Source organism: Triticum aestivum, chromosome 3B (assembly GCF_018294505.1).
Source record: "Triticum aestivum cultivar Chinese Spring chromosome 3B, IWGSC CS RefSeq v2.1, whole genome shotgun sequence".
NCBI classification, from domain to species: domain Eukaryota; kingdom Viridiplantae; phylum Streptophyta; class Magnoliopsida; order Poales; family Poaceae; genus Triticum; species Triticum aestivum.
Genome location: NC_057801.1, coordinates 323,964,514 through 324,252,871, shown reverse-complemented (window position 1 = coordinate 324,252,871; position 288,358 = coordinate 323,964,514).

Here is a 288,358-nt window from a genome sequence, read left to right as displayed (position 1 = left end):
TTCACTCATGGAGTCATAGGTTCCATCATCGTTGAGGATCATTGCACACTTGTTGGTGCACTCAAAGGACTTGTGGCCTCGGCAGCCGCATGTGAAGCATTTGATGGAGCTTGCCTTGATGGTCTCATCGTTTGGAGTAGATGATGATGATGCTCTCGGCTTGAAGTTGGTTGTCATAGGCGGACGACTTGATGTTGTCGAATTCTTCTTGTACTTGTCGTCGTTTCTTGGTGAAGCTTTTGTCAAGGTAGGAGTCAGTGTAGTCGTTGAAGCTTGGTTCTTGGATAAGTCGTAGCTCTTGGAAGAGTACTTGACGTACTTGAAGTCATCTTGCAATTGACGTTCCGCTTTGGTAGATTGATGCATGAGCTCGATGAGGTTGGACTAAGGTTGGAAGTCAGCGATCTCCTTGATAGGATGGTTGAGTCCATTCAAGAAATGGGCCATAGTTTTCTCATCACCTTCCGTGACATTGGCTCTTATCATGGCAATCTCCATTTCCTTGTAGTATTCTTCAACCCTCTTTGTATCTTGCTGGAGAAGTTGGAGTTTCTTGAAGAGGTCGCTGTTGTTGTGTGATGGCACAAAGCGTGCTCACGTGACATCCTTCATTTGATCCCATGATGTGATGGGTGGCTCGCCTCTTGCCTCTCGGCGCTCAAGGACTTGTTCCCACCAAATGAGCACATAGTCTTGGAATTCAAGGGATGCCATGGCGATCTTCTTTTGTTCCTCATAGTTGTGCAAACGAAAGATCTTGTTGACCTCTAATGCCCATGATAGATATTCTTAGAGATCGTTGCTTCCGATGAACTTGGCCATAGTGAACTTGAGCTTGCCGTAGCGTTGCTGTTCATTGTGTTGAGGTCGAGGGTGATGATGTCACTCTTGACATGGAGGGTTGTCAACCTCATGTTGCTCTTGGCGTGGAGGATTGTCAACTCCATGTTGCTCTTGATGAACTTGAGGTTCTTGTTGAGCGTGTGGGACTTGTCGATGTACTCTTGCTTGATAGTTCCTCTCTTGGACTTCTTCGCGAAGTGCTTCTTATTGCTCGCGCATTTGACCATTGCGGTCGGTGATGGCTCGACTCACGTCATAGAGGGCACGTTGCGCCTCAAGTGCTTGGGCTTCACATCGTTGTTGTTGTACACAGGTAACTTCGGTGTCTTGCTCGTGTTGGTGTTGGTGTGCGCGCTCTTCATCTTGTTGGTGTAGACATTGCCTTTCTTGTGCTTGCGTGAAGGTAGCTTGACTTTGACAATGTCGGTTTTCTTGCGCTGGACGTTGCTCTTGTAGATCGGTTCCATGTAGAGGATTGTGGTTTTCTTGACGGTCTTGGTGCATGTCTAGATGTAGTTTGTTCGATGTCGGGGTACTTGGGCCGGAGATGGTGTCGTCGGAGTGTCAACTCTAGTAGCTCCATCTTGAGTAGGACGAAGTGGTTGAAGAGCGGTTGACCAACAAGGCACGTATCTCGTCCATTCTTACATTGTTTCCTTGTTTGTGTTCGTCGAGCTTATTGTCGAAGTAGTCTCTTGTACGTTGCTCGGAGAGTCACAAGTCGGTGGCGAGATTGTTGAGGCGGTCGCTCATTGCTTGTTGTTCTTGACGTAAAGCTTGTTGTGCACTGAAGAGGTGGCTCTTGGTGACGTAGGAGGACATGTCGTCGTCTTGCTTGATGAAGAGTGGGTTGGTATAAAAACTTGGCCTATCCATATTCCAAGCAAATATGTGAGTGGGAGAAAGATAAGAACTTATACCAAATGTACCATGACCGATGTTGAAGATGGATCAACGATCACTCAAATGTGTAACAAGGAAATATCACAATTGGTACTAATTCTTGCTGGTTCTCACACCTACACAAGTAAAAGCTTATGATAGAGCTTGGTTAGGATGGTGGCGCAAAATTTGATGCAATTGTTAGTGAGACTCAATAATGTTGAAAAAGATTCACAAATTTGGAAATGTAACAAGTAGACCAATAGAAATATGTGGCACACGGAAACACACACACACACACACAAATAGATAAATGGGGTCGTGCAACGAAAAATGAGCTCAAAATATGGAATCCAGAGAAAATGCTCTTGTTGCACAACACTAGAGAGACGCTAGCATGAGTGCACAATAGGCCGATACAATACTTCTGCACAACCTACTAAGAAAAAATGCAACGACTTCTATCCCAAGTATGCCATATGTATGGTATCCCTATGATATGATTCAAGATGATCGAGTATGAAAATCTTAATGTTGTATGATGCTATTGTTCTTGCTTAAAAGCTCTTTGCTTATCTTTCTCATTTGCCTTAAAGCTTCTTTGGCTCTTTCTATTTTCAGCTCTTTAGATGGCCACTCATGCGAAACTTCACGAACCAAGCTAGCAATTGTGTATGAGCTATGACAACCTTCTGACACAAGAGATGATAACAAGATATGTACCAAGATGATATGGTATGTATGCAATGGGCAAGGTAGGCAAAATGGTCTATGGTGGTTATCAATGTAATGTAAAGAATGTGAAATGAGAGGATGCCACGATACCAGGATGATGTAGAGGTTACCGTTCATCCTTAGCGTCGAGGTGTCAAAATTGGTGAGAGGTCGATGTCGATGACGAAGATGAGCGGCGGTGATGTTGTCGAACTGTCCCTATGTAACTGAAACACATTAGGAAACAGAAACCACAACTCAAATTTCAAATACTAAATGCGCAAAAAGTTGTCGGAGTGCGAAACAGAAAGCAAAGGTGGTTGCGGAAAGTGGTGGTGGTATGCGGAAGAGATGGTGGTATGCCCGACCAAAATTGGCGAGAGTTAGGTGTTAAATGAAGCGGTGGAAGGAAGTGATGCTGTGAGGGGCTAGATGTCCGGGCTTGAAGGCTGGATGTCTGGGGTCACAGGCTGGATGTCGGGGCTCTGGATCCATGGTCGAATTCGATCAACCCGCGGAGAAATTGGAATTTCGGGGTAAAATTCAGGGAATTTTGTGGATGGAAATTGGAGAAAAGATAGGGAAAGCTAGATCTACCTACTACACATGAAATCCGCAGATCAAATCCAACAAACCTTCATCACAAAAAAAATTCAGAGGGCTATTTTTGCGGGGATTTTTGAATTTGGGACTAAATCAACCAAAACAAGGCTAGAAAACAACAGTAGGGGCTCCAAATTCATGATCAACCAAGGCTCATGATACCAAGATGATGTAGGGTGGAAACCCTAGGGCCAATCTTTCATGATTGGAGTGGATCCTACCAACAACACGACGCGAAACACGAGGGGAAACAACAGAGAAAACACTCAAACCAACAAGATTCGATTACACATGTGCTAGATTCACGAAACACAATGAGGTACACGATCCTAATCCATCAAGGGACGATAGAAGTAGCAGTAGTTCTTCTCCGTGAGGAGGTATTCAGGGGTCTTCCCGGGATGGGGTCTTGAATCCACTTAGGGGATCTTCTCCATAGAGGTCGTGACTCCGATGGAGAAGGGATCAATCAGGGGAGCAAAGCTTCTCAAATGAGCTACTACTTTGCCAACCCTAGAAAGAGGGAGGAGAAGGAGTATATATAGTCTTGGGGGCGAAGGGGTACATGGGCCTCGGGCCCTTTCACTATGTGCAGACAGGCGGGGTCGGACGTTTGGGCGTCGGGCTGGATGTTCGGGGCTTCAGGATACGCCGGATGTCCGGGTTGAGGGTGAGATGCTCGGGCTGGATGGGTACAATCTCGGGTTCTCTGCATAGGCGTGGTCCGGATGTCCGGGCGGATGTCCTGATGTCTAGTGGCTCGGGAACGGTCGGATGTCCGGGCTGGAGGCACTGGACTTCTGCTCTCTGGATGGACTTATCCGGATGTCTGGGCTGAACGTCGTATTTCTGGGCTGGGGGCCGGATGTCCGGGCTGGCCGTCGGATGTACGGGCCCTGTAGGCTTGACCGTTGTCTCATTGCTGCTGGCGACACCTCCAGGGGCCGGATGTCCGGCTTCATGGCCGGGTGTCCAGGTCCTGGGAGTTGTCATGGACTTCTTCCATTTGTTCTCTTCATCCGTGAACTAGGGGACTTGTCTGTCTTCACGTGCATCTTTGAGAGGGCCTTCTTGGTACCTGATCATGCACAACATTCCGGACTTAGGTAGTAGCCATGTCTTGAGTGGATCATATGGAATATCACTAATGAGAGATGTCACCTCGGTCTCAAGAGTTCTAGCTCATGCGCGTGTCATCGGTCCTTTTGGTACTTGTTTAGGCGATGGTAGCTCCATGGGGATGACCTTGGGATGCTCCGCATCACAAATGATACCCCGGGAGATGAAGTTTGTCTTTGTGTGAGAGAAAGAGATTTCATAGGGAAAATCATAGTTAGAGACACATAGCAGGGAACTAGATATACATAGAGAGAGATAGAGTAAAGGTCGAAGGAGAGGGTACCGTCAGTGTGTTATGAAGATAAAAGATAATTGTCGACATACAAGTAGCACGAGAGATATCCGAGAGATGGTGAAGGCATATATGTCTAGAGAGATGTATAAGCATGAGTGATAGCTATATGAGACGAATATCTGGATTAAAGGGGATTCAAATATTTAAACTAGAGATCATGACATCAATAATGTTATAAAGAAAATTGGTCTATCGGACATGCATATTCATTTGAATTTGGGTACACGTGTAATGTTATAAAGTTTATCAGTATTAGTGATCCATATATTCTTTAATTAGATACAATGCATGGTTTATATGCAATTAATTTCTAAACGGTATTACACTATATGTTGTGTGTGTCAAACACATTATATGTGTTTGAGAAGTAAAAATCCCGCATGGAACACACGTTAATGGGAGACAATTAGTGAGGAATGCATACATTTGATTTCAACATAAAGTGGTTTCAAATATTTGAAAATTCAAATTAAGATGGATCCACCCTGATGAATCTGAGATCATGCCATTTCTTAACCATATTGATGTATAAAGGGTGTTGTGCTTTTGAAAGTATATATAGAAAATGATGTATATAGATTTGTATTCGAATTCAAAATGGATCCTGCCCGAAGAAAAAAAGAATACAAAATGGATTAGAATTGAGTGGGCATGGTAAACGTGCACTCTTTTTCTCCAAAAAATTGAACGACGCGGGAAAAGTCGCAGTAATCGCCCGAAACCAAAATCTGCGAGATGGAAATTATTGCCTATCCCTGACATGGAAAGCCTAGCGCCTTGATTTCTATAGGTTTCGGTAGGGGTAGGCTTGTAATTTCACTCAAATATGACATAAACACCTCCGCCTCTCACCTCCCTGGATTCATACACGGTGGACGCCAAAACAAAGTTTCTCCTCGGCCGAAATCGCCTATCACCAGCCCGATTCATACATGGTGGGCGCCAAAACAAACTCTCCCCGGTCGAAATCTCCGTCGGCAAATATTCGGTGTATGCGACATTACCGTCCTATCCCAAACCGACCATTATTGTTGTGATGTAGGAAGTTCTAAATGGGGGCTAAGTTTGTAAATTTCCTCGCATTTGAGACAAGCGCGCCCTGAAGACATGGTTGCCCCTACCTCTCTCCTTCCATTTCGCCATTCGTACTCCGTGGGTGCCGAAACACCCTCTCCACCCCAGTCTCCTTCGTCCTCCACCCCATCCACCACCGTCCTCCTCCACCATGTTGGAGATGATACCCCGACGTCGTCGTCCATTACAAAAGATCGACCTCTCTCAACCATGGATTAGGACCAGGATCCTTGCATCGCGTCCTCTCGCTTCATCTGCATGGTCGTCCACCTTGCTGAGGCCACTCGTTCGGCCATCTTGTCCACCGCACCGGGATATTTCCCTCGCCACCACTGTTTTCCGTCCTAGATCTACTTCCACGCTGCCGACAACCATTGCTAATGTAGCACCCTCAATGCCTCAGCAGATGCTTACACGATGCCACACCAGAGGAGGTAATTTTTCGTATCTGCACAAGTTATTTATCTCAGCAAGAAAATAGATCACCACTGCTTTACTGTGATTTCCTATCCATCACATAGGATCTTACTTGTTAGTCGAAACCAAGCATTGGTTGCGAAAGTTGCCTTTGGCCGGTTTGCACCTTCAGATCCTCCGTGGCACGCTCACTACTATACTCGCAATGCTTATGGTTTCCCATTTTATATTCCACATTAGCTTAAATGACAGTCGACTGAAATTCAAATTGGGGTTAGTCCATTTTTGGGAGTTCGCCGCAGCGAAGGAAGGGGCTCGCCGGAGGCCTGCCCCATTATCTATCTTAGGGTTTTTGGTGGGGACAATGGTTGTGAAGGGCTGTCCTCGAGCTATGGTGGGGCCTCGCCCAAGGCAAAACTAGACACTGGTGGGGGGTGGGGTTGGCTAGAGGGATGGCCGGTGGCAGCACAAGACCGTAGTGGTGGGAGGTTCAGGGAAGGGTGGCGGTCGGTCATTTGGCCGGTGGCTCGTGCGGTGGTCTATAGGGGAAGAATAATAGGCAAGGAAGAAGAAGGGTTAGCAGACGTAGGATCTGCATCCAACCGCCTGCATTGTCAACCGACCCAAATGATGAAAGTTAGGCGGCATGCATGTAGACATTCCCATATATTCAGTACCATCATCGAAGGTGCTTCAAGATGTACGTTCAAGTAGTGATCCTCAACCCATCAAGCTAAACAGCATGCCACTCATAATTCCAAACTTAGTTGCTCAAATACGAATGTGATATGATGTTGACATGTACTAAAATAGAGAGAGTGTTTAATTGGTCAGCTAATGTTCCTACTTTACTCTCAAAAAGCACTTGCGCCACATATCGAGGGATAGCAGGGAGTTGCGTTCTTTATGCGCTCTGGTTCATCATGTGTGCGCAACCAACATTTTATTATCCAAAATGTGCTTGATCTTCTTTAGCATGCTCCTCTTCTGTTGTTCTTTTGTAAGTACTCTCTCCGTACCTAAATATAAGTCTTTGTAGAGATTCCTCCATGGATTACATATGGAGGAAAATGAGTGAATATACAGTCTAAAATGTATCTATATACATTCGTATGACACTACAAATGAAACACACTTCCGTAATGATACATGTTTGTCACTGTAGGTCATGGTTTCCGTCTTGCATGTACATCCATGACGATTTTATAACAAAATCACAATAGTCATACCTGTGTTGTTGTAGAAGTGTTCCATGACAATACCAAAATTATCATCACGGGATTGTCCACTTCCATGACAATAAATGACGCGTCATAGAACTGTTTTCGTCAAGGGTAACTGACATGTGGCATCCACCGTAACGGGTCGCCATTAAGCTATCGGGTTCTGGTTTGGATCCGATAACCCGTTAATAGCTCCGACAAACGGAGAGTTTCCACGTGTAAAAATCTCATTTGCTAGAGGATCCACGTGTCGGCTCGGTGTTGGGACAGATGTCATCCACTCATTGGACAGGTGGCGCATATGCTACGTGGACACGTGGCACGATCCAACAGAGGCCCATTCCGGTGAAAAGGCTGGCCCATTTGACTTAGTCAAAAGGTAGCGGGCCGGCCCAAGGAAAGCATGTTAACGGCCTATTCACATATAGCCCATTTACAGCCCGCTAACTCACGGCCCATTATGGCCTATCCGAATTAGGCCCAATAGCGTCATCTGGGCCATCCAATATGATTCCAGCTCGTTGTATCTTTTGGCCCATGTATGGTCATGACGTCTTTTGGCCCATATGAAGCCCTTTGTAACTCTTATCCCACTAACGGCCCTTGGTGAAACTGGCCCGTAATGAATAGTGTATCGCTGTATACCCCTTAACGGCCCATTATTCCATTGGGCCACTTCCAGCCCATGTTATCTTTTGGCCTTCTCAGGGCCCATTTATTCTTGGATGATTTGCAGTATTCGATTACTTATGGTCCATTACTGGCATGTTCTGGTTGTGGGCCAAATTCAGGCCGTGGTTAAAGGCGGCCCGTTTGTGGGCCGTTTTCATAGCGTCGAATACAGTCGATTAACGACGGCCCGTTATGGTCGGCCCATTAACGGATGATTCGAACTCTAGCCTGTTTACAGCCCATGATGCGGTTTGTTATTGGCCCATGTCTGGCCAATCGATCATACAGCCCGTAGAAAGCCGATTGATTCTACGACGTGTATAAGGCCCATTGATTCTACAGTACATACAAGTATGGCCCATAGGAGGCCCATGCTCACTACAGTAGATATGTTGCTGTCGGTGTACAAAAGTATGGGTGCTTCTACACCCCTTACTTGTGCAGGGACGGTCGCAGCCACCCCTTGCAGCAAGGCCTAGCGAGGCACAGGAAGACAACAGAAGGCAAGATAGGTACAAACAATATCAAGACAACTGCACAATTTAGCAAGCTGCAATGGGCGAGCAGGACCATGCCCAGCAACAAGCCTTGCCGAGGCGACCTGCGCGCCCCCTCCCGGCAAGCCCTTCCCGGGGCAGCTTGCGAAGAGGCCAGCAAGGCCACCACCCTTGGGTTTAAGGGCTCTGATATAATCGACAATGCTCAAGATCAAGATTTGAAGAGCACATGCTTGGTAGCATGCGGCTCCCCACGAAGAACGATGGCCCACAAGTCCACGTGGGATCAAATGATGAAGACCTCCAGCAAGAACCTTGCTGGAGACGACCCCAAGACCCCCGGCAAGCCCTGCCGGGGACGATCGCTGGGCCGCGGCCAGGCCCGCGCTCGGCAGGGTTCTGCCACCTCACCACCACTCCAACGCGACAATAAGTGTGCCAGCTAAACAGGTGCTTGCGTGGCAGCATGTAGATCTTCGTGGAAGCCTACCACTTTGCCAACACAGCAGCTGGTTGGCCAGCATGGCGCTGCATGCCTTGTCAGCCCAGATGCGTGGCAAGATGAGGGGAAGCGGCGTAGGACGGGATAGCCTCTGTTGTCGTCCCCAATGAAGCGAGAGGACACATAGGCATCGCATTAAATGCGCTTGTCCTATGTTGATTGAGCGATAAGTTTGTATCGCTATAGCTTGCCACCTCCTGTGTACCACTGTGGCAACCCCTTTGTGTATAAAAGGAGGCCCAAGGCACACACAGAGAGGATTCAGACTTTTGGACAAAGCACCCATCGCAGCTAGTTCAAAACCTCAAGAACATTCATAAACGAGATAAAGCATGACTAGGGTATTACGCATCCTCGCAGCCTGAACCTGGATAAAAATCCCCTGTGTGCTAACGACTCAACCTGCTCTTCATGCAACTAATCCCCCGCCGAACGTAGAAGGGATCCTTGTGACCCCATAGGTGATCGTTTTCCCCGACATCTTTGGCACGCCAGGTAGGGGGAATTAGTTGTGAGAATCTGGTTTGTAGTTAGTAAAATAGCTCTCTCTTCGCCATGGCTCTGAAGAAGAAAGGCGAGCGGCGGGGGCCATGGATGCAACGAGGATCCACAAAGCGACCAAAAAGCTAAGTTACCTTAACCTAGTGTAATTCTCCCTTTTTATGAGGTCATCCGCTGTGAAGTTCTTAAAGGGGCTGGTTTGCTGTTTTGGTGTGCCAAACAGGGTCGCCACTGATAATGACACGCAATTCTCAAGTCACACCATCGTGCAGTACGTCCAATACCTCGGCGGCAAGGACGAAAACTTTGGACAAGATACGCGAGTGCGGAACGCACTAGATTGATGAGCTGTCAGCTGTTCTTTGGTCGGTTAGAATGATGCCAAATCGAGCCACCGGCAGACACCCCTCTCCCTATTATTCGGGGCGGAGGTAGTTCTCCCGACGAAACTCATAGTCGCAAGGTTCATGCCCGAAGCTTTTAGGAAGGCGACCTTGCTCTTCGGCATGTTCAGTCAGCCAAGAATTCTAGCAAGTTGATGCCAAAGTGGGAAGGCTCTTGTCGGGTAATACGAGTCACCAGGCCCGGCGCTGTCCGCCTGGCGACCGAAGATGGTGTTCCGGTGAGCAACTCGTGGAACAAGAAACATCTTCGTAAGTTTTACCCATAAGCCGCGGTTGCCGAGCCCTCCTGGCAGACCACCTTTTGTACAAGCCTTGACGGCAAGGCATGTCACCCTCTGTACAAGCCAGGCGCAGACTCTGAGCAACAGATAAATAAATGAAGCGTTGGCGCCGTAAGTTTTAGCATTCATGCTAGGTCAAGTTTTTCTCTCTCTGTGTTAGGGTTGATAGTGCTTAATAACGACTAACCCTAGCATAGAGGTCGAGTCCGCGTCTTTTTGTCTCGTCTGGTCCTTTTTGGTTCGTAGGATGCCCGGGCGTTGATACGTCTCCAACGTATATATAGTTTTTGATTGTTCCATGCTATTATATTATCTGTTTTGGATGTTTAATGGGCTTTACTAAGTATTTTAATACTATTTTTGGCACTAACCTATTAACCGGAGGCCCAGTCTATCGGTGTTTTGGGAACGGGGGTCCCCAGACTTGCCTGCCTGCGGCCTGCGGCATGGCTCAAGTGGTAGCCAGTACGGCCCATCTTCATCAGCCCAAGACTCAAGACCCTCGTGAGGCGGACGACGCAAGGCTTCCTCAGGAACGGCCTCGCCAGGAAGGCTCGCGAGGAGGTGGAGATATCAAGGCAGGTACCTCGCGAGGTGCTCGTGACACAAGCCACGACGAACAAGAACAGGCGGGCGCCAGGCGGGCGCCGGCCCGCGCAGTGTCCTTGTTTCCTCTTTGGTGCAAAGGGGGCAAGCACAGACGTGGAGTACCGAGGCATCAAACAAAGGCTGCCATTTCGGTGCAACAAGACCAAGACTGGCGGAGCGGCGGGATGGAGGTCACCATGGAGACCAAGACGGCATCGTCGCCAGTGCTTTTGGCAGCCGAAGACCAACTTTAGTCAGGATAACTTGTACTAGATGTTCCCCTTCAAAATGGCCGTTGTTGGCGCCCTTCCCGCTCAATATTTGGGAAGAGGCCCAGGGCCTCTATAAATAGGACTAGCCACCAAAGTAGAGAGGGATCTAGATTTTGGGAAGACAGAGAGAGAGAGGCGATCAAACTCACACAAGCAGTTCATCGCACCAGATCAAGAACACCTCTCGCGAGGCCATTCTTCCCTTGTACTGTTCATCATCAGCCCCTGAGGAAATCCACCACATCACACACTAGAGTAGGGTATCACACCACAACGGTGGCCCGAACCAGTATAAATCTCGTGTCCCTTGTGTTGTTTGTCGATTTTAGCTGAGATCTCACAAGACGATCGGAGTAGGTCGGTAGGGGAGAGATCTTCGTGCGCACCCCAGAGTTCGAACCTTAAGGGTCTGCCGGAACCCAACATCCGACATTTGGCGCACCAGGTAGGGGTGCACCGAAATCTTTCTTCCGCCGTTTCACGCCTGATCTTCCGTCACGTCCATGGATGACGCTCGCCGTGCTCGCGCCGAGCGTCAGGCTGCTCTAGCCACCTGCATCGCCCAGACGGCTCCCGTCGGTGGGTGTCCCCGTCGTTCCTCGTCGCCTGCTGCCAACGCCGCCATCGGCCCAGCGGGGAACGAGCAGCAGGCCTCGTCTCTGCACCCTTTGGTGCGGCGGGAAGGCCGCACCGCCACCCCATCGCGCCCCCACGGACGCGCATGCCGCGTTGCTCCTGGCGCGTGAGCTACTGCACTACCGACCCGTCGACGACCTCTATGAGGACTGGCTCGCCCGCATCACCGAGCTCGTCAGCGCCGCAGGGGGCTCTCCTATGCCGTCCCTCTCGCTGCCTCGCCCTCCATCTTGCGCAGGAGGCGCAGATCAGGAGGTGCCTCCGCCACCTCCTCCCCAAGAAGGCACCCTGGCTCCAAGGCGCGCGGCCCTAGGACAAGATCCACTGCGTCCGGCGCCGGCGCAACCGGAGATGAGCTGCCAAGAAATCCCTCGTCCACAAGACGGTGCTCGCGTGCTCCCGGCACCGGTGCGCGATGATCGCATTCCTGCACCACCACGTCAAGACCCCCCCACTGCTCCAGGCAGCAGCCACGCCTTCACCCCCGAGCTACGCAGTGTCGCCTGGCCAGGCAAGTTCAAGCCTGACCTGCCTCCTCGCTACGACGACACTGCAGATCTCGCGGAGTTCCTCCAGCTCTACGAGTTGGGCATCGAAACCGCCAACAGGGACGAAAAGGTCATGGTGAACTGGTTTCCCATGGCACTCAAGGACAGCGCCCGCACCTGGCTCCAGAACCTGGCTCCTGGCACGATCTCCTCCTGGGATGAGATGCGCACCCGCTTCATCGCCAACTTCCAGGGCACTCGCGACCGTCCGCCGGCCGTGGGTGACCTACGACGCATCAAGCACCAGCCCGGAGAGACCTTGCAAAAGTACATCCAGCGCTTCAACAACGTTTTCCTCAAGATTCCCAGGGTGACCAAGGAGGCCATCATCTCTGCATTCTCTGATGGCGTTCACGACATCAAGATGAAGGAGGAGCTGGCAATCCAGGAAGACCTGTGTACGTCTCTGGAGCTGTTCAACCTGGCGACCAAGTGCGCAAGGGCTGAGGAAGGGCGCCTCTCCCTTCTCGAGCTCCCAGCAGCAGATCCAGAAGAAAAGAAAGCCAAGGCCAAAGATTTGACGCGCAAGGGAGCAGCTGTGCTGGCAGTAGAGCCGGACACAAAGCGCGGCAGGGACCAACTGGAGTCGTCCAAGGGTAGCCGGTACTGCGTGTACCATGATCTCCATACTCACAAGACCAACAAATGCCAGGAGCTCAGGGCCGTGCGAGAAGGCCGCGTCGGTCGACGCCCCGAGCGCAACGATTGGGGCTACGGACGAGGCGGAGCAAGAGGTGGAGGACGATGGGACGACCATGGCCCTCGCCAAGGGTGGCGTGACCGACCTCGCGAGGACCGCTGGCAGGACCAGCCTCGCGAGGGAGCTAGGAGAGATCAGCCTCGTGAGGATCGCCCGCAGGGAAACGCAGGCCCTCCTCCTCTGCCACCACCACCAAGAAGGAATGAAGACCATCCTCAGGACGAGGGGGCTGGGGGCTTCCAGGAGCCACGTGCAATCGCTTGCATCATGGGCGGCGCTCAGGCCCCAGCCTAACAGCGCATCTTCAAGCAGTTTGCTCGTGAGGTGAATGCAGTCCTCCCCAAGCTTGAGGCCACGCGCCCTCTCAGGTGGTCTGCATGTGCCATCACGTTCAGCTCAGCGGATCAGCTCAAGTGTGCGGCAACGGCCGGTGTCGTCCCAATGCTCTGTTCCCTAGTCATCAGCAACGTGCAAGTTACCAGGACTCTCATTGATGGCGAGGCAGGGCTCAATGTCTTGTCCATCGAGACGTTCAACAATCTCCAAGTGCCATATGATCAGCTTTAGCCAACCAGGCCTTTCTCAGGACTCACTGATGGTTCCACTGTCCCGATAGGGCAGGTCCGCCTTCCTGTCACCTTTGGACAGCGCAACAACTACTGCACTGAGCTCATTGACTTTGACGTCGCCCACATTCGCCTGCCATACAACGCCATCCTCGGGTACCCAGCCCTAGCTAAGTTCATGGCAATGACTCAGCACGGATACAACGTCCTCAAGATGCCAAGAAGCGGTGGGGTCATCACGGTCCCCTATGAAGAGAAGGATGCGGTGTGCTCCCTCGAGTGCACTTTCCAGGCCGCGTCGGTCGAGGACCCGGGTAGCAACAATGGAAACCTCCCTGGAGCAGCTCCCAAGAAGAAGAAGACATCACCTGGCTCAAAGCCTTAGGAGGCAGGCACCTCAAGAGGCGCCACGTCCGGACATGCGCCCATCCAAGGGGCGCCACCCTCCATCGTATAGGCGGGCGCGCCCGGCGCCCTCCTCGGGCAGGGCTCGGGGGCTCTCTCCTGGGGAGCCACCGACTTTGCCAAGACCATGAGGGAGGCGCTTGGGCACCACTTGGAGGCGAGCTTCGCGGCACGCTTCCCTCGGGAAGGCGTAAGGAAAGAAGGACCCAACCCTCAGGAGTTCATCACCAAGGCCTCTCAGGAGTTGCAGGAATCAAGAGTGATGCGCGGTAACTGCCCCCTGCCCAGCGTAGCTCCCCATCAAGGCGAGGATGGCGGGCTGCGCGTCTGCATCGACTACCGAGGGCTCAATCGAGTCGCTTCTCATGAGTGCTTCTGGCCTTCGCGCCTGGAGCGTTGCGCGGGCCCACCGCACAGCTACGTTCGCATGATCCGCGGCCTGCCGAACACGGTTGCAGCCCACCAGCACCTGATGAGGAGCATTCTGGAAGATCAGGTGCCCAAGCATCGCGCGTTCCTAGAGTAGATGGAGATGGATCTAAGCGAGCCGCCCGGACCTCCTGAACCTCCCGAGGCTCGGAGTCCCGAGGGCTCATGAGGATCGGCTTCTTCACGCCGCACCGCCAGCTACCGCAACACTCGCTCTGCAATTGTATCAGGTGACTTCTTTCAAGTTTCGTTTCAGCTGGGAGCGTGGGTCGCGTGGGTCATTCCCAGGTCGCGTGGGTCCGTCCCTGCGGCATGTATCCGTTTTTCTTATGTTTTCTGATTACCTTGTCGGGGGCGCCACTCGTGCTGCATCATCCCCAAGCCGCTGGGGCCTGACCCAGTGGCATTTGCTTTCTCTGCATCTATCTAAGTTGATTTGTTCCTTCATGCTTAACCTACTAATGATTATCGTCTGCTGCCTACCGCAGGCCTCTCCACCCTCATGCAAAGTGCTTGCACATTAAAAGGGGGATGCCTGAGCATCGCGACTCATGGGTTCTTACTTGCTCTCCATCCCTCACCCCCTGGCCTTGACCCACGGCATCACGACCTGTCATACCAGCGGCGGCTGAGCTAGCTCGAGGGCCGGGACCTGAGGACGTAGAGCATTTGCATTCTAACCACCTTGCAGGAACATACCACCGATAAAGGCCCAGAGCCAGGCGCAACCCGCCTCGAGGTAGGTCCCCGTGGGTCCCGTGCTGGCTCACGGGTGCCCAGATACAGCTCTCCTAGCCCTACCGTGCCAGCCACATATCAGGGCGGGGCTGTACACGCCCTGGGGGCTCCTCCCGGAGGGGAGCCCGCCTCCCACGCACCAGCGGAAGCACCATGCTCCGCGTTGGCTGACGACACTGTCGTGGAGTGGCTATGCCCGTACACATACGGAAGCGCTATGCTCCGCACTGGTGATAAACAACTGAGGGAAGCCCACGGCTGCGTCAACCTCAGGGAGCCCAGAGCTCACTGTCTGGCCTCATCGCAACGCCTGCCCTCGGGAGCGCTGCGCGAGGGGGCTGGACACGGGGGCCGCGCCCGGGCCACGCCCGAATGCACACCACCTAGCCAGGTCCCTCGGACCTGGTCGTCACACGTCCCTCCCTGAGCAGAGCCAAGGTATGAAGGTTCATTTGCGCGTCAAGGGGGACTCCTGAGCATCGCGACTCAGGAGCCTAACTGGTCACGTAGCCGCTCACTCCTTAGTTTCGAAAGGCTAGCGGCAGTTGAGGTATGCGTGGGGCTGGGCCCTGCCGACGTAGAACGACAAATCCTCTCCTTCACACCCTCCCTATTTGTTGTTCACGTGTCAAGGGGGACTCCTAGCATCATGACTCAGGAGCCTAACTTGTCACGTAGCCCCTCACTCCTTAGCCCCGTCCTGGTGATCCGGCCGGGGCTAACGGCGGCTGAGGTATGCGCGGAGCCGGGCTCTGCCGACGTAGAACACAAGCAAATAGGAAGGAAATCGCAAAATCTAGCAAATTCGGAAGCAAATATTACAGACCATAAATTGTTCTCACAATACCAGACACAAATTTAAACGCCTCCACGAGGCATGGTGCATGTTGCAGGAATCAAAGCAGGAAAAAGGCCGCGAGAAGATCATCCCTTGGTCGCGCCACCGCTCGTGGTAGAGTCGCGCTTGGCAGCCCCACCTCCTGGAGCTGCAGGGCCGGCAGCACCTTGCTTGGGCGAAGTGTTGAAGGCACGGAACTTCGACAATAGGGCCCCTGCTCGACCCTTGACGGCTTTGGCAGCAGCGGCGGAGCGCTTGGCGTCCACGGGCTCCAGCAAGTCGTCAAGGTTGGTGTCAGGATTGCGGAGGTAGACGTGGCTGAGGATCCGCGTCAGCGCTACGGAGGAGAGGATGCGAGCCTCAACTTCAGCAATGGGGCCGATGCCGATCACGACTTCTTCAAGCGCCTCGACAAGGAAGGGAACCACCTTAGCAGGGCCTTCCTTGGCTCCGGCCAGCGGCTTCTCCAGGCCACCTTCATAAAGCGTTTTCAGCGCTATGTTGGCCCTCTTCTCAAAGAGCACCGAAGGCCGCATGGTCCTCGGCCAACACCTTCACCTCGGCATCCAGTTCGACCCTCTCCGCCTTCAGCGCCTGCTCCAGCGTCTTCAGCCGGTCATGGTCAGCTGAGAGTTCGGCATCGCGCTCCTTGACAGTAGCCTCCCGAGACTTCATCTCCTCCTCCTTCACCTGGTGGACGCGAATTTCTCCTTGGCGAGCTCATCACGTAGCCCTTGCAATTCTCCTTCCACCGTCTTGCAGTGGCCCTTGGCAGTCAAGGTATCCTTCAACGTTGCATCGTGAGCGGCCATGGCCTGGGAGGTGGCTTGCTTCCCCTCCTCGGAAGCCATCACAGCCTGGCTCAGCGCCGCTCGGACGGAGGCGTCAGAGCGAACCCAGCTGGAGATCAACTGCAGGCGCCCGGCCACCAGGCCGGTGTCCGTGCTCCGAAGATCCTCCCTCAGCCGACTTATTTCACCGGCAGCACGGTCCCAGGCAGCAGAGGAAGCAGAGGAGACAGGGGGCGGCAGAGTAGGAGGAGAAGACGGCATCGTGATCACGGCTTGGGAGGAAGGGACCCCCTGAGCCTTGGCCACCTCGGCGACAGCATCAAGCGCAGGAACCTCCAGAGTCAGCAGGGTCGCGGGGGCTGACTCCTCGCCTGAGCGTCCCTGCTGGCCTCACGAGGATGATTGGGCAGGGGACGTGTGGGCCCCGCTACCTCCCTTTCCCGCAAGTGAAGACGTGGCCATGGCTGAGGAGCCCATCCCCGGCGGGGTCGCCGCGTCTCCCTTCAGCCTCTTCGCCACGGGCAGCAGCCTTCCCAATAGAAGATGTCAGATCTCGACAGCAAAAGACAGGAGCAAGGCGGAAGTCGAGCACTTACTGATTGACTGCCGCTGGATCCCACGGGCTCCGGCCAAGATTGAAGCCTGAAAGCCTCTTGCGGGGCTCAGCCTTGGGAGGCCCAGTCACAGGAGAAGGCACGCCAGAAGGGCTAGAGATGACTTCGGCTGATGCAAGAGCCGGGGTAGATCCTTGGGGGATCAGCCCGGACCTGTCCTTCCTCGGGACCAGGTGCGCGTCCTGCCCCTCTTGCCTGGCGCCGGCCTCGTCATCGTCAGGAAAGGAGCGAAGGGTGCTGGACCTGCGCCAAGGGGAAGTCTCCCCCGTCCCCACGAAGGCCGCCTCCGAGTCACGCTCCTCGTCCTCGTCGTCATCTCCCTCCTCTTCCCCGCTGGATTCACCAGAGGACAGGTGCACCGTCGCCGTCGCCGCCAAAGCCTTAGGAAACTCCGCTGGCACTAGGCCGACCCCGTCGAAGGTGGGCATGGCGTCCACCACCAGCTCCCAGTCATCACAGAGGAAGAAAGGGACCAGAGCATCCACCGGGCCTGCCACTTCCTCTCCAACCAAGCAGCGGAGAGCCGCAGTCAGATCCTCGTCGCTCAAGGCATCCAAGCTCAGGCGGAGGACGACATCCGCATCCGCGAGCCTCCATAGTGGGCGCGAGTGCGCCTGAAGAGGGGCCACCCGGTGTGACAGAAACTCCCTTAGGAGCGAGGCACCGATCAGCTTCGCCGCCCTTAGACTGTCCGGCCTCAGGTCAGCGTTCATCTTCTCCAACACCAGCTTCGCCCGCCGATCATCGAGCTTCGTGTGGGACCACGCCTCAACACCCTCAGGCTGCTTTGTTGGCAGCTCCAGCAGGGGGTTGCGGCACCCGGCGTCCACCATGACCCACTTGCTCCGGAAGACCTCGGCCCTCTTCTCGACCTTCGAGATGGCGTTGGACTTGGAGTACACAACAAAACTCGCGCGCGCCGAGATATTGCCGCCGAAGAACCGGAGGGAGAAGAAGTGGCGCAGCAAGGCCACGGAGGGCACCACCCCAACGTGTGCCTCACAGTAGTAGGCGAAGATCGACAAGAGGAGGATGGAGTTGGGGTGGATGTGCAGAGCATGTAACTAATACCGGCGAAGGACGACAAGGAAGAACTCAGAGAAGGGAGGAACTAGGCCAGCAACGACGGCGTTCATGAAGAGGGGGTAGAAGGTGCTTCCCTTATCCTCCGGCCGGGCGGAGCCAAGTCGGAGCACAGTCTCGCACATCTCGTTGATCTGCGACGCCGCCATCCGGCGTGTGAGGGTGAGATTCTTCTCCGTCATGTTGGGGGAGACCAGAGCTGGCGAGTACCTGGCCCATGCAGCCCCAGCCGGGGTCCTGCAGGGCGCCATTGCTCACCGGGGGAGAAAGGATGCGACAGATCTGAAGATTTTGGAAGCAGAGGGGCGAAGAGAAAGAAAGGGGATCTGGAGCAAGGAGAGCAAGAGTAATGAAGGTAAGGCTAACCCCGGATCAGCCTTTTGTCACTCGAGCGATTGCCAAGGCAGCCTGGGGGAGTGGAGATACCCACGTCAAATCAACGGCCATGCGGCACCCAAGGCCGCAGGCTGATGGGGCCCGCGGTGCTCCGCACTTGCCCCTTCCCTTCTCCTCTAAGCCAAGTCTCAGCAAGCCTTGGGCCCGGGGGCTACTATCGGCATTCTGGGAATGGGGGTCCCAAGACTTGCCTGCCTGCGGCCTGTGGCGTGGCTCAAGTGGTGGCCCAGTACGACCCATCTTCATCAGGACAAGACTCAAGACCCTCGCGAGGGGCCAAGCCTCGCGGGGCGGATGACGCAAGGCTTCCTCAGGAACGGCCTTGCCAGGAAGGCTCTCGAGGAGGCGTAGAGATCAAGGAAGGGTACCTCGCGAGGTGCTCGTGACGCATGCCATGACGGTCAAGACCAGGCGGGCGCCAAGCGGGCGTCAGCCTGCGCAGTGTCCTTGTTTCCTCTTTGGTGCAAAGAGGGCAAGCACAGACGTGGAGTACCGAGGCATCAAACAAAGGTTGCCATTTTGGTGCAACAAGACCAAGACCGGTGGAGCGGCAGGATGGAGGTCACCGTGGAGCCCAAGACGGCGTCGTCGCCAGTGCTTTTGGCAGCCGAAGACCAACTTTAGTCAGGATAACTTGTACTAGATGTTCCCCTTCAAAATGGCCGTTGTTTGCGCCCTTCCTGCTCAATATTTGGGAAGAGGCCGCGGCCCTCTATAAATAGGACTAGCCACCGCAGTAGAGAGGGATCCACATTTTGGGAAGACAGAGAGAGAGGTGATCGAACTCACACAAGCAGTTCATCGCACTGGCTCAAGAACACCTCTCGCGAGGCCGGTCTTCCCTTGTACTATTCATCATCATCCCCTGAGGCAATCGACCACATCACACACTGGAGTAGGGTATTACACCACAACGATGGCCCGAACCAGTATAAATCTCGTGTCCCTTGTGTTGTTCATTGTTTTTAGCTTAGATCTCACGAGACGATCGGACGTAAGTCGGTAGGGGAGAGATCTTCATGCGCACCCCAGATTTCGAACCTTAAGGGTCTGCCGGAACCCAACATCCGACACAGTCCAAATTGTTGTTTTTTTCCTATTTCAGTGTTTTGCAGAAAAGGAATATCAAATGGAGTCCAAATGGAATGAAACCTTCTGGATAGTTATTTTTGGAACAAACGCAATCCAGAAGACTTTGAGTGGACGTCAAGAAAGCAACGAGGCGGCCACGAGGCAAGGAAGCGTGCCCAGGGGCAGGCGTGCCCCCCACCCTCGTGGGCCCCTCATGGCTCCCCTAACCAACTTCTTTCTCCTATATATACTCATATACCCTGTAAACATACGAGAGTGCCCCAAAGTTATGCGTCACATGGGCATGATTATACGATATGCGTCACACAATCTCAAATTCATCGATTCAACCAACACAAAGTACTTAAAAGAGTGCCCCAAGGTTTCTACAGGAGAGTCAAGACAAAAACGTGTGCCAACCCCTATGCATAGGTTCATGGGCGGAACCCGCAAGTTGATCACCAAAACATACATCAAGTGGATCACGTGATATCCCATTGTCACCACAGATAAGCATGACATGACATACATCAAGTGTTCTCAAATCCTTAAAGACTCAATCCGGCAAGATAACTTCAAGAGGAAAACTCAATTCATCACAAGAGAGTAGAGGGGGAGAAACATCATCAGATCCAACTATAATAGCAATGCTCACGATACATCAAGATCGTGCCATAGAGAGAACACGAGAGAGAGAGAGATCAAACACATAGCTACTGGTACATACCCTCGGCCCCGAGGGTGAACTACTCCCTCCTCGTCATGGAGAGTGCCGGGATGATGAAGGTGTCCACCGGTGAGGGATCCCCCCTTCGGAAGGGTGCCGGAATAGGCTCCCAAGAGGTTTTTTGTGGCTACAGAGGCTTGCGGCGGCGGAACTCCCGATCTATCTTCGTATTCGATGGTTTTAGGGTATAAGGGAATATATAGGCGAAAGAAGTTGGTCGGGGGAGCCTCGAGGGGCCCATGAGATAGGGGGGCGCGCCCAGGGGTGGGTGCACCCTCCTATCTCCTGGCCTCCTCGAAGCTTCCCTGGCTTGTACTCCAAGTCTCCCGGATCATGTTCGTTCCAAAAATCACGCTCCCGAAGGTTTCATTCCTTTTGGACTCTGTTTGATATCCCTTTTCTTCGAAACATTGAAATTGGCAATAAAACAGCAATATGGGTTGGGCCTCCGGTTAATAGGTTAGTCCAAAAAGTAATATAAAATTTTATAATAAAGCCCATAATTATTCAAAATAGATAATAAAATAGCATGAATGCTTCATAAATTATAGATACATTGGAGACGTATCACGACGCGGACGGCAGCAAGATTATCGCGCTGTCCTCCGATGACGAGGTCGAAGGCGGCAAGGACGGCCGCGTGGAGGGCGGCGAGGTTATCGTGCTCTCCTCCAATGATGAGGTCGAAGGCGGCGAGGACGGCGGTGCGGAGGGCGTTCAGGTTGGCAGCGAGGACGAGGAGATCGGCATCGACGAGTGGAGGAGTGCCTTCCGCAACAACCCCGATGACGGCACCGGCACGGACCTGGCTCGTGGTACACCGTACCTGAGTAGGAAGGATTGGATCAACCTCTACTTCGACTGAAAGTAGTTTAGATTAGTTTAAATTTGTGTTTTATGTTCAGTTATGCAAAACTATCTATGTTTATGTTTGAATGCATGCTACTTTCGGTTGAACCTGCTTTGAACTTGATCAAATTGAGTTTACAACATTAAGTTTAGGCGGTCGACTAGAAATGGCCAAAAAATGCTGGAGTATATATATATATATATATCCACTAGTTGTTTTAGTCCTTTAACTTTTAAAGGATCAGCTAGAGATGGCCTTATGCCTTGTTTATTTCATTTCTTCGCAATGTGATGCTCTATACGTGCAACTATTTGCTATGCAATTCAATTTCCTCAATAACAGTTTCAACAATACCACTATGAATTACGATATTTGGTTGCTGATATTGTAGTTAACATGCCTTTTCTTTTTTTAACAATAACTAGTGTACTTTAGACCTGCACAATACTAGTTTGAATGACTATTTGCTTGTTTATAAATGTTATGCCGAATGTAGTTAACACACCTTTCCACTTCTTGTTTTGCTTAACTAGCGTGCTTAAGCCTGCACACTGAAGCTATCATTTGTGGATTATGTTGTCTACCACGGATATATCTGGTTGATTTTTAGCCTGTTGTGCTTAACATCCCTTTATATGTACTCATACAGGTCAATATTGAGAACAATGTTGTTTTTCCATCGAGGTTAGTTTCACCGCATTACTATTATGTACCCACTGTTCAGGATCTCGGTAGCTGGTACCATATAGCCTGGGGGCTGATAAGGGGTTAATCGTCGAATCCGACATTTTACTGAATATATCTGTAACCCATTTATCAGTAGGTTAACTAGGCCATATTTAATATATCTCAGGCTACATAGCAACATTGATTGTAATGAATGACTAAATATGCAATCCTAGGCTACATAGCAACAAGGAAGATTGTTACCTTAATGTTCGTGTTACCTTAATGTGGGGACCCCGACTCATAAGTCGTGATCACCGAATGCACGTGTACAGTGATCCCAGAGATCAATGCTCACTGAACACACAGAAGCAGAATAACAAGAGTCTTACATCCATACATATAGTCTTACAAAAATTATGACCATTATGGTCAAGTCTTACATAGATAAAGCCATTAGGGCTGAATACCAAATAAACTTAAGCAGCGGAAATCTTCGTCGATAGGTAGAACCCATTCCATCTGCCTTAACCCTACAGGCATTCTGACTGGGAAGCGTCCTAGTTCGCATGTTCGTCACCAATGAACAGTTCCTCAAACTCCTGTACTTCCATGCCTGGTCAATAAATAACCAGTGGCAAGCCAATGAGTACTTTGAATGTACTCGCAAGCAACCCATGTTTTCGTTCAAGATACAACAATGCATGACATAGGTAAACTTTTGCACAAAGCTAATTTTAGTGTGCTATGACATGTTCAACAATTGGTAAATCATGCATCATATGAATTCAAGTAACCATAGGGACTGGTTACAGAAATCAACATAAAGGGAGTGGGCATCAACCCAACTCAATCATGTGAAGTCCTTTTACTTGACCCAAGTAGTTTTTCCCTTTTATCGAAACTCACACACAATGGTTTGTAAACAAGTGGACGTAGCCCAAGAGCGGTTACCCAACTGTCCTTGACCGTGGACACGGCTATTCGAATAGTTTTACATTCTGCAGAGGTTGCACACTTTACCCACAAGATCCAGGAAGCTTTCGTGTCATCCACGATCCCGCAGTACCTCAAGTACTCGGGGGAAGCACCCGATCACTATCATTCCCTAGGCGACACTAACATAGGGTCCACTCGATTGGTAGTAACCCCCGTGCCCAACATTTCACATCTTAAAATTGTGGATCCTCGCTCCCACATTCATCACATACCACTGGCACGGGGTACCAACGGTGTGTCCGGTGCCCTGTGAAAACAGTCATGGCCGCCTATCGAAGCACGACCCCGTCCCAAGAGTGACCTCATGTCACCCGCGTCACTAGTAATGCGGCCACCATGCTAGTATCGGCCTAGGTAATCAATAATGTACTTTCCCATATAAGGGTAGAGTGGTTGCGCATGTAAGGCTGGAATAATGGTCGCAACTTAAACCAATCCGTTTTGAAAACAACACATAGTTACCTCGGTACACCACTTCGTCATCAAGTGGTTACCCAACTCAACATCTCTCTCGGGCATAAGTGACACCCGAAGGGGTTTTTGAAAAGTCTTTTGAAAATACTTTGTCTCCATCACCATGCATATTCCCATCCCATTTGCATAGCCACTACTTCAGCAACCTATCTACTCCCACCCGTATAACCCTAATAGGAAGGTGGGGTCATGCTTGATGCAAGTATCAATAGGAAAGTAACAACGGCAACAACCAAAGTAGTCACCACCTCATCATGATCTGATGCATTGATAATAGGGTCCTATATGACATGCACAAAAAGGGTTTCTCAAACATAGTCAAAGGGCCGCTTGCCTAGATTGGATTCGTCTTCAAGGTCTTCAAATCCTTCTCTTTCTTCTTCTTCAGCAACTTTGTCAAATACGGGATCTAATCGTCACAAGAAAATAACGGAAAAATAAGGCAATAATAAAAATAGAAAAGTCAAAGTGCTTAGAAAAATGTCAACTTATTTTTTTAAAATACTAGGAGGAAAACTAAGAAGGGGAAAATTCCTAGTTTTGGATTTGGAGTTAGGGGGACAGAGTAGTGGATTTTCAAACAGAGATTTTATTGTTCAAATTTGAATTTAAATTTGGACAATACAAAAAAGAGTAATGGATGTGTATGAAAGTTACATCAATAAATAGGTGGAATTATTCTAAGATTTTAGGAGTTGGAATTATTGCATTTGGATAAATATTTCATCTTGTGGAATTTTTAGAAAACAGACAGAAAAAGAAAAAGAAAAATGGCACTGTGCCACTGGGCCAGGAAGGACACAGTGCAGCAGGCCCAGAGGAGATTCAGCCCGCGCGAGGCCACCATGTCGAAGGCGTAAAGGCTGAATACACCTTCAGCCGACGGGCGATCCGGTGCGCGCGCGTGCCTTTTTAAACCTGACGGGTGGGTCCCACCCATCTGGTCGTGAGGCTGACGGATAGGGCCCGCGGCCGCCGTCGTCTACCTCTGTCCAGAGCCATCGGCGAGCTCTCCGCCGGTGATGTAGGGAACGGCTAGAGATGGGGGTGGTACCATTGGTCTCGGGAGGGTGTCATCGTTCTGGTGGGTGAGGAGTTGGCAGCCGGGGTGGCCTGGCTCGCCGACAATGAGGTGGCTGGGCGGCGGCGCGTCAGGTAGTGGATGAATAGCTCCGACCGGCCTGTAATTTATGTGGGAAGGAGAGAGTAATCTATCAGTATGGCCGCATGGTTCTAGATCGAGTGAGAGCGGGGGTGGAGAAGGTGTGTACCTCTGGATCGATGGCGACCTGAGGCGGCGGAGCTCCAGTCAATCCCGAGCACAAAAGCCCCTTGATGACGTTTGGGTGGTGCGGGCGTGTTCCTGGGGGTGTGAGGAGGAGGTGGATGCCACTGGAGCGGCCCGGGGCGGGCTTATATAGCTGGGCACCGGTCCACTATGGACTCGTGCACCAGCGAGGTCACGGGCAAGGCCAGAGGCCGTGAGGGCACTCGTGAGCGAGTCCAGACCATTTGTGGATGAGTTCCACGTCCAGAGGAGGGAAGAGAAGGAGCGGGGAAGGCTCCAGAGAGCTCGCGTGTGTGAGGCCATGCACTGGAGCTTGCGGGCGGCCGACGCGTGTGCGAGGAAGGCCACATGAGGAAGAAGGAGGTGGGGGACCAGGCCGTGGCGTGCCGTGGACGTCAAGGCGCATCGGCTGGCATGAGGGGGAGGTGGCTAGAGGCGTCAGGTAGAGGGCGGCTACAGTACAAGAGTACACTATAGCATGCTCCAGAGCATGCATATGGCCGACATGGTCATTTTAAAAGGGCAGGGGCATGTCTACTAGTGTCTTGGGCTGCCTTGGATGCCCTGGGTGGATAGAATCTAGGTGAGGATGATGTATATTAAAATGGGAGAGAGATGGGGTGTTGCCATGGGTGATTAGAGAGAGAAAGAGGTGGTTTTCACCCACAACAATTGATCTGTTGAAGGGGGGAAGTTACTGGAGGTAGAAGAGGACTAGGAGGGACTGTGGTAAAAAGTTGGACTCATGGAGAATAGTGTAAGGGGTCAAAACAAGGGTTTTATTAAAATGGCAGAAGGTGTTTGTTGCTGGTTTGGGCAAGAAGATGAACTCCTCTTGTCATGAGGCTTGACAGTGTCGAATGGAATGAGATAATAATAGGTTCCACCAAGATTGAGTCCATTTGCGAAAAGTTGCCAATGCAACTTTTGTAAACCCTAGAAATCAACATAAATGAGTTTTCCAAGATGTAGACATGTAAAACTATTCTCCTTGATGCACCACCTGGTGTAGTGTCATCATTTAGGGTTTAGAACATGCCCACAAAGGTTGAGAGCAAAAGGAGAAAGTAGACAATGTAAAGTTGTTCAAATTTGAATCTGGACAGAGAGGGTTTTGGGGCACTTTTGTGAACCAAAACAAATTGTATTGAGATGAAAGTTTGCAAGATCATCACATTAGGCATATATGAAAACATTTCTTATAGAAATATCTCAAATTCTTGAAATGGACAGAAATGGTTTTGGAGGGTTTTGTCCAATATTTTGAACATGACCATGCGTTGAAACTCTTATATATGGATAATATATGTCCTATGAGTTCCCCTAAATTTTCTCAAATATTTTTGAAACAGATAACTAATTTTAACCCATTAAAGACCATTTCTGGCCTTAAGAAAAAGCCTTTAAATAAAATAGGAAAATAACTTTTAAAATTATATTTGCGTGGTTTATGGGAGTCCTATATCTAATAGGATTCAAATATACCTTTTGAAAGATTTTCCACACCCCAAATAAAGTACTTGCAGTGTAAATCTCAATTCAGGGGTTTTTGGAAAACTAATTTTTGAAAATATTATTTGGCCATATTATTTTTGTTAGAAAATATTATATTGTTCTATACACATGGTATGATCATTGAGCAGAAGTTTGGGGCAAGGGGATGAATTATAGAAGTTGAAGCTATGTTGACTGTAAAGAGCACTTGAAAACCACAGAGAGATAAAACCAACTCCAAGTAAAAAGCCAAATAATGCAAAAGTTTTTGTTGGTCCAAATTTTCATGCTTTAGTAATGCAAGAGACAAGTTACAAAATACTGGGTGTGACACTTAATGTTCTGATGATGTCTATATATACGTGTATAAAATCTTATATAATGGGATGGAGGGAGTGTTGTACTACGTCATTTTGCAATTGTTGTTTAGCTTCTAATATTAACTTGGTGCTTTTAGGTACACATGTCATTGCCAAAGATCCACACTTCGACCCTTTTTGCGTATGTGGCAATGAGATGTTCATGAACCAGCATCAAGTGAGGAAACTGACAAAGATTGTTATTAAAATGGGTCAAAAGATGTTAATCGAACTATATGTTTACACTTTATGCAAGAAAACAGTGAACTGCAGGATGGTAAGTAAGAACCCTATAGCCTTCTTTTTACTGCCTGTAATGAGTTGTGTTAGATGACATGTCTGAATCTTTTTTCCTTTGTAGTGGATCCTGAAGCAGTTTACTCAAGATTACCTCTCAAACTACATGATTGGCGGCCGACCATCACAAGGGGTTGGACTAGAGTTGTGCGTACCTTCTGCATCCAAGAGAGCACAATAGGGCCATTCCGCTTCAGCTTGTTCAGCAACCAGACTGTCTATCGCCTCTTTCTTTACCATTTGTAATAGTACAAGTATAGAACCTTGGTTCATCATTCTTTATTTGGTGCTTACGTAATTCTTAAACATATGTACCTGTGAACTGAATAATGCACTGGTTGTTTGAACCTCATGGATATGAATAAAGCTATAGCCTACTTTCAAGTTTAAATTAGGTACAATTTTAAATAGCAGCAATTAAGTTAGGGCGAAATTATGGTGTGCAGGTCATTATGATGCACACGGTTAATAAAGCACAGCGTGTGCAATAGACATCATAATGCGACATGGTTCACAGAGTGGAAACATGTGTAACAATGCACACAGTTGCTGCTTGCAAAGCGTGTGTGATGTCAGACACTATCACATACGGTGCGGGAAATCTAAATGTGTGTGCATGTCTACCTATCATACATGGTTTATAATCAAGAACTGTTTGTGATGTGCTAGGCATCGTAAACGTAGATCTGTGCCTAGAATACTCGCGTGCCTAGAATCTGCCTCGGCCTGGAATCTGCCTGGGTTTAGGTAAAAATAACAAAACTCCGACTATGATGGCAATGCCAGCACAAAAGAGTAGCAAGGATGAATTGTTTCGGATATGCGAGACATCGTAAACAGTTATAGAGGGGAAATTGTATGCATCAAGGCTCCCTATCCCCGACGGTTTCTAGGTCGTGTGGGAAGGACCCCTCTAATCGCCCACACTCACTAGGTGACGGTTCCAAATGTCGTCGCGGAAAGGGGCTTTAAATTGTTTGTATAGCATCGATGCGTACCAGTGTGTGTCCAGCGATGATGAGCGTGTCGCTCATCGTGGTCGCCATGTCCAGAGGCGGTGCAGGAGCTGCGCCATGTTGCTGGCCCCCACGACCCGCATGAACTATTGCCGGTGATGAGGAGGTCGTGGCCAGCTCCTCCATTGGACTAGTCTGCGCCACGTCATCCCGATAGGTGTGCCCCACATGTCCGTTTCCCTGTTCTCCCAGCCAAATTTGAGCGTCAGTGCTTCGCGTGGCGCATTAGGCGCAGAACAGGTGGTTTTTGTGCCCTAGTTGAAATGTGGTATAGTACCAAGTTGTTACCCTAGCCCCAAGTGTGGTGGTTTAGGTACAGTACCACCCTTTTCCTTTTCAAATAGTGAAGCGTAACACATGATTAAGTAGACGGATGGTGTGCTATTGTAGGTGTCCGACCATTTGAAGGAATAATTGAGGTGTGCCTCGTCCGTGCCCGCATTTAGGGGTCCAACTTTCCATGTTCCAGCAGTAGTAACTATACTAGTCCCTGCGTACTCCCTCTGTTTTTATTTACTCCGCATTTTAGATTTTCTCAAAGTCAAACTTTGTAAATTTTGATAAAGTTTATAGACAGAAATAATAACATATACAATAACAAATCAAACCATTAGATTCATTATTTAATATACTTTCACATCATATAGATTTGCTATTGTAAATGTTCATATTTTTCTATGAATTTGGTCAATTTTATGAAGTTTGACTTCAGTCAAACCTAATATGCAGAGTAAATAAAAAACGGAGGGAATATCTTACTCCGTGACCAAGACGGAAGGGAAAATGAGACAACTTATTTTTAATTTGAGTTGTTCAAGTATAATCATGTGGCGTTTCTTATTTCTCATTCCTCTCCAACCCTCTTCCCCATCGATCATGCCGCCCTCCGATCGAGTCCATCCTCCCGCATGCCTCATTTGAACATTACGCCGTGTATCATTGGCATGTGGGCTTGTACCATGCTTGTATTTCCAATGTTGTAATTTGTCCGACATGCATACAGACAAACGGTTCGTTTAAAGTTTCACTTTTCCTCCACTACGTGTCGATTCCCATCTTAGTTTTGACATCTCATTTGGTTCATGCCCCAACACATCTTTACAACATTGATTGCTGTTGGGAGATCAAGTGTGTGTTGTGCAAGGAGATAAAGGTTTGGTGTGTTTCAATGATAGAGATGACCTGGGGCATCTATGGGGATTGGAGGTAGTATATTGTAAGTTCAAAATTGAAACGAACATACTGTACCCACCCTAGTCCTCTTTTAATCGATCTCCGGACCTCGAGATGAAACCAAGATAGAACGAGTGGGTGCATGTGTGATACCTAAGGCGGATTCAAAATTTTGAACCGCTGATCATAGCCTCAGCAAATCATATATAAAGGGTATTCAATGTTCGTTTCTCTTTTTAACATACAATATACTTCCTCTGATCCTTTCTAGTTTACATATAAGTTTTATGTGTAGTCAAAGTATCTCTACTTTGATCAAGCTTATAGAAAAAAGTATCAACATTCAACAACGCCCAATCAATATTGTTAGATTCATACCTACTCCTAGATTTGTATACAAATAGAGATGGTTTCAAATTTGTTTTCAAACACATGAATATGCTTGTTCTCTCGCATGCTCTACCTACTAGGATTTCGCCACGTATACCTAGTCCAATAGTAACTTTTTTTAAGCTCCCTGTCCAATAGTACTAGTGGAGTTCTGACAATCCAACATCTGCAGTAGAGTATGAAGTGCTCATAGTACTATTAGTATACTCCCTCTGTTTTTATTTACTCCGCATAAAACAGAGGGAGTACTAGTAACACTCGGCCGACCTCTCTCTCTCTTCTACTACCTCTGTCCTAGTTTATTAGTCCTCTTTGTAATTTGTGCTAATTTTTTTACCAACGATTTAACTGATGGAATGTTAGTGCATGTTAATAAAATTATATCGTGGGATTCGTATTTGAACATAAATTTGAATGATATAGTTTTTTATGACATGCATGAATATTTTGTTAGTTAAATTTATGGTCAAACTTTGGCACAGATTACAATGGAGACGAATAAACCAGGACAGAGGTGGTAGCAGTAGTATAAATGACAAGGGACATAGGTAGTAGTAGTAGCAGCACGTTCCCATGCTCCCTTGCCACCTGACACTACTTCCGAAGCACTCTTGACACAAGACGAGTTGGCGAGATCAGGTGAACCTTGTGAGCTTCAACAACTAGAAGGTAGTTGTTGGAGTCAAGTTGCATATGCATGCTTCTTTATATTTAGTCTCAAACTTTGATGTACACTAACACTTCCGAAGCACTCTTGACACAAGACTAGCACCTTGGCCCAAGAGGAAACAAACATCAGGGATAGTTCTAAATAGGTTAACTAAATCTAGAGGAGGAAGAATGGAGATCCGTTTTGAGGCAGGTTTAAAAAGGCCACATGATGCTACAGATTCAGCCAAGTTAGTATCAGAGGCAGTGGTTGCCGTTAGGTGTCATGCACGTATCCTCCCAACATGGATTTAGTGACAAATACGAAACCCAGTTCAACACCTTCCTCGACCATTTATCTATAAGGATGGCTATGTACGAAAACTAGTAATATCGTCTTGCTCTGTCCCATACTTTGTAGGTTACTGATAATGAGACTCACATAATTTTCAAAAGATGAGGTTCAAGTTGGATAGCCAAGATGATGCGACCATACAAGCTTGCACCCATGTTTTCAAGTCTGCTCTGCGATAGTATCAGTATAACTTGAGGAAAACTCACTTTGAAGGCAAGGCTAACAGTGAACTTTCCCAAACATCTCAAGTGGAAAATATATCGGATGAATACTAAAGAGGCCTCATTAAACACATGTCTGATCCAAAGTATCAACTACGTTATATGTATGTGATCAGATCACATGTTGAACTCCTATTTATGCATGTGCCTCACAAATCTATATTCTTGTAGGTGAATTGTTCAAATAACAAGGCCAATCGTATGAAAGTGAAATTCCAACAAACGGCAGGATCTCGTAGCTATATTGCACACTACAAGGCGCTTGTAATTAGCTGCTGTTTCACTCTTTTCGTTGTGCCATATTATCAGATCTGTATTGACTTGTTCCAAATGCAGAGGAAAGCCCGCAAGGAACAAAAAGTACCTGAACCAAATGTTGTGGATATCTTCAAGGACTGTCATACCAGCAAGACGAAGGGCATGACTACACCAGTCAAAGCCGCTGTTATAAGTCTTTAATCCTCATGACTTTTAACTACTACTTACTCTGACTCATGCATTGAACTGCTTGGTTTTCTGCCAATGTCTATTACTCTTTTCAATTTAGTAAATAATTGTCTTTGCGTACCATTGCAACTTACAAGGTTTAAAAGAGAGGAGTGATGTTCCTTTGATCTTGATCTGTAATCTAGTTCCCTGCTGGACTTTCCCACACAATGTTACAATTGCCTGTTTGTCTCTTCTCAGTTGTTTTGTGATATGAATGACGTCATACTATGCTTACCATATTATAAACTTTGTCTCTTTATCCTTAGCTCTCAATCCAACAAGAAGAAATACACAATACATTAGCCATGGTACATGGTCATATGTTTGGAACCTGGTTTTATTATGTACTTGCAGTAAAATACAACTAATATTTTACACGGGTTCACCAGAATAATTTTGTATATAGACCAAACCTATTTTGTTTGGTTTTGCTGCCTCCTTAATATCTTGTGTTCTAGTACTACTAATGTAAAAACTCAATTTTCAGCAAGCTATTGAAAAAATGGTGGAACCGCCACCTTCTGAAGGTGATGAGGTAACTATAACTACAATGTCACCTCTTGCTGCAGTACGTCAGTACATGTCCACTAACAGTGCCAAAAGCACATTCCTATGCAATACTAGGTTGGTTGTTAAGGAAATCTCGTCCAAACTGCCTCATGATCAAGATATGCAAGCTCAAAACAATGTTATATTTGTGCTCCAGACACAGGTCCATTTCCTAACAGAGACCCTTTGTGAAACAAGGACAAGCATTGTTCGATGTCGTCAAGATATGCATGGTTTTGAAACCAGACTACCAGACATTTGATATGTTGTTCAGGAGCCTAGGAGAAATGAAGGGTTATGGTGCTCGATCGGATAGTACAACATGAAAACTTAACAGTCAGGTCAAATAAACTGAGCTTCTGAACTTCTAGTGGTGCATTTATCTACCAGACTGTTAACTTATATGCCAACCTTCATTTTGTTTTATGGTGGTAATTTGTTTTGTTGCGATACAAAATTTGTTCTCAATGTGCAGCCACCGGCTGATGAAAATAGCAAGCCATTTTTGTAGTGTAGGGTGTTCCCTATATTTGCACTGGTGGCAATCTTTGATGCCCAGTGGATGTAACCTGTGCAATCTCCTTAATAGCCCAGCATTAGTTTTGGGCTTATTTATTTCCTAGTCTTCTTTTTCCCTAGTTTGCTAGTGGCCACAACAACCATGGGCCATATACGGACCGTGGCAACCTTGAGCCTGCTACAGGCCATATGATCCATGGGCCTCCTACGGGCCGTTGGATAAATGGGCCTCCAATAGACCATAGAATCGGTGGTCGTCGGGCCGTCAGATAAATGTGTCCACATAGGCCATAAACAGGTGTAATTGGTATCGGTCCAGCATGGTAATGGGCCATTAACAGGCCGGAAGACAGCAAAGGCTTAATTCCGTCACAAGCATAACGGGTCAATAATGGGCCAAAATATAGGACGGGCTGGAAACGGTGCAATGGGTTAACAGGCCACAAACGGGGCGATTCTCACCACGGGCCGAATTTTGCCCATAAAGGGAACAGGCCAGTAACGAGCCAAAAGTAATCGAGGGCCGGAAAGGAGCTGGAAACGGCCCATGGAAATCATGGGCCATTAATGGGTACAAAGAATTTATTTTTCATCATGGGCCAGAGTCGCCATGGGCCACTGAAAGGCCTAAAGATACGGAAGGGCTCATATCGGTCGAAAGACATCATGGGTCATACATAGGACGAAAGTGAAACGGGCTGGTGTTATATTCAACGGCCCACATGACGCTGTTCGGCTGATTTCGGGAAGGCCCTAATGGGTCGTCAGTTATTGGGCCATAAAATGGGCTATATACGAACAGAGCATTAACAGGATTTTTCATGGGTGGCCCGCTAACTTTTGTCCAAGTCAAACGTGCCATCCTTTGTAAGCTAAATGGGCCACTAACTTTTGACCAAGTCATACCAGTGATGATAATTTTGGTATTGTAATGGAACACTTCTATGACATCACAATTATGACTACCTTGATTCTGTCATAAATTCATCATGGATGTACATACATTATAGAAAACGTGACCTACTGTGACAAACACGTATCATCACATAACTACATTTTCTTGTAATGATATAGCTAGGTCTTTCCCAGTTCTCCACACAAACCGATCGATTTATATATGTAGTCAGGTCTCACCCTCTTTCCCACATACACATCGATCAATCTATACCTCTCTATATAGGATTACATAGCTAATACACCCACATCATATATCCATCGTCCCCCTCTCTTCATCCATGCCTTCCGCTTCATCTCTCAGACATGCGCACAGTGGCGAAGACAACGGGCAGCAAGGGCCCTGGCCCCCCTAACATCACTATATATTGAGGCTAATATGAATGTGATCAGTAGATCAATTGCTGGTAAAACTGTTTAAGTTGATGAATTGGCCCTCTCCGTAAAGGATTAGCAATGCTTGGCCCCTAGCTCATTTAGTTTTCATGGCTCCACCATTGCACACACGTTCTCGCCCCCTCTCTTTAAATATCGATATCGCACTTGTGCACTCCTTCATAGTCTCCATAGACTTGGCCCCTCGCACCATCTTCCAGCCACCCTCCCCCCTCCCCACATATCCCAGTGCTTGTACACTCGTAGATCTCTTCCCTCTATATGTCTCTATCGATATCTCGCGCGGTGGAGCTCTCCCCTACCTCCTCGTATATCACCCCGGCCCGATACACATACATGTATGTGTATAGGCCTCTCCTTAACACATATTGCATTGACACGTATTCCCTCACCATATCTTAGTATCTCTCACACACACGGACTACGTGTGCGAGAGATAAGAGGTGTACACATGCACTCGGTCCCACATACAAACGCGCGGGTGCATGGTGGAGTACATTTGTACAAAAACTGAGAGTGTAGAAAGGCTTTAGATGATGTGCCAAACTAGTCTATATCTATACCTCTATATCTATATCTATACCCCATATTTGAGTGTGAATAAATTTGAAAGATGGTCATTGGATGAAGCCAATCAGACGGTGTAGAGATGGCAAATCCGAGCACTACTGGCCATTGGATATCATCTACATTCCACCAGATTCTACCACATGTAAAATCTAGAAGACCCCATGGTTGAACTTAAGCATGATGCAGAAACCTCAAAACACAAATACATGTACATGCATGATAGAAAACGTGATCTACTGTGACAAACACATATAATCACGGAAGTGTATTTTTTTGTAGTGATACTATGCTTACCATATTATAAACTTTGTCTCTTTATCCTTAGCTGTCAATACAATGTGAAGAAATAGAAAATATGTTAGCCATGGTACATGGTCATATGTATGGAACCTGGTTTTATTATGTACTTCGTAGTAAAATACAACTAATATTTTACACAGGTTCAACAAAATAAGTTCTGTATATAGACCAAAGCTATTTTGTTTGGTTTTGCTGCCTCCTTAATAACTTCTTTACTTGTGCTACTAATGTACAAACTCAACTTTTCAGCAAGCAATGGAATAAATGGTGGAACCGCCATCTTCTGAAGGTGACGAGGCAACCATAACCGCAGTATCACCTCTTGCTGCAGTGGATCAGTACTTGTCCACTAATAGTGCCAAAAGCTCATTCATGTGTAATACTGGGTTGGTTGTTAAGGCAATCTCGTCCAAACTGCCTCATGGTAAAGTTATGCAAGCTCGAAACAATGTTATACATGCGCTCCAAACACAAGTCCAATCTCTAATAGAGACCCTTTGTGAAACAAGGACATCCATTGTTCAATGTCGTCAAGATATGCATAGTTTTGAAACCAGATTTTCGAGGCGACGGGCCGGATGTCCGGGCTGGACGCCAGATGTCTTGGCCCGTAGCTTCGAACGCTGGTCCTTGGCTGCAAGCGTCATTTCCAGGGGCCGGATGTCCGTGACCTGGGAGTTATTCTTGTCTCCTTTCGTTGGTTCTCTTCAGCCGTGGACATGGGAGCTTGACCATCTTCACGTACATCCTCAGAAGGGTTCTCACGGTACCTAATCATGCACAACATTCCGAACTTAGGTAGTACCCATGTCTCGAGTGGATCAAACGAGATATCACTAAGGAAAGAAGTCACCTCGGTCTTGAGAGCTCTAGCTCGTGCTCGGGTCATAGGTCCTCTTGCCACTTGGTGAGACGATGGTAGGTCCATGGGGATGACCGTACGATGCTCCACATCATCTCCCCTCCCTTGGGAAAGATCTGACATCGGATCGAAATCCTCATGACCATGGTACGGGCAAAGATCTTTGATGTTGAAGATGTCGCTCACGGAGTACTTGTCGCATGGGATGTCGATCTTGTAGACATTGTTGTTATAGCGTTAAAGCACCTTGAAGGGTCCATCGGCTCGTGGTAGAAGTTTGGACATGCGTTCGTTGGGGAAGAGCTCCTTGCAAAGGTGTAGCCACACAAGATCTCCAATGATGAATATCATGGTTTGCTTCTTGATGTTGAGCTTGGTCGCGAGTCGTTGTACTTGGCGCTCAATGGTGTGACTTGTATCTTCATGCATCTTCTTGAGGTAGTTCACTCGTGCACTCGCGTCCTTTTGATGCGCTCTTGTAGTGGTAGAGGAAGAATGTCCAATGGGGACAATAGGTTGAAACCGTAGACGACCTCGAAGGGGGACTTGCCGGTAGTGGAATGTCTTGCACGGTTGTAGGCGTACTCGGCGATGGGTAGACACTCCTCCCACTCTTTGATGTTCCTCTTGATCAACACTCGTAGTAGAGTGGAGAGTGTTTGGTTCGTCACCTCCGTTTGGCTGTCGGTTTGAGGATGGTGTGCCAAAGAGAACAAGAGCTTGATTCTGAGTTTGGCGCATAGAGTCTTTGGAAAGTAACTCAAGAACTTGACGTCGCGGTTCGATACAATCTTTTTGGGCACTCCATGTAGACGCAAGATTTCCCTACAAAAAATATTTGCAATATGTGAAGCATCGTCTATCTTGTTGCATGGGATAAAATGAGCCATGTTAGAGAACCATTCCAGAACAACAAACACAGAATCCTTTCCATTTTGAGTTCTAGGCAACCAAAGTACAAAGTCCATGCTAATGTCTTCCCAAGGTTGATAAGGAATAGGAAGAGACATGTAAAGCCCATGGGATTGAGCTTTTGACTTAGCTTTGCGACATGTAGAGCATCGGTTGGTGAAGCGTGAGACATCACGGAATATCTTGGGCCAAAAATAGTTCTTGGAGAGCGTAGCGAAGTCTTGCCGTGTCCAAAGTGTCCCATGAGTCCGCCTCCATGAGCCTCTTGCAAAAGGAGCAAACGAAGAGAAGAATCGGGAATGCAAAGTTTGTTAGCTCTCATAAGATAATCATTCTTGATGTAATATTGTTCCCACGATCTACGCGTCAAACACTTGGCATAAGGAATAGCAAGAGTAGGATCATGCGCATACAAGTCTTTTCTATGCTCAAAGCCAATGACATTCAATTCAAGTTTAGTGACAAGGGTGCACATGCGGGAAAGAGCATCCGCCACTACGTTTTCGTTACCTTTGATGTACTTGATGATATAAGGAAAATACTCAATGAATTCACTCCATTTAGCATGACACTTTTTCAACTTAGTTTGACCCTTTAAGTACATAAGCGTTTCATGATCGGTATGAATGATAAATTCATGAGGGCGAAGATAATGCTCCCATTCACATAGAACTCGCACTAAAGAATAGAGCCCTTTGTCATAGATGGGATAATTGAGGTGCGCTCTAGAAAGTTTCTCACTAAAATATGCTATGGGGCGCTTCTCTTGCGTTAACACACCTCTTATGCCATTACCACTAGCATCACAATGAATCTCAAAAGGTTTGTCAAAGTTGGGTAATGCATGCACGGGAGCATGAGTAAGCAAATTCTGAAGCTCATTAAATGCGGTATCTTCGGATGGTCCCCAAACAAATGGCACATTTTTCTTACTCAAGGAATGTAAAGGTGAAGCAATGGTGGTAAAATCCTTCACAAATCTACGATAGAAACCGGCTAAACCAAGAAAACTACACACTTGTTGCAAGTTTGTTGGTTGGGGCCAAGTTTTAATAGCATTGATCTTAGATTCATCTACATGAACACCCTTAGAAGACACAACAAAACCCAAGAAAACAAGCTTATCGACACGAAAAAGGCATTTGTCCATATTAGCATAAAGGCGCTCTTTCCTAAGGTTTTGTAACACGGTTCTAACATGGGTGACATAATCTTTGAGAGATTTGCTAAAGACAAGAATATCATCAAAATAGACCACAACAAATCCACCAATATAGGGATGAAGAACAAAGTGCATGACTCACATGAAGGTACCGGGTGCTTCAGATAAACCCATAGGCATAACTAGCCATTCATATAAGCCAAATTTCGTCTTAAAAGCGGTTTTCCATTCATCACCTTCTTGGATGCGTTTTTGATAGTAGGCACTCTTAAGATCGATCTTAGAGAAAATGTTGGCTCCGCTAAGCTCATCAAGCATATCATCTAAGCGTGGAATAGGGTAATGATATCTAACGGTGATAGCATTGATGGGACAACAATCGGAAACCATATCATAAGTATTGTCTTTCTTTGGAATAAGAATGACCGGAATGGCACAAGGACTCAAGCTTTCACGTACTTGAAAGTTGTCGATGAGTTGTAGTACTTGCCATTGGATCTCCTTAGTTTCCTCGGGGTTGACGTAGTAGGGAGCCTTGTTAGGTAGAGGTGCTCTGGGGATGAGGTTGGTTTGGTGCTCAATGCCTCGTAGTGGAGGTAGACCCGGAGGTAGCTCATCGGGGAAAACATCTTGGAATTCCTACAAAAGATAAGACAACAATAAAGGTAGATCGTGAGAGGTGTTAGTTTTTGGTACCTCATCCTTGCACACGAGGACGTAGTGCATAACACTTGATTGGTTCTCACACACTTCTCTCATCTCACTTTTGGTGGAAAATAGGACTAAGTTCATCTTGTCGCTCATCATGGAGGCACTCGATTTTGGCTTGTGGTGCTCATTTTCTTTTGGGTGGGTCACTCTCTCACTCTTTTCTCCATGATGGGTGGCTTGCTTGTCAGCTATCACTTCACTTGGAGATATAGGTCGTAGCACGTACTCTTTTCCTTTCATCTTGAAGCTATAGTGATTGGTACCCCTGTTGTGGATGACGTCGTGGTCAAATTGCCATGGTCGACCAAGAAGGAGGTGGAAAACGGACATCGGGACGACATCACACTCCAAAGTGTCTTCATATGCTCCGACCTTGAAGGAAACTTTGACCATATGCTCAACTTGAATGCTGCAGGAATCACTTAGCCATTGAACCTTGTAGGGGTGTGGGTGCTTCATCTTGACTAACTGGAGCTTGGAGTATAGTTCTTCACTTGCCAAGTTGTGACAACTCCCCCCATCGATGATGACCTTGACAGACCTTCCATTGATGCCGACCTTGCTGTCGAAGATGTGGCATCTTTGGTCTTCGTCTTGTTGATGTTAAAGAGTCAAGACTTTGGAGACAACGAGAGCGGGGCTCGAATCCTCATCACAAAAGACTTGATCATCTTCATCTTCATTCATGCGCCGGTGCATGGCCACTTTCTCAAGGGCTTCCGTTTCCTCTTCACTCATGGAGTCATAGTTTCCGTCGTCGTTGAGGATCATGGTGCACTTGTTGGTACACTCAAAGGACTTGTGGCCTCGGCCGCCAAAAGTGAAACACTTGATAGAACTTGTCTTGACGGTCTCATCGGTTGGAGTAGATGATGAAGCGCGCGCCTTGAAGTTTCTTGTAGTATGAGGACGACTTGAGGTTGTACAAGTTTTCTTGTAACTTGAATTGTCGCCGTTGCTTGTAGATGGTTTGGTTGAGGTAGGAGTTGTTGGAGTCATTGAAGCTTGGGTGTTCGAGAAGCCGTAGCTCTTGGCGAGTACTTGGCGTACTTGAAGTCATCTTGCACTTGACGTTCCACTTTGGTAGCTGGATGCACGAGTTCATTGAGGTTGGAGTAGGGTTGGAAGTCGGCAATCTTCTTGATGGGATGATTGAGGCCATTCAAGAAACGGGCCATAGTTTGCTCATCATCTTCCGTGACATTGGCTCTTATCATGGCAATCTCCATTTCCTTGTAGTATTCTATAACGCTCTTTGTTCCTTGCTTGAGGAGTTGGCGTTTCTTGAAGAGATCGCAGTTTTAGTAGCTTGGCACAAGGTGTGTGCGCATGACATCTTTCATTTCCTCCCATATGGTGACTGGTGGTTCACCTCTTGCTTCTCGGCGCTCACTTGTTCCCACCATGTGAGCACATAGTCTTGGAACTCAAGGGATGCCATAGCGATCTTCTTCTCTTCCTCATAGTTGTGCAAACGAAAGATCTTGTCGACCTTCAATGCCCATGAAAGGTACTCTTGGGGATCATTGCTTCCATTGAACTTGGGCATGGTGAACATGAGCTTGCCGTAGCGTTGCTCTTCATTGTGTTAGGGTCGAGGGTGATGCTGACACACTTGACGTGGAGAATTGTCAAACTCATATTGCTCTTGGCATGGAGGATTCCCGTAGTCATCATGCTCTTGATGAACTTGAGGTTGTGATGGAGCTTGTCGAGCTTGTGGAGGAGCTTGAGGAACTTGACGATGCACTCTTGCTTGGTAGTTTCGCTCTTGGATTTCTTAGCGAAGTGCTTCCTCCTGATTGCACCTATCTTGGTTGCGGTTGGCAATGGCTCAACTTGGTTCTTGAAGGGCATGTTGTTCCTCAAGAGATTGTGCTTCACGTTGTTGTTGTTGAAAACGTTGAGCCTCAGCATCTTGTTCGTCTTAATGTTGTCGCACTCGCTTTTCCTCTTGGCGACATTGACATTGCCTTTCTTGTGCTTGTGCAAGAGGAGCTTGGTTTTGATGATGGCGATGTGCTTGCTCGTTGAATTTCTCTTGTGCATGATTGTTGTGTAGATGGGATTTTTCTTTACTGCCTAGAATTTTTGGTAATTTTCAGAAGTGTTCTTGATATTTTATTTTTGTCATTTGATTTATTTTCAGAAGGTGAAGCTTGTCTTGAAGGCATCCAGGAGGAGTGTGAAGCTCCTCTGCACTAAGGCAAGCCACAACAACATTGTTATGGTGTCTTTGCAATATCCATGATTTTTTACTTGAATTTATATGATATTCATTGCATATAGTATTAAAATAAATAATGCTTGTGTTATTTAGTTTTTCATGATCAAAATGCTTAGTTAATACAAATGAATGATTGAATTAGTGAGATATAGATTGAGTGGTTGATCTAAGTAAATTTTTCATGGCTATGGTATTATGATCATCGGTATTATTTTTCCTATATGCAAAAGTGAGTGTAATTGATAAATGCCAACTACAGCGATGAGTAGAAATAACCAGGAAGAAATGACCAGAAATGTAGAAATGTTGAAATGACCAGAATAAGGTTGATCTGTTATTTCGAAGTGATATGTGATGCATGATATATGGTTGCATAAGCATGACATATTGTGACTCGAGCATTTTTATTTTTCAAGTTAAACCTGATGATAATTGAACTTGAACATAAAGTTGGTCGGGTCATGGTGCCACTGAATCGGGCTAACAAGTGCAACCACATTTGCCTTAGTATGGGGAGGGCATTAGTCATTCCATTGTCTTGCCCTTTATCGGTCCCTCCAACAAGGGAAGGTTATGGGCGTGCGTTGCCCTGGCCCGGTAAGCAGACATAACCTTGTGGACCTGTTGTTGTTATGGTACCTTGTCCCCATTTGGGACTGTTTATTTGCCACGGCGGTGGTTGTTTTCCCTTTGGTAGGCTCGATCACCCATGACTGATCCCAGTGGGGAGTTGGTCGGAGTAGCCGTAAGAGTGTTATGGCAATGGGAGGGTTCTGTCGGAATGCTGTTGGTCCACCCGAATGGTAGTGTGAGGCCATGATTTCCCTGGTGTGGGTAAAGTGCTCTACCTCTGTAGAGTGTATTAATATATCGATAGCCGCACCTGCAGATAAGGGCCTAGTTTGTAAGTAAGTCACACCATGGATCAACTTTCATAAATAAATCTTGCACACTAAGTTATTTGCATTGCACTGGTTGAATCATGAAGATGTCAGTGAGACTAACTGTTGTGGTATCACTTGTGATCCGTGAGTGATCACTGTTTGATTACAAGGTAACCCGTTGAACCAAGTATGGTTCTGTTCGTGATCCGTTGTGATCACTGTTCGGTTGCGAGGCAACTTGTTGGTAAGAGAGAGTCCGAGTGACTCAATCCACAAGTTTGGTTTCACTGCATGAGTAGCATGTTGATGTTTGCATTTAACTTGCTTAAATGTCATGATATTGTTTGTCATCATGGTTCTGTTTGCTGTGAGCTTGCAAGTACATTCAATGTACTGACCTGGCGTGTTATGCTAGATTTCAGGAAAGTCTAACTGGAGCGGAATGCTCCCGTGTCTAGACCATGTCCACATCAGTCTCCCTGTGCTATGGAGTCCCGCTAAGTCGTTGTTCCGCAGCCGTGTAGATGTCATGCTCGAGGCCCTTTATGTTCGCTAAATAGTGTACATATTGTTCAGCCGCACCAAGTGTGCAGCTTGGCCTCGCTACTTGATGTAATGTCACACTATGCTTCCGCTAGTTTTAATAAAGAGGTGATTTCTATACCAAGATGTTGTGTATTGCTAGAAGACATGATCTCTAGGTTGGCAATGCAAGGTAAACTGGTCGCTCTGAGCCGGGGTGCCATAGCACGAAACCTAGCAGTGCATTTAATGCACTTTGTCCTAACTGCCAGAGTTAGGTATGATAACACTGTTAGCTATCTAATCAATAGATAATGACCGCTTTGCCACTGTGGTGGTAACCCCTTAGCCTATAAAAGGAGGGACATGGCGACCTAAATTAGGATTTCGACCCTTGTATACTGTTACGCGCGTAGCTGCTCTCCCCGAGAGTGCTTGTCGGGCTTGAGCACTGCGTGTTCATCGCGGTCCTCCCTTGAATCCACCAAAGCAGTAGTAGGGTTTTACGCTTCTCAGCGGCCCGAACCTGGGTAAAAAGGCCAACATCACCATTGCTATGCTTCCCCATGGCCTCCGCTCTTTGTGCAACGTGCCCTTTCCCGTTGCCGAACCACAAGGGTTTGATGGCCCCATAGGTGTTCGTGTTCCGCCATGACATCTTTGGAACGCCGAGTTGGGGGAAGCACTTGCGCAAACCCGAGGTCTTAAATAGCGCGTCAATTTTCATCATCTTCTTCTTCATCATCAGTTGCATCGTCCATGGCGCCCAAGAAAAAGTTCGGTGCAACGGCTCACCCTTCCACCTCGAGGGCCCCCTCACATGCAGCCACAGATAATGTGGGTGTTGTGGCAGCGTTGGGGGATACTAGCGCTATCGTCATTCCCCGTGTGGCCGAAACAGGAGCGGAAAACGCTGGGCAAGGACGGCATCAACAGCGTCCCAACGGACATTTTCTGCAAGGTGTCGGCTGGCAGAACATTCAATATCTTCCTCCCCACCGCGCTGGAGGGCACAGCCGCAGCGACAACACCCGCTCTGGAGCAAGTCGCGACCCTCCAGTTGTCCCTGTTACAGGCGCAGCTGCAGGGCAAGCACTTTCCCCAGGGCGGGTTAGCCAAGATGGAGCGCTAGATGGGGTCGTTGCCCCCATACGCACCCTTCTCGCTACCGCCTCATCATGGCGGCTGGCTCGCGCCGGCGAGAACACGACGCCGCCACCACCAGTGCCGTCAGGAGTCAGGCGACGTCAAGATATGCGTCGTCATCCATTCCAAGCACTGCTTCAAAAGCCATTGTGCGAGCCCAACTCCTACTGAGGTTCCTACCAGCGGCCGATCAAATGGAAGAGCGGATAGCTACCATTCGGAGTTTGATCGCTTTTGCTGAAGTGGAAGGATCGCAGCGGGTGGGCCCACCACAATGACCGCAAGTGACAACTACGACCTGAGCTGTTGACCGTGTTGAGGGGGCCACTCCAATGGTGCAGTCCCCACCACGGCAGCCAGCGCGGAGGCTACAGTTCGATCCGTGTGACCAGGAGCCAACTGAGGCATCAATGGCTTCGTCTGATCCTCGGGCCCGTCAAATTAGCGGTAGATCCTGGAAGACCGGTGAAAGGAGGCTGCGCGCATCACCGTAGAGCGGCGCCATGAAACTCGCCACCAGTCTGATAGGCGCAATGGTCTAGATGTCGACGAACCCGCGCTCACTGAAGGTGGATACCTACCTTTTGAGGTTGGGTGCCCCGCCTTCACTCGCGAGCTGCGGCACGTCCGTTGGCCATCTACCCATGTTTGAAACCAGAGATACCAGAAAAGTATGATGAAAGAATGAAACCAACAAAGTTCTTGAGCATCTACACCATCATTGTTCAAGCCGTCGGAGGAAGAGATGAAAAGGTGTTCGCCATCTACTTCCCTTTTGTGATCAAGCCACATGTGAGGTCATGGATGATGCACCTACCAGAGAATTCCAACTAGACCTGGGCTGACCTGTGCAACCCCGAAGTATGCTATCTTGATCCTATCTTCATTTGTTGAATATATGTGAGTTCTTGATCCTATCTTGCATGTCTATAGTCACCTATTATGTGTTATGATCTGACAACCCCGAAGTGACAATAATCGGGATACTTCTCGGTGATGACCGTAGTTTGAGGAGTTCATGTATTCACTATGTGTTAATGCTTAGGTCTGGTACTCTATTAAAAGGAGGCCTTTGTATCCCTTAGTTTCCACTAGGACCCCGCTGCCACGGGAGGGTAGGACAAAACATGTCATGCAAGTTCTTTTACATAAGCACGTATGACTATATTCGGAATACATGCCTACCTTTCATTGATGAACTGGACCTAGTTCTATGTCACCCTATGTTATAGCTATTACATGAGGAATCGCATCTGGCATAATTATCCATCACTGATCCAATGCCTATGAGCTTTTCACATATTGTGCTTTGCTTATTTACATTTCCGTTGCTATTGTTACAATTACTACAAAACTGCTATCGTTACTTTTGCCACTGTTACCATTATTATCATACTACATTGCTACTAAATACTTTGCTGTAGATACTAAGTTATCCAGGTGTGGTTGAATTGACAACTCAACTGGTAATACTTGAGAATATTCTTTGGCTCCCCTTGTGTCGAATCAATAAATTTGGGTTGAATACTCTACCCTTGAAAGCTGTTGCGATCCCCTACACTTGTGGGTTATCAAGACTAATTTCTGACGCCGTTGCCGGGGAGCATAGCTTTATTATTTGAGTCACTTGTGATTTATATCTGCTGATCACTATGAGGAACTTGAAAGACGAAAGAACTAAGATTTTTCCCTCAACTACGAGGGGAGGTAAGGAACTGCCATCTAGCTCTGCACTAGATTCTCCTTCTGTTTTGAGTAAGCTTGCGACACCTAAACCTGCTACTAGTTTGAATTCTGATATGTTGCATGTTATTGATGATGCCACTTCTGATATGCATGATACTTATGATGAAACTACTTCTGTGCGTGATACTACTTTGCCATTAGGTGAATTTTTGATGAACAACTTGCTAGGGTTAGAGAGAACGAAATTATTAATGATGATATTATCGAAGATAGTGATGATGAAGGTTCTCCCCCTGATTATGAATTGCCTGTTGTTCCGGAGGGTTATGTTATGGATGAAGAAGCTGCTAGAGCTATTTTTGCTTGCAAAGATAGATATGATCTTAAGAAGTTATTAGCTAAATGGAAGCAGCAATCTCTTAATGCTAGAATGAAACCTGACCTCGCTTTTGCTACATCTCCTATTTGTGTTACTGATAAGGATTATGAATTCTCTGTTAATCCTGAAATAATTACTTTGGTTGAATCTGATCCTTTTTATGGCTATGAATCTGAAACTGTTGTGGCACATCTTACCAAGTTAAATGATATAGCCACCCTGTTTACAAATGACGAGAAGTCTCACTATTATTATATCCTTAAGTTATTTCCGTTCTCATTAGATGCTAAAACTTGGTTTAATTCTGTTGATCCTGGTTGTGTGCGTAGTCCCCAGGATATGATTTATTACTTCTCTGCTAAATATTTCCCTGCTCATAAGAAACAAGCTGCCTTGCGGGAAATACATAATTTTGTGCAAATCGAAGAAGAGAGTCTCCCACAAGCTTGGGGGTGGCTTCTCTGACTACTTAATGCTTTGCTTGATCGTCCTCTTAAGAAAAATGAAATACTTGATATATATTATAATGGACTAACCGATTCTTCCAAGGACTACTTGGATAGTTGTGCTGGTTGTCTTTTCAGGGAAAGAATAGTCGACCAAGCTAAATTACTATTGAATAATATGTTGACTAATGAAAATAATTGGAATCTTCCTGAGCCAATTCCAGAGCCAATTGAGCCAACACCTGAGCCTATTCCTAAACCAACTCCGAAGAAGAGGGGAGTTCTATTTCTCAGTGCTGAAGATATGCAAGAGGCAAAGAAATCAATGAAAGAAAAAGGTATTAAAGCTGAAGATGTTAAGAACTTACCACCTATTGAAGAAATACATCATCTTAATATACCGCATGTTGAAGAAACACATTGTATTGATAACCCGACACAAGTAGTAAAGGTAAATTCTCTCGATAGATATGACAAAGTTGAAATCCCGGTTGGGTGAAGATATACTTGAGACTCTGGTGATCAGTGTAGATCTCGCAACGTTTACCAAGGAGGTAATGTCGCCAGGTCTTGAGTGCATAGACTACGGCTGCAAGCTCTAGATCATGTGTAGGATAATTCTCCTCATGTGGATGCAACTGTCGAGATGCATAGGCAATCACATGACGATCCTGCATAAGAATGCAACCTAGTCCCTGTCGTGAGGCGTCGCAGTAGATAATAAAGTCTTTAGTGAAATCCGGTGGCACAAGTATGGGAGCAGAAGTCAGGCGTCTTTTCAGTTCCTGAAAACTGTACTCACACTGTGGGGACCACTCGAACTTTTTATCCTTCTTGAGAAGTTCCGTGAGGGGTTTGGCTACTTTGGAGAAGTTTTCAACAAAGCGGCGACAATAGCTGGCTAGACCAAGGAAACTCCTAACTTGTTTAACGGTCTCAGGTGGAGTCCAATCGAGAACGGCCTTGACTCTCTCGGGGTTGACAGCAATGCCCTTGCCAGAGATTACGTGGCCTAAGTAGGTCACTTCTGGCAACCAAAATTCACACTTGGAGAACTTGGCATAAAGGCGGTGCTCTCTGAGTTTTTCTAACACAAGTCTAAGATGTTCGGCATGCTCTTCCTCGTTCTTCGAGTAAATAAGAATATCATCGAGGTAACCCACGACGAACTTATCTAAGTACTCCATGAAGATTGAGTTCATCAAGCGGGAGAATGTGGCTGGGGCGTTGGTTAGGCCAAAGGACATGACGGTGTACTCGTACTGGCCATAACGAGTGACAAAAGCTGTCTTGGGAATGTCCCTGTTTCTGATCTTAATTTGGTGGTATCCTAACCTCAAATCCATCTTGGAGAAGACTGAGGATCCAGCGAGCTGATCATACAGATCGTTGATCCTGGGGAGCGGATACTTGTTCTTTATCGTGACCAAATTAACGGGATGATAGTCTACAACCATCCGGTCCGTACCATCCTTCTTCTTGACGAAGAGGACGGGGCAAGCCCAGGGGAAGAACTAGGACGGATGAAACCCTTTTGCAAGGACTCATCAAGTTGTTTCTTAAGCTCGGCTAGTTCTAAGGGTGCCATCTTGTAGGGTCTCCTGGAGATTGGAGCTTTTCCTGGGATAAGATCTATGACGAACTCTACATCTCTGTCAGGTGGAACACCTGGCAGTTCCTCTGGAAAGACATCCGGAAAGTCACGGACTACCGGGATATCTTCAAGGTCTGGAAGAGGGCTGGCATTAAGAGAATAGAGCTGACGCTTTCCAACTCTAGTGGAGACGGTGACTATCTTGCCAGATGGGTGTGTAAGCTGAACAGATCTGGTGTAACAATCAATCTTGGCATGATGAGCTGTCATCCAGTCCATACCCAAGATGATATTAATATCTGAGGACTTGAGAGCTACAAGTGATGCAAGGAATACAAGTCTGTCAACAAGGATTTCGTTACCATGGCTTACACTAGAGGTTTGCCATTTGGATCCAGGAGTTTGGATGACTAGCGGAGAGGGCATATCACAAAATGACATGTTGTGTAAGTTAGCATAGCTCTCGGAAATGAAGGAGTGAGATGCTCCAGTATCGAATAGAACTGATGCTGGGTGACAATTGACAAGGAGTGTACCAAGAACGACATCCGGATCATCATGAGCGTCTTTAGCTGAGACGTGATGCACACGTCTATGTTTAGTGTGAACTGGCTTGGCTTTGATCATCTTACTCGGCGGCTTAACACAGCCAACAGTCTTCTCGGGCTGGGGTGGAGCATAACTAGTCTGAGAGCAGTCACGTGCATAGTGTCCTAGCTTCCCGCATGTGAAGCAAGTCCCTGAGGTTGGACGTGGACCCGCACTGACAAGCGGTCTACCAGTAGGCCTGGGTGAAACATATGACTGAGCTAGGTGAGGCACCACATGGGATGGCCTCGGTGCATAACCGGAAGGAAGAGCGGAGTTTGGAACCCAAATCCGGCGCTTTTGAGAACTAGAACCGGAAGAAGATCCCAAATCACGGGTGTGCTTACGAGACTCCTCGTAAGTGAGCTAAGCTGTCTCTGCATTAATGGCCTTGCTCACAAGGGCTTGGAATGTAACACAATGATGTAGGTGGAGATCACGATGCAACTTGGGTTTGAGACCCTTCCGGAACCTAGCTTGCTTCTTGGCGTCCGTGGACACTTCTTCTGTGGCATAGCGGGCAAGGTTCTCGAACTCTCTACTATAAGCATCAACAGCCATCTTATTCTGGGTGAGACTACAGAACTCTTTTCTCTTGCGATCGATGAGGGCTTCAGGAATGTGATGCTCGCGAAAAGCCTCAGTGAAATCTCTCCAGGTAGGAATCTGGCTAGCTGGAAGCATAGCCTCATAGTTCTGCCACCAAAGACTAGCAGGACCTTCCAGGTGGTATGTGGCATAGGTGACCTTGTCATCTTCAGCTACGCTCGCGGAACGCAGCTTATGAGTGATGCTACGGAGCCAGTCATCTGCATCGAGTGGCTCGATGGAATGATGAAAGGTGGGTGGGTGCAAGCGAATGAAGTCATGAATGGTCGCAGACCTTTGGACTGATGTGCGGTGTTCTCCTCGATACGTGCCAACAAACGGTTAGACTCACGCTTGTTCCTCTCCATTTCTAACATGAACTCTGTCAACGAAGGCGGGTCGGGAGGATCCTCATCCCTACCATCTTCATGGTTCTGGCTACGAACAATAGAACTAGATGACATCCTGAGAAACGAAACCAGGGACGGAATCAGCATCAACTATAGGCTATAGAATGTAGGACAAGGAATTAGTATCTCTCGAACTCCTAGGGAAATTCCGGCAGCATAACGGCAGTAAAATGCTCAGAATGAGACATCCTACTAAAAATGGGGTGGTAACATACTCATCAGCATTACTCAAGGTTCTGAGATCATACTAAACAGACTACACCGGAAATACTCAAAACTGGGGTATGACTCTGATCAACCAATCCTATGGGACTACGGAGTAGTAACACGTGATCCTGATAGACGGAAGAGAAAGCCTAGTTCCTTAACCCCGTAGGAAAGATAGGACGACTCAGATCAGAAGGCCATGAGGTATAAGGAGTAAAAAGAGCCTTACGTTCCTTCCCACAATCAATTCCCTTACATAACTAAAGAATTTCTAGACTCAACTTCGACCAGTTTGGCTTGGTAATCCTACAGGCAGTCAGGCTCTGATACCAGCGCTGTCAGGACCCCGACTCAATGCCACATCGATCTAGCATGTAACACCTCATATCACTTTGCGGCCTCACGCACGGTATCCCCACGGGTGTCGCCTTACCTTTGCCCGGGACCGTTTGCGCCTTTTGGCACACGTATATGACAGTGTCGCTAGCATCCATATGATAAGGAGCCCGGGCTGACATGGCTAGTCGTAAACCCAAAGTGGCACTAACTTACAGGGACAGGCATCCATGACCCAGCATCGAACGTGTCGGTCATCAGCGAGTGAATCCAGGCTGTAGCACTGGGCTAACAGGACTCCGGTGAACCGGGCTGTAGCGGGCTAACAGGACTCCGGTATTCATCGCGTGACATTTCCCCGAAGGGACAGACACAGGATCGAAGAAGGACACATGCCGGCCAGCCTAAGTGTTCCGGAGCAGTAGCAAGCTACCAGGGCTCAGTGGAAGCACTAGGAGACATTTCCCGGTAAGAGAGACTACTAAGGATAAACAACTAGATAGTCAGATCCCACACATAGCAATACACATTACACGTACGCATAACATGCAAGTATGTGCTGTACAACATGGCATCACAGCATAACTCAACAACTCATATAGATAAGGCTCAAAGAGCCATCATAGCATTTATTACAAACAGGGGTCACATGACCCAACATTCAGAGCAATCAAGCAACAAACGGAAGCATTACATGTCTGAGTACAGACATCTATAAATGAAAAAGGCTGAAAGCCTGACTATCTACAACGTCCGATCAAGATCGTAGCTGAGGTACAAGCTACTCGTCGAAGTCCACGAGAACACTATAAGACCGAAGTCTCCGCTGCAAAAACATAAATAAAGCAACATGAGTACAAAGGTACTCAGCAAGACTTACATCAGATCCTATCATACATGCATTTGTATCAAGAGGGTAATGTGGGGTTTAGTTGCAGCAAGCCAGCTTTGACTCTGTGGCTATCCTGTTCTACGACTACCAGAAACTCTTGAGGTGAGACAACGTACACGAGTCCACTAATCACCACACAATACACTACTATGGATTCATCCCCGTCTCCCTACGAGAAGGCCATCCATAGCACTCACACTTGTCTTGAGCATTTTAGAGTATCCACTTCAAGTTGTCTATGTACCATGTAAGCATCCAAGAAGTCCATAACCGCGGACCCGGCTATTCGAATAGATCATGTTAACCCTGCAGGGGTGTACTTCTTCACACACGCTCTCGCCACTTACCGCCATGTACACGTCATGTATCTCGGCAACCTTCAAGCGGAAGCCTGGCGAGGGTGTCGGCCACGACCTGACTAACCACACAAGACTCTAGTCCAGGTTTATCGCCTATTCGGGTTCCATCCGCAAGGAGATCCGGCCGGGGTGTCGCTCACGGCCCCAAACGATGTGAGCAGGGTTCCCGAGCCCACCATCCGGGTGCCACTCGGTACACCAGGCCACGTGTGCCTAGTCTGTCCCAAGCCCACCCTGCCGGGTGCCACTTGGTAGAAAAATAGCACTACCTACAAACACCAGAAACTAGTTGCGACTCCTGGACAGAGACCAAGTTGGTTAATAAGTCGAGAGGGTCAATTAAGGATCCCAATGTGTGGTAGTATCGAGTCATTGGACAACATACATAGAACTCAGTGCTTAAGGACGGTTCCAGTGAGACAACCCACCATGTACTCCTACATGGCCTCTCACCGCTACCTTTACCAAATCGTGTTCACACACTTCACTCTCAGCATCAGAACATATCGTAACACTCCAATTCATTCCCAATGAACCAGACCTGACACAACTCTAAGCAATAGCAGGCATAGCATGGTAGGAACACAACATGGCTCAATCAACTCCTACACATGCTAGTGGGTTTCAACTATTTACTGTGGCAATGACAGGTCATGCAGAGGAATGGGTTCAACTACCGCAGCACAAAGTAGCAGATGAATCGTTGTTGTCCTAATGCAATAACTGAGAGCAGGAGCGAGAGAGTAGGGTTTTATCGAAATGAACAAGGGGGTTTGCTTGCCTGGTAGATCAACAAGGAGGCACTGCTTCATAGACAGGTACTCTGGAACAGACTCCGGAGCAGGACCTATCGAGAAGGAACAGTGTCGGCAATCAATACACAAACATATGCAACAATATGATGCATGAACATGGCATGAAGATGTGATGTTGTTTGAGCTAATGCAACTAGTATCATTTGGTTTGAAGTCCATTTGAACCAAAAGCTCAAATGCAATTCCAAAGTAAGCTCTTATATATGCCATAATGTGTTTTCACCTATTCAGCATGTATAAGTTGGTTTGTCATGCATGAAACTAGTACAGATGGAAAGATTGCATTTTTCTGATAATTTTTCATATATAAATTATTTTAATCTGAGCTACGGTTGAATTGATATGAATTTTTGAAGTTTAAATCAATTTCTGGAATTTCCTGATTTAATTTTAATTCCAGAAAATCATATATTGCGCCAGCATGACGTCAGCACGACGTCAGCAGTCAACTGCGGCTGACTGGGGTCAAACCTGACGTGTGGGGTCCACACGTTAGTGTCAGGGGGTTAAACAGGGTTAGTTTAATCCTAATTAAAAAGGTTAGTGGCGCTGGGGCCCACTGTCAGTGTCAGGGGGGGTTAGTTAATGGTGATTAGCACTAAGCTAATCACCTGGCCGACGGGGCCCACCGTCAGGCCGGCGAGGTCATCGGCGGCGACCTCTGGAGGCGGCGGCGTCCGCGATACCGGCCACGGGGACGGCGTCGGAGAGCACCGGGGCGTAGCCCGGGCTCTCGCGCACCTGGAGGGGTAGGTGGGAGGAGCTGGGGAGGACGGAACTCGCCGGAGCAAAGTTTGTGGTGGCGGCCGGAGCTTGGCTTCGAGCGGAAACAGGCTGCGGGGCACGGGGAGGCCACCTGAGGGGCTCGGCGGCACCCTCGTGGCACCGGGAGCACGATAGGGTGCTTGGTTTGGGCGGAGGCGGGCCGAGACGACGACGACGACATGGACGGCGGCGAGAAGCTTCAGCCGTGGTGGGGAGGAGGGCTACGGCAAGCGGGCAGCGAAATGGAGAGAGGGGAACGGTGGCGGAGCTCACCGCGGTTGCAGCGGGCGTCGAAGCGGGCTCGGGGACGTCCTGCGTGCGGCGAATCAACGGCGGTGGTGGTCGGAGCCCGAGGTGGAAGACGACGGCGACGGCGGCTCCACAGGGCGTCCGGCGTCTTGTGGCTTGACGGAGAGCTTCAGGGCGAGGGGGCGGAGCTCCTGCGCGTGTCGGGGAGGCGAGGGGAGGCCGGTGGCGGCGGCTGTGGCGAACGGCTGCGACCGGCGCGTTCGGACACGAGAGAGAGTGAGCGAGGGAGAGGAGAGGAAGAATCGGGGAAGAGTGAGAGGGTACGGGGGGGGGGGCGTGGCGACGTCCGGGCGTTCCAGGGCGACGAGGAGGGCGCCAGGCAAGCAGGGAGGCTGGTGGCGTGGCGCGGTGGCGCGCGCGCGCGCCGGGCACGCAGCTGCTTGGCGAGGGGGAGAAGACGACAGAGGAGGAGGCGGGCTGGGCCGGCCTGCTGCTGCTGGGCTGCACAGGGAGGAGGCCCAGGTAAGTCTCCCTCTTTTATTTTTGTTTTCTAATTTTTCTGACATTTGTTTTGATTTAATTAATATATTAAATCATTTTATTACCTTATGCCAATTTTTGCAGGAGCTAGCTATATTATCCAGAGCTCCTTATAAATGGCATAATTTTTGGACATATATTAATATATATAACAATATATTTCCAAAGCAAATAATTATCGGATAATCCAAATGGCCAAAATAAATATCCATGAGCTCCTAAAAATATTGGTTTGATTTTTATCTCTGTCCAAAATTTTCAGAGGGCAACATGAACATTTTCTTGGACCTTTTTGGAGCAATTTTTATTTGGGTCATTTTCAAAAATGATTCTGAGGGTTCCACCAATCCTCATTTCAAATTTAAATGGAATATAAACATGATGCACAAATGACTAGCTAGTCTAGGTCATACCAGACTAGGGATGTGACAATATGAAGGATATCATTACAAATAAAAGAAAGATACCGGAAGCTGAAATTTCCACAGTGCTTGCTGATTATACTTTTAAGGGTGGAATACCATAGAAACTTGGAGATCCAGGGGTACCAACTATACCATGCTCCATTAAAAGAAACTGTGTTAAAACTGGTTTATGTGATCTTGTAGCCGGTGTTAGTGTTATGCCTCTCTCTTTATATCATAGACCTGAATTGAATAAGTGGACACCTACTGAAATATCTTTGCAAATGGCTGTTAAATCAACTGCTATATCAGTTGGTATTTGTGAGGACGTGCCTGTTGTGGTTGCAAATGTCACTATCTTAATGGACTTTGTTATTCTTGATATTCCCGAGGATGATAGTATGTCGATTATCCTCGGTAGACCCTTTTTGAATACTGCAGGGGCTGTTATTGATTGCAACAAAGGCAATGTCACTTTTCTTGTTAATGGTAATGAGCATACGGTACACTTCCCGAGGAAACAACCTCAAGTTCATAACATTAATTCTATTGGAAAAGTTCCAACTATCATTATTGGAGTTTTTGAATTTCCCCTTCCTACTGTGAAGAAAAAGTATGATATTCTTATTGTTGGGGATGTTCATATCCCCGTTGAGGTAACCTAGTGTTATTGGAAATTTCTCCGATTTCGTGTTATTCGCAACGAGTTTGTTAACAAGACTTGATCAATCTTGTTAGTGGATTCATTTTGATGATCATGAGATGGATGAAACTAGAAGGCACCACCTTCTGTACCCTCTTTTTACTTTCTGTTATTTAGAATAAATAAAGCAAAAATAGTATTATATGTCTGTTTTCTGAATTATCTGTGCAATAAAAAATATCCCAAAAATAAAAGTGCTCTAAATGCCCTGCAAATTTAGTATCATTTTTTATGGAATATTTGAGAATTTTAGGCACTGAAAACATAGCAAGGGGGCAAGCACCTGGCCACAAGGGTGGAGGGCGCGCCCACTCCCCCTAGGCGCGCCTCCTCTCTCGTGGGCCCACGGTGGCCCCCCTCCACTTATTCCTGCACCCACACACTCCATCTTCTTCCCAAAAAAATCCCCATCCAGCTCAAGCACGGGTTCTAGCTCATTTTGCTGCAATTTTTGATCTCCTTGCTCAAAGATCCATTCACAAAACTTCTTTGGGAGATTGTTGCTTGGTATGTGACTCCTCCATTGGTCCAATTAGTTTTTGTTCTAGTGCTTTATTCTTTGCAAATTTTTGCTGCATAGGTGACACTGTTCTTGAGCTTGCATGCCAAATTTCTGAGGTCCCAAGTAATTCTAACGCATGATATAGGCTCTAGGAACTTGTAGCAGTAGTTGCTACCAATCTTGTTTAGTTTTATTCACTTTTATTTTGAAGTTACTAAAAAAATTTAGAAATTTTTCAGAGAAAGAAATATGTCTAGGAGAATGAACCAAGGTGGTTCCTCAACAAAGAGAGGACCTAGGCGTGTTATGCGTGACCAAGACGATGAACCACCAAGGGATGCTGAAGTGCGAGCTTGTGAGTGGCCATCAGAAGAGTTTTAATTTGACGCGTATGTGCGTAACGCCGATCTTGAGGACTTCATACAAGAGAAGTGTGCTCAGTACTACCAATTCACTCATTCATTCGTGAGAAGATTTAAATTTACATCTTCGCGTAATTCTCAGAATGTCCTGTTTGATATTTGTGATCATTCTTATACCATGGACTTAGACGATTTTACAACTACATGCAAACTCCCACAGTGGGGCAATGTTCATGAACCCAACATATTTGAATATAAAGACTTTCTTGCTAGTATTACTGTGGGAGAATCTAGGGATATAGCACAAGCTACCATAGGGAGCATTCATTTTCCTGCTATACATTATTTTGCTCTCTTCATTGGTAGATGCATTAACGGTAAAGATGAAGCATGTCACATGTGTGTCTCTGATCTTTGTGTCCTCAAGATTGCTGTGTTAGGTAATAAAGATTACAACTTGGGGGCAATAGTTGCACGTAGGTTGCATAATAATGGTATATCTGGAGATTTATTTGGAGGGATTTATGCGACCCGTGTTGCTAATTATCTTGGTATATCCCCACGGGAGGAGGATATGGAGTTGCTTCCTACTTATTTAGATTATGACGCGATGGTCTAACATCGTTTTCTTTTGAGGAATGAGCAATTCCTCCAGTATCGACTAATCTTTGACAGACGTAGCTCTATCCATGTTACTCTCCCTGCTCCTTCCCTTTTTGATTACCAGGCAAAACGAAGGTATGTTGTTACCAGGGAGGAGGCATCTGACCACGAGGGGAGAGTGGAGGCGGCTCGCCAACATGCTGCAACTCAGGATGCATTTGCTGTTGCATCTCAGTATGACCCCAATTATAACTTCGGATATCAGCCAGGCTATCCTTGGGAATTGACCAACTTAGGCCAAAAGCCTAAGCTTGGGGGAATACGTATTTCTCACCGACTTTACATTCATGTTCACACACTATTCTAGTTGTCGGTGCTCATACTCTTTCATTGTACTATCCATGCTAGTTTAATTTCTTTTTCTAGATTTCTTATTGTGTGTTTGATAAACCTTAAGAAAAAGCAAAAAATCAGTTAGTTTACTTTCCATGCTTGTAGTATTAATTAAATGAAAACCCAAAAAGATTTCTCAGTCTTCTTTTACTTGTTGGGAGCTTTCCCGTGTAAAGAGTTTTATTTATTTTCTTTCCTTTGTGGGTCAAGAGTAGAATACCATATTGAAAATGCTTAGGTGCTCTCATATGCATGATTGTTGATTTAACTTAGAGCCCATATTACCTTGTCTTCTCTCTTGAATTGAATGCTTGTAGATTCCAGCTTAGTCCAATGCACGTGCACTATTATTATTATACACACCGTTCGGTCGTCCAAGTGAAAGGCAATAATGACGATATATGATGGCTGATTGAGATGTGAGAAGCTGGTATGAACTCGACCTCTTATGTTTTCGTAAATATGATGAGTTCATCGTTCCTGATTCAGCCTATTATGAAATAAACATATTTGCAATGACATTTAGAGATTATAGTTGCTTGTGCCATGCTTAATTAGTTATGAGTTATAATGGTTTACCTTGCATGCCAACATGCTATTAAAATGATTATGATGTGGTATGATGGGATTGTATCGTCCTTTGAATGAATTGAGTGACTCGACTTGGCACATGTTCACGCATGTAGTTGAAACAAAATCAACATAGCCTTCATGATATTTATGTTCATGGTGGATTATATCCTACTCATGCTTGTACTTGGTGTAAATTAATTTTAATGCATGTTCATGACTGTTGTCGCTCTCTCAGTTGGTCGCTTCCCAGTCTTTTGCTAGCCTTTACCTGTACTAAGCGAAAATACTGCTTGTGCACCCAAACTCCATAAACCCCAAAGTTATTCCGTATGAGTCCAGTATACCTTCCTATATGCGGTATCTACCTGTCGTTCCAAGTAAATTTGTATGTGCCAAACTCCAAACCTTCAAATGAAATTCTGTTTTGTATGCTCGAGTAGCTCATGTTTCAACTAGGGATGTCTGTATCTTCCATGTTAGGTGGGTTATTCTCAAGAGGAGTGGACTCCGTTCCTCATTCACGAGAAGGTAAACGGGATGCCCAGTCCCATGATCAAAAAGATCAAAGCAAATCAAAATAATTAAACAAAACTCCCCCAAGGCTGTTGTTAGTTGGAGGCACTCGTTGTTTCGAGCAAGCCATGGATTGATGCTTGTTGGTGGTGGGGGAGTATAAACTTTTACCATTATGTTTGGGAACTGCCTATAATGTATGGAGCATGGAAGATATTGCCATCTTATAGTTGTTGCGTTGACAGTGAAAGTATGCCGCTCAAAATGTTATTCATCTCTATTTAAAAATCGAGCTCTGGCACCTCTACAAATCCCTGCTTCCCTCTGTGAAGGGCCTATCTATGTACTTTTATGTTGAGTCATCACCTTCTTATTAAAAAGCACCCGCTAGAGAGCACACTGTCATTTGCATTCATTTCTATTAGTTTATATTGGGTATGACTTGACATGATCTCTTTTACCATGAATTACAATGTTTAGCCAGTCCTTGGTCTTTAAAGGTGCTCTGCATTTATGTTTTGCGGTCTCAGAAAGGGCTAGAGAGATACCATCTTGTTATATCATATTATGATTGTTTTGAGAAAGTGTTGTGATCCGAGTTTTACTATTATTGCTCGCTAGCTGATTATGCCATTGACAAGAGTAAAAATGAGACCTAAGTGTTATTGTGAATATGGTTAGTTCATAATCTTTGCTGAAAACTTGAATGTTGGCTTTACAGATTTACAACAACAAGAGCAAATAGAGTTTGTAAAAGTTTTTCTTTATCACTTTCAGTTTATCAACTGAATTGCTTGAGGACAAGCAAAGGTTTAAGCTTGGGGAGTTGATACGTCTCCAACGTATCTACTTTTACAAAAAGTTTTGCCCTTGTTTTGGACTCTAACTTGCGTGATTTGAATGAAACTAACCCGGACTGACGCTATTTTCAGCAGACCTGCCATGGTGTTGTTTATAGTGCAAAAAACAAAAGTTCTCGGAATGACTTGAAAATCCACGGATATAAATTTTGGAAAATATAAAAAATACTAGTGAAAGAATCAAGGCCAGGGGGCCCACACCCTGTCCACAAGGGTGGGGGCGCGCCCTCTCCCCCAGGGCGCGCCCCCTGTCTCGTGGGCCCCTGATGCTCCACCGACCTCAAGTCCAACTCCATATATTCCGTTTCGTGGAGAGAAAAATCAGAGAGAAAGTTTCATCGCGTTTTACGATACGAAGCCGCCACCAAGCCCTAATGAGAGGGCTGATCTGGAGTCCGTTCGGGGCTCCGAAGAGGTGGATTCGTTGCCGTCGTCATCATCAACCATCCTCCATCACCAATTTCATGATGCTCACCTCCGTGTGTGAGTAATTCCATCATAGGCTTGCTGGACGATGATGGGTTGTGTCAGATTTACCATGTAATCAAGTTAGTTTTGTTAGAGTTTGATCCCTAGTATCCACTATGTTCTGAGACTGATGTTTCTATGACTTTGCTATGCTTAATGCTTGTCACTAGGGCCCGAGTGCCATGATTTCAGATATGAACATATTATGTTTTCATGAATATATGTGAGTTCTTGATCCTATCTTGCAAGTCTATAGTCACCTATTATGTGTTATGTACTGACAACCCCGAAGTGACAATAATCGGGATACTTCTTGGTGATGACCGTATTTTGAGGAGTTCATGTATTCACTATGTGTTAATGCTTTGGTCTGGTACTCTATTAAAAGGAGACCTTAATATCCCTTAGTTTCCACTAGGACCCCACTGCCACGGGAGAGTAGGACAAAACATGTCATGCAAGTTCTTTTCCATAAGCATGTATGACTATATTCAGAATACATGCCTACATTTCATTGATGAACTGGACCTAGTTCTATGTCACCATATGTTATAGCTATTACATGAGGAATCATATCCGGCATAATTATCCATCACTGATCCAATGCCTACGAGCTTTTCACATATTGTGCTTTGCTTATTTACTTTTCCGTTGCTACTGTTACAATTACTACAAAACTGCTATCGTTACTTTTGCCACTGTTACCATTATTATCATACTACTTTGCTGCAGATACTAAGTTATGCAGGTGTGGTTGAATTGACAACTCAACTGCTAATACTTGAGAATATTCATTGGCTCCCCTTGTGTTGAATCAATAAATTTGGGTTGAATACTCTACCCTCGAAAGCTGTTGCGATCCCCTACACTTGTGGGTTATCAAGTTTGTGAAAGTACATGCAGCGGTTTAGCCGGGTGCATAGGAACATTCCAGATATCCACCCGGCAGTTGTGATTGTTGCGTTCCGGTCCAACATGCGCAACCGGAGGATACGTTCCAAAATGAACGTTTGGTTGCCCAAGACAGTGAATGAGCTTTACACCTTGGCGGATAAGTGTGCCCGTATCGAGGAAGGGAGGCGACTCCCCGGAGAAGAGCACGACATCGAAGTTGACTCAGAAGATGACGATGATGACACTAACCCGAAGAAGAAGAATAAGAAACCCAACAAGAAGTACAAGGAAAAGGTAGTAATGGCTATTGAGGGTTCTAGCGCTCCTAGTACCAGCAAAAAGGCCATGACCGAAGCTCCTGCCAAGGAGGTTGCCGCGTGCACTGATTGCCAGGAGGGTGTGGTGGCCGAGAAGGATGGGAAGGCTGACGGTCCGTACTGCAAGATCCACCGAACCAAGGTCCATGATCTCCAAGAGAGTCACCAAGTTGAGCAACTCGTAAAGAAGGAGAAAGATGAGGATGAGAAGCATGACAAGGAGAGGGACCAAGAAGGTGCTGGCGTAAAAGGTCGAGGCGCCAGAGGAGGCTGCCGCGACAAGATTCCTCAGTATCAAGAACAACCTGCTAGGGGCCATGACAAGAAGGAAGGCGATGACGAAATTGCGGAAGGGGATGAAAAGGAGACCTGTGAGCGAGAGTTCTAGAAAGCCACTGAGGCCATGTGCATTGGCAGAGGCGCATCTCTGCAATCCTCTCACAGCCAACTTAAACAGTGGGCACGTGAGGTCAATGCCGTGGAGCCAGCGGCGGATTCCCGGAAACCACTCAAATGGTCCTGCACGCTCATCATATTTGACGAAGAGGATCACCCTGACAGCACCACTGTGGTAGGGTGGTTGCCATTGTTGGTTTCACGAACAATCCGCAACCTCAAGGTCACAAAGATGTTGGTTGAAGGCGGGGTTGGGTTGAACCTGATTTCTCCCGTGGTAATCAGCAAGTTGTAGATATCAGATGAAGAGCTCAAGGTATCTGGCACGTTCCAAGGGATCAACCCTAGGAGGAGTCGTGCTAAGGGCAAGATCACACTACTGATGACGTTTGGAGGAGAATTGAACAGTACAAAAAATACACTTCCGTGATGATACGTGTTTGTCACACTAGGTCGCGTTTTTTGTCATGCATGTACATCCTTGATGATTTTATGATAGAATCAAGATAGTCATACCTGTGCTGTTGTAGAAGTGTTCCATGACATTACCAAAATTATCATCACGAAACTGTCCACTTCCATGACGATAAATCGCGCGTCACAGAAGTGCTTTCGTCAAGGGTGACCGACACATGGCATCCACCATAATGGAACACCGTTAAGCTATCGGGTCCGGTTTTGGATCCAATAACCCATTAACATCCCAGACCAATGGGGATTTTCCACGTGTAAAATCATCATTGGCTGGAGGAAACACGTGTCGGCTCACCATTGGACAGATATAATCCACTCATTGGACCGAAGGCTCTTATGATACGGTGACACGTGGCACGACCCAATAGAGGCCCATTCCTGTGAAAAGGTCGGCCCATTTGACTTGGTCAAAAGGTGGCGGGCCAGCCCACGGAGAGCCTATTAATAGCCTGTTCGCATATTGCCCATTTACAGCCCGCTAACCTAGGGCCCGTTACGAACTCTCCGAATTAGGCCCAGTAGCGTCATCTGAGCCATCCAATATAATTCCAGCCCATTTTAACTTCCGGCCCATGTGTGGCCCATGACTTCTTTCTGCCCAAATGAGTCCCTTTCTAACTCTTAGCCCATTAACGGCCCGTGTGAAACTGGCCCGTAATGAACAGTGTATCACTTTATACCCATTAACGGCCCATTATTCCATTGGGTCATTTCCAGCCCAAGTTATCTTTCGGCCTTCTCAGGGCCCATTGATTCTTGGGCTCATTTGCAGCATTCGGTTACATACGGCCCATTACTGTCATTTTCTACTTGTGGGCCAAATTCAGCCCGTCGTTACAGTCGGCCCGTTTGCGGACCGTTAATACGTTGGGTTGTTTTCATGTCAAAAAACCCGTTGGGCTGTTTTCATAGAGTCATCAAATTCGGCCTATTAATGGCCCGTTATGGCCCACGAATAGTACGGCCCATGATTGGCGAAATGATGATACGCCCCGTAGAAGGCCCATGGATCCTAAGGCCCGTATGAGGCCCATGGATAGTATGACCCGTAGAAGGCCCATGGATCATATGGCCCGTAGAACGCCCATGGACCCTATGGCCCGTAGAAGGCCCATGAATCCCTAGGCCCATATAGAAGGCCAATGGATCCTAGGGCCCGTATAGAAGGCCAATGGATCCTATGGCCGGAAGAAGGCCCATGGATCATACGGCCTACAGGAGGCCCATGGTTACAACAGTCCGTGTGTTGCCATAATTATTTTGGCCTAGTTACGAAAAATAGGCTATTGTGGCCACTAGAAAAACATAGAAAAAGAACTGTAGTGACTACAAGCAAACAACTAAATAAGATAATAAGGAAATAAATAAGCAAACAATTAACTCTAGCCTATTACCGCTAGCCTATTACTGCTATTACACATATTACATCCACTGGGCATCAAATTTCGCCACTAGTGCAAATATAGGGAACAAAGCATTACATTACATACACTGGCCGTCAAAATTGGCCACCTGTGCAAATAAACGTGGCAGCAAAACAAGAGCATAACTGAAACAACTTCAAAAGAGCTCAAGAAACGTTATCCTGGGTATCCACCATGCTGGCAATATGCTTAGCAAGCTTATTAGCTTTGTCCTGTTTGGCACTAAAATCCTCCAACGCTTGCTGTTGCACCAGAAAGTATGCATCCGAATGGTCCAGGGATTTCCGCAGTCCTTCCGCTTCTTGTTGCAGCACAGCTGATCGATGTCTTTCATCTTGTAGTTGAGACTCAAGAAACCGAACTGATTCAGACAATGAGTTTGAATAGCTTGTGCAAGCGGTAGTGGCCAATAACTCGAACACTAAACCAAGACAGGACTTTGGGGTTGTCTCACTGTCTTCAAGATAGTCTTCGTTAGCTGTTTTATCAGCTTTTTTGGAGACCAACAAGGATGTGTCACTATCCTGAACCTTATCTGCATTATTTCCTTTACCATTGCTTAACAAGGCACTCTTCCCCAATATTCTGTCAGAATTCTAAAAGAAGAAACAAGCAGACACATAACAAGTTTAGCATGTACTAGTATATGAAACTCATTTCGGTGAACTAGTTCATTAGTAAGGTGGACAAGATTAAACTACCAAGTCTTCTATTGCCAAGTACTAGTACATAATAAAAGCATCAAACAAACATATATCTATGTCCTATGGTCACTGCACTATCTTGCCAAATCAAAATAGAGACACGGTTCAAATCATATCAGTTCAAGACAAAGCAGCAGTGAAAGAATACAAAGCGTGGGAAACTACACGGCACAACAAGATTTCAGATGGGTACCATGGGTCTACATGTAAAACAACACTATTGGCTCTATTGTGATGCTGGTAATGTGCATGATATGAAAGTCAACTGTGTACACAATTGAAATTGAAATCAACAGAGCTATCGATAAGACCAAACCTGTTAAAGAAACATGCATGAACATACCTGTTGTGCCATTGGAGTTTCGATTGGATCCTTCAATTTGAAAATAAGTTTGTATGAGTAAATACAGTGATACAAGAGCAAAGCAATCATAGTTAAAAAAAGGCACGCCTAAGCGAGCGCTTAAGCGCGCCTAGGCTCTAGGCGTTGGCAAAACACATTGTGCATAACTACGCTTAATCTGTGCATAACTGCGCATAAGCAAGCGCTTTGGTTAGTAAAGCAGAAGGCGGTGGCAAAATGCACAATTAACGCCTAGCGGTTTTTTGAACTATGATAGCAATGGAATCTTAAATTAGAATAGTTGTTCTTCAGGTTTAGGCATTTGTTCTACATGAACAGAGTACAGTAAGATGCAAGAATATAATACTTGAAAATAGAAAATGAGCTCATAGACCTTACCACATTCTTGGTTCGGGACCAGTACAGAACAAGGCGTTCCCAGTCATCGTCCAGTAAATGTGTCTCAGGAGAACATAAGGGAATTTGATGAGTTTCTTTGCTGGTGAAGTACATTTTCTTCAGGTAATTCCGGTACTGCCACCAAGCATTCTTGAAGATAGCAGAGGTATTAGCATAGGTTACCTCATCCTGAGTTTCCAAATCGGTCCTTCTCTATGGAGAAAAATGGGAAAATTTGATGTATTATAACCATCATGGAGGTAGGATGTATGGGACGAAGCAAAGTAATTGCCATGAATAACATTACTTACACATAACTCCTGGACAAACACCTGCAACTGGAATTTTCCTTCATCTTCAGTATAATATTTCCAAGATGGGAAGATACGCACATACGATTTAACAACATCAAATGTGATAGATGCTAAACTACGACTAGCTAGTTGTGCTTCCTCCACAGGAATAGGCGTACTAACTGGTGGAGTTGGGGTTCACCGTGATAGTACTGGCCCTTTGGGCACTGGAGCTGCCTTACTAACTGCTCTTGTTTGGGAGCTCTGTGGTGGAGATGGTGATGTGTCAACAGGAACTGGGTTACTATCGGCTGGGGTTATGGTTAGATTGGGTGAAGCTGGTTCTCTTTCCATCGCAGTAGGGGTACAATCTGCGAGAGTTTGGGTTATGTGTGGTAGGGCTGGTCTTGTGCATGTACAACAAGGGTGCTATCTCCACCAAGAGGTAGCACTATTTTATTTGAAGGCCGTGTTTTTAGTCCACTAGATACTGGCATCACCCGCTCCAATTCAAATGGCTGATAAATAGGAAACATAGTTGAATGTATAGACATTGTATGAGAGACAAATGCAATAGATAGTGTGGAAAAAAGAGGGCATTAGATAGTTGACATGTATATTGTTTAACTAAAACGGATAGCATGACATAATTTCACATATATGATGTCTATCTAAACTGGATAGCATAGCATAACATAACTCAAAGATATCATGAATAACTAAACAGGATCCCATGACATAATTCACCTACATGTTATCAAAGTAATCAGGATCGCATTATTTAATTCACATATGTGATTTATATGCTAAACAGAGGGCATTCGATATGATGTCTGAACTAAGAACATGGTGTTGAATATTGTGTATATGATGTCTAAACTATGCAATGCAACACACCGTATGCATGATATGAGCAGTATAACCATGCCAAGTTAGAGCATACACCTCAGTGGGGGAATAGGACTGGTCATCTGTCTCTGAATCCATCTTTGAGGAGCTATCGGGACCCAACAAGAGATCTGCTTCGACAGCTAGCACTGTCTGCTCTGAAGGCCTTCTTTTCACTCCAGATTTTTCCATCTCCCACCCAAATGGCTGATTCACAGGAAGAGCAGTTTAATGTACAAACATTGTCGACAAATGGAAATGTAATGAAGAAAAGGATGGGCAAGATATCATTCAAATATATGATGTCTGGTTAAACAGGATGGCATTACACATTTCACATATATTATGGCTGGCTAAAAGACATGACGCTGCATAATTCCCATATATGATATAGAAACTAAACAGGTGGCATTACAGCACATGTCTAAACTAAGCATATGACATATATGATGTCAAAAGTAGGCACTGTAAGGCAACATATGCATGATATGACTAACATCATCATGCCAAGGTAGAGTAAACACCTTGGGGGGTAAATAGGAGTGGTCAGTGGCGTCTGAATCCGCCTCAGAACAGATATCTTCCTCTGGATTACAATCTGGATAGGGGTGGGGAGGGTTTTCCATTGAACCCACCATGGAGCAATGTCTGCATGACATTGTATTGCCGCGCAAAATTCTTCTCTTTTTCTCTACATGTTCAGCATGACTGTGTACAATATCTGACATGCATACAAAAGAAATATGGTGAGATTATGTAAGGAGAGCATGCAAAAATTTAGAGTGATGGTAACAACTAGTGGATCGACGTTTTTCCGTTGAACCAAAATAGCCCTAATGGATCGATGTGAATGTATAGCAATAAGTCATGCAACAAGTGTACAACTTCTTTGCCGTAGCCGTGTCGACCTCAACATCATTGGGTTGGTCGCTGAAGCAGTTGAGGCATAGGTGGCTGTCGGAGGTGTGGACGAAGATCTGAGGAGGTGTTCAGGCAGAGATGGTGTCCAGGGCAATGCTCTATTGTGATGGATCGTTCTGTCGTTGGAGCAGCTCCGGTGAGCCGTAAGACATCAAGGCTGAAGCAGCACAAGACATACATCGTCAATCTGAAGTTGGATTCTAATAGCATCTCCAATAGATGATGTAAAATGGATGTAAAATTAACATCACCAAAAACCACCTAACTACAACAGATGAGGTAAAAACTGTTGACTTTGAACTTAACTGTCGAAACTGAAATTTACTCTGGAATCTGAATGCTACTGTCGAAACTGAACGCAATGGTAGCAGAGAGGCACTTGACATGTAGTTTAGGGAGGGCCTGCAGTTCATCTTCAACTTGCACCCCCCTGAGCCGGCAGCCACCACTGTCCGAACCGCCGGCCCCAGCGCCGCCTCGACGCTGTCGGTGTCAAAATCGGCGGATCACGCGTAGGGGGTCCTGATTTGTGCGTCTAAGGCTAATGGTAATAGGAGGCAAGGGACACGGTGTTTTACCCAGGTTCGGGCCCTCTTGATGGAGGTAAAACCCTACTTCTTGCTTGATTGATATTGATGATATGGGTATTACAAGAGTTGATCTACCACGAGATCGTAGAGGCCAAACCCTAGAAGCTACCCTATGACTAAACCCTCCGGTTTATATAGACACCTGAGATGGCTAGGGTTTACGTGGAGTCGGTTACAAATAAGGAAATATAATATCCGGGTCGCCAAGCTTGTCTTCCACGCAAAGGAGAGACCCATCCGGACATGGGATGAGGTCTTGAGTCTTGTATCTTCACGGTCCAACAGTCCGGCCAAAGTATATAGTCCGGCTATTCGGATACCCCCTAATCCAGGACACCCTCAGTAGCCCCTGAACCAGGCTTCAATGACGATGAGTCCGGCACGTAGTTTTTCTTCGGCATTGCAAGGCGGGTTCCATCTCCGAATACTCCATAGTAATTATCGAACACTTAGATCGTGTCCGGATCTGCAAGATGATCTTCACATACCACCATAGAGAGAATGATATTTCACAAGTGTAATCTGGTGACAACTTTAGACAAAGCGACATGACACTTTGGTCGGGTCATTATTCGAACCGTTTTCCCACAACCAGCCACAGCGCATGCTGCGAGGCAGTTTCCTCTACATGTCTTGCCGAAGGAGAGATCATGTCCCCTTATTACGGGATTCTCATCAATAGGGGTATGGGTGGCCCAACCGCACCGCTAACTGCGGCGAGTGGGGAACGAGCGGGTTCCACCAGGCAAGTGGGGAGGCGAAAAAGCTTTTACCGCATCTATAAAGAGATAAGGTCTCTTCCTTTTCACCCAAGCCTTTTCCTTCCGCTAGTCCATTCCCCTCTGCTTGAGCCCTAGCGCCCAAGCACTCTTCTTCTCCACTGAAGAGAGGTCCTCCGAAGATGTCCGAATCTGGAGCAGGAGGCAAATGGATGGCCTCTACCGTCCAGGAGAGGGATATCAAAAAGCTCCGAGAGGCCGGGTACTTGGCCAAGAAAATCGGCCACCGTCTTCCACCGGCGGGACAGATCGTCCCCACTTCGGAGCCCCACGAGAGGGTCGTGTTTCTTCCTCATTTCGTCTGCGGGCTCGGGTTTCCCCTTCACCCATTTGTTTGCGGCGTCATGTATTATTACGGGATTGATTTTCATGATCTGTCTCCCAATTCTTTCCTTAATGTTTCGATGTTCATCGTCGTATGTGAGGCTTTTCTCCGTATTTTGCCCCACTTTGGCTTATGGTTGAAAATATTCAACGTGAAGCCCAAGGTGATGAATGGCGAGCACGCCGAATGCGGCGGCGCCATTGTGAGAAAGATGCCCAAGGTCGTATGGCCGATGGGCACCTTCAAAGATTCCGTCAAGGAGTGGCAGCAGCAGTGGTTCTATATCATTGAACCGCATGGTAAAAAGTGGGCCGCTGCTCCCGAATTCAGATCTGGAGCCCCACTGTGGCTCACGTCGTGGCCCGAGAAGGGCCTGAACTGGTCCTCATCCGACGAGCTGTCAGTGCTCCAAACGCGCGTCCAGAGCGTGGTCGACAAGGACGTCAAACTCGTCAATGTAGTCTAGGTGATGTTAGTTCGCCTGGTTCTCCCTTGCCAGCGTCAAGCCTGCAATTTTTGGGAACACGAGCCGGCCGAACAGTAGACCCTACGGGAGCTCTATGGCTCCTCCCACAAGGACATCTGGAAGGTGCTCTTCAAGTTCGGAAAACCGTGGCCGGGCTCCGCCGAGGACCGCGGGTATCAACTATCCCACTCTGCAAGTCCGATAAGTCATTGCTATGCTCTGTCCATCCGTGTTTTAGCCGGCATATCCCGAGGGAGGCACACTTATCATGCTTTCTACAATAATCCCAGGAATGGATGAAAAAAGTTGAGCGGATACACTGTCTGGCCCCACTGCCGGAGGAACCGGCCGGACCTCTTCTGACGAAGATGCTGGTCCGAGCGCCTTACGAGGCGCCGAAGAAGGAGGCCTCAAAGAAGGTCAAGAAGAACCAGAGTAGCCTTCGTCGTCGTGATGCCTCGGACGCAAAATCCGAGGATTCCAGCGACCATCCTTCCTCCGAAGATGAAGAGGAGGAGGAAGAAGACGAGTTCCCCGCAGGGGGGGAATAAAAGGACGGCCTCCTTATCCCTGGAGGCCGAATCGCCAAAGAGGGGGAAAGGTTCCCTCCCCGAGGCGTCCACCACGGCTGCCGATAGCAGCCCGGAGTGGGATCCCAGGGCCCAGCCCCTGGTAAAGTCGTAAGTATACGAAACCCGCACACACCTATGTGCCCGAGGTCATTAGGATGTAGTAGTTTTAACTGTCTCCATATTTTGTACAGTCCGGCGAGGTCCCATGCGTGTCTTCCCCGAAGGCCCCTTCCCCGAAGCCTAGGCGCGACACCGAGGTGTCGTCTCAGCGGGAGTTGGACCAGGGGGGCATATCCCTGGGGCTGGACACACGGGAGCAGCGGCTCCCATGCGTGTCGATGGCGGGGGCGATCTTAGGTTCGGACCGCAGCCGTACATGGTCCCGGAGACGTTTAAGGCTCCAGGATCAGGAGAGGAGACACCTTCGGGGGGAAGCTTGCCTACTCCGCCAGCGACCTATATCCAAGCAGAGCTGCCGGGCGGCCTATCGACAACACTAAGAAGTGCGTCTATCGTCGATGAACATCGTGCCCTCATGGGAGCGAAGATTGAAAAGATTCAGTCTGCTGAGAGCAGACTGAATGAATCCCGCCTTAGTCTTATAAAGGGCTTTGAGGTATGTTTTTAAGAAACCTTTGGGAGATTGTCATAATATGAGTAGTAGCCCCTGATCCACTGTCTGGCGAAATAAAGCCGGACAGGGGATAAAAATTTTCGGTTTTACAGGAGACTCAGTTAATAACTGGTATCCCTTTGTTTGAAAACAAGCGTCTGCAGAGACGACCGCCGCTCATAGTGCGGAGGTGTCCGGACTAAAGCAGCATCTGGAACGGGCCGAAGAGGAACTTGACCACCTGAAGATGCAGTTGGAGGACAAGCAAGGTATGTCGAAACCTTGTGCTAAATTACGCACGAATTAGAAGTTGTGCCTGACGAAAATATTTGAATTGTATGCTCTAGGGGTGAGTGCCGAAATTGAGGCACTGAAGAAGGTTGCGGCTGGTAAGGCCTTTTGTTCTCAAGGCCATTTTTGCATAGTAATGGGAGGAACTCTAAGCGACAAGCTGAATTTTTGTTTCTCCAGGGGCGTTTGCTGACCTCCCATGCAGCATATCAGATGCTGCCAAATTCTACCGGACTGAGGAGAAGAAGTCTGCAGAGAAGCATTTCTGGTCGCAGTATTTGGCGCCGAATTATCCGGTGCCCTTTATCGATCAGTTGAAGCAGCTAGTCGAACTGCACTAGGCGGCCGAACTATCCATGAAGGACTTGGTTGTCCGGCTGTGGCCCGCGGAGCCCATTCCAAGCAGTTACTTCAGACTCGTGAAGCGGATTGTTGGCGCTTGCCCTCGGCTTGATGTCATTAAGTGAACGGTCTGCATAGAGGGTTCATGCATGGCGTTTGCCCGTGCGAAGGTGCGTTGGGGGAAGCTTGATACTGAGAAGCTGATGACTGAGAGACCGCCAGAGGGTAAGGAGCATCGCAAGCCCGAGTTATACTATGAAGGTGTACTGAAAGGAGCCCGCCTTGTCGCGGATAAGTGTACCAAAGACACTATATTTCCCTGAAGGCAGTCGTGCCATTCTTTGTAATGCAGGATAATGGCACTTTTATTATTTATTGCCTATTTATTTGAACGTTTGTTCTTCCTGTGCGGCTGTTTAGTATATATAAATCCTGAGAGTTGGCCAGTCGTCGGCTTCTGCCCCCACGTAAAATGTACGGGGGTGTTTGGGACATACCTTAACACTCTTTATCCCATTGTTGGGTCCTTTTAAGGAGGTGTTCCTTACCACGAACCAGGCAATTAGACTATAGGGCTTTATCATTCTCACATAGCCATAGGAATTCGAGTATGGTGAGCGCAACCCCTGGTGTTCGGAAGACCGTACTAGGGGCTCTATCGGCGCCTCATCGGAAGACCGATCTGTCGCACTTTGCATTTATAGTGGCATTATGCAGAATAAATCTTTAAAGATTTTACAACCTCTCGAATAGCTGACCAGCTCTCGCTGTATCATAACAGTCAGTTTTCGGCTTTCTCTACTGAGGTGCTCGTCCGGAAGAACCGAGACACAATCGCAGTAGTTCTCCCAGCGCTATGTTAGCCGATGGAGCGGAATGTAAGGTACCAAAACATGGGAGCTGGGCAAACCCAACTAATGACCCAACACATGATTCGGAGCTAATGCATATAGTGCTATAAGTTTGGGGTGCCGAGCGACCGAAAAGGTGGTCGGACTTTGTTTTCGTACTATGAAGCCCCTGGGATAATGGGGCGTAACACAAGGCGTAGGTTCCATTTGTGACAGAAACGGCGTCCATGAGGAACAACGGCCGGTAAGGGTTATTTAAGTATACACATTGTAGTACAGTGGTATGCATATGAGTACGGTTTATGCTTATGAAAAGAAGTGTTTGTGGCGGAACCTATCGTGGACAGACTGGAGGAGGCTATGTGTGGATCTAAGGTCTATCCGGACTGCCTCCTTTGAGGGGGAGTTTGCGTATGTCGTCCTGCCTTGTGCATCCGAGCTGATTCCACGTCGCCAGTCCTGTTCTACGCCAAAGTTAGTCTGTAAAGACGAATTCTCAAAGGAAGCTGCATGTCCTGTGGTTGAACCGCGGGTGCCTGATCGGAGCCTGGCTGAACCAGGATATCATGCCGTAAAGTGGCTCAGACTCCTCAATTGGTGTACGGGTAGTTGGCTTCCAAATCGAAATTTGATAAATAGGCACGACTCGCTATTCCAGCAGTGGTATGATTTCCACGTTGAGGGTGGGGTTCGGCCTTGCCCATAATTGTGACGATGTCACGCGGGACTGGCCTAATGTTGTACCCCATTGGATCTAGCCAACGTGGTTCGTCCCGGTAGTATGTGGTAATTACTGTACAAGGGGACAGTGCCGAAGACTTATTCTTCGGCGTGGTATTTGTTTGGTGATCCGAAGACAACCATTAGTATGTTGGGCCAGTTAAAACTTGGCCTTTGCACCTGGCATCTTTGAGGAGATGTTAGTGATAGCTTTATGCCTGTGGGGGCTCGTGTAATATGGAGCCCCCAAACTATTGGGTAGATAGTGAGTGCAATAAAATTGCTATGGCTGATGTTGTCTGGACGGTCGATGTGATCAGAGACGATCAGCCGTATTTTTGTATTGTGGGGGGATCTTCCTTTGACCTCACCATGTTTGATCGGTCTTCCATTGTTTGAAACCTCCCTTCATTGTTTCCGGCGCGTGACCGGCCGTTTTGTTTTGAGGGTCCGGCATTCTCTATTAGTATGCTTGGCCGCCCTTCTGGGGGTACCATGAATTTTGCATGGTTGATCGAGTATGCTGCTTGGGCCGGATGGGCTTGAGCTGTTCTTTTTCTGCTGACCGGACTGGGGGCCGCTGAATTCGGCACCAACTTCTCTGGCTTGATGTTTATGACGATTGCGCCGAGGCTTGAGGATGCTGCCTCGTGTTTCCTGCGTATTGTCCTGGACCGTGGTGGTATATTGGCGTCGGGGTATGTGCCTTAGGTTCTCCTTCTTAGGTTGAGGTAGCGAATTGTGCCGTGTGTGCCCTTTGTCGGGGCGGTCGAGTCCGTTTTCCTTGGTGGTCAGGACCTTGGTCCATCTGTTAGTGAGCAAATCTTGGTCAGCTTTCAGCTGTTGTTGCTTCTTTTGCAGGCTCGTAGCGGCCATGAGCCATCGCTTAAAGCGAACTTGTTCCATGGGGTCCTCAGGCACGCCGAATTCATCATCACCGAGGCTCACCTCGTCTTCGGAGGGGGGCATGTAGTTGTCCCTCTCCAAATATCCGTCCATCGTTAGTCCCGCCTGCTCGAAGGCATGCTGATCAGGATTGTATTCATCTTCGGCACCATCTGGATTGTTCTTGACTGCCGTGCCGGTAGTGTTGTGGCGGGGCTTGGTGCGGCGTTGATGATGTTCATGCTTGGCTTTCTTACTTGAGGGGTTATCCTCCATTGCCTCATCGCTGTTTGTTTCTTTCGGAGTATCCACCATATATATATATATATATATATATATATGTATATATATATATATATATCATATGAGGAGGTGGCTGTCCACCGCCTCGTGGGTGGTGGTTCCTGTTCCTCTCCTGCATCGTCATCTATACCATCGATGTCTTCAGAGTCGAAGTCAAGCACGTCAGTTAAATCATCGACCGTTGCAATGAAGTGGGTGTCGGTGTCACATCCCTAGCTTCTGGTGCTGCCTGGTGTTTGCATCATGTCTAAATTTCTGAAACTTGAATTGAGGAAATTTGGAAGCCTCAAAATTTAAATAAAAAAAGGGCTAAAACCCTAAAATCTCATTCATTGTTCCAAAAATGTTCTTCTTAAATGTTTAATATTTTTGGCAAGGGTTTTGATCCAAACCAAAAAATAATGAACATTTTAAAAGGATTTATTTTTCGGACTTTGAATTTAAATCATTAGCTATTTGAATTTGAATTATATTCATATAATTAGAATATAATTTCAAATACCCCTGAAATATTTTATGAGCTTTGGAAAAGTCCATCTAGCAAAATAAAAATATTCAGAGGAGCTTTTGGCATTGTTTGAATTATTTTTTAAATTCAAAACAGTGGCAAAACGAAATTAAATAAAACAAAACAGAAGAAAAAATAAAACAGAGCAGAAGCCTACCTGGGCCACCTACCTGCAGCCCAACCAGCACCCCACCTGGCCCAGCAAGGCGGCTGAGGCCCAGCCCAGCTCCCCACCGTCTTCAACCTCTGCTAGTAGGCAGAGGCGTGTCGACGTGCCCGCACGCGAGCGCCACGCCACAAGGCTGCCTGCCTGCGTCCGAGGACAGCGCGACGCCGCGAATCCCCTCCTCGGTGTCGTCCCAGTCCGTCCGACTCGCTCACTCGATCCCCTGTTCTCTCCCTCGCCCTCCAGTCCCTTCCTCGAGCGCGACCGAACATAGCCGTCGCCGCCGACGACGAGCACCGTAGCCATCATGCACCCTAGGCCTCGCCCCGTGTCCAGCTGCTGAGAGAAGGTCGTCCTCATCTGCGCGCTCAAGATCAGAAGCCCGGGGCGCACTCCATCGCCGTCAGCATCATCGTCTTCCTCGCCGGCAACCATGGATCCCCGCCGTCGATTCGCGCCAAAGAGAGCCTCACCGAGCCGTCCGAGCTGCTCAACGACTCCGCTGTGAGGACTCCTTCGTTTTCCCCCTCCTTTTTGCTCGTTCCCGTGCCGTAGCCGCCATCCCCGCAAGCACCGAGCTCCGGCCGTCGCCATTGTCGGCGAACCTCGCGTCCCGGAGCTCTTCCGCTCGCTCCAGTAGCTCCCGCGTGCTCTCCAGGTCCCCAGGGTCCCGACGCGCTCCTCTGCTCTCTGGCTAACGCGCTGCAGCCACCGCGCCGTGCTGGCCCGAGCTCCGGCCGCCGCCTCGGGCTCCACTCCGGCGAACCCCGGCCACCCCCGCACCTCCCGTTGGTCCCCCTAGATGCGCACGGGCACGGGCTACCTCCTGGTGCCCTTGGCGCGTCGATCCGTCGTCTCTGGCGCAACTCCGGCGAGCCACCGCCGCGTCTGGTCGTTGCCGGCGGCTAGATGACGGTGGATTAGCCCCGGTTGACCAGGGATTTGACCCCCTGGGTCACTGACGTGTGGGCCCGTCCCCTGCTAACTTTTGGTTAAGTTAATAACTAATTTTAATTAAGCCATTGACTCACCGACATGCGGGCCCCGCCCGGCTAACCAAGTTAGTTAGGGTTAATTTTAATTAGGTTAGTTAGTCCAGACACTGACACGCAGGGCCCACATGTCAGTTTGACCTGGACGGCGCCCGTTGACCTGCTGAGGTCAGCATGAGGTCATGCTGACGCAATAATTCCTTTCTGGAATTAAAATAAATTAAGAAATGATTTATAAATTCCAGAATATATTCTAAACTTCAATAAATCATAGAAATTCAACCGTAACTCCAAATTAAATAAATTATATATGAAAAATTATCAGAAAAATTCAAGGAATCCATCTGTACCCTTTTCATGCATGTTAGAACAACTTATAGCTGCTGTTTAGCACAAATCAATTAAATGGTATTTGAATAATCACATATGGAGTTTGAATTTGAATCTTGTATTCAAACCAACTTCATTTAATCTGTTGCTAGTTGCATTAGCCCAAAACACATTCATATTGCCATGTCATGAGCATTCATCATATTGTGCATTGCATTGATTGTATATCTTCTTTGTTGCCGGTGTTTGTCCCCTCTCGATAGACGTGACTCCGACGACGAGATCGATGACACCGATGAAGAACTATGTTATCTTCAGAAGTGCCAGGCAAGCAAAACCCCCTTGTTCATTCCGATAAAATCCCACTCTCTCGCTCCTGCTCTCTTTTACTGCATTAGGACAACAACGACATATTTGTTACTTGCTGCGGTAGCTGAACCCCTTTATCCTTTGCATGACCTGTCATTGCCACAGTAAATAGATGAAACCCACTAGCATGAGTAGGAGTTATTTGAGCCCTGTTGTGCCTACTCATTCATGCTTGTTTGTCATGCCTGCTACTGCTTAGAGTTGAGTCAGGTCTAATTCATCGGGGATGAATCAGAGGCGTGTGAACATGTCCTACTGTGTGTGAGCTAAGTGTGTGAACACGATTTGGTAAAGGTAGCTGTGAGAGGCCATGTAGGAGTACATGGTGGGTTGTCTCATTGCAGCCGTCCTCAGGAACTGAGTTTTGTTCCTGTGATCCATGAACAGCTACTACCACACATTGGGATCCTTAATTGACTCTCTCGACTTATTAATCAACATGATCTCTGTCCAGGAGTTGCAACTAGTTTCTGGTGTTTGTAGGTAGTGTTAGTAGTCTACCAAGTGGCACCCGGTACAGGTGGGCTTGGGACAGACTAGGCACAGTGGCACGGTGTACCAAGCGTACATCCACCCGTCGAGGTGGGCTTGGGAACCCTGCACACATCGTTTGGGGCCGTGAGCGATACACCGGCCGGATCTCCTTGCGGATGGATCCCGAATAGGCGATAAACCTGGACTAGAGACTTGTTCGGTTAGTCAGGTCGTGGCCGACTCCCTCGCCCGGCTTCCGCTTGAAGGTTGCCGAGGTACATGACGTGTACAGGGAGGTAAGTGGCGAAAGCGTGTGTGAAGAAGTACACCCCTGCAGGGTTATCATTATCTATTCGAATAGCCGGATTCCTCGGATATGGAAACTTGGACCCCTTGTACAGTTCATAGACAAGTGAAAGTGGATACTCTAAAATACGCAAGATAAGCGTGAGTGCTATGGATGGCGTTCTCGTAGGGAGACAGGAGCGGATCCATAGTGGTGTATTGATATGGTGAATATGTGGACTCGTGTGCGCCACCTCAAAAGAGTTACTTGCAGTCGTAGTTCAGGTTAGCCACCGAGTCAAAGCTTGCTGGCTGCAGTTAAACTCCACCACCCCCTTTGTTGATAATGATGCATATGTAGATAGATCTGATGTAAGTCTTGCTGGGTACATTTGTACTCACGTTGCTTAATTTATGTTTTTGCAGAGAGACTTCAGTCTCACTAGTAGTTCCACGTGGACTTCGATGTTTAGCTTGTTACCTCAGCTACGATCTTGTGCCCTCGGTAGGATCTGGTAGATAGTCAGGCTACTCAGCCTTTTTCATTCATAGTTGTCTGTACTCAGACATGTTAAGCTTCCGCTTGTGCTTTGACTTGTATGTTCTGATTGTCGGGTCATGAGACCCATGTTTGTAATATCTCGCTCCTCGGAGCCTTTTGAATAAAAACTACTGAGTCGTAGAGTCATTTTGTGATGCCATGTTGTATTGCACATATCGAGCATATTGTGTGTATGTTATTGAAATGCTTGGTATGTGTGGGATCTGAGTATCTAGCCATGGTAGCTTGCTACTGCTCCGGAACACTTACCGGGAAATGTCTCCTAGTGTTTCCACCGAGCCATGGTAGCTTGCTACTGCTCCGGAACACTTAGGCTGGCCGGCATGTGTCCTTCTTCGTTCCTGTGTCTGTCCCTTCGGGGAAATGTCACGCGATGAATACCAGAGTCCTGTTAGCCCGCTATAGCCCGGTTCACCGGAGTCCTGCTAGCCCAGTGCTACAGCCTGGATTCACTCGCTGATGACCGACACGTTCGATGCTGGGTCATGGATGCCTGTCCCTGTAAGTTTGTGCCACTTTGGGTTTACGACTAGCCATGTCAGCCCGGGCTCCTTATCATATACATGCTAGCGACACTGTCATATACGTGTGCCAAAAGGCGCAAACGGTCCCGGATAAAGGTAAGGCGACACCCGTGGGAATACCGTGCGTGAGGCCGCAAAGTGATATGAGGTGTTACATGCTAGATCGATGTGGCATTGAGTCGGGGTCCTGACAGCCGGGTAGGCAACGAATTCCTTCATCGCATGCTTCCCACTCGAACCGGACATAGTTCGGCCGAGAGTCTCCTAACAAAGAGAGAGATTTTAACGAGTTCAGCATGTCCCCAATGGGCAAGTGCTGGAGGATATCCGTAGTAGTGAACTCCATTATTGGAGCCCAACCAGGTTCGGAGGTGCGCGGACTGGAACCTACAGCCAGATACGAGTTCGAGGGTCCGGTGTCACAGGCTTCCTTGGGGGTGAAGTCTATGTTCAGCTCTACCGCCGATGAGTGTGCAGCCTCCGAGGCGGGGTCCATCCACCCATCCTCGGGCGACGCAATCTGCTCCGCATTTAGGTCAGGGGCTTCTGCAGGGACGATATCCCGAGCATTGTCCGATAGCAGGTCTAAGCCGTGCTCATCGTGATTGTCCGGGGCTCCTGACACAGGCCCGAACCCGTTGAAAATCAAGTCTCCGAGGATATCGGTCGTGTAGTTCGAGTTTCCAAACCTGACCTAGTGGTAGGGGGCGTAGCTGTCGATCTGCTCCAGATGGCCAAGCGAATTGACCCGCAGTTCGAAGCCGCCGAACACGAGGATCTGTCCGGGGAGAAAAGTCTCACCCTAGACCATGTTGTTGTTGATCGAAGGAGCCATCAAGCCTCGCAGCAATGACAAAGAGGAACTCTCAATGAAAGCACCAATGATGGTGCCAAAACCGGCGGATCTCGGGTAGGGGGTCCCGATCTGTGCGTCTAAGGCTAATGGTAACAGGAGGCAAGGGACATGGTGTTTTACCCAGGTTCAGGCCCTCTTGATGGAGGTAAAACCCGACTTCCTGCTTGATTGATATTGACGATATGGGTTGAGGGAGTCCTGGATTAGGGGGTGTCCGGATGGCCGGACTATGACCTTTGGCCGGACTCCCAGACTATGAAGATACAAGATTGAAGACTTCGTCCCATGTCCAGATGGGAGTTTCCTTGGTGTGGAAGGCAAGCTTGGCGATACGATATGAAGATCTCCTCTGATTGTAACCGAATCTGTGTAACCCTAGCCCTCTCCGGTGTCTATATAAACCGGAGAGTTTTAGTCCGTAGGATGAACAACAATCATACCATAGGCTAGATTCAAGGGTTTAGCCACTCCAATCTCGTGGTAGATCTACTCTTGTACTACCCAGATCATCAATATTAATCAAGCAGGAGTAGGGTTTTACCTCCATCGAGAGGGCCCGAACCTGGGTAAAAACATCGTGTCCCTTGTCTCCTGTTACCATCCGCCTAGACGCACAGTTCGGGACCCCCTACCCGAGATCCGCTAGTTTTGACACCGACATTGGTGCTTTCATTGAGAGTTCCTCTGTGTCGTTGCTTTTTAGGCCCGATGGCTTCTTCGCTCGCCAACCGCGACGCGGTCCGGGATGAGACTTTTCTCCCTGGACAGATCTTCGTATTCGGCGGCTTCGCACTGCGGGCTGACTCATTCGGCCATCTGGAGCAGATCGAGAGCTACGCCCCTGGCCATCAGGTCAGGTTTGGAAGCTTGAACTACACGGCCGACATCCGCGGGGACTTGATCTTCGACGGATTCGAGCCACAACCGGGCGCGCCGCACTGTCATGATGGGCACGATTTAGCTCTGTCATCGGACAACGCCCAGAGCGTCGCTCCGGTGTCCGCTCCGACCATTAGCTCAGAGCCCACTACGCAGTCGGGGACGGACGGTTAGACGCCACCCCAGAAACTACAATCTCTACGGCGATAGAGCCGGATACCAGCCTAGTCCCTCGCGAGGCCCGTGACTCCGAGGTGCCGGACTCCGATCCGGACTCCGTAAATCCCACACCTCTCCCGGTTAAGCCCGATTTGGCTCCGGTCATGGAGTTCACCGTCGCGGATGTCTTTCAGCACTCACCTTTCGGCAACATCCTGAATTCGTTAAAGTCCCTCTCTTTGGCAGGAGAGCCTAGGCCGGACTACGGCCAACACGGTTGGGATGCGGACGATGAAGAAATTTGTAGCCCACCCACCACCCACTATGTAGCCACTGTTGACGATTTAACCGACATGCTAGACATCGAATCCGAAGATACCAATGGTATGAACGCCGATAAAAGAGACGATCAAGAACCAGCACCTATAGGGCTCCGAAAAAACACCTCATCATATCAGGTATACATGGCGGACACACGCAACAGAAGCGACTACGAGGACCAAAAGGATGCGGCCGGAGATCGCTCCCCCGAGAAACAATCAAAGCGGTGGCGTAAGCGTAAGGCAAAGCCCCGCCTCGACAAAAACCCAGCCATAGAGCAGGGCGACTCAATGGACGATGAACACGCCATCGAGCATCCGTCCAAGCAGGGTGGACAATCCGAACAACCTATCCCTGGGAAGGATAATAGCCCGGACGACCTCACACCAGACAAATTGTTGGAACATCAGAACCTCCACCAAAGGCTCGTCGCCACTGCACGTAGCCTGAAAAAACATAAGCGGAGGCTCAAGACAGCGGAGGATGCACTCAGGATCAGATGGGGCAAGGTACTCAATACCTCACACAAGTACAGCAGTAGTCGCCACACAAAGAGCTATCCGAAGCGGAAACTACTACCGGAATTTGACGAAGAGGCCATAAATCCCCCACAGTCAAAAAATAAGGACGCCACAAAGTCGGATAGACGACCCTACGATCAATCTCACGCGTGAAAGGATGTCGCACTCAATATATCTCGTGATCCATCCAAGAATCCGCATCAGAAAACTGGCCCTGCCAGATCCATTTATAGGCCAAGAAAGCAAGCTCCAATGAGTGATGCAATGCAAAAAATACCCGAAAATCGCAGCACGCCTAAATATAGGGGCGCCGCACACCACATATGTTTTACTGATGAGGTGCTGGATCATGAATTCCCAGCCGGATTCAAGCTAGTGAACATAGAACCATACGACGGAACAACAGACCCTGGAGTCTGGATCGAGGACTACATCCTCCACATACACATGGCCAGAGGAGACGACCTCCACGCCATAAAATACTTACCCCTTAAGCTCAAAGGAACAACCCGCCATTGGCTTAAAAGACTTCCCGAGAACACCATGGGAAGTTGGGCAGTGCTTGAGGATGCTTTCCGGGCAAATTTTCAAGGGACCTATGTCCGGCCCCCTGATGCAGACGATCTGAGCCATATAACTCAGCAGCCGGGAGAGTGAGTGAGGAAGCTCTGGAACAGATTCCTTATCAAAAAGAATCAGATAGTCGACTGTCCGGATGCAGAGTTCCTAGCAGCTTTCAAACATAGCATTTGAGATGAATGGCTCGCTAGACACCTCGGCCAAGAAAAGCCGCGAACGATGGCCGCGTTAACAAGCCTCATGACCCGCTTCTGTGCAGGAGAGGATAGCTGGCTGGCAAGAAGCTGCACCAGCGACTTGAATACGTCCGAACTCAGAGATGGGAACGGGAAGCCGCGCCGTAACAACGAACCGCGCCGGATAAAAGACAAAATCCCGATGAGCACGGCAGTAAATGCCAGATTCAAAAGTCCTCGGCAAAATCAGAAAAAGATCCCCCCCAAAGAAGATAGGGACAAGCAATCCAACCTCAACAAAATTTTGGACAAAATATGTCAAATCCACAGCACTCCCGGGAGACCTGCAAACCATACCCACCGAGATTGTTGGGTCTTTAAGCAGTCCGGCAAGCTCAACACCGAACACAAGGGGCTCAACACACCAAGCGAAGATGACAATGCACCCCACGAGCAGATCACCGGAGAACAAAAGAAGTTCCCACAAGAAGTCAAGACAGTAAATCTACTTCATGCGACAAAGAAGAATAGAACGGCACCTACAACGACACGCGCCGTACAGCCAGCCCCGGAGGAGAAACCCCACTGGTTGTTACAACCAATCTCTTTTGATCATCTGGATTACTCTAGAGGAGACCAGAACGCAGGCTGGACTGCCTTGGTCTTAAATCCAATCATTAACGGACTCCAATTTACAAACGTCCTTATGGACGGCGGCAGCGACTTGAACCTGTTGTATCAGGACACAGTCCCAAACTCGGGGTCCACCCAGTCGCAATCCTCCTTGGCAACACTTCCTTTCAAGGAGTAACGCCAGGTTCGGATACCCCAAGTATGGGTTCCCTTACGTTAGAAGTCACGTTCGGATCACCCGACAACTTCCGAAGCGAAAAGCTAACATTCCACATCGCCCCATTCGTAAGTCGCTATCAAGCGCTACTGGGACGTGAAGCTTTCGCCTGCTTTAACGCAATACCGCACTACGCATACCTTACACTTTAAATGCCCAGTCCAAAGGGCATCATCTCATTACAAGGGAACATAAATTGACCCCCAAAGTACGGGCAGGGGTGCGGTTGCCTAGGCAGCCGCCCACAAATCCAGCCTTACTATCCCGGACATGCCTCGACGAGTCCGGCATCAACATGCTTAAATTACCGCATACCCTAACGCAAGGGGCTCTATGTGCTCATGCCCGGAGACAATATGGCCCAAATCTTGCTCCAACTATATTTTGTTTATTTCGATATAGATTTCTCGCACGCTTTTTTTTACTAAGTTCCTCTCTTTCGCAGACGAGCATCGTGCTACGCCCGTCCAGGATACGACACGACGGAGACACTGGCACAGACGTGCAGCAGGGACCCGTTCCAAGGATTCTCTTCAGATTAAGACCCTATGTAAACCTTTTTTATTTGTCTCTTGTTGATAACATCCCCCAGTTTTCTGTATAGCCGAGGAGGAGGCTGGCGTCTTGGCATGTGGCCACGTCAGAATTTTTTTTGCACGTACCTGGACACTAGGGGCTTTTTTACCAAGGGCTCCCTTTCGACCCGTCTTCATAAAGACCGAACACCTTAGGGAGTGTTCGGGGTCGCGAGTTTGGCCCTATATGCACCATCTCCGAATCATGTCTTTGGTCAAATGTTGGGTTTGCCCGGCTCCTGTGTTTTTCTGCCTTACGTTCCGTTATATCGGCTAACGCGGCACCAGGAGAACTATTGCGATTGTGCCCCGGTTCGGCCGGGTGAGCACCTCAGTAGAGAAAGCCGAAAACTGACTCTCATGATATAGCGAGAGACTGGTCAACCACTCGATGACTTTCGGAATCTTTAGGATTCCCCCACATTAACGAAGGGCCGCTTCCCGGTCAGGCACACTCGTGCCCCGAATTCGGGCGAGCGTGGTGCCCCTAGGGGCTATTCAGTAGTCCCACTGTCAAACTCCTATGGCTAAGTGAAAGTGATAAAGCATTATAGTCCGGTTGCCTAGTTCGCCGTGCTACCACCTCCTTTATAGGACCAAGATGTTGGATTAAGTGTGAACAGACGCCTTTTTGTGAACACCCCCGCATTCTATGCGTGGGGGCTGAAGCCAACACTGCCATCTTTCAGTTCACATACAAATATATATATTAAACGGCCGCACAGGAGGTATCATGATTCTTGCAAGCACAAGTATAAAAAAGCTTTTTTCATAAAAACACAATTCGTCTTACAAATAGTATAAGCTATTCAAACACAACATCCTTCGAGCACTGCGACTCTATTATACGAGCGCGAGGAAGAATTTCCTCAAAATAGTGCTTGGCAGGTACTCGGCTTTCGTCCGAATCCTGGGACGCAACAACACTGGCCTTCATATCTGCACAGTATGTCTTGACACGGGCAAGAGCCATCTGTGCGCCCTCTATGCACGCCGACCTCTTCATGGCATCAGCATGCGGCACCGAACCAAGAAATTGCTGCACCAAGCCAAAATAACTCTTCGGTTCAGGCTCTTCGGTTCAGGTTCATATCCTACTTTGATCTGAATGTTTATCGGTCTGGAAAGTCATAGTGACACTTGACAGAGAAGGATTGACAAGGGGCCGATTCCTTTCCGTAGTTTTAAGCCCGACAGGTCATGGCCCGCGTCAACTTTGGAAGGCACCAACAAGACAGCTTAATGAGGAAACTTGTTTACTTAAAAGTATAGCGGCCTCCCTCAGCATGGATAGGATACATGCACAAGTAACCAGCAAGACTTGTCTTTTTCAGTAATATGAGGATAAGGAAGTACAAGTCATACAGAGCACAAACATGTATGAAAAAGATAACATATTTGAGATAAAAATTTGGCAAATGCCTACATATTTTAGATTGAAAAAAGATAAGTGACTTGTAATCCCTTTCTTGTCCCTCTCCTCCTAGGAACTATAGTGGGAGGCAAAGAGGGCAAAAGGAGCACCTGGGAAGAAGCCCAGCCTGATCCCGTCAAGGACCACGAGGCGCAGCCTCACAACATCGGGAGTGGCGAGGCTGCAAAGGCTGAGAGTAGAAGCATCGGCTAGGCGATGCCCTCAACACCACAACCAGGACCAAAGGTTACGCTCGGCAGAAGGCACCAAGAGAGCATGCCGTCCCCGACAATCCTCTGGAAGAAGCTGGTGATGATGGTGCCGGGGAGGGAGGGGAAGAGCAGAAAGATGGAGCAGCAAGCCAGCAATACGAGACGAAGGCGTCGCTGCCATCATACTCTGACCTGGCGGCCTGCCACCCGCCTTCACCCATTTCTTCCTCGTCATCATCGCTTCGAGAGGACGCCTGGCCCTTGGCACATCACCTCCCCCAAAGAAGCCAAAGAAGCGACTCACGGTGGCGGCGGTGCACGAGGCGCACGGGGGGTGCCCCTCCCCAATTGGCGGGCAGGAGGGCGCCGCCATCTTTAGCGTCATCACCGACCTCGCCGGAGTGAGCAGTGCTGGGATTACTAAAGATCCCGAGCACGACACCGCAGGCGGGCACCAGAAGCCCTGGGGACTCCACCAACGGGTTAACAAGCCCCAACAGCTTGCGGCTGGGGCGACTCCTCTTCTATGGGCAACTAGCCCGCATAAAGGGGGCGAGCGCTCCACCATTACGGAGAAGCACAGCGCCTTCCATACTGGAGTCAATACGGCGTACACGGGCACGCAACCGCGAACAACGACCGCCCCCACTACGCCTTCCATGGCCCTGAACCAGACTCACTCCCCGAGCATCATGAACTTTTGGTATCGCCACTCCCGAGCTAGAGCCCGAGGCCTGGCCCTGGTCTCCCCATCTCGACATGGCAAAGAAGGAGGCAAGGAAGAGTATGGAGGAGGTGCGAAGATGAATGCCTTCGCTCCCTCTTGCGCTACCTTATATATGTAGGCTGGACCGGGCGCTGATCCTTCACCCTCCCCAAGTGATCCTTCAAATCCGACCTATCCAAGCCACTGCCAACGGCCGGAACCGCCTACCACTCTCTTGCACCAATCCAAGAGGTTCGGGTCTTTGACAAACCACTCCTTCCTGCACAATGCACATATGATACCTACCCCACATGATGCATGCCACATATGTGGTGGAAGACAGGGGTGTGGTGGGATGAGTGAAATGGCAGTTCCCGCCCCGTGGGATAAAGTCATTCACGGGACATTACAGAGATGGCTCCACCACGCTTGGCATTTGATATGTCTCCAATGTATCTATAATTTTTGATTGTTCCATGCTATTATATTACCCCTGTTGTATGTTTATGGGCTTTATTTTACACATTTATATCATTTTTGGGAGTAACCTACTAACCGGAGGCCCAGCCCTTATTGCAGTTTTTTTGCCTATTTCAGTATTTCGAAGAAAAGGAATATCAAACGGAGTCCAAATGGAATGAAACCTTCGGGAGCGTGATTTTTGGAACGAACGTGATCCAGAGGACTTGGAGTGCAAGTCAAGAAGCAGCCGAGACCTCCACGAGATAGGAGGGCGCGCCCCCTGAGGGAGTCCTGGATTAGGGGGTATCCGGACAGCCGGACTGTGTGCAACTTCCGGACTATTGAAGCATGAAGATACAAGACTCAAGACTTCGGCCCGTGTCCGGATGGGACTCTCCTTTGCATGGGAGGCAAGCTTGGCGATCCGGATATTATATTTCCTTCCTTGTAACCGACTCCATGTAAACCCTAGCTCTCTCCGGTGTCTATATAAGCCGGAGAGGTTGGTCCTTAGAAGGTCGGTCACAATTACATTCATACCATCATAGGCTAGCTTTTAGGGTTTAACCTCGATGATCTCGTGGTAGATCTACTCTTGTACTACCAATATCATCAATATTAATCAAGCAGGAAGTAGGTTTTTACATCCATCGAGAGAGCCCGAACCTGGGTAAACATCTGTGTCCCTTGCTTCCTGTTACCATCAGCCTTGACGCACAGATCGGGACCCCCTACCCGAGATCCGCCGGTTTTGACACCGACATTGGTGCTTTCATTGAGGGTTCCTCTGTGTCGTCGCTGTCAGGCTTGATGGCTCCTTCAATCATCATCAACACTTTTCTTGATTTCAGTGTAACTGCACAAAATGAGATTGGATTTCCTATTCGTGTTGGCAGATTCATATTTTATCATGGTGGTCTCATGAAAGGTCAGTACAGGCCTTCATCCACATGATTGTGAAGTGTGCTTTGAGATGTTGTGCTACTTGTATTGGTACTATTTTAAATAAATGTTGAATTGAAGCTATTGTATTGTTGTCTTTTCCCATTAAGTAGTGAACAAAAATGGGACCAACCGAGACATGATGCTTGTTGCTTTGTTACAACAAACTCTGCATCATCTGCTTTATAAGTAGATGGAAGCACATATTGTTGTTGCGCCCACTCTCCCCAGGAATTGTTTATGCTTTTTGTTAATCTAATGTCGCTGGTAAAATTAAGCAATGCCACTCTCAGAATTAATTAACTACTGAATCTTAGTTCAAAACTGCAACACTTGTTAGGAATGGTACTATCTTGCTTTGTAGTTCTTTCTACATGTTTAACCAAGGTATTGTTAAGATAATGTCTCTGTTAAAATGAATCAGTTGCATTGTTTGAGCAATGGTACTTCTCGGCTTTGTCGTTCTTTATACATGTTGAAACAAGGCATTGTTAAGATCACTGATGGCGAATTGCTACTCTCCTACTTTGTTTCCCATTAAGATAAAGTAGATCAGTAGGTGCTTTTCTTCTGGGAGTACATGTCATCAACTGTTATTTCTCAGTAATTGTTTCCCTTATACCTATTAGTTGAACTGCACAAAAGGAGCCAATGTGTCCAAGGCAAACTGCTGCATTAGTGGGTCCAGTTGGTCGTTCCACTGTGCAGAAAGAAGCAGTCACTGTTTGCACTACATTACAGAAGGAATGACCGAGAAGCTTTACAGAGTATTATTAGACGCTGGTGACATGACTAGTGTGCAGAGAGCATTGGTAATTTAATAACACGTAGAGTGCCCTGGGCAAAAAGTGCCCAAACAAGTACAAGAAGCTACGACAGGACTCCACGATCATAGGTATTACATATTTTGAATGGGAAAAGCTTGTCAAAGTTTAATCATTGATGTTAGCAAGAAGACGTTAGTTTAATATATTGGAATTGGAAAACCTTGTCAAAATTTGCTCCTTGATGTTAGCCAGAAGACATGCATTTGATATTTTTGAGTGGGACGCCCTTGCTGTGAGCAGTGTCGAGTGTTTTTTCCTATTCTCGTGTTTAGTTTAGAAGTAAATAGTTACTCTGCTGAGATATTCCTGTGTTAAGAGTTTGTTCTGAATGTTGTCTATGCAATGCCAGGCCTTGTGTTTGATTGCAAAGTTGAGCTTGGAATGTTGTGGCATGCGGCATCACGAGCTGTTGACCGTGCCTCCTGAGAATAATGCTTCGTATTGTTTTGCATGTCGATCTAATGCCAGTGATTTGCTTGTTAAGAAGATCATCCTATTCTGTTGTTTCCGTGCTTAAGAAGTTCATCGTCTGATGTTTCATTCATAGCCTATACGACAAGTTGGGTAGGTTAGACGTGAAACCATATGATCTTCCGACCAACTCATGATATTAGGCCATGATTGGATCATCGTTTTCCAACCAAAACCACTTGTAAAACTGACGCTTGTAAATAAAACCAGATGGTCTTGGACAAAGGGGCCTGGTTGGTCGATTTCGACTAGTTAAATATCGGAAGTACTTCACACACGATAAAAACGCTGAACGACACTCGGACGATTGCTAATCCAGCCATCAGCTACTGTTTCAGCCTTGCCCACGGATGGCATGATATGCACGTCGTGCATGTATCATCTGGTAATGTCGTCCATATAGCAGTGCTCATAAAATATACACTGGTCCCTCAAATTACACGCGTAACCCGCCGATTTTACTTACAGACCTCGGGCCCTCGGTTTCATTATGCCTGTATTTTACGCGTTGTTTCTGATGACGAGTAAATTACACTTGTATGTTAATATATGTTTGAAATAAACCAGAGCTCCCAACCGCGGCCGTAGCATTTCATGCCGTCTCAGTTTCTTGAAGGTGCTCATAGGTGTCCGATGATCCTGGCTTCCTGAATGAGCAGCGGGCGCTGTATTAGACCGTCTGTAGGGCCCGCGAGGCCCTCTCCGTTGTCCTCCGAGTTGTTGCGCTCGCCGTGGCGCCGATCATTGTTAACATCGTCAACGAACATGAGGATTCAGGAGATGACTTTATTTTCACTAGATGACACTAGGGACCCACTAGGGCCATAGCCGTACGTACGCAAGTGCCTCCTTATTATGTACAACTATATTTTTTTTGCTTTCTCCTGGTTTCCTGACATCACGGTCCCACACCATTGTCAACCTATGTAGTAAATAGAAACAAGAGAATTGCACAAGGTGCGGCCGACAGCTGGGACCAAGCAGCTCCAGCAGTATTTGTGTTTTTGAGGCATGAGCACTGCAGAGTTTTTCTTGGCGATGATTTCGTTGTTGTTCAGAGGAGAGCAGGGTATTAACTGGACGGGCTGTGGCCCATCTAGCCCAAGCCAGATATCCAGCCCAGATACTAATTTTTTCAAGATGAAAATGGCTAGCCTAGCTATACATTTTTTGAGGAATACCCAGGCAAGGTCAACTTGTTATTCTCCGCCCCACTGGGCTGCAAATCTTTCCTAGGAGGGATGCATTAGGCTTAACAGGAAAATGGGCTTTAAAAGTAATAAATGGGATGTAACTAAAAAAACTGGGCAGTAACTATAAAAAAATGCACCAAACACGAAATTAGTTTATAAAATAATATTTATGGATTTTGAAAATCTTAAATTTTCATTGTTACGCGCGCAATGTTTCGTTGGATTTTTACGAATACAAATCTATATTTAATCTGACTAGAAATTTCGGGATAAAAATATTTCGGATCCCATCAAAATGTGGGAAATTTTATTGAATTATGTCTTCAACGGTTGGTTGAAATTATTAATTGTTGTCCTGGCTAGAAAATGGGTTGTACTTTTAACAAACTGTAAATGGGTTGTTGTAAATTCCATTAGAATTCAAAAATGGGTTGTACATTCTTACAAAACGCAAATGGGCTATAAGTTCTCTCCCACACACTTGTGGGCCTACTAAGTGATGCGTCCCCTAAAAAAATAAGTTGACACATGTGCAAGGCTTTGTCAACTTATTATAGTCAACACACGATTCTAGCAGCAGTGGCCGTTGGATGTCTATCCAACGGATGTCGTGCTTCTTCTTCAATCTCGGATATTCTTAGCTTCGGCCGCCCAAAAAATGATTCCTCCCCCTGACATCTAGGGCGCACTGTTTCGGAGGCTGACCTATGGGCCTAGTAAATTGGAGTGTACCAATGGCTTTGTCAACTTAGTCAATATAAACGACTCTAGCTTCAGTGACTGTACGATGTCCATCCAACGGCTGTAGTGCTTCTTCAACCTCTGGTCTTCTTGCTCAAGCCTCCCAAAGCAGCGCCGGTCGTGCCGCCTGCTCCTGTCTCCCGTCGCCGGCTGTGCTGCCGCGGAGGCCTCACCGCCCCCATACTACTCCCACCGCTGGCCAGGCCATCCCTCCACTCACCCACACCCCCTGTTATTCTGCGGCGACGGCAGCCTCACACCACAGCCGAACCAGTGAACCCTCATACTCCTCTCCGCTCGGGCTTCCACTGTTGCGTCTTCCCCGGCTCCGCGTCGTCCCCTTCCTAGGCCTCGCCGTCGTCCACCGCCCTGGTGCTCTAGGCGCGGCGTGGTAAACATGGTCAATGACTGACTTCCATCGGAAGAGTACTGGATGTGGAGAGGCTGACAGTTGGGTCGACGCCGGCCGCAAGGAAGTGCCTCCTTATTACGCGCAAAATAATTATTCCTCTGCCTGACAGTAGGGACCCACCGGACAGGCCACCTTATTTCGCGAAAAAAAACGTTTCCCCCTAGACTGCTGGGACCCACCGGACGGGCCACCGTATTTCGTGAAAAAAACGTTCCCCCCGCTGTCAGCTCGGACCCACCGGAAGTGCCTCCTTATTACGCACAGAAAAATGAATACTCCCCCTGCTAGCTAGGACCCACCTTGATGGGAGGCTGACTTGTGGGCCTACTAAGTTGACGGGGACGGAGGGCTTTGTCAACTTAGTCAATATGAATGATTCTAGCTCCAGTGACCGTACAATGTCCATCCAACGGCCGTAGTGCTTCTTCAACCTCTGGTCTTCTTGCTCCAGCCGCCCAAAGCAGCGCCGGTCGTGCCGACTGTTCCTGCCTCCCATGGCCGGCTATGCTGCCGCGGAGGCCTCACTGCCCCCTACTATTCCCACCGCTAGCCAGGCCCTGCGGCGACGGCAGCCTCACACCGCAGCCGAACGAGTGAACCCTGATACTCCTCTCTGCGTGGGCATCCACTGCCGCGTCTTGCTCGTCTCTGCGTCGTCCCCTTCCTAGGCCTCACCGTCGTCCACCGCCCTGGTGCTCTCGGCGTGGCGTGGTCAAAGTGGTCAAGGAATGACTTCCATCGGACGTGGACTGTACGTGGAGAGGCTGACAGCTGGGTCCACGGCCGCAACAAGGAAGTGCCTCCTTATTGCGCGGAAAATAATGATTCCTCCACCTGACAGCAGGGACCCACTGGACGGGCCACCGTATTTCGCCTAAAAAACACTCCCCCCTGACTGCTGGGACCCACCAGCTACACCTTCGCATTCATGGAAGTGCGTTGGGGCAAAAAAAAACAATTCGCCCCCCTGACTGCTGGGACCCACCAGCTACATCTTCGCACGCAAGGAAGTGCCTGACAGTCGGGACCCACCTGGTCGAAGCATACGTAGCGTTGTCATTCTGGTCGCGAACGTGTATGTACATATATACTGGTCGATGTAGAGGCGCGCACGTGTCGTAGTAGAGGCACGTATGTGTCGTAGTAGAGGCGCGCACGTAGCATGTACACGTACGTACAACGGCCAATGTGCAAGAAAGAAAATACGGCAACGTATGTGTACATACGGGCGGGGTCTCGAACGCCTGCTCGCGCATACGTACGGCCAGGGCTCGTGTACATGGCTGGGTCGGAACGGAGAAACAACATCGTCGTCGTCTTCATGGGGAGGCAACGGAATTCGTCGTGTTCATGGGGAGGCAACGGAATGCGTCGTGTTCATCGGGAGGCAACGGAACGCATGGGAGCCAACCGGCTGGGTCGGAATAGAATGCGTGGTCGTGTTCATCGGGAGGGCTTGGATGGAACAGGCGATGGAAACAAGGCCTGGCGTACCGCAGAACGGAGGAAACGACCTTGTGTTCGACCGGCCACGTTCGAAATGGGGGTCCTGTTGATCCGGAAGGGTGTGGCATACCGCAAAACGAAGGAAACAGAATTGTGTTGGAGCGCTACGGTCGAAACGGGGGTCCTGTTAATCGGGAGGGGTGTGTCGTACCGCAAAACGGACGAAATGGACTTGTGTTGGAGTGCTACGGTTGAAACGGGGGTCCTGTTCATCGGGAGGGGTGTGGCGTACCACAAAACGGGACTCCACGGGATACAGTTCATCTCCATCGTCGACCTCCTCCAGCCTCCACGGGCTACCATCGACCTCCTCCAGCTTCCACGGGCTCCTATTCATCCAGCCTCCACCGCGCGCTACTCCACCGGCTACTGTTCAACCACCCCTCCACGGGCACCCATCCACCGTCTACTGTTCATCCAGCCCTCCACACCACGCGGTCATGTTCATCCAGAGGCAACGCCACCACTCACTGTTCATCCAAACCCCCCTGCAACGCTCACTGTTCATTCAATCGATCGGCTTCAGTTAGCAGCAGTAGTGAAGGAATCGCTCGATCAGGTTCAGTTAACAGCCATCGATCGATCGCTCGGGTTCAGTAACGCGTAGCCTGCAATGCAATCGCTCTGTTCAGTTAGAGCCCAATGCCTTGCTCGGGTTTAGTTAGAGTCAACACCTAGCACACACGTGCGTACGTGTACGAGAGAAATGCGCATCGCTCGGCCCCCAACGGCCCACCATAACCGGGAACTCCACGAATTTTTCCTCGACGTTGCTTCTACCAGGATTTTTTCCGTCATGGACGACCCAAAGAATTTCATGTAGCTGCGTCTCCGGACCACCTAGGATGAAAAGCCCATTTTTTTCATGATTTTTTGTCATAGAAGTAGGAGCCCACCAGATCTATGATGATACCGGGTTTTGTCACAACTATCGTCATAGAAGTGTCATATGTATGACAGAATAAATTTTCATTGTGCCCAAAATGTCAAGGATGTGTCTTTTTTTTTGTAGTGGAACTACCAGATCGAGAACATTGTGTTCGACATGGTCGAGCTTCCTTTGCCATACAATGGGATTCTTGCTGCCCAGCTCAGGCAAAATTCATGGCGGCATCCCACTATGCCTATAACACTCTGAAGATGCCAGGGCCAATGGGCATCATCTCCATCCCGTCGGACAAAAAGGACACAATCATATGCATGGATAAGTTGTACCGAGATGCGGTCGCTGTCGAGGCCGCAGACGCCATAGTTCGTGCCAAGGAAAACAAGAAATGGAAGAAATCTAGTAGGGATACCGGCAAGGCATCCGGGAAGCGCACATCTCCGCGTTGTGTCGTGCCTATTGATGACTTGCTAGAGAGTTCCACTGGCAAGAGATCCAAGGTTGCTGCACCTGCTGTGAAGAAGGTCCCGACGAGGTTGGATGTCGTTGATGGTACGTTCACCATCAGCTCCAACCTTGATAACAAGTAGGAAAGCACGCTCATTGCCTTCATGCGGGCGAATGTCGACGTGTTTGCTTGGCAACCATCTGACATCCCCGGCGTTCCCAGGGAGGTTATCGAGCACCACCTTACTGTCTGTCCTCATGCCCAGCCCGTCAAGCAGAATGTCAGGAAACAAGCTTTGCAGTGGTAGCAGTTCATTGCCGAAGAAATCAAGAAACTTGAAGCTGCTGGTTTGGTCCGAGGAGAGTTGCATCCAACATGGTTGGCAAACCCTGTGGTGGTGGTACGCAAGGCAAATTGGAAATGGAGGCTTGGCATACTCCAGGTACCATCATATATTTATGTCCAAGGAGGACGAGGAGAAGACCGCGTTCATAACCCCATGTGGCACGTACTGCTTTGTACAGAAGCTCTTTGCGTTAAAGAGCACTTCATCCACTTTTGCTAGGGCAGTTCAAATTGGGTTTGAGCCTCAGTTCCACAACAATATTGAAGCTTACATGATGACATTGGTCAAAACCAAGGATAGATCAACACTCATTCAAGACTTGGAGGAGACCTTTACAAACCTTCGCAAGATCAACTTGAAGTTGAATCCTGAGAAGTGTGTGTTTGCCATTCGCTCCGGCAAGATACCGGGCTTATTTGTGTCTCATCGTGGAATAGAAGCCAACCCCGACCAGATCAGAGCGATTGAGCACATTCAAGCACCCAAGACAGTCAAAGACATGAGACGTTTAACTGGATGTGTTGCCGTCCTAAGTAGGTTCATTTCCAAGTCTGTCGAGCGCGCCCTACCGTTATTGAAAATTCTGAAGAAGACAGGGCCCATGAAGTGGACCCCAGAGGCAAAAGTGGTGCTGCATGTCTTAAAAGCCTATCTTTCTTCTGCTGCCACCTTAGTCGCTCCTAAACCACAAGAGTTGTTGCGGCTACACTTAGCGGCAATCAATCAAGTGGTTAGTGCAGCGCTGGTGGCCCAGCATGAAGTAGATGAAGGAGCAACTATAGCCACTGTCCTCCCCGTAGTAGGAATTGACCCATCATAGCAGGATTAGATAAGGATTAGGAAAAAAGAAGAGCAACATGATGAAGAAAACCCCAAGACCACGACAAAGAAGAAAGTGGTGCAGCGACCAGTTTAGTTTGTCAGCTCCCTCTTGTTGGGGGATAGATCAAGGTACTCTGGAGTGCAAAAATTGCTCTTCGGCCTCATCATGGACTGAAGAAAGTTGTGCCATAACTTCCAAGCCCATGAGATCATAGTTGTCACCTGTTTCCCCTTCCAACGTATAGTGAGGAACCTTGAAGCCACCGACAGAATAGTTGAATGAGCACTTGAATTGTCAAGCTTTGGTCTAAAGTATGAAAGTACCTCAACCATTCAGATCAGGGCACTGGCGGATTTCATTTCAGAATGGACACCTACTCCAGATGAAGAGACGCCGGAAACAGTCATCCCCCATAAGGAGGCGCCCCAAGAATGGATAATGTACTTTGATGGTGCTTTGTCATTGCAAGGCGTGGGAGGTGGCATGCTCTTCGTCGCGCCCACCGGACAACACCTCAAGTATGTGGTCCAGATGCACTTTCCCAGGAGAAATATACTAACAATACTGCAGAATATGAAGGGCTCCTTGCCGGGCTCAGGATTGCAATAGAGATGGGAAATGAGAAGTTAGTAATCTATGGGGATTCACAGCTTGTGGTGACACAAGTCAACAAGGATTACCAGAGCCTGTTAATGGAGGCATATGATGAAGAAGTGAGAAGGTTGGAGGAACACTTTGACAGATTGCAAATAGAGCACGTGCCATGTGCGGTAAATAGAACTACTGATTATTTGTCAAAGTGTGCCGCACAAAAGCTCCATCTGTAACCAAGGACCTTCATCCTTCATCTGACTCAGCCATCAGTATCTCTATTGGCGATGGCTAGAAAAAGGAGGAAGCTGGACTCCGGCAAGCCTTTACTGGGTAGAGAAGTTGTCGGGAACAACTCCACTTTGCTTGGTGAGCTGCACTCTTCCGCATGACTACAAGTCTTTGTAATCGAGGTAGGTGCTCCCACGACTGAAGAGGTGTCGTTGGTCCTAGTTGTTGAGCTACAAGCTCCAACTTGGGCATGGAACATCGTCCACTACCTCTAAACTGGAGAACTTCCCGAGTGCAAGAAGAAGCTGAGAGAGTAGCCCGAAGGGCTAGTATGTATCAGTTTGTCGATGACACAGAAGGAGACCCAACGGTGTGAAATTGAAGTGCATTTGCTGGGAAGAAGGAAAGGAACTATTGGCAGAGATACAAAATGGCATGTGTGGCTCCCATATTGGATCAAGAGCCTTGGTTGGAAAAGCTTTCCAGCAAAGTTTGTACTGGCCCACGACCATCAAAGATGCCATTCAGCTAGTCACCAAATGTGAAGCCTGCCTGCTCCACTACAAGAATATTCATCAGCCAGCTCAAGATCTCCAGACTATCCCTTTTTTCATGGACATTTTTAGTCTGGGGGCTCGACATCTTGGGCCCCTTCCCCCGTGCTACCGGGGGATTTGAATTCTTGTACGTCGCAATTGACAAGTTTACAAAGTGGACAGAAGTCAAGCCTGTGAGGAAGGTGACCGCACAATCAGCTATCAAGTTCTTGAAATGATTGTTGTACCATTTCAGAGTACCCGCTAGAGTCATCACTCACAACGGCACCCAATTCACAAGCCGTGCCTTCATACATTACGTTCAAACCCTCAGAAGCAAGGTCTCATTCGCCTCTGTTGCTCGTCCAGGAGCAATGGACAAGCTGAGAGGATGAACAATGAATTGCTACATGGACTCAAGATCGGAACTTTTGATAGGCTGCAAAAATGCGGCAGATGCTGGACCGACAAGCTGTCTATCTTTGATCTCTCCATACGACACCAAATCGAGCTATCGTCCAGACTCCCTTCTCCCTAGTCTATGGGGCAGAAGCAATGATCCCCACGCAACTCATATACGTGTCACCTCGAGTATTTTCTTATGATGAAGTAGAGCAAGAGCAGCATCAGCATGACAATGCCGTGCTCCTTGAGGAGAACCATCTCCGGGCTATTGTGCGTGTTGCACGCTACCAGCAAGCCCTGCGCCACTATCACAGCCGCAGGGTCCATGCCCGGAGCCTTGAGTAAGGCGACATTGTCCTTAGGCATGTTTAGTCTGCCAAGGGTTCAAACAAGTTGACGCCAAAGTGGGAAGGCCCTTACCAGGTAGTACAAGTCACCAGACCTAGCGCAGTCTGTCTGGAGACCGAAGATGGCATGAAAATGCAAATCTCATGGAACATTGAGCCTCTTCACACGTTCTACCCGTAAGGCGCGTCAACCGGGCCATGCCCCGGCAGCCACCCTTTTGTACAAGCCTTACTGATGTGCATATAACCCTTTGTAAAAAGTCAGGCGCAGACCCTGAGCACAGATAATGAAACGAAGCGCTGGCACCCTAAAAACAACATGCATGCGTAATATCGTAGCATACATTTGCCTTGATCATTTAGATGAGGTCATATGCTGCTATGTTTTCCCCTACACTAACTACAAGGCTCTTGCCGCAGACTTCATCCAGGAAAGAAGAAATGGAAAAAAGCTTGCGTATCGATCCTCTACAAGACAAACAGATAAGTTTCTTTTTATCCATACGTGTCGCTGTAAGTACGAAACTTCTGCATAGAGAAACCTTGTCGTCTTCGAAACATTTGTGCTCCCCTACTTTGATCTGAATGTTTATCAGTCGGGAAAGTCATAGTGACACTTGACAGAGAAGGATTGACAAGGGGCCGATTCCTTTCCGTAGTTTTAAGCCCGACAGGTCATGGCCCGCGTCAACTTTGGAAGGCACGGACAAGACAGCTTAACAAGGAAACTTGTTTACTTAAAAGTATAGCAGCCTCCCTCAGCATGGATAGGATACATGCACAAGTAACCAGCAAGACTTGTCTTTTTCAGTAATATGAGGATAAGGAAGTACAAGTCATACAGAGCACAAACATGTATGAAAAAGATAACATATTTGAGATAAAAATTTGGCAAATGCCTACATATTTTAGATTGAAAAAAGATAAGTGCCTTGTAATCCCTTTCTTGTCCCTCTCCTCCTAGGAACTACAGTGGGAGGCAAAGAGGGCAAAAGGAGCACCTGGGAAGAAGCCCAGCCTGATCCCGTCAAGGACCACGAGGCGCGGCCTCACAACATCGGGAGTGGCGAGGCTGCAAAGGCTGAGAGTAGAAGGATCGGCTAGGCGATGCCCTCGACACCACAACCAGGACCAAAGGTTACGCTCGGCAGAAGGCACCAAGAGAGCATGCCGTCCCCGACAATCGTCTGGAAGAAGCTGGTGATGATGGTGCCGGGGAGGGAGGGGAAGAGCAGAAAGATGGAGCAGCAAGCCAGCAATACGAGACGAAGGCGTCGCTGCCATCATACTATGACTTGGTGGCCTGCCACCCGCCTTCACCCATTTCTTCCTCGTCATTATCGCTTCGAGAGGACGCCTGTCCCTTGGCACATCACCTCCCCCAAAGAAGCGACTGACGGTGGCGGCGGTGCCCGAGGCGGACGGGGGGTGCCCCTCCCCAATTGGCGGGCAGGAGGGCGCCGCCATCTTTAGCGTCATCACCGACCTCGCCAGAGTGAGCAGTGCTAGGATTACTAAAGATCCCGAGCACGACACCGCAGGCGGGCACCAGAAGCCCTGGGGACTCCACCAACGGGTTAACAAGCCCCAACAGCTTGCGGCAGGGGCGACTCCTCTTCTACGGGCTGCTAGCCCGCATAAAGGGGGCGAGCGCTCCACCATTACGGAGAAGCACAGCACCTTCCATACCGGAGTCAATACGGCGTACACGGGAACGCCACCGCGAACAACGACCGCCCCCTCTACGCCTTCCACGGCCCTGAACCAGACTCACTCCCCGAGCATCATGAACTTTTGGTATCGCCACTCCCGAGCTAGAGCCCGAGGCCTGGCCCTGGTCATCCCATCTCGACATGGCAAAGAAGGAGGCAAGGAAGAGTAGGGAGGAGGTGCGAAGATGAATGCCTTCACTCCCTCTTGCGCTACCTTATATATGTAGGCTGGACCGGGTGCTGATCCTTCACCCTCCCCAAGGGATCCTTCAAATCCGACCTATCCAAGCCACTGCCAATGGCCGGGACCGCCTACCACTCTCTTGCACCAATCCAAGAGGTTCGGGTCTTTGACAAACCACTCCTTCCTGCACAATGCACATATGATACCTACCCCACATGATGCATGCCACATATGTGGCGGAAGATAGGGGTGTGGTGGGATGAGTGAAATGGCAGTTCCCGCCCCGTGGGATAAAGTCATTCACGGGACATTACAGAGATGGCCCCACCACGCTTGGCATTTGATACGTCTCCAACGTATCTATAATTTTTGATTGTTCCATGCTATTATATTACCCCTGTTGGATGTTTATGGGCTTTATTTTACACATTTATATCATTTTTGGGAGTAACCTACTAACCGGAGGCCCAGCCCTTATTGCTGTTTTTTTGCCTATTTCAGTATTTCGAAGAAAAGGAATATCAAACGGAGTCCAAATGGAATGAAAGCTTCGGGAGCGTGATTTTTGGAACGAACGTGATCCAGAGGACTTGGAGTGCAAGTCAAGAAGCAGCCGAGGCCTCCATGAGATAGGAGGGCGCGCCCCCTGAGGGAGTCCTGGATTAGGTGGTATCCGGACAGCCGGACTGTGTGCAACTTCCGGACTATTGAAGTGTGAAGATACAAGACTCAAGACTTCGGCCCGTGTCCGGATGGGACTCTCCTTTGCATGGGAGGCAAGTTTGGCGATCCGGATATTATATTTCCTTCCTTGTAACCGACTCCATGTAAACCCTAGCTCCCTCCGGTGTCTATATAAGCCGGAGAGGTTGGTCCTTAGAAGGTCGGTCACAATTACATTCATACCATCATAGGCTAGCTTTTAGGGTTTAACCTCTACGATCTCGTGGTAGATCTACTCTTGTACTACCAATATCATCAATATTAATCAAGCAGGAAGTAGGTTTTTACATCCATCGAGAGAGCCCGAACCTGGGTAAACATCTGTGTCCCTTGCTTCCTGTTACCATCAGCCTTGACGCACAGATCGGGACCCCCTACCCGAGATCCGCCGGTTTTGACACCGACATTAGTGATTTCATTGAGGGTTCCTCTGTGTCGTCGCTGTCAGGCTTGATGGCTCCTTCAATCATCATCAACGACGCTGTCTAGGGCGAGGCTTTCCTCCCTGGACAGATCTTCGTGTTCGGCGGCTTCGCGCTGCGGGCCAATTCGCTCGGCCATCTGGAGCAGATCAAAAGCTATACCCCTGGCCATCTAATCAGGTTCGGAAACCTGAACTACACAGCGGATATCCGCGGAGACTTGATCTTCGACGGATTCGGGCCAGCGCCAGAAGCGCCGAACAGTCACGATGAGCACGGCTTGGACCTGCTGTCAGACGTTGCGCGGGATATCACCCCGGCAGAAGCCTCGGATCTGAATCCGGGGCAGGTCACGTTGCCTAAGGACGGAGGGCTGGACCCCGCCCCGCAGGCCATACCCTCGTCGGTGATGGAGCCAAACACATGTCTCACCTCCGAGAGAGCCTGTGACTCCGGACCCCCGGATTCATATCCAGATGTAGGTTCCAGTCCGCGCGCCCCCAAGCCCGCCAATCCTGGCTGAGCTCTGGTGATGGAGTTCACTGCGACGGACGTCTTTCAGCACTCGCCCTTTGGCGACATGCTAGACTTATTGAAGTCTATCTCCTTGTCAGGAGACTCCGGGCCAAACTATATCCGGCTAGAGTGGGAAGCGGACAACGATGGAATTCGTTGCCCACCCACGACCCACTTCATTGCCATGATCGATGATCTAATCGACGTGCTTGACTTTGACTCTGAAGACATCGACGGTATGGACGATGATGTAGGGGAATCCAAGGAACCATCTCTCATAGGGCGGCGGGCGGCGACCTCCTCATACGATGTATATATGGTGGACACTCCAAAGAAAACCAATGGCGGCGACGCAATGGAGAACAACCCCTCAGGGAGCAAAGCAAAGCATGTGCATCATCGGCGCCACTCCAAACCGCGCCACATCAACACCGGCCCCGAAGACGAAAGCAGTCCGGATGGTGCCGTAGACGAATACAACCCTGGGCAGCCTACCCTTAAGCAGGCCGGACCGGTCATAATGAGATACAATGAGAGGGGCAATTATACGCCCCCCTCCGACGACGAGGCAAGCCTCAGCAATGATGAGTTCGGTGTACCTACAGACGCAGTGGAGCAAGTTCGCTTCAAGGGACGGCTCATGGCCACGGCAAGGAGCTTGCCAAGGAAGCAAGAGCATCTTAAAGCTGACCAAGATGTGCTAGCGGAAAGGTGGACCAAGGTACTGGCCACCAAAAATACGAGCTCGATAGCCCCGGCAAAGGGCACACATGGCACAACTGGCTACCTCAACTCGAGCAGGAAAACCATGGGCACGCACCCAAATGCCCACACATCACTACGGTCCAAGACAGAAAGAAGCATATGCAAAGAGGCACCCTCAAGCCTCGGCGCAACGACAACAAACGCCAGGTCAAGGAAACGGGTGCCAGGTCCAATAAATACCAGTCTGGTCAACGAACAAAGAGCATCTCAAACCTATTCGTCCTGAGCCACATGCTTGATCAACCATGTGAAATTCACGGTACTCCTAGAAGGACCGCAAAGGATACCAACAGAGAATGCAGGATCCTCGAAACAAATCGGCTGGTCGCACGCTGGAAGCAATAAGGGAAGACGTCTCGTCAAGAGCCCCACGCTCCAGAGCAGAACAGTACTGCCGATCGCCAAGGATCACATAAACCACAGCAAGTCAATTGCAATGCCTCTAGACCTAGTAGTCTGGGGGCTACATAACACACAAAGCCCACAAGGGTATGACGCCACGAACAACATCTCCTAAAAGATGTACGGTGCAAAGGACAAGTTTTCTTGGCTCACCTCTTTAACGGTTGCCTTCGGATAAACGAAAAATGCTACGCCAAAGAATAAATCTTCAGCACCTTCCCACCATGCGGAAGTTTACCGTATGCTAACGGGAAAAACCACGCCGACTAGATTCCACGTGGTAAATTATTCAGACCAACTATCTGGACAACCATCGCGGAGTCCGCACTACCTCACGGTCTAACGGCTGGGCACACCAGGGCCCGATTAGGGACCCCGGGACCAACAACAAGAGGACACCCAGCTGCCTTCAAGCATTTCGCATTTGCAAACTAATGATTGATGCAGAACAGGACTAGCGGCATGGAATTAGCCCGGACACACAAAGGAAGGAACATGCAGGTAGAAGGCGGTTCGGATTCATCCTTGATCCACTCACAAACTCCTCCAGTCCGGCCCCAACAGGTTCCACCAAATAACACCTCTTTCCATACATCATACTCATATGCATAGACATATCATCCTACTACAATGTGTAGACCTACATAGCAATCACCACCTATCGTCTATCGCCGACGCCTTTTTGCCGAAAATGACAGTCACGCTTTGCGTTCGCCTGGTTGCACCAGGGGCTTCGCAGTACGACAACAAAGTCTGACCAACTTTTCGGTCGCTCGGCACCCCAAACTTATAGCACTATATGCATCTGCTCCGAATCATGTCTTGGGTCATTGGTTGGGTTTGCCCGGCTCCCATGTTTTGGTACCTTACGTTCCATTCTATCGGCTAAGGTAGCGCTGAGAGAACTACTGCGATTGTGTCCCAGTTCAGCCGGACGAGCACCTCAGTAGAGAAAGCCGAAAACCGACTGTCATGATGAAGCGAGAGTCGGTCCGCTGTTCGAAAGGTTATAAAATCCCTAAAGATTTATTCCGCACAATGCCATTATAAATGCTGAGTGCGACGGATCGGTCTTCTGACCAGGCACCAATAGAGCCCCTAGCTCGGCCTTCCGAACACTAAGGGCTGCGCCGACCATACTCGAATTCCTATGGCTAAGTGAGAGTAATAAAGCCTTATAGTCCGATTGCCTGGTTCATGGAAAGACACATCTCCTTAAAAGGACCCAACTATGGGATAAAGAGCATTCAGATATATCCCGAACACCCCCGTATCCTTTTTACGAGGGGGCAGAAGCCGACGACTGGCCAACTCCCAGAATTTGCATACAATAAATAGCCGCACAGGAAGAACCTATGTTCAAATAAAACAGGCTATATATAATAAACATGCCATTATCCCATATTACAACAAGCGGCCCAGATGCCCTCAGGGAAATATGATGTCTTTAGCACACTTGTCTTCCACAAGGCGGGCCCCTTTCGTCACACCTTCATAATACAGCTCAGGCTTGCGGTGCTCCATACCCTCCAGTGGCTCCTCAGTGATCAGCTTTTCTACGTCAAGACTCCCCCAATGAAGTTTTGCATGGGCAAACGCCATATGCGCGCCTTCTATGCAGACTGATCGCTTGATAGCATCAAGCCGTGGACAAGCGCCCACAATCCGCTTGGTGCGAAGTAGCTTCTCGGAATCGGCTCCGCAGGACACAGCCGTTCAATTAAGTCCTTCATGGCTAGTTCGGTCGCCTACTGCAGTTTGACCAGCTCTTGCATCTGATCGATAAATGGCACCGGATAGTTCGACGCTAGATACTGCGACCAGAAATCCCTCTCCGCAGTCTTCATCTCCTCGGTGCGGTAGAATTTAGCGGCATCTGATATGCTGCGAGGAAGATCCGCAAAAGCCCCTGGAAAAATAAGAATTCAGCTTGCCGCTTGGATTCATCACATTCTAACATATACACCTCGGGCTTCTTCCCGAGCACCTGCATCCTCGAGAGCTTGGTCAAGCTTGGATTCTTTGCTCTCTAGACTCTGCTCCAAGCCCTCGCTTGGATTCTTTGCAGTAGCCAAAGCTTTCTTTAGTGCCTCGTATTCGGCACCCGCTCCTAGATCACACAATACTAAAACTTTTTATTCTGCACAACCATTCGTTCGTGCCAACTCCAAGACAAATGTTTTCAACATACCTTGCTTGTCTTCCAGTTGCTTTCTCAACCGGCCGAGTTCTTCCTCCGCCCGTTCAAGGCTCTGCTTTAGTTCAGACACTTCCGCATTGAAAGCGGACGTCCTCTCTACGAATGCCTGTTTTCACACCAAAGGGTATATGTTATGGGCTCCTGCGAAGGCAGGGGGTCTGATCCCTTGCCCGGCTCTGTCTCCTTCCTTGGACAGTGCATCAGGGGCTACTACTCATATTATGACAAATTCCTCAAGGGTTTCCTAGGAAACATACCTGAAAAGCCTTTATAAGGCTAAGGCAGGACGTGTTCAGCCCGCTCTTGGCGGACTGAATCCTTTCAACCACCTCGCCCATAAGGGCCCAATGCTCATCAACAATGGACGCGTTCTTCAACGCTGTCGATAGACCGCCAGGCAGCTCTACTTGAACAGAGGACACCGGCAGCATAGGCAGTCCCCCCGCCACCAGGGGTGGCTGCTCGCTTGATCCTGGTACCCAAGAGGTCCCGGGTGCCGTATCCATCCCCGTGTGTTCGGTACCAGGGATATGTCCTCCCTGGTCAGGGTCATGTCGAGATGACACCTCAGTGTCATGCCTAGACTTGGGGGAAGGGGCCCGCGGAGGCGTCTCGCTCGCCAAAGCGTTCGAGTCTAGTGAATCCTCCGACGAGGACTGGCTGGTGCAGGATCTTGCCGGACTGTGCAATATATAGGCAACAGTCAAAACTACTACACCCAAAAAACAATCCCGGACGCATATGCATCTTCGGATACTTACGACTTCTCCAGGGGCTGGGCCCTGGGATCCCACTCCGGGCTGCTATCGGCAGCCGTGGGGGATGCCCCTGGGAGGGAATTTCCCCCCTCTTGGGCGATCCGGCCTCCAGAGAGGTGGAGGCCGTCCTCTTCCTCCCACAGCCAGAGTGAGGCTCATACTCCTCTGCTTCCTCTTCCTCGCCCTCGGACGAAGGACCGTCGCTGGAGTCTTCAGATCTGGCGTCCGAAGCCTCGCGACGGCAAGGCCACACCGGGTCTTCTTGACCTTCTTGGAGGCCTCTTTCTTTGGCGCCTTGTAAGGTGCGGGGACCAACATCTTCGTCAGAAGAGGTCCGGCCGGTTCCTCCAGCAGGGGGGCTGGACAATGTATCCGCTCCACCTTCTTTATCCATCCCTGAGGTCGCAATGAAACACGATTAAGGTGTCTCCCGCATAACATGCCAGCTGAGGCATGAATAGACGAAGTGTGGCTGTGACTTACCGAGCTTGGAGAATGGGATGATTGATACCGACGGTCCTCGGTGGGGCCCGGCCACGATTTGCCGGACTTAAAGAGCACCTTCCAGATATCCTTGTGGGAGGAATCATAAAGCTCCCGAAGGGTTTGGTGCTCAGCCGGGTCGAATTCTCCCATAGGGTACCAGCTCGACGTTGACAAGGGAGAACCAGGCGAACTAGCATCACCTGGAGTACGTCGACGAGTTTGACGTCCCTATCGACCACACCCTAGATGCGCGTTTGGAGCAGTAACAGTTCGTCGGACGAGCACCAGTTCGGGCCCTTCTCGGGCCAGGACGTGAGCTGAAGTGGAGCTCCGGATCTGAACTCTGGAGCTGCCGCCCACTTCTTGCCGCGTGGTTCGGTGATATAGAACCACTGCTGCTGCCACTCCTTGACGGGGTGGTTGAAAGCGCCTTTCGGCCTGACGGCCTTGGGCATCTTGCTTACCATGGCACCGCCACACTCGGCGCATTCGCCACTCACCACCTTGGGCTTCACATTGAAGATCTTCAGCCATAGGCCGAAGTGAGGTGGGATCCGGAGAAAAGCCTCGCACACGATGATGAACGTCGAGATGTTGAGGAAGGAGTTGGGGGAAAGATCGTGAAAATCGATCCCGTAGCAATACATGACTCCCCGAATGAACGGATGAAGAGGAAACCCGAGCCCATGGACGAAATGGGGAAGGAACACGACTCTCTCATGAGATTCTGGAGTAGGGACGACCTGTCCCGCCGGGGGAAGACGGTGACCGATCTTTTGGGCCAGATACTCGGCTCCCCGGAGCTTCTTGATGTCCTTCTCCTGGACATTTGAGGCCATCCATCTACCTCCTGCTCCGGATCCGGACATCTTCCGGAAACTTCCCTTCAACGGGGAAGAAGAGTGCTTGGGCGTTAGGGCTCGCATAGAGGGGAATGAGATAGCAGAAGGAGAAGGCGTGGGTAAAATAGAAAGGAACCTGGCCTCCTTATAAAGGCGATAGTCCCCACTTGCCTGGTGGAACCCGTCTGCCTCCCACTCGCCACGGTTAGCGGCACGGTTAGATTACCCATACCCGTGTTGATGAGAATCCCGTGATGAGGGGACATGATCTCTGCTTTGACGAGACGTGTCAAAGAAACTACCTCGCAATACGCGCTATAGCTAGTTGTGGGAAAATAGATCAAATAATGATCTGACCGTAATAACATATCACGTCATCAGGAAAAATTGTCGGCAGATGGCCTGTGTGAAATGTCATTTTCTCTACAGTGGTATGCGAAGATCATTTTTCAGATCCGGACACGATTTGAGTGTTTGATAATTGCTTTGGAGTATTCGGAGAAGGAACCCTCCTTGCAATGCCGAAGACAATACTGCACGCCGGACTCATCGTCATTGAAGCCTGGTTCAGGGGCTACTGAGGGAGTCCTAGATTAGGGGGTATCCAAACAGCCGGACTGTGTGCAACGTCCGGACTATTGAAGCGTGAAGATACAAGACTCAAGACTTTGGCCCGTGACCGGATGTGACTCTCCTTTGAGTGGGAGGCAAGCTTGGCGATCCGGATATTATATTTCCTTCCTTGTAACCGATTCCATGTAAACCCTAGCTCTCTCCAGTGTCTATATAAGCCGGAGAGGTTGGTTCTTAGAAGGCCGATCGCAAGTACATTCATACCATCATAGGCTAGCTTTTAGGGTTTAGCCTCTACGATCTCCTGGTAGATCTACTCTTGTACTACCAATATCATCAATATTAATCAAGCAGGAAGTAGGGTTTTACCTCCATCGAGAAGGCCCGAACCTGGGTAAACATCTGTGTCCCTTGCTTCTTGTTACCATCAGCCTTGATGCACATTTAGGGACCCCCTACCCGAGATCCACCGGTTTTGACACCGACACCCCCCCTATAGGGCGCGCCCCCTATCTCCTGGGCCCCTCGGGCATCCACCGACGTAATTCTTCCTCCTATATAAGCCTACGTACCCCGAAAACATCCAGGGAGCCAACGAAACACAATTTCGACCGCTGTAACCTTCTGTATCTGCGAGATCTCATCTTGGCGCCTTCGCCGGCACTCTGCTGGAGGGGGAATCGACCGCGGAGGGCTTCTACATCAACATCCTTGCCCCTCCGATGTGTTGTGAGTAGTTTACCACAGACCTATGGGTCCATAGTTATTAGCTAGATGGCTTCTTCTCTCTTTTTGGATCTCAATACAATGTTCTCCCCCTCTCTTGTGGAGATCTATTCGATGTAAACTCTTTTTGCGGTGTGTTTGTCGAGATCCGATGAATTGTGGGTTTATGATCAAGTTTATCTATGAATAATATTTGAATCTTCTCTGAATTCTTTTATGTATGTTTGAGTTATCTTTCCAAGTCTCTTCGAATTATCAGTTTGGTTTGACCTACTAGATTGATCTTTCTTGACATGGGAGAAGTGCTTAGCTTTGTGTTCAATCTTGCGTTGTCCATACCCAGTGACAGAAAGTGTTGCAAGGCATGTATTGTATTGTTGCATCGAGGATAACATGATGGGGTTTATATCATATTGCTTGAGTTTATCCCTCTACATCATGTAATCTTGCTTAATGCGTTACTCTGTTCTTATGAACTTAATACTGTAGATGCAGGCAGGAGTCGGTCGATGTGTGGAGTAATAGTAGTAGATGCAGGCAGGAGTCGGTCTACATGTTGCGGACGTGATGCTTATATACATCATCATGCCTAGATAATCTCATAATCATTCGCTTTTCTATCAATTGCTCGACAGTAATTTGTTCACCCACCGTAATACTTATGCTATCTTGAGAGAAGCCACTAGTGAAACCTCTGGCCCCCGGGTCTATCTCTTATCATATTTGCTTCCAATCTACTTTTATTTGCATCTTTACTTTTTGCATGTATATTATAAAATACCAAAAATATATTTAAATTATTTTACTATCTTTATTAGATCTCACTTTCGCAAGTGGCCGTGAAGGGATTGACAACCCCTTTATTGCATTGGTTGCGAGTTCTTTGTTTGTTTGTGTAGGTGCGTGGGACTTTTGAGGAGCCTCCAACTGGATTGATACCTTGGTTCTCAAAAACTGAGGGAAATATTTACACTACTATTGCTGCATCACCCTTTCCTCTTCAAGGAAAACCAACACAAGCTCAAGACGTAGCAAGAAGGATTTCTGGCGCCGTTGCCGGAGAGGCTTCCACCAAGTCAAGTCAAGATTCGACCTCCCGCCAACGTGTGATTTCTGGCGCCGTTGCCGGGGAGGTCTTCGCTCAAGTCAAGACATACCAAGTACCCGTCACAAACCCATCTCCCTCGCATTTACATTATTTGCCATTTGCCTCTCGTTTTCCCCTCCCCCACTTCAACCTTGCCGTTTTATTCGCCCTCTCTTTCCCAATCTCCTCCTCTCTTTTTTGCTTGCCTTTTTCTGTTTGCTTGTGTGTTGGATTACTTGTTTCCATGGCGCAAGATAATACCAAATTGTGTGATTTCTCGAATACCAATAATAATGATTTCCTTAGTACTCCGATTGCTCCTCTTAATGATGTTGAGTCTTGTGAAATCAATACTGCTTTGCTGAATCTTGTTATGAAAAATCAATTTGCCGGCCTTCCTAGCGAAGATGTCGCGACTCATCTAAACAACTTTGTTGATTTGTGCAATATGCAAAAGAAGAAAGATACGGATAATGATATTGTTAAATTGAAGTTATTTCCGTTTTCACTTAGAGATCGTGCTAAAGTTTGGTTTTCGTCTTTGCCCAAAAATAGTATTGATTCTTGGAACAAGTGCAAAGATGCTTTTATCTCTATGTATTTTCCTCCCGCTAAGATTATCACTCTTAGGAACGATATTATGAATTTTAAACAACTTGATCATGAGCATGTTGCCCAATCTTGGGAAAGAATTAAATTGATGCTTCGCAATTGCCCCACTCATGGTTTGAATTTATGGATGATCATACAAATTTTTATGCCGGTTTGAACTTTCCTTCTAGAAATCTCTTAGACTCGGCCGCAGGAGGTACGTTTATGGAAATCACGTTAGGAGATGCTACAAAACTTCTTGATAATATTATGGCTAATTATTCTCAATGGCACACCGAAAGATCTTCTAGTAAAAAAGTGCATGCTATAGAAGAAATCAATGTTTTGAGTGGAAAGTTGGATGAACTTATGAAGTTGTTTGCTACTAAAAATACTCCTCTTGATCCCAATGATATGCCTTTGTCTACTTTGACTGAGACTAATAATGAATCTATGGATGTGAATTTTGTTGGTAGGAATAGTTTTGGAAACAATGCTTATAGATGAAACTTTAATGCTAATTTAATAAGATGCCCTCTGATTTTGAGAATAGTTTTGGAAATAATTATGGAAACAATGAATAGTTTTGGAAATAATTATGGAAATTCCTACAATAATTCTTATGGTAATTTTAATAAGATGCCCTCTGATTTTGAGAATAGTGTGAAAGAATTTATGATTTCTCAAAAGAATTTTAATGCTTTGCTTGAATAAAAATTGCTCAAAGTTGATGATTTGGCTAGGAACGTTGATAATATTTCGCTTGATGTTGATTCTCTTAAACTTATATCTTCTCCTCCTAAGCATGATATCAATGAGTCTCTCAACACAATGAGAATTTCTATTGACGAGTGCAAGGAAAGAACCGCTAGATTGCGTGCTAACAAAGATAGCTTTGTAAAGGCGTGTTCTTCTAGTTTCCATGAAAATAATGATGAGGATCTTAAAGTTATTGATGCGTCTCCTATTATATCTATGTTTTGCAATATGAATCTTGATAATTATGGGACTGATGATGAGTCAACTTTACCTAGAAGGCATCGCAAAATTCAGAATTTCTAGATCTTGATGCTAAATTTGGTAAAAGTGGGATTGGAGAGGTCACAACTTTAAATAGCATTGAACCCACTATCTCGGATTTCAAGGAATTTGATTATGATAATTGTTCTTTAGAAGGTTGTATTTCCTTGTTGCAATCCGTTGTTAATTCTCCTCATGCTTATAGTCAAAAGAAAGCTTTTACCAAACATATCGTTGATGCCTTGATGCCATCTTATGATGAAAAACTTAATTTGGAAGTTTCTATACCTAGAAAACTTAATGATGAGTGGGAACCTACTATAAAGATTAGAATTAAAGATCATGATTGCTTTGCTTTGTGTGATTTGGGTGCTAGGGTTTCCACGATTCCGAAAACTTTATGTGATATTCTAGGTTTCCATGATCTTGATGATTGCTCTTTAAATTTGCACCTTGCGGATTCCACCATTAAAAAGCCAATGGGAAGGATCAATGATGTTCTCATTGTTGCAAATAAAAATTTGGTTCCCGTGGATTTTATCGTTCTTGATATAGATTGCAATCTTTCTTGCCCTATTATTCTTGGTAGACCTTTCCTTAGAACGATTAGCGCGATTATTGATATGAAGGAAGGGAATATCAGATTCCAATTTCCATTAAGGAAAGGCATGGAGCACTTTCCAAGAAATAAAGTTAAATTACCTTATGAATCTATCATCCGGGCTACTTATGAATTTAGTGCCAAAGATGGCACTCGTTAGATCTATCTTCGCTTTTATGCCTAGCTAGGGGCGGTAATCGATAGCGCTAGTTGTGAGGCAATCCAATTTTCTTTGTGTTTTTTGTTTTTGTTCCTGTTTAGTAATAAATATTGCATCTACCTTCTGTTTAGATGTGTTTTTATCTTTTAAATAGTGTTTGTGCCAAGTAGAACCTATAGGATAACCTATGATGATAGTTGATTTGATTCTGTTGAAAAATAGAAACTTTGCATGCACGAATTTAGTTTTGTTAAACCACAAAAACGTGATTTTGCATTTATTATTTTTAATTCTGATCAATATAGAAATCTTCCAGGACTTCCTATTTTTGTAGGATTTTTAGAGTTCCAGAAGTTTTCGTTAGTTACAGATTGCTACATACTGTTCTGTTTTTGACAGATTCTGTTTTTCATGTGTTGTTTGCTTATTTCGATGCATCAATGGCTAGTAAATTAGTTTAAAAACCATAGAGAAGTTGGATTACAGTAGGTTTAACACCAAAATAAATAAAGAATGAGTTCGTTACAGTACCTTATGTGGTCGTTTTGTTTTCTTTCACTAACGGGGCTTATAACATTTCCTGTTGAGTTTTGTGTTGTGAAGTTTTCAAGTTTTGGGTAATGCTTTTATGGACTCTGGAATAAGGAGTGGCAAGAGCCTAAGCTTGGGGATGCCCATGGTAACCCAAGATATTCAAGGATAGCCAAAAGCCTAAGCTTGGGGATGCCCCGGGAAGGCATCCCCTCTTTCGTCTTCGTTCATTGGTAACTTTACTTGGAGCTATATTTTTATTCACCACATGATATGTGTTTTTCTTGGAGCATCGTGTATTATATTAGTCTTTGATTTTTAGTGTACCATAATCATACTTGTTGTACACACCTTTTGGGAGAAGCCTACTTGATTAGAATTTGGTAGAATACTTTATGTGCTTCACTTATATCTTTTGAGCTTGATAGTTTTTGCTCTAGTGCTTCACTTATATCTTCTAGAGCACGACTGGTGACTTATTTTTGTAGAAATTGCTAGTCTCTCACATTTCACTTATATCTTTTTGAGAGTCTTTTAGAACAGCATGGTATTTGCTATGGTTATAAAATTGGTCCTAGAACGGTAGGCATCCAAGTTGGGTATAATAAAAACTATCATAGGAAGTGAATTGGATGTTATGATCAATTTGATACTTGATAATTGTTTTGAGATAGGGAGGTAGTGATATTAAAGTCATGCTAGTTGGGTGATTATGAATTTTAAAAATTCTTGTGTTGAAGTTAACAGGTCCCGTAGCATGCACGTATGGTTAAAGTTGTGTAACAAATTTAAAACATGAAGTGTACCTGGCTTGTGCATCCTTATGAGTGGCGGTCGGGGACGAGCGATGGTATTTTCCTACCAATCTATCCCCCAAGGAGCATGCGTGTAGTACTTGATTTTTGATGACTTCTAAATTTTTGCAATAAGTATATGAGTTCTTTTGAGTAATGTTGAGTCCATGGATTATATCCACTTTTACCTTTCCGCCTTTGCTAGCCTCTTCGGTGCCATGCATTGCCCCTTCTCACCTTGAGAGTTGGTGCAAACTTCGCTGGGGCATCCAAACCCCGTGATATGATATGGTCTATCACACATAAACCTCCTTATATCTTCCTCAAAACAGCCACCATACCTACCTATTATGGCGTTTCCATAGCCATTCTGAGATATATTGCCATGCAACTTTCCACCGTTCCGTTCATCATCATCATGACATACTTTACTTTTGTCATATTGCCATTGCATGATCACGTAGTTGACATCGTATTTGTGGCAAAGCCACCATGCATTATTCTTCATACATGTCACTCTTGATTCATTGCACCATCCCAGTACACTGCCGGAGGCATTCATATAGAGTCATATATTGTTCTAGTTTCGAGTTGTAATTCATATGTTGTAATCAATGAAAGTGTGATGATCATCATATTAGAGTGTTGCCCAAAGAAAAAAAAAAGAAAAAAAAAAGAAAGGCCAAAAGAAAAAAAAGAAAGGCCCAAAAAAAAAGAAAAAAAGGGCAATGTTACTATCTATTTTTCCACACTCGTGCTTCAAAGTAGCACCTTGTTCTTCATGTAGTGAGTCTCATATATTGTGCTTCAAAGTAGCACCATGTTTTTCATATAGTGAGTCTCATAAGTTATCTTTTTCATACTAGCGGGAATTTTTCATTATAGAACTTGGCTTGTATATTCCTACGATGGGCTTCCTCAAATGCCCTAGGTCTTCGTGAGCAAGTAAGTTGGATGCACACCCACTAGTTTTCTTTTGTTGAGCATTCATTTATAGCTCTAGTGCATCCGTTGCATGACAATCCCTACTCCTCATGTTGACATCAATTGATGGGCATCTCCATAGCCCGTTGATTATCCTCGTCAATGTGAGACTTTCTCCTTTTTTGTCTTCTCCACACAATCCCCATCATCATATTCTATTCCACCTATAGTGCTATATCCATGGCTCACGGCCATGTATTGCGTGAAGGTTGAAAAAGTTTGAGATTATTTAAATATGAAACAATTGCTTGGCTTGTCATCGGGGGTATAGAAGTTGGGAACATCTTTGTGTGACGAAAACGAAGCATAGCCTAACTATATGATTTTGTAGGGATGAACTTTCTTTTGCCATGTTATTTTGAGAAGACATTATTACTTTGATTAGTATGCTTGAAGTGTTACTATTTATTTTATCAATATGAACTTTATTTTGAATCATTTGGATCTGAACATTCATGCCACAATAAAGAAAATTACATTGAGAATTATGCTAGGTAGAATTCCACATCAAAAATTCTTTTTTCTCATTTACCTACTCGAGGACGAGCAGGAATTAAGCTTGGGGATGCTTGATACGTCTCCAACGTATCTATAATTTTTGATTGTTCCATGCTATTATATTACCCCTTTTGGATGTCTATGGGCTTTATTTTACACATTTATGTCATTTTTGGGACTAACCTACTAACCGGAGGCCCAGCCCGTATTGTTGTTTTTTTGCCTATTTCAGTATTTCGAAGAAAAGGAATATCAAACGGAGTCCAAACAGAATGAAACCTTCGGAGCATGATTTTTGGAACGAACATGATCCAGAGGACTTGGAGTGCAAGTCAAGAAGCAGCCGAGGCCTCCACGAGATAGAAGGGCGCGCCCCCCTATAGGGCGTGCCCCGTGTCTCGTGGGCCCCTCGGGCATCCATCGACGTACTTCTTCCTCCTATATAAGCCTACATACCCCGAAAACATCCAGGGAGCCGACGAAACATAATTTCCACTGCCGTAACCTTCTGTATCTGTGAGATCTCATTTTGGAGCCTTCGCTGGCACTCTGCCGGAGGGGGAAGCGACCACGGAGGGCTTCTACATCAACATCCTTGCCCCTACGATGAGTTGTGAGTAGTTTACCACACACCTACGGGTCCATAGTTATTAGCTAGATGGCTTCTTCTCTCTTTTTGGATCTCAATACAATGTTCTCCCCCTCTCTTATGGAGATATATTCGATGTAAACTCTTTTTGCGGTGTGTTTGTCGAGATCTGAAGAATTGTGGATTTATGATCAAGTTTATCTATGAATAATATTTGGATCTTCTCTGAATTCTTTTATGTATGATTGAGTTATCTTTGCAAGTCTCTTCGAATTATCAGTTTGGATTGGCCTACTAGATTGATCTTTCTTGCCATGGGAGAAGTGCTTAGCTTTGGGTTCAATCTTGCGGTGTCCTTACCCAGTGACAGAAAGGGTTGCAAGGCACGTATTGTATTGTTTCCATCGAGGATAACAATATGGGGTTTATATCATATTGCTCGAGTTTATCCCTCTACATCATGTCATCTTGCTTAATGCGTTACTGTAACGCCCCGAGACCGACGCTCCAGAAGACTTCCAGCTACTCCGAGTTTCGTTGTGTGATTTTGTTTTGTTCGTGCATTCATCTCTGCATCATTTGCATTGCATCATGCCATCATGTCATTTTTAAAAAAAAAAACTCAACTAAATAAATTGCATAGATCTTTTGATCTATTTAAACCGAGGGAACTCACATGGTGACTTCTCTTTATAACATACCCTCCCGATATTTAGGGAGCTATATTATAAAATATTCCATTGTTGCGGAAATCACCATAACATACTTGCAAATAATTCTCCATGCCTTTGTTATCTCACTTCTTGGTCTCCAACCTTGCCCATAAATTATTTCATCATTTTCCGGAGCTCCACCAAAAATCCGAACATTTTTGGACCTTCCTTTTATCAAGTCCTAGTTCAAACCCATTTGAATTAAATTCAAATGTGTTTGAATTTAAATCTTTCAATCATGCCTCTTTCTATTTTTCTTGGAACGAGCATATTTTTGCGAGTCCGGGAAAATTATCCCCATGCGCAAATCTTTCCCCTAACCTCTCTTTCTTTTCTTCCCTTTCCTTTCTTTTTCTCTGTTTTAAGGAGATAAGGGATTAGCCAGAGGGAGGGATGCAGCCAGCCCAACAGCCTTGCAGCCCAGCAACCAGGCCGGCCCATTTGCATCATGGCCCAGCCGTGCCCCTCCTAACCCTAGCCCGACCGGTCCAAACATCCCCTGCCCCATCCCATCTCCTCCTCGTCCTCCCTCAGCGCCGCACTCGATCCCCATCGCGCGCATGCTCGCATCGCCAGGGAGAGCCCCGCTCCTCCCGATCCACCTCGCGCGATCCCCTCTCCGTTTCCCCTCGCCGCCTCCTCCCTCCACCGGCGCCATCCGTCCCCATCGCCCGAGCGCTCAAGGGGAGCCGCTCCTTGAGCTCGTCGCCACTGCCTCCTCCCTCCGCTGAGCTCCGTTGCCTCTGCGCGCGAGCGCCGTGCTCGACCTCCTCCTCACCGCCCCTGGAACCGCACCGCCTCGGCCTCGCCGCCGGCAGCAGCTTCTGCTACTGCATCCTCTCGCCGACGCCGCTCCGTGCACCTCGTGCTCCGTCGCCCGCCTCCCCTACGACCTGGGCGTTCATCCCCGTCTTCCCGGCCTCGTCCGTGCCCCCTAGTTGCCTCTGTCCGCTTCGAGCAGCAGCAGCTCGTCGCTCAGCGCCATGGCCACTCGCGCCTCAAGCTCCTGCGGCAGCCTCACCTTCCTGCGCCACTTTGCCTTGGTCTTTTGACCCCAAGCCACCTCCTCGCATCGCGGTCTTCATCCTCGCTTGGACACCGAGATCCCCTTCGTTTTGCCAAGACTCGGCAACCAGGGAAGCCCTAGGACGCCTTCGCGGATTTCGCCAAGTACATCTACGGACGCAACGGACGTCTACAAAACGTGTACGACTACGTGGGCTTAAAAGTACCCTTCGGATGCGCCAAGTTCATCTACACGGTGACGCGTCAAGTACCCCTACCGCGTCTACGGGATCTCCAAGAACGCGTACCTCGACGACCCGCCAAGTACCCCTTCGGATCGTCAAGTTCCTCTCCGAACGTGTACCACGACTTCCACTACGTCGTGTACGACTACTTCCCACGACGACCCGTGAACGTCTACGAGATGTACCACTACCGTCGACCCGTGAACGTCTACTTCCCTCTACGAACTCGATCCGCCCGAAACGCACGCTTCGAAGGTATAACACCGAGACGATGTTCGTGGACCGAATGCATGTTGTACGAGATGCCCGTTTTTGCATCGTGTCCGTTTGTCACTCGTTTCCTTGCCACTATCCCGTGGGAACCCGGTAGACGGGATCACCCCACCATCTTCTGCATGTTTCGCACATCCGCACACTTGCTCTTTTGCACCGGTATCTCAATGAGTTATCAGATCATCGGAATGTTGCTGTGGCACCATTTTCGTTATCGTTGCCGTGGCACCATTTTCGTTATCGTTGCCGTGGCACCCCTTTCGTTCCGCCATGGTGACCAAATGCTCCTTAACATGCTTATGTCAACATTTTCATAAAAAATGCATAAAACTTGCATATGTCATCCGCATCATGATAATAACAATTAAAATGCTTAAAATTGGTGTTGCTTTAAATTGCTAAATGCATATGGGGATTTACCGGATTTGTTGTTTTTATATCCGGCCCCATTTAAATTGTTTAGATGGTATTGTTAGTTTAATTATGCCTCACCTCTTGCCATGTTTAACAACAGTTAATATTGTTGGATAGCATAACCGAGAGAGAACTAAATAATTGATGTGGTGTTTCGTCAATATGCAACGCCGTTGCATATTGAGCTCCACTTAATTTGTAGATAGTTTGTTGCATTTTGCCATGCCATGCCTCATTAAACCGGACATGCATCATACTTGTTTGTGCATCATGACTTGTTTATGCTTGTGTGTTTACTATGTTGTTTGTTTCTTTCCGGGTTGCTTCTCACGTTAGCTTCGGTTTCGTTCCGGAGTTGTGAGGATTCGTTCGTCTACGGCCGTTTGTCTTCTTCTTGGATTCGTTCTTCTTCCTTGCGGGATTTCAGGCAAGATGATCATACCCTCGAAATCACTACTATCTTTGCTATGCTAGTTTGCTCGCTCTTTTGCCATGCCAATGCTACGATGCCTACCACTTTGCTTGTCAGCCACCCAAATTGCCATGTTCAACCTCTAACCCACCATGTCCTAGCAAACCGTTGATTGGCTATGTTACCGCTTTGCTCAGCCCCTCTTATAGCGTTGTTAGTTGCAGGTGAAGATCGAAGTTTGTTCCTTGTTGGAACATGGAGATGTTGTTCCTTGTTGGAACATGATTACTTGTTGGGATATCACAATATATCTTACTTAATTAATGCATCTATATACTTGGTAAAGGGTGGAAGGCTCGGCCTTATGCCTGGTGTTTTGTTCCACTCTTGCCGCCCTAGTTTCCGTCATATCGGTGTTATGTTCCCGGATTTTGCGTCCCTTACGCGGTTGGGCTATTATGGGAACCCCTTGACAGTTCGCCTTAAGTAAAGCTCTTCCAGCAATGCCCAACATTGGTTTTACCATTTGCCACCTAGCCTTTTCTTTTCCCTTGGGAGTCGCGCTCCTGAGGGTCATCATTATTTTACCCCCCCCCGGGCCAGTGCTCCTCTGAGTGTTGGTCCGAACTAGGCAGCCTGCGGGGCCACCTCGGGGAAACTTGAGGGTTGGTTTTACTCGTAGCTTGACCTATCTGAGTGTGCCCTGAGAAAGAGATATGTGCAGCTCCTATCGGGATTTGTCGGCACATTCGGGCGGTGTTGCTGGTTTAGTTTTACCCTGTCGAAATGTCTTGTTGTACCGGGATACCGAGTCTGATCGGAATGTCTCGGGTGGAGGTCTATTCCTTCGTTGACCGTGAGAGCTTGTCATGGGCTAAGTTGGGACACCCCTGCAGGGATTTGAACTTTCGAAAGCCGTGCCCGCGGTTATGGGCAGATGGGAATTTGTTAACGTCCGGTTGTAGAAAACCCGAAGTTGACCTTAATTAAAATACATCAACCGTGTGTGTAACCGTGATGGTCTCTTTCCGGCGGAGTCCGGGAAGTGAACACGGTGTTGGAGTTATGCTTGACGTAGGTTGCTATAGGATCACTTCTTGATCATACTTTATCGACCGTGCTTTGCCTTCTCTTCTCGCTCTCATTTGCGTATGTTAGCCACCATATATGCTAGTCGCTTGCTGCAGCTCCACCTCATTACTCCATCCTTCCTATAAGCTTAAATAGTCTTGATCTCGCGGGTGCGAGATTGCTGAGTCCCCGTGGCTCACAGATACTTCCAAAACCAGCTTGCAGGTGCCGATGAGTCTGTGCAGATGACGCAACCAAGCTCAGGAGGAGCTCGATGAAGATCTTGCCCTTTGTGTTGTTTCGTTCTAGTTGATCAGTAGTGGAGCCCAGTTGGGGTCGATCGGGGACCTTTGTCGCATTTGGGGTTCTTCTTTTATTTTGGTTCCGTAGTCGGACCTTGATTGTATCTGGATGATGTAATGCTTTATTCATGTAATTGTGTGAAGTGGCGATTGTAAGCCAACTATGTATCTCTTTCCCTTATGTATTACATGGGTTGTGTGAAGATTACCTCACTTGCGACATTGCTTTCAATGCGGTTATGCCTCTAAGTCGTGCTTCGACACGTGGGAGATATAGCCGCATCGAGGGCGTTACAAGTTGGTATCAGAGCCTTCCCCGACCTTAGGAGCCCCACTGCTTGATCGTTTTTAGCGGCCGAGTTGTGTCTAGAAAAATGTTTTGAGTCATTAGGAATTATATATCGGAGAGTTAGGAATTCTTTTTACTCCCCAGTCTCTTCATCGCTCTGGTAAGGCATCCTGACGTAGAGTTTTGACTCTTCTCTTCTCAAATTTCACTAAAAAAATTTTAGGATCACGCGGGTATCTTGGAATCGTTCCGATGGTTTTATGATGAGAACATTGTCTTGGTGCCTCCTGTCAGGGGTTTAGTGGAAGTGTCCCGGGGAGTTGAGCTCTGAGGTGTTGTCATCATAATTTTATCGTTGCAGTTCTGGAATACCTGAGTTTAGTACGCCGACATCGAAAATCTCTTTTATGCAGTTGTTGGTGAGATAACCCCGATAACCCAGTACTGAGGTGAGTACGAGAGTATTGCCATAACTTGTATAACGGATGCTTTTCGAAGGTTGAGGTAGATGGTTTCCGAAGGTTTCTTGGTTATGTGTTGAAGGATGGATACAGCTGGATGTAGGATTTGCTAGTTTTGGGTGAGATATTATGCTTCCCCTGTATCCCCAACACCTGATTGCATAACCGGAAAATTTCGGGAGTTTCATAGGTGGGAAATTCAAGTAGCTCTTAGGATATCTTTCCGACAGATGTATGATATGAAATTGGGGTTCGACGTCTAGTGGTCCGCCTATTCACGGTCGATTTTACAGTGGTCTCGTTGTGTCTTAAAGAGTCCTTGGCTATGCCGACTCGGGGACGCTTCGTATGTCATGTGCACTGCCTTGTACATGATGGTGCTGTACGATCGAGCCCGTGTAGGCCCCACCACGAAAACTTCGGACGAAATCTCTATCATATGTTTGTTCTGGCTTATTTTGCAAGCCAATCCTTTGTTTTGTTTTGAGTTGTGGTATTCGAGTTGCTTCGAAGTCAAATGTTGATTCCATACCTTCCCCAAATGGTGTTCTCATACTCCGATGTGAATACCAATCCTTCTCGACAATCGAGATTGTCATGTCAATTCTTTCCAACCGGTGTGCTTCTTTTCAAGTGGATCCGATCATTTCAACATTCGCAAGATCACCTCTCAGTTTTCTCAACGGTGGTTGTTTCATCCGTCTCCAAGTTGCCTTTGTTTTTTCCCGCCCTCCCACGCCTTTTTCTTCAAGGACTAAGATTTCTTCTTCAAGTATCCATTTTATTAATGGGAAGTTTCTCCATTCTTTTTTCCGTCAATGTTCTTACCCGGTGGTTCTCAAGAAGATGTTCTACTAGTTCGTCATTCCTCATTCCTTTTCTCTTCTCCGGTGGATTCAAGTCAAGTTTGTTGATCATACCTTTTTCCTCATTTCAATGTCTTCTCATACCGGTGCACCTCATTATCATTCTACTTCTCTCTATTTGTTATTCCGGAGTGCTCAAGATATCTCGAAGATTCATGTTTCCACTCTGCATTCGTTCAAGCTCTTTCGAGTTTGGTATCTCATTCAAGTCATTTAATTCAACCGGTGCAACATCTCTTTTAAATCTTTTCAACGGTGTTCTTTTGAGTGGGCCCTAACCCACAGGTCTTTTCCCAGGATCTTACCTGACTCTTCTATTTTCCCAGAGCTATCCTAAATTTTTCTCCAAGTTTGACGTAAGAATGAGTTATCATCAGTCAAATGCTTTTCTCCGAGATGTTTCAAATTCTTTTCATAGTTGGCTCAACCTCTTCGCTTTTGATTCTTCCGGCGTGCCTCAATAATTCTTGGTGGTGTTTCTCGTTGTCATTCTCATCATTTGAAGACCGAAGAAGAGTTTCTCTTTAATCTTGCTCTATTCTCTTCAAGATTCATGGTGCTAGCTTGTTGCCATCCTCTCATAATTGTTTTCGATTGTGAGAATCTTTTTCACCCATCAGGAGATATTCAAGAGTCTTCTCAGTTTGTCATCCGGAGTCCATCAATTCAGGTTTATTCATTCTCAGCCGTCAGTTATCATTCTCCTATCTTGCCGGTGCATCTATCGAATATCCTCTAATCAGTTCTTGATCTCTTTGTTCTCATGTATCTAGTTTGTCTCAAGCACCTTCGTTCATTTGCTAATTCTTACCGGTGATGCACCCCTACTTCGATCATTTTCAATTCTTACGGTGGTTCTTTCAAGATCTCTCTTCCTTGTTCATCATATCAATTCATTTGTTGTTCCAATCCTACCGGTGGTTCGTTGAAGACCTTCTCAAGTTTTGATATATCTCTTTTAATCCTTTCTACGAGAATAAGTAGTATGCCAAATCCGTTGATTGTCATCAATTTAATTGGTGAAGGATAAGCATAACATAATTCTTATTCTTGTTCATCCAAGTGATTAATTCTTTATTCCGGAGGCCCTTAAAATTCTCGGTTTCATTTGTTTCATCTTCTCTTTTTCCCGGAGTTCCAAGCTCTAATTATCACGGAGATCCATCTAAATCATTGCAAGGACTCACATTGTGTTTTCAATTTCTCTTTCTTTTCATTCCTTTTGTTTACCGGAGTTCTTCATGGAGGTTCTACATGATGGTTCATCAAGGATTTAATTCCCTTCTCAAAGTTTTCATCGAGATTCTTCCTAAAGAGCTCAAGCTTTCTTCATATTGTAATCCGGAGTGCATTCTTTCTATCATATTATTGGAGGTGGTATTATGCCATTCTTGATAATTTGACTTCATGTTTCATGATTCACATGTTGTTAAGAATGAGTTATTTTTAAATCCATCAACCTCGTTGTTGGAGTTATCTTGTGTCATATTTCACCTAAAAGCCTTCCCTAAGGATTGTTGCTATTTATGGTGCTTATAAATGACCCAAGTTCTTCATTTGTCCTTCCGGTGAAATAAGTTTCTCGTCTCCTTGTTGATATCAATCCAATCATTTGTTTCCGTTGGTGGCAGATGTTGGCATTTTCTTCTCCATTCTTCTATTTCAATTATCTATCTTCTATTCTTTTGTTTCGGAGGCATTGTGATGTTGTGCTCTTCAATCATCATCTTGTTTTGTCAGGATCGTGTTCTTTTCATGCTTATCCATTTAACCGGAGTGTCCTGCCTTTTTTTCTTTCAAGTTCTTTTTCATCTTATCAAGTCTTGCATCTCTTTTCAACCGGAGTGCTGTCCGATTTTGATCTTCCTTGTTCCTTGTTTATCTCGTTTCAACCAGAGTGATTTCAATTCCTTCTTGTCCATTGTACTCGTCATTCATAGCTTTGCAACCTTCAAGTCCTCGTAATGTTCCTTGTTCCTCTTTTCGAACGGATTGTTTGCAATCTCGTTCATCTCTGTTGTACTCTTTCTTTTAAATTGCTCAACCTCTCAAGGTTCGTGGTTTCACTCGTTTGTCAAAGAAGCAACTTAGTTTTACATCTTCTCTTCCTCTTCCGTTTCTCTCCGGTGCCATCCTAGATCTCGGGACGAGATCCTCTTGTAGTGGTGGAGTGTTGTAACGCCCCGAGACCGACGCTCCAGAAGACTTCCAGCTACTCCGAGTTTCGTTGTGTGATTTTGTTTTGTTCGTGCATTCATCTCTGCATCATTTGCATTGCATCATGCCATCATGTCATTTTTTTTAAAAAACTCAACTAAATAAATTGCATAGATCTTTTGATCTATTTAAACCGAGGGAACTCACATGGTGACTTCTCTTTATAACATACCCTCCCGATATTTAGGGAGCTATATTATAAATATTCCATTGTTGCGGAAATCACCATAACACACTTGCAAATAATTCTCCATGCCTTTGTTATCTCAATTCTTGGTCTCCAACCTTGCCCATAATTATTTCATCATTTTCCGGAGCTCCACCAAAAATCCGAACATTTTTGGACCTTCCTTTTATCAAGTCCTAGTTCAAACCCATTTGAATTAAATTCAAATGTGTTTGAATTTAAATCTTTCAATCATGCCTCTTTCTATTTTTCTTGGAACGAGCATATTTTTGCGAGTCCGGGAAAATTATCCCCATGCGCAAATCTTTCCCCTAACCTCTCTTTCTTTTCTTCCCTTTCCTTTCTTTTTCTCTGTTTTAAGGAAATAAGGGATTAGCCAGAGAGAGGGATGCAGCCAGCCCAACAGCCTTGCAGCCCAGCAACCAGGCCGGCCCATTTGCATCATGGCCCAGCCGCGCCCCTCCTAACCCTAGCCCGACCGGTCCAAACATCCCCTGCCCGATCCCATCTCCTCCTCGTCCTCCCTCAGCGCCGCACTCGATCCCCATCGCGCGCATGCTCGCATCGCCAGGGAGAGCCCCGCTCCTCCCGATCCACCTCGCGCGATCCCCTCTCTGTTTCCCCTCGCCGCCTCCTCCCTCCACCGGCGCCATCCGTCCCCATCGCCCGAGCGCTCAAGGGGAGCCGCTCCTTGAGCTCGTCGCCACTGCCTCCTCCCTCCGCTGAGCTCCGTCGCCTCTGCGCGCGAGCGCCGTGCTCGACCTCCTCCTCGCCGCCCCTGGAACCGCACCGCCTCGGCCTCGCCGCCGGCAGCAGCTTCTGCTGCTGCATCCTCTCGCCGACGCGGCTCCGTGCACCTCGTGCTCCGTCGCCCGCCTCCCCTGCGACCTGGGCGTTCATCCCCGTCTTCCCGGCCTCGTCCGTGCCCCCTAGTTGCCTCTGTCCGCTTCGAGCAGCAGCAGCTCGTCGCTCAGCGCCATGGCCACTCGCGCCTCAAGCTCCTGCGGCAGCCTCACCTTCCTGCGCCACTTTGCCTTGGTCTTTTGACCCCAAGCCACCTCCTCGCATCGCGGTCTTCATCCTCGCTTGGACGCCGAGATCCCCTTCGTTTTGCCAAGACTAGGCAACCAGGGAAGCCCAAGGACGCCTTCGCGGATTTCGCCAAGTACATCTACGGACGCACCGGACGTCTACAAAACGTGTAGGACTACGTGGGCTTAAAAGTACCCTTTGGATGCGCCAAGTTCGTCTACACGGTGACGCGTCAAGTACCCCTACCGCGTCTACGGGATCTCCAAGAACGCGTACCTCGACGACCCGCCAAGTACCCCTTCGGATCGTCAAGTTCCTCTCCGAACGTGTACCACGACTTCCACTACGTCGTGTACGACTACTTCCCACGACGACCCGTGAACGTCTACGAGATGTACCACTACCGTCGACCCGTGAACGTCTACTTCCCTCTACGAACTCGATCCGCCCGAAACGCACGCTTCGAAGGTATAACACCGAGACGATGTTCGTGGACCGAATGCATGTTGTATGAGATGCCCGTTTTTGCATCGTGTCCGTTTGTCACTCGTTTCCTTGCCACTATCCCGTGGGAACCCGGTAGACGGGATCACCCCACCATCTTCTGCATGTTTCGCACATCCGCACACTTGCTCTTTTGCACCGGTATCTCAATGAGTTATCAGATCATCGGAATGTTGCTGTGGCACCATTTTCGTTATCGTTGCCGTGGCACCATTTTCGTTATCGTTGCCGTGGCACCCCTTTCGTTCCGCCATGGTGACCAAATGCTCCTTAACATGCTTATGTCAACATTTTCATAAAAAAATGCATAAAACTTGCATATGTCATCCGCATCATGATAATAACAATTAAAATGCTTAAAATTGGTGTTGCTTTAAATTGCTAAATGCATATGGGGATTTACCGGATTTGTTGTTTTTATATCCGGCCCCATTTAAATTGTTTAGATGGTATTGTTAGTTTAATTATGCCTCACCTCTTGCCATGTTTAACAACAGTTAATATTGTTGGATAGCATAACCGAGAGAGAACTAAATAATTGATGTGGTGTTTCGTCAATATGCAACTCCGTTGCATATTGAGCTCCACTTAATTTGTAAGATAGTTTGTTGCATTTTGCCATGCCATGCCTCATTAAACCGGACATGCATCATACTTGTTTGTGCATCATGACTTGTTTATGCTTGTGTGTTTACTATGTTGTTTGTTCCTTTCCGGGTTGCTTCTCACGTTAGCTTTGGTTTCGTTCCGGAGTTGTGAGGATTCGTTCGTCTATGGCCGTTTGTCTTCTTCTTGGATTCGTTCTTCTTCCTTGCGGGATTTCAGGCAAGATGATCATACCCTCGAAATCACTACTATCTTTGCTATGCTAGTTTGCTCGCTCTTTTGCCATGCCAATGCTACGATGCCTACCACTTGCTTGTCAGCCACCCAAATTGCCATGTTCAACCTCTAACCCACCATGTCCTAGCAAACCGTTGATTGGCTATGTTACCGCTTTGCTCAGCCCCTCTTATAGCGTTGTTAGTTGCAGGTGAAGATCGAAGTTTGTTCCTTGTTGGAACATGGAGATGTTGTTCCTTGTTGGAACATGATTACTTGTTGGGATATCACAATATATCTTATTTAATTAATGCATCTATATACTTGGTAAAGGGTGGAAGGCTCGGCCTTATGCCTGGTGTTTTGTTCCACTCTTGCCGCCCTAGTTTCCGTCATATCGGTGTTATGTTCCCGGATTTTGCGTCCCTTACGCGGTTGGGCTATTATGGGAACCCCTTGACAGTTCGCCTTAAGTAAAGCTCTTCCAGCAATGCCCAACATTGGTTTTACCATTTGCCACCTAGCCTTTTCTTTTCCCTTGGGAGTCGCGCTCCTGAGGGTCATCATTATTTTACCCCCCCCCCCCCGGGCCAGTGCTCCTCTGAGTGTTGGTCCGAACTGGGCAGCCTGCGGGGCCACCTCGGGGAAACTTGAGGGTTGGTTTACTCGTAGCTTGACCTATCTGAGTGTGCCCTGAGAAAGAGATATGTGCAGCTCCTATCGGGATTTGTCGGCACATTCGGGCGGTGTTGCTGGTTTAGTTTTACCCTGTCGAAATGTCTTGTTGTACCGGGATACCGAGTCTGATCGGAGTGTCCCGGGTGGAGGTCTATTCCTTCGTTGACCGTGAGAGCTTGTCATGGGCTAAGTTGGGACACCCCTGCAGGGATTTGAACTTTCGAAAGCCGTGCCCGCGGTTATGGGCAGATGGGAATTTGTTAACGTCCGGTTGTAGAAAACCCGAAGTTGACCTTAATTAAAATACATCAACCGTGTGTGTAACCGTGATGGTCTCTTTCCGGCGGAGTCCGGGAAGTGAACACGGTGTTGGAGTTATGCTTGACGTAGGTTGCTATAGGATCACTTCTTGATCATACTCTTATCGACCGTGCTTTGCCTTCTCTTCTCGCTCTCATTTGCGTATGTTAGCCACCATATATGCTAGTCGCTTGCTGCAGCTCCACCTCATTACTCCATCCTTCCTATAAGCTTAAATAGTCTTGATCTCGCGGGTGCGAGATTGCTGAGTCCCCGTGGCTCACAGATACTTGCAAAACAAGCTTGTAGGTGCCGATGAGTCTGTGCAGATGACGCAACCAAGCTCAGGAGGAGCTCGAAGAAGATCTTGCCCTTTGTGTTGTTTCGTTTTAGTTGATCAGTATTGGAGCCCAGTTGAGGTCGATCGGGGACCTTTGTCGCATTGGGGGTTCTTCTTTTATTTTGGTTCCGTAGTCGGACCTTGATTGTATCTGTATGATGTAATGCTTTATTCATGTAATTGTGTGAAGTGGCGATTGTAAGCCAACTATGTATCTCTTTCCCTTATGTATTACATGGGTTGTGTGAAGATTACCTCACTTGCGACATTGCTTTCAATGCGGTTATGCCTCTAAGTCGTGCTTCGACACGTGGGAGATATAGCCGCATCGAGGGCGTTACAGTTACTCTATTCTTATGAACTTAATACTCTAGATGCAGGCAGGAGTCGGTCGATGTGTGGAGTAATAGTAGTAGATGCAGGCAGGAGTCGATCTACTTGTTGCAGACGTGATGCCTATATACATGATCATGCCTAGATAATCTCATAATTATTCTCTTTTCTATCAATTGCTCGACAGTAATTTGTTCACCCACCGTAATACATATGCTACTTGAGAGAAGCCACTAGTGAAACCTATGGCCCCCGGGTCTATCTCTTATCATATTTGCTTCCAATCTACTTTTATTTGCATCTTTATGTTTTGCATGTATATTATAAAATACCAAAAATATACTTATCTTATCTTACTATATTTATTAGATCTTAGTTTCGCAAGTGGCCGTGAAGGGATTGACAACCCCTTTATTGCATTGGTTGCGAGTTCTTTGCTTGTTTGTGTAGGTGCGTGGGACTTTTGAGGAGCCTCCTACTAGATTGACACCTTGGTTCTCAAAAACTGAGGGAAATACTTACGCTACTATTGGTGCATCACCCTTTCCTCTTCAAGGAAAACCAACGCAAGCTCAAGACGTAGCAGCATTGCACGACACGTGGGAAAACTGGAAACTGACCCAAGCACAGGTTAATGAAGAAACAAGGGAAATATCAAGAAAGAAGAGACTATCGTCACAAGTGTCCTGCCTGTGTACCTGATAGCGCCTACCCCAACGATACTTGGTAGCACGTTTGGACCAAGCCCGGGGGTTCCTGTCGGTGCAACAATCCTTCACGTGTGTTTCCCGAACTATACACAGGCACAACAGCAAGGGAGCAAACTGCACCAAGCATCCAAGACAAAACCAAGCCGGCAATGTTGCTCTTCAAGGAATCAAAGGGCAGGTCAAGAAGACCAAGACAAGCTAAAGGAACAAGATGTCACTAAGGAAAACCCTCCCTTACCGGGCAGGCGATCTTGGTTTGGTCGAGGCCGCCCCGAAGACAAGTCCCAAGATTTCCCTGGCAGGCTTGCCGGCGCCACTAGCGTCATACACTCCCGCCGAAACTCCACCTCTTGACCGCATCACAACGCAAATCATCCACCAGTGCGGTGTCGAGCCCCCAAGTAATTAAGTGGCTGCATTTTGGCACGTGGCAGCCATTTGGAAGGGAGATTCCTCCTGTATGACACCCGTCCAAAGGTGTGTCATGCAGACATGAAGAAAGTGATGAAGCGCGCAACAGGCTTGCCAGACTGCTTCCTGAGCATGACATCTAGTAGTGCATTTAATGCACTTTGTCCTGACTGCCAAAGATAGGTATGATAGCACTGTGAGCTATCTAATCAACAAAAAATGACTATTTTTCCACTATGGTAACCCCTTAGCATATAAAAGGAGGGCCCTAGCTACCTAAAATAGGATTCAGACCCTTGTACACTCTTACACGCGTAGATGCTCTCCCCAAGGTGTCCTTGCCAGGCTTGAGCACTACGTGTTCGTCGCGGTCCTCCCTTGAATCCACCAAATCAAGAGTAGGGATATATGCTTCTCAGCGGCCTGAACCTGAGTAAAAACTACCAGTGTCACCATTATCGTGCTACCCCATGGCCACCGCTCTTTGTGCAACGTGTCCTCCCTTGCCTAACCACAAGGGGCTGACGGCCCCATAGGTGTTCGTGTTCCACCACAACAATTAGATATCTGTTATTTTGTTCAGGAGCCTAGGAGACCTGAAGGCGAAGGTTACACTACTAGGGAAAAGCGTAGCAGCAGCGCGGGTTTTAGGCCTCTCGGTAGCGCGGGGACCGGCGCTACTAATAAGGCGCTACAGCTAACGTATAGCAGTAGCGCCTGTTGTCCCACGCTACTGCTATACATGAATAGCTGTAGCGCTCTTTAGAAAAGGGCGCTGCTGATATTATCAGCAGCGCTATTTACAAGGAAGCGCTATTGGTAAGGCGGCGCTACTACTAAATTTTCCCCCTCGCTACTACTAGTTTTAATAGTTTTTTACCCTACATATTTGTTTTGTGTTTGAATAGGCTTTATACAATAATCTTTAGCATATCATACACATACAAATGTAATCATAGCATATACATACAATTAGTCTCATAAAATCATGTCATTATCATAATCATCATCCAACACAAAGTGGTCTCTTGTCATCATGTCGAAAATAGCGATACAAGTCTTGATTACTTGCAAATACATCATCATCCATCTAAATAATTATATACGTGAGAAGAGCTATCACTTTGAGTACATGAGTTTGTATCCCTCTCTCGCATTAGCGTGAACCTAAACTAACTACTGCCTATCGCTCGGAAACCGGAAACCGGTAATACCTGGGCCTGACACTCCGGCCACTCGTCATATATATACTCCTGGCATAGCACTTCTTCGCCATCTATGATCTATGCACCTGCATCGTCACATGAGTCGATGATATGCAACATGTATAGTTGAGCAATAGAAAGAGACAGACTTGGCAAAAATAGAAACAACATATCATAAGCATAAATAACAAAGTTCATCGTACCCAAAATGCCCTAACTAGAGTGATTTTCACTAGTCGAGGAGGAGGACGGTTTAATTACATCACAAATAAAGTTTCACCATGCATAACTCAAAGTTTTGTCATACAGAAAGTATGGACTAAACGGACATATTGTCATATATCGACAATCACTCCACCATGTCGTGCCATCCATCCATGTCAGGGAGATAGTCCTCGAGCTTAGTGAAAGGCTTCATGTCGAGACGCTGAGAGGCTATCCATGTTCGTACGTCTTCCCACGACATTTTTCCTTCTCCGTAGAACATCCCTGTTTTTCTGACGACCTCCTTCATGATGATTTGGGCAAGTTTGTGTTGGATGTTGTAGAACTCAGCTCGAAGTCGATGATCCTCGATATCTCCTATGTCCTTTGCCCATTGCAGAATATGGGCATCGCCGGATCTAGGTGACATGTGAAAGTTCTGGTGATCCCGTCTGTACTCCAACATGTGGTGTAGGACATAGGATCCATCATTAAGAGAATCGTTCGGTTGCTGGATGCAGAAGAAGTCGGTCTTACGGCTGAAGGCGACCCTGCCGCCCCTTCTCTTCTTGTCCCTGACCTCTCCACCCCTTCCTTGGTAGTAAAACATAGCACTGTCGAGAACATCCTTGATGTGGGTGTAATCCTTTTTGTGAATGTTCTTCGACGAGTCCAAGTAAAGAGCGTGGGAGAATCGGGGGTAGAGGATGATGAGGACGGCGCGCCCGCCGCTGCGCAAAATAAGTACACCTCAAATTAATTAGCCTACACCATGCAAATGAATGATTGAAATCAAAAGAAGGATAGCAGTGTGGATGACTTACACGGGATGATAAGGCACGAGAATCGCCTCCTTGTCCTTATTGGTGAGCATGAAACTGATGATGTAGTCCCTCGCGTATTCACCGTGCTTTGCGCAGACTCCCAAGAAGCCCTCGTGCATGTAGTACGAGTCAGCAACATAGATATGAGGTATCTTCTCAACCCCGATGATGTAGTTCATGTGCAAGGCATAAAGGCGGACAAACGTAAAATCCAGCTTCTTCACGTGAAACATGTCTAATATGTAATAGAATCAGAGGAAGAACTTATCGTGGGGAAGGAGTCGACGTACGACATTTGCCGTGGAATGTTAACCACGTAGAGTCGGTACCCTGGATCTTTCGAGGCGATGAGGCCTTTCTCTATCCGCAGCACATCATCATGAAGTCTCCTTAGATCGCCGAATCTGGCCCATAGCGCTGTTGCGGGTAGGATTGGTTGACCGGGGATATGCCATTTATCCGCATCGGGGATATCTATACGGTCCTGAAGCCGAGGTTGCTAAGGCAGCTGGATCATAGAATCAGCTTTTTTGCCTTTCCTCGCTCTCTTCCTAGAATTCTTTACTACCGGAAGGTCGTCCATAATACGTCGAGACGGCAATTCAAGCACCAACTCACGACGCTCAAACACTGAGGAGGCGCCAGTATAGACATACTGTTCAGCGCCATCATCATCCTCATCCTCATCCATGGCGATGTCATCGGCGACTAATGGAGCCTCCTCCTTACCCCGTCCGCTATCACCCAACCCGACACCCGATGCTAATTGGGTATGTGGGGTGTTGATGTTCATACCTTGCTGAGGCCGCGTGCTCGTGGGTGTGCTCCTGGCCGCCTCCAGACGAAGTAGACTCTTTGGCCACAACAGGACCCACCCATTGCAACAATCACCAAGCCGCCGCGGGGTCTCATCATCATCCCCCACTAGTATTAGAGGAGGCAAATTCTCGTGGCCCGGTTTGACACTGGCCACGGAAACCTTGAAGACGTTCGGGGGGATCGGCCGGCTATGGAACAATGGTTCCTTCGGCTCCATTATCGTCGCCTTCCCCACGTCCACCTTCTGGTCACCGATGGTGTACAATATGGTGAACGGGGTTTCATCGCCCTGCAAAGAAAAGTCTGCAACGTGAGACATCCGAAAGCAACGAAAACGGGAGATTATACATTTATATTGAAGGGGGGCAGTGTGACAGATACCGTGAGGGCGTCGAGCTCAGCCAAAGACGAAGCACCGCCGAGCACGTCCGGTGCGGGAGCCGGTGCAGGAGCAGGTGCGGGAGCCAGTGCGGGAGCAGGTGCTGGTGCAATGCTAGTCAAGGTGCTCCCCAAGAAGTCAGCAATGGGAAAGTACTCTGCATTTTTTTCTAGATTTTGCCTTGTCCAAGTGAAAACGGCCGGAACCAAGGAAGTAGACAAATCTGCAACCACCTATTTTGCGGCAGCTACCATTGTTGCGACTGTCTGAGATGATTTCTTCTCAACCGCAATCTCAACCTTCTTGTCGATGTTTTCTTCAGTTAACCTCCGTCTTTCCTTTCTCTCCTTCATGGTCTGATGGTAGTACTTCTTCCACGTGGCTCCGTCTCCGACACCGTGCACGCGTCCATACGACGGTCAAGTATCCACTGGTTGTCGTTTCAATATGTTCAACACCCGGTTGAATGGGGTGTCCCACTTGGGCATCGCCAATGCCTCAGACGGCGAGTCGCTTTCGGCCGCAATCCTGTGCTGCTCTCTCTACAAAAGGCACAAGGATCATTTACAAAATATGACTAACGTGTGCAGTCGAATTGATCATAAACTAAAATTACCAGCAGTCTCATGAACTCCGTAATGACAGGTTTTGTCTCGTAAACCTTCTTCACTGGGTCCCAACGGTGACGGGCCCTAAGGACGTCACGCTCCTGCGGGACGGTGAACTCCGCCAAGGGGTCTGGGATGCCCAGACTCGTGGCTTCCGCGTCCTCTTTGGCCCATTTGGACCTCTTTTCGCCGTAACCACGGCTTCCGAGGTGGTGGCTCCCAATGTTCCACTCTTGAAGCCCCTTCATGTACTTAGACTATTTTTGGCAGCTTTGTCCTCGCAAGCCTCCTTGAATATTTGAAACTGCTCTTCCGTGATTGTCGGATTATCCTTTACAATCTCGGAGTAGGGTCCCTTCTTGTCGATGATCTTTGCTTTCACTCAATTTTTCCAGGCGGCCAACGCGTCGCTAAACTTGGTCATGGCGTGTTTGTTTATCTTCTTAATTGCCGGGTCCTCATCTGGATCTTCACAATCCTTCTCATTCCGGCCCGGGAACAAGAATATCTGGTGAAACTTCTTTAGGAGGGAGCGCCTCATATTTTCTATCTTCTGTAGTTTCTCATCGTTGATGGTGGCGGTTGTCCGTACGATGCAGCCTATTTGATTGCTGTAGCACGAGCGCGCTTCCTCGGGAGCCTTTGGCTCAAACTTGTCGTCGTCCACCTCCGTAACCACCAGTCTAGTAGTCCTGAGTTTGTTAGGAAGCCGTTGCCTCTTTGCTTTCGGTTCTACATCGGCTCTGCTCCCCGAGGCAGCGCCGGTCATAGTCTCAGTGTCGGTCTCGATGCCGGTCTGAGTCTCAGTGCTGGTCTCAGTCTCAGCACCGGTCTGCGTGTCGGTCTCAGTCCTCGATGCCACTGGTGGGCCCAGCAACAAGATTGGTTGATCGTCGGCAAGGCTAAAAAATTCGTCTGCCGCCCGGTAGACATTGTCGCAATCATCAGAACCCTGTCCTTCATCGTTGCTAGCCATGTTTCCTATGATTAAATCTAGTCAATTAATTCTAGACCTAATAAAATGAATAATGACATAAGAAAGGCCTATTGTTTTGTAGGAACGTTGACTCCTTCCTAGTGCGGCAAATCCCAGGCACTCGATATGTCCTACTTTGTAGCACAAGTCATGCCGAAATTCACGGAAAATTTCAGCATGACCTTTGCTAAAAAGTGGACAAATCGAGAACCTGAAATTTGCCAGAGCAGAAATGAATCAACATTCTGGCAAAACATAGGCCACTCAGCTTGATTCCCTGGAAACAACAAAGCCACTTGGGCACAATGGAACCACTTCAATGAAAAGATATAAAATGAGCAAACACGATTGAGGAATTTGCATATAACATGGCCACTTCAATGAAAAGATATAATCAACAATAATGGAATATGCAAATGAACATCAATGACATACTTGTTTTTTGTTTATATAGCAACAATTAGTTTGACCAAGTTTTTGAAAATAAAAACAATTCTATTTTTTGTTTATAGCTAAATGTCATAGCTACTGTTTTTTTATAGCTAAATACTTTCATTTTCTCTAACCCTTCTGACCTCACCAAAATTTCCACAGCAAGATCTTAGTAACTACACCCAATTTCTTAAAAAATATTCAGGTCCATAGTCCAAATAATTCAAATTTCATTTGATTGAAATTTGGAACAAATTCAGGTCCGTAGTCCAAATATTTTTTTATAGCAAAGTGTTTTTTGTTTATAGCCTCTGTTAATTTAAATCTAAATGCTACTATTATTTATACACCCTCTATTAGTTTAAAGCCAAATGGAATTACTGTTTAGGCATTTTCATAAAAATTGCCCTAGCTAATCTCTAAAAAAATTGCTAATCATTTTTCCTAAATACTATAAAATGCCTACTGCCCTAAAAAAATCTAGGGTTCACATGAACACCTAGGGTTCATATGAACATCAACACAGTATCAACATATATATGAATTTCCCTAGAGAGAGAGAGAGGATGGTAGGGGACAGGAGAAGCAGAGCCTTACGGTCAGCGGCGAGGGCAGGCTCTGGCTTGGGCGGCGGCGATGAGGTCGAGGGCGGCGGCGGTGAGCTCGAGGGAGGCGACAGTGAGGTCGACGACGGCCTCGGGCGGCGGCTGTGAGGTCGAGGGCGGCCTCGGGCGGCGGCTGTGAAGTCGAGGGCGGCCTCGGGCGGCAGCGATGTGGTCGAAGGCGGCGGGCGGCGGCGATGTGGTCGGAGGCGGCGGGCGGCGGCGGTGTGGTCGAAGGCGGCCTCGGGCGGTGGTGGTGTGGTCGAAGGCGGCAGGGTGACGACAGCGATGGAGCAGTTGGGGGATAGGGGGGAGTGGAGAGGGGGGAAAGGACTTAGCGAAATTTTGAGCCCAGGCTGCTAGGATTTGAGTCAAACTAGCAGTAGCGCGTTTTGCCGAAACGCGCTATAGCTAAGATAGCTATAGCGTTTTCCAGAGAAACGCGCTACATCTATTCCTTTTTGTTTTATTTTTCTTTTTCTTTTGTTTTCTTTACATTTTCTTTTTTTCATTTCTCCTTTTTCTATTTCTTTCATTTTCATTTACTTTTCTACTTATTTTTCTATTTATTTTCTTTTTCATAGCAGTAGCACTCTACAGCATAAACGCGCTGCTACAAAGTTTTTAGCAGTAGCGTGCTTCCGGGAGAACCGCTACTACTATTCCTAGCCTACCGGCATTAGTGAGGGAATTTTAGTAGTAGCGCTTTTATGCGAAGACGCGCTACTGCTAAAACAGTTGTTGTAGCGTGGTTTTGCAACAAGCGCTACTACTAAGTAGCGCTAGCGCCGAGTTTTGACCAACGCTACTGCTATACCTCTATGCATAAGGTTTTCCCTAGTAGTGTTATGGTACTCCATCGGGCAATACAACATGAAAATGTAACGGTCAAATCAAATGAACTGAGCTTCTAAACTTCTCATGGTGCATTTATCTGCCAGTCTGTTAACTTCTATGCCAACCTTCCTTTTGTTATATGGCTGTAATTTGTTTTGTTGTGATACAAAATTTGTTCTTAGCAGGCATTGACCGGCTAAAGAAATCAACAAGCCATTTTTGAATAGTGTAGGGTGTTCTTAGCGGGCAGTGACCGGCAAATTTTGATGCCTAGTGGATGTAATCTGTGCAATTGCCGTAATATCCTAGCATTAGTTTCTGGTTTTTTATTTCCTTAGTCTTCTTTTTCATTGGTTTTATAGTGGCCGCAACAACCATGGGTGAGATACATGTCGTAGGATCTATGGGGCTCCTACGGGCCGTCAAATAAATGGGCCTCCAACGGGCCGTAGGATCCATAGGCTACACATGGGTCCAACAACTCATGTGCCAAAACCGGACCATGACGTGGACCGTAAACGGGCGTAATTGATATCAGGCTCTGCACAATCATGGGCTGTTCACTGGCCGGAAGACAACAAAGGCTTAGATTCTGTCACAAGATTAACGGGTCATTAATGGGCACGAATACATGATGGGTTGGAAACAACGCAATGGGTTAATAGACCACAAATGGGCCTATTCTAATGACGGGCTGACTTTGGCCCACTAGGAGAACATGCCAGTAATGGACCGGAAGTAATCGAGGGCCGGAAAGGAGACCAAGAATTTATGGTCCCTCATTAGGCCGAAAGCTAACACGGGCTAGAAACGGCCCATGTGAATCATGGGTGAGTATAATGGGTATAAAGAAATTTACTATTTATTATGGGCCAGAGTGACCATTGGCCACTAAAGGGCCCAAAGGGACGAAAGGCCTCATATGGGACGAAAGCCATCATGGGTCGTACATGGCCGAAAGTGAAACGTGGTGGTATTATACTGGATGGCCCACACAATGCTATTGGGCCGAATTAGGAAAGGCCATAATAGGCAGTGAGTTACCGGGCCATAAAATCGGCTATATGCAGATAGACTGTTAACATGCTTTTCATGGGCTGGTCTACTTTCTTGTGACCATGTCACATGTATCGGCCTTTGTAAGCTAAATGGGCCACATTGGGCCATGCCACATGTCGACATATCACAGGCGCCTATCTGTCCCAATGAGAATTTTACACTTGGAAAATCCCCATTGGTCTGGGTTGTTTTGTTTGACTGAAAATTATAGGGAAAAACCCCACAACCTTTACTCTTTATTCTTCATAAGGTTAAAATATATACAGGGTAATGAAAAATAGCCCAAAAGAAAAAGAAAAGAACCTAGGCTAAAAGGAACAAGAGAACATTAAGGGGGAGGAAAGTTACCAGGCGCACAAGGCTTTCCTTAGACCTAGGCTTAACCCTAAAGGAGAGCAGAGATATATCATGGATGAAAGACCTTCTATAGTGAGTAAAACTAGGATGTACATGCCTAAATACTTTGTCATTCCTGATGAGCCAGATGTTCCAGCAAGTAGTGAACACCACTTCAGCAAAAAAAAGGTTTGTTGAAATTGCTCCTAGCATTTAGAGCAAGTTAAGACATATTGTTACCATGAGGCCAATCAACCTGAAGATAATTCCACACACATTGACTGAAAAGATAGTTGAAGAAAAGGTGGCGCTGTCCTCCTTGATCTGCAAATGATCGAGTACACAAGAGATACCATTCTCAATATATCAATGCCTTCTTTCCACCATGTCCTTGGTATTCAACCTATCCATGATCATCATCCATTCAAATACATTGATTTTAAGAGTACATGAGCTGGCCCAAACCCATTTCAATAATGGGTTGAAAGACAAATTGGCATGCATGTGGAAGTAGAACTAATTGGGGTGTATGACTGGTCAGTCCCATGCCAGAACCACACATCTTTGGAGGCAGGCTGCCCCTCATGAAGCAGTAGCAGATTTTCCAGAGTCAGTAACTCATTGTATCCTTGTTCAGATAGTGGTAGGTTAAACTAGGTGGATAAGTCTACACAATTGTATGATTGAAAGTAGGTCTAGAGGGGGATGATTGGACTACTTGACCAAATAATAACCTAACCTTTTCCCAATTTTATTTGTGGGCAGATTTAAGCAATTAGCAAAGTCAAGCAATCATCCTACACATGCAATTCTAAGTGTAGAAGCGGAAAGTTAAACATTGCACATGAAGGTAAAGGGAAGGGTTTGGAGAGTGCAAACACAATGATGACATGGAGATTTTTGGCATGGTTCCAATAGGTGGTGCCATCGCACGTCCACGTTGATGGATACTTCAACCCACGAAGGGTAACAGTTGCGCTAGTCCATGGAGGGATCCATCCACATAGGGTCCATGAAGAATCAACCTGGTCTATCCCACCATGGACATCATCCACAAAGGACTTGCCTCACTCGGGTAGATCTTCACGAATTATGCAATCTCCTTGCCCTTCCAAACTTCTTGGTTCAACCCCACAATCTTGTCGGAGGCTCCCTAACGACACCTAACCAATCTAGGATACATTACGCTCCAAAAGGAAATAGGTGATGTGTTGATGATGAAATCATTGCTCTTGTGCTTCGAATGATAGTCTCCCCAACACTCAACTCTCTCTCACAGATTTGGATATGGTGGAAAGATGATTTGAGTGGAAAGCAACCTGGGAAAGGATAGAAATCAAGAATCTTGTGGTAGGATTGGAATATCTTGATCTCAACACATCAGTAGGTGGTTCTCTCTCAGACAATGTATGCTGGAAGTGTAGGCACGTTCTGATGACTCTCTCACATATTGAGAAGGGGGTGCAGTTCTTTATATAGCCTCCACACAAAATCCAACTATTACACACATTTGACCCAACTCGGTCAGAATGAATAGAAGAACTCGGTAAGACCAATTTAGTTCAAAATGTGAACGTTAGGAATCTCGGTGGGACCGACTGGAATGACTCGGTGGGATCGATGTGCTAGGGCTTAGGGAAAAAATCAACTCGGTGGCACCGACTGCATCAACTCAGTTAGACCAAAATGAAGCAACAAGGCAAGATAGAATGTCAAGCAAACTCGATGGGACCGATTTCATGATTCGGTGAGACAAAAATAATGCAACAAGTCACAGCGCGTTTGCAAGGCCATCTCGGTGAGACTGAGATCTGTATCGGTGTTTTCCGAACTGTCTAGGGTTTCTTGAAGTGGCTAGCTCAAATCAACTCGGTGGAGCCGGATAGGAGATATCGATGGGGCCGAGTTTGACTTGGGTTTTGGACATATTTGGAATGAGAAAGTGGTTGAGGGCTTTGGAGCAATATCACTAAGCATTTTGACCAAGTAGACCATTAAGCAACACCTCACGCCTTTTAATAGTCTTGGATTTCCTATGAACTCAATGTGATCTTGGATCACTAGAAAAGAAATGAAGAGTCCTGCACTTTTGCCAATATGTGTCCTTTGCATTTTGAGGGGTTCACATCTCTAGTCCATGCCATGCCATTCATTAAACTTTTTGAAATATTAAACTTGAATGGATATTAGTTCAATGAGCTATATGTTATTATGAATTACCAAAATCACCCGAGGATTAGTTGCACTTTCAATCTCCCCCTTTTTGGTAATTGATAACAACATATAGGTCAAAGCTTCGACAAATGATAATGTGAATGAAATACGTTGTCGCTTTGAGAAGTATGTGAACAGCAAGAGCTCCCCCTAAATTTGTGCATTATTTAAAATTTGCGCTTGAATGCAAATGCATAATCGATTAGGATCATGGGCCACTCTTCCATGTCACATGCATCTTGGTGGAGCGCTCAAAATGATAACAATTACATAACATGCACTCATCACCAAAGATACAAGTGATTGATCATACACAAACGTTCAAGGATACAATCAAGCAAGCACATTAAGACTAATATGATTAAACACATGATCACACGAGCATAACTCAAATTGTAACATAGGAAGCAACAACCAAACAACCAAAATAGCAAGAGTAGCATGGAAAATGAAACCAACAAAAGGCGAAAGGCACTCTCTCTCTCAGCCTATGATCTATAAACTTTCTCCCCCTTTGGCAACAAGTTACCAAAAAGTTAGAAAATGTATAGTGCTATATGAAACACTAAGCATGATCTTCGGGAGCCCCTAAAGGGGCCTACTGGCTTGTCGCTCCAGTGTGCGTAGATGGCATTGATATGACTGCGTCTGTAGATGCCTTTGCTGAAGTCTGTGAAGCTGGAGGAGTTGATACTGGAGGGGCAACTGTGGCAGTGGCTACAGGTCCTGACATGGTAGTCTCGGAGTCTCTCGCAACTGGTAGAACTAATGATCTTTGTGCCCTTGGCACTCTCTGGAATGTATCAGTCACGGGTCTATCATCATAGTCCTCTGCATCATCCCTTAGCATCTCCATAGTGGTCTGAATATCTATGACCTTAACATCAAGGTCATGCATCTTTGTCTCAATGATCCTTTCAAGACTCCCCTGATTTTGAGACAAGGTTGCCAGGCTTTTCCAATTCTCACGGTAGCCTCAGTTAGATAATTGAGTTGATCTTGCTTGGACTTGAGAATCATTGTAAAAGCATCTGGAGCACTTGCTGCCTTTACTGCTTATGCAGCCTTAACTCTCTCAATCTTCTCCTAGGCTTCAACACAAGTAGGATGTGAAGCATCCATGACAACCTCATTGTCCTCAAAATCTGGCCATAGGGGGAGATGCTTTATGTCAAGCAGATATGTCCCAGTTCCAACCTTCGAGTTGATCAACATTTGGATGTGGGGGGCATATCCACAAGATCTCTTTTGGTGAGTTGTTGTCCTCTTCACTATCTCAAGAATCAAGCACATGAAGCAAGTTGATGGAGTGACCATGTATCATCCTGTGATCTCCAGAATTGGGCAACAGAGTGTGCCTCAAGATGGTGTTCATTGTGGTCAAGCCAGCAAGCAAATAGTAGATCGATCCAAGCTTGTGTGTCTCCAAAGCTGCATCAGGTATGGTCTTGTACATATTAGCCATGGAGTTGTGATCCTTCCTGGGCTTGCTATACACACCCAGATCATCTTCATTTTCCTTGGGAGGATTGATCAGCTTGGCCCACTCAGAGATAGATGACTGGTATCTGGTGCCCTCTGTCATCTATGCTATCTTACCATTAGGGTAGAAGTGGGCCGTAGAGTAGAACTGCATGATCATCTCTTTGTTCCATTTTATCAATTCCTGACCAACAAACTTATCAACTTCATTCATCCTGAAGCTCTCATGCACATGGGGAAAATAGTCTCCATTGTCATCAATGTATTCCCAATCAACCCATTTCAAGTCACAAACTATGGGCTTCTTGTCCAGCAACACAGTCTCATAGAAGTCCTGCTATTCTATGGTGTGAAAGTAGTAGTCCACATCGTTCCTTCTCCTTGTGGCATATGGGTCATTCTTTCTCCATTATCTCATACCATGATCCTTTCTCAAATTCATGTTTTCCGCCACAGGATGATCATCATTATAATCTGGGATCCTGGGCTTGAACTTTCTGAGCACTAGTGGCTCATCATCTTTTTGAACCTCAGGAACTGGGACCTTGTTCTTCTCTGTAGTTAAGATATTCCTTGTTGATCTCTTCGGAGAAGTTGACTTGGGTGCAAGAGCTAGAGTTGTGGGCTTGGGGGCAGCAGGTTTGGGGACAGACTTGGGCTTTGAAGGAGAAACATCAGTCTTGATAGCATCTACCTTCAGCTTTTGTGTCTTGGCAGGAGGTGTAGTAGGCTCTTACTCCTCCTCCTCCTCATCAACTTCCCTCAGGGAAGCTCTTCGAAGAAACATTACAGTAGTGGATCTAGCTCGCTTCTTATTTCCCTCAGCAACCTCATCATCAGATTGTTCCAATCTAAACATCATGGTTTTGGTGAGTTGAGGCTCTGACTTTGGACATTGGAGCTCTACTTGAGTGGAGCTTTCTTTAGTAGTCTAGGTTTGGTGGTGGCGGTAGCATACTCTTTCTTAAGTAACTTTTTCTTGGAGGTCACTTCCTCCTCAATCGCAAAGTCCTCATCTTCACTCTCAAACGTTCTTTTCTTCCTTTGCCTACTAGTTGCCTTAAGAAAATTGATGGGAGAGCCCCTACTCCCATCATCATAGCTATTGGAGGGACTAGTGCCCTGACTAAGATTGACATGCTCTTCAGACTTGTTCAGACTGTCACTACCTTCTGACATTGCTGCAATAGACCATGTGAATAGATAGGTGTGGGTAGTGTAGATTAGGATCAAAAAATACAACTTGTTTTTGAAAAAACTAATTGGGACAAAAACTTAACTTTAGTATTTTGCAAAAAGCATTTCAGAGCTACCGGTTTGACAAACTCAGTGACACCTAAGCACTAACGGAGTCTAAACATGCAGATTCGGTCAGACCGAGATGTAGTTCGATGACTCTGAGATGCTAGGGTTTCACAGAGAAAGTGTTTTCGGTCTATGCGATTACCACACTTGGTCAGACTAAGTTGTGGTTAGTGCATTGGCGAGGGCCAATCGGTGTGACCGAAATCTTCAGATCGGTCGGTCCGAGATTGTTTCAACGGAAACCTAACCCTAAGGTTTTGCACCAAATCTGTTCTAAAGGATTTCTTTGCTGGATAGATTGATTTCATACGTGGCAAGAATAAAGGCAATGTACTTTGTGCAAGAGTCAGAGTAACAAATAGCACAAACAGGTCGAATCCGTACCCTAACTCGGTAACGGTTTGGAATAGCGGAAATGGTGGTGAGGAATCCCATTGACAGCGGCCGAGACCAACGACATAGGCACACTGGCAAAGAAGGCGATGATTCAGAGAACAAGGGGGCAGCAGCACTGGAGCGCGAGCTTGTGCGGTTTGAAGTAATTTTCAACTATACAGGTACGCGATATATATATATATATATATATATATATATATATATATATATATATATATACCCAGGCGTTGTTGGTGGCGCCGAGTGGAACGTCTCGGTGGCACCGAGATGCAAAACTGCTAGCAGTTGCTGCAACTCGGTGAGACTGAATCGTTCTAATTGGTGGCACCGAGATGAAAACCTAGATCAACTTACTGATTTTGGTGAGACCGAGTTGGATGAGTTGGTCTGACCAAAAATCACTAAGAGGTTTTGGATGTTATCCCTTGATGGATCGGTGGCACCGATTGCTCCTAGTCGGAGGGTCTTAAAGTGACTTGTTCAAATTTTGTGATGTAGCATGAATAGAGTTTTCGATGAGAAAAAGCATAGATAGGTGGAGGAAGTACTTTGGCATTCTTCTCCATCCATTTGGAAAAAGAAAAAAAATAAACAACCAAAACTACAAATGGATGTCCTCGAATGGAGAAAATTATGCAACCAACATGATCACACAATAAGATGGCAAATAAAAGATGTGGCAAAGCATGCACAAACACTCTAGCCACTATCAAACAATTGGCGATGACTAGGTCATCTATATATGAGTATATTGACTGAGGAGTCAATGAGAACATTTGATCATAGGTCATACTCATCGTTTAAGCACAAGTGGGGTTACCACTTCTACATAAAGCATTGTTGTGTTCACATCATTAGAGTTGCTTTAGCTCAGTTTTTAGAGTAAAGCCTCCCTAGATGTGATATCCCCCCTTAGAGGGATGAACTAACCTTGGGTTTGGTCTGTGATGACTTCATGTATATGTTGAGGAACTGGATGCTCAATGTTGGTGTAGATCATTTGGAACAATCCATTGGAGTGTTGCAGTTTCAATACCTACATGGGTTAGTCCCACAAGGAACAAGCAAGGAAATCCATAGACATAGAGTGAATTGCACACGTGATGATGTCCATGAAAGCATTAGGTTACCTTGTCCCTTGTCTTACCAACAAGAGAGTTTGTGACTCCATTAACTAGTACAAGATATGAAAGTTGATCACACAAGTTCTCTCCAAAAAGAATATGAGTGAAGTATGTTGGCGGAGTCACCCTCAAGAACACTCTAGTTCTTCTTCTTTGGGATCCACATCAACTTGATGGGAATCCTTGGAGTTGTAGTTGTACATGATGAAGTGGAACTTGACATAGTCTTGGGAACCCACTTGACCATGGACTTAGGAGCTTCTTCAAATGAGTCAATTTCTTCTTGAAGCTTGTCCTTGCATTTATCTTGTGGTCTTGTGGTGGAAGATCATCTTCATCTTGTGTTCCCTCAAAAGAAGCCGGGTCATACTTCTCTTGTTGAGGAATAAACTTTGTCATGGGGTATTGATCTTGTTCCCACCCAACTCCATTGGCATTGAACTTTTGTTCAAAACCAACACCTTGATTCTTCCGGTGGCTTCCTTGCTTGCGTACAATTTCCTCAAATTGCTTACTCCCAGCAAGGCTCTTGTAAATACTTTTCTTTATAACTCCCTTCAATAAGCTATTTTCATGCTCAAGTGTAACTTGGCTAAGAGAATCATTCATGAAATCAAGAGAACTACTAGTAGCAACAATATTGTATTTAACATGGTTATTATTACTACTAGAGGAAGAATCTTTCTTGTTCTTATTGATAGAGTTTACTTGTGGCATATAAGTGGACAAGAGAAGACATTTGGCAAGATAAGAAGAACTCTTATTTTGAAGATCATCATTGATAGCGTTTAGGATCATCATTGATAGCTTTTAGGATCATCTTTCTCGAAGCGTAGCTTCTCATGAGTTCTTTTGAGCTCTCTATGATACTCTAGAGTTGATTCATGAGCTAACTTAAGAGTGTTTAGTTCTTTAGTGAGCCCTCAGTCTCCTTCTTATCATTGTCATTTGTTTCATCTTGATTAGCATGATTAATAGCAAGTTCATCATAGTTTTCAACACTAGTATTGTCAACAAGTAAATCATCATCACCTAGAAAATCATCTTCATCACTATTGAAATAAAAATGCTCAGGGTGTGATACCTTAGAGCCTTTGGCCGTTGTCGGATATCGGGTTTCGGCAAAACCCTTAAGGTTCGAACTCTGGGGTGCACGCGAAGACCTTCCTCCTACCTATCCATGTGCCAACGCCTCGCTGCGAATCTAGCTACACGATGAACAGCACAAGGAACACGAGGTTTATACTGGTTCGGGCCACCATTGTGGTGTAATACCCTACTCCAATGCGTGGTGTGGTGGATTGCCTCAGGGGTTGATGATGAACCGTACAGAGGAAGAACAGCCTCGCGAGGGGTGTTCTTGTGGTGGTGTGCTTGGAGAGGAGTTGCTCGGTCTCTGTTGGCTTTCGGTGAGATCTTGATGATCCTCCCTCTCCACGGTGGTGGCTATCTCTATATATATAGGCCCCTGGTCCTATTCCCAAATATTGAGCGGGAAGGGCGCCAACAACGGCCATTTTGAAGGGGAACATCTAGTACAAGTTATCCCGACTAAAGTTGGTCTTCGGCTGCCAAAGGCACTGGCGATGACGCTGTCTTGGGCTCCACGGTGACCTCCGTCCTGCCGCTCTTCTTGTCTTGGTCTTGTTGCACTAAAATGGGAACCTTTGCTTGATACCTCGGTACTCCGCGCCTGCGCTTGCCCCCTTTGCACCAAAGAGGAAACAAAGACACTGTGCAGGCTGGCATCCGTCTGGCGCCCGCCTGGTCTCGATCGTCATCGCTTGCGTCACGAGCACCTCGCGAGGTACCCCTGCCTTGATCTCTCCGCCTCCTTGCGAACCTGCCTGGTGAGGCCGTTCCTGAGGAAGCCTTGCATCGTCCGACCCGCGAGGCTTGGCCCTTCGCGAGGGTCTTGAGCTTGAGTTAATACAGATGGGACGTGCTGGGCCACCCCTAGAGCCACGCCGCAGGCCGCAGGCAGGCAAGTCTGGGGACCCCCGTTCCCAGAACGTCGACAGCCGTGAAGCATCTTCCAGTTCCTTCATTTGGTTAGTCAAATATGTCGTAGTAGTTGGATGACACAAGTGCAAGTCTAGCAACACTTTCATCTTGAGTCTATTCGGAGTCAGGGTGATAGATTCTCTTGGAGTAGTTGTCGGAGTCAGAACTGGATACCCATTCACCAACGTGAGCTGGATGTCTTCGACTTGTCCTTCCTTTCCAAATCCTTGCTTCTATGTGAAGGTCTTCATTCATAATGATCATCTCTACTCCTCTCTCTTGGAGGTGGTTCACCTCTTTTAGTCCTTTTTGGTGAATCTTCTCTTTTCTTGTAGGGAGTCGTACACTCATTGGAGTAGTGTACGGGTCTTCCACAGTTGTAGCAATTACGATCATGACTAGAAGATCTTTTTTCATTGTAGGATCTTGACTTGGAGCTTCTCCCTTTGCTTCTTTTCTTGTAGAATTTGTTGAAGTTCTTCACCATTAAGCTCAATTCTTCATTGGAGACATGTTCCCACTTGATGTTGTAGGGGCATCACATGAAGCTTTGTAAGCACCATTTGACTTGTTGTGGAGCTCTTCCTTCCTTGTACTTTAGTGACATATCATGAGCAACAATTCTACCAATGAATTCCATGGGCTTGAGATCTTTGTAGTAGGGCATCATTTGGATCAAGGTGCACACGGTATCATATTATCCATCCAAGGCTCTTAGGATCTTCTTGATGATGAATTTGTCGGTCATCTCTTCGCTTCCTAAGCTGAAAATCTCATTTTTTATGCGAGCAAGCCAAGAGTACATCTCAGCGACTCCTTCACCATCCTTCGTCTTGAACATGTCAAGTTGACTTTGGAGCACATCTAATTTGGATTCCCTGAAGGACTCAGTACATTCGTGCACATCAACCAAAGTATCCCAAATTTCCTTTGCATTCTCAAGGCGGCTGATTTTGTTGAATTCTTCGGGGCACAATCCATTAAATACAATATCGCAAGCTTGAGAATTCTATTGCAACATCTTCATTTCTTCCACTGACGCTTCACGATCTGGTTCTTTTCCATCCTCAAAGAAATCACCTTGCAGGCCAATGCGCAAAATATCCCAAGCACCAGGGTTATGACCAAGAATATGCATTTTCATCTTATGCTTCCAACTAGCAAAATTAGTACCATCAAAGTAAGGACCTCTACGGTGGTACTTTCCCTCACTAGACGCAATACTCTTGTAGGTTGTGAAACCAAGGCTATGATCACCAAAGCTATGGAAATCAAGGCAAATGGAGACCAAAGCTCTAATACCACTTGTAGGATCTAAAGTAGGTCTAGAGGGGGTGTGAGTAGACTACTTGACCAAATAAAAACCTAACCTTTTCCCTTTTTTATTTGTTGGAAGATTTTAGCAATTAGCGCAAGTCAAGCAATCAACCTACAAACGTAAATCTATGAGTGTAGCAGCGGAAAGTAAAACGTTGCACATGAACGTAAAGGGAAGGGTTAGGAGAGTGCAAACGCAATGATGACACAGAGATTTTTTGCGTGGTTCCGATAGGCGGTGCTATCGTACGTACACGTTAATGGAGAATTCAACCCACGAAGGGTAACAGTTGCATGAGTCCATGGAGGGCTCCACCCACGAAGGGTCCATGAAGAAGCAACCTTGTCTATCCCACTATGGCCATCGTCCACAAAGGACTTTTCTCACTCTGGTAGATCTTCACGAAGTAGGCGATCTCCTTGCCTTTACAACCTTCTTTGTTCAACTCCACAATCTTGTCGGCGGCTCCCAAGCGACACCTAACCAATCTAGGAGACACCATTCTCCAAAAGGTAATAGATGTTGTGTTGATGGCAAACTCCTTGCTCTTGTGCTTCAAAGGATAGTCTCTCCAACACTCAACTCTCTCTCATAAATTTGGATATGGTGGAAACATGATTTGAGCGGAGCAACTTGGGAAAGGCTAGAACTCAAGAATCTTGTGGTAGGATTGGAATATCTTGATCTCAACACATGAGTAGGTGGTTCTCTCTCAGAAAATGTATGTTGGAAGTGTAGACACGTTCTGATGGCTCTCTCAGATATGGAGAAGGGGTGGAGGGGTATATATAGCCTCCACACAAAATCCAACTGTTACACACATTTGACCCAACTCGGTCAGACCGAATAGAAGAACTCGGTGAGAACGATTTAGTTCAAAATGTGAAACATTAGGAATCTCGGTGGGACCGAATGGAAAAACTCGGTGGGACTGATGTGCTAGGGCTTAGGGCAAACATCAACTCAGTGGCACCGATTGCATCAACCCGGTTAGACCGAAGTGAAGCAATAAGGCAGCGGAGCGAATGTCAAGCAAACTTGATGGGACTGATTGCATGATTCGGTGAGACCATAATAATGCAACAAGTCACAAAGCGTTTGCAAGGCCATCTCGGTGAGACCGAGATGTTTATCAGTGTGACCGAACTTTCTAGGGTTTTTGGTAGTGGCTAGGTCATATGAAATCCATGGCACCAAAGAGGATATAACGATGGGGCTGAGTTTGACTTGGGTTTGGACATATTTGGAATGAGAAAGTGGTTGAGGGTTTTGGAGCAATATCACTAAGCATTTTGAGCAAGTAGACCATTAAGCAACACCTTATCTCCTTTTAATAGTATTGGATTTCCGATGAACTCAATGTGATCTTGGATCACTAGAATAGAACTGAAGAGTCTTGAACTTTTGCCAATATGTGTCTTTAGCATTTTGAGGGGTCCACATCTCTAGTCCATGCCATGCCATTCATTGAACTTTTTGAAATATTAAACTTGAATGGATATTAGTCAATGAGCTATAAGTTGTTATGAATTACCAAAACCGCCCGGGTATTAGTTGCACTTTCAATAATCCAACGCATCTTTCATAGTGGTCAAAGTATATTTGCAAAAGAGAAAAGCCTCGAGAATCTATTTTGTAAAGGTAAGACTGAATTCCCTAACTTCCACTTGTTTGACCAGAACATTGCAGTATCCCCCTGATTAACCATAACCCAAGACACTTCTCTATATAGATCAACCAGCTTAAGAATGTCCTTACACAAGAAATACCCACATGCATATTGATAACCCACAAGTGTAGGGGATCGCAATAGCTTTCGAGGGTAAAGTATTCAACCCAAATTTATTGATTCATCACAAGGGGAGCCAAAGAATATTCTTAAGTATTAGCAGTTGAGTTGTCAATTCAACCACACCTGGATAACTTAGTATCTGCAGCAAAGTATTTAGTAGCAAAGTAGTATAATAATAAAGGTAACGGTAGCAAAAGTAATATTTCTGGGTTTTGAAGTGATTGTAACAGTAGCAACGAAAAAGTAAATAAGTGAAACACAAGTTGTGAAAAGCTCGTAGGCAATGGATTAGTGATGGATAATTATGTCGGATGTGATTCCTCATGTAATAGCTATAACATAGGGTGACACATAACTAGCTCCAGTTCATCAATGTAATGTAGGCATGTATTCCATAAATAGTCATACGTGCTTATGGAAAAGAACTTGCATGACATCTTTTGTCCTACCCTCCCGTGGCAGCGGGGTCCTACCGGAAACTAAGGGATATTAAGACCTCCTTTTAATCGAGAACCGGAACAAAGCATTAGCACATAGTGAATACGTGAACTCCTCAAACTATGGTCATCACCGAGAAGTATCCCGATTATTATCACTTCGGGGTTGTCAGATCATAACACATAATAGGTGACTATAGACTTGCGAGATAGGATCAAGAACACACATATATTCATGAAAACATAATATGTTCAGATTTGAAATCATGGCACTTGGGCCCTAGTGACAAGCATTAAGCATAGCAAAGTCATAGCAACATCAATCTCAGAACATAGTGGATACCAGGGATCAAACCCTAACAAAACTAACTTGATTACATGGTAAATCTCATCCAACCCATCACCGTCCAGCAAGCCTATGATGGAATTACTCACGCACGGCGGTGAGCATCATGAAATTGGTGATGGAGGATGGTTGATGATGACGACAACGATGAATCCCCCTCTCCGGAGCCCCGAACGGACTCCAGATCAGCCCTCTCGAGAGAGATTAGGGCTTGGCGGCAGCTCTGTATCGTAAAACACGATGAAATTTTCTCTCTGATTTTTTTCTCCGCGAGACAGAATATATGGAGTTGGAGTTGAGGTCGGCGGAGCCTCAGGGGGGCCACGAGAGAGGGGGGCGCGCCCAGGGTGGAGGGCGTGCCCCCACCCTCGTGTACAGGGTGTGTGGCCACAGGTCTTGATTCATTCGCCAGTATTTTTTATATTTTCCAAAAAGTGTGTCCATGGATTTTCATGTCATTCCGAGAACTTTTGTTTTCTACACATAAAGCAACATCATGGAAGTTCTGCTGAAAACAACATCAGTCCGGGTTAGTTTCATTCAAATCATGCAAGTTAGAGTCCAAAACAAGGGCAAAAGTGTTTGGAAAAGTAGATACGTTGGAGACGTATCAACTCCCCCAAGCTTAAACCTTTGCTTGTCCTCAAGCAATTCAGTTGATAAACTGAAAGTGATAAAGAAAAACTTTTACAAACTCTGTTTGATCTTGTTGTTGTAAACATGCAAAGCCAGCATTCAGGTTTCAGCAAATATTATGAACTAACCATACTCATACTAACACCCAGGTCTCACAATTACTCATATCAATAGCATAATCAGCTAGCGAGCCATAATAATAAAACTCGGAGGACAACACTTTCTCAAAACAATCATAACATGATATAACAAAATGGTATCTTGCTAGCCGTTTCTGATACCACAAAACATAAATGTAGAGCACCTTTAAAGATCAAGGACTAACTAAACATTGTAATTCATGGTAAAAGAGATCCAGTCAAGTCATACCCAATATAAACTAATAATAATGATTGCAAATGACAGTGTGCTCTCCAGCGGGTGCTTTTTAATAAGAAGGGTGATGACTCAACATAAAAGTAAGTAGATAGGCCCTTCGCAGAGGTAAGCAGGGATTTGTAGAGGTGCCAGAGCTCGATTTTAAAATAGAGATTGAATGACATTTTGAGCGGTATACTTTCGCTTTCAACGCAACAACTAAGAGATGGCTGTATCTTCCATACTACATGCATTATAGGCTGTTCCCAAACAGAATGGTAAAGGTTTATACTCCCCCAACCACCAACAAGCATCAGTCCATGGCTTGCTCGAAACAACGAGTGCGTCCAACTAACAACAACCCTGGGGGAGTTTTGTTTAATTATTTTGATTTGCTTTGATATTTTGGATCATGGGACTGGGCATCCCGGTTACCGGCCCTTTCTCGTGAATGAGGAGCGGAGTCCACTCCTCTTGAGAATAACCCACCTAGCATGGAAGATACAGGCAGCCCTAGTTGAAACATGAGCTGCTCGAGCATACAAAACAGAATTTCATTTGAAGGTTTGCAGGTTGGCACATACAAATTTACTTGGAACAGCAGGTAAATACTGCATATAGGAAGGTATGGTGGACTCATATGGAACAACTTTGGGGTTTATGGAGTTTGGATGCACAAGCAGTATTCCCGCTTAGTACAGGTGAAGGCTAGAAAAATACTGGGAAGCGACCAACTGAGAGAGCGACAACAGTCATAAACATGCATTAACATTAATTTACACCGAGTACAAGCATGAGTAGGATATAATCCACCATGAACATAAATATCATGAAGGCTATGTTGATTTGTTTCAACTACATCCGTGAACATGTCCCAAGTCGAGTAACTCAATTCATTCAAAGGAGGATACCATCCCATCATACCACATCATAATCATTCTAATAGCATGTTGGCACACAAGGTAAACCATTGTAACTCATAGCTAATCAAGCATGGCACAAGCAACTATCATCTCTAAGTGTCATTGCAAATATGTTTACTTCATAATAAGCTGAATCAGAAACGATGAACTCGTCATATTTACAAAAACAAGAGAGGTCGAGTTCATACCGGCTTTTCTCATCTCAATAAGTCCATCATATGTCGTCATTATTGCCTTTCACTTGCACGACCGAACGATGTGTATAATAATAATAGTGCACGTGCATTGGACTAAGTTGGAATCTGCAAGCATTCAACTCAAGAGAGAAGACAAAGTAATATGGGCTCTAAGTTAAATAAACAATCATGCATATGAGAGCCACTAAGCATTTTCAATATGGTCTTCTCGACCCCCAAAGGAAAGAAAAGAAAAGAAAATTATTTACACGGGAAAGCTCCCAACAAGTAAGAAGAAGAACGAGAAATCTTTTTGGGTTTTCATTTTAATTCTACTACAAGCATGGAAATTAAACTAACTATTTTTTTGGGTTTTCTTATGATTTATCAAACACACAAGAAGAAAGCGAGAAAAAGGAAATGAAACTAGCATGGATAATACAATGAAAGAGTATGAGCACCAACGACTAGTGTGTGAACATGAATGTAAAGTCGGTGAGAAATACGTACTCCCCCAAGCTTAGGCTTTTGGCCTAAGTTGGTCTAATACCAAGGACCGCCTGGCTGATATCCGTAGTTATAGCTGGGGTCGTACTGAGATGCAGCAGCAACCGCCTCCTGAGCTGCGGCATGTTGGCGAGCTGCCTCTGCTCTCCCCTCGTGTTCAGCTGCTTCCTCCCTGGTAACAACATACCTTCCTTTTGCCTGATAATCAAAAAGGAGAGGAGCAGGAAGACTAACATGGATGACGTTGCGTCTGTCATAGATTAGTCGATAATGGAGGAATTATTCATTCCTCCTAAGAAAATGATGATTGACCATAGCGTCATAATCTAAATAAGCAGGAGGTATCATCATATCCGCCTCTCGTGGGGCTATACCAAGATAATTAGCCACACGGGTTGCATAAATTCCTCCAAATAAATCTCCAGCTCTACCATTATTCTGCAACCTACGTGCAACTATTGCCCCCAAGTTATAACCTTTATAACCTAACACAGCACTCTTCAGGACACACAGATCAGGGACACACATATGATATGCTTCATCTTTACCGTTAATGCATCTACCAATGAAGAGAGCAAAATAATGGATAGCAGGAAAATGAATGCTCCCTATGGTAGCTTGTGCAATATCCCTGGATTCTCCCACAGTAATACTAGCAAGGAAATCTCTAAATTCAGATTTGTGAGGATCATTCATATTACCCCACTGTGGTAGTTTGCAAGCAGCTGTAAAATCCTCTAAGTCCATGGTATAAGATGTATCATAAATATCAAATAGGATACTAGGAGAATTACGCGTACAGTTATATTTAAACCTTCGCACAAAGGAATCGGTCAATTGATAGTACTGAGGACACTTATGTTGTAAGAAGTCCTCCAGCTCAACATTACGCACATACGCGTCAAATTCCTCCTTGAAGCCTGCTTCGACCATAAAATCATCGAATGGCCACTCACAAGCTCGTACATTTGCGTCCCTCGGTAATTCAACATCTTGCTCACGTATAGCAATCCTGGGTCCTTTCTTTACCGAGGAACCACCTTGGTACATTCTCCTAGACATAATTCGTTTTCTGAAATATTTCTGAAATTTTAGTAATTTCAAAATAAAAGTGAATAAAACTAAACAAGATTGGTAGCAACTACTGCTACAAGTGCCTAGAGCCTATATCATGCATTAGAATTGCTTGGGACCTCATAAATTCAACATGCAAGCTCAAGAACATGGTCACCTATGCAGCAAAATTTTGCAATGAATAAAACACTAGAACAAAAACTAATTGGACCAATGGAGGAGTCACATACCAAGCAACAATCTGCCAAAGCAGTTTTGTGAATGGAGCTTTGAGCAAGGAGATCGAAAATCGCAGCAAAACGAGCTAGAACTCGTGCTTGAGCTCGATGGGGATTTTTTTGGGTAGAAGATGGAGTGTGTGGGTGCTGGAATAAATAGAGGGGGGCCACCAGGGGCCCACGAGACAGGGGGCGTGCCCAGGGGGGTGGGCGCGCCCTCCACTCTCATGACCTGGTGCTTGCCCCTCCTGTAGTGATTTCAGTGCCTAAAATCCTTAAATATTTCATAAAAAATCATACTAAATTCAGAGGGCATTTGGATCACTTTTATTTTCTGAATATTTTTTATTGCACGGATAATTCAGAAACACACAGATAATACTATTTTTGCTTTATTTATTCTACATAATAGAAAGTAAAAAGAGGGTACAGAAGGTAGTGCCTTCTAGTTTCATCCATCGTGATCATCAACATGAATCCACTAACAAGGTTGATCAAGTCTTGGTAAAAAACTCATTCCGAATAACACGGAACCGGAAAATTTCGAATAACACTAAGTTACCTCAACGGGGATATGAAAATCCCCAACAATAAGAATATCATACTTTTTCTTGACAGTAGGGAGAGGAAATCCAAAACCTCCAATAATAATAGTTGGAACTTTTCCAATAGAATTGATGCTATGAACTTGAGATTGTTTCCTCGAAAAGTGTACTGTATGCTCATTACCATTAACATGAAAAGTGACATTGCCTTTGTTACAATCAATAACAGCCCCTGCAGTATTCAAAAAGGGTCTACCAAGGATAATAGACATACTATCGTCCTCGGGAATATCAATAATAACAAAGTCCATTAAGATAGTGACATTTGCAACCACAACATACACATCCTCAGAAATACCGACAGGTATGGCAGTTGATTTATCAGCCATTTGTAAAGATATTTCAGTAGGTGTCAACTTATTCAATTCAAGTCTACGATATAAAGAGAGAGGCATAACACTAACACCGGCTCCAAGATCACATAAAGAAGTTCTAACATAATTTCTTTTGATGGAGCATGGTATAGTTGGTACACCAGGATCTCCAAGTTTCTTTGGTATTCCACCCTTAAAAGTGTAATTAGCAAGCATGGTGGAAATTTCAGCTTCTGGTATCTTTCTTTTGTTTGTTATGATATCCTTCATATACTTAGCATAAGGATTTACTTTGAGCATATCAGTTAAGCGCATACGTAAGAAAATAGGTCTAATCATTTTAGCAAAGTGCTCAAAATCCTCATCATCCTTTGTCTTGGATGGTTTAGGAGGAAAGGGCATGGGTTTCTGAACCCATGGTTCTCTTTCTCTACCGTGCTTCCTAGCAAAAAAATCTCTCTTATCATAACGTTGATTCTTTGATAGGGGGTTATCAAGATCAACAGCAGGTTCAATCTCCACTTCATTGTTTTTACTAGGTTGAGCATCAACATGAACACTATCATTAACATTATCACTAGGTTCATGTTCATCACCTGATTGTGTTTCAGCATTAGAGATAGAAATATCATTGGGATTCTCAGGTGTGTCTACAGTAGGTTCACTAGAAGCATGCAAAGTCCTATCATTTTTGTTTTTCTTCTTTTTAGAAGAACTAGGTGCCTCTAAATTGTTTCTCTGAGAATCTTGCTCGATTCTCTTAGGGTGGCCTTCCGGATACAAAGGTTCCTTAGTCATTCTACCAGTTCTAGTAGCCTAACAGCAAAGTCATTTTTATTATTTAATTCATCAAGCAAATCATTTTGTACTTTAAGTACTTGCTCAGCTTGACTAGCAACCATAGAGGCATATTTTCTAACGAGTTTGAGTTCACCTTTAACTCTAGCCATATTATCACTCACGCGTCCTATGTCGAAAGCATTATTCTTTAACTCTCTACCAACATAAGCATTAAAACTTTCTTGTCTAGCCATAAAGTCATCAAATTCATCTAAGCATGGGCTATGAAATTTAGTAGAGGGGATTTCAACTTTATCATATCTATAGAGAGAACTTACCTTTACTACCTGTGTCGGGTTATCGAGACAATGTGGTTCTTCAATAGGAGGTATATTAAGACCATGTATTTCTTCAATAGGTGGTAAATTCTTAACATCTACAGCTTTAATACCTTTTTCTTTCATTGTATTCTTTGCCTCTTGCATATCTTCAGGACTGAGAAATAAAACACCTCTCTTCTTCGGAGTGGGTTTAGGAATAGGCTCAGGAGTTAGCTTAATTGGTTCAGGAATTGCCTCCAGAATTGGCTCAGGAACAGTCCAATTATTTTCATTAGTCAACATATTATTCAATAGTAATTCAGCTTCGTCGACTGTTCTTTCCCTGAAAACACAACAAACACAACTATCCAAGTAGTCCTTGGAAGCATCAGTTAGTCCATTATAAAAGATATCAAGTATTTCATTTTTCTTAAGAGGATGATTAGGCAAAGCATTAAGTAACCGAAGAAGCCTATCCCAATCTTGTGGGAGACTCTCTTCTTTGATTTGCACAAAATTATATATTTCCCGCAAGGTAGCTTGTTTCTTATGAGCAGGGAAATATTTAGCACAGAAGTAATAAATCATATCCTGGGCACTACGCACACAACCAGGAGCAAGAGAATTATACCAAGTCTTAGCATCACCCTTTAATGAGAATGGAAATATCTTAAGGATATAAAAATAGCGAGATTTATCATCATGAGTAAACAGGGTGGCTATATCATTCAACTTGGTAAGATGTGCCAAAACAGTTTCAGATTCAAGGCCATAAAAAGGATCAGATTCAACCAAAGTAATAATCTCAGGATCAACAGAGAATTCATAATCCTTATCAGTAACACAGATAGGTGAAGTGGCAAAAGAAGGGTCGGGTTTCATTCCAGCATTAAGAGACTGCTGCTTCCATTTAGCTAATAATTTCTTAAGATCATATCTATCTTTACAGGCAAAGATAGCTCTAGCAGCTTCTTCATTCATAACATAACCCTCAGGAACAACAGGCAATTCATAATCTTTGGGATAATTTCCATCATCACTATCATCAATAATAGCATCTTCAATAATTTCATTCCCTCTAACCCTAGCAAGTTGTTCATCAAGAAATTCACCTAATGGCAAAGTAGTATCACACACAGAAGTAGTTTCATCATAAGTATCATGCATAGCAGAAGTGGCATCATCAATAACATGCGACATATTAGAAATCATAGCAGTAGCAGGTTTAGGTGTCGCAAGCTTACTCAAAACAAAAGGAAAATCTAGTGCAGAGCTAGATGGCAGCTCCTACCTCCCCTCATACTTGAGGGAAAAATCGTAGTTTTGTCGTCTTTCAAGTTCTTCATAGTGATCAATAGATATAAATCCCAAGTGACTCAGAGAATAGAGCTATGCTCCCCGGCAACGGCGCAAGAAATTAGTCTTGATAACCCACAAGTGTAGGGGATCGCAACAGCTTTCGAGGGTAAAGTATTCAACCCAAATTTATTGATTCGACACATGGGGAGCCAAAGAATATTCTTGAGTATTAGCAGTTGAGTTGTCAATTCAGCCACACCTGGATAACTTAGTATCTATAGAAAAGTATATAGTAACAAAGTAGTATGATAACGAAGGTAACGGTAGCAAAAGTAATATTTTTGGGTTTTGTAGTGATTGTAACAGTAGCAATGGAATAGTAAATAAGCGAAACACAAGATGTGAAAATCTCGTAGGCAATGGATCAGTGATGGATAATTATGTCGGATGCGATTCCTCATGTAATAGCTATAACATAGGGTGACACAGAACTAGCTGTAGTTCATCAATGTAATGTAGGCATGTATTCCGTAAATAGTCATACGTGCTTATGGAAAAGAACTTGCATGACATCTTTTGTCCTACCCTCCCGTGGTAGCGTGGTCCTAGAGGAAACTAAGGTATATTAAGGCCTCCTTTTAATAGAGAACCGGAACAAAGCATTAGCCCATAGTGAATACATGAACTCCTCAAACTATGGTCATCACCGAGAAGTATCCTCATTATTGTCACTTCGGGGTTGTCGGATCATAACACATAATAGGTAACTATAGACTTGCAAGATAGGATCAATAACACACATATATTCATGAAAACATAATAGGTTCAGATCTGAGATCATGGCACTCGGGCCCTAGTGACAAGCATTAAGCATAGCAAAGTCATAGCAACATCAATCTCAGAACATAGTGGATACTAGGGATCAAACCCTAACAAAACTAACTTTATTACATGGTAAATCTCATCCAACCCATCACCGTCCAGCAAGCCTATGATGGAATTACTCACGCACGGCGGTGAGCATCATGAAATCGGTGATGGAGGATGGTTGATGATGACGACGGCGACGAATCCCCCTCTCCTGAGCCCCGAACGGACTCTAGATCAGCCCTCCCGAGAGAGATTAGGGCTTGGCCGCGTCTCCGTATCGTCAAACGCGATGAAACTTTCTCTCTAATTTTTTTCTCCGCGAGACGGAATATATGGAGTTGGAGTTGAGGTCAGCAGAGCCTTAGGTGGCCCACGAGACAGGGGGCGCGCCCAGGGGGAGGCGCGCCCCCACCCTCATGGACAGGGTGTGGGCCCCCCGGTCTTGATTCTTTCACCAGTATTTTTTATATTTTCCAAAAAGTGCCTCCGTGGATTCTCAGGACATTCCGAGAACTTTTCTTTTCTGCACATAAAAGAACATCATGGCAGTTCTGCTGAAAACAGCGTCACTCCGGGTTAGTTTCATTCAAATCATGCAACTTAGAGTCCAAAACAAGGGCAAAAGTGTTTGGAAAAGTAGATACGTTGGAGAGGTATCACATATGTACCGTATGGAACCACACCATGGTAGTATGAATTCCAAATGAGATGCACCCAGGCACATTAGTCTTGTTCAAAGACTTGTGCACATATTTAAGCAACAGGGCCACATTCTGAATTCCAAGGTTCAAAATTCCTAAACCACCCTTATCCTTGGGCCTGCGCTTAGAAGTAGACAAAGAGGGAGCATGCTCTTGCCTATTCTTTCTCCATAAACATTTCCTTTGGATTCCTTGTAATTGCTTTAGGATTCCAGGGTTGATGAGCAAACTGCATAGGAAAAATACGGGTAAAGTTGATAAAGCAGAGTTTAGGTATTGCAGCCTGCCACCTTGAACCAAGAATGAAGAACTACCTGTCATTCTCCTTTCCACACAATCCACTAAAGGCATGAGATCCACCATTCTTGGCCTTGTGGTGCCCAAAGGAAGCCCCAAGTATGTGAATGACATCTTTCCAACTTGACAGCCAAAAACATTAGCCAATCTACTGGTCTCCTCCCGAGACACATTGATAGGGATCATTGAGGACTTATTATAGTTCACATCAAGGCTAGTGGATTGAGAAAAAACAAGCAACATCGTCTTCAAAGCTAACAATTGATTCTCCTTAGGAGGCACAATAATCAGGGTGTCATCAGCATATTGGATAATAGGATAATCTTTATCATGACATGGTATGGGTAACTGCAGTTCAACCTGAGCATGCATCTCATTAACCACTGACTATAAGAGATCTGCAACACGGGACAAATAGGAATGGTGAAATAGTATCCTCTTGTATCACACTTTTTTTGCACTGAAATTGTTTGCTAGGTACCCCATTGAGCAGCACAGAGGAGGTTCCAGTGGTCAACAACTCTTTGATCTAGTTAATCCACTTCTGATTAAAACCCTTGTACTTCATAATTTCAAAGATAACAGAGTGCTCAATGCAATCAAAAGCTTTCTCAAAGTCTAGCTTAAGGATCAAAATGGGCCTGTTTGATTGATGGCACTGATCCAAATACTCCGAAGGCCAACCAATACAGTCTTGTATAGTCCTGGATTTAATGACACCATATTGATTTTTATTAATACAGTCTAAATGAGCTCTTGAAACCTATTTGCAGCAATTTTTGAGAGGAACTTTACCCCCATTCTAGTCAAAGATATTGACCTATAATCCCCCACTCCCTCATCAAAGTAATATAGGAGGAATTTAGCTTTGAAAGCTGAGCTTTTTCTTCATAGAACTCCTGAGCTAGAGCATGAAATCCTTGCAAATAATTGGCAAACACTTCTTGAAAAATAAACCATTAAACCCATCAAGTCCAGGAGCCTTATCAATAGGCATGTGTTTCACCACATCATTGATCTCTTTAGTAGTAAATGGCTTTGTTAGAGCATCAAGACCAGCCACCGGTTTGAGTAAGGCTTGCAAATCAAACCCCATGTTAATCCCCCTAGATGTGCCCATTCTTTCTTTAAAAGCTGACCAAATGATTCTTTCCATCCGACTGTGTTCAGAAATAACTGATCCATCCTACAACTACAAGCTGGCTATGGAGTTCCTTCTGAACATCTCAGTAGCCATGGCATGAATTTTGGTGTTTTCCTCACCCACTTTAATGTATCTTATGGTACATCTTTTCTTCCAGTACAGGAATTGCAGTTGCAATAGGTGCTCCACATGCAACTTAACAACTTTCCTGATATTAAATTCCTGTCTGAAGAGAGGCCTCAACTCCACCAGGTTATCTAAAATAATGATAACTTTATTACATTTCTCAGTCAGAAGTTTGAGCTTTGAAATCCCCAGTTTCCATTTCTTGAGATCTTGCCTCAGAGTTTTCAATCTATCTGCAATAATAGCAGAAATATGCGCTTTCCTAGAAGGCTTCTCCCTTAACCCAATAGTTTTCAAACCTAAAAATATTGGACTTTGGAATGTTGGTTTTAATGACTACCACACATGGAACATGGTCAGATGTAGTCTTGGCCAATTGGAGCACCTCGAAAAATGGATAAGAAATCCAATTGGTTAAGGCAAAGAACTAGTGTAACTGCTCTGAAAGAGGAGCATCCTGCATATTAGACCAGTTGAAAGACCTGCCTTTGAGAGGTACCTCATGCAATCCAAGGTGACCAATGATCTCATTGAAAATAAAGATATCATTGAGATCTCTTCCTAGCTGATTTCTATTTTCCATATACCTGATGAAATTGAAATCCCCCAGCAGTAACCAGTTATCGTCAAGAGGGATATTTAAGTTATATAGCCAATTACCAAAATTATCCTTGAAAAGTACCATACACAGATACAAGTGTCCACTACTCATTATTATGTCTGGAGGTGAAATTTACAACCACAATAAAAGGTTTAGCCTCCACAACCATACCAAAAAGAACTGAAGAATTCCAAACAACAAGAATTCCCCCAGAAGCAACCACTGTTGGGGCATAGACAAACATCTCAAAATGTTTAGGACAAAAGGGCCTAATATGTGTGCTGCCAAAAGAGATACATTTTGTTTCTTGAAAACAAGCCACCACACACTAACTTTCTTCTTTTTTTTGCTTAATAGCTCGCTGCCTAGTAGGTGAGTTGAGACCCCTCAAATTCCAGCACACAACACACTCCAACTTCTAAAGGAGTTGTGATTCATAATAAACCAAATAGAGGTAGCAGGAAAAAAGCACTACATAATAGAGCTTGAAGTTATCAACCAAGAACCACCACATGAGGCAAGTGCATACTTATTACAGTCCAGAATAAACACTGACAGTTCAACACACAAAACATAAGCTAAAGACCGCCCAAGAAACATAGCAGCAGACAATTTAGGGGCTTGCCAAAACTTACATCCCCTAGAGAAATCAATCATCAAAAGAGGCTAGGTGATCTTCAGCAGGATCATCCATAAGCCGTTCCACGGTTAACTTCTCTGGTGAAATTTCCAGGTCTTTACAAAATCATTGGATTGTTGGAAAAGGCATCGGAGGAGGCACATCATCAAGATTGTCACCAGCAGCAGCATTGGAACTTCCATGTCCCATGTCTCCAGACTCTTCCGAGGGAACTGCCACAAATGGCCTGCACCTTGGCTTCTTTTTCTTTTGTTGTGCATGCAGCTCCTGGGAAACTGGCTTTTACACATCACGCCTGATTGATACCGTGGTACATATTCTGACCAAGGCCTCCACTAAAGGAGTGGGTGCCATATTTTTACAGCGACGAGCCTTCTTACTATGACATTGTGCACAAAAGGAGAAGCTATCATCCGGCGCAGCTGATGGCATCATGCTTAAAGAAGCAGACTCGGTCCTTTCGGTGTAACAAACCTTGGCGTATGTTGCTCGGATGGTACACAGGCAAAAGGGCGAGACTCCAGCATTCAGGACAAGGCCAGGCAGAAGAGATAGCTCTTTGAGAAATTAAAGGGCGGATCAAAAAGACCAAGACAAGACAAAGGAACAAGATATCAATAAGAAAAAAAGCTCCCTTGCCCGGGTAGGCCAGCCTGATCAGGTCAAGGACACCATGAAGACAAGTCCCAAAACCTCCCCGGCAATTGTTTTTCGGGGCCACTAGCGACCCGCTTCCCCACCAAGACTCCATCGCTCCACCTCATAGCAACGCAAGTCACTTATCAGTGTGGTGTCGAGCCCCCAAGTGATTAAGTGGCTGTAATTTGGCACATGGTAGCCATTTCATAGGAAGATCACCTCTATATGACACCCGTCCTGAGGCGTGTCATGTAGATAGATGAGATGGTGGTTGAGCGATGCGATAGGCTTGCCGGGCTGCATCCTTAGCATGACACCTAGCAGTGCATTTAATGAACTTTGTCCTAACTGCTAGGGTTATGTATGATAGCACTATTGGCAATCTAATCAATAGCTAATTACTTATTTTCCACTGTGGTAACCCCTTAGCCTATAAAAGGAGGGCCATGGCAGCCTTAGAAAGGTTTGGGACCCTTGTACACTCTTATACACATAGCTGCTCTCCCCAAGGCGATCTTGCTAGGCTTGAGCGCTACGTGAGCACCATGGTCCCCCACACCAATCCACCTAAGCAGGAGTAGGGTTTTATGCTTCCCAACGGCCCGAACCTGGGTAAAATCCACTAGAGTCACCCTTGTCGTGCTGCCTCATGGTCTCCGCTCTTTGTGGAACACGCCCTTCCCTTGCCGAACCACAAGGTGCTGATAGGCCCATAGGTGATTGTATTCTGCCATGACATCTTTGGAGCACCAGGTAGGGGGAGCTCATGTGCGAACCCAAGGTCATGAATAGCGGGTCAGTCTTCGTCATTGTTGGCTTCATCATCCATGGCGCCGAAGAAGAAGTCCGGCGCAACTGCTCATCCTTCCACCTCGAAGGCCCTCTCGCAAGCATCCACCAATGTTGTTGGGGCTGCAGCGGCATCGAGGGACGTGGACGCCATGGGGAACGTGAGCGGCGCAAGCGGCATTTTCATCGTCTCCCCTACGGCCGAGGCGGGAGCAGAAGAGGCTAGAGGAGGGAGGCACCAACAACATTCCAATGGCCATGCTCCACAACGCACGGGTGGGGAGAACATTCAGTCTCTTCCTCATCACCATCCTGGAGGACACGCACCAACAACGCTCGCTCTCGTGTGAGCCGTGACCCCCTAGTTATCCCTGCAACAGGTGCAATAGCGGGGTAAGCGCCTTCCCCAGGGCAAGGTGATCAAAACGACGCATCGAATGGGGGTCGTCAACCCCCAGGGCATACTTCTCGTCGTTGCACCGCCATGGCAGCTGGCTCGTGGCAACGAGAACACGACACCGCCACTACTGGTACCATCATAAGTCGGGGGACGTCACGATCTACGTCGTTGCTCATGCCAAGCACTACTTCAGAAGCCATGGCACGAGCCCAACTCCTAATGCGATTCCCACCAGCGGCCGATCAGATATGAGTGGAGAGCCACCATCCAGAGTCTGAACGGTTTCACTGAAGCGGGAGGATCACAGTGGATGGACCCGCCACGGCACCTGCAAGCGACAACTACGGCCCGAGCAGCTGTCCGTGACCGTCAGTGCGGAGGCTGCAGCCAGAGCCGCACGACAAAGATCCTGACAAGGTGTCGATGGCTTCATCTGATCCTCGGGCCCGTCGAGATCAGTGGTAGGTCCTAGAAGACAGTCAGAGGGAAGTCACATGTGTCACCATAGAACGGCACCGCGAAAACCACCGCCAATCCAAAAAGTGCAATGGCCCCGACGTCAACGAACCCACGCCCAGTGAAGGCGGATACCTGACTTTCGAGGATGGCTGCCCTGCCTTCACTCGCGAGCTACGGCAAGTCCTTGGCCATCTACTTGTGTGTTCAAGCCAGAGATACCAGAAAAGTATGACGGAAGACTAAATCCGATAGGATTCTTGAGCATCTACAACATCGTTGTTCAAGCCACCAGAGGAAGAGGCGAAAAGGTATTTGCCAACTACTTCCCTTTGGCACTCAAGCCGAACGTGAGGTCATGGCTGATGCATTTGCCAGAGAATTCCACCTCGATCTAGGATGACATATTCCATGAGTTGTTGGCGCCTTCATGGCGGCCATGAAGAACCAGGCCGGCCCAGCGATCTGAAGCTCCTTCCACAAAAGGAAGGGGAGAGCTTGTGGAAGTACATTCAACGGTTTAGCCGAGTAGACAGAAACATTCTAGAAATCCACCCGGTAGCTGTGATTGCCGCGTTCCTATCCACCATCCGCAACTGGAGGACAAGTGTGCCAGAGCAGAGGAAGGAGGCGGCTCCCTGGGGAAGAGGACGGCATCGAAGTCGGCTCATAGGATGACGACGATGCCGCGGACCCTAAGAGTCAGAACAACAAAGGCAATAAGAAGCGCATGGAAAAGGCAGTGTTGGCCGTTGAAGGCTCTTGCACTCCTAGTACCGGCAAGAAGGCCAAGACCAAAGCCCCCGACAAGGAAGTTGCCACGTGCACTGATTGCCGGGAGGCTGTGGCGGCCGAAAAAGCTGGGAAGGCTGAAGGACCCTACTACAAGATCCATCGGACCAAGGGCCATGATCTCCAATAGTTGAGCAACTCGTTAAGAAGCAAAAAGCTGAGTACAAGAAGCATGACAAGGAGAGAGACCAAGATGGCGTTGGCGGGAAGGGTCGAGCTGGCAGAGGAGGCCGCCCCGGCAAGGTCCCTCAGCATCAAGGAAAACCAACCAAAAGCCATGAGAAGAAGGAAGGTGATGACGAAAGTGATGAAGGGGATGAAGAGGAAACTATTGGAGATATGCCCTAGATGCAATCATGTATCATGATATTTCCTATGTGTTTATGAATAAAGATAGTCCTTGGACATTATCAATGATGTGTATCAGCAAGTACGTGACTTGTTTGTGGGACTATGCATTGTATGATGACTGTCCTAAAAGGTCCCTAGTCGAAAGGGCTGTGTGGACGTGCAGCCGACTAGACTAGCATATGAGACGGTCGATGGCTCGGTCTCACTGGCCATGGAGCATTGGATGCTAACCAGATAATATGGACTTGGAAAGGTCTGGTCGAATTCAATGTAGTCGGTTCCAAGTCGAGATAAGGTCCGAGTCAGACAGACCCAACTATGAGACGCGGCGATATGTCATTTGTGAGTCTCTAGTACAACATACGTTCTATGTCCTAATACCTGAGCTAGCGCATGTACTCGGGATAGTGACAGACTTTCTTTGGGCCGACCAAACTCTACTCCGTAACTTGGTAGTTACAAAGGTAGGTTTCGGGTTTGTCCAGTCCCATGCTGCGAGACATGGTCGAGCAAGATGGGATTTACCCCTCCGATCAGGAGAGATATACTCTGGGCCCCTCGTGTGATCCGACCAGGATAAGCATGGCCATACGATAGGGTTTATGAGATAATCGGGTTTGTGCTTCCCTCTCTATCTCTCTTATCCCACCCCAAACCCATGGACCCAATAGAGGATGAATGGAGATGAGCTCATATTACCTGGACCGATGAGTCAATTGGAGATAGACTGATGGATTCAGAACATGGAGGATCATATGAAGGATAACCCTATTGCCGGATAGGATATGGCCCATCATGCTTTTCAATGATTTGAAAGAGGTGCTGCTACTTGGTGGAGGATGAACCAAACCATCAATGGATGTCAAGGAGTAACCACTTGGAAAGAATTTAAGTTGACTTTGCTAAAGTCTTGTCTTGTGTCCCCGAATTTGGAGCCTTATGGAAAGAATATGAAGAAGCATTGTGCATACAAAACTTTGTGGAGAAAGAGGACACAACCATAAAGAAAACAAGGACGAATACCCTCATACGTGGAGGATTACCAAAGGAGTTAGCCGAGGATCTCAGGGAACTTCGGTTGGAGATTGTTCCCAAAGGTTTTGTTGCAGCCATGAAAGTTCAGTCTACATTGTTGGAAAAGATCCGTGAAGCTCATAAGGATGACAAAGACATTGCTGAGGTAAAGGAGAAAATGAGCAAAGGAAAATCCAAAGGTTTTCGTAGGGATGAGCACGACATCTTATGGTTCGAGGACCGTGTATATATTCCCAATAATGCAAAGATCAGGAAGTAAATACTTCAGGAGGCTCATGACTTACCATACTCTATCCGCCCTGGAAACACCAAGATGTATTTGGATTTGAAAGAGTGTTTCTGGTGGACCGGTATGAAGAAGCATATTGCGGAGTATGTAGTCGTAGGTGATGTATGCCAGAGAGAGTAAAAGCAGAGCATCAGAAGCCAGCAGGATTAATACAGCCTATGCCGATACCCGAATGGAAGTGCGATAAGCTTGGCATGGATTTCATTACCGGATTTCCCAGAACCCGGTCGGAATATGATTCAATCTGGGTAATAGTTGAATCGCTTGACCAAAGTGGCTCACTTTACCCCAGTAAAAAAAACCCCGCCTATACAAGTGCGAAGTTGGCCAAGATATATTTGACCAGGATCGTATGTCTGCATGGAGTTCCGAGGACCATCGTATCAGATAGAGGAACACAGTTTACCTCAAAGTTTTGGAATCAGCTGCACCAGACTTTGGGTACTAGGCTAGAGTTCAGTACAACCTTTCATCCGCAGATAGATGGATAGACCGAAAAAGTCAATCAGATTCTGGAGGACATGTTGAGAGTGTGTGCGCTAGATTATGGATCTAGTAGGGACGATAATCTACCTTATGCTGAGTTCTCATACAACAACAGTTACGAAGCCAGTTTGAAGATGACCCCTTTTGGAGCTTTGTATGGGAGAAGGAGCCAGACACCGTTGATGTGGGATGACGTTGGAGACCGTCAGTTGTTTGGACCAAATGTGATCAAGGATTCAGAAGAGAATGTTAAGTTGCTTCGAGATAGACTGAAGGTAGCCCAGTCCTGGCAGAAGAGTTATGCAGACTCAAAAACGCAAGGAGGTAGTCAATGAAATTGGAGATAGAGCATGTCTTCGTGTGACCCCTTTGCGAGGAGTTAAACGATCTGGAGTTAAGGGAAAGTTAGCCCCGAGATTTGTAGGACCATACCGAGTTTGGAGCATATGGGAGAAGTGGCCAACAAGTTGGAGTCACTCGAAGGACTGTCAGGAGTTCATGATGGGTTTCACGTTTCCAAGTTGAAGAAATGCCATGCAGAGATGGCCAATATTCCCCTGTAAGGACGCTTGACCCTGGAAAAGATAATGATGTTCCACGAAGTGGAGTATGGACTTCATAAGTATAAGTTTTTATCTCGGTATGTGGGTCATCCCACGAGGATGAAGAGATGTATTACTATTGGCTATAAAGGAGGTATGATGTTGGAAATATGGATCAATGGACATTCCATGATGAGTCTGAGTAATCATGTCCTAGTTTGGTGCCAATAGAAGGAAGGAAGACAGTACAATTGGATGGATTTAAAATACTAGGAAGTTGGAAGTTGGAATAATGATTAGTTCCCCGATGATAAGTTCAAGGACTACAGGTGATGAGATGGGCCATAACCCACAGGCCCCAGGACCTGCCAAGCAGCAAGCACACTCTTGCTGAAGGAAAAACCCTGAAAGAAGATACCTTTATCAACCGACGATTTTATAGGAGCAACGCAAAACCTGAGAGATGTGAAGAAACAATAGATGTTTGTTTGGCTTACAGAATCAATGGATTATCCAAACTTGGTTCGTCAACAAGAGAAAATTCTGCTATGCTTGTGAGGATGACCGAGTGTTAGAATGCAAGATTCGCTAAACCATATACAAGGTAATAATTTGGGTGCGGGATGGATTGATCACCATACCAACTTACTCTTATTATTCGCTTTGCTATGTGGGATAGTAAATCTGAGTGACTTACCCATAGTAGAGAGACGACGATCAAAACCTTTTTTGAACCTTAGAATGGTACAAGTATTTTTCCCTTGTACAAGGTAGTTGTTACCAATCGTAGGACACACGATGAGGTTCAAACCAGACCCGTTTTCTGCAGGAGAAACCATGAATTGTTGACCACCATGAGATATCGATAGTTGTTTAGTATTGGCACCAAACCCGTCAGCTAAGAAGACCCAGTCATGAAAAAAAAAACTGTACCAATATGAAAAGGATACAAGGATTGAGGAAAAGGTTATGCCACTATCGGAAGAGACCGGAGAAGGAATTATACTGAAGATCTGAGAAGACCAACCCTGCCAAGAATAAGGATGGAGTATATGAGCATTGATGGAATCGTTACAATGTTTCTAAGGGTGGTAGCACCCGAGACCCCGGAGACGATCGATGGATTTTGAAGACCCACTACCCTAACCCATTTCTTGCTAGCCTCTCCAAGTCTCGAGGACGAGATTCATTCTAAGGGTGGTAGGTTTGTAACATCCCAAAATTCTAAATTTTGGAATGTTATACTAAATAGATAGATTGATTGTTTGTTTGATTATTGTGTGATTGATTGAGTGAAATTGGAAACATTTGAAAGTTAAATGAGAGGGAATAAAAGGACTTTCCCAAACTTTCACCTTTGCCTTCTGATCTCCATGGATTCAAATTCTTTTCAAATACAAAACTCCAGAGAGAAGATGACATGACTTCTTCCATTTAAATAAATGAAAAGGGTTTTGAAAATATTTGAATTCCATTTGGAACTTTTTCAAATTCTTAAACTTCATGCAACTCAATGATTTTCATGAGAGAAGATAAAATGACCTCTTCAAAACGTATGAAATATGAGTTGGGAGTTTCGAAGAAATCCAATTTAAAGTCCTTTGAAAATTATTTTCAATTTGGATTTATTTGGGGTTTATTCAAATTATTTTTCTCCAAAAATAAAATATCTGGAAATTAGGCTAACATGATTCCCTGCATCAGAAAATTGGAGAAAAATAAATTTGAATTAATTTTGGTATTTTTTTAAAATGATTTTATCGGGTTTTAAATAGGTTAGTAGCATAGTTTGAATTATTATAATTGTTGTGGAATTTATTTGAAGCTAGAATAATGTTCATGCTGTAGGAAATCTTTTTCTGAAAATTTTGATATATTATATGCCTATATAATATATTTATTTGTTTGGTTTTATTATTTTTGTTTGTCTGAGAATGTTAAAAAAAAATCTTCTCCTCTCGCCGACTAGGCCAGCCCAGCCTAGCGCGCCATCACCACGGACCCCGGGCGGAGTCCCGCCTGAGCACGCCCGCCGCCACCGTGTCCGCCCCGGCCTCCGTGCCCCTCCTCCACGCACACCGAGGCCGCCCCTTTATAAGGAGTCGGACCCCGACCCCGTCCCTCTCCTCGCTTCGCCACACTTCGCCGCCCCGCGCCGCCGGATCTTGCCACCGCCGCCGCAGCTCCGCCCGCCTGCCCCACACACCACCGCCGCCACCGACCGCCGCCGACGCCACCATCGACTCCGCCACACCGCGCCGCCCCTCCCTGGCCCCTTTGTCGCCCTCTTGGACGACCAGAGCCGCCGCCTTAGCCGGACCCGAGCCGCCGCCCCAGCTGGACCCGAGCCGCCTTCGTCGTCCCGCCGTTGCCGGAGTTCGACCTCGCCGCCGCTGGTTTTCTCGCGAAAACCCCCAAACCACCGCGAACCGGTATAACCGACGCCCAATCCGTTTTTTGTCAGTTTTTCTTTTAAAACACAGTTTTCTTTTAGTTAGTTTTAGTTAGTGAATGCTCATCAGATTAGATCTGGAGCGAACGGTTTTTAGTTCGTTGGCGTTCGTTAGCGAACATTCGCAAAATAGCCTTTTCTTTTTTCAATCAGGGACCTGTTAGTAGTTATTTCTTTTACAGATTAGTCCCTGATCTTAAAACGATCATTACTTTTCGCTCGTTTATCCAAATCCAACGAAACCAATGCCCACTTCTTCGTTATGATCCCCTCTATCCAGTAAAACAACTTAAACATGTTTTTGAAAGTTTAAAATTTGAATTTCAAATAGATTAGTATTTGAACTTCGTTGGATCGTAACTTGAGTTTCGTAACTCCGATTTAGTTGATTCTTCTTGCAAAACGAAGCTCTTGACCTAAATTTTCTGATAAGGCCAAATCCACACAATTTTGGTACTGTTAGAAATTATTTACTGTTGCAATAGTTATTTGCTTGGTTTCGAAGGTTTATTATTTGTTTTCTTTATTCTCTCCGATCTTTTGAGTGATTGCTTATGTGTGGTTACTATTGCTTGCTTACGATAGATTAAACGGAGTGAGACGAATAGAACTATCAGGATTTGAGTGCGAATCATCTTCATCAACAGTACAGGCAAGTTCACACTTTGATCATACTTCTTTTCCTACCCAGTTTTTATGCATTAGATCAATCCTCAAACATTGCATGATTAGGATCTAATTAAAACTGTGGGATGGGAAGTAGCTGAGGTAGTACCTATTGCCTATTTTAATATCAAACCTTTGGGAGTTACTTCTACGTTTGCTTATTATGCCATGCTATGCCAGTAGACGTGGATTGGGTGAGTGATATCCATGACAGATGTGAGTTTTGTTAAATTAATGGTTTATCTAAGGTGGCAACTTAAATACACATCTGGGTGGATTGAGGCACCTGGGTTTCCAGGACTTGCCTGTTTCTTTCGGACTGCCACCCAGGCTCAAAGGGATCATGAGATTATTCATGCTAGAAACTTACGTGTGCAGCCACAAGCCATTATGGGCTCTGGCATAGTTCATTAAGTCGTGCAAACTCTTACAGGGTAGACTAGTAGATGTAGGGGAAAGTAGGTGTACCGGTCTATCCATCGTAAGGTGCTAGCGCTTCTGAAAGACTATGTCTCGGTCATCCGTTTCTCAAACACCATGTAGTGCGAGAAATCCACCGGAGGCGATCGAGTCTTGTGGGGAAAGGTGCACAAACCTCCGCAGAGTGTACAAACTAATCATGATTAGCCGTGTCCGCGGTTATGGACGTTTTGAGTATCTAGTACTTGGATTATCATGTTGATCTCATCATGTTACTTTAATTAATTTTGTTGGGTTTTAATGATGATGCTTAATTGGGATTGAGAATGCTGTCAACCATTCTCAATGTTTAACAACCACCATGATAGTTAAATAAAATTTATTCCTTTACAGTAGGGAAAAATTGGCTTTATGCAAAAACCATTAACCATAGAGCTTTCCAGCAGCCAAATATGCATGTAGTGATAGTTATTTTTCTTCATTGCTCTATGCTGTGAATTTGCCAGTACATTCAATGTACTGACCTACATGGATGCAACATCTCATGTTGCAGGAATCTTACGACGAGTAAGTGATACGTTAGGGTTACTATTTCTACACTCAACTTTGCCGTTGGTGTTTATGGGAATCCACAACCTTGTTACTTCCGCTATTTGGATTGAGGTAATAGTATTTACGTTACTTTATACATGTGATTTACCTCTGTTATAAATCCTCGAGTACTGTGCGTGTCAGCATACCGATCCAGGGATGACACTTAAGCACAGAGACTTGACCCATTCGGGTCGGGTCGCTACAGAGACATGGTCGAGCAAGATGGGATTTACCCCTCCGATCAGGAGAGATACACTCTGGGCCCCTCGTGTGTTCCGACCAGGATAAGCATGGCCATGCGATAGGGTTTATGAGATAATCGGGTTTGTGGTTGGTATCACTGGAACGAGAAAGAGGTTGGGCTAGCACAAGGATGACAGTCTTGCCTTGAGCCTGACAACATATATCGTGCGGCAAAGGGAACAGATGTGTGACACGTTGTATAGGTTCGCCTAACCAGCTTGGTGGTCGGCACGCCTTGCTAGAGGCCGCTACCAACCGTGCAGGTTGGAGGTGATCCAAACTGCGACCAAGCTGACTTGAACCTAAGGGCTCGCGCGCTTAAGGGAAGGAACTTGCAAGGTTAAATCCGAGGACACTGGTTGGATGTGATCCGAGCTATATTTGGATTGTGGTCGAGTAGACTTGTGGGATTTAGGGTCCATGCGAGGCCCAAGTGTTGAGCCCACAACGGACGCCTATATAAAGTGGAGGTGCGGCACACTCATGCGGTTGATCGCTTTGGCGCTGTCACTAGGGTTAGCATGTGTTGCGAATAGCCAACTCCACTCACCGATGACTTTGTGATCAAAACTAGTAGTCCACCACACGGTGTTCCTCTGGCACGCGCGGATACCGTTAGAGCCGGTGCACTTGCGCTGCTCCGGCGAACTTTTACGTGGGATCGGATGACCGGCTGTTCGAGGGAGGTCGGACGAGGAGGAGACAATCCATGCAGACATGCTTTCACAACTCTTCTTCCGCTGCACGGCACTGCGCGTCTAGTGGTAACGAACTGTGATCCATCTCCCGTAGCATGTTCTTGGTTGTTCAGCGCGTAGGAAATTTTAATTTGCAGTCGATGCACCCTACTGTAGATCCCAACAGAAACAAGTGAGCGAGAGTTCCGTCAGGCCACTGAGGCCCTGTGCGTTGACGGAAGCGCATCTTTGCACTCCTCTCACCATCAGCTTAAACAGTGGGTGCGTGAGGTCAATGTCGTGGAGCCAGCGGCAGACTCCCGGAAACCGCTCAAATGGTCATCGCGGTAGGGTGCTTGCCATTGTTGGTTTCACCAACAATTCGCAACCTCAAGGTCACAAAGATGTTGGTTGACGTTGGGGCTGCGTTGAATCTGATTTCCCCCAAGGTCCTCACCAAGCTTCATATATCATACGAAGAGCTCAAGATTACTCGTACCTTCCAAGGGATCAACCCCAGCAGAAATCATGCTAAGGGAAAGATCATGCTGCCGGTGATGTTTGGAGGAGAATTTAACTACTGGACTAAGAAGGTTGCGTTTAATGTAGTTGATCTCCCTCTGCTGTAGAATGGAATCCTTAGCTGCCCAGCCCTAGCAAAATTCATGGTGGCATGCCACTATGCCTAAAACACACTAAATATGCGAGGGCCAATGGCGTCATTTCCATTCTGTCGGAGAAGAAGGACGCCATCATATGCGTCAATAAGATGTACCGAGACGCAGTTGCTGCCGAGGTCACGGAAGCGGCAGCTCCCACCAAGGAAAACAAGAAAGGGAACAAAGCTAGCAAAGATACATGCAAGGAATCTGGGTAGTGCACCTCTCCGGAGTGTGCTGCACTTGTCGATGATTTTCCGGAAAGCTCCACTGTGAAGAGATCCAAGGTTGCTGCAACTGCTGTCAAGAAGGTCCCGGCAGGGCTGGTTGGCTCTGATGGTACGTTCACCATCAGCTCCACCCACGACAACAAATGGGAAAGCACGCTCATTGGCTTCCTGCGGGCGAATGTCGATGTGTTTGCTTGGCAACCATCTGACATCCCAGGCGTTCCCAGGGAGGTAATCAAGCACCACATTGTTGTCTGCCCTCAAGCCCGACCCATTAAGTAGAAGGTCAGAAAGCAAGCATTGGAGCGGCAACAGTTCATTGCCAAAGAGATCAAGAAACTTGAAGCGACTGGTTTGGTCAGAGGATGTCGTGGTATAACACGGCCAGCTATGGGACCATCGGCCGCATGTGGTTCAGCAAGGGGGAAGAGCACACTGCACAAGAGTGGAGAGCAAAGAGCAGCACAACTGTGATGACACGAGCAGTTTTTACACAGGTTTGGGTCATCGCGAGGCGTAAAACCCTACTCCTGGTTTGGTGTATTGACGAAGGGACTATGGTGGAGACGCATCGCTCTAGCTCCGCAAGGTCGCCTTGGGACGAGAGCAGCTACGCGCATATGAGCATACAGGGGTCTGTATCCTTTCTAAGGTAGCCACGACCCTCCTTCTATAGGTCAAGGAGTCACCACAATGGTAAATAAGTCATTACATACTGATTGTATAGCAAACAGTGATATCATACCTAACTCTATAGACAGGACAAAGCGCATTAAATGCACCACTTAGAGTCACATCTTTGGTGTAGCCCAGCAAGACTTGTCTTGCCATTCAGCCATCTTCTCGCCTGTTTGCGTCACACGTCCCCTGGATGGGTGTCATTTAGGGGTGTTCTTCCTCAGAAATGGCGGCCTTGCTAGAGGCCGCTACCAACCTTGCAGGTCGGAGGTGATCCGAACTACGACAAAGCCGACTTGAACCAAAGGGGTCGCGCGCTTAAGGGAAGGAACTTTTGAGCTCGAAGCCGAGGACACTGGTCGGATGTGATCCGAGCTGTATTTGGATTGTGGCCGAGTAGACTTGTGGGCTTTAGGGTCCGTGCGAGGCCCAAGTGTTGAGCCCACAACGGACGCCTATATAAAGTGGAGGTGCGGCACACTCATGCGGTTGATTGCTTTGGCGCTGTCACTAGGGTTAGCATGTGTTGCGAATAGCCACCTCCACTCGCCGACGACTGTGTGATCGAACCTACCAGTCCACCACACGGTGTTCCTCCTGCACACACGTATACCATTAGAGGCGGTGCACTTGCGCCGCTCCGGCGAACTTGTACGTGGGATCGGACGACCGGCTGTTCGAGGGAGATCGGACGAGGAGGAGATGATCCACGCGAATGCGCTGTCCCAACTCTTCTTCCGTTGCACGGCACTGTGCGTCTAGTGGTAATGAACTGTGATCCATCTCCCGTAGCATGTTCTTGGTTGTTCTGCATGTAGGAAATTTTAATTTGCAGTCAACGCACCCTACCGTAGATCCCAAAAGTGGTATCAGAGCCTCTACTATAGGATTTGAGTTCATATTGTATGCATATTAGATATGTGGAGGCAGCAGATGAGATCTGTTGTCCTTGATAAGATCGGCTATGTGCATGGTTGATGTGATCACCTACACATGGCAATCATTGAGGCTATGTTTTCTGTCAATCGGGATCGATGAGGTCGTGACACGATCTACCCCTACCAGTCGGTTATCCGCCATCGGGGTTAATAGTGAAACATAAATCTGAATCGAATTCGCGATGATCGATAAGATTGGTCAGATTAGAAAATTCGGCGTGATCGGAGTTTCGAAATGGACCGCTGTCACATCCTAGTTAGCCATGCATTAGAGTGTTGCATCATGTTTACTCTTTCATCAGAAACCTGAAATGGGGATGACAGAACCCCCAGTCCCCTCTGAAACCAATTAGGGTTTACTAAAAACTTTTTCAATGAACCTGAAATGCCCTTCTAAAATGCCCATCATTTTTGTCTTGGTTCAGAACCTCTGCCAAAAGTGGTGCACATTTTCCTAGGCCAGCTTAGGGTTTTTGAATTAAATCATAAATATTTGAATTTGGGCATTTAAAATTATATAAAATATTTAAATGCTCAAATATCTCCAAACTAAAATGTTTCATGTTGGAAATAATCCAACTATGGACCAGGAGTAGTTTGGTGATTTTAGGAGTAGCCTAAGTATTTTATTTAATTCAACAAAGTTGCAGAAGTATTAAAAAAACAGAAAACAGAAAGAAATGGAAAAAACTTACCTGGCGCCTGCTCCCGGCCCACCTGCCGGCCTAGCCCAGCGCCGCTCCAGCGAGCTGCTTGCCGGCCAGGCAGGCAGGCAGGTGCCCGACGGCGACCGCAGCGCGCGCCACGCACCTCCTCGCCGCCTCGCCGCTCCCCGCGCCCGGTGACATCGTGGACCGGCCTCCCTCGCTCCCTCGAACCCCCCAGACACCCCCTCTCCTCTCCAGCTCCTCCCCCTCGCGCTCCCCCGCCATGACCGACGCCACCATCGCCGTGCCTTCGTCGTAGCCGTGCTCCCCACCGCCCGTGCGTCCTCTCATCGTGTCCAGGAGCTCCGCCGCTGTCCACTCCATCGAGCAAGCCGAGCCCCGAGCGCTCGCAACGCCCGAGTCCACCGCAACGACCTCGCCCGAACCGCCGTCGCCGGAGATCCCCTTCAACGCCGTCGTCGCTCCGGTCCATCTCCGGCCACACCAAGGGCTTCGTCGCACTCACTGTGAGCTTAGCCATCTTCCCCTTCCTCCCGTTCTTGCTCCCGAGCCGTGTAGCGACCTCCCGGAGCTCAACCGCACCCACCGCCGTGGAGCTCGTCGCTGACGTGCTCCCGGTCATCCTCCGGCCACTCCCCGGTGTCCATCATGCTCACCGTGTCACTTAGCACCTAGCTAGCCACTCCCCAAGCCTCACCGACCCCTCTAGCGTCAAGTTCGTCTTCGGCCGAACCCCGGTGGCCGCCAAAGTCATTGCCGGCGCCAACTCCGGCCACCCCGACTCCAACGGACTCCACCAAGAGCTGCGGCTTGTCCTCAGCTCCACTCCGGTGGTCTCCGCGACCCATTTGGTGGCCGAAACGGCCAAAACCACTTCCGCTGCCGCGTCGGGCTCGCCGGCGGCTAAACGCCGGTGCAGCCGACCCGGGTTTGACCACGGGTGGGCCCTGGTTGACTCCCCTGAGTCAATGACAGGTGGGGCCCAGCCCTGTTAATTAAACAGGTTTAGTTTTAATTAAACTTTAATTAATTTAATCACCCTGACATGCGAGACCCACTGTCAGGTTTGACCCAGACGTGTTCCGTTGACCTGCTGACGTCACACTGACGTCAGGCTGACGCAATAATTGATTTTCTGGAATTAATCTAATATAGGAAATTCCAGAATATAGTTTAAACTTCAAAAATTCATAACTTTTATTCTGTAACTCCAAATCAGACAAATTATATATAAAAAATGATCAGAAAAATCCAATCTATCCATCTGTACTATTTTCATGCATGATTAAACAAGTTAACTTGATGTTTAATCCAGAACAAGGAAAAACACTTTAAAGGGCCATGTTTGAGTTTGAAATTTGAATCTTTGATTCAAATTGGTTCAAACCCTTCTGGTCTTAGTTGCATTAGCCCAACACACTCATATTGCTATGTTTCATGCATACATCATATTGTTGCACATTGTTTGGTGATGGTTGTGTATCGGTGTTCTTTGCGGCAGGATCTGCCTCCGAGGAGTATCGTGACTACCCTAACGAAGAACCGTGTCAGTGCATCGAACCATCAGGCAAGCAACCAACCATTTGATCATATCGATACAATCCCATGTTCTCGCTCCTGCTCTCTTTTACTGCATTAAGACAACGCGTTTCAAACTGCTGTGTGCTACGGTAGTTGAACCCACTTCCTCTGCATGACCTGTCATTGCCACAGTAACTAGATGAAACCCACTAGCATGTGTAGGAGTTGATTGAGCCATATGTATGTGTTGTTCCTACCTTGCTATGCCTGCTATGCTTAGAGTCGTGTCAGGTCTGGTTCATCTGGGTGATGGGCTAGAGTGAAATGATTATGTCGGTAATAAGAGTGGTGTGGTGAACACGATTTGGTAAAGGTATCGATGAGAGGCCATGTAGGAGTACATGGTGGGTTGTTTCATTGAAGCCGACCTTAAGCACTGAGATCTGTATGTGTGATTTAAGAATCAGCTACTACCATGCATTGGGCCCGAAACCAATGGACCCTCTTGGCTTCTTATTCACCCTAGTTCTCCGTCCAGGAGTTGCAAGTAGTTTCTGGTGTTTGTAGCCTACTGGAGGCCGTGGACAGCGCTGACCGTAGGGGTGGGCTGTGATGCGGTAGGTACGTGGCCGGGTGTACTGAATACCCGTTAGGTATCTCGGGAACCCTGTTCACATCGTTCGGGGCCGTATGGGAAACCTCGGCCGGACTCCCTGCGGATGGAACCTGGATAGGCGATAAACCTGGACTGGAGGCTTAGGTGGTTAGGTAGGTCGTGGCCGACACCCACGTTGGGCTTCCGCTTGAAGGTTGCCGAGTACATGTCGTGTAAACGACGGTAAGTGGTGAGAGCGTGTATGAAGAAGTACACCCCTGTGGGGTTATCATGATCTATTCGAATAGCCGCGTCCGTGGTAAAGGACTACTTGGTTGCCTATACAGTTCATAGACAAGTAAATGGAAATTACTAAAAACCTCAAGATAAGGGTGAGTGCCGAGGATGGCTCTTCCGTAGGAAGATGGAGGTGGATCCTCGGTAGTGTATTGAATTGGTGAGTAGTGGACTCGTGTGCGCAAAACCATTTCGAGTTGGAGTCTCGTAGGTTAGCCTAGCCAAGAGTCAAAGCTGGCTTGCTGCAACAACTCCACCAACCCTTCTTGATAATATGCATGTATGTAGGATCTGATGTAAGTCTTCCTGAGTACCTTTGTACTCATGTTGCTATAATTTACATTTTTTACAGAAGACGCTGCAACCCCTTCTGATGGGTTCTACGTAGACGTTGACATCAATGAGTAGGCTAAGGCCCAGGTGGTGATCCTGAGCTTGTGAAGGACCTCGTAGTATAGCCAGGCTTTCCAAGCCTCTTTTATTTTACTAGTTGTCTGTACTCAGACAAGTTACTTCCGCTGCTGGTTTGTATGACTGTATGACTTGAATGCTGGGTCGTGTGACCCGTACCTTTGTGTATGTTATGTATGGCTCTCTGAGCCTTAAATAAAGTACTTGTGTCATAGAGTCATGTTGTGATGCCTTGTTGTATTTGCACATATCGAGCATATTGTGTGTATGTTTGAAATGCTTGGTATGTGTGGGATCTGACTATCTAGTTGTTTATCCTTAGTAGCCTCTCTTACCGGGAAATGTCTCCTAGTGTTACCACTGAGCCATGGTAGCTTGCTACTGCTCGGGAACACTTAGGCTGGCCGGCATGTGTCCTTCTTCGTTCCTGTGTCTGTCCCTTCGGGGAAATGTCACGCATTGAGTACCGGAGTCCTGTTAGCCCGCTACAGCCCGGTTTACCGGAGTCCTGCTAGCCCAGTGCTACAGCCCGGACCCAGTTGCTGATGACCGACACGTTCGTTGCTGGGTCATGGATGCCTGTCCCTGTAAGTCTGTGCCACTTTGGGTTTACGACTAGTCATGTCAGCCCGGGCTCTTTATCATATGGATGCTAGCGACACTATCATATACGTGAGCCAAAAGGCGCAAACGGTCCCGGGCAAAGGTAAGGCGACACCCGTGGGGATACCGTGCGTGAGGCCGCAAAGTGATATGAGGTGTTACAAGCTAGATCGATGTGACATCGAGTCGGGGTCCTGACAGCGTTGGTATCAGAGCCGGACTGCCTGTAGGTTCTCCAAGCCAAACCGATCGATGTTGAGTCTAGAAATTCTTTAGTTATATGTAGGGGAATTGTTTGTGGGTTGGAACGTAAGGCTCTTTTTACTCCTTTATCTTATGACATTCTGATCTGAGTCAGTCTATTCTTCCACCGGGGGTTAAGGAATTAGGATCTATTCTCTCTATCAGGATCACGCGTTACTAATCAGTAGTACCTTATAGGGTTGATGGATACAAGCCTAGTTCAGTTCTTCTACCACGTTATGTTGTTAGGATGGATTCAGAACTTTGATATGATGATGTTGAGTGTGTATGAAATCCTTTGTCAAATGTCTCAAAATCCTTCTTGAGCATTTACAGCTGTTATGCTGCCGAAATTTTGCTAGAAATTCAAATGCCTTTGCATTATGATTGTGCCTTCAGATGGCCACTCGCGACCTTAATCAAGTGGTTCGCCTGACTCGATGCCTAGATGTACCCAGGCCATACTGCCATGTTGGTCAGGGTAATGACTGAGGCTGGATACCATTGGTATCCTGAGTACACGGTCGAAGAGCAATTCCGAGACTTTAATCAAAGCCAGTATCTCTGCACTGTCAGGATATTTCCATCTTATCCTGAGTCCACCGAGCCCCTTCACTGCTCCTATGGACTCGGGGTTACTATTGAGATGACTGTGCAGGACGCCGCCTACTCTATGATGACCATCATGCGAGTCAAATCTGGTCTATTTCGGGACTCTGATTTCCGGTATATGCCAGGATCACTTCCGGGAGCACAAGGGTATCTCCAGGCTATCTATGCTGACCCCACCCAGGAGGATTCACGGACTCGCACCACTGCTGAGATGCTCGAGGATAAGGACCGTGAAAATCGGGCCTTGAGGTTAGAGCTCTTCAATACCCGTGCTGACCACTGGGCCACATTGACTCGGTTTGCACCGGCGGTGCAAGCTGGATATTTGGATATGCGCGATCTCTATCCTGTGAGATCTGCTTTGCCAGACGTGATGGGTTGGCGTGATGTAGGAGGCATCACCCCACCTCGCGGTCCCCGCAGGCCACCATCTGTTGGTCCAAGACCTCATCCTAGCCCCTATGGTCCACAAGCTCCGCGAGATCGTCTGTTTCCGGATGATCATGTTGAGCTTCCAGGCTATGGAGGTGACTTCTACGAGGACTACTACGGATCGGTCTGAGTTAGTGGTAGTATCACTAGTTCGTGTTAGCTGTGTCGTCTATCGTCCTGCGTGACTCGTGGGATATGACCTAGTTTGTATCGCCTTCTGGAGGTGTAGAAAAATAATGTATAGGAGCTTGGAATGCCTCCGATGAGATGTAATCCTCTTTTCACCGTAATAGTACCTTGTTTGGTCTTGTACTAAACCCTGTATGGTGTGTATGACGATGGAATAAAGAAGCAGTTTCTGTATCTACCATGTCATACGGATGATCATCTTGCATTCCGAGTTATTCCTTACACTCTGTATCCTATGTCGGAATTTTATCATCCTGACTAAATCATTGTCTTGTTTACCTAGGATGATCAACACGCGCACTAACCCTGCTCCTCAAGAGCAGGCCGAAGGCAGCGAAGTCAGGAATGCAAATCTGCCTCATCCTCCTTCCCTAGCCGAGGTTATGATGGAAGCCGAAAGAAACAAGCGGGAGACCAACCGTTTGTTGGAGCGTATTGAACAGAACACGGCACACCATCAGAGGAATAACGTGGTGTCACTCAGTGATTTTATCAAGTTACATCCACCCACGTTCCACCACTCCGTCGAGCCTCTCGACGCTGATGATTGGCTTCACAGTATTTCTCACAAACTGCGTTCCGCGCTGGTAGCGGAGGCTGACAAGGTCACCTTTGCTGCATATCATCTTGAAGGTCCCGCTAGTCTATGGTGGGAGAATTATGGAGCCATGCGCCCAGCGGGCCATGTCACTACTTGGGCTGAATTCAGCGAGGCTTTCCGTGAACATCACATTCCGGAGGGTCTCATGGACCGTAAACGTGAGGAATTTTGCAGTTTCACTCAGGGCCGACTCTCTGTGGATGCTTACAGCAGGGAGTTCGGTAACCTCGCACGATATGCAACTGAGGAAGTTTCTACTGATGCCAAGAAGCAAGCAAGGTTCCGTAAGGGGCTTAGCCCTGAGCTTCGCCGCGACCTCCGTCTGCATGAGTGCACATCTTTTCAGAAACTTGTTAACAAGGCCATCAGTGCTGAGACTGGTCAGACTGATTATGACGCAACACGCAAGCATGGCCGTGACATGGGTTCCTCATCCGGTGCGGGTCCTCAGAAGCGCCGCGTGTGGGTGCCCAACACCGCCCTGCCACCCAGGTTCACACCGAGGCCATCTTTCCAGGCGCCTCGCCCCGTTCAACAGTCTGCACTAGCCAAGCCCTATGGGGGTCCAACCAACAATGCTCCTCCACGTACCAGTTCCGTGACTTGTTTCAAGTGTGGGGAATCTGGCCACTATATGCGTGAGTGTCCCCAGACCAACCCCAACCAATCTGCTAAAGCTGTTGGCCGTGGCAAGCCGACAGGGAAAGTGTTCCACGCCAAGCCGGCCACCGCTACACGTGGCCATGTCAACTGTATCTCTGCCGAAGAAGCTCAAGAGGATCCCAACGTCGTTCTCGGTACGCTCCTTGTTAATTGCCACCCGGCATCTGTTATTTTCGATACAGGAGCCTCTCATTCATTTATATCCGAGAACTATGCTCGTCTGCATAACACCGCATTCTGTGACATGCCATCCACTATGGAAATTTCTACTCCTGGTTCTAGATGGCAGACCTCCAGGGTAAGTTATGGAAATGAAATCCAAGTCGACAGACTTGTTTTCCTTGCATCTTTGATAGCTCTCAAATTTTCAGATATTAATATCATTTTGGGTATGGACTGGATGTCAGCTCATCATGCCAAAATTGATTGCTTCTCTAGGACTGTTCAACTCACTCATCCTTCGGGGAAGATAGTCAATGCTTGACCCGATTAGCCAAGCGCCAATTATATTCTCTTAACGCCAGCCCTTTGCCAGACCTTGAGGACGTTCCGGTAGTCCGTGACTTTCCGGATGTCTTCCCAGAGGAATTGCCAGGTGTTCCACCTGACAGGGATGTTGAGTTCGTAATAGACCTCATTCCAGGAACCGTTCCGATTGCTAGAAGACCCTATAAGATGGCACCACTAGAACTAGCCGAGCTTAAGAAACAACTCGATGAGTCCTTGAAAAAGGGTTTCATCCGACCTAGTTCATCTCCGTGGGCTTGCCCCGTCCTCTTCGTCAAGAAGAAGGATGGTACGGACCGGATGGTTGTAGATTACCGACCGGTCAATTTGGTCACAATCAAGAACAAATATCCGCTCCCTAGGATCAACGACCTGTATGATCAGCTCGCTGGATCCTCAGTCTTCTCCAAAATGGATTTGAGGTTGGGCTACCATCAAATCAAAATCAGAAACGGGGACATTCCTAAAACGGCCTTTGTTACTCGTTATGGCCAATACGAGTACACCGTCATGTCCTTCGGTTTAACCAACGCTCCAGCCACCTTTTCTCGGTTAATGAACTCAATCTTCATGGAGTATTTGGATAAATTCGTCGTAGTTTATCTCGATGATATACTCATCTACTCCAAGAATGAGGAAGAACATGCCGAACATCCAAGGCTAGTGTTGAAGAAACTTCGAGAGCACCGCCTTTATGCCAAGTTTTCCAAATGTGAATTTTGGTTGTCAGAAGTGACCTATCTGGGTCATGTAATATCTGGTAAAGGTATTGCTGTTAACCCTGAGCGAGTTCAAGCCGTCCTTAATTGGACTCGACCTGAATCGGTCAAGCAAGTTCGGAGTTTTCTGGGCTTAGCGAGCTATTGCCGTCGCTTTGTCGAAAACTTCTCCAAAGTTGCTAAACCTCTAACCGAACTCCTCAAGAAAGATAAGAAGTTCGAATGGACTTCACAATGTGAGCACAGCTTTTAGGAACTGAAAAGACGCCTGACTTCTGCTCCCGTACTGGTACCGCCAGACTTCTCCAAGGACTTTGTTATCTACTGCGACGCCTCGCGACAAGGACTAGGTTGCATTCTCATGCAAGATCGACACGTAATTGCTTACGCTTCACGGCAATTGCACCCACATGAGGAGAATTATCCTACTCATGATCTAGAGCTTGCAGCCGTAGTCTATGCACTTAAGACCTGGCGACATTACCTCCTCGGTAACCGTTGTGAAATATTCACTGATCACCAAAGTCTGAAGTACATTTTCACCCAACCGGATTTGAATCTCAGGCAAAGACGTTGGGTTGAGTTGATCACGGATTTCGACTTAGGAATAACTTACACCCCAGGGAAAGCCAACGTCATGGCTGATGCGCTAAGTCGTAAATCTTATTGTAACAACCTAATGTTACAACAAAGTCAACCGCTTCTCCATGAGGAATTTCAGAAGCTTAACCTTCACATTGTTCCTCAAGGTTTTCTTTCCACCTTGGTGGCGAAACCTACCCTTACGGACCAGATCGTCAAGGAACAGAAGGTAGATCCGGGAATCTCCCGCATCAAGAGAAACATCAAGAAAGGAATTGTGAATTGTTTCTCCATTAATGATCAAGGGGTCGTATACTTCGGGAATCGACTAGTGGTTCCCAAAGTGCGAAACCTGAGGCGATTGATCCTTAAGGAGGCTCATGAATCTCCTCTCACCATTCATCCCGGTAGTACTAAGATGTATCAGGACCTACGCCAGAGGTTCTGGTGGACTAGGATGAAGAGAGAAATTGCTCAGTATATTTCTAATTGCGACGTCTGTCGTCGTGTAAAAGCAGAGCATCAACGGCCTGCTGGCACCCTTCAACCCTTAGCTATTCCTGAATGGAAATGGGATAAAATTGGTATGGATTTCATTACCGGTTTTCCCAGGACCAAGAGAGGGAATAATGCTATTTTTGTCGTTGTCGATCGTCTTTCCAAAGTAGCCCATTTCCTACCTGTTCGTGAGAGTATAACCGCTAGTCAGCTGGCAGACTCATACATCTCCCGAATAGTGTCTCTCCATGGTGTTCCTTTGGAAATTAACTCGGATCGAGGAAGTATTTTCACCTCTCGATTTTGGGAAAGTTTCCAAAATGCTATGGGAACCCGTCTCTCCTTTAGCACCGCTTTCCACCCTCAGTCGAGTGGTCAAGTGGAACGCGTCAACCAGATTCTAGAAGACATGCTTCGAGCCTCTGTTATCTCATTCGGAATGGATTGGGAGAAGTGCCTTCCATTTGCCGAATTCGCTTACAACAACAGCTATCAATCTAGCTTGGGCAAAGCCCCTTTTGAAGTTCTCTATGGACGATGGTGTCGAACACCCCTTAACTGGTCAGAGACTGGGGAAAGACAATTCTTTGGCCCGGATATGATTCAGGAAGCAGAAGAACAAGTTTGCATCGTTCGTGAAAAGTTGAAAACAGCCCAATCTCGTCAAAAGAGTCAATATGACCGAAAACATAAGGCTATGACTTTCGAGGTTGACGAGAAGGCTTATCTTCGGGTTACCCCTCTGAAGGGAACCCATCGTTTCGGTATCAAAGGCAAATTGGCTCCTCGTTACATTGGACCTTTTCGCATTCTCGCCAAACGAGGAGAAGTTGCCTACCAGTTGGAACTACCTCCGCACCTCTCCAGAGTCCACGATGTCTTCCACGTTTCTCAACTCAGGCGTTGCTTCTCGGATCCTATCCGTGGAGTGGACCACGAAACGCTTGATCTCCAAGATAATCTTACATATCGAGAGTACCCCATTCGTATCCTCGATCAGGCCGAGCGTACCACTCGATGTCATAATATCAAGTTTCTCAAAGTACAATGGTCGCACCATTCTGAGGATGAAGCAACTTGGGAAAGGGAGGATCGTCTTCGACTTGAGTATCCCGCCTTCTTTCCGGAGGAACCCAAATCTCGGGATGAGATTCTTTTGAGTGGGGGTGAGTTGTCACATCCTAGTTAGCCATGCATTAGAGTGTTGCATCATGTTTACTCTTTCATCAGAAACCTGAAATGGGGATGACAGAACCCCCAGTCCCCTCTGAAACCAATTACGGTTTACTAAAAACTTTTTCAATGAACCTGAAATGCCCTTCTAAAATGCCCATCATTTTTGTCTTGGTTCAGAACCTCTGCCAAAAGTGGTGCACATTTTCCTAGGCCAGCTTAGGGTTTTTGAATTAAATCATAAATATTTGAATTTGGGCATTTAAAATTATATAAAATATTTAAATGCTCAAATATCTCCAAACTAAAATGTTTCATGTTGGAAATAATCCAACCATGGACCAGGAGTAGTTTGGTGATTTTAGGAGTAGCCTAAGTATTTTATTTAATTCAACAAAGTTGCAGAAGTATTAAAAAAAAACAGAAAACAGAAAGAAATGGAAAAAACTTACCTGGCGCCTGCTCCCGGCCCACCTGCCGGCCCAGCCCAGCACCGCTCCAGCGAGCTGCTTGCCGGCCAGGCAGGCAGGCAGGTGCCCGACGGCGACCGCAGCGCGCGCCACGTACCTGCTCGCCGCCTCGCCGCTCCCCGCGCCCGGTGACGTCGTGGACCGGCCTCCGTCGCTCCCCCGACCCCCCCAGACACCCCCTCTCCTCTCCAGCTCCTCCCCCTCGCGCTCCCCCGCCATGACCGACGCCACCATCGCCGTGCCTTCGTCGTAGCCGTGCTCCCCGCCGCCCGTGCGTCCACTCACTGTGAGCTTAGCCATCTTCCCCTTCCTTCCGTTCTTGCTCCCGAGCCGTGTAGCGACCTCCTGGAGCTCAACCGCACCCACCGCCGTGGAGCTCGTCGCCGACGTGCTCCCGGTCATCCTCCGGCCACTCCCCGGTGTCCATCATGCTCACCGTGTCACTTAGCACCTAGCTAGCCACTCCCCGAGCCTCACCGACCCCTCTAGCGTCAAGTTCGTCTTCGGCCGAACCCCGGTGGCCGCCAAAGTCGTCGCCAGCGCCAACTCCGGCCACCCCGACTGCAACGGACTCCACCAAGAGATGCGGCTTGTCCTCAGCTCCACTCCGGTGGTCTCCGCGACCCATTTGGTGGCCGAAACGGCCAAAACCACTTCCGCCGCCGTGTCGGGCTCGCCGGCGGCTAAACGCCGGTGCAGCCGACCCGGGTTTGACCACGGGTGGGCCCTGGTTGACTCCCCTGAGTCAATGACAGGTGGGGCCCAGCCCTGTTAATTAAACAGGTTTAGTTTTAATTAAACTTTAATTAATTTAATCACCCTGACATGCGGGACCCACTGTCAGGTTTGACCCGGACGTGTTCCGTTGACCTGCTGACGTCACACTGATGTCAGGCTGACGCAATAATTGATTTTCTGGAATTAATCTAATATAGGAAATTCCAGAATATAGTTTAAACTTCAAAAATTCATAACTTTTATTCTGTAACTCCAAATCAGACAAATTATATATGAAAAATGATCAGAAAAATCCAATCTATCCATCTGTACTATTTTCATGCATGATTAAACAAGTTAACTTGATGTTTAATGCAGAACAAGGAAAAACACTTTAAAGGGCCTTGTTTGAGTTTGAAATTTGAATCTTTGATTCAAATTAGTTCAAACCCTTCTGGTCTTAGCTGCATTAGCCCAACACACTCATATTGCTATGTTTCATGCATACATCATATTGTTGCACATTGTTTGGTTATGGTTGTGTATCGGTGTTCTTTGCGGCAGGATCTGCCTCCGAGGAGTATCGTGACTACCCTAACGAAGAACCGTATCAGTGCATCGAACCATCAGGCAAGCAACCAACCATTTGATCATATCGATACAATCCTATGTTCTCGCTCCTGCTCTCTTTTACTCCATTAAGACAACGCGTTTCAAACTGCTGTGTGCTACGGTAGTTGAACCCACTTCCTCTGCATGACCTGTCATTGCCACAGTAACTAGATGAAACCCACTAGCATGTGTAGGAGTTGATTGAGCCATATGTATGTGTTGTTCCTACCTGGCTATGACTGCTATGCTTAGAGTCGTGTCAGGTCTGGTTCATCTGGGTGATGGGCTAGAGTGAAATGATTATGTCGGTAATAAGAGTGGTGTGGTGAACACGATTTGGTAAAGGTATCGATGAGAGGCCATGTAGGAGTACATGGTGGGTTGTTTCATTGAAGCCGACCTTAAGCACTGAGATCTGTATGTGTGATTTAAGAATCAGCTACTACCATGCATTGGGCCCGAAACCAATGGCCCCTCTCGGCTTCTTATTCACCCTAGTTCTCCGTCCAGGAGTTGCAAGTAGTTTCTGGTGTTTGTAGCCTACTGGAGGCCGTGGACAGCGCTGACCGTAGGGGTGGGCTGTCATGCGGTAGGTACTTGGCCGGGTGTACCGAATACCCGTTAGGTATCTCGGGAACCCTGTTCACATCGTTCGGGGCCGTATGGGAAACCTCGGCCGGACTCCCTGCGGATGGAACCTGGATAGGCGTTAAACCTGGACTGGAGGCTTAGGTGGTTAGGTAGGTCGTGGCCGACACCCACGTTGGGCTTTCGCTTGAAGGTTGCCGAGTACATGTCGTGTAAACGACGGTAAGTGGTGAGAGCGTGTATGAAGAAGTACACCCCTGTAGGGTTATCATGATCTATTCGAATAGCCGCGTCCGCGGTAAAGGACTACTTGGTTGCCTATACAGTTCATAGACAAGTAAATGGAAACTACTAAAAACCTCAAGATAAGGGTGAGTGCCGAGGATGGCTCTTCCGTAGGAAGACGGAGGTGGATCCTCGGTAGTGTATTGAATTGGTGAGTAGTGGACTCGTGTGCGCAAAACCATTTCGAGTTGGAGTCTCGTAGGTTAGCCTAGCCAAGAGTCAAAGCTGGCTTGCTGCAACAACTCCACCAACCCTTCTTGATAATATGCATGTATGTAGGATCTGATGTAAGTCTTGCTGAGTACCTTTGTACTCATGTTGCTATAATTTACATTTTTTATAGAAGACGCTGCAACCCCTTCTGATGGGTTCTACGTAGACGTTGACATCAATGAGTAGGATAAGGCCCAGGTGGTGATCCTGAGCGTGTGAAGGACCTCGTAGTATAGCCAGGCTTTCCAAGCCTCTTTTATTTTACTAGTTGTCTGTACTCAGACAAGTTACTTCCGCTGCTGGTTTGTATGACTGTATGACTTGAATGCTGGGTCGTGTGACCCGTACCTTTGTGTATGTTATGTATGGCTCTCTGAGCCTTAAATAAAGTACTTGTGTCATAGAGTCATGTTGTGATGCCTTGTTGTATTTGCACATATCGAGCATATTGTGTGTATGTTTGAAATGCTTGGTATGTGTGGGATCTGACTATCTAGTTGTTTATCCTTAGTAGCCTCTCTTACCGGGAAATGTCTCCTAGTGTTACCACTGAGCCATGGTAGCTTGCTACTGCTCGGGAACACTTAGGCTGGCCGGCATGTGTCCTTCTTCGTTCCTGTGTCTGTCCCTTCGGAGAAATGTCACGCATTGAGTACCGGAGTCCTGTTAGCCCGCTACAGCCCGGTTTACCGGAGTCCTGCTAGCCCAGTGCTATAGCCCGGACCCACTTGCTGATGACCGACACGTTCGTTGCTGGGTCATGGATGCCTGTCCCTGTAAGTCTGTGCCACTTTGGGTTTACGACTAGTCATGTCAGCCCGGGCTCTTTATCATATGGATGCTAGCGACACTATCATATACGTGAGCGAAAAGGCGCAAACGGTCCCGGGCAAAGGTAAGGCGACACCCGTGGGGATACCATGCGTGAGGCCGCAAAGTGATATGAGGTGTTACAAGCTAGATCGATGTGACATCGAGTCGGGGTCCTGACAACCGCCGTGTGCGTAGCGCCGTGTATTTCGTACCCGACACACAAACCGGTAGAATACGATTCTATGCATAACTTTGTTTTGCAGGTTTGATGTGAATAGTATGGCTTATGTGTACGTGATGCATGTGTGTAGTTTATACATGGCCTGCATGTCATGTTTGTCAGCCGACAGGAGACAAAGTGATGTCATTATATTGTATAATGACCTGCGTGTCGACTTGTGACTCTATGTAAAATTCATTACTAGTTGTAGTAGTTGGATAATAGAGATCAGGTTGGTGTCTTGGGGTCCCGGCATGACAAACAAGATGGAGTTCCTAGATGGTCATCAGAGTCAGAGCCGACCTGGAAGAACGTCCATGAAGGAGCCATACTATTTCACAATATGTGTTGATTTGTGATTGTTATGCTTCTTTGTTCCTATGCATGTTAGAATGGTAGAATGATCCCTCATGAATATCAAGCGAATTACCATCCATGATGTTGCACCTTCGCACGTCAAGTACGTCTAGTAGTGGGCTCATAAAATTGGGGTGCCGCTGGGTGTCCTTGAACTGAAGGGTTCATGTCGGACACAGACATGCACTGCATCAGGTTAACTTGACAAGGCTATCAAAACGGTTTTGGGCCTTGTGGCAAAGAAGGTTGGGAGCCAGGGTATGAGATACCTTCCCGACCAACAGGAGTCGTATAGAGATACAATTAGCAAGGAGTTGCTTACCGGATAGGCATGTTGTCTAGCAGTGACGCTAAATCTCACTAGTCACATGTGCTAGTCGGATCCTGAATCACTAAGAGTTTGCGGTGGGATGCTGACTGCAGTGGGAGTATTTCTGTTTAGGCTTGAATTACTCTACATAAACACATTGCTTAGTGATTGCGTATTTTCTGTTGTAGATCAATGGCGCCACCTGCTCAACCCAACTTTGCATTGAAATCAATTCTGGAAAAGGATAAACTGAATGGAACAAACTTTACCACCTAGTATAGAAATCTGAGAATTATTCTCAAGCATGAGAAAAAGGAACATGTTCTAGAAGATCAACTTCCAGAGGAACCTACCGATAATGCTAATGCCACAACTAAGAATGCCTACCAGAAACTCATTGATGAATCAATGGAGATTAGTTATCTGATGCTGGCTTGTATAAGCCCGATTTCCAATAGCAATTAAAAAATGTTGACGCTTACGATATGATCGAGAGTCTCAAGAGCATGTTTCAGACACAGCCTATGACCGAAAGGTTCAACGTCTGGTGATCCTTTATGGATTGCAAGCTGAAGGAAGGCAATCGACTGAGCCCACATGTGATCAAGATGATCCGATATGTGCAAGCTTTGGATCGTTTGGGCTTCCCTCTCTTGGATGAGCTGGCTACTGATGCTGTTCTTGGTTCTCTTCCGCCCAACTATGGGACGTTCATCTCAAACTATCGTATGCATGGCATGGATAAGAAGCTCACTGAATTGCATGGGATGCTCAAGGTGGCAGAGCAGGATATTAAGAAACGCACGCATCAAGTGTTCATGGTGCAGAAATCGGATAAGTTCAAGAAGAGTTGGTCCAAGAAAAAGGCTAAGGCAAATGGCACGGAGACAGTAACCTCCGCCACTGTGCCGAAGTCTGGACCAGACTTGAAGACCGTTTGCTATCACTGCAAGGAGACCGGTCACTGGAAGAGGAACTGTAGCAAGTGGCTTGCATAGCATGGCAAGAAGGCTAGAGATGCTGCTTCAGGCAAAGGTACACTTGTTGCATATGTTATAGACATTTACCATGCTGACATACCTAGTAGCTCTTGGGTATTCGTTACTTGATTGGTTGTTCATATTTGCAACTCGATGCAGGGGCTGGTAAGAACTAGGCATGTGGCACAAGGTGAGATTGACATCAGGGTCGGCAACAAAGCAAGAGTTGCTGCGTTGGAGGTCGGCACGATGTAGCTCCAGCTTCCTTCCGGATTCATTATGGAATTGAATAATTGTTATTACATTCCTGCAGTTAGTCGGAACATTATTTCTGCCTCATATTTGATGAGTCAAGGTTATGAATTCAATTTAAAGGACAATCATTGTTCGATAATTTTGAATGGTATGTTCCATGGCTATGCACCCATTGTTGATGGGCTATTTATATTGAATCTATAATAGGAACCGGTCTATAACGTGAATGTCAAGAGGCATAAGCCTAATGAGGCAAATCCGACATACTTCTGGCATTGCCGGCTTGGACAAATTGGTCTGAAACGCATGAAGAAGCTCCATGATGATGGGCTCCTAACTTCGTCCGACTTCAAGTCGTTCGAGACATGTGAATCATGCTTGCTCGGCAAGATGACTAAGTCTCCTTTCACAAAGAGTTGCGAGAGGGCGTCCGAGCTGTTGGAGCTTATACACAGTGATGTGTGTGGTCCAATGAGCACAACTGCCAGAGGTGGCTATCAGTACTTCGTGACTTTTACCAACTACTTGAGTAGATATGGATATATCTATTTGATGAGGCACAAGTCAGAGACTTTTGAAAAGTTCAAAGAGTTTCAAAATGAGGTTGAGAATCAGCTTGACAAGATTATAAAACTTTTAGGATCTGATCATGGAGGTGAGTACATGAGCCAGGAGTTTGATGATCATCTGAAAAGCCGAGGTATAGTACCTCAGCTTACACCACCAGGTATGCCATAGAGAAATGGCGTGTCGGAACGGAGGAATAGTACCTTGTTGGACATGGTCCGGTCAATGATGAGCAAATCGGATTTACCCTTTTCATTCTGGGGATACTCTCTAGAAACTGCAGCTTTCACACTTAATAGGGTACCATCAAAATCCGTAGACAAGACACCACATGAATTGTGGACCGGGAAGTGTCCCAGTTTGTCTTTTCTAAAAATTTGGGGTTGTGAACCATTTGTCAAGCGACTTATGTTAGACAAGCTTACACCAAGTCGGATAAATGCAGATTCGTGGGATATCCGTGGGAAACCTTGGGATATAGCTTCTACAACCGGGAGGAGAACAAAGTGTTTGTTGCTCGGAATGGGGTTTTCCTTGAGAAAGAGTTTCTTAGTCAGGAGGCCAGTGGGAGGATGGTTCGACTCAAAGAAATTCGAGGACCACTCGGGGATGGTTCGGCCGGTGATGAAATCATACCGGAGTCAGTTAGGGAACCCGTAGTGGAAGCGGCAGCGGAACCACGGAGGTCGGAAAGATTGCGCAAAATGCGCGATGTATTGTTGCTAGAAAAAGCGACGAGCCGGCCACATATGCGGAAGCAATGGTGAGTCCAGATGCCGAGGCATGGCTGGAGGCCATGAGATCCGAGTTAAAGTCCATGGATGAGAATCAAGTCTGGGACTTGGTTGATCATCCACCTGGCGTAACTGCCATTGGTTGCAAATGGGTCTTTAAGAAGAAAACCGATGTGGATGGAAATGTTCAAATCCACAAAGTTCGGCTTGTCTCTAAAGGTTATGGACAAGTTCAAGGAATTTACTACGATGATACTTACTCGCCGATAGCGATGCTGAAGTCGGTGAGGATCGTACTTCCTATAGCTGCATATTTCGATTACGAGATATGCCAGATGGATGTCAAAACGGATTTCCTTCACAGAAATTTAACCGAGGACGTGTATATGATACAGCCCAAGTGTTTTGTCGATCCGACTAGCACTAGTAAGGTATGCAAGCTCAAGAGATCCATTTATGGGTTGAGGCAAGCATCTGGGAGTTGGAAACATTCGTTTTGATGAGGTCGTCACTGGTCTCGGTTTCATCAAAAGCGAAGAGGACTCTTGTTTATACAAGAAGTTAAGTGGCAGCTCGATAGTTTTTTTAAATCTTGTATGTGGACGACATACTACTGATCGGGAACGATGTTTTGATGCTCAACTCGGTCAAGGAGTCATTGAATGGCAAGTTTTCGATGAAAGACCTTGGTGAGGCAGTGTATATTTTAGGCATTAAGATCTATAGAGATAGATTGAGGAGGCTGCTCGGCTTAAGCCAGAGCACGTACATAGATAAAGTATTGAAGCAGTTCAACATGAGTGAGGCGAGGAAATGGTTCTTGCCACTCTCACATGGTATAAGGCTAAGCGAGACTCAGAGTCCTTTGGCATCTGATGAGCGAAGCAGGATGAGTAGGATTCCGTATGCCTCTGCATTCGGATCCATCATGCATGCCATGATATGTACAAGGCCTGATGTTGCTTTTGCAATAAGCCTAACAAGTAGATACAAGGCCAACCCAGGTGAGAGTCACTGGGCAGCGGTAAAGCCTATTTTGAAGTACCCGACAAGGACTAAATAGATGTTCCTAATTTATGGAGGTGAGGAAGAGCTCGTCGTAAGGGGTTACGCCGATGCTAGTTTCCAAACCTACAGAGATGATTGTTGAACACAGTCGGGATTCGTGTACGTCCTGAACGGAGGGGCAGTGAACTGGATGAGTTCCATGCAGGATATGGTGGCCGATTCTACCACAGAAGCCGAATACATTGCAGCTTGTGAAGCTGCAAAGGAAGGTGTTTGGATCCGGCATTTTCTGGAGAGGCAGGCTGGCCTGCGGAGCACCTTGATCCTGCCGGCGCGCCGCTCTTCCCTCGTGAGTCCACCTTGGGCACAACCAGCTTGCCCCGAGCTCCTCCACTGATCATGGGCGGCGAGTGGCTGAAGTCGATCTTCGAGTCATCAGCGGGAGGCGGGTTGACGCCTGGTTATGTCCCTTGCGGGGCCCGCCCGGTGATCACAAGGCGGCCAGCCCCCAGCCCCCTGCTGAGAGGGGGCGAACCACTCCAGGGCCCTCCGCCAGCGTCGATGGCGGAGGATGGTGTTGACGACGTGCTTGAGCGTGCGCGGGAGCGCGGCGCTGTCCGCCAAGAGTTCCTCCAGAGGGCAGCCAATGCAGTGAGCTATCTCGGCCCAGAGCTGGCGGTCAAAGACGCGTGTCTCAAGGCTTAAGGCTTGAGGATGGTTGAGGAGCAGCGCAAGTTGAAGGCGGCCGTTGGCCTCGCGTGCCACCAGCGTGATCTCGAAAATGCCAAGGCCGAGGCATCCCTGGCGGCCTCTGGGGAGGCCTGCTCCCAGGCCCTTGAGGAGGCTCAAGAGGCAGATAAGCGACACGAAGCTGCGGAGGAGCGTGCATGGGAGCTCCAAGACTGGTGCAACTCCTGGGAGGAGCAGGTGGAGCTGCGTCGATCTGCCCTTCTGTTGCTGAAAGCGGGACCCGCCGAAGAGGAGGAGCTCCGGAGGCACGAGGAAGCGCTGACGCTGGAGACTGCCGAGTGCAACCCCGATCTGGAGCGGTTGGAGATGAGGGAACACTAGGTCACCTAGGCGGAGGACGATGTCGGTGCGCGGGAGGCCCGAATCCAGCAGGAGATCGACCATCGCGTGGTGGAGGCTCGCGCCGGCCTTGAGCGCGAGTATGAAGAGCGGCTGGAGTTGGTCAAGGTTGAAGCTGCAGGCAGGACTGCTACCATCAGGACGAGGTTGACTGAAGCCACAGAACGAGCTGAGGCCACTATTGTCGCACTAAGCTCGGCGCAGACTGAGCTAGCCTCCTCCCGCGCCGAACTGCTCCTTCTTCAACGGCGGGTCGACGATGCTGAGGCCGTCGCGCAGCGGAATGCGGACAAGATTTGCAAGCGGCGGACGTTGGAGCACATGCACGGCCCCATGCTCTGGACGCTCAGGGAAAGGGCTAACGCGGCCTTGGGCAACATCTTCGAGGCTGTTGCCGAGAGCCGCATGTGACCAACTACACCGGCAATCTTCAGTTCTTCACTGATGTGGTGACGCATGTGGAGAACCGCTCTGAGAGGTCCCGCCAGCTGGTGGAGGAACGAAGTCGCGGCCTGCTCGCGCGGGCATTCTCCCGTCTCTTCAGCCATCTTCAGAACATCCACCCCCTCTTCGACTTCGACGCTGCCATCACCCCGGTGCCTGAGGCCGTCCGTGGGGACCTAGCGCGGTGGGCGGAGGACAATGTAGATGCGCTTGTCCGGGCCTTCACCTCTGATGACGACGGGGTGATCGTTGCTGCTGATGAAGGTGACGTGGCGAACGGCGGTGAAGATGGTACCGGCAACAGTGATGGAGAAGCTGACGGCGACAAAGGTAGTGCCAGCGACGCCTCTGAGGACGCCTTGGGGGACGCAGTGAGCGACATGTCCGATTTATCCCGCGCTCCCCCCTGTTGTTTGTCCTTTGCAGGAAAAGGCTCGGGCGTGGCCCTAAAGGTCGTTAGATCATTTTGGGAGGGGAAGCCCCTCATGTAAAAAGACTGTTGCCTGCGTGTTGTTGAGATTGTCGCCGGGTGGGCGCCTGCACGATGCCATGATTTTGTGATGAGCGGGTTGTCGTGGTTTTACATTCGTCTTGGCAAGCCCAGAGTGAGCTCGCGATGTCCATCCGAGGGCCTCATGAGGGTCCTGTTTAACCATACGGCGAGAGCCTGGCTGGAGGGAACGCCGGCTGCGGGACGGAGGGTGCACACGCTGGGCCCTGCCCCGCTCGCGAGGGGCCCACGAGGGGGAGGCAGCTAGTGTGAATTCCAACTTGAACAGAAATTGGAGCACGAGAAAGCACACGAATAAGACATAACACCCCTTTCCCGCATACGCAAACACAAATTCAACTTCAACTTAGATCCGAAACGAGAGAGCTTGTTCGCATGAAAGGAAGCAAAAAGCAAAAGGCCGCGTCCGGCACCTAGTCTAGTCTTTGACGTCTTCTCACCAACGCAGAGCTAAGTGCTGCCACTGGGCATGGGAGGGAGCCCCCGAGGCCCGAGGGCGGCTCTCCGGAGACTCCGGGGCGTGTACAGCCCCAACTCATTATTACGTGAGAGTGTCACGAGCGGCGAGCTTCACAGGCACTGGGCCTTCTTCATAGGTACTGGCCTTGCTTCATATCGCCAGATGAGGGCCCCGTCTTGCGCCACCCTTGACCCCATCGACGGAAACCAGAAACCAGGACGACTCCAATGGGGAGAACGGGATGCCAGCGGTTCCCCCGATGACCACAGGTCCTCTACCGGGGGCAGGCCCTGGGGCACCTCCCCGGCAGAGGGCCTACTTCCGAAGAACGCCTTGCTCCGCACGCCGTGGGGAGCAGCCCGGTTCCGGACCGCTCTCCTGCTGCCCCCAGTGCCCTCCTCCTGAGGGGAACGAGATTGCCGCATTGGGGCAGCCATCCGCCGGGGTGACCTGAACCTCCTATGACCCATGGTTAGTGAGGGAGTTCTAGACTATGGGGTGTCCGGATAGCCGAACTATCATCATCGGCCGGACTCCAAGACTATGAAGATACAAGATTGAAGACTTCGTCCCGTGTCCGGATGTGACGTTCCTTGGCGTGGAAGGCAAGCTTGGCGATACGGATATATAGATCTCCTACCTTTGTAACCGACTCTGTGTAACCCTAGCCCTCTCCGGTGTCTATATAAACCGAATGGCTTTAGTCCATAGGACGAACAATAATCATACCATAGGCTAGCTTCTAGGGTTTAGCCTCCTTGATCTCGTGGTAGATCTACTCTTGTAACCCACATCATCAATATTAATCAAGCAGGACGTAGGGTTTTACCTCCATCAAGAGGGCCCGAACCTGGGTAAAAACATCGTGTCCCTCGTCTCCTGTTACCATCCACCTAGACGCACAGTTCGGGACCCCCTAGCCGAGATCCGCCGGTTTTGACACCGACATTGGTGCTTTCATTGAGAGTTCCTCTGTGTCGTCACCGATAGGATCGATGGCTTCTTCGATCATCAACAACGGTGCAGTCCAGGGCGAGACCTTCCTCCTCGGACAGATCTTCGTATTCGGCGGCTTCGCACTGCGGGCCAATTCGCTTGGCCAGCTGGAGCAGATCGAAGGCTACGCCCCTGGCCGTCAGGTCAGATTTGGAAGTTTGAACTTCACGGCTGACATCCGCGGGGACTTGATCCTCGATGGATTCGAGCCGCAGCCGAGCGTGCCGTACTGTCACGATGGGCATGATTTAGCTCTGCAGCCGGACAGTACCCTGGAGGCCACACTCGAACCCGCTCCGATCTTCGACTCGGAGCCGGCTGCGCAGACCAAGGATGGATGGCTAGACACCACCTCGGGGGCTGCAACCTCTACGGCGATAGAGCCGAACATTGATCTTGTCCCCCATGAAGATCGTGACTCTGAGGTGCCGGACTCCTTGCCGGACTCCGGACCTCTCGTGCCCCCTCCAGTCGAATCCGATTGGGTGCCGATCATGGAGTTCACCGCGGCGGACACCTTTCAACACTCACCTTTTGGCGACATCTTGAGTTCGCTAAAGTACCTCTCGTTATCAGAAGAGGCCTGGCCGGACTGCGGCCAGGACGGTTGTGATGCGGACGACGAGGAAATTCAGAGCCCACCCACCACCCACTTGGTAGCCACTGTCGACGACCTAACCGACATGCTAGATTACGACTCTGAGGACATCGACGGTATGGACGACGATGGCGGAGACGACCAAGAACCAGCGCCTAACGGGCGCAGGAAAGCCACCCCATCCCACAACGTATGCATGGTGGACACACCAAAAGGAAGCGACAATGAGGAAGAATGGGACGTGGCGAAGCACAACTCCCCCAACAGACAAACAAAGCAGCGACGCAAGCGCCGCCCAAAGACCGGCATCGACAAAAACAGTACCCATATGGACCCGGCCCTAGAGCAGGGCGAAGCAGTGGACGACGCACACGTCAACAAGCAGCCAGCCGGACATGAACCGGACAAGCAACCCATCCCCGGCGAAGATGATCTCACATCACCAGAGCATACAAATCTCCATAACAGGCTCATCGCCACTGCAAGAAGTTTGAAGAAGCAAAAGCGGAAGCTCAAAACAGCGGAAGACACACTCAGAATAAGATGGAGCAAAGTACTCAACACCGCAAATAAATATGGCACTAGTCACCAGACAAAGAGCTACCCGAAGCGCAAGTTGTTGCCCGAATTTGACGAGGAGGCCTTCGAGCCCCGCAGTCAAAAAAGAAAGGGGCCGCCTGGCCGGATAGACGACCAGATGACAGGCCAAGAGCAACACGGGGCGCCACACACAAGCCGGCACATGATCAGCATAAAGATCTTCAGAAAAAGGATAACCCGGCCAGGTCTATCTATGGGCCAAAAAAGAAGACTCGAGGAAGTAACACAACCAGCCGAGCATCTGAAGACAACGGCACACCCAAATACAGGGGCACCGCACACCCACTATGTTTTACCCACGAGGTACTGGATCATGGATTTCCAGCGGGATTTAAACCCATAAACATAGAGGCATACGACGGAACAACAGACCCCGGAGTCTGGATTGAAGATTATATCCTACACATACACATGGCAAGAGGAGACGATCTCCATGCCATAAAATACCTTCCCCTCAAGCTCAAAGGGCCGGCCCGGCATTGGCTTGAAAGCCTCCCAGAAAATATGATTGGGAGTTGGGAAGAGCTTGAGGATGCGTTTCGAGCAAATTTTCAGGGGGCTTATGTCCGGCCTCCGGATGCAGATGATTTAAGTCCCATAACTCAATAGCCCGGAGAATCAGCACGCAAATTCTGGAACAGTTTCCTCACTAAAAAGAACCAAATAGTCGACTGTCCGGACGCTGAAGCCTTGGCAACCTTCAAACACAACGTCCAAGACAAATGGCTCGCCAGACACCTCGGCCAGGAAAAACCAAGAACAATGGCCGCATTAACAAGTCTCATGACCCGCTTTTGCGTGGGGGAAGACAGCTGGTTGGCTAGATGCAGCACTAGCGACCCGAGTACATCCGAAATCAGGGATGGAAATGGGAAATCACGACGCAAAAAAGATCAGCGCCGAAACAAGGAGAATGGCCCAAATAGTACGGCGGTCAACGCCGGATTCAAAAGCTCTCGGCGGAACAACAAAACACTGCCCTTAAAGGATAACAGTGACGAGTTATCCAACCTCAACAAGATTCTGGATAGACTATGTCAAATACACGGTACCTTCGGGAAGCCTGCAAACCATACCCACAAAGATTGTTGGGTCTTCAAGCAGTCCGGCCGACTTAACGCCGAACACAAAGGGCTCGACACACCGTGTGACAGTGACGAAACCCAAAAGCAGCGCTCCGGAAAACAAAAGACTTTCCCATTAGAAGTCAAAACAGTGAACTCACTTCACGTGATAACACGCAGCGCGACCCCTGCTATACCAGGATACCGTCTGCAGACTGGGGATAGAACCCACCAAAATTTGTTATAGCAGCACTTCCTTCAAAGGAGTGACGCGAGGCCTTTTTAGCCAATTTTACAGGATATGTACCACTAGGGGTCATGTTCGGTTCATCCGACAACCTCCGTCGCAAAAAGCTCACCCTCCATCGCCCCATTTAGCAGTAGCCCTTAAGCACTACTAGGGCGTGCAGCTTTCGCGCGCTTTCATGCAATACCGCATTACACGTCTCTTACGCTTAAAAATGCCCGGTCCACGTGGCATATTCTTAAAACTCCAGGTGTCTCTCGACCACGGAGAATGTGCGGCTGCCTAGACAGCCACACATTATTCCGACCTTGCAGGTCAAAGCCCCTAAAAACAGGTCATTTGGACCTCGGACATGGTTAGACGAGTCCGGCAAGGGGCTTCCCAGCCACAGACCCCTTTTTTTAGGGAGCCGCGCGCATAAATGATGCAAGCCAATAAAGCTCAACTTTATTCACCTTCCAAATTATACTTTATTTTGATACACTTTTTGCACGATATTTCTTAGAAACTAAGTCCTTCTCTTTTATAGATGAAGCACGTGCTACACCCGTCCAGGATATAGCACAACGGAGACACAGGCGCAGACGTGCAGTAGGGACCCGTTGCAATGATTCTTTTCAGATTAAGACCCTGCGTAAACCTTTCTCGCTGTCTCTTGTTGATACACTTCCCCCGGTTTCCCACCAGAGCCGAGGAGGAGGCTGGCGTTTTGGCATCGGCTGTCAGAAGTTCCCGCCTGTACCTGGACACTAGGGGCTTAGGGCTTTATTCTGCCCGATATCATAAAGACCGAACACCTCAGGGAGTGTTCGGCGTCTCGAGTTAGGCCTTATATGCATCAGCTCCGAATCATGTCTTTGGTCAAATGTTGGGTTTTCCCAGCTCCTGTGTTTTGCTGCCTTATGTTCCATATCATCGGCTAACGCGGCACCAGGAGAACTACTGCGATTGTGCCCCGGTTCGGCCGGGAGAGCACCTGAGTAGAGAAAGTCGAAAACTGACTGTCATGATATAGCGAGAGACTGGTCAACCACTCGATCGACCATTGGAATGTTTAGAATTCCTCCGCTTTGACGAAGGACCGCTTCCCGGTCAGGCACATACACGCCCCAAGTTCGGAGAAGCGCGATGCCATCAGGGGCTATATAGTAGCCCCACATTCGAGCTCCTATGGCTATGTGAAAGTGATCAAGCATTATAGTCCGGTTGCCCAGTTTGCCATGCTATCACCTCCTTAAAAGGACCAAGACATTGGATTAAGTGTGAAAAAACATTTTTCTTTTTGCAAACACCCCCGCACCATGTGCGTGGGGGCTGAAGCCAAAGACTGCCATCTTTCAGATTATACATACATATACGGCCGCATAGGAGATAGTTCAATACTTGAACACACAAGTATAAATAGTCATTGCATTATAAACATGATCTTAGAAATCATACATGTCATTCAAACATAACATCTTTCAAGCACTGCGACTCTATTATACGAGCGCCCTGCAGGACTTCCTCAAAGTAATGCTCGGTGGGGAATCGGCTTTTGTCCGAACCCTGGGATGCAATAGCGGTGGCATCTATCTCCGCCCAGTATGTTTTACCATGGGCGAGAGCCATCCGCGCACCTTCTATGCATGCCGACCGCTTCATCGCCTTAATATGCGGCACTGCCCCAAGGAATTGCTGCAACAAGCCAAAATAACTCTTCGGCTTGGGGCTTTCCGGCCATAGATGAAGTACCACATCCGTCATGGCCAGTCCGGACAATCTATTCAGCTCAGCCCACTCAACCAGCCGATCACTCATCGGAAGTGGACGCTCCGGACTATGGAATTGAGACCAGAAAAGCTCTTCCATTTCATGATCCTCCTGGCTTCGAAAGTGCACGACTTCGTCAGCCGCATTTGCCGCCAAGTCCAGATAAGGATCCTCCGCACCATACAATCGGCCCAGCTAAGCATACTTCGGATCCCTGAACTTCCTACGCAGCATAAAGGGCTTTCCAACCACAATGACTCCGACCTGACGCATTTCCTCCTTCATAGCCCGCATCGCACTACGGGTATCCTTGGATTCGGCATCGGCCTTCTTTAGGTCCTCTTACTCTGCTCGGCGTTCTCCTTCAAGAACCTCCAGGCGGTCGGTAGCAACTTTTCATTTCATGGCCATTCCGGCCATCTCCTCCCTGCTTCGGCAGTAAGCAGCCTTCTCGGCTTCTAGCTCTTTCGCTCCCTTCTAGGGAGCCGCATCACTTTTTCTGGCCTGCTCCTTGGCCTGAGCAAGTTCTGCTCGAAGGTCTTCCACAGCAGCAGCACCATCTGCATCAAGCATACAACTTGTAAGGAATGGGCATCAGCTCCCTTACTAAGCGACCGCGGCGCAATCACATACCTTGTGACTCGTCAAGTCATTTATTGACCAGCGAGATGTCTGCATCTGCAGCGTCGAGTTGCTTCTTCAGCTCGGCGAATCCATCCGTCCGGCTGGCCACCGAATGTTCCGCCACCTGCATAGGAAAGGCGACAGTTAATAACTGAGATTATGATCCTACGCACGCTGCCGTTTTCGATAGCATACCAAGTCTCAGGGGCTACTATACAGGGCGCACTTCATGTGCAAAACTGTCAGCAAGTCTGTCATTTTTTGCGTACCTCAAATCCCGTCAGTAAACTTCCGACGGCCTCATACAACCCGCTTTCGGCGGACGAGATCCTCTCAATCACATTACCCATTAATGTGCAGTGATCTTCTGAGATGGACGCCCTATTAAGCAAATCTTGCAGCTCCACCGGCCGTACTCCAATGGGTGCCGAACTCTCCGGCCCCGCCGGACTCGGGGAGACCCTCCGCGACGACACCTCGGGGTCGTCCGCCCCGTGCGATGGGGCGGCAGATGGAGGCGTTTCGCTCTCCATCATCTCCGGACGAAGGTCTCCCGAAGATGAGCTGTGCTGAGATGGGCTGAGATCCGAACTACAAGGTAAAAACTTCGGTTACCTTTAGACATTAAGCAGGGGTGTCTAATAATTATAAAATCCCCCTTTTTTACGGCTCATTAGAGGGCTGATTCCTCCAAGGAGACAGTACGGCCGGGGCGCTTTCTGACGCAGGACCTTCCGGGACAGATTTCTTTCCCGCTTTGAGGCCTTGGCCTCCGGGTCTTCGGAAGCGTTCCGCTTCTCCCCCTGGAAGGAGGGACTCTCAATTCCTCCCTTACTAAACGCCTCCTTGGCAGAGGTGACAGTTTCCCCGTGCCCCCCTTCGCCCTCATTTGAAGGTGCAACCTCCAACTTTTTAATTAACACAGGATCCTGCGTGGTCTCAGGGAGGGGGGCCGGACACCGTATCAGTTTTGCTTGCGCTATCCACTCCTGTCCAGGGATAGCTGGTTAAAAGGCAAGCTCAGGATAAATGAATGGATGGTGTGTCCGGACACAGCGCTACTTACTTGAGTATCCGGGCGATTGCAGCTTAGGCCAGCGTCCTCGGTCAATTCCGGATGCGTCTCTTGCGATCCGAATAACAGTTTATACATCTCCATGGGAGTCAAACCCATGAAGTGTTGAAGAGCTCGCGGCCCCTCCGGATTAAATTCCCATAGGCGGAGGGGGCGACGTTTGCAGGGCATTAGGCGCCGGATCAACATGACCTGCACCACTGCGACCAGATTGATCTCCCTTTCTTGGAGGACTCGAATCTGGTCCAGCAACAGGGGGACGTCTTTGGGCGACCCCCAGTCACGCCACTTGTTGACCCATGACATCAGCTGTTGTGGAGAGCCCGAGCGAAATACGGGCGGCGGCTTCTGCCTGCTGCCCCGGGGAGCAGTGATATAAAACCACTCCTGTTGCCACGAGCCGAGCTCCTCTTGGAAAGAGCCCTTGGGCCATGAAGCTTCGGCCCTCTTGCTTATAACCGCCCCGCTGCACTCTGCCTGACGCCCCTCAATCATCTTCGGCTCCACGTTGAAGATTTTGAGCCATAAGCCGAAGTGAGGGGTAGTGCAGAGGAAGGCTTCACAAACGACGATGAATGATGAGATATGGAGGATGGACTCCGGAGCCAGGTCATGGAATTCCAGCCCATACTAAAACATGAGCCCCCTCATGAAGGGATCCGTCGGGAAGCCTAAACCCCGACGGAAGTGAGACATGAACACGACGATCTCGCCGGGCTCGGGAGTTGGGATAACTTGCCCTCGGGCAGGCAGCCTATGCGAAATCTCGTAGGTTAAATACCTGGCATTTCTCAGCTTTAGCACGTCCTCCTCCGTGACGGAGGAGGGCATCCACCGGCCTCGTAGATCAGGACCGGACATTGTCAAGGATCGAAGGTACCTGAATTCGGAGCCCTGGGTGTTGAAACTCAGGGAGAGGGGCGGATTCGATAGAAGATTGAATAAAAAGAACGGGCCTTGGTCTCATTATAAAGAGGAAGAATACCAAGAGCCGTCCCCGTGACCGTTTGGAACCCGCCTTCGATGGAGGGGGCGTGGCAACGGGCGCGGTTGGGTTACCCACATCCGTATTGATGGGAATCTCGGAATAAGGGGAACACGATCTCTGCTTCGACAGGACGTGCCAAGGAAACCGCTTCGCTAAACGCGCTGAAGTGGTACAATAAAAACGTTTCAAATAAAGGCTTGGTTGTGGTGTGATGTCACGCCACGGAATACGTCATCAGATTGAACTTGTGTGAATATTATTCTCTCTACGGTGGTATGTGGAATTTGTTTTGCAGAGCCGGACACTATCCTGGTGTTCACGATCTTCTATAAATTATTCGGAGGAGGAACCCGCCTTGCAATGCTGAAGACAATATGCGCGCCGGACTCGTCGTCATTGAAGCCTGGTTCAGGGGCTACTGAGGGAGTTCCAGACTAGGGGGTGTCCGGATAGCCGAACTATCATCATCGGCAGACTCCAAGACTATGAAGATACAAGATTGAAGACTTCCTCCCGTGTCCGGATGGGATTTTCCTTGGCGTGGAAGGCAAGCTTGGCGATACGGATAAGTAGATCTCCTACCTTTGTAACCGACTCTGTGTAACCCTAGCCCTCTTCGGTGTCTATATAAACCGGATGGCTTTAGTCCATAGGACGAACAAGAATCATACCATAGGCTAGCTTCTAGGGTTTAGCCTCCTTGATCTCGTGGTAGATCTACTCTTGTAACCCACATCATCAATATTAATCAAGCAGGACATAGGGTTTTACCTCCATCAAGAGGGCCCGAACTTGGGTAAAAACATCGTGTCCCTCATCTCCTGTTACCATCCGCCTAGACGCATAGTTCGGGACCCCCTACCCGAGATCCGCCGGTTTTGACACCGACAGTTAGCGTAAGCTTGCTCGTGAGGAATTAGTGGTACCCAGTAGTTGTCGAGGCTGCCGTGAGGCTCCTGAAAGAGCTCGGCTTCTTGCACCTCTTCATCCCTGCCTGACCCGAGGAACGAGCCGTGGTCTTCCTCCAGCGCGTACCATCGATCCACCATGTGGGGCACATAGGCCTCTGGGGTCACCACCCCAAAGGCCTCGCCGTGGTGCTCCGCACGCCATGCGGTTCGACTTGCTGCTCGGTGCCGATGGCCAGGCTGGTGTTGATGAAGCCTTGAGGCACGCCCGAGGGCGCGTGGGCGTGGGTCGGTCCGCCTCATGATCCTCCCGGGGCCTGGAGTGGAAGCTGGACGCAGAACGGGGGAGCCCCTGACGCAGCGGCATCCAGGAGCTTGGCGACGCGTTCCAGCAGCATGTCGCGGCCGCTTTCTTGCAGTCTGCACTGCAGCAGCTCTCGCGCCATCGTGAGTGCGTCCTTCATGTTTGTCTGCTCCCGTCGGATGTGCGGTGCCGTGGCCGCAGCATGCCTTGAGGCCCTTGCTGCTGATCGTACTTGCCGTGGAGTGAGGGCAGGGGACGCCTGACCGCACCACCCGCGCCCCTCAGCATTTTGTGGGGCGGTGCTGCCTGGGGTGCGGGGTTGAGGTCACCTTCGGTAGGCGGCATGGCATGGGCGGGCCATGCTTCCCAGCGGTCGGAGTTGGTCGTTGGGTCGCCGGACGTGGAGGCGGTGAAGCGACGGAGCGTAAGATGGAAGAAGGAAGATTCTGGCGCACCCCTACCTGGCGCGCCAAATGGTGGATGTTGGGTTCCGGCAGACCCTTAAGGTTCGAACTCTGGGGTACACACGAAGATCTTTCCCCTACCGATCTACGTTTGATCGCCTCGTGAGAATCTAAGCTAGAACGATGAACATCACAAGGGACACGAGATTTATTCTAGTTCGGGCCACCGTTGTGGTGTAATACCCTACTCCAGTGTGTGGTGTGGTGGATTGCCTCAGAGGCTGATGATGAACAGTACAGGGGAAGAACAGCCTCGCGAGAGGCGTTCTTGAGCTGGTGCGATGAACTGCTTGGGTGAGTTCGATCGCATCTCTCTCTAATGAGCACTCGATCCGTTCGTCCACTTCCTCTATGGTGGCTAGTCCTATTTATAGAGGCCCGGTCCTCTTCCCAAATATTGAGCAGGAAGGGTGGAAACAACGGCCATTTCGAAGGGGAACATCTAGTACAAGTTATCTTGACTAAAGTTGGTCTTTGGCTGCCAAAGGCACTGGCCATGACGTCGTCTTGGGCTCCACGGTGACCTCCATCCTGCCGCTTTGCTGGTCTTGGTCTCGTTGCACTGCAATGGCAACCTTTGCCTGATGCCTCGGTACTCCACGCCTGTACTTGCCCCCTTTGCACCAAAGAGGAAACAAGGATACTACACAGGCCGGCGCCCGCCTGGCGCTCGCCTGGTCTCGATCGTCATGGCTTGCGTCATGAGCACCTCGTGAGGTACCCTGTCTTGATCTCTCCGCCTCCTCGCGAGCCTGCCTGGCGAGGCCGTTCCTGAGGAAGCCTTGTTTCATCCGCCCCACGAGGCTTGGCCCCTCGCGAGTGTCTTGAGTCTTGTGCTGACAAAGATGGGCCGTACTGGGCCACCACTTGAGCCACGCTGCAGGTCACAGGCAAGCAAGTATGGGGACCCCCATTCCCAGAACACCGACAGATTTGTCAAAGAGCTATCTCTTCTGCTTGGCCTTGTATTAGATAATGCACCCTTGGTCCTGAGCTTGTGTGAAGTCGGGAAACACACGCCTAGGGTTTGGTGCACTGACTGGAGCCCTCGGGCCTGGCTGGAACATGCTGCCGAGCATCGTCGGGGTAGGCCCTGTACAGTACACAGGCGAGGGGGTCGCGGAAGCTCATCCTTCGAGATATTCTTTGCTTTTTCACTAACCTGTGCTTGAGTCAGTTTCCGGTTTTTTCGCGCGTCGTGCAAGACATCATGGGGGATTTACTGAGCCACGATCTGTGGGCTACCCACATCTCATGTTCACGGGGCGGTAACTCCCATTCCACTTGCTTTCCCGCTTCTGGCATTTCTACCACGTGTGTTTCATGCATTGTGCTGGGTTGGTGGTGGACACGAAGAGTGCGGAAATGTGTGCCATGGCAGAAACCTAGATACCATGGATTGGCGCAAGGGGTCGGCCTTGATTGCACAAGCCATTGGCGACACGGAATGGAGCCGGATTGGCAAAGAAGGGCAGTTGCTTCCCCTGAGTGAGGATTCAGCCCTTGGCCTCTCTTTCCTTATAATAGGGGACATCGGCAAAGGTGCAGGCTCACACCTATCTCCTCCTTCTTTCTTCTAGTGTCGCTTCTTCATCATGGTGAGGGGAAGAGGACGAAGTGGTACTCTAGTAGTGGTGACGAGAGCTTCGCTCAACAGCGTGTCCCTCCTCTCATTGGAGATGCGGAGGCAGCGCCCGCCGTGACGGGATTTGTGAGAGGACGCACTACAAAAAAATACACTTCTGTGATGATACGTGTTTGTCACAGTAGGTCGCGTTTTTTGTCATGCATGTACATCCATGACAATTTTATCACAGAATCAAGATAGTCATACCTGTGTTGTCGTAGAAGGGTTCCATGACATTACCAAAATTATCATCACGGAAGTGTCCACTTCCATGATGATAAATCGCACGTCACAGAAGTGCTTTCGTCAAGGGTGACCGACATGTGGCATCCACCATAACGGAACGCCGTTAAGCTATCGGGTCGGGTTTTGGATCCGACAACCCGTTAACAGCCCCGACCAATGGGGATTTTCCACATGTAAAATCATCATTGGCTGGAGGAAACATGTGTCGGCTCATCGTTGGTACAGATGCCATCCACTCATTGGACAGAAGGCGCCTATGATACATCGACACATAGCACGGCCCAACAGAGGCCCATTCCTGTGAAAAAGCCGGCCCGTTTGACTTGGTCAAAAGATGGCGGGCCGGCCCATGGAAAGCTTGTTAACGACATGTTCGCATATAGCCCATTTACAACCGCTAACCCGAGGCCCGTTACGCCCTATCTGAATTAGGCCTAGTAGCATCATCTGGGTCATCCAATATGATTCCAGCCCGTTTTCACTTCTGGCCCATGTATGGCCCATGACGTCTTTCGGCCCATACGAGGCCCTTTGTAACTCTTGGCCCATTAACGGCCCGTGGTGAAACTGGCCCCTTAATGAACTGTGTATCAATTTATACCCATTAAAGGCCCGTTATTCCATTGGGCCGTTTCCAACCCAAGTTATCTTTCAGCCTTCTCAGGGCCCATTGATTCTTGGGCTCATTTGCAGCATTCGGTTACTTACGGTCCGCTACTGTCATTTTCTGCGTGTGGGCCAAATTCAGCTCGTCGTTACAGTCGGCCCATTTTTGGACCGTTAATCTGTTGGGCCATTTTCATAGCATCACCAAATACGGCCTATTAATGGCCCTGTTATGGTCAGCCCATAAAACGTACGATTTCCACTCTAGCCCGTCTACGGCCCATTAAAGGCCCGTACAAGACCCATAAATGAGTCGGCCCGTACAAGGCCCATGGATCCTAAGAGACGTAGAAGGCCCATGGATCCTATGAGACGTAGAAGGCCCATGGATCCTATGAGACGTGGAAGGCCCATGGATCCTACGGCCCATTGAAGGCCCATGGATCCGACGGCCCATTGAAGGCCATGGATCCGACAGCCCATACATGGCCCATTTGAAGGCCATGGATCATATAAACATGATGGATTTTATTACATTTACATGAACTAAGCGGTGACAATCCGTCTCTCTTGGTATAATTAATACTCCCTTCGTCCGGAAATACTTGTCCTAGAAATGGATGTATCTAGACTTTTTTTAGTTATAGATACATACAATTTATCCATTCTTAGAACAAATATTTCCCGCCAGCTGTAGAGGGAGTACATAATCTAAATGGTCGCCCGCGGATTCCTTTGTCTTCCTCATGTCCGTCAGACACTTGCGGGGTCGACGAAGGTTCTCGGAAGAGACGAAGCGGCAAAGAAACCACCTGAATGCGCAGTCTTTGCCTCGGCGGTGGCCTTCATGGGTCCCAAGTGGCAGCGGCCTCTCGTGTTCTACTTCTCCTCGATGATGGCGGAAGACACGGAGAAGCTGGCCACCAACTCGTCAGTTCCACGCACTCGGCTTCTGTCTCTGCCTGCATGGCGCTGCCGCAGGCACGAGAGGTGCGCCCACAGACACGGGAGGCGCGGCCACCGCAGACACTGGTGGTGCGGTACGACGCGGCAGCGATAAGGCCCGTACCAGCGTGCTCGCCGCCGTGCCGGTGTGGACAACTTGCCACTCCTCATCGAGCTGAACTGGAGCGGCGAGTTGCTGAACCACGCGCCTTCTTGGGGCGGCAACTGGCTCCGTCGGGCCAAGCGAGGTTGGTGAAGAACCGAGCGGCCTTGCCCATATCCGGAGGGCTCGGCGGGCCACCCAACTGGGTAATATGCTGGAGAACGGCTCCTCGAAAGCCATCGGAAGAGTGGAGAAAATGGTGAAGGAGGATATGGAGGAGCGGCGTAGGGGTGCGATCCTTGCGCGCTGTCTGTCTGGCCTCGTGTAAATAAAGGGCGAACGGTAGGAGCTTGGCCGGCGTCTGGCCTCGTTTAAACTGAGGGCGGATGGGAGGAGCTCGGCCGGTGTTGCATTTAATTCTAGCCCACTCATGAACGAACGTGTGGCCGGAGTAGGATTCTCGGTTTGCATGCGGGTTTAATGGAGGGGTTTAATCGAGGCGTCGGGCATGCAGCGGGCGGTGCAGTACTATTCGATTTGACAATAGTAATGATCCGTCAGATCACAAAGGCCCTCGCCTCTCGTGAAACCGACCGAGCTAGACTGCCCCACCCTCTAGCCTTTTAAAAATGTATATACTCCACTTTTTTACAGTAGTAGTATCGATGGATTGCGTCATGGAGCAAAACTTGAAATTAAAGAAAAAGGTTGTACATATAGAGAGCGCTTGTCACCAAATTATGCATATAGTACTAGTAAAAAGGCTTGTCACAATAATGGTGTCCAGCACAAGTGCCCAACCCACCCCTCAAATAAAACTAAGCACCCTGGAATTCTTTGACAAAACTAAGCACCCTGAAATTCTTTGACAACTATACTGTCAGCTATATGATGTTCGCCATATATATTGTACGTATATAATGTGAAGAAACGAGTGGTAGTACTATACCAACTAAAAGACGAAATGTAAGAAACACTAGGATGCACGTACTGAAGGGTTAAAGTAACGAGAAGAAACATAACATAGTTCTGGTGGGGGCTCAGCACAACACACCCCTCAAATTAAACTAAGCACACCTGAAATTAAACTTTGCAACTACTCCGGTAGACACTGCATTAGAACCACCATGAGCAACGACACTGCCACCTTACTCGGAGTCCTCGTCCATGTCCTCGACATCGTCCGTGTCCCTCTTCCTCTTGGCCGATACTTCTTTGCTTGAACCGCACACTTGGCTCTTGTTCTTAATCCAACACTTGTAGATATTGAAACAAAGGTAGCCATCCATTGCAGCATAGTGGATGTGGTCTATATCTAGTACATTCTGCTGCCATGCATAACGATGAAACGTGTATGGAGGTTTCTCCAGTTTACGGTATGAAGGGTGAACCATGCCTCTTGCCAGGGTCAACATTGAAGGTTGACAAGAGGACACCAGCCCATTACTCTGGAGGTCGAAGGGGTTGCCTACAACGAGGCCTATCCGACCCAGGACTTCTTTGTCATTCGTAAAGTCTACAGAAACAAATTTGAGTAGGTTGCTCTCGAGGAAGTCCTTAAAAACCAGGCATTCAACATCGGCATGGCATATGTGGTAGACCAAGCATAAGTCATGCACGCAAACCTGGATCACGGCATGCTTCTTCCTCTCTTCGTCCTTTAGATCCTTCTCTCGTCCCAGGACTGTGGTGTACTCAACATCTAGCCCAGCGACCCACTCATCATCTATGTTTTCGAACATGTGTCTAAAGCGAGAAAGGCATCCTTTCACCGTCGCGGAAGAACGGGTGTAGATGACGTCGAACTCATCGCCGGTGATGGTTCTAACCTTGTACTCACTGCTAATCATGGAGATTTGGGACGCCATGGATTTGCGAGGAGGGTTAGGATTAGTGGAACTACCATAATGTCAAAGGACGGGACAACTAGGAGCGAACCACCGTAGTATTAAAGGACGTGCGGGGACGAGTAGGAGCGAACTGCAAGCGTGCGAACGGCAGGGTAGTGGCTTTCCATTCTCCCATGATACGGGCTTCTGAGAGCCCTTGGATCTGAGATCGAACGGTTGCATGGCGTGATTCCAGACCTATGGGTGAATATCCTATCCTGGAGGGTTATTCTGCAAATTTTCAGCAACTTAGCATCCGACCGTTTGATCTCAGATCCAAGGACTGCCAGCATCTCGTATCATGGTCGCGCCTACCACGATGGTCGCGTCGCTTGCGCGGTCACGCCCTTGGAGATTAACACAGTGTGTTAGGCTATCTGATGTTGGCATGTCATACATAGTCATCACTTAGTCACTCATACTACAACAAGGTTAGCTATAAGGTTGGCTAAGAGTTTATCGTTTTTTTACTTCTCTCTATCTCTTTCTTCGTACTCCCTCCGTCCCATAATATAAGAATGTTTTTGACACTATTGTAGTGCCAAAAATGTTCTTATATTATGGGACACAGGGAGTACTAGTATTTGTTGCATTTGCCAAGGAGTGACCTCTTCCAATGAAATGGTGTGCTTATTAGTTTTTTGTAGCTAAGTTTGCTTCATTTAATTAGCTATAGACACAAAATTGTCTTTTCACCTAGGTACACGTGCTTAGCACCGTTTCTTCCTTGGGTCACCAAACTAGTCTCTCTCTTCTTGATTTACATGCCACATCGGACTTTAGGCCTATGTGGCAAGCGTAGCACCTGTAGGAGCAAGTAAGTACAACAATGCGCTTTACATGGCTTTTTTGCATACGTGGAGGAAAGAGAGGCAAGGAAAAAGTGGAGAAGTGGACTCTCATGCAAGAGCCAACCTCTACTACATGGTGGAGCATTGGGAGAGGCACCACTATGAAGGTGGTCAGGAATCAAGAGACCCACGCCGGTCGTAGCACCGTAGTTAATATGATAATGGCAAGTCAAATCACGGGGCCCCAGCTGTCTAGCAGTAACTCGCTGTCAAATCACACAGCCCTATGATTGCAGCAGCCTACTCCCTCATATTCTCGCCTCTTTGTCGAACCGACTAGGCGGAACTGCCCCGCCTACCGTGCAGGAAAAGCCTGCGCAGTATACTCCCTCCGTCTAGGTGACCAAGGTGGAGAGGAAAATGAGAGAACTTAATGTTTACTATTAGCCAAGGCTAGTTCTAATGGTAGTATCATAGCTATATCATGCATGCCAACTAAGCAATTTTGATGAGGTGTCATAGAATTAAATGAATAAAGAGAGAGAGTTGAGTACTATGTGTCATACATGGCAATAAATAAAGTACTACATGATAATAATATATGATACTAAGTATTATTAATACAGTTTTGCTAGAACTCATCTAGATGAGATATAATTTGGTCTCATTCATCTTTTATAGCCATTGGATGTGATGCTATAAGATGTGTGTGTGCTGACGCGGGTTGTATTTGTTATTGTTTTCAAAGTGAATGAGACCAAATTATGTCTCATCTAGATGAGTTCTAGGTACTCCCTTATTAATATCATTGTGTGCAACGAGCTGACCACTACATGTCATGTTTGATAGTCTCAAGTTATTAAAAACATACAAGCCGCACATCTCTTATTGGTTGATTCCTCTATTTATGTCAAAAAATAAGAAACAACGTTAGAGTTAATTCACCACGCCTATGTGTTTACTATTTGGTTTTCGTAAGATGACTTAATACTCACCTAGATGGAGGGAGTACTCGATTTGACAGTGGGCGGCGCATTTCCCGATACGGCTTTAATGCAGACGAGGGAGGGAGTAGCGGTTCCCGAAATGTTGAACGGCCAATGCATCCTCCTTCAATTAATGCCCGAGGGAAGTAATGGGAGGAGGTCTGGGAAAAGAGGCTGCACGATGTGAATGCAATGCAGTTTGCCCTCATTGCCCTCATATAAAGGCGCCCCTCCATTCCAATGCATCTACCACATCGTACGCACCTAAGCATTTGCTTAAGCACCTACACTAAGTGTAAAAGAGCTCACTCCAGACCCATGGCGGTGATGCGCGTGAGCGGCCAGCGGCTGGGCCAGATGGTCCACGACGCCGGCCTGCGGCATGGCGCAGAGGATCGTCCCCAGACGGTGTTGGAGACCGACTGGTGGATGGCCACCGTCGACGCCAACTATGAATCTCAGTTGGACCAGATGATCGTTGCCACTGGCAACAAGTTCACCGTCCTCAAGAAGCTCGCGGACGACATCGCCGTACTCCTCCAGCCCACGCGCCCGGGCTCCTCATTGCCTGCCACCCTAATCGGCCTCCATGGTCAGAACCTCCTTCAAGCACTGGTGGCCCTGCGACTGCCCGCCCACACCATGAAGAATGTCCATCTAGAGGTCGCGCTCGCCGCGAGGTGCCTCGCCCTGCAAGAATTCGTCGACCTACACATCCACATGTACGAGCAAATCGTGTACATAGGTATCTACAAGGCCAGTGAGGACACTACGACGTTGACCTTCCACAACCGGCTGGAAGCCTTGGATGCCTTTGCTGAGAAGCAGACGTCGCCACAAAAGCCGCCGCTCCTTAGCCGCCGGTCGGTGGCCCAGCGCACTAAGTTGTGGAGGAGGAGGTCGTACATTCATGGATCCATCTTTCTTCTTGCCTTTGTAACCACCACTTCGATCACATCATCGTGGCCTTAATTCTTATTGTATTGTTGCATTCTCATTCCAGTCAATACCGACATGTGTGATCCCTTTGCTTAATTATATGCATCATTGTAACTAGTACTCCATCCGTCAATTTATAAGTTGTGCTTACCTTTTCCATCAACTTCATGCAATGCGTGGGCATCTTGCTAGAAACACTAGAATATGTCTATATAATCCGTATGTGATAGTCCATTTGAAATCTCTAAAAAGACTAATATTTAGGTACGGAGGGAGTAATATATTAGGAGTATATCAAAACAAGAGTGATTTCTTTGAAGTTTGTGAACAAATACTACTATTCTACTACTTTGGATCCGTCGCAACGCACGGGCACATTGCTAGTAAAAGGAAAAGGCATGTCGCATTCGCGTCGCACCCCCACACACCTGGGAATCGTGAGTACTCCACGGCCCGTCCGGCAGGACACATAGCTTAGGGAAGGCGTGTTGCCTAGCATTTTCACTTTCATGTCGGACCGCCATTGAGCAAACCGACTTTTGGCAAACCGCACCCCCCCCCCGCTGCCGGGTTGGAAAACAGAAACGAGGCGAAGATCTAGTTGTACCATGGAAGCCAAGAAATTTGGTGTCAGATGGGGCTCGTTGATAGAGTAGGAGCATTCCGTACTAGTACTACTCCTACTAGTACCAAGTTTGTACTCCTAATAGTATATTAATAGTACTACCACTATACAACTAGTAGGTACATGCACGACACAACATCGTAGGAACAAAAAATGGAAGATCTTGTCTTGGGTGATTTATATTTTTTTTCAATCACCGTAGTATGAATAATATGATGTGGGGGGCACCCATCAAGCTTATGTGGCTTGGTTGCATGGCTACGAAAGGTTAGAGAAAAATAAATAGATAATATGTTTAGAGTGCACTCCACTAAATAGATATACTTTGGATCCATTGCAATGGACTGGCACATCTATATCTATACCCCCTATATAGTGTGTGAAAAACTTTGAAAGTTGGTCGTTGGATGAAGCTAATCCGACAGTACAAAGATGGAAAATCCGAGCACTACTGGCCATTGGATATCATCCACCAGATTCTGTCACATGTATAATCTAGAAGACTCCATGGTTGAACATTAATTCATGACTAACTTTGCCACAACTAAGCTTTGGCACAGTTATTAGTTCTTCAAAATGAGAGCCACAAGATAGCAAGCCTAAGGGAATCTTGCCACATTTTCTGTGTGTATGTCATGTGGGGCCTTAGTGTGGCTTGCCTAAGGTGTGGCTTGAACCAAACACTCACCTAAGTTAATCAAACTTACCTAACCTTATGTGTGGCAATCTTTGGCAATCTTAGTGATTGTTTGGTTCCTTGCCACACTTTGCCACAACTAAACTTAGGCAAGTTTGACCAAGTTTGGTAGGTGTTTGGTTCTAGACACTGCTAAGGCAAAGACCTTTTTTAAGAGTAGTGAGCCCCACATGTCATAGACACAAAGGGGCTGTTTGGTTCTAGGCCTAGCATTGCCACACTTTGCCACACATTTTTGCCAAGCTTGCCTAAGGTTAATTCATCAAAATGAGAGCCACAAGTTGGCAAGCCTAAGGGAATCTTGCCACATTTTTTATGTGTATGCCATGTGGTGCCGAAGTGTGGATTGCCTAAGATGTGGCTTGAACCAAAAATCACCTAAGTTGGTCAAACTTGACTAACTTTAGGTGTGGCAATCTTTGGCAAAGTTAGTCACAAACCAAACAGGCCCAAAAAGTTTGGCAAGATTCCTTGGGCAAGCCAAAGTGGCTAACAAAGCAACTCAACTAAGGCAAGTGTGGCAAAAATCATGTGGCAATATATGGCAAAGATAGTCACAATTCAAACAACCCTACTAACCAAATAGCCCCTAACCTTAGGAAACTTTGGCAACATTGTATGATAAAGTGTGGCATTGCTAGGCCTAAAACCAAAAAACACCTGTGTCTGCCACAAAAAATGTGGCTAACAAAAGGGGCACCACAAGTGTGGCAAGATTTGGCAACGAGTTGAGTCTATGACATGTGGACCATCTAGCTAGAGAAGTGTGGCAAGCCACAAGTGTAGCAATGAACCAAACACATGCCTAAGTTATTGTGTCATGCCTAAGCTGAGGCGTGGCAACCTTAGGCTGCAAACCAAACATCTAAATATCTATATCCCTATATAGTGTGTGAATAACTTTGAAAGTTGGTCATTGGATGAAGCCAATCCAATGGTAGAAAGATGGCAAATCCGAGCACTACTTGACGTTGGATATGATCTACATTCCACCAAATTTTGCCATATGTAGAATCTAGAAAACTCCACATGTAGAAGCATAATGCAAAAACCACCAGAATCTCATGCGTGCAATGCACGTGTACCTTACTAGTACTAGTTGGTATTAGTAAGAAACAAATTCCAGTTTTGGCACGAGCTCGTACTATGGGAGCACCACAAGGCCTGTCGTAGGAGTTACATTTCCCTCTCAGGGCCCACGGGACCGAACTTAAGTTGCTTAGTGCCCGGCCTATGAGTCAATGACATGCGGACCTTAAATGCGGCTGGCCCACATGTCATTCTCATGGTGGTGGCGTGGTTCGCGACTCACTCGTTCGAGATGAACCGGCCGGTGGTGGCGTGGCCGTGGCGAGGGTGCCACAGCTGGGCGTCGGGGTGTTACGAGGCGTAGATGGCCACACCGGCGGGTACTACCTGTAGTACAGAAGTACTCTAGCTGAGGATTGATGCCCGGGACGAAATGTGTCACAGCCGCTGGATGAAAATTCGATGGTGCGGGAGTACGGATCGGAGCACAGCAGCGGAGCAGGCAAACCAAGTCCAATCGAGTGTGTCTCTGGTAGAAAGTTGATGGTCGCCGCAATTTAGCTGGCCCGCATGTCATGCAAACAAAGGCAGAGGAGTGGTGGGGCTGAGAGGGATGAGGGGCACGTCGGGGGGATGAGGATCCCCTGACGCGAACAATCCTACCATTTTGTCACTGACATGTGGGAGCCACAAGCGTGAGTCCCACCTGCCAGCGAAGGAAAGGCAGGGCAAGGCAGTGATAGCCACGTCATAGGATCCATGTCCACATCAGGGGACGTCATGCCGTGGGTTGGAGCGGTGTCGTGGGAATCGCGTGTCGGTGTGGTAGTGGTAGAAACAAGAAACATGATGGTCGTCGTGGTTCAACTTCCATGGACAAGCTGTCATGTCTGCTGACACATGTATATCAAAACTAGAGTGTTTATATTTCAAGCACATGAACAAGTATTATTCTACTACTTTGGATCCATTCCAAATCACGGGCCAACACATTGGTAGTAGTAGTGTCTATCTCTATCTCTAGAGGCCTTCCCTCGGTCATCCTTTTCTCTCACAAGATAAACTACTCATACAAATGCATCTTGATGGTCCGTGGAACACACGAGGATGTTTCCTTGGGGGTCTCTCCGGCGCGGCGTGGCCGTAGTTTCAAGTTGACGCCCCTTGAGATGCCGACGTTGAGGGGCACTCAGATTTCCTCCGATGAGCAGGTAAGATGAGTTTGATCATGTAGTAAATGCATTCTAAAGACTACTTCCGTGTCCATTTCCTAATTCTCCCCCTGCCCACTGTTTCACACGTTAGGCTCGGTGCGAGTGGAGATTGGCTTGCATACGTACGGGAGGGTACCAACATCAATTTGCACAACATTTACAACGGTGACACCATCCCCGTAGAACCTTTGTCCAACATTGGGATCAGCCATGCAACGGGCCACCGCATAAATTGGTAGGATGGAACCATGGTGAGATTGAATAAGATATCATGAACCTTGCACATGGCGGTCAAGGGCGGACCATGCTGTCTGTGGCCGATTTGTTGCCGTACGAGTACGATGACGATGTTCTCCTTTCTAACTGCATCTTCGCGGTGACAAACCAGGGGACTTATTTTGTATGGGACACATCCTACGATATAGTCCCTCTCTCCCAGTTTATTTGTTTTGAATCTTTTCGTTTTATAAGTTTCAAATTCAAATTTAGAGCTCCCCAACACATGTTGAGATTACAATGTCCATTAAATCATTGCGTGCATGTATATTAAAGAAACAAATCTCGAGTTTGGCACGAGTTCATGCAGCGGTATCACCACAAGCGCTGGCGCAGGAGTTACATTTCCCTCTCAGGGCCGTCGGGACTGAGCTTCGGCGCCTTACTACACCTACCTTTGAGTCAATAACATGTGGACCGATAGGTGACTGGTCCACATGTAATGCTCCCGAAGGCAGAGGGGCAGTGGGGCCAAGAGGGGTGAGCCACAGGTCGGGGGACTGTGGTGTCATTGGTTCGAGCGGCGTCGTGGGAATCGCATGTGGCTGTCGTAGAAACTTGATGCTAGCCGCATTTTAGGTGGCCCACATATCATGCACACAAAGGTAGAGGGGCCGTGCGGCCGAGAGGGGTGAGGCGCATGTCGGGGGACGTGGTGCCGTGGGTTGGAGAGGCGTTGTGGGAATCGCGAGATGAAACGTGATGGTCGCCGTAGTTGAACTTCCATGGACAAGCTATCATGTCAACGGACACATGCACTGCATACCGATCACTGGAAGGAGTAGCAGAGAAAGCTATATATGCGGATAAATAGTTCCTTATAGTCAAGCGGACCCACGCTACTACTCTGTTCCAAATACATGCACACCATCGAAATAGTCCATCTATATCAATATACACCGAGAGGGAATAATTTTTTACAAGAGAGGAAATAGTTCATCCATCCATAATGCCCTCCTACTGGTGCAGACTTTTGTTCTTATTATTATTATTATTATTATTATTATTATTATTATTATTATTATTATTATTATTCTCATTTTCTGTGGGAGACGGCTTCGCAACAAGCTCTTTGGACCTTGCAGCTATCTCAAAACTCACACGGGCTTCGAGGGCAGCATATTTTATCGGCTCGTATGTCAAGGGATAATTCTCCAATCCATACAACCTTAATGCCACCGTCTCGTCACCCTTCTGAAGATTTGTACCGAGCTCAAAATTTTCTACGTCGAATAGGGAAGGTGTCTGTTTATCACAATCTTCTACAGGAATTTTGATTCTGGTTTGTAGGTCAACGATGCTTTTCAAGTCAAGGTTATACGGCTCCAGCTTCTGTTTGTCCCCTTCGATGGCTGCCCCACAGAAGTATACGTCCTCCCGAGACAAGAAATCCTGAAGCTCATCTGGTATGGACGGCGAGTGTATGATGTGGTACACCAAAACATCATCTTCAAGGCACAAATGAAGGATGGCGGCACGTTGGATCTTCCCAGGGGCACGCTCCGTGTACTCTGCATTGAGACCGATGACCCTCGTCTCTACCTTTTCGAGGGAGTTGGATACATTGTGGATCCACTGCCGAACAACCCTTGGGTGGGTGGTGACGGTGGCAACTATGCTCATCGAGCCTTCGACGAGGACATGTTGGACTCCAAAAACCTGCATCTCAATCTCTTTCGCCATTTGGAACCACTGGAACGGAGGGCTATGGTTTGGAGAATTAGGATTGGATGGCTAGTCTAACTGAAGTAGTAGATGATTATTTAAAGAGGTTAAAACAATGTGAACGTTGTGGGGTTTGGATGCAAGTGAAGACGAAGAGGAGATGAAGAAGCCGAGGAAAATTGGTTCCCGATGGAGAAGTAAATGGGAGAAGTGGCGTGCAGGCGGTTGATTAGACGACTAGGTAGACTAAACGAAAAGGCTATGCGGGTAGACTAATGAGTTGTACCTGTTCGTGTATGTGCCCATCCTTCCTGATAGGTGGGACCTATGCAAACAGATAAAAAAATGTGTCGTAGCTGGTTCAGATCGATATTGGCGCGGGAGTGGGAGACACAACATTCTCTGGTTAAGGAATACTCCCTCCGTTTAGGTGAGCAAGTTACCTTATGAAAATCAGGTTTTCCCAAAACCTTTAGGCATGGAGCATTAACTTCCTGCTCGATCCCCTCTCGGCCTCGTTAGCTAGCATTCTCTTCCTCTGCTGCCGCATTCTACCCCACCACTCGGAAGTGCCATTGGCTCACCAGAATAGCCAAGGGAGATGGAGTCCTGCCTCCTCCGCCTGCCGACCCGCCGCCTCCTCCACCCCAGCAGCTGGCAGTTCGGCCAGTCGGCGCCATACAAGATGAGTATCCTGAGGAGCATGGAGCTTATGTCGTGTTCACCAGCGTGGCCGACGATAAGCGCAGCAAACGACAACGGTAGCAAGAAGTACATGCAGTAGCATCAGAGACCCCGGAGTTCATGCATTGGTCTGAGAAGCCTATTAGTTGGAGCAGAGCTAACCACCCGGAGGTGATGCCCTCTCTTGGTTCTTATGCCTTGGTCTTAGACGCCACCTTCGCAACAGAGAGGCGGGCTGCTCGTTTCTCCTGACTCCTAATAGATGGCGGGAGCAACATCAACATCCTATACCGTGACACTATGGAGAAGTTGGGAATCAAGCAGAAGCAGCTTCACCCCAGTCGTACTGTATTCCATGGCATAGTTCCTGGCCTTTCCTTCTCACCAATCATCAAGACCCAGATTGACGTTCTCTTCGGAGAAAAAGATCACTTCCGCCGAGAGTCAGTCTGGTTTGAAGTGGTGGACCTTGAGAGCCCCTATCATGCGCTACTTGGTCGGCCTGCTCTGGCCAAGTTCATGGGGGTCCACCACTATGCTTACCTCAAGATGAAGATACCAAGTACCAAGGGAATCCTAACCGTAGTCGGAGACTACAATAAGTCGTCCGCCTGTGCGGCAGACAGCAGTCGGCTAGCCGAGTCCCTCGTGATTGCAGCAGAGAAGCGACTCCTTGAATGGGTTCTGGCGATGGCAGACAAGCAGCCGGAAATGTCACCAAACCGCAAGGAGTCGGAAGCTGAGGGCTCGTTCAAACTGGCAAAGGAAACAGAGAAGATACCCTTGGACCCGAAGCACCCGGAGAGGCACGTTGTCATTGGTGCAAACCTTGACAGCCAATAGGAAAGCGAGCTCATCGATTTCCTCCGTGAGAATCGGGACATCTTTGCATGGTCTACCAAAGACATGCCGGGTGTTCCAACGGATTTCGCCAAGCACAAGCTACATGTTTGACCTGACACCAAGGCTGTCAGGCAGCCCTTGCGCCGCCTGTCAGAAGAAAAGAGAAGAGTCGTTGGAGAAGAGATAGCCCGACTTCTAGCTGATGGCTTCATCATGAAAGTGTTCTTCCCATAATGGTTAGCCAACCCAGTCCTCATGCTAAAGAAGAATAAGCAATGGCGCATGTGTATTGATTATACCAGCCTCAACAAAGCTTGCCCCAAAGATCCCTTTGACTTGCCAAGAATTGACCAGGTGATAGACTCCACAGCCGGATGCAAGTTGTTGAGTTTTCTGGATGCATACTCAGGGTATCACCAGATCAAGCTGAACCCAGCCGACAGGCTGAGGACCACCTTCATCACACCATTCGGAGCTTTATGCTACCTTACCATGATGTTCGGCTTGAGAAATGTCGGCGCCATGTTTCAGCATTGCATGCAGAAGTGTCTCCTCAAGCTACTCGGTAGAAACGCCTATGTCTATGTGGATGACGTGGTGGTGAAGACGGAGAAGCATGGCACTCTGCTAGAAGACCTCAAGGAAACCTTTGAAAACTTGCACCGATTTCAAATCAAGCTCAACCCGGTGAAATGAGTCTTTGGAGTACCAGCTAGCCAGCTTCTTGGCTTTCTGGTCTCAGAGCGTGGCATAGAGTGCAATCCTGTGAAGATCAAGGCCATTGAGAAGATGGAAGTGCCCACCCGACTGTTGGACGTGCAAAAATTCACTGGCTACTTGCCATCCATCAGCCGTTTCATCAGTCGGCTGGGCGAGAAGGCTCTTCCTCTGTACCAGCTCATGAAGAAGACCACTTTTTTCGAGTGGAATGACAAGGTGGACGAAGCTTTTCTCCAGCTCAAGAAGATGTTGACCACTCTGCCTATCCTGGCGGCTCCGTCTAATAAGGAGCCCATGCCTCTCTACATCGCCGCTACTAGTCGGGTGGTCAGCACAGTCATAGTTGGGGAGCACAAGGAGGAAGGCAGAGCACTACCTGTCTAGAGGCCGGTGTATTACCTGAGTGAATTGTTGTCCGCCTCCAAGCAGAACTACACCCACTATCAGAAGATGTGCTACGGCATGCACTTTGCCGCCAAGAAGCTGAAGCCATACTTTCAGGAGCACCAAATCACTGTAGTCTGCACCGGTTCGCTTGCCGAGATCATTGGAAGCCGAGATGCTTCAGGCCGAGTGGCCAAATTGGCTGTAGATTTGGCCCCCTACACCATCCACTACTAGCCACTCACCGCCATCAAGTCACAAGCACTAGCCGACTTCCTCGTCGACTGGGCCGAGACCCTGTACCTGCTGCCAGCGCCAGACTCCACCCACTGGCAGATGCACTTCGATGGTTCCAAGATGTGCACCGGTTTGGGAGCCGGCATCGTCCTCATCTCTCCCAAAGGCGACAAGCTCAGATATGTGCTGCAAATTCACTTTGCCGCCTCCAACAACGTAGCTGAATACGAAGCTCTTATACACGGGCTCTGGCTTGCCAAGGAACTAGGCATTCGCCGGATCCTGTGCTATGGTGATTCTGACTTGGTGGTCCAGCAGTCGTCGGGCGACTGGGATGCCAAGATGCAAATATGGCAAGCTACCGCTTCCTTGTACAACAACTCAGTGGATACTTCGAAGGGTGAGGGTTCCTCCATGTGCCAAGAAATGACAATGAGCAAGCAGATGCCTAGGCACGGATCGGCTCCACCCGGCAAGCAATACCAGCCGGCGTCGCCCTGCGACGCCTCCTCAAACCGTTTGTCAAGCCGTTGCCAGAATCAGACTGCATCTTCGTGCTAGCTCTTCCTGAAGCAGTCGGATCCGACTTGAGGACCCCAGCAGCCGGTGCGGGGACTTCGGCAAGTGGCTCAGGGACTGCAGCAGTCGCACCCGGCCCGGGGACTTCATAACCCAGCCCGAGGACTGCAGCAGTCAGCCTAGGGACTTCTCTGACTCAGCAAGCGGCAACCGACTCCAATACGCCGCCTCCCGGCCCAACCACCCTCGTGCAAATTGCAGTTTTGGCAGTCGAAGCAATAGCAGCACCTTGTGGGCTCAGCCCATCCTCAACTTTCTGGTGAACAAAGAGTTGTCGACTGATGAGATCTCGGCCCGACAAGTGCAACATCGGGCAGAAGCATACACCATTGTCAACAGAGAACTGGTGAGGCACAGTGTCACTGGTGTGTACCACCGCTTCATAGAGCCAGACCAAGGCCAAGCAATCCTCAAAGATATCCACCAAGGTGAATGTGGTCACCATGCGGCACCAAGACCACTTGTTGCCAAAGCTTTCCACCATAGTTTTTCTGGCCGACTGCCCTAGAAGATGCCAAAGACCTGGTCCAAAAATGTAAAGGGTGCCAGAAGTTCCATTCCAAGCCACATCTGCCAGCTTCTGCACTCAAGACCAATCCCATTGCCCGGCCCTTTGCCGTCTGGGGGCTGGACAAGGTGGGACCATTCAAGACAGCCCGTGGTGGCATGACTTATCTGCTTGTCGTCGTGGACAAATTCACCAAGTGGATAGAAGCAAAGCAAATCAAGAAATTGAATGGGCCGACTGCTATGACTTTCATCATCGACATCACCATTTGGTACTGGCATACCACACAGCATCATCACCGACAACGGCAAAACTTCGCCAAAGGTGCTTTGGCTCATTTCTACGCGGTGCGGGGCATCCGACTGGACTTAGCATCCGTCGCCCATCCACAGTCAAACGGCCAAGTGGAGCGAGCAAACAGCCTCATTTTGTCCGGAATCAAGCCCCGACTGGTCGATCCTCTATAGCTTTCGGCCAGCTGCTGGCTCAATGAGCTGTCGGCCGTCCTCTGGAGCCTGTGCACAACTCCAAACAAGTCAACCGACTTCACGCCTTTCTTCCTTGTCTACGGTGCTGAAGCCGTCATCCCGACGGACATAGAATTTTACTCCCCTCGAGTCACTATGTACACCGAAGAGGAGGAAAAAGAAGCACGAGAAGACGACATTGATCTGTTGGAGGAGGACAGGCTGTTGGCGCTCAGCCAGTCTACCATCTACCAGTAGAGTCTACGCCCATACTACAATCGGAAGGTCAAGCCAAGATCCTTCCAAGAGGGAGACCTTGTGCTCAGGCTGATACAACGAACAACCGGCCAGCACAAGCTCTCGGCACATTGGGAAGGCCCTTTCATCATCAGCAAAGTGTTGGGAAACGATTCCTACTTCCTTATCGATGCTCAGAAGCCCAGAGCATGCAAGAGAGACGACTACGGCAAGGAGACAGAGAGACCGTGGGATGCAAACCTCCTCCGAAGATTTTACAGTTTATGCAGTATGTACCACACTACCATTTGTATTAAGTACGAAGACTCCGGGTCCCCCGAGAAGAGCTCGGGGACTACCCTCTTTTATCTATATGATAAGTATTATTCCCATGAATGTGTTATTTCATTATTGCGCCTGGCACCAGGTTCGACTAGTCGGCCCAGGGGCTCGCCGCCTTCTACTATGTGGCGCTTCCTCCAGTCGGACAAGTAGTGTGTTGGCACCTAAACCTTCTCCTACCAGAAGCCGTAGCTCACAGAGCAACTGTCTGGTGGGCAGGGGTTGCATAAACGGTGTCCCCACAAAAAATGGCTGAGGAATCAAAGCGCGCACGTAGTCTAATCCAGCATCCCGCCTCATCGACCGGCTGCTGAGCAGTAGGCCGACCGACTTCTACTTACCTTGCCAACGCTCCAGCTGGCTAAGTACTTGCCCTCCCGAAAGTAGCTAAGCACTTGGATCAGCCGCAGTCCGTAGAGCGGTTGTTTGGCTGGCAAGAGGGTAGCAAAGGGAGGGCAACATAGGAAAAAAGCCAAGTAGCAGAAAGCAAGAAAAGTTAGAACTCGGCAAACAAGCACACAACTTGTGTTGAAGAATACTTACATGTCAAAAGGCCCATTGGCCAGCATTCAACAGAGTTTGAAATACACCCCGCGGGTGGAATTGTGGAAATTTGACAAAGTTTGTCAAGACTGATAAGAAGGAAAAATAAAAGTTTACGGCCTAGGGAGTGGCAGAGGGGTCCGGCTGGCTGGCGGAGTCGGTGGTGCCGGATGCTGGAGTGGACGTCTGGTCGGTCCCCGCTTGAGCGTGGCTCGTTGCTCGAGGCACGGCCAAGCTGAGGTTGGCCGTCCGCTCCGACTTCTGGTGCATCTTCTCCTCTTTCCTCGTCCTCCTCGTCCTCCCCCTTGTCGCTGGAGTCAATCACCTCGGCCGAGTCCTCGCCATCCTCCGGGTTCAGCCCGAACCACTCCGGTGGCACTTCGGCACCATTATCAACTACTCCGGGATGAAGATGCTGGTGTTGGTGTAGTCGGTGATCGCCGCCGCCCGTTTGTCAAGATCACTCTCCACCCCCACCAGCTCTTCCTAAGCCTCTTGCCGAAACATGGTCAATTGGGCCCGACATGCTCTAGCCCGGGTCGAGGAACCCTTCCAATCCTCCAAACGGCCGGTCGCCACCTCCAGCCAGTCGGCAGTCCGGCTGGGAGTGCGTGGAGCCAGCACGCCTGGCCATAGGGTTAAGATCGCCTGGGCCCTGACACGTTGAAGACGACGCATCATCCGATGAGCCGGCCGAAGGCGTGCCTGGATGCTGAGAAGCTGATCGCTAAGGGTTCGGGGGGCATCAGCAGTGATCTGCGCACCTTCCGCCCTCCTTCCTCACGATAAGCCTCAATGGCCTGGTTCGCGGCAATAGGGTGCCCTGGGAAGAAGTCTGTTCGGGCAGAGAGCACAGGAGCCAGAAGTCAGAAGCTAGTAGTCGGCTCGATCAGACGCCAGCAGCATAAAGAAAGAAAAAAGAAGAAGCTTACCATCAACCATGTCTTTAATACTTCCGAAGCCGGCAGTTAGCAGCACCTCTTTGTCGGCCTAGGAGGAGCATTCGGTCTCGAGCTCGGCGAGGAGATTGGACTCTTTCACCTTCGCCTCCTTCTGAGCCGTCTGGAGAAGCTCCGCCTGATCCGCCAGTTGCGTGACTAGCCGGTCATGCTCCTCGGCCAGCTTGCTGCACTCTGCCACCTTGGCACGCAGCGCAGTGTTGGCCTCGCCCAGATGCTGCTGCAGGACGGCGTTGGCCTCTGCAGTCAACAAGGAAGAAATGTAGTTGCCGGGGAGATCCGACCCGACTGCTCAGCAGTCGGCTCGAATCTCGGGCTCTACAGCCCGCGGGTACGCTATCACGCCCCCGCACAGAAAGAAGTTATCAATGGTCAACAAAGAAGAAGTGCATTTGCTAGGGAGATCCAGCCCGACTGCTCAGAAGTCGGCCCGAATCTCGGGAACTACAGCCCACGGGTGCGCCAGCGCGCCCCCACAGAAAAAGAAAACAAAGACTTACTCCGGCTTTCCGACAAGTCGGTGTCCGCTTGTCCAGCTCTCGGACGCTGGAGTTGAAGGTGGTCGCGCTAAGGTTATGATAATCCTGCAACGGAGATATCATATGAAGTTAGTAATCGGAGCTCGCAAATTAAAGTTCCGAGCCGCCTGCTCAGCAGCCGGCCCGAAACTCTGGGACTACACCCAGTAGGTGCGCTGGTGCACCCCCACCGAGAAATACAAGGACCAAATATGAAGAAGAAGGAAACACACCCGAATGGCCGTTCGCGAATCCAGGAATGCTTTGTTGCAGCGCTTGAGAATGTCAGCCTCGGCTCGGAGTTTGGCCTTTACGTCAAGGATCGCCTGGTTCAATGTCCCCGTCCTGCCTCCACGCAGCCAGCCGGAGTGTGCAGCGCTGGTCACCTCAGTGTCTGGGATTGACGACCTCGCAGCACCGGTTTCCAGCGGTCGTGGCGCTGAGCCGCCTTAACGAGGCGACGGCGCATGGGCGTGTGGGCGTTAGGAGTCCGGCCCGTCACCATCACATTTCGGGCTGGTGGCGCTGGTGGGGCTGCCGGCTGCTTGTCTTGCGCCCCTCCATATGGCGGTGGCGGAGGCACGACCACGTCCGGCATGACGACATCGCCGCCTTTCCTCTCCATGGTTGGGTGCTCGTCGCCGGCACCCCCAGTCGGCACTGCGAACTCTAGCGGAGGCGGCGCGGAGTTCAAGGGAACAATAAATAGAGGCTCCTGGCAGCGCGCAGCTTCTTCAAGCCGTTTCTTAGCTATGACGTCAGCCTAGCCTCCGCCAGCTTCTTCAGTGTGGCAGCCTCTGCCTTGTTTGCCTCCACCTTTTGCAGCCGTGCGGCTTCCTGCTCCTCGCGCGCCTCCCGGAGGTCGGCGGCCGTATCGATTCGCCATGTGGTGGAGGTCTCCGCCGTCCTAATGACAGAGGCGGTGGTCGACTTCTCAAGGGAGAGCGGGGCCCTAAGTCAAGGAAAATAAAGAAAGGAAGTTTAGACATAATCAGCAAGAAAGGAAAAGCACAAGAAAAGATACTTATGCCGACATCATGGGAGGCGCCTTCGGGAGCTCCGAAAACTTGGCCAGCTTCGCTGTGGCCTCCTTCCGCTTGGTCACGGCAGCCGGGTTCTTGGCCTTCTTCGGCGCACTGCCAAACAAGGCGACGCCCTGCTTTCGCTTGCGCGTGCCACCCCGAGGAGTCGGGTAGGCGGAGGGGCCCGCGCCTCCATTGCTGGCGCGTCGTGCGCGGCGTGACTCGTCTTCCTTGTCGTCGTTGTCGGGCCAAGTCTCGATGCCGACCCCTTCTTCAGAGCGGCCTGCTCCATCACCGCTGGCTACAACTTCATCCTCCAGGGCGGCCGCCCCCAAGTCGGGGTCGTCCATGTCGCTTACCTCCCAGTCCGACTGGTAGTTTCCACCTGGCCCCACGACATCGGCCATCGCCGGAGACATGTAGATCTACGTCCCAAAGATTGACTACTCAAGACCAAGATCAAGACCAAGGCAAGTACTGAAAATAAAGAGCTGAACAACTTACAGCAGGCGGCGGGTTGTCGCGGGAGTATGGCCGCTTGCCAAACCCCCAGGACTTTTCCGACAGCTTGAGGTCAGCGATCTCATTCACCATCCGGGCCACCTCGGCAGTCGACATGTCCCTTGTGCACATCCGGCTCGGGTCGTGGTGCCCGCTCATCCGACAGATCAGATGAGGCTGGCCCTGGAGCGGGAGAACCCGGTGCTCGACAAATGCGAAGTCGGACGCCACAAGGCCCTCCGCCTCCGTCAGCACTCAGAGCCTGTTGATGGCGGAAGTGGCATCAGCCAACACGGGCTTCGGCTCATAGCCCCAGTTGGCCCAGGGTTCGGCTGCAAGGCCGGCTTCGAAGTGCGGCAAGTTGATGAAGTCGATTGTCGGGTCGACATTCTCTATGTAGAAATATGATTTTTGCCACAGTTTCACCGACTGTGATAGCTTGATGACGGGAAAGGCGTTCTTCACCGAGGGACGGTGCACGACGACAAAGGCACCGCACTGGGCCGCCTTCTCCTTAGCGGAGGTGCCCAGCTTGCTGTAGAAGAAGGCTCCCCACAGCTCGATGGTGGGGAGGATGCCGAGATAGCCCTCGCACGCCGTGACAAAGGTGGACAACAGCGTCACGGTGTTTGGCGTCAGGTGGTGCGGCTGGAGATGGTAAAACTCCATGAAGGAGCAGGAGAATCCGCTCGCCGGCAGGCCAAAGCCGTAGAGGAAGTGCGAGCGGAAGATGACCCGCTCATTTCTTTGTGGTGCCAGTGAGATTTCCTTCTCCGGCGGCACGCGCACCTTGACGAAACCCCCGCCGGGCAATCGACGTGTGGCCCGGACGAAGGCGAGGTGGTCGTCGATCACCATCGAGCCATCCCAGTCCCCTTCCTTCTCGCGTGCCATGGTGCCGAGCAGGGTCGAGCGAGAAGTTTGGGGCAAGGGAGCCTGACGGCGGCGAGCTACGGTGGCGCCTCGGCGGAGCGTGGGGATGCGGCGGCAGCAGGGAAGGAAGAAGGAGAAAATGGCAATGGAAGGGGAGGGCACGCGTGCTCTGCCGCTCCCCCTCCTCCCCTTACTTATAGCCCTCTGGCTATGAAGCTGAGGGGGCGGGGCATGGGATCATGGGATTAACTGCGCCCACGACCCCACGACCCCGCGTTTATTTCGCAAAGTTACTGCGCAGTAACTCCCCTTGGCATCGCAACCGCTTGCCTCGGCCGCAGTGGATCGGCCCGCGTGGCGAGGCCCGGTGGTGGCGGGCCCGGCCCGCTGTCACGTCCCATCATGAGCGTGGGTTGGCAGGCTGGCCGGGCTAGCGGGCGCTGCGTGGCGTACTTGCAGCGGGCGGCAGGACTAGAGGCTTAGCAAGCACGCTACCTGGTTCCCACCTTGGTGTTTCGAAATTATCAAACGAGCCTGCCTGGTCATGTCGGCTCCCTGCAGCCGGCACGCCAGGAGGCGTGCGAACCAAGCGTTTAGCAAGAGCACGGCGGAGAAGGAAACTGCTGAGGCTACTCGACTTATCAGCCGCGACACCTCACCAGCTTCGGGGACTACTGTCGGAGTAATGGGCCACGGGTAGCCAAAGCCGAGTCCCTGAAACCTTTCAACACATTGTGCCGGCTGCGCGCCATGAGCCTCCAGAAGGAAGGGCCGCATTCTGATGGCCTGCTGGCTCAAATGGCTGGCTACCAGAAGACGGCCAAGTACCAAAACGGCACCAAGACAGGCCGACTCCTAGCAGGCGGCTTCCGGAGAGGCAGGCTCCTAGCAGGCGGCCCACGATGCCCTCAGAGTCTGCGCCCCTCATTAAGAAGACCACACAGGGTGAGGCTACAGTGTAGACGATCACCCCCATATCTAGGGCCTGGCATGGCCACAGAGCCCCGTACAGGCGGAGATCTCCGCACGACGCGGCACTATTGCCACTCCACCCTTGACGTCACCCCTGTCAGGCGGGACCTGCTCCCACGACGGCCTGTTGGTACAGCTTGCAGGCAGAGGGCCCTACCAGGCAACGAGAGCGTAGAGGGCGGCCTAGCCTCACTAGTCGGACCCAAGGTGATTTGGCTCCTGGCGGGCAGCTAGATCCTTCCTCGAAGCCCGTGCGCCATTAACCAGACGAGGCACAGTGAGGCTACAGTGATCTCCCACCAGGCGGCGGGACTGTATCCATACCCCTCCCCGACCAAGCATGCGTCATTAGCATTGCGGCTACAGTGATCAGCCACCGACCAGACCGCAAGGGGCTGAGGCGGCATGTTGGCTCCGTACCAGACCAGCCGGCGGGGCCCCTAGGTGGCAGGCCCCAACAGCCCGCGGAGAAGCCGGCGACCAGAGACACTGACAGCCGGGGCCTACACCCAGCCAGATTACCATTGAACCCTTGGGGGTAGGCCTATATAAACCCCCAGGGCATCCATGCAAAGGGTTCCCAACCTCATAGAACTAGACTCATACCTAGGGGGAGAAGGGAGCAAGCCTTGCCTTCTTCTACCTCTAGCATACAACTTGAGGAGCACCTTTGTACTCACTAGTGCCTTAGTAATCATGCGGAGACCCCGCAGAGCGGGACTAGGGGTGTTATCTCCTAGGAGAGCCTCGAACATGGGTAAAGTGTGCCGGTGTACGTGTCTACGCCCCATCCCGCTTGCAGGGACTGGTGACGTTCTACTCGCTCCCACCATGATAAGCCGTCCTTTGGCATATGTCGCACCCAACCCCCGACACCCTCTTATCCTCCTGCCGTGGTTCCTAGGAGGAGAGGGACAAGAAAGGGCATCACGGGGCACTTATCTTTTTTCAATCTTAAATCTGTAGGCATTTGCCAAATTTTAGTTCAAATAATGTAGTCTCTCGAATCCCTACTTGTGTCCTGTAAGGTTTATACTTGTTTGATCTGCATATTAATGAAAAAGATGAACCTTGTCAAGGACTCGTGCATGTATATGTCCATGCAGAGGTGGGATGCCTCTATATTTTTAAGTAAACGAGTTTCCCCAGCAGGCTATCCTGCCAATATCCTTTGGTTTGTTCGCGGGGAGTAGGCCTACCAGGAACAAACCATAAAGATGGACCAGCCCCCTGCCGGTCCATATTGATCAAAGGCCACTACGACCACCCTAATCGGATCATCGTTCGAGTCAAAGGGTGGGAGCACCTAAGTTTCGAAGGGTAGCAGGGTTTTCTTATGCACAAGTTTTCACTTACAAAACTCCTATGGATAAGAGGAAGAACTTCTCTATTTGGCTTACCGGAGACTCCAGTGCTGGCTTGTCTTCTCATCTACTCTTGGGGACTGAGTCCACGATAGGAGCCTACAGTTTATGCAGATGAAAATGATGCCAGATGCGATCTTATCTATATGAACATGCGATTCTCATGATATGCTTATGCATGCATGCAACTTGTCGGCCCCCCCAGCACTTCATTTGTTTCTCCATTGCTCAGGGTATGCGCCTTGCTTTGTTCAAGGGATTACATGCAACTGAGGCAAGGATTATACAAAAGGATGGCTGCCGGTAGTGGCGAAGACAGCACCCGGCGAGCCGGGGCTGCTGTACGGGCTCCCATGGTGCATGTGCATGGAGCTCTAGTAGCAAACAAATGGTTTACTTAACAGTTTATCTTGGCAAAATGTAATTAACTTGGCATCACGTATAAGATGCCCAGGCTTTGAATTTGAGCCGGCTCCACCACTAGCTGCCGGGCAGGGCCCGATAGCCGCGCCTTACGGGTAGAACTTGCGGTCATGCTCAATATTCCATGACTTTTGCAATTGAATGCCATCTCAAGTCTCCAGACGCACTGCGCCAGGCCTGGTGACTCGTACTACCCGGTAAGGGCCTTCCACTTCAGCGACAACTTGTTTGTACCCTTGGTGGACTGAACGCGCCTAAGGACAAGGTCGCCTTCCTCCAAACACTGGGCATGAATCATGCGGCTGTGATAGCGATGCAGGGCTTGCTGGTAGTGTGCACCACGCGTAGTAGCCTGGAGACGGTTCTCCTTGGGAAGCACAACGTCATCACGCCGGTGTTGTTCCTGCACTACTTCATCATAGGCAAGTACTCGAGGTGACCCGTAAATGAGTTCCGTGGGGATAACTGCTTCTGCCCCATAACTAGGGAGAAGGGAGTCTGTCACACCATGATTTTCATGTAGCTCATCCTCCACCTTGAGAGGGAGTGTGATCTAACAGAATCCTGGACTAACTAGTGGGTTTGGAGGTTGTTTATAAAGGAGAGAATAAAGTCTCTCAAATCAACTGTGGTTCTGTATTGAACTAGGGTGAAGTCTTTTTTGAACCTATCCAGCCAGTTATGATATGTTGGAGGGATGCCTCTAAAGAGTTTGTTATTCCTTTGTTTCCATATGGTCCAAGCTGCTTGTAAGAAGATTTCCATGAACATGGGCTTATTCCAATCATTAGAGGCTTTACTTATCCATTGCAGTCTGGATCTAGTTGCTTCCCATGAGATCCATATGTCACGCCCAAGATGTGATCCTATCCTAAAGGAACTCGAAGGTCCCACCAAGGATAGAAGTGTATCTTGAAGACGCTTTTGCAAGGTGGATATCATTACATCAACATTACATAAATAGATGGGGATACATACAAAAGGCATACAATGCCACATGAATACAACATCATCTTACATAAGAGCACCACCCAACTACGGATGAAACAGAAACAGAAACTCAAACGACATCCACCCTGCTAGCCCAGGCTGCCGGCCTGGAACCTATCCTGAACTCCAAACAAGCAATCATCGCTCTCACGTCATGATCATCGCATAACCTGTACCTAGAACTGTTGATGTAGTAATCTGTGAGCCACGAGGACTCAACAATCCCATTACCATGGGTATCAAGACTAGAAAAGCTTAATGGGTAAGGCAAGGGGTAAAGTGGTGAGGTTGCAGCAGCGGCTAAGCAAGTATGGTGGCTAACATACGCAAATAAGAGCGAGAAGAGAGCAAATGGAATGGTCGTGAAGCTAGCAATGATCAAGAGGTGATCCTGAACACCTACTTACGTCAAACATAACCCAAAACCGTGTTCACTTCCTGGACTCCGCCAAAAAGAGACTATCACGGCTACACACGCTGTTGATGCGTTTTAATTTGGATCTAGTGTCAAGTTATCTACAACCGGACATTAACAAATTCCCATCTGCCACATAACGACGGGCACGGCTTTCGATAGTTTATACCTATAGGGGTGTCCCAACTTAGCCCATGATAAGCTCTCGCGATCAACGAAGGATATACCTTCTCCCAGGAAGACTCGATCAGTCTCGGAAACCCGGTTTACAAGACATTTCGACAATGATAAAACAAGACCAGCAAAGCCTCCCGATGCGCCGACAAATCCCGATAGGAGCTGCACATATCTCGTTCTCAGGGCAACACCGGATGAGACATCCTGCGAGTAAAACCAAACCTCGAGCTTTCCCGAGGGGGCCCGGTAGTCTACTCGGTTCGGACCAACACTTAGACAAGCACTGGCCCGGGGGGGGGGGTCTAAAATAAAGATGACCCTTGGGTTGGCCGACCCAAGGGAAGGGTATAGGTGGTGGTGAGGCAAATGGTAAAACCAAGGTTGGGCCTTGCTGGAGGAGTTTTATTCAAAGCGAACTGTCAAGGGGGTCCCATAAATCACCCGACCGCGTAAGGAACGCAAAATCCGGGAACATAACACCGGTATGACAGAAACTAGGGCGGCAAGAGTGGAACAAAACACCAGGCATAAGGCCGAGTCTTCCACCCTTTACCAAGTATATAGATGCATTAATAATATGAGCGATATTGTGATATCCCAACATAATCACGTCCATCATAGAGCAATCTTCAACTTCACCTGCAACTAACAACGCTATAAGAGGGGCTGAGCAAAGCGGTAACATAGCCAAGCAACGGTCTGCTAGGAAGGTGACAAGGTTAGAGGCTGGCATGGCAAATTGGGAGGCTTGAAGAGCAAGCGTTAGGTAGCGCAGCAAAGCGATAGAACGAAGCAACTAGCATAGCAATGATAGTAGTGAGATCCAGGGTAGCGGTCATCTTGCCTGAAATCCCGCTAGGAAGAAGAACGAGTCCATGAAGAAGACGAACAGATGAAGACGAACCAAGCGTAGTCGAATGAATCCTCACGATCGCAACGAAACGGGAACTATCGAGAAGAAGCACACAATATGGTAAACACACCACACATAGATATGGCATGATTCTCAACCAAGCATGATGCATGACAATGCTATATGAATCTACTCATGGCAAGAGATGATGCAAACAAAAATAACACATCAAGGCAAGTTTAAATGAGGCCGGAAACAACATAGACCAATTCCGGTAAGTCCTCATATGCAAGTTTCAAAGTTGGTACATATCTGAACAAACATTAAGTTGAAGTTGTTAAACAGCAAGTTAAAGAGCACCAAAAGGATCTACATGAAATTCTAGTCAAGTTACATATAAAGTTCATTTAGTTCGGAGCTACGGCCTAGAAGATATGAGCAAAACAAGTTAAACATGGCATTGATGCTAAATGCATAAAAACATCAAGCAAACACCTCAAAACAAGGATGCAACATGATAATATGAAACTACATGCAAATCTAAGCAATTTTCATATAGAGCACACTCAAAACGGAGCAATGATTCAACACATACACTCTATACAAGTTATAGCAACAAACTGTCCATAACAGCAACTAGGCATCTTGCAAGCATAAAAACAATATGCTACAGAACCTCAACATAAGAACAAAAGGCATGGGCATGAAGTACAGGTAAATCATGACAAAACATGTACACTGAGCTATCTCCATAAAACACTATAACATGCTCAAAAGGACATGGCAAGATTGCAAATAATAACAGTTTCAGGCTTAGCAGAAATAACATCAGGTTGCAATGTTTAGAGCTATCAACCAACATGTTACAGGAACTTAACATGGCAAACAAAGGCATGGAATGAATCTACTAATCTCATATAACAAAAGTCCCTTATTTAACTAATTCTAAAGATCAACAGAAAAGATGGTATCATCCATGCAAACATGGTAAATGATATGACAGATTCATACATGGCAGGAACAACAATAGGTAGGCATGTTGGTGAGCTTGTACTACTCACCACAGAGCAATACATGGCATGACAATGTGACCAACAGTAATAATACATATTTATTAAGCTAAGCATGGCAAGAACAAGTTCATAGCATGCTTGGATCACTAACAACAATCATGACAACATTGAACTTAATGTTAACAGGCTGACAGTAACATTATTTAGCAAGTTGAGAGCAAGATTACAACAAGCTACATCAGGCTACAAATGCAACCAAGGGCATGAATAGATAGAGCATGACATGTATAACAAAACATCATTAGTGAACATCTCCAGATTATGCATAGACTGACTTGTAGCAGCAGGTTAACATAGCATCATGATATAGCAGATTCAGCCTACCAAAACATCAACAGCAAGTACCCTACTTCACGAGCTCGATGCACTCACTACAAGGCTCACAAAAATACATGGATTGCACCACTAGAAAGATGACATGATGTAGTACAAAACACATGTAGAGCTCATGCTCATAGAATGCACACATCAAATGCAACAAAAATGACAACTCACCAAGTTATAACAGTTTGAACAGATTAACATCATATAGCACTCTTGCAACAATGATTCGGGCACCAAGATGAACTCAAACAAGCATGGCATAATGGAACAAAACAAAGAGCATCTCACAGTAAACATTCTGATAAGTCATGTGCACAAAACGGAGCAGTATACTAGGAGATATCGCCGGTCAAACACGGCATCAGAATGTAAGAAACTTGGGACTTCGGAAAAATCGGGAGGGAGGAGAAAGTCAACCTCTTCGGATCTCAGATCTGGATCGGACGGAGCGGTTCCCAAGGCGGGGCACGGACTCGTCGGAGTCCTTGCCGGAGAGGAGGGAGGTGGCCGGAGGAGGAGGCCGGCGGCGTCAGAGGCGCGGGGCATGGCCGGGCGGCACGGGGGCGACGCGCTCCGGGGAGCCCGAGGCCGGAGCAGCGCAAGGAACAGCGGCGGCGGGGCACGGTCGGGCGGCCGGCGAGGGGCAGGGCCGGCCAGGGCGGTGCTCCGGCGGAGGGAGGCCGAGACGGCGGCCACGGGCGCGGTGGAGGAGGGGGAGGCCACCGGCTGCGGCGGACGGCGGCGAAGGCGGCGCGGGACGGGCGGCGAGGCGGCGGCGGAGGTGCGCGAGGGCGCGGCGGCGGGGCTCGGGCACCCGCGGGGCGGCGGCGGCGGTGTCCCGGGCCGGGGAGGGCCCGCGATGGGTCGCAGCGGGCCGGCGGCGGAGGGAGGGTGCGGGGCCACGACGTGGCGGCCGCGGGTTGGCCAGGAGCGGCAGCGGGGATGAGGTGGCGGGCCGCGATTGGCCAAGGTGAGGTGGATGGCGGCGGCGGACCTGTCCAGCAGCGGCGGCGGATGAAACGTCCGGCGGCGCGGAGGGGAAATGATCTAGGGTTCATCCGCGAATTTTCGAGGGGAGGACTTATTTATAGATTCTGGGAGCTAGGAGAGTCCAAAAGGGGTGCGGTTTTTGGCCACGCGATCGCGATCGAATGACCGAGAGCATGGAGGGGGTTAGGATGGGTTATGGGCCACTTTGGAGGGGTGTTGGGCTGCAACACAAAGAGGGCTTTTACGGTTACCCGGTTAACCGTTGGAGTATCAAACGGACTCCAAATGGCACGAAACTTGACAGGCGGTCTACCGTTGCTATACCAAGGCCGCTTGGCAAATCACGGACCATTCCGAGAATGTTTAACACCCGCACACAAAAAGAGGCAAAAGGGGGCGCCTGGGAACATAGGAGTGCCGGATTGCAAAACAGACAACGGGGAAAATAATCGGATGCATGAGACGAACACGCATGCAAAATGAGATGCACATGATGACATGGAAAAATGCAACATGCAAGCAAATGACATGGCAACGAAGGCGAATAACTGGCAGACACCTGGCGCATCGAATCCGGGGCGTTACATCTCTCCTCTACTAACAAGAGATCTTGTCCCGAGATCTTAGGACCGAGATGGAAGGGAAGTGGGATGAGGTGAAACAAGAACTCTAGAGAAGAAGAAAAGAATCGAGGGCACTCGAGAAGAAGAGAGGAACAGCGAGAATGATGAGAATCGAAAGCTCACAGAATCAGATAGACTATGAAACCACTCCGATTAGAATGAGATAAGAAACGAATAAGACTGAAAGGATTTAGGCAGCACTTCGGCTGAAACATGGAGGAATAGAACACGAGCTCCACAAGATGGGATGGCACTTGATGAGATGAACAACGCAAAGCCTCTGGAAGAATTGAAATAGAATGAAAAGAACTTAGAAGGAAGGATTGAATAGAGTTGTTGAGAAGATCAACAACGAAAGAATAAGCTTGTCGTGGAATTATGGATAACATCTCAAAATTATGAGGTGATCGCCGACCACAAGCGGAAAAGATTAAATAGCTGAGAAGAACGAAGAAATGCAAAACTCCACTTCAAAAGAATATGAAGAATTAATTGCACTTCGAGATGAAAGAAGAAAGAAAAAAATACTAGAACTCCTTGAAGAATGAATTAAATCATGAAGAACCACCATGAAGAACTCTGGTGACAAAAGGACAGTGAGATAGAATTGAAGTATGAAAAGAATAAGATGAAAGCTTGCGGTGACTTAGATGGAGGTTCCGGCGAAATAGCCAAGGAAATTTGAACTCCGGAAAAAAAGATGAAAACACTTGGAACTAGAATTTATTCATCAAGAACAAACTCCGAAGGAAGGGATTACTTGATGATGATGAAATAAGAATAGGAATTACGTTATGCTTATCCTCATCAAATTTAATTGATGACAACCGGATTTGGCATGCAACTTATTCTTGTTGAAAAAAAGGATTAAGGGGGATATAGCACAAAACTTGAGAAAGTATTCATGAACCACCGCTAGGATTCGAAAGAACGAATGGGTTAAAATGATAATCAAGGAAAAAGAATCTTGAACAAACCACCGTAAGAATTCGAAAATGACTGATGAAAGAGACTGAATCACCGGGAAGAATTAGAAGACAAATATGCTTGAGGGGATTTAGATGCAAAAGACCGAAGAGATCACGAACTTATTGAAGAATACTTGAACGAAGCACCGGAAGAATATTGAGACAAACGAAAGGGCACAGATATAGACTAATTGGAGAACGAATCTGAAAACTTAGAACGAAGAAATCTTCTGAGAAGATGGCCTCCGGATGATCGAGAGAGAAAGCAACTCCTGAAATGCTCCGGATGGATGAAAAGAATTTGCATTACTTGAAACAATTTGATAGATAACATCGAGCTAGCACCGCGAATCTCTGGGAGAATGGACAAGATTTAAGAGAAATCTTCTTCTTTGGTCGTCAAATGATGACGAGAAACACCACCAAAATTTGTTAAGGCACTCCGGGAAAACGAAAAGCGAAGGGGTTGAGGCAACAATGAAAATGATTTGAAATCAATCTTGGAAAGGCATCTGACTGATGGAATCGATTCTTACGTCACATTTGAAAAGAATTTGAGAATAACTCCGGGAGAATTAGAAGAGTCAGGTAAGATTATGGGAAAAGACCTGTGGGTTAGGGCCCACTAAAGAAAACACCATTGGAAAGGGGTGTTGAACTGATAGATGATGCACCGGAACAATTGACATATTTGAATCAGGTGACAACCTCGAATTAATTGGAACATAGAAGAAACTCCTGAGATGTCTTCCGAACTCCGGAATGATTGAATGGCGAGAGCCAAATGAGCAAGAACACTTGATCCAAGGAAAAGAATATAATCACTACCGAAAAATGGAATTGAATGAACAAGACGAGAGTCCACCGGTTGAAATGATTGAGGGAAGACTAAAGAAGCTCCACATGAATGAAATTGATGATCGAAACAGACTCAGACTCCGGGAAGAAGAGGGTGGGAGGGCGGGAAAACAAAGGCAACTTGGAAGGGTAAGCTAAAAATATCTTGAAGAGAAAACACTGGTTGAAATCATTGAGGAAAGAAAGCAAAGATTTGGCACGAGTAGGATGGATACTCGATTACGGACTCTGGCTGTGAGAAGGAAAAGGGTGGGTGGGTGGGAAAAGAAAACAACTGGAGATTGAACTTGCGAAAACGGAGAGGGTCGAATCGACTTGACGAGAAATGTACCGGATGCAAGGAGCTGAGGAACAACGCTCGGAAAACCAACTGCGTGAACCTAGAGAAAAATTTGAAGGGGAAGAGAAGTAATTCAAAACACCTACGTCAAGATTCCTCACCAGATAGACGAAGGGGCTGAGGAGTAAAAAGAATTCCTACTCTCCTATATAACTGAACTCCGAATTTTTTTTTCTTCTAGACTCAACAACGGCCAAACTACACGATCAATCAAGGGGGGCTCCTAAGGTCGGTCGAGGCTCTGGTACCAACTTGTCACGCCCAATATGCGGGTCTATACTTGGTGGGACCTTCGAGTTCCTTTTGGATAGGGTCGCATATTGGGCGTGACACCCAATTTTGGACCAGCAGTACTTGCTGAAGGGGCATTGAAAGATCATGTGCTCCACATCCTCTTTAACTTGTTGGTTACACAAGAGGCAGCTGAGGTCATCTCCGATGTTATAATGTCTTCTCTTGAGCATATTGCGAGTATTTAGTCGATCAGAGAGGAGTAGCCATCCAAACATCTTGATTTTTAGCATGACTTTGGACTTCCAGAGCCAATGATAGGATTGGTGGGCCTTAACATCCTGAAAGTAGAACTTTTAGTATATATTTGCTTTGAAATCCTTCGAGCCCCAGCAATATTCCCATGTGTCATGCGTGTATGGAGTTTCCTGATTACCAACGTGCAACACTTTTTGTTGCAGGTCACGGACTTCATCATGTGCTTGTACCGAAAGGGGAAGGTGAAACGTTTCATGGAGGGAAGTGGATCCCAAGAAATCCTTGACAGAGATGTCCTCATTCAATGCAAAAGAGAAGGCTCGAGGGTGCGATTCTTCCAGCATAGATTCCAACCAAAGATCTTTCCACATAAGGACTGTGTCCCCAACATTTACACTTTTCTTGGATATACCTCTATATACTGGTGTAAGTTTCAGCACGTCTTTCCACCAGAACGACCCACATGAATCCGAGGCGTGTGGGATCTTGTGTGTGTAGTATGTTGTCCATACCAGCTCTACCTAAGGTAGGTCGTGATGGTTGTAAAATTTGTGTAGATATTTGAGGAGGAGGACGTCGCTTTGGATACGGAGATTGATGATACCAAGGCCACCACTTTCTTTTGGTCGGCAAACCATGTCCCAACCGCCAGTGAATTGCATTTATCTCCTTGCTTCGTTTTTTTGTCCAAAGGCATTTCCTTCTGAGTTTATCAAGCAGCTCTAGAATCTTCGGTGGGAATTCGAGGGTGCAGAGAGCAAATATTGTGAGTGAAGTGATCATTGTGTTGAGGAGCGATAACTTTGCACCATATGACATTAGAGTAAGAGTGCTAGTCATTCTTCTTTCCATCGAGCAGACTAGAGGCATCAGATCTTGGACAGAGGGCTTGGTTATTCCAAGAGGTAATCCCAAGTAAGTGAAAGGCATAGATCCTACCTTAAAACCAAAGATAGAGGCTATGGCGTTGTAGCAGTCACGTTCACAGTTGACCGGGATTAATGTGGGCTTGTGAAAATTTATCTTTAAACCAATTGAAGCAGCATAATCAGAAGGAATGCCCTTGATTGTCGTAGCTTGCTCAACTGAGGCTGGAGGTAGTATGTCAGGACCCCGACTCAATGCCACATCGATCTAGCATGTAACACCTCATATCACTTAGCGGCCTCACGCACGGTATTCCCACGGGTGTCGCCTTACCTTTGCCCGGGACCGTTTGCGCCTTTTGGCACACGCATATGACAATGTCGCTAGCATCCATATTATAAGGAGCCCAGGCTGACATGGCTAGTCGTAAACCCAAAGTGGCACAAACTTACAGGGACAGGCATCCATGACCCAGCATCGAACGTGTCGGTCATCAACGAGTGAATCCAGGCTGTAGCACTGGGCTAGCAGGACTCCGGTGAACCGGGCTGTAGCGGGCTACCAGGACTCCGGTATTCATCGCGTGACATTTCCCCGAAGGGACAGACACAGGAACGAAGAAGGACACATGCCGGCCAGCCTAAGTGTTCCGGAGCAGTAGCAAGCTACCATGGCTCGGTGGAAACACTAGGAGACATTTCCCGGTAAGAGAGGCTACTAAAGATAAACAACTAGATAGTCAGATCCCACACATACCAAGCATTTCAATAACATACACACAATATGCTCGATATGTGCAAACACAACATGGCATCACAACATGACTCTACGACTCAAGTATTTATTCAATAGGCTCCGAGGAGCGAGATCTTACAATCATGGGTCTCATGACCCAACACTCAGAGCATACAAGTCAAGGCACAAGCGGAAGCTATCATGTCTGAGTACAGACATCTATAACTGAAAAAGGCTAAGAAGCCTGACTATCTAACAGATCCTGCTGAGGGCACAAGATCGTAGCTAAGGTAACAAGCTAAACGTCGAAGTCCACGTGGAACTACTAGTGAGACTGAAGTCTCTCTGCAAAACATAAATTAAGCAACGTGAGTACAAATGTACCCAGCAAGACTTACATCAGATCTATCTACATATGCATCACTATCAACAAAGGGATGGTGGAGTTTGACTGCAGCAAGCTAGCTTTGACTCGGTGGCTAACCTGAACTACGACTGCAAGTAACTCTTTTGAGGTGGCGCACACGAGTCCGCATATTCACCATATCAATACACCACTATGGATCCGCTCCCGTCTCTCTACGAGAACGCCATCCATAGCACTCACGCTTATCTTGCGTATTTTAGAGTATCCACTTTCACTTGTCTATGAACTATGCAAGGGGTCCAAGTTTCCATATCCGAGGGATCCGGCTATTCGAATAGATAATGATAACCCTGCAGGGGTGTACTTCTTCACACACGCTCTCGCCACTTACCGCCCTGTACACGTCATGTACCTCGGCAACCTTCAAGTGGAAGCCGGGCGAGGGAGTCGGCCACGACCTGACTAACCGAACAAGTCTCTAGTCCAGGTTTATCGCCTATTCGGGTTCCATCCGCAAGGAGATCGGCCGGGGTGTCGCTCACGGCCCCAAACGATGTGTGCAGGGTTCCCAAGCCCACCATCCGGGTGCCACTTGGAACACCGGGCCACTGTGCCTAGTCTGTCCCAAGCCCACCTGTACCGGGTGCCACTTGGTAGACTACTAACACTACCTACAAACACCAGAAACTAGTTGCAACTCCTGGACAGAGATCATGCTGATTAATAAGTCGAGAGGGGTCGAGTTACCGAAACCCAATGTGTGGTAGTAACTGTTCATGGATCACAAACACAGAACTCAGTTCCTGAGGACGGCTGCAATGAGATAACCCACCATGTACTCCTACATGGCCTCTCACCGCTACCTTTACCAAATCGTGTTCACACACTTAGCTCACACACAGTAGGACATGTTCACACGCCTCTGATTCATCCCCGATGAATCAGACCTGACTCAACTCTAAGCAGTAGCAGGCATGACAAACAAGCAAGAATGAGTAGACACAACAGGGCTCAAACAACTCCTACTCATGCTAGTGGGTTTCATCTATTTACTGTGGCAATGACAGGTCATGCAAAGGATAAAGGGGTTCAGCTACCGCAGCAAGTAACAACTATGTCGTTGTTGTCCTAATGCAGTAAAAGAGAGCAGGAGCGAGAGAGTGGGATTTTATCGGAATGAACAAGGGGGTTTTGCTTGCCTGGCACTTCTGAAGATAATATAGTTCTTCATCGGTGTCATCGAACAATCGTCAGAACGTCGTCTACTCAGAGGGAACAATACCGGCAAACACAGAAGAAACACGATCAATGCAATGCACAATATGATGCATGCTATGACATGGCAATATGAATGTGTTTTGGGCTAATGCACCTAGCTATGATTTAAATGAAGTTGGTTTGAATACATGATTCAAATTCCAACTCCATATATGATTATTTAAATGCCCTTTATTTGTTTTGTCCAAAACAGAGGACAAACATTGTTCAAACATGCATGAAAATGGTACAGATGGATTCCTTGAATTTTTCTGATAATTTTTCATACATAAATTATTTCATTCTGAGTTACGGTTGAATTTCTATGATTTTTAGAAGTTTAAAGCATTTTCTGGAATTTTCAGAATTAAATTAAATCCAGAAAATGATTTATTGCGTCAGCACTAGGTCATGCTGATGTCAGCAGGTCAACTAGGCGGGTCCGGGTCAAACCTGACCAGTGGGGTCCACACGTCAGTGGCACAGTTAGTTAACTGGGTCAATTAGTATTAAGCTAATCCTAATTAAAGTGTCGGCAGGGCGAGGCCCATACGTCAGCGACACTAGGGGGTTGGTTAGGCGCTAAAGACGGTGCCACATCACCAGTCACCGGAGTTGGACGCCGGCGACCTCACGGTGCGGCGGCGGCTCACCGGAGTTGCGCTGTGGGCGTCGGATGAACGTGCCGATGGCACCAGGGCATAGCCCTTGCTTGCCCACATCTAGGAGAAGGGGAGTTGGACGCGGGGGTCGCCGGAATCATGCCGGCGACGAGCTTTGGCGGCGGCGGCGCTCGGGCTCGGTCGGGCGCGGGGCTGCAGCATGCAAACGAACAAGCTAGGCGGTTGGGAAGCATCTGCGGGACGTGTCGAACTCGTCCAGGTGCTCTTCATGGTCAGCAGGGGTCGCTAGCAATGGCGAGCTTCACGGCGGCGGCAGCGAGCTCTCGGCCATCACAGAAACAACGGCTAGGGGATGCAATCGATGGTGGGGAGAGGGGGAGAACGAAGAGGAGCTCACAGCGGTGAAGGGGAGCAACTCGGTGTAGCCGGCGACACGCTGAGGCCGCAAATTGACCGGAGGGGGCCGTCGGATCCGGAGGTTGAAGACGGCGCGTTGGCGGCGATGCAGGGCCTCCCGTGATGCGTGACTCAGTGTAGAGGACGGGAGGGACTTTGCAGAGCTCGGGGAAAAGGTGGAGCAGCACTGCATCGATGGTGGCCTCGCGGGCGATCTGCGGTGGCCGGCGGGAGCGTTCAGCTGGGAGCAGAGGAGCAAGGGAGAGAGGGGCCAGAGGGGGAATGCTCGAGAGAGAGAGAGTGGGGATTCAGGGGGGTGTCGTGGCATCCTTAGCCGATCCAGGGCGGGGCGGCAAGCAGAAGGTGGCTCGGGCGCGTGCGCGCGCGCCGCGGCCACACGCTCGTCCTTCTGTCCGAGGAGGAAGACGACAGGAAGAGCTGCGGTGGTGGGCTAGGCTAGAACAGGAGTTGGGCCAGTCAGGTAAGTCTTCTGCTCTGTTTTATTTTTTTTCCTTCTGTTTTGTTTTATTTAATTTCGTTTTGCCACTGTTTTGAATTTAAAAATAATTCAAACAATGCCAAAAGCTCCTCTGAATATTTTTATTTTTCTAGATGGACTTTTCCAAAAGCTCATAAAATATTTCAGGGATATTTGAAATTATATTCTAATTATATGAATATAATTCAAATTCAAATAGCTAATGAATTAAATTCAAAGTCCCAAAAATAAATCCTTAAAAATGTTCAATATTTTGGTTCGGACCAGAACCCTTGCCAAAAATTATCAAACATTTAAGAAGAGCATTTTGGAACAATGAATGAGATTTTTAGGGTTTTGCCTTCTTTTATTTAGGGTTTTGAGGCTTCCAATTTCCCTCAGTTCAAGTTTCAAAATTTAAACATGATGCAGACACCAGGCAGCACCAGAAGCTAGGGATGTGACAACTCACCCCCACTAAACAAGAATCTCGTCTCGAGATTCAAGCGTAGGGTAAGATGAAGGGGGAATGCAAACTAGTATGATCTTCACGATCCAGGTTGCACTTCATAGGAACGTTGTTTCGATCACCATCTTTGTCTTGACGTCTAGCTCTGAGAACTCCAACTAGCATGACAGCAACAGGAAAAGGACAACTCCGGAAGAATCGACCTTCTCGAAGATCAATCAACTTAGGATCAGCTCACAAGGTGAGTCATAGCAACATCTCCTGAGCTGAGACACGAGGCATACATCTGAAGAAATGGAGTGAGATAGATGACGAGGGTTCACTAGGTAGACAACAATTCTACCCTTAAGAGGGTGGTGAATGGTTGTCATCGTAGCGAGGAGTTGAGTTGCCATGATATCACGACGAAACATCCTGGAGGAGGGTGATTCGTAGATTATTACCTTAAGTGGCAAAAAGAATTACCTTGTTGAAGACAACGTAATGGATGAGTTTGCTTATTACCGGAAATGGACGAGACCCATGGTAGAATGGCACATTGGCGGTGCAAGCTGGGAACAAAATGCAAATGCTAGGAATGAGTCGGGTAACTAGGGAAGAACCCAACAATCGAGAGTGAATTCACTGTTTGAAAAGGTCATAGCATTGTCGAGGAAACCGAGAGGAATCCCAGTTAGTGCCGATGATAATACGTAGCGCTTGTGCGTGCTCTCAAGAACTTGAGCATTTCCACAATCATCAAGGTTTTATCAACATCCATGTCAAGGGTGCTGACAACACAACATACTACCATGATGGCTAATGATGGATGATGCAGATGCAAAGGAAGATAACACCTTCTCAGATTTCACCTTAGCGAGGCCAAGGAGACAAAATCTGGACGATCGACCGAGAGACATTTAGCACTCTGCTCCTAATGTTCTCCTTGATGTTCTAGTGCAACCCATTAGTTAAAATGGTTTGGTAACTAGAATATCAAGTAAAGGTCGGACTTCGGGAGCAATAGAATCCATAAGGAACAGTTACGGAGGTAAATCCTACGAAATCCTTATGGGGAGGTGGCCAACTTCCTCAAACAAGATACTACAATAATAGGTCTTACGGCTGGATGTGTTGGCCACGACATCCACTTTACCGGTTATCGAGGGACCAATATTATAGTTCTTGGGAAATGTTCCAGCCATCATATCTGCATGAGATTCAGATCTGGTTGGTGTCAGGATATTCCAGACTCATCGAGTCCAGGAAGAAAAATGAAAGTTTGCAACACAAATCAACGAAATGACGTTGGGAGATTCTCGGGAAATGAACTACGATAGCAAGCTCCAAAACATGAGTTGGTTCTGCTACAAACATGTGAACATGTTGTCCCAGACAAGCATGACCACATGGTAGTCTTATAATAAAACACTACCGAGTTCTGGTTGGGAACCATCATCGAGGATATCAAAGTTCTTGATTAAGCCTGGGTTAGCTCTTAACAAGAACTCCTTTTTCCTAGAACAAATCAGTCAGTGGCTTGGTGTGCTACAGAATTCATATGGAACGAAGATGATCAGTCTAACAGACCACAGAATACTTTGCACGTGCATGGCTGACTAGGGATGATTCTAGAGGAAGCAAAAATAGACTTTCTTGAATTCACGGCGGCAACTTACATCAAATGCACGTGAATCAAAGGAAGTCACTTCTTTCATCCAAACATATGCTTCACGAACGAGTCATGAAGATAAAGCTTACACAAGTTTCCAACACTAGCTTAATGTTCAACAAAATCATGGAGGAGATAAGGATGTTGTCAACGGGCTCAACAACAATTCATCTGGGTTTTCCTTTTAAAAGGAATTCCATAGTTAAGTGAACAAGTGATAGCATGGGTCAGACCCAAAAGATATAATGGTGTATGCTCGAGGGATCAACCACGAGTAAGACAACATTACGGGCATCGTTGGTACTGATTTGATTTGACGATAGCCCACACTCAAATCAAAGGATTGATAAGACAATAGGCCCAGCAACTGATCACAGGGACCAATCGATGAAGATATCATCTTTCTTCAACACACACTACACAAGAATATCCCTTTGGAACGAACTAAGTCAGGCAAGCTTTTATCTTCCAACTCTCCAAGTTGTTGTCTAGCTTAACCAACTAGCTCAGGGATATCTAACACTGATTCTTGGAGAGAGGGTGGTTCACAAGAAACCAACTTGATCACGAGCTCAACATAACAGTCAGGGGACAACCTGGTAATACTTCCGAGAAGATATTCGGAAAATCACGAACCACCGATATGTTACTAAGCTCGAGAACAATCTCGCTTTTGAGGGCAAGACGATATGATCAAATGAGTGAGGACTTGACAAGATCCTAACTCATCAATCGAAGGGTGCACCGAAATAAGGACTAGGTAGCACGATCAGTCTTAGAAGGATGATTCAAAAACCAACACGCTAAGAATGAAATTATTGTCCTTTAACTACCAAGCAACGAGGTTGCTAGGAGTATTGATTTCACACATCACGATTCACTTGTCGGTGTTTCGGTTGCAACAACACGGGGACCGAGATATGAGTAACGATGGTGAGAAGTATCACTGTACCAAGAGTTCATAGGGTGGTGTGCAATTCCTATAACAATACTGATATAAAGATGGTAATACTCCAAGGTAGAACAGAGCAAAAGCTGGATTGGCATTTTGATCTGCGGAGTACAATTGTTTTGACCCAATCCTAGATATGGATGAGGTACTGGAGTTTGTTTCTCCTAGTCATTCCTGAATAGAATGGCTTGACGGACCACAAGAATAATAAGCATCGATAACGCGAATGCACAATTACTCCTAACTATCAATTGATAGACGAAGATCGGAATACGCCTGAAGAGAGACAACTCAAAGGAACATATATCTTTCTGAGTTGTGGATGCATAGATTAGTATGTCGAGCAAAGCTCAACATGTTTCTCCCGGATAACCCATGCAGAAGAGTTGAACTAGCAGAGTCGCAATATAGAATGGAGAACTCATCAAAAGCACTCTAGTTGTGATCTTTGGTTCAAAAGAACTCCTGCCAAGAATGGTTCATGGTATTTGGAAGAACGATATACCACGGACCTCGAGGACTATCGCAAAGGTTACTAATAACCTAAGGGAGCTAGCAATTACTATCAACATGAGGTAAGTATGGTAATCTTGGGTTCAAAACCCAGAAATAGAATGCCTACTAACTAATAACATCACGGGATGCTTTCAAAAATGACGGCCAGAATCATCACACTGGGACACAATCATGGCTAGATTACTAGATGATCCCCTAAGACACCTAGGGTCATAATAATATCTCCAACATATATGTCAAGGCAACTGAGTACCTCAACTCACCGATTAGTGTGATTGAGCTGGCATAAAGGAACATCGAAACCAGAGGGAAAGGATTTTGCAAATGCATCAGACTCTTTGGAGAACTGGGATGACTCGGACAGCATAACGGTTGTAAATGCTCAAAAAGATTTGAGACATTCACAAAAATGGTGGCATAACCACTCAGAAGCACCATATCAAGGTTTCGAGATCAACAATTAACATACGGAAGTAGTAGGAACTGAACTGAGACTTAAATCCAACAATCTTACAAGTCTACGGATTAGTAACACGTCATCCTGATAGATAGGTGAGAAGGCCTAGTTCTTAGTCCCCGTAGAAGAGAAGAGGATGACTCAGATCATAGGGCCATGAGGTATAAGGAGTAAAAAGAGCCTTACGTTCCATCCCACAATCAATTCCCTTATATAACTAAAGCATTTCTAGACTCAACTTCGACCAGTTTGGCTTGGTAATCCTACAGGCAGTCAAGCTCTGATACCAAAGCTGTCAGGACCCCGACTCAATGCCACATCGATCTAGCATGTAACACCTCATATCACTTTGCGGCCTCACGCACGGTATTCCCACGGGTGTCGCCTTACCTTTGCCCGGGACCGTTTGCGCCTTTTGGCACACGTATATGACAGTGTCGCTAGCATCCATATGATAAGGAGCCCGGGCTGACATGGCTAGTCGTAAACCCAAAGTGGCACAAACTTACAGGGACAGGCATCCATGACCCAGCATCGAACGTGTCGGTCATCAGCGAGTGAATCCAGGCTGTAGCACTGGGCTAGCAGGACTCCGGTGAACCGGGCTGTAGCGGGCTAACAGGACTCCGGTATTCATCGCGTGACATTTCCCCGAAGGGACAGACACAGGAACGAAGAAGGACACATGCCGGCCAGCCTAAGTGTTCCGGAGCAGTAGCAAGCTACCATGGCTCGGTGGAAACACTAGGAGACATTTCCCGGTAAGAGAGGCTACTAAGGATAAACAACTAGATAGTCAGATCCCACACATACCAAGCATTTCAATAACATACACACAATATGCTCGATATGTGCAAATACAACATGGCATCACAACATGACTCTACGACTCAAGTATTTATTCAATAGGCTCCGAGGAGCGAGATATTACAAACATGGGTCTCATGACCCAACACTCAGAGCATACAAGTCAAGCACAAGCGGAAGCTATCATGTCTGAGTACAGACATCTATAAATGAAAAAGGCTAAGAAGCCTGACTATCTAACAGATCCTGCCGAGGGCACAAGATCGTAGCTGAGGTAACAAGCTAAACGTCGAAGTCCACGCGGAACTACTAGTGAGACTGAAGTCTCTCTGCAAAACATAAATTAAGCAAACGTGAGTACAAATGTACCCAGCAAGACTTACATCAGATCTAACTACATATGCATCATTATCAACAAAGGGGATGGTGGAGTTTGACTGCAGCAAGCCAGCTTTGACTCGGTGGCTATCCTGAACTACGACTGCAAGTAACTCTTTTGAGGTGGCGCACACGAGTCCACATATTCACCATATCAATACACCACTATGGATCCGCTCCCGTCTCCCTACGAGAACGCCATCCATAGCACTCACGCTTATCTTGCGTATTTTAGAGTATCCACTTTCACTTGTCTATGAACTATGCAAGGGGTCCAAGTTTCCATATCCGAGGAATCCGGCTATTCGAATAGATAATGATAACCCTGCAGGGGTGTACTTCTTCACACACGCTCTCGCCACTTACCGCCCTGTACACGTCATGTACCTCGGCAACCTTCAAGCGGAAGCCGGGCGAGGGAGTCGGCCACGACCTGACTAACCGAACAAGTCTCTAGTCCAGGTTTATCGCCTATTCGGGTTCCATCCGCAAGGAGATCCGGCCGGGGTGTCGCTCACGGCCCCAAACGATGTGTGCAGGGTTCCCAAGCCCACCATCCGGGTGCCACTTGGTACACCGGGGCACTGTGCCTAGTCTGTCCCAAGCCCACCTGTACCGGGTGCCACTTGGTAGACTACTAACACTACCTACAAACACCAGAAACTAGTTGCAACTCCTGGACAGAGATCATGTTGATTAATAAGTCGAGAGGGGTCGAGTTACCGGAACCCAATGTGTGGTAGTAACTGTTCATGGATCACAAACACAGAACTCAGTTCCTGAGGACGGCTGCAATGAGACAACCCACCATGTACTCCTACATGGCCTCTCACCGCTACCTTTACCAAATCGTGTTCACACACTTAGCTCACACACAGTAGGACATGTTCACACGCCCCTGATTCATCCCCGATGAATCAGACCTGACTCAACTCTAAGCAGTAGCAGGCATGACAAACAAGCAAGAATGAGTAGTCACAACAGGGCTCAAACAACTCCTACTCATGCTAGTGGGTTTCATCTATTTACTGTGGCAATGACAGGTCATGCAAAGGATAAAGGGGTTCAGCTACCGCAGCAAGTAACAAATATGTCGTTGTTGTCCTAACGCAGTAAAAGAGAGCAGGAGCGAGAGAGTGGGATTTTATCGGAATGAACAAGGGGGTTTTGCTTGCCTGGCACTTCTGAAGATAATATAGTTCTTCATCGGTGTCATTGAACAATCGTCAGAACGTCGTCTACTCAGAGGGGACAATACCGGCAAACACAGAAGAAACACGATCAATGCAATGCACAATATGATGCATGCTATGACATGGCAATATGAATGTGTTTTGGGCTAATGCACCTAGATATGATTTAAATGAAGTTGGTTTGAATACATGATTCAAATTCCAACTCCATGTATGATTATTTAAATGCCCTTTATTTGTTTTGTCCAAAACAGAGGACAAACATTGTTCAAACATCCATGAAAATGGTACAGATGGATTCCTTGAATTTTTCTGATAATTTTTCATATATAAATTATTTCATTCTGAGTTACAGTTGAATTTCTATGATTTTTAGAAGTTTAAAGCATTTTCTGGAATTTTTAGAATTAAATTAAATCCAGAAAATGATTTATTGCGTCAGCACTAGGTCATGCTGATGTCAGCAGGTCAACTAGGCGGGTCCAGGTCAAACCTGACCAGTGGGGTCCACACGTCAGTGGCACAGTTAGTTAACTGGGTCAATTAGTATTAAGCTAATCCTAATTAAAGTGTCAGCAGGGCGGGGCCCATACGTCAGCGACACTAGGGGGTTGGTTAGGCGCTAATGACGGTGCCACATCACCAGTCACCGGAGTTGGACGCCCGCGACCTCACGGTGCGGCGGCGGCTCGCCGGAGTTGCGCTGTGGGCGTCGGATGAACGTGCCGATGGCACCAGGGCATAGCCCTTGCTTGCCCACATCTAGGAGAAGGGGAGTTGGACGCGGGGGTCGCCGGAATCATGCCGGCGACGAGCTTTGGCGGCGGCGGCGCTCGGGCTCGGTCGGGCGCGGGGCTGCAGCATGCAAACGAACAAGCTAGGCGGTTGGGAAGCATCTGCGGGACGTGTCGAACTCGTCCAGGTGCTCTTCATGGTCAGCAGGGGTCGCTAGCAACGGCGAGCTTCACGGCGGCGGCAGCGAGCTCTCGGCCATCACAGAAACAACGGCTAGGGGATGCAATCGATGGTGGGGAGAGGGGGAGAATGAAGAGGAGCTCACAGCGGTGAAGGGGAGCAACTCGGTGTAGCCGGCGACACGCTGAGGCCGCAAATTGACCGGAGGGGGCCGTCGGATCCGGAGGTTGAAGACGGCACGTTGGCAGCGATGTAGGGCCTCCCGTGATGCGTGACTCGGTGTAGAGGACGGGAGGGACTTCGCGGAGCTCGGGGAAAAGGTGGAGCAGCGCTGCATCGATGGTGGCCTCGCGGGCGATTTGCGGTGGCCGGTGGGAGCGTTCAGCTGGGAGCAGAGGAGCGAGGGAGAGAGGGGCCAGAGGGGGAATGCTCGAGAGAGAGAGAGTGGGGATTCAGGGGGGTGTCGTGGCATCCTTAGCCGATCCAGGGCGGGGCGGCAAGCAGGAGGTGGCTCGGGCGCGTGCGCGCGCGCCGCGGCCACACGCTCGTCCTTCTGTCCGAGGAGGAAGACGACAGGAAGAGCTGCGGTGGTGGGCTGGGCCAGAACAGGAGTTGGGCCAGGCAGGTAAGTCTTCTGCTCTGTTTTATTTTTTTGCTTCTGTTTTGTTTTATTTAATTTCGTTTTGCCACTGTTTTGAATTTAAAAATAATTCAAACAATGCCAAAAGCTCCTCTGAATATTTTTATTTTGCTAGATGGACTTTTCCAAAAGCTCATAAAATATTTCAGGGATATTTGAAATTATATTCTAATTATATGAATATAATTCAAATTCAAATAGCTAATGAATTAAATTCAAAGTCCCAAAAATAAATCCTTAAAAATGTTCAATATTTTGGTTGGGACCAGAACCCTTGCCAAAAATTATCAAACATTTAAGAAGAGCATTTTGGAACAATGAATGAGATTTTTAGGGTTTTTGCCCTTCTTTTATTTAGGGTTTTGAGGCTTCCAATTTCCCTCAGTTCAAGTTTCAAAATTTAAACATGATGCAGACACCAGGCAGCAGCAGAAGCTAGGGATGTGACATAGTATAATCGTGTCGTCAACATATTGGATCACCGGATAATCATTCTGGTTTGGTCTCTAGAAGGGAAGCTGAATTTGTCCTTGTGGGAACGCGTGAGTAATAGAAGCCTGAAGAAGGTCAGCAGCCAGAACGAAGATGAGTGGTGATAGGGGGTCACCTTGACGAACCCCACACTTGCAAAGAAATTGTCGGCCTGGAACTCTATTGAGGAGGACTGAAGATTTTCCCGATGAGAAGATGCATTTGATCCAATCCAGCCATTTGGCGTCAAAACCCATATGCTCCATAATCTTAATCATGGCATCATGTTCGATCTGTCGAAAGCTTTGGCAAAATCTAGTTTGAGTAAGACATTTTTTTTGAAGTTTGGCATTGGTGTATGTACTGGAATGCCCAAGCCAAGCAATCTTGTATAGATCTGCCTTTGATGAATCTGTACTAATTGCGATGAACGATTTTAAGAATGAGCTTTTGTAGTCGGTTTGCAAGTAGTTTCGTGATGACCTTAAGGCAACAGTTCACTAAAGTGATTGGCCGAAAATCAGACACGGACTCTGGAGAACGAACCTTGGGTATGAGTACAATAAAGCCATCATTAATGGTTTCAAGGTTGAGACCACCTTCGTAAAATTGATTGCATAGGTCATAAAAGTCTTGTTTAATCAGATGCCAGCATTTTTTCAGAAATAGGCCAGTGAAGCCGTCCGGGCCAGGTGCTCGGTCAGCCGGCATTTCCTTGATTTTCATCCGTGGTTAACGGGACTGTTAACTGATGCATCCCCTCAACTTTCTTGATAATGTTTTGCAGGTTAAATTTGATTTGAAACTCCCCAGGTTTACCAAGTCTCTCTTTGAACGCTTGATATATGATCGCCTCTTTGCTTGTATGGTCTTCGGCCATTGTACCGTCAAGGAGCTTTAGAGTTGGGATCGTGTTGCGTCTGAATCTTTCCGAGGCCATCGCCTTCAAAAACTTCGGGTCTTCATCTCCCAACTTTACCCAGCAAATGGTGCACCGCTTCTGCCAATATTGTCTTTGGTAGTTCAAAAGACGTAAAATGTGTTTCTTTAAAATCTTCCTGAAATTTTGTTCTGGTGTCGTTAGCATTCAGAGATTTTCTAGGGCATCAATGTTGGCCAGAGCAAGATTGGAGTTATCAATTGCCACCATGAGTTTGGAGATTCGTTTGCTCCACTTCTTCAACTCGTATCTGAGGGCTTTGAACTTTTTGCAAATGATAGTGGCTGCATTTGCATTGGCATTTTTATAGGTCTTTTCCAAACAGCCTGAACTAGGTCCAAAAAGCCCGGATGCTCCACCCAATAACACTCAAATCTGAAAATTTTGCTGCGAGGAATAGAGGTTTCAATTTTGACAACACAAGGTATATGGTTAGAGACTGGCTTCCCTAGTGGCATAACAAGTGTATTAGGATAAGTTGCAGTCCAGTTGATAGAAGTGAGGAACCAGTCTAGCTGCTCCAAGAGGGGGTTGGTTTGCATATTGCTCCAAGTGTAAGCATGCCCCTTGATTGGTAGTTCAATTAATTGCTTGGAGCGGATGAAGTCATTAAAGGCTATCATATCATTAGGGTTACCTCTAGGTTTATTTCTGTTGTCAGGGCTGCGAATATAGTTGAAGTCTCCAAGTAGCAACCAGTCTTCATTGGAGGGAATGTGTAAGTTGTGAAGCCATTGAGTATATATCACACGAGGGTCGCCCTGACACGGGCCGTACACATTTACTAATGTCCATTCTTGAGCAGATTGCATGGAGAGAAATTTTATTACAAGGGCAAAATCTTCTTGGAGAGCACTGTTCCTGTGAAAATGGCACTGTTCCAAATTGTTACAATGGCACCAGAGGCACCCTGAGAAGGTATGTACGCGAATTTATCAAATCGTCATGGGCAACAAGACTTGAGGAACAAGTTATCAATGTGGGCTTTTTTTGTTTCTTGCAGACAAATTACTGCGCAACCACTAGAGGATATCGCATTCGACAAGGCCAAAAGCTTAGGTTCAGAGTTTAATCCCCTTACATTCCAGCACAAAATATTACAATTTTCTAAAAGTTCCATGATAAACTGAAGGAAAGTAAAACAACAACTAAAATAAAGTAGGCAGATAATTTAGGCGTTGGAGGGGCCCTCCTCAGGCTCAGCCAGCAGAACTTCAGCTATTATTTCTTATGGTGGGATGGCACACTTGGAGATTCCAATTTGCTGCAACACAGGAACTGGAGTTGGCAGGGGGATCATGTCATTCTTGGAGGAATCAGGCTCACCATAGCTTGATTGAGCAGCAGCAGTAGGGATGCATCTTGGTTTGACTCGTGAGGCTCTAGCCCTGCTGTCAGAAACTGAGTGTGTTTTGAACCCATCATACTTGTTTGAACGGTTACTGCGACGTACCTCAATCACAGATTCTGGAGCTTTAACTTTGCTTCACCTAATTGTTGCTGTCTCAGAGGACACAGCCTTTCCAGAGGAGCCAGAAGAACCAGTGGTCACAGAACCAGAGGAGGTGTTGAAAGAGTGTTCAGAAAGTAATTCTGTAGCCTGAGCAGATGTGTCATTTTCATCCAAGATTTCTGTGATTACCACCTGAGATTTAGGAGGGTTTGGAACAATTGCTAAATCATGTGTTGATTGGTAAAAACCTTCAGAACGGGTCAGAGTCCAAGTACTGCTACCAGGCATGACATCAGTGACCTGAGTTGAATCTTCAGAGTGTTGGACAGTGCGTGTAGCCGATAGAACTGAGAAGTGATCCTCATGTTCAGAAATACTAACATTCAGCTGCACTGTAATATCACGGAATCCAAAAACCGAACTCCAGGGCCCATAAGCAGCAATGATCGGCCGAATAGCTGCTATCAGATAGGTATTCAGCCTCAACATTGGAACACATTCATTGAGCAGAATAGAAGCATACGTGTTTTCAGGTGACTGTACCTGGAGATGTAAACCAGCATTTGAAATGGTCATTGATATATCTGTGGTAGGTACTGCCAGGGAGCACGCAGGGGTGTGATGAGCAGGGGCATTTGAGCTTGAGGCTCCAAGTGCCGAGACATCAAGAGAAGAGCCATTGGCTGCAATTAGCTGACTGAAGATGTCTAGTGGCACCAAAGCATATCCATTAGACAAGGTTGCACTGGAGTCAGAACTACTAAAGATTGAGATGGAATCATTCCAAGCCGCTGCCGGGCTATCCTGCAAATTGTTATTGGGATGAACACCATGGTAAACCTGCAGACCCTCATCTGCCATCCAAGCCTGAAAGTTGAACACTGCCGGAGGTAAGTGCGGAGGAGAAGGAGGCCAAACTCCCCACTGAGGTTGAAACTGAACATTGGCCGCATCCTCCTGCGCAGCAACTTCATTTGCCGCATCCTCATTGACATTAGCAGCAGCAATTTGAGCGATCCAGTTATGGAGTTGCATCTGGTAGATTTGCTCAGTAGTGAGATTGTCTCCATAAAGAGGATGAGGGAGACCATTTTCAGGGGCTGGGTCTTCAGTAGCAGGCGGGACATCTGGGATGTGCGTGTTCCAGTCACTGATGCGAAGCATTGTGACAGCAATAGTCCAGCTCTGCCGCGCTCCTCCTAGCTGCCGCTTAACCAAGCTCTTGGGGACAAATTTGAGGTGGATGACTCTGACTTTTAGCAAAACAAAGCAACGGTCACCACGTGGATTGTGCCACTCAACTAGTTGACCAAACTTGTCTACTGATTTATGCATGTAATGTTGCGTCTGATAATCATATGGGAATCCTATGTAAAGCAACCAAATCTCTGGCCCAAATGAAGTAATCCGCATATTAAGAGCAGCATCGTGAGGAACGAACGATATCACAACATGTTCATCAAACTCATCCTCATCAATCTCAAACTTGGTTCCAACTACAGCATCTCTCACAATCGTGTGCGAAAAACCGAAGATGCCAACTCCCAGAGGATGATCACCAGCTTCAGTAGGAAAGAACTCAGATTCGTGAAGCAAACCTTCGATGATGTGACGGAGAGTTGCCTTGCGGTGGAAGGGGATGAATCTGTCAGCTTCGGCGATGGCGAGGAAATTGTGACGCAGAGGAGGGACGGGGCCAATCACCATATCGTCCCTCACCCGGCGATCCGGCGGCCCAAGCTCCACGGTCATCCCCGGCGGGAGGTAGGGGATGACATTGACGGGAAAGTTTCCATGGCAGGAGCTCGCAGCAGAGGCGCAGTGGATGACTCAGAGGTTGAGGCGGAGTGCGGAGCGGCATCCCTTGGGGGCAACTTGGGGACCCAACGCCACCTTTTGCTCCACCACCGACAAGCACAAGATGACACCACGTGCCGCGCAGAGCCACAGATATTACATCGAACGGTTGAAGTGGACTGCTGTTTTGCCTTGTCAAGGTTGGTAGAAGCAGTAAATGGCGCGGTCAAATCAGGGTTATGATTCTGCGGCACTGTTGAATTGGCAAGCAATTTATTCTTCCCAAAAGATAATTCAGTTTCGTGTGGCAGTGTATCAGACAAATTTGGACCAGATCATTTGCGAGGCGGGGGTGGATCATTTGTTCCCAAAGGTAAAGAATAATCCTTATTGAAAATCGCTCGATCCTTGTCCAACTGACCCGGCGAAAAAACTGAATGGTTGCCCATGATGATAGTCGACCTTGAATGTGAGGCATGTAGATACCCATGAATTTGTTTGGGCCTCCAATAAAAACGGTCCACTTGATGACTATGACATTGTTTGGGAGTATGGCCCAGGAATGTACACTGTTTGCAACGAAAGGCCCCGGGACAGCAGAAGGAGAAGTGAGCCGAGGACCCACATATGTAACAAGCTGTGTCCCGAGCCTGGTTCCCTCCAACATGGTTGTTGTTTGAAGATTCTGGAATATCCACCTACTCACAAGTACACGGTCTATCCCAGCAAGTGGAGCAATACATACCAGGGCAGGAAACAACGAGGTGTCCCGTATCGTTGCATGAGGCACAGAGATTCAGGCGGCCATAAATATAATCCATATTTGGCACACTGGACAGTTTCCAACTGTGGGCAATATGTTGATCAGAATAGCCCACCTGCCTGTAATCAATGATATGACGAAGAATAAAATCTGGGATAGATTGCCAAGATTCCTCCCTAAACCGACAGCTTTCAAATCTTGCATTATTGGTCATTACTCTGTCATTATGAATTGATGGAATGCTCCCAAAAGTAATAGTCGGCATTAATGATGGTGTAATCAGCTCCAAAGATGGCTCCTTACCAATAATGTTTGAATTTTGGTTATCCAAGATAGCAGAATGGTGCCTGGCCGGAGTAAAATTTGAAGATGAGGGTTCCGGCCGGGTAGCCATTGTCGGCGGTTGGAGAAAACCAAATTTTTAGAGTTCTGCCTTAGAGGCATCAGTATGATGCACCCCACATTGCAAGAATGAAAGTTTGGACCTGATAGCAACCGGTGATCGAGATGCCACCTAGGGACTATGAGCATCTGAATTCCAAAAAGTGTCCAAATGATTTGATCGTGTGGCATCCGGACGAAAGAGTTGAAAATGACATACGAAATCTGGCCAAACTTGATCTTTAAGCCCATAGATGAAATGTCCCACGCGATTAGAAGCAACAGAAAAACGGTAAGATCTTCCATGAAGATGGTGCACATTGAGACCGGATGGGAGACCACCAATGGAACATTGAAGTGCAATGGCCACAGATTCTTCGGAAAGAGAGAAAGAAGCTGACGAGAAGAAGACAACCAAGAAGAACTCCTTGGTCGATCCAGAAGGGGAGAACTGAACAGAAGATCAAAAACGACGACGCACCTGAGCCGCAACCGCAAGGCCGGGCGAGAAATCCTAGTGTAGAAGGCCTTCCATGAGCAACTAGGGTAGATATCTCCATGGTTGGGTAGTGGAGGTGGAGGTGGGAGAGGAGAGCTCCATCCTCGTTTCTGCCGAGTTGCTTGAGGAGACAGTTCTGCATGCAACACTAAAAAGTGGTGCCGGCCTGTCACACGATGATTTTCATGCCACAACACTTAAGGTAATAAATCATGACGAAATGTGGTTTGACAAAAAAATTTGAGTGTTTTGAACTTTGCTTGATTGGATTCTTGTTTGCTATTTGCAAGTGCTTTAAAAATCAAATAAATCCTCCAACTCCTATACTCCTTCTCCTTGATCCAAAACTTTGCCCAATGATCATGCCATGTGTATAGGATAGAATAGTATTTTCTTGCAAAAATAATTTGGCCAAAAAGTATTTACTAAATTAGGTTTTCCAAAACCCCCCGAATTGAGACTTGAAATACAAGTACTTAATTTGGTATGTGAAAAATCTTTCAAAAATTATATTTGACTACTATTAGATATAGTACTCCCATAAACCACAAAAATATAATTTAAAAGTTTTTTCTATTTTATTAAAAGGCTTTTTCTTCAGGACAGAAATGGTCTTTAATAGGTAAAATATATTTTAATGTTTCAAAACTATTTGAGAAAATTTAGGGAAGCTCCGTCGACATATATTGTCCATATATATGAGTTTCAACACATGGTCAAGACCAAAATATTGGTCAAATCCCTCCCAAAAACATTTTTGGATATTTTCAAGCTTTTGAAATATTTACAAACGAAATATTATCCATTAAATCCAAGATAATTCCACCATGTCAAGAATGGCCTACTTGATGATATTGGCAAGTCTCATGTCATGGAGAACAATATAACCCCATGAAACCCTCTCAAAACCATTTCTGCCCTTTTCCAAGTTTGAACAACTTTGCACTACCAAACTTGTCCGAATGATCTCAAACTTGGTACACATGCTAAAATGGTCTAATAATTCATCTATAACAAGTGGCACATGTTGGAGAACAAGTTAACTTGATCAAAGCTTGTCAAAAACATCCCTGTCCGGAACCAAATTTAAGCAACTTTACATTTCCAACTGTCTACTTTTGATCCCAATTTTTGTGGACATGCTCAAATCCTCAAATGATGACACTACACCAAGTCGTTCATCAAGGAGTAAAGATTTGCAACACTAAATCTTGGAAAATCCATTTCTATTTATTTCTAGGGTCTACCAAAGTTACATTGGCAAATTTCTACAAATGAGCTACAAATTTGTAGCTCAAATTAATGCCAGGCTCACTCCTGCAAATTTCCATGATCACTGGAATCATCTAGATACCTCAATCCATCATCAAATACCTTCTGCCATAATTTTGAGATCAATACTTGAAGCCTCAAATGGACTCTTCTTGAGCCTAAATTTTTACTAGAGCGCTTAATAATCACCCTCTACCTCTGGTAAAATTTAATAGAACATGCCTCAATTATTAGTGGGAGAAAACCCTATTTTCTCTCTCTGGACAGCTCAATTTCTTCTCTCTCTCAACCTCCCCTCTCTACCAGAGGTTTTCTAGAGCATCCAATGTCACATACACTTTGTTTACTCACCCCCAAAACCCCTAGACACTAGTGGACATGCCCTTGGCACCTAAACAATGCCAGGGCGTGCAGAGCTCGCGCTCTGGAGCGTGCTACAGTACACCGCCGCACTATGGCTTGCCCATTCCGAGGCACTCGTCTACCTTGGGCGCCGGGGCCATGTCTCTCGAGGTAGCCTAGATGTCCACGACACACAACACTGTCGCGCCCTTCCAATATTGCCCTCCTTCTCCCTCTGTCGAGCTCACCGAGTGCGTCCGTGGACGGTGCCTACGGTGCTCCGTGGCCACGCCCATTTAAGGCACCCCCGATTCTCTCTCTGTCGTCTTGGTTGGAATCCCCCTCTCTCGTGAACCTCTCAGACAATGCCGCTCTCCCCCTCATGCCCTCTAACACCACCATAGCCAGAGTGCTGACGCCGGCCTCTGCTCCGGTTCAGGCAGGACGAGGTCCTGCCCTCCTCCTGTCCTTTTTGGAAGAGCCGCCAAAGCCCGGCGACCCTTTCCCCCCACCGCCCAGTCTGCCAGGGCATTGTGCCCCCTGCCTATCATCACCGGAATGGCCTTCCACAAAGGCCAGTGCCAGGCGCGGCTGGGCCATCTCCCGCTGACCCTAAGGAGCTCCCCCAATGCGCCGCTCCCTAGTGGTCTCTCCGGTGGCCACAGGATGGCCGGAGGTGGCCTGTGCCGCCGGGGGCGAGAGCCGGCTTCGCGCGGCCATGGCCTTCTCTCTGCCCTCGCGCGAGAGGAGGAAGATGACCCTGCGGGAGGGCCACGCAGGTTTGTGACCCCGCCAGCGGGTCCCACATAGTTTAGGTGGAACCGCTCCGAAGATCTCCGCCTCCCTACAGGAAAACATACTAGGGAAATGTGCCTTCAACATGGCCCCCTTCCTGCACGCAGCTAAGCCACTGGGCCGACCCAGTGGCTATCCTATGCCCGGTGCGCGTTATAAGGTAGACTCCATTTTTATTTCTCTTTATCGAATGGACTTCAAAAATCCATCAATAATTCAAATGCACTCCAATCTTGATGATTCAAATTTCTAGTTACTCCATAAATCATGCTTTCCCTCATGGAACACCTAGCATATTTTTCCAGAAAACTTTTCTTCACACATATTTCTCAAAACCATATTTCCCTTTTTTGTGTGATGGAGTTTGGAAAATCACAGAGAGCACATTTTTTATCCAAATGCCATGATTCAATTTCCTAGGTACTTATAAGTTCAAAACTTAGTTCTTGAACATTTTTCCCAATACTTTCTATGCCACATGAAATATTGGTCCATTTTTTTCATATATTGTTAACTTTGTAAATTCATAGGAAAATCATTTGAACTCCAAATATAGCGAAACCAACTCCTAGATGCTTCTAAAATCATTCCTTGTTAAATGGGTGCCTTTGCTCATTTTTAAAAATAATTCTTCTGTACACTTCTTGCAAGTCCACTACTCTCTTGATTCCATCATATTGAAATGTTCAAAGGAATCCATTGATCCACTTCCTATGAAACCACTTTGGTCATTCCTCGTATGACCAGAGGTATACTAGAAAAGTCCAACTCTTATTTTTAGAGCACTTTTATTTTTGCCTTGTTTTATTGCTTATTGTGATTGTTTCCAACATTAGTTGACGAAGTAGACGGAGTATTTGGAGAAGGACCAGAAGATTTTAAGACTCTGATGAACCAGGCAAGCAGCCGTTTGGCCATGATGAATCCCTTTACATCATAAAAGCATTTTTTGTTGTTTCATCGAAAGAATGATATCTTGACTGGCTACCTTGCCAGGCTTTCCTCTGTTGTATACCCGCTGATAATTGCATTGTTCATGACACTATCCTTGTTTAGAGTTGTCTTAGTGGGTTGTAGAAATATGTTGTAGTAGTAGGCTACGCAAAATTGGTCAGGATTATGCATGGAAAGAAACAAGTGTGGTTTGACATACTTGCGAATAGCCACAGTGGGTGCAACCAAGGCCCCTGGGAGATGATGATGAACTAGGTCACTACTTGGTGGAGACGTAGTGTACCGAGGCTTGATGAAAGTGTTGTTTATAGAGACAGATTAGATTTAAGATTTGTCGACCGCCCCAACCAAACATGCGCGACCACTCTACCCTCATATGGGAAAGTGCATTATTGATTACCTAGTTCGTGCTATCATGGAAGCCCGCATTACTAGTGACAGGAGTGGCGTGGTCACTCTTGGGACGGGGTCGTGCCAGGTAGGGCGGCCATGACTGTTTTTACAGGGCACCAGACACACCGTTGGTACCCCGTGCTTGTGATATGTGATGAATATGGGAGCATGGCTAAGGGAGTCCTGGATTAAGGGGTCCTCGGGCGTCCGGCCTATTCACATGGGCCAGACTGATGGGCTGTGAAGATACAAGACCGAAGACTCTCACCTGCGTTCGTATGGGACTCTCCTTGGCGTAGAAGGCAAGCTTGGCGTTCGGATATAAAGATTCCTTTCTCTGTAACCGACTTTGTATAACCCTACTCCCCTCTGGTGTCTATATAAACCGAAGGAGCTTAGTTCGTAGAGGCAATCATAATCATACAGGCTAGACTTCTACGGTTTTAGCCATTACGATCTCGTGGTAGACCAACTCTTGTAATAATCATATTCATCATGATCAATCAATCAGGAAGTAGGGTATTACCTCCATAGAGAGGGCCCGAACCTTGGTAAACATCATGTCCCCCGTCTTCTATTACCATCGACCTTTTACGCACAGTTCAGGACCCCCTGCCCAAGATCTGCCGGTTTTGACACCGACATAGGTGCTTTCATTGGGAGTTCCGCTGTGACATCAAAGACAGGATTGATGGCTGCCTTGTTATCAAGGACAATATCACCGCCGGAGGAGCCCTGGCCTCAGGCCAAACCCTCCGGCTTGGCGGATTTACCATGACCACCCGTTCGGCTGTTAAGCCGACGATGACTTCTCGGGTCATCAAAAAACTCCTCCATGTCGACTACGAATACTCCAAATAGACGGATCCGACGGAGTTGTCGTCTTCAAATGAACTCCTGGATCGCATCGCTGCCTTGGGGGTCGCTATAGACTATGATGGGATTGGGCTTGAACCCGATCAGCGAGAAATCAAATATCCGCCGATCACCCATCAGATTGCGGTAGTAGAGGAGCAATACAACAACTCTTCCTCTATATTGAGGATGAACTATGTTCGGATTTCCGAGCTCAAAGAGCAGGATACCCGTCAGCGGAAAGACGTATCCCGTCCACCGAACCTAGAGTCGGACGGTGGACCTGAAAAATTTGTTGATATCCCGGAGCCTGAACTGTTAAGCTCGGAAGTTTCTCAAAATCCGGATCACAAATTGGGTTAAGGTTCGGATTCAAATCCACCCACCCACCCATATATACGCGATCTCATGTACATAAGACAACACTCTGAGGAAACAATCCATCACTTTTGGGCCAGATTCCTCCTTGTTAAAAACAAGATTAAAGATTGTCGCGATGAAGACATGATCTCTGTATTCTGCGATAATTGCACGGACGAGGGAATCCTCAATGCCATTAACCGCCATCGCGTGTTACACATTGATGAGTTGGCAACCATAGTACACAAGTATTGCGCAATGGAAAGCGCCTAGAAAACTAGGGCAGCTCCTTGGGAGCCACCAGTCTCCACTCAACCCCTCATTCGGACAAAAAGGATGCACCCTCGTGGGTCGCCCGATCCAATAGTAAAGAAATCAATGTCCATTACGGGGCACGGAACCGTTCTGGAGGGGTGGCTCGACAGGCCATGCAAAATACACACAACACCGCATAACATACCAACCCACAACCTTAGAGCATGTTGGATACTCCGGCAAGTGGCCAAGAGCGGCGAGGATCTCCTCACCAAAACTACCGCAGAGCAACACCCCACGCAAGACCGTGACCTCAGAGTAGTGACGGTCTTTGAGACTTTTGCCTCAAACAATAGGCGCAAAAGGGATCTCCGCAGCCTCGCTAAAGTTTTCCAAGTAGCAGCAATAAACCCCTGGGAACCTAGGTTGGATGAATAGTAATATCAGATATAAAGGGGTTACCTTAGTCTGAGAACCTAGGGTTACAAATCCTAGCCAGCTTTTTCAGTGGACACAGAGTCCTTCACAATTCTGCTATCTTTGTCTTGTACGACTAGTCATCCATGGGTCTCCCTAAATGCATCACGGGTCGACCAATGTGGCGTAGGATGGAACCAAATGAAGGGCCTCACCTCGACCCACCGGACCTCACGCGGTGACACACCCTGTGCCCCCACGTCTCGTTATCTTCTCACACCCACACATACCAACACAGACACCATAGAGAAAAAAATATTTTCCTGGTGCCTCTATCCCCTCCCCCCTTGCATATACACACTCAAGGGAATCTCTCGCCGTGACGTCATATTCGTCTCTCTCTCTAGACCACTCTCATTTCTCGTGCTATCTCTCCCACGCCCCCCCCCCCGCCCCCCGGCCCCTCTATCCACTCCTCTCTCGAATACGTAATACGCACACATACCTCTCTAGGCCCTGCCAAATGCATCAACTACACATTCACACATGTTACATCACGTACCCCATTGATCTAAAAAGCCCTCTCTTCATGTTTATTTTGCATACAACATTTCTTTTGAATAAAGTGTGGCCAAAAAATTATTTTATAATTTCTACATATATACAACATTACAAAGTTATATGGAGGAGTATGAATGCTAATTTGCATTGCATGGTCCCCATGATGATATTTATTCCGCACTGTGAATTTGTATATTTTAATACTATATACAAAGTTAGTCACAATAAAGAGAAACGAAGAGCATCTCTCTCTCCATCACATACCCCCCTCTACGCCCCTTTTACGTACGCGCACAAACTATCTCCAGGTCCTCTAAAGGTAAGCCTGCCATCCTGCAATATAGGCTGTCCGATTTATACCTGACGGATAGGAAAGAAACTATGGCAATTTGCAAAAAGATACCCACACACCTCTCCACATTTGCAAACAAGGCCTTCCCTCGTTCATCCTGTCATACAAATGCATCTTGATGTTACGTGCAATGCACGGGCATCTTGCTAGTAAGAATGAAAACAAACGACAAACAAATATTGGACGGTGGTTTGAAGTCATGACCGCGGGCATAGTGGACAAGGTGGCCTTGTATTGGTATGCTGAGCCGTCTGTTTTAACACACAGGAGCTGGTGTGGTGATTATACACACATGCACGCATGCACACGAACTGCATGCACGCAACACTCAGACAAACACATGCACCCATGCACGCGCGCAACACTCACACGTACACACGCAGCCACGCACGCACACAACACTCACACGCATGCATGCATGCACACACCAGTACAACAACCGACCAACACACACTCTCACGCTCAAGTGCTCAACCTACACGTGCATGCGCACACATTAGGCCCCGACAAGCAGATACACAACCAGGTGATTCCCGCGCATGGGTTGGAGCCTTGTCGCGCCTGCGTAAATTTGTGTTTATCTGACCTTTTCCCTATGCGAACTGGAAGGTGGGAACCACAAGGAACGTGGTCAATTTAACTAGTCAACATGGTGCCACGCAGACTATTTGGCCGGTCAACAGAGTGTAATCCGATGTTGAACCGTGAGCAAGTGACCGTATAATCACCACAAAACGTTTATAGTGACCGTAATCAGCTTATTCTGAAGTTCGGTGACCGTATTACGCTTTTCTCTCTATAGGCCCTCCAAAACTACATATGTACACATTCTCGCATGTTACATCTAACAACTATGCAATACAACACTAGTACTACACTCTAACACAATAAATCATATGTGTTTTTAGTTTTATTAGATATCATATTGTTACTTAATTATTCAGTTTGCATACATTAAAATTGCCTTTGAAATGTATGGCCAGTATTATCTACCGCATACATTAATTATTCAATTTGCATACATTAAGAAGCTTCCTTGCCCTGTTCTGCACTTAATCTGCTTAGATGAGATGGCATGCCAAGGCCGATTAGTTGCTAAAATATCCTGCCATATATTTATGATGTAGATTGCCATGGTCTGGTAGCCAATTTGTTAGGTGAAATAGCTCTACTCCATTTTATACTCGATCTTTGTTGCTGCGATGGCCTTTGATAGTTTGATGGCTGTGTGCTCAACCTCATTGACTGCTGAAACAGCGTGCCATAATTTATCACTCAAATCAGTTTGCTGAATTAGCTTTACATATATTACGTTACTTAGATCTGCTCGTCCAAATATCTTGCCATAGCTTTAGACATCGACCTAGGTATTTTTTTTCCGGACTTCATAAAAAAGCATATATGTTTTTCCTGTAATATCTAGTAGAAGAACTAATTTGTATGTCCAACAGATGGACAGGACACGGATAATTTATGCTCGAAAATTCTCCGCTGCATATGTCGAGGGGGTTGAAAACTTCATGAAATATATCAGAGCTGAGTATGGTGGTTCGAAATCAGATGTGTTATGCCCGTGTAGCAGTTGTATGAATTCAGTTACAAGACCCAGTCAACTGTGCAAAATCATCTACACTTGTATGGGATGTCGGTCACATATACAAGGTGGGTTCATCATGGTGAAGCTGTGAACGTCAATGTTATTGACTACGTGGAAGCAACAGATCACCATCTTGATCTGCCTGATGCTCAGGTGGAAGAGGACGAGGAGGTGGTGGTGGCGGAGCCAGTGAGTTTGACCAACGTTGAAACAATGCTACGAAATACTCGTGCATTCCATGAACTTTCACCAGCAGAAGAAAAACGATGGGCCCACATGTTGAAACAATGCAATGTGGTTGTCACCCCAGGAAATAAGTTGTTAGTATTCTCAGCTATGGTCACCTTTCTTCAGGTGAAGACATCTGAGCGGATGACCAACAAATCATTCGATGCGTTGTTGGCTGCTTTCTGCAAATCTTTCCCAGATGCGTCTGAGCTGCCACACACCTACAGTAAAATGAAGAATTTCCTTCGTGCAGTTGCAATTGGATATGATATGATCCATGTTTGTAAGAATAATTGTGTTCTGTTCCAGAAGGATTCTGCCAACTTAATTGAATGCCCGAAATGAAAACATCAAGATGGAAAGATGGCGATGCTGTGAAGAGGATTACTCACAATGTTCTGAGACATTTTCCAATTATACCAAGATTGCAGAGGTTGTTTCATGATGCTGAAACAAGAGAGGATGTACTGTGGCATTCAAGGAACCAGGAGTACAGAGATCAGAATATAATGAGCCATCCATCTCATGGTAGTGAGTGGAAAAGCATCAATCATAAACTCAAAAAGTGTGCTGCTGACCCGAGAAACATTAGAGCTAGCTTAGCTTCAAATGGATTTAACCCACTTGGCCACCAGAGCGCCACATATAGCATGTGGCTAGTGCTTGGTATCCCTTACAACATGCCTCCAAATGTCTGCACCACAGAATCAAACTACATGATGGCCTTGATCATCCCAGGTCCAAAAAGTCCTGGAAAGGATTTTGATTTGTTCATGGAGCCTCTTGTGGAGGAACTTCAAAAGCTATGGAGGGGTGTTCTCACTCGAGACCTATATAGCAGCCCACCAGCTGATTTCATTCTGCGTGCTGTTATAATTTGGTGCATCCATGATTATCCGGCTTTGGGAACTATGTCAGGGCAAATGACACATGGTTACAATGCATGTGTTCGCTGTGATAGGAATCCGTTGTCGTACGCAATACTTAGCAAGATCTGTTACATTGGACACCGTCGTTTCCTTGCCAAGGACAAGCCGCATCCTAGAAAATACTGAAGACATGTTTTCAATGCAAAGAATGAAAACCGTGATGCGCCAAAGAGGCTCACCGCCGATGAGTTGCAACTAGAATTAGAGAAGGTCAAGTATATTACACCAGGAAACCATCCTGATAATGGTAGCGGGAAAAGGAAGTGTGGCAGGACAGAAGAGAGATTATTGTTTACCCGCATGTCCCCTTTGTGGGACTTGGAGTATTGGAAAGATTTGGATCTGTGGTATAATCTTGATGTGATGCACATCAAGAAAAATATATGTGACAACATTATCGGTACACTTCTTAATATTGAAGGCAAGACGAAAGATACCTTAAAATCTAGGATTGATTTGACACACCTGGGTATCAGACAGGATTTGCAGGTGCAAGATGAAGGTAAACCACGGGATATGGCACTAGCTGTGTACGTCTTGGACAAGGTAAAAAGAAAAGAATTCTGCGAGGTCCTATCATGTGTGAGATTCCCACATGGATTTGCTTCCAACCTTGAAAGGAGAGTCAGTGCAGATGGAAACAAGTTACAAGGGTTGAAAACTCATGACTGCCACGTCCAACTTCAAAGAGTTTTACCTGTTATCCTTAGAGGATTGGGCTACCCTGACTTATATAGAGCAATTGCAGAGTTGGGACAATTCTTCAGGGAACTCTGCAGTAGAAATATAAGGATAGATGCTTTGGAGCATCTTAGAGACAAGATACCAACTATCCTATGCGACCTTGAGAAGATATATCCTCCAGCCTTCTTCGATGTGATGTTGCATTTGGCTGTTCATCTACCTGATGAGGCACTACTTAGAAGTCCAGTATAGTATGGCTGGATGTACCCTATTGAAAGGCGTCTAGGCACTTTCAAGGGCTATGTTAGGAACAGAGCTAGACCGGAGGGTTCCATTGCAGAGGCCTACATTTCTACAGAAGCATTGACATTCTGCTCAAAATACATTGAAACAGCTGATCAGCTTAGCAAAGAGGTGGGTGAAGACAATCCCGAGCTCAATGTTTTCGATTATTCTGTTTGAGTTACAGGGAAGAGTCGACAAGAGGACAAACCTAAAGATTTAGACAAAATGGTTTGGTATGTGTTGAATAACTGTCCTGAGATACTACCTTATATCAAGTAAGTGCTAAGTACTCCAGCTTATACATCGTAATCTACCGAACTTGCAACACATTCTTATATATTTAGATGTTTGACGCGATCACTGTGTTGTGCAGCATCTACAAAAAGGATTTACTACTGCAAAATCCAAGAAACATTGACAAACTGGTTATGGCAGGATTTGTGAAATGGTTCAAGAGCCATGTAAGCTTTTGAATTGCACTATCAGTTTTTTAATATATTGAGTACATAAGATGATCAGCTTGTCTATTTTCTAACCATAGGTTAAGAAGATGCGGGAGGATGGGCAGGCAGTTGATGATGCCCTTTACTCACTAGCAAAAGGTCCTGATACTCGGTTAAGAAATTATGAATCTTGCATTGTTGGAGATGTGCGCTACAACACCCTTGCACGAGACAAAGGCACGAAGATACAAAATAGTGCGATCATGAGCACGGAGACGTATGACAAAGAGACAACTAAAATGTATGATAACATAACAAACATTGTTCAGTTGTAGTATATCTCCAGTTTCGAGGATCATCGGTGTGTGGTTCTGTTGTGCTGTCCTTGGTATAACCTGTTTTCCAGGATCGCAAAACCCAGAGCTGATGATTATTTCAAATCATCAATGTCAAGACGGCGTACCAGACCAACGAGCCTTTTATTTTGGCAAATCAAGCAACATAGATATTTTTCTTGGAAGACACATTTGCACGTAGCGATGACTGGAGAGTATAGCAAAGGTTTGAGCAGAGGAATTCATTTAATGAAGTTGCACAACAAGATGATGCTTACACTGCTCCTAATCTACAAGATAACACAAATGTTCCTAATATCTTTAAGAACCATCACGTCAATGACACCGGCGAAAAGATTGCCTGTCGTGTTGTGGACATACAAGAGTTGATCAAGAAGAAGCCAACGTTCGAGGACGTTGAGGACGAAGATGAAGATGTCACCCTAGGGAATTACGATTCATACTGATACACATGCCGAAGATGATGACGCTGCTACTGCGGATGATGATTACATTGCTTTTGTCGTATTTGCCTGTCAGAAGACGTTTTTTTATCTACTACGTGAAATTGTGTTTGCTATGACAACTGAAACTTGATGAACATGTTGTTTAGTATTTTGCTGTGAGAACATCACTTGTTATGTATGCTGATTTTCGTTTGGTGATTGTATGACGACTTAACATGAAGACATTGTTGTTTAGTTATACTCATATTTGGCTATGAAAGTTGAATTTGATGACATAGTTTGCTGTTGGACTGCAATTTGCTCGACGTCTTCGAATGAGAACAAAGCTGACCCGACAGGGCCTCTACTAATTTATTTATTATTACCAAAAGGGCCTCCGCTATTTATTTTTTTATGAGCAAAAGGGGATACCCCCTGATTTCCTTTAATAGAAATCATAAGATGTTCACAACAGTACGCCCAGCCTCCTACACAGGTTTCATTCATTACTAGTTTCAGCAAAGTGCTCATTTCAGCCATTGAATACATCACGAGTGCTACATACACTTCAAGTAAAGAGACAATAATCGTACAGAGCACATAAATTTTGCCCATTATCTTCACAAGCTCTTTCATCTCCTCATTGCTGTCAAGGCCGTTCAGCAGCTGTTGCTTGGCCATGATCAAAGGAACTGCATCTTTAACCTTCTGCTCTGCATCTTCCTCTTCTTCCGTTCCTTCAGTTACTTGTCCAACACCCCAACCAGCTGGTACTAGCATTCCTCGGCTAACCAAATAATCAGCGTAGTTGCATTCCCCCACATCAGCAACTTCCCAGAAATACAAATCACATGAATCTTCCCTTTTCTGCACGGATCAAATTGGAAGATCATCAACCAATCTATAAAAAAAATCAGCAACTGAAAGCAGGAGAACAACACTTAAACATATTATTACCCCATGATTCAGGCATTTGTAGAAGACTCCGCCAGGGTTGAGGATTGTGGTTGAGACGCGACGGATGACTCTGCGTGATTTGCAGTAGTGGCACCACACAACGGCAGCGGGTAGCGATGAGCAAGCGGCTGCGGTGAGCGTGCCGACGGGGGTGTGATGAGACCCACAGGCGGTGGTACGGGTGGTGACTTGGCGCATATCTCGTTGTTGCCTACTGAAGAGCAGGTGGACAAGCAACCATCGGATATGGTTGCTGCAGCCAGAGCTTCTAATGCTAGGCAGAGTAAGTAGAGAAGAGGAGAAACGAACGTTGGATATGTCTATTTCATTACTTGAAGCGTAGCATAGCACCATATATAGTCATAGTCTAGGCTTGGATTCGAACCAGCTACAGGAGCACGTCTCTCTTTTTTCTAAAACTCAGCAACGTATCTTTACTGGTAAACTAGCTTGTTCTGTACGCCTTCTCAAGTCTTTGATTTTCTTTCCCTTTTTTAAGAGGAAGGAAGGAGGACAAAATTGAGATTTCCTGGGACTCGAACCCAAGACCTCTCGGTTGAAAACCAAGGGTGCTAGTCACATATGTGGCGAACGTTCCCTGGGAGGAGGACGATAGACGAACGCATTTTCCTTGCAGTTTTAGTTGCGTCAGAAGATCGAACGGTCGCAGTTTCAGGAATGTTATTAGGAGAACGAGCCCAGTTTTTCTTTTCTTCTTATATAGAAAAAAGTATGCTACTTGGTGTCGGATTAGTCAACAAACGATTTTGCCAACCTTGATCGTTGGATTGACATTCAACGTATGTCGTGTTTCATCAGTCTCTTCTTCCTCGAGCCGCCAAAGCCAAACCAGCACCGGTGGGACCACCTACTCCCGCCTCCCACGTTTGACTGTGCTGCCGCGCACGCATCGTGGCCACATCGCACCCTAATACTCTTTGCATCTTCCCCGGCTCCTTTTTGTTTCCATTCGAGGCCTCACCATCGTCCACCTCATTGGTTCGCTCGCCGCGGCTCCGCCCTCCAGTGTTGTCAACATGGTCAACAATCGAGAGGAATAAGGACATGACTATACATGGTGAGGATGATAGTAAGGACCCAGCAGCGCGTGCAATAATTTTGTTTTTTCGGGACGGAGAAGGGTATCAACTAGGTTGTGCGGGACCTCTGGCCTGTCCAGCCCAGGCTTTTATTTCATATGTTTAGCACATGACCATCCCAGTTTGTTTGTTTCCTTTCTGAAAATGGCTAGCCAGCTATTTTGTTTTTTGTAGAAGAACCAACATAGGCCTACTTGCTTTTCTACGCCCTGCTGGGCCGGAAATCTTTCAAGACGAGGAGGGATGCATTTTGCCCGGAAAATGGGCTATAAGTAATAAGAAATGCGCTATAAGTAATAATATATGGGCTGTAAAGTGAAAAAATATGGCTAATAGGAAATTAGTTCCAAAATACATTTTTATATCGGATTTTGATATTTTAAATTTCTTTGTTTTTGTGCGGGTAAAATTTCATTGAATTTGATTTAAGGCATATTTAGTTCTAAAATTAATTTGAATCTAGCGAGAAATTTCGGGCTATATGCTGTTTGGCACAGATTTGGAGGCTGACTTGTGGGTCTACTAGGTTGATGTGTACGAAATGCTTTGTCAACTTAGTCCACAAACGATTCTAGCAGAAGTGACCATTCAATGCTAATATAACCGCCGTGTTGCTTCTTAAGTATTAGATCTTCTTGCTCCATCCGCTCAAACCATCACCGGTGGGACTACCTGCTCCAGCCTCCCGTGGCCGGCTGTGCTGCCGCATAGGCCGCACCGCCCCACCCTACTTCATTGCTAGCCAGGTCATTCCTCTACTCACCCACACCTCCTGTTATTTTCCGACGACAGCAGCCGGACCAGTAAACCCTCGTACTCCCCACTGCGTGGGCAACCATTGCCGAGTCTTCCCCGGCTCCGTGTTGTTCCCTTCCTAGGCCTCACCTTCGTCCACTGCCATGGTGCTCTCGGCGCGGCCTTGTCAACGTGGTCAACGATCGACATCCATCGGACGTGGACTATACGTGGAGAGGATGATAACTGGGTCCACGGCCGCACACAAGGAAATGCCTCCATATTACGTGCAAAATAATGATTCCTCCACCTGACAGCTAGGACCCACCGGAAGGGCCTCTGTATTTTGCGAAAAAAATGTTCCCCCTGCTGACAGGTCGGACTCACCAGCTATATCTTCGCACGCAAGGAAGTGCCACCTTATTACACACAAAAAAATGAATACCCCCTGCTAGCTGGGACCCACCATAGTGGGAGGCTTACTTGTGGGCCCAAACTAGGTTGACGGGGACGGAGGGCTTTGTCAACTTAGTCAATATGAATGATTCTAGCTCTAGTGACCGTACGATGTCCATCCAACGGCCGTAGTGCTTCTTCAACCTCTGGTCTTATTGCTCCAGCGTCGGTCGTGCCGTGTGCTCCTGCCTCCTGTGGCCGGCTGTGATGCCGTGGAGGCAAAGGGCATCTCCAACATTGCCACGACCGCAGCTGACTACGCTGGCACACCAAAAACCTCGTCCTTCGCACCGTCGCGCGGTGCGTTCCCAGCCGGCGCTAGCTGCCCGCATTCATGCTGTCCGTCCATATGCCGTTGCTAAGAGGCTCGGTGCCCGAGGAACCAACTCCGGCGACTTAATGACGCACCCGGATGCTTGGCCTCACCGAAATGCACAACTTAAAGCGGCAACGCCCAGCTAACCTCCACACCATAGCGCATCATCCTCCTACCAGGCACCACATCCGCCAGGACAACAAGCGCGAACGCTCTACGGTTTTGGGGATGAAGATCGAGGTCGCCGCCCTTGCTCAAGTAGCCTCTCGCAACGCAATAGCGGCGTAGCCAGACGCGGACACGACTGCACAAGCTGCGGCCACGCTGGCGGCTGACGACGGGAGCACCATCAGCCACGCGTCCTACTTGCCGCCATCCAACGTCCGGCACCGCCGGGGTCTGGGACTCCTCCGAGGATGATTAGGGCATAGGAGGCGACAGCTCATGGTGTGCCGACTGGCCCGTCCGTATCCCGTGTTCTACTCTTCCTCGCTGGAGACCGCACCTTCACTTCACAGGTCTTGAACCCCGCCCCTGTACATAGAGATCGCAGATGGAGGACGTCGGTCGCCACCATAGAATAGGTTTAGGGTCGGGTTGCTTTTATTTTCTATCCTATAAAAGTTCAAAATGTAATGAAAATCTGCAGTGTTTGCATTAATCTCGGCCGGTGTATATGAACTTTCACAATAATATAGTATATTATAGTAGTACTAACAAGATGCCCGTGCGTTGCACGGAAGATGAAGATCTTGTCGGAGAAAAGGATGAATGAGGGAAGGCCTTATCTACAAATGTGGAGAGGAGTGCGGGTAAATTGTCATAGTTTCCTTCCTACCCGTTAGATATAGATCGGACGGCCTATATTGTAGGATGACAGGCACACCATCATCACCAACTCTACTTTTTATTGAACCGAGACAAAGCTAACATGCGAAGTAAAATAAACACATAGGGTCTATACATACACAATTTATCTTAGGCACTCAAATAGTATGTCCACTACACATTCATGCATTTCACATCTTTCTACATCTACGGGAATCTATGGAAGGGTTAATATAAATTGCCTGTCTCTCTCTCTCCTCCCCGGATTTTCATGGTGGTGGGCCCCTCCCTCCCCCCAATCTACAATCAACAGCTCACACGTTTCACGTTACGTTAATTACGTAACTGGGATTACGTAGGTGTAGCATTACTCATCCTAAAAAACCCAACTAAGCCAACCTCCCAGCATATCGCGCGGGAAAAGACCCGGCCGCGCCGTTTTAGCCGGGATTACCGGATTACTAGTAGTAGTATCGTTGGATCGCGCGAAGCAACAAGTTTTTTTTGAGGGGGCGAAGTACCTAGTTTAAAAGGAAAAAAGGCGGTACACTCACAACACCCTTGTCGCGGTCGCATTCCACCCCACACATGTTCAGTCCTGCACACGGCTCATGCAAACGGAACACGCTTTGGCTTGCCTCTTTCCTGACACGTGGGACTTCACTTGGAGAAACCGACCATGCACCAAACTCCCCCACCCACTGCGTGAAAATCCTCCCCCCCCCCACCCACCCAAAAATTCCCCCAAATCGTAGATTCAACCGCCCTTCGGCCAACTAGCCAATAATATTCCCCAAACCCCCCTCCCCCCATCCCCTTCCACTCCATTCGCTCCACCAAAGCCGCCCTCCATGCTTCGCCGATACATCGGCGCCGCGGTTCATCGAGGGGACGCACGGCGATCCCCTCGCTCCCATAGTACGCTCTCGTAGACTACCGTCCTCTAGTCGCGCTGCCACCGTTGGAGATGTTCTTGTCGAGGCGCACAGCAGTCAGAGCCACCACCGCTGGCAACGTTCGTGTGGAGACGCACGACGGTCAGCTTCTCCCACGGTACGCGCATTCTAGACTGAGGCCCTGTGCATGTCGGTGTAGCGCTGAATGTTTGCTGATAGACGCTGTTAATCTTACTATTTGCTGAAGTAGTTTACAGTCAATATGCTCTGCTTAAGAAGCTTCCTTGCGCTGTTCTGCACTCAATCTGCTTAGCTGAGGTTGCATACCAAGGCCGATTAGTTGTTAAAATATCCTGCCATATATTTATTGTGATGTAGATTGCCATGGTCTAGTAGCCAATTTGTTAGGTGAAATAGCTCTACACCGTTTTATACTCGATCTTTGTTGCTGCGATGGCCTTTGATAGTTCGATTGGTGTGTGCTTGGCCTCATTGACTACTGAACCAGCCTGCCATAATTTATCACTCAAATCAGTTTGCTGAATTAGCTTTACATATATTACGTTACTTGGATCTGCTCGTCCAAATATCTTGCCGTAGCTTTAGACATCGACCTAGGTATTTTTTTTCTGGACTTCATAAAAGAGCATATATGCTTTTCCTATAATTTCTAGTAGAAGAACTAATTTGTATGTCCAAAAGATGGACATGACTTGGATAACTTCTGCTCGAAGATTCTCTGATGCATATGTCGAGGGGGTTGAAAACTTCATGAACTATATCAGAGCTGAGTATGGTGGTTCGAAATCAGATGTGCTCTGCCCGTGTAGCAGTTGTATGAATTCAGTTACAAGACCCTAGTCAATTGTGCAAAATCATCTACACTTGTATGGGATGTCAGTCACATACACTAGGTGGGTTCATCATGTTGAAGCTGTGAACGTCAATATTATTGACTACGTGGAAGCAGCATATCACCATCTTGATCTGCCTGATGCTCAGGTGGAAGAGGAGGAGGAGGTGGTGGTGATAGACCAGTGAGTTTGACCAACACCGAAACAATGCTACGAAATGCTCGTGCATTCCGTGAACTTTCACCTGTAGAAGAAAAACGATGGGCCCGCATGTTGGAACAATGCAACGTGGTTTTCACCCCAGGAAATAAGCTGTTAGTATTCTCAGCTATGGTCACCTTTCTTCAGGTGAAGACATCTGAGCGGATGACCAACAAATCATTTGATGCGATGTTGGCTGCTTTCCGCAAATCTTTCCCAGATGCGTCTGAGCTGCCACACACCTACAGTAAAATGAAGAATTTCCTTCGTGCAGTTGCAATTGGATATGATATGATCCATGTTTGTAAGAATAATTGTGTTCTGTTCTGGAAGGATTATGCCAACTTAAGTGAATGCCCGAAATGCAAATCATCAAGATGGAAAGATGGCGATGCTGTGAAGAGGATTCCTCATAATGTTCTGAGGCATTTTCCAATTATACCAAGATTGCAGAGGTTGTTTCATGATGCTGAAACAAGAGAGGATGTACTGTGGCATTCTAGGAACCAGGAGTACAGAGATCAGAATGTATTGAGCCATCAATCTCATGGTAGTGAGTGGGAAAGCTTCAATCATAAACACAAAAAGTTTGTTGCTGACCCGAGAAACATTAGACTTGGCTTAGCTTCAAATGGATTTAACCCATTTGGCCACCAGAGCGCCACATATAGCATGTGGCCAGTGCTTGTTATCCCTTACAACATGCCTCCAAATGTCTGTACCAAAGAATCAAACTACATGATGGCCTTGCTCATCCCAGGTCCAAAAAGTCCTGGAAAGCATTTTGATTTGTTCATGGAGCCTCTTGTGGAGGAACTTCAATAGCTATGGAGGAGTGTTCTCACTCGAGACCTATATAGCAGCCCACTAGCTGATTTCTTTCTGCGTGCTGTTATAATTTGGTGCATCCATGATTATCCAGCTTTGGGCACTATGTGAGGGCGAACGACACATGGTTACAATGCATGTGTTCGCTGTGATAGGAATCCGCTGTCATACGCACTACTTCGCAAGATCTGTTACATTGGTGTCAGGACCCCGACTCAATGCCACATCGATCTAGCATGTAACACCTCATATCACTTTGCGGCCTCACGCACGGTATCCCCACGGGTGTCGCCTTACCTTTGCCCGGGACCGTTTGCGCCTTTTGGCACACGTATATGATAGTGTCACTAGCATCCATATGATAAGGAGCCCGGGCTGACATGGCTAGTCGTAAACCCAAAGTGGCACAAACTTACAGGGACAGGCATCCATGACCCAACATCGAACGTGTCGGTCATCAGCGAGTGAATCCAGGCTGTAGCACTGGGCTAGCAGGACTCCGGTGAACCGGGCTGTAGCGGGCTAACAGGACTCTGGAATTCATCGCGTGACATTTCCCCGAGGGGACAGACACAGGAACGAAGAAGGACACATGCCGGCCAGCCTAAGTGTTCCGGAGCAGTAGCAAGCTACCATGGCTCAGTGGAAACACAAGGAGACATTTCCCGGTAAGAGAGGCTACTAAGGATAAACAACTAGATAGTCAGATCCCACACATACCAAGCATTTCAATAACATACACACAATATGCTCGATATGTGCAAATACAACATGGCATCACCACATGACTCTACGACTCAAGCATTTTATTCAATAGGCTCCGAGGAGCGAGATATTACAAACATGAGTCTCATGACCCAACAATCAGAGCATACAAGTCAAGCACATGCAGAAGCTTAACATGTCTGAGTACAGACATCTACAAATGAAAAAGGCTGAGAAGCCTGACTGTCTATCAGATCCTGCTGAGGGCACAAGATCGTAGCTGAGGTAACAAGCTAAACGTCGAAGTCCACGAGGAACTACTAGCGAGACTGAAGTCTATCTGCAAAAACATAAATTAAGCAACGTGAGTACAAATGTACCCAACAAGACTTACATCAGAACTAACTACATATGCATCATTATCAACAAAGGGGTTGGTGGGGTTTAACTGGAGCAAGCCAGCTTTGACTCGGTGGCTATCCTGAACTACGACTGCAAGTAACTCTTTTGAGGTGGCGCACACGAGTCCACATATTCACCATATCAACACACCACTATGGATCCGCTCCCGTCTCCCTACGAGAACGCCATCCATAGCACTCACGCTTATCTTGTGTATTTTAGAGTATCCACTTTCACTTGTCTATGAACTGTACAGGTAACCCAGAAGTCCTTTACCGCGGACACGGCTATTCGAATAGATCATATTAACCCTGCAGGGGTGTACTTCTTCACACACGCTCTCACCACTTACCGCCTTTTACACGACATGTACTCGGCAACCTTCAAGCGGAAGCCCAGCGAGGGTGTCGGCCACGACCTGACTAACCACACAAGTCTCTCGTCCAGGTTTATCGCCTATTCGGGTTCCATCCGCAAGGAGATCCGGCCGGGGTGTCGCTCACGGCCCCGAACAATGTGAGCAGGGTTCCCAAGCCCACCATCCGGGTGCCACTTGGTACACCGTGCCACTGTGCCTAGTCTGTCCCAAGCTCACCTGTACCGGGTGCCACTTGGTAGACTACTAAGACTACCTACAAACACCAGAAACTAGTTGCAACTCCTGGACAGAGATCAAGTTGGTTAATAAGCCGAGAGGGGCCGAGTTACCGGAACCCAATGTGTGGTAGTAACTGGTCATGGATCACAAACACAGAACTCGGTTCCTGAGGACGGCTGCAATGAGACAACCCACCATGTACTCCTACATGGCCTCTCACCGCTACCTTTACCAAATCGTGTTCACACGCTTAGCTCTCAACAGTAGGACATGTTCACACACCTCCGATTCATTCCCGATGAATCAGACCTGACTCAACTCTAAGCAGTAGCAGGCATGACAAACAAGCATGAATGAGCAGGCACATCAGGGCTCAAACAACTCCTACTCATGCTAGTGGGTTTCATCTATTTACTGTGGCAATGAGAGGTCATGCAGAGGATAATGGGGTTCAACTACCGCAGCAATTAACAGTTGAATCGTTGTTGTCCTAATGCAGTAAAAGAGAGAAGGAGCGAGAGAGTGGGATTTTATCGGAATGAACAAGGGGGTTTTGCTTGCCTGGCACTTCTGAAGATAGTATAGTTCTTCATCGGTGTCATCGATCACATCGTCGGAGTCACGTCTATCAAGAGGGGACAAGCACCGACAAACAAAGAAGAGCACAATCAATGCAATGCACAATATGATGCATGATCATGACATGGCAACATGCTGTTGATTGAGCTAATGCAACTAACAACAAGTTAAATGGAGTTGGTTTGAACACTAGGTTTAAATTCCAACTCCATATGTGATTTCTTACATGCCATTCAATTGAATTGTCCTAAACAGTAGTCGTAAGTTTTTCTAACATGCATGAAAATGGTACAGATGGATAGATTGGATTTTTCTGATCATTTTTCATATATAATTTGTTTGATTTGAAGTTAAGGTTGAATTTCTATGAATTTTAGAAATTAGCACTATTTTCTGGAATTTCCTGAATTAACTTAAATCCAGAAATTAGTTATTGCGTCAGCAGTGCGTTAGGGTGACGTCAGCAAGTCAAAGGCGCCAGCCCAGGTCAAACCTGACGGCTGGGACCCACGGGTCAGTGTAACAGGGCTGGTTTCGGTGGATGACATGTGGGACAAGTCAACGGCCACCTCAGCAAAGTCAATGCTGACGTGTGGGTCCCAGTGGGTTATGAACTAATTTGAACAGAAAATTAAATTAAACTCATCAGGCGCAGGGCCCACATAGCAGTGGCACAAGGGTTGGTTTAGCTGACAGTGATTAGCACTAATCGTGCGGCCACGTCATCACGCCGGAATGTGGCCGGCGGCGACCATCCAGCGCGGCGGAGGCGTGCCGGAATCGTGCTACGGGTGTCGGTTGGGCATGCGGCTTGGCTCTACGGCGAGCTGGATGTGTGCCGCATCCAGTGGTGCAGGTGGCTGGGTGCGGGGAGGCCGGGGTCGACGGCGGCGACCACTTGGGAGGCGGCCGGAGTTCGGGTGGTGGCGGGTTTGGCGCTACGGTGCAAGGCAGGGGGTGCTAGTGGCGCTACGGACTCCTGGTGGTGCGCTGAGCGCAACGGTGAGCTTGGCTTCGAGACACTGTGGCTCTAGCCACGACGGCGCCATGGCCGGCGGCGGGGAGCTTTCGGGCGCGGTGGAGACGGCGGCTACGGAGGCCAAATGAGCACGGGAGCTAGGGGGAGAGGAAGAGGAGCTCACAGCGGGGTCGGAGAGGGGGGGTCAGCTAGCTCGGGGAGGCCCTGTGGACGACGAATCGGCGGCGACGATCTCCGGTGACCCGAGGAGGGGAACGGCGGAGCTGGCGGCACCCAGGGCTTCCGGCGCCTTCCGTCTTGGTGGGGAGGAAGAGGGGGACGAGGCGGGCGTCTGGGCGCAGCGGCAGGGCGAGGGGTGGCCGGTGGCAACGGGTACGGCGACGATGACGACGAGCTCCGCTCGGTGGTGCGCGCGAGAGGGGAACAGAAGAAGGGATGGGGTCCAGGGGGAGAAAGGAGAGGTGCATGGGGGCAAGGTGGAGTGCGTGGCACTCGGGGCTGGCTCCAGAAGCGGCGGAAGCAGGAGGTGGCTCGGGCGCGTGCCGGCGCGGTGGCCACATGCCCTCCTGCCTACTGGCAGGAGGTTGAAGACGGTGGCGGCTGCGGTGGGCTGGGCCGCTGGAGTTGGGCCAGGTGGGCTGGGAGGTGAGCGACTGGTAAGTTGGCCCAGGTTAGTCTCTCTCCTTTATTTATTGTTTCTGTTTTCTATTATTCTGCAACTTTGTGGCTTTAATAAAAATGCCAGAGCATTATTAAAAATCCTGAAAATATTTGTGGCACTATTGAAATTATTTCCAACAGCCCTCAACTAGTTTCAGAATTATTAGAGCATTTAAAATATTTATAAAGTTTAAATGCCCCAATTCAAATACAATATGAGTTAATTCAAAAATCCAGAAATGACCTATAAATATGTTCATCATTTTTGGCAGAGGTTTTCACCTTTATCAGAAATCATGAACATTTTCAAAGGCATTTTGGGTTTATTGAAAATGATTTTATTTGAGCCTATTTGAATTCATTTGGTGCTAGGGTTTATACAATCCTCATTTTAGGTTTAACTGAAATTTAAACATGATGCAACACATGACTAGCTAGCTCAGAGCAAACCAGAAGCTAGGGATGTGACAACTCGCCCCCACTAAACAAGAATCTCGTCCCGAGATTCAAGCGTAGGGTAGGATGAAGGGGGAACGCAAACTAACATAATCTTCATGATCCAGGTGGCACTTCATCAGAATGTTGAATCGATCACCATCTTGTCTTGTCGTCTTGCTCTGAGAACTCCAACTAACATGACAAGAAGAGGAAGGGAAAACTCTAGATGAATCGATCTTCTTGAAGACCGAACAACTCAGGATCAATTCATGGGATGAGAAATAGAAGTATCTCCCGAGCTGAGACACGAAGCATACATCTAGAGGGATGGAGTGGAACAGATGACGAGGGTTCACTAGGTAGACAACAATTCCACACTTAAGAAGGTGGTAAACGATTGTCAACGTAGCGAGGAGTTGAGTTGCCACGATACCAAAACGGGGCACCTTAGGAAAGGTGACTTGTAGAAATATCCCCTTAAGTGGCAAAAAGAATTACCTTTGATTCAGAGATCATTGGAACTCTTTATACCAGCCTAAGGCAATTCTCAAGCGATCGTTTGGAGGGGTTCGGTAGAATGGTATAACCGAATTAGAATAGATGATGTGGATTACCTTGTTGAAGACAATGCAACGGATGATTTTAATAACTGACCAGAAGCTCAATAGTAGAGAGTGAGTCCACTGTTTGAGAAGTTATAGCATAACCGAGGAAGCTGAGAGCAAACCCAGTTAGTGCCGATGATAACACCTAGCGCTTGTGTGTGCTCTCAAGAACTTGAGCATTTCCATATTCATCAGGGTTTTACCAATATCCGTGTCAAGGATCCTGGCAACACAACATACTACCATGATGAATGCCGGTAGAAGATGCAGATGCAAAGGAAGATAACACCTTTTCAGATTTCACCTTAGCGGGGCCAAGGGAACAAAATCTGGATGATCGACCGAGAGACATTTAGCACTCCGCTTCTAATGTTCTCCTTGATGTGCTAGCGTAATCCATAGATAATTATGGTTTGATATTTAGAACATCAAGTAAAGGTTGGACTTCGGGAACACAAAAATCCATAAGGTACAACTAGGGAGCAGATCCTATGAAATCCTTATGGGGAGGTGGCCAACTTCCTCAATCAAGATATTACAATAATAGGTCTTCCGATTGGGTGCGTTGACCACGAAATCCACTTTACCGGTTATGGTGAGACCAATATTATAGTTCTTGGGAGATGTTCCAACCATCATATCTGCCTAAGATTCAGATCTGGTTGGTGTCAGGATATTCCAGACTCATCAAGTCTAGAAAGGAAAATGAAAGTTTGCAACACAATCGATGAGACGACGTTGCGAGATTCTCGGGAAATGGACTACGATAGCAAGCTCCAAAACATGAGCTGGTTCTGCTACAAACATGTGAACATGTTGTCTGAGACAAGCATGACCACATAGTAGTCTTATAATAAAACACTACCGAGTTCTGGTTGGGAACCATCACCATGGATAACGAAGTCCTTGCATAAGTCATATGATTAGCTCTTATGAAGGAACTTCTTCTCCTTGAAAAAATCAATCAGTGGCTTGGTGTGCTCGGGACACATATGGAATGAAGGTTGCAAGTCTCCAGACCACAGAATACTTCGCACGTGTGCATGACTGACTTGCGATGATTCCAGGGGAAGCAAAACTAACTTTCTCAAATTCACGGCGGCAACTTTCACCAAATGCCCGTGTATAAGAGGAAGTCACTCCTTTCATCAAACAAATACTTCATGAGCTAGCATGAAGAAAATGCTTTCAAAAGTTTCCAACACTAACTTATTGTCCAACAAAATATTGGAGAAGATAAAATGATGTTGATGGGCTCAACAACAAATCATAGAGATTTCCATGAAGATGGAATTCCACGACTAGGTGAACAAGGTGATAGCATTGGTCAGACCAAAAGATGTAATGGTGTATGCCCGAGCGTTCAACCACGAATAAGACAACATTACGAGCATCGTTGGTTCTGACTTGATTTGAGGATAGCCCACGCCCAAATCAAAGGTTGGACAAGACAATAGATCCAACAATTGATCACGAGGACCAACTGATGAAGATATCATCTTTCTTCAACACACGCACAAAAGATATCCCTTAAAATGAACTGAGTCGGACAAGTTTTTTTTCTCTCCAAGTTGTTGTTTAGCTTATCCAACTAGCTCAGGGTATCCAACACGGATTCTTGGAGAAAGGGTGGTTTCGAAAACCAACTTGGTCACGAGCTCAACATAGCGGTCAGGTGACAACGTGGTGATACTTCTGAGAAGATAATCGAAAAATCACAAACCACCGATATGCTATTAAGCTCGAGAACAATCTTGCTTTTCAGGGCAAGACGAGATGATCAAAAGAACGAGGGACCGATACGATCCCAACTCATTGATTGAAGAGTGCACCCGGAAATAAGGACTAGGTAGCACAATCTATCTTAAAATGACGATTCGAGATCCAACATGCTAAGAATGAAATTATTGTCCATTAACTACCAAGCAACAAGGTAGCTGGGAGTATTGATTTCACACATCACGATTCACTTGTCGACATTCCGGTTGCAACAACACGGAAACCGAGAAATGAATAATGATGGAGAGAAGTATCACTGTATCAAGAGTTCATAGGATGGTGTGCAATTCCCATGATATTCTTGATATAAAGATGGTAATACTCCAATGTAGAACAGAAAAAAACTTGGATTAGCAACTTGATCGGCAGAGTACAACTGCTTTGACCCGATCCTGGAAATGGATAAGGTACTGGAGTTTGTTTCTCCAAGTCATTCGGGATAGAATGGCTTGACGAACCACAAGGGTAATAGGCATCGATGAACGAATGCACGCATACCCTTGACTATCAAATGATAGACGCGGTCAGAATACAACTAAAGGGGGAACAACTCAAAAGAACATATGATTTTCTGAGTTGTGGATGCATGGATTAGCATGTCAAACGAGTTCAACATATTTCTTCCGGACAACCCATGCGGAAAGGTAGAACTAGCAGAGTCACAACATAGAATCGAGAACTCATCAAGAGCTCTGGTTGTGATCTTTTGGTTCAAGGAACTTCTGCCATAAGCGGTTCATAGTATTTGGAAGAAGGAAATACCACGGACCTCGAGGACTAACGCAAAGTTTACTAGTAACCTAAGGGAGCTAGCAATTACTATCAACATGACGTAAGTAGGGTGAACCTCGGGTTCAAAACCCAGGAATAGAATACCTACTACTAAGTGGCATCACGGGATGCTTTCAAGAATAAAGGCCAGAATCATCACACTAGGATCACAAATCATGGCTAGATTACTAGATGATACTCTAGACACCTAGGGTCATAATAATAACTCCAACATATACGTTGAGGCAATAGAGTACCTCAACTCACCGTTTAGTGTGGTTAACCTGGCCAGAAAGGTCATCGAAAACAGAGGGAAAGGATTTTGCAATTGCATCAGATTATTTAGAAACCTGGGATGACTCGGACAGCATAACGGCTGTAAATGCTCAAAAGATTTGGGACATGCTACAAAAATGGTGGCATAACCACTCAGAAGCACAAAATCAAGGTTTCAAGATCAACAATTAACATACGGAAGTAATACGAACTTAACTGAGGCTTGAAACCAACAATCCTATAAGTCTACGGATTAGTAACACGTGATCCTGATAGAAAGAAGAGAGGGCCTAGTTCTTAACCCCGTAGAGAAGAAGAGGGTGACTCAGATCAGAAGGGCATAAGGTATAAGGAGTAAAAAGAGCCTTACGTTCCATCCCACAATCAATTCCCTTATATAACTAAAGAATTTCTAGACTCAACTTCGACCAGTTTGGCTTGGTAATCCTATAGGCAGTCAGCTCTGATACCAAAGCTGTCAGGACCTCGACTCAATGCCACATCGATCTAGCATGTAACACCTCATATCACTTTGCGGCCTCACGCACGGTATCCCCATGGGTGTCGCCTTACCTTTGCCCGGGACCGTTTGCACCTTTTGGCACACGTATATGATAGTGTCGCTAGCATCCATATGATAAGGAGCCCGGGCTGACATGGCTAGTCGTAAACCCAAAGTGGCACAAACTTACAGGAACAGGCATCCATGACCCAACATCGAACGTGTCGGTCATCAGCGAGTGAATCTAGGCTGTAGCACTGGGCTAGCAGGACTCCGGTGAACCGGGCTGTAGCGGGCTAACAGGACTCCAGAATTCATCGCGTGACATTTCCCCGAGGGGACAGAAACAGGAACGAAGAAGGACACATGCCGGCCAGCCTAAGTGTTCCGGAGCAGTAGCAAGCTACCATGGCTCAGTGGAAACACAAGGAGACATTTCCCTGTAAGAGAGGCTACTAAGGATAAACAACTAGATAGTCAGATCCCACACATACCAAGCATTTCAATAACATACACACAATATGCTTGATATGTGCAAATACAACATGGCATCACCACATGACTCTACGACTCAAGCATTTTAGTCAATAGGCTCCGAGGAGCGAGATATTACAAACATGAGTCTCACGACTCAACAATCAGAGCATACAAGTCAAGCACATGCAGAAGCTTAACATGTCTGAGTACAGACATCTACAAATGAAAAAGGCTGAGAAGCCTGACTGTCTATCAGATCCTGCCGAGGGCACAAGATCGTAGCTGAGGTAACAAGCTAAACGTCGAAGTCCACGAGGAACTACTAGCAAGACTGAAGTCTCTCTGCAAAAATATAAATTAAGCAACGTGAGTACAAATGTACCCAGCAAGACTTACATCAGAAATAACTACATATGCATCATTATCAACAAAGGGGTTGGTGGGGTTTAACTGCAGCAAGCCAGCTTTGACTCGGTGGCTATCCTGAACTACGACTGCAAGTAACTCTTTTGAGGTGGCGCACACGAGTCCACATATTCACCATATCAATACATCACTATGGATCCGCTCCCGTCTCCCTACGAGAACGCCATCCATAGCACTCACGCTTATCTTGCGTATTTTAGAGTATCCACTTTCACTTGTCTATGAACTGTACAGGCAACCCAGAAGTCCTTTACCGCGGACACGGCTATTCGAATATATCATATTAACCCTGCAGGGGTGTACTTCTTCACACACGCTCTCACTACTTACCGCCGTTTACACGACATGTACTCGGCAACCTTCAAGCGGAAGCCCAGCGAGGGTGTCGGCCACGACCTGACTAACCACACAAGTGTCTCGTCCATGTTTATCGCCTATTCGGGTTCCATCCGCAAGGAGATCCGGCCGGGGTGTCGCTCACGGCCCCAAACGATGTGAGCAGGGTTCCCAAGCCCACCATCCGGGTGCCACTTGGTACACCATGCCACTGTGCCTAGTCTGTCCCAAGCCCACCTGTACCGGGTGCCACTTGGTAGACTACTAACACTACCTACAAACACCAGAAACTAGTTGCAACTCCTGGACAGAGATCAAGTTGGTTAATAAGCCGAGAGGGGCTGAGTTACCGGAACCCAATGTGTGGTAGTAACTGGTCATGGATCACAAACACAGAACTCAGTTCCTGAGGACGGCTGCAATGAGACAACCCACCATGTACTCCTACATGGCCTCTCACCGCTACCTTTACCAAATCGTGTTCACACACTTAGCTCTCAATAGTAGGACATGTTCACACACCTCCGATTCATTCCCGATGAATCAGACCTGACTCAACTCTAAGCAGTAGCAAGCATGACAAACAAGCATGAATGAGCAGGCACATCAGGGCTCAAACAACTCCTACTCATGCTAGTGGGTTTCATCTATTTACTGTGGCAATGACAGGTCATGCAGAGGATAAGGGGGTTCAACTACCGCAGCAATTAACAGTTGAATCGTTGTTGTCCTAATGCAGTAAAAGAGAGCAGGAGCGAGAGAGTGGGATTTTATCGGAATGAACAAGGGGGTTTTGCTTGCCAGGCACTTCTGAAGATAGTATAGTTCTTCATCGGTGTCATCGATCACATCGTCGGAGTCACGTCTATCGAGAGAGGACAAGCACCGACAAACAAAGAAGAGCACAATCAATGCAATGCACAATATGATGCATGATCATGACATGGCAACATGCTGTTGATTGAGCTAATGCAACTAACAACAAGTTAAATGGTGTTGGTTTGAACACTAGGTTCAAATTCAAACTCCATATGTGATTTCTTACATGCCATTCAATTGAATTGTCCTAAACAGTAGTCGTAAGTTGTTCTAACATGCATGAAAATGGTACAGATGGATAGATTGGATTTTTCTGATCATTTTTCATATATAATTGTTTGATTTGGAGTTAAGGTTGAATTTCTATGAATTTTAGAAGTTAGCACTATTTTCTGGAATTTCCTGAATTAACTTAAATCCAGAAATTAGTTATTGCGTCAGCAGTGCGTCAGGGTGACGTCAGCAAGTCAAAGGTGCCAGCCCAGCTCAAACCTGACGGCTGGGACCCACGGGTCAGTGTAACAGGGCTGGTTTGGATGGATGACATGTGGGACCAGTCAACGGCCGCGTCAGCAAAGTCAATGCTGACGTGTGGGTCCCAGTGGGTTATGAACTAATCTGAACATAAAATTAAATTAAACTAATCAGGCGCAGGGCCCACATGGCAGTGTCACTAGGGTTGGTTTAGCTGACAGTGATTAGCACTAATCGCGCGGCCACGTCATCACGCCGGAATGTGGCCGGCGGCGACCATCCAGCATGGCGGAGGCGCGCCGGAATCGTGCTACGGGTGTCGGGTGGTCATGCGGCTTGGCTCTACGGCGAGCTGGATGTGTGCCGCATCCAGTGGTGCAAGTGGCTGGGTGCGGGGAGGCCGGGGTCGACGGCGGCGACCACTTGGGCGGCGACCGGAGTTCGGGTGGTGGCGGGTTTGGCGCTACGGTGCAAGGCAGGGGGTGCTAGTGGCGCTACGGACTCCTGGTGGTGCGTTGAGCCGAACGGTGAACTTGGCTTCGAGCCACTGTGGCTCTAGCCACGACGGTGCCATGGCCGGCGGCGGGGAGCTTTCGGGCGCGGTGGAGACGGCGGCTACGGAGGTCAAACGAGCACGGGAGCTAGGGGGAGAGGAAGAGGAGCTCACAGCGGGGTCGGAGAGGGGGGTCAGCTAGCTCGGGGAGGCCCTGTGGACGACGAATCGGCGGCGACGATCTCCGGTGACCCGAGGAGGGGAACGGCGGAGCTGGCGGCACCCAGGGCTTCCGGCGCCTTCCGTCTTGGTGGGGAGGAAGAGGGGGACGAGGCGGGCGTCTGGGCGCAGCGGCAGGGCGAGTGGTGGCCGGTGGCCACGGGTACGGCGACGATGACGACGAGCTCCGCTCGGTGGTGCGCGCGAGAGGGGAACAGAAGAAGGGATGGGGTCCAGGGGGAGAAAGGACAGGTGCAGGGGGGCGAGGGGGAGTGCATGGCACTCGGGGCTGGCTCCAGAAGCGGCAGAAGCAGGAGGTGGCTCGGGCCTGTGCCGGCGCGCGGTGGCCACATGCCCTCCTGCCTACTGGCAGGAGGTTGAAGACGGCGGCGGCTGCCGTGGGCTGGGCCGCTGGAGTTGGGCCAGGGGGGCTGGGAGGTGAGCGCCAGGTAAGTTGGCCCAGGTTAGTCTCTCTCCTTTATTTATTTTTTATGTTTTCTATTATTCTGCAACTTTGTGGCTTTAATAAAAATGCCAGAGCATTATTAAAAATCCTGAAAGTATTTGTGGCACTATTGAAATTATTTCCAACAGCCCTCAACTAGTTTCAGAATTATTAGAGCATTTAAAATATTTATAACATTTAAATGCCCCAATTCAAATACAATATGAGTTAATTCAAAAATCCAGAAATGACCTATAAATATGTTCATCATTTTTGGCAGAGGTTTTCACCTTTATCAGAAATCATGAACATTTTCAAAGCCATTTTGGGTTTATTGAAAATGATTTTATTTGAGCCTATTTGAATTCATTTGGTGCTAGGGTTTAAACAATCCCCATTTCAGGTTTAACTGAAATTTAAACATGATGCAACACATGACTAGCTAGCTCAGAGCAAACCAGAAGCTAGGGATGTGACAATTGGACACCGCCGTTTCCTTGCCAAGGACAAGCCGCATCCTAGAAAATAATGAAGACATGTGTTCAATGCAAAGTATGAAAACTGAGATGCGCCAAAGATGCTCACCGCCGATGAGTTGCAAGTGGAATTAGAGAAGGTCAGGTATATTACACCTGGAAACCATCCTGATAATGGTAGCGGGAAAACAAAGTGTGGTAGGGCAGAAGAGAGATTATTTTTTACCCGCAGGTCCACTTTGTGGGACTTGGAGTATTGGAAAGATTTGGATCTGCGGCATAATCTTGATGTGATGCACATTGAGAAAAATACATGTGACAACATTATCGGCACACTTCTTAATATTGAAGGCAAGACGAAAGATACCTTAAAATCCAGGATTGATTTGACACACCTGGGTATCAGACAGGATTTGCAGGTGCAAGATGAAGGTAAACCATGGGATATGGCACCAACTGTGTACGTCTTGGACAAGGTAAAAAGAAATGAATTCTGCGAGGTCCTATCATATGTGAGATTCCCACATGGATTTGCTTCCAACACTGAAAGGAGAGTCAGTGCAGATGGAAACAAGGTACCAGAGTTGAAAACTAATGACTGCCACGTCCTACTTCAAAGGGTTTTACCTGTTATCCTTAGAGGATTGGGCTACCCTGACTTATACAGAGCAATTGCAGAGTTGGGACAATTCTTCAGGGAACTCTGGAGGATAGATGCTTTGGAGCCACTTAGAGACAAGATACCAACTATCCTGGGCATCCTTGAGAAGATATATCCTCCAGCCTTCTTTGATGTGATGGTGCATTTGGCTGTTCATCTACCTGATGAGGCACTACTTGGACGTCCAGTACAGTTTGGCTGGATGTACCCTATTGAAAGGCGGCTAGGCACTTTCAAGGGCTATGTTAGGAACAGAGCTAGACTGGAGGGTTCCATTGCAGAGGCCTACATTGCTATAGAAGCATTAACATTCTGCTCAAAATACATTGAAACAGCTGATCAACTTAGCAAAGAGGTGGGTGAAGACAATCCCGGGCTCAATGGTTTCGATTATTCTGTTCGAGTTAAAGGGAAGAGTCGACAAGAGGACAAACCTAAAGATTTGGACAAAATGGTTTGGTATGTGTTGAATAACTGTCCTGAGATACTACCTTATATCAAGTAAGTGCTAAGTACTACAGCTTATACATTGTAATCTACTGAATTGCAACACATTCTTATATATTTAGATGTTTGACGCAATCACTATGTTATGCAACACCTACAAAAAGGAGTTACTACCGCAAAATCCAAGAAACATTGACAAACTGATTATGGAAGGATTTGCGAAATGGTTCAAGAGCCATGTAAGTTTTGAATTGCACTGTCAGTTTTTTTAACATATTGAGTACATAAGATGATCAGCTTGTCTATTTTCCAACCATAGGTTAAGAAGATGCGGGAGGATGGGCAGGCAGTTGATGATGCCGTTTACTCACAAGCAAAGGGTCCTGATACTCGGGTAAGACATTATGAATCTTGCATTGTTGGAGATGTGCGCTACAACACCCTTGCACGAGACAAAGGTAGGAAGACACAAAATAGTGCGATCATGAGCATGGATACGTATGACAAAGAGACAACTAAAATGTATGATAAATAACTGACATTGTTCAGTTGTAGTATATCTCCAGTTTCGAGGATCATCGGTGTGTGGTTTTGTTGTGCTCTCATTGGTATAACCTGTTTTCCAGGATTGCAAAACCCAGAGCTGATGATTATTTCAAATCCATCAATGTCAAGACGACGTACCAGACCAATGAGGCTTTTATTTTGGCAAATCAAGCAACACAAATATTTTTCATGGAAGACACATTTCCACGTAGCGATGACTAGAGAGTATTGCAAAGGTTTGAGCAGAGGAATTCGTTTAATGAAGTTGCACAACAAGATGATGCTTACACTGCTCTTGATCTACAAGATAACACAAATGTTCCTAATATCTTTGAGAGCATCACGTCAATGACACCGGCGAAAAGATTGTCTGTCGTGTTGTGGACATACAAGAGTTGATCAAGAAGAAGCCAACGTTCGAGGACGTTGAGGACGAAGAAGAAGATGTCACCGTGGGGAATTACGATTCATACTGATACACATGGTGAAGATGATGACACTGCTGCTGTGGATGATGATTACATTGCTTTTGTCGTATTTGCTTCTCAGAAGACGTTTTTTTATCTACTATGTGAAACTGTGTTTGCTATGACAACTGAAACCTGATGAACATGTTGTTTAGTATTTTGCTGTGAGAACATCACTTGTTATGTATGCTGATTTTTGTTTGGTGATTGTAAGACGACTTAACATGAAGACATTGTTGTTTAGTTATACTTTATATTTGGCTATGAAACTTGAATTTGATGACATAGTTTGCTGTTGGACTGCAATTTGCTCGACGTCTTCGAATGGGAACAAAGCTGACCCGACAGCGCCTCTGCTAATTTATTTATTATTACCAAAATGGCCTCTGCTATTTATTTATTTGTGAGCAAAAGGGGATACCCCCTGATTTCCTTTAATAGAAATCATAAGATGTTCACAACACTACGCCCAGCCTGCTACACAGGTTTCATTCATTACTAGTTTCAGCAAAGTGCTCATGTCATAGCCACTGAATACATCACGCATTCTACATACACTGCAAATAAAGAGACAATCATCGTACAGAGCACATCGATTTTGCCCATTATCTTCACAAGCTCTTTAATCTCCTCGTTGCTGTCAAGGCCGTTCAACAGCTGTTGCTTGGCCATGATCAAAGGAACTGCATCTTTAACCTTCTGCTCTGCATCTTCCTCTTCCACCGTTCCTTCAG